This window comes from Ctenopharyngodon idella, chromosome 3 (genome assembly GCF_019924925.1).
Source record: "Ctenopharyngodon idella isolate HZGC_01 chromosome 3, HZGC01, whole genome shotgun sequence".
Lineage (NCBI taxonomy): Eukaryota > Metazoa > Chordata > Actinopteri > Cypriniformes > Xenocyprididae > Ctenopharyngodon > Ctenopharyngodon idella.
Window position 1 is genome coordinate 7927581 of NC_067222.1, and position 243793 is coordinate 8171373.

General features: G+C 38.1%; 15 protein-coding genes, 2 long non-coding RNA genes and 1 other non-coding gene across 25 annotated transcripts in view; 8 read left to right on the top strand and 10 right to left on the bottom strand.

The window, feature by feature from the left end:
• Positions 1–7934, top strand: part of LOC127509972 (interferon-induced very large GTPase 1-like) — a 12476-nt gene extending 4542 nt beyond the window's left edge. Inside the window, exon 2 of the mRNA XM_051889408.1 lies at positions 3634–7934. Coding sequence (XP_051745368.1) covers positions 3634–4671 — 1038 coding nt within the window. The 3' untranslated portion in view covers positions 4672–7934. The remainder of the gene's footprint in view (positions 1–3633) is intronic.
• The window catches only part of LOC127510036 (uncharacterized), a 109814-nt gene extending 62636 nt beyond the window's left edge, over positions 1–47178 (top strand). The window contains exon 2 of the mRNA XM_051889524.1: positions 47070–47178. The gene's annotated coding sequence lies outside the window, so the exon portion shown is untranslated. The remainder of the gene's footprint in view (positions 1–47069) is intronic.
• Positions 7882–10956, bottom strand: LOC127510094 (uncharacterized). The gene is made up of 3 exons (XR_007929478.1): positions 10761–10956; positions 10067–10166; positions 7882–8026 (listed from the first exon to the last, which is right to left on the bottom strand). It is a non-coding gene; the product is annotated as an uncharacterized LOC127510094 (long non-coding RNA).
• LOC127509986 (uncharacterized) lies at positions 15162–18913 on the bottom strand. Of its 2 annotated transcripts, XM_051889426.1 has the most exons (5): positions 18269–18913; positions 17706–17813; positions 16945–17152; positions 16158–16607; positions 15162–15598 (listed from the first exon to the last, which is right to left on the bottom strand). In XM_051889426.1, exons 1-5 carry the CDS (start codon positions 18445–18447, stop codon positions 15581–15583), a joined length of 963 nt encoding a protein of 320 aa, XP_051745386.1. In that variant the 5' UTR covers positions 18448–18913; the 3' UTR covers positions 15162–15580. The 2 variants fall into 2 exon arrangements, with proteins under 2 accessions (XP_051745386.1, XP_051745385.1); XM_051889425.1 differs by lacking the exon at positions 15162–15598 and having other exon boundaries at positions 15614–16607.
• Positions 29216–32813, bottom strand: LOC127510186 (interferon-induced very large GTPase 1-like). Its single transcript, XM_051889752.1, has one exon. It carries the CDS (start codon positions 32811–32813, stop codon positions 29628–29630), a length of 3186 nt encoding a protein of 1061 aa, XP_051745712.1. The 3' UTR covers positions 29216–29627.
• LOC127510009 (uncharacterized) lies at positions 45435–46618 on the top strand. Its single transcript, XM_051889487.1, has one exon. The coding sequence runs from the start codon at positions 45752–45754 to the stop codon at positions 46616–46618; it is 867 nt and encodes a 288-aa protein (XP_051745447.1). The 5' UTR covers positions 45435–45751.
• A 15093-nt stretch (positions 47179–62271) lies between the features above and the next one.
• On the top strand, positions 62272–87498 carry LOC127509853 (interferon-induced very large GTPase 1-like). Its single transcript, XM_051888998.1, has 2 exons — positions 62272–62310; positions 81464–87498. Exons 1-2 carry the CDS (start codon positions 62290–62292, stop codon positions 86213–86215), a joined length of 4773 nt encoding a protein of 1590 aa, XP_051744958.1. The 5' UTR covers positions 62272–62289; the 3' UTR covers positions 86216–87498.
• Positions 87499–106893: 19395 nt separating this feature from the next.
• Positions 106894–117628, top strand: tefb (TEF transcription factor, PAR bZIP family member b). Of its 3 annotated transcripts, none has more exons than XM_051889416.1 (5): positions 106908–107116; positions 109462–109594; positions 111246–111632; positions 112429–112643; positions 115136–117628. In XM_051889416.1, the coding sequence occupies exons 1-5, from the start codon at positions 107051–107053 to the stop codon at positions 115349–115351; spliced, it is 1017 nt and encodes a 338-aa protein (XP_051745376.1). In that variant the 5' UTR covers positions 106908–107050; the 3' UTR covers positions 115352–117628. The 3 variants fall into 3 exon arrangements, with proteins under 3 accessions (XP_051745378.1, XP_051745376.1, XP_051745377.1); XM_051889417.1 differs by lacking the exon at positions 106908–107116 and adding an exon at positions 108892–108910; XM_051889418.1 differs by lacking the exon at positions 109462–109594 and having other exon boundaries at positions 106894–107116.
• Positions 117629–120094: 2466 nt separating this feature from the next.
• On the bottom strand, positions 120095–125603 carry LOC127509965 (protein Tob2). The gene is made up of 2 exons (XM_051889387.1): positions 125389–125603; positions 120095–123299 (listed from the first exon to the last, which is right to left on the bottom strand). Exon 2 carries the CDS (start codon positions 122990–122992, stop codon positions 121832–121834), a length of 1161 nt encoding a protein of 386 aa, XP_051745347.1. The 5' UTR covers positions 122993–123299; positions 125389–125603; the 3' UTR covers positions 120095–121831.
• A 2053-nt stretch (positions 125604–127656) lies between these two features.
• Positions 127657–133157, top strand: polr3h (polymerase (RNA) III (DNA directed) polypeptide H). Of its 2 annotated transcripts, none has more exons than XM_051889550.1 (7): positions 127657–127836; positions 127940–128113; positions 130164–130260; positions 130339–130425; positions 131424–131487; positions 131638–131878; positions 132747–133157. In XM_051889550.1, exons 2-7 carry the CDS (start codon positions 128003–128005, stop codon positions 132795–132797), a joined length of 651 nt encoding a protein of 216 aa, XP_051745510.1. In that variant the 5' UTR covers positions 127657–127836; positions 127940–128002; the 3' UTR covers positions 132798–133157. The 2 variants fall into 2 exon arrangements, with proteins under 2 accessions (XP_051745510.1, XP_051745511.1); XM_051889551.1 differs by having other exon boundaries at positions 127661–127836; positions 127943–128113.
• A 139-nt stretch (positions 133158–133296) lies between these two features.
• On the top strand, positions 133297–142544 carry csdc2b (cold shock domain containing C2, RNA binding b). 2 transcript variants are annotated; one of them, XM_051889566.1, is made up of 4 exons: positions 133297–133491; positions 135250–135476; positions 137573–137695; positions 139166–142544. In XM_051889566.1, exons 2-4 carry the CDS (start codon positions 135298–135300, stop codon positions 139326–139328), a joined length of 465 nt encoding a protein of 154 aa, XP_051745526.1. In that variant the 5' UTR covers positions 133297–133491; positions 135250–135297; the 3' UTR covers positions 139329–142544. The 2 variants fall into 2 exon arrangements, with proteins under 2 accessions (XP_051745526.1, XP_051745525.1); XM_051889565.1 differs by having other exon boundaries at positions 133303–133491; positions 135247–135476.
• Positions 142545–142642: 98 nt separating this feature from the next.
• On the bottom strand, positions 142643–157881 carry LOC127510026 (phosphomannomutase 1). Its single transcript, XM_051889512.1, has 8 exons — positions 157552–157881; positions 155912–156029; positions 153806–153882; positions 151116–151207; positions 150937–151036; positions 150033–150108; positions 146639–146754; positions 142643–146521 (listed from the first exon to the last, which is right to left on the bottom strand). The coding sequence occupies exons 1-8, from the start codon at positions 157633–157635 to the stop codon at positions 146399–146401; spliced, it is 786 nt and encodes a 261-aa protein (XP_051745472.1). The 5' UTR covers positions 157636–157881; the 3' UTR covers positions 142643–146398.
• Positions 157882–158174: 293 nt separating this feature from the next.
• On the bottom strand, positions 158175–165725 carry LOC127509909 (golgin subfamily A member 6-like protein 22). The gene is made up of 2 exons (XM_051889262.1): positions 165030–165725; positions 158175–162815 (listed from the first exon to the last, which is right to left on the bottom strand). Exons 1-2 carry the CDS (start codon positions 165043–165045, stop codon positions 161017–161019), a joined length of 1815 nt encoding a protein of 604 aa, XP_051745222.1. The 5' UTR covers positions 165046–165725; the 3' UTR covers positions 158175–161016.
• A 12482-nt stretch (positions 165726–178207) lies between these two features.
• On the top strand, positions 178208–205634 carry gucy2ca (guanylate cyclase 2Ca). The gene is made up of 27 exons (XM_051889049.1): positions 178208–178789; positions 183506–183618; positions 183811–183878; positions 187245–187463; positions 187541–187659; positions 190106–190202; positions 190278–190392; positions 190561–190708; positions 190795–190877; positions 193545–193656; positions 193726–193807; positions 194464–194566; positions 194661–194721; positions 194810–194883; positions 196156–196260; positions 196362–196448; positions 197536–197668; positions 198373–198510; positions 199133–199221; positions 200143–200234; positions 200316–200474; positions 201946–202138; positions 202324–202498; positions 202773–202871; positions 202952–203046; positions 204641–204717; positions 205258–205634. Exons 1-27 carry the CDS (start codon positions 178594–178596, stop codon positions 205430–205432), a joined length of 3207 nt encoding a protein of 1068 aa, XP_051745009.1. The 5' UTR covers positions 178208–178593; the 3' UTR covers positions 205433–205634.
• Positions 187699–190099, bottom strand: LOC127510093 (uncharacterized). The gene is made up of 3 exons (XR_007929477.1): positions 189007–190099; positions 188135–188798; positions 187699–188074 (listed from the first exon to the last, which is right to left on the bottom strand). It is a non-coding gene; the product is annotated as an uncharacterized LOC127510093 (long non-coding RNA).
• Positions 205635–217830: 12196 nt separating the features above from the next.
• On the bottom strand, positions 217831–228524 carry plbd1a (phospholipase B domain containing 1a). 3 transcript variants are annotated; one of them, XM_051889275.1, is made up of 12 exons: positions 228462–228518; positions 228191–228287; positions 227136–227358; positions 225608–225691; positions 225392–225530; positions 223623–223763; positions 223411–223555; positions 223067–223267; positions 221157–221297; positions 220874–221059; positions 218923–219029; positions 217831–218849 (listed from the first exon to the last, which is right to left on the bottom strand). In XM_051889275.1, exons 2-12 carry the CDS (start codon positions 228249–228251, stop codon positions 218673–218675), a joined length of 1605 nt encoding a protein of 534 aa, XP_051745235.1. In that variant the 5' UTR covers positions 228252–228287; positions 228462–228518; the 3' UTR covers positions 217831–218672. The 3 variants fall into 3 exon arrangements, with proteins under 3 accessions (XP_051745235.1, XP_051745237.1, XP_051745234.1); XM_051889274.1 differs by having other exon boundaries at positions 217832–218849; positions 228191–228524; XM_051889277.1 differs by lacking the exons at positions 228191–228287; positions 228462–228518 and having other exon boundaries at positions 226999–227230.
• On the bottom strand, positions 228459–228531 carry trnar-ccu (transfer RNA arginine (anticodon CCU)). The gene has a single exon. It is a non-coding gene; the product is annotated as a tRNA-Arg (tRNA).
• Positions 228532–229456: 925 nt separating this feature from the next.
• Positions 229457–241403, bottom strand: pick1 (protein interacting with prkca 1). Its single transcript, XM_051889373.1, has 13 exons — positions 241232–241403; positions 240928–241047; positions 240544–240655; positions 239401–239529; positions 238622–238688; positions 238130–238219; positions 236276–236329; positions 236128–236190; positions 235640–235773; positions 235147–235239; positions 235011–235061; positions 230476–230620; positions 229457–230392 (listed from the first exon to the last, which is right to left on the bottom strand). Exons 2-13 carry the CDS (start codon positions 240966–240968, stop codon positions 230145–230147), a joined length of 1227 nt encoding a protein of 408 aa, XP_051745333.1. The 5' UTR covers positions 240969–241047; positions 241232–241403; the 3' UTR covers positions 229457–230144.
• Positions 241404–243793: the final 2390 nt, after the last annotated feature.

Genomic DNA, 243793 nt, shown 5'->3' on the forward strand with positions numbered 1-243793 from the left:
TTCGGAGGGTTTTCTTCGAGTGTGTCCTGTATGGCGTCAAAAGATAGCGGAATTCCTTGTATAGACACTTCTCCCTGATAAGCGTGCGCACACACACATCACCCAGAGCGAGAGCAAGAGCATGCCCATCAACGCGTTTCTGTCTCATTTAAGAAAAATAACCATTAGATTGCAACGTAAGAAAGAAATTACAGTATTTTACACCTCACAATGAATATCAATTTTATTACAGTTACTTTTCTTAAATATGACATCCTTGATGAAGTATTCAGCCTTCAAATGCGATCTCCGAAGGACGAAGCCTCCGAAATGAGACGCAGCTCCTGTCACCAAAAGAGCGTGTTTTTGGTTGTGAGGGAAAGATTACCTTTTTCAGCTTCCCAAAGAACCCAGCGTTAAGGGAACAGTGGATGAAGTTTGTTTTTCCGGGGCAGCAACAGAGTTGTGCACGTATGTTTTATTTGTTCCCGGGATTTCAGTGACGAATGCTTTGTAAACAAGTCCCAGTTCGGCGCTGGATTTGCAGATCGCGGGTGGTAATTAAAACTGCATCAGATGTCTGTGTTTTGTTGGCAATCGGTGCGCAAGTGCATAAAATGTATACAACACGAATGCATTTGTTCCCTTTGTATTTCTAATGATGTCACAGCTAGCAGACATCGCAGAAGCTGTGCGCGGTCTTTAGCTCTGCCCACAGCACTGACGGCAGATACGCCTCCAGGATCTTGGCTTTTTCCAGAAAGACTCGGTTTAGCGAGTCTATCTTTTATAAATATGACAAAACAAAAGACTTTTCGGAGATATGAAGGATGCATTGTTACTCTATATGTACTCAAGATTAACATGAGATTGGCAGAAACTGTGTGTGATACCCCCCCTTTAATACTCGTTGGTCCTGTTATATTAATATAACTCTGATTGTAATTCATATACACCTAGGATGGCTTGAGGGTGAATAAAGCTTGGGGTAATTTTCATTTTAAAGTAAACTAATCCTCTAAGATTGCTCTTGACTACTCCTAACTTTTCACAGATTTAGGAGCTAGTTTTAACACTAAAATGCATTGTCAAATATTCTTAGAGCAAAACTGTAGGAGTCTTAAATTTAGGACTGACATGCCAATTATTTTTAAGAGCTTCTCCTAAATCGGCACATTAAGAGCTACTTTTAGCTTTAAGATGTTTTGTGAAATTGCCCCAGATGTGATTAGTGAATCAGGCCACTTCATGATGATATCATCATTAAAACAGCCAACATCACCAAATATTATTCTGTCTCAACTCCCTCTCAAGCAGCAAAAGTGGTTTCTGAACACACTGTTAAAGCAGCCAGAGGAAAAACACTCTAGGGTCAAAAGCCTAACTACATGAAACACTAATCACCATAATGGTGACTTCAAACATTTGTTTCTCTTTCCGTCAGTGATTTTACTCATTAATATCAGGTGTGCTCTATTATCACTTAATAATCTCATTAACTCCAGCACTGTTTCAGTGTTATTTTAACACTCTGTAGTGTATATGAACACTGAGTGCTGTTCATGAAACACAGGGAATTTTGCTGTTAAGATCCATCCTTAAGACATTTTAAGCTAGAAAGTTAGTGATCCCTAATATTTAAAGGACAATTGAAGAATGTTGTTCAATGAATGTTTTCTGCCAAAATTAAGAGAACATTCATTAAATATTAATGACAATATGTGGTTTCATGCACTTTGTTTTGAAAGTGTTTAAGTATAACACATGCATAACCTTCACATAAATTTAAGAAAAAAGCTAGGAACAATAATTATGGGACAGGTGACTTTCCCACGTTCCAAGGATGTTCTTTTAAAACCCCACACACAATCTTATTTATTTGAAGTTAGTTTCATTCTAAATGTTTAAAGGATGTTCCAAGAATGTTGTTCTAAGATTGTTTTCTCCCAACATTATGAGGACATTTAAAAAACCTTCTTCAAACAATGTATAAATAATGTTTATGTTAACTTTTTAAGAACGTTATTAATGACCAGGTAACTTTGAACATACATTCTATTAATGTTACTAGAAGAATGTTTGTTCATAATTTGAGAGAAACTTGCCAGAATGTTCTGCAATTGTTCTGTTATCTGGGATGCTAAAAAGTGGGACTGACAGTTAACAGGTTAAAAGAGAAATCCACTAAATGCTACCAACAGTAAAATGTAAAATTCAGACTAGAGTGATATAATTTAAGAACAAAACAAAATTGGGTAACACTTTAGAATAACTCACGCCATGAAGCATTAGTTAAGCATTAGTAAATAGTTAGTTCATCATTTATAAAGCATTAATAGACATTAGTAAGCAGTTTATAAATACACCTATAAATGCTTTGTTCTTGATTTATAAGCATAATGTGTTTAATAAATGTATTTTCATACTTTATTAATGATCAATTTATAATTTCTAAATTAAGTATTACATTATTTACAAACCAGTTATTTAGGAGTTGTCAGTGGTTCATAAGATTTATAAAGTGTAAGTAAATGATTAATAAACAATTTAAATGTACATTTATGCATCTTATTATTTAGACATATAGTAATAGTTACTCAGTGTGTTAACAAATGCTTTATTAATACATATTCCTACTGTAATTCATGATTAATTCGGGTAGTTATAAAACATTTAGTAGTTGTCAGTTAACTATTTTTGTGAGCTCATCTAAAGTGAGGACTATTCATGCCTCGTAAAGCTTGTATAAAGGAGATTTAAAGGATACAGAACATAGAAATATTTATTTCAAGGAAAAAAATTAAACTTTACGATGGGTAACTTGATATAAAATTAAAAGTAAACCTCTGCAATTTCACAGAAAGTAAAAATCCCTGTACTCCTCCAGAAAACATAACTGTGTAGTAAAATGAAACTAAGCTTTTGCAATCTGATATAAAAATACATTTCTGTAAATAAATTTGCTGAATAAAATTTTACCAGTGCCAACACTAGATTACAGGAGTGCCAAAATACAACAAATAATGTTTTTATAAAACATTAATAATGTAATAAAATATTTCACAGTGTCAAAACTACCTCAGTACTAACTTTAAAATATTAGAGAACAGCAGCACAGAAGATCACTGAGCCTTTAAATCTCTTTGTAAAGCTTTATGAGGCATGAATAGTCCTCACTTTAGATAAGCTCACAACAATAGTTAACTGACAACTACTAAATGTTTTATAACTACCTGAATTAATCATGAATTACAGCAGGAATATGTATTAATAAAGCATTTATTAACACACTGAGTAATAAGATGTATAAATGTATGTTTAAATAGTTTATTAATCATTTACTTACACTTTATAAATGATCTTATGAACCACTGACAACTCCTAAATAACTGGTTTGTAAATAATGTAATACTTCATTTAGAAATTATAAATTGATCATTAATAAAGTATGAAAATACAATTATTAAACACATTATAGATATGCCTATAAATAAAGAACAAAGCATTTATAGGTGTATTTATAAACTGCTTATTAATGTCTATTAATGCTTTATAAATGATGAATTGACTGTTTACTAATGCTTAACTAATGCTTCATAGTGTTCAGTTATTATAAAGTGTTACCCAAAATTGAAATGTTTATTTTTTCAACAGGCAGAAAACAAGCACTGTGGAACATCAGAAGTCAGTACAGATCAACAACTACAACAGGAAGTGTCAACTAAAACAATGAATCTATTTCACAGACTTCATCTTGAAGGCAGACATCACAAACTGAGAGCTACAGATGTTCTTCGGGTAACATCTGCACATTCATTACAGTTCCATGACTCTTTTGCTGAAGAGGAGCTGATTCAGACGTTCATACAAAAACTACTGATGATGAACTACAGAGCAAGATACATTAAATCTAATAAGACCAATGAGGAAGGTCACACTGAACAAGGCGGTAATGATACATTTAAGCAAGAGTTGGATTGTGATGACTTTTTTTTCAATTTAAGGTCAGTGTCTAATGAAGGAACAAGTAAATCTGAGAGAATCCACCCGATGGATGTTCAGATGGCTTTGTTTCATTGTGCTGATGGTTTCCTGAAGCAGCTGATGGTGACTAAACTGTCCCAGTGTCAGTACGCTCTGCCTCTGCTTGTTCCTGATCCATTCACACGACAGATTGAGTTTCCTCTCTGGACATTCAGACAAATCAACAAGAGCTGGAAGATCAGAAACACCAACAATGAAACCATCAGTCAAACCCAGCTGATCTACAAGGCAGAAACTCCAATGGTGTTTTTCTTCAGGTTTGGCTCTGTGTCTTCATCCAAGTCTCAGCTGATAAACAGTCTGATCAATGAGAAACAACACACATTCTTCCACAGGAACTGCCCAGGCAGCAGCAGAACCAGAGTCCTGATGGATGGAATGGTGGAGATCGCCTGGTTCTGCCCCTCTGGATCATATGATGATAAATTAACTGACTGTGTTGCGTTCTGTAATCTACACGGTGATGCAGGAGACCATGAGAAACAGCTGGAGATCCTCACTGAAATGAGCTCAGTTAATGTTGTTCTTCTGCCACAACTTCTGAGGAGTGACAGGAGTGCAGCAACAATCCAAAACCTGTACAGGAACAGAAAGCCACTCATCTGCCTTTTTACCCCCCCCGATGCCTTTCTTCCCGGAGATGCATGACGAGGTGACCAGGTCTTGTCGGACGGCCTATAGAGTTCGTGCGAGACCCGGCCCCTCGTCCGCCTTGGTGGAGAGGCTAGGGGATACACGCGGATTCCCCCGGTTGAACGATCCGTTGCGATGCAGTTGTGTCCAACGGCCGCCGGCTGGCTCGGTGAGCCGCGTCTCCCATCCCGGGCCTGTAAATTCTTGTCAGGACTGACGGAGAAAGCTTACAGAGCCTGTGGACAGGCTGCCTCGGCCATGGCCCTTTTGCAAGTCTATCAAGCAAAAGCGTTAATGGAAATGCCCCAGGGAGGTCTTGACCAGCAGCTGCTTGGGGAGCTGCGTGCTGCCACGGACTAAGGTGACGGCACGTTCTGTTGGTCAAGCGATGGCCACGCTTGTGGTCCAGCAGCGCCACTTATGGCTGACCCTGGCTGATATGAGGGATACTGACAAGTATCGGTTTCTGGACTCCCCCGTATCACAGGTTGGCCTTTTCGGCGACGCGGTAGCGAGCTTCGCACAGCAGTTCTCTGCCGCCCAGAAGCAGGCTGAGGCTATCAAACATGTCCTGCACCGGCGGTCTGCTGCTGCCTCCACCCCGCCGCCGGCCGCACAGCTTCAGCCCGCTCGTCGCCGAGGGTGCCCGCCTGCGTCGTCCTCCGCCCCTGCTAAGTCGGCGAAGCAGCAGCCAACACCCGCCAAACAGCAGGGAGCCGGTCGCTGACGCAGCGCCCAGCCCACTCAGGCCAAGCCAGGTGGCAAGAGGTCGAGGAAGATGCGACCCTGAGACGGGCGACCTGGAGGGGAAGGTCTCTGCTCTTCGGGAGACGACTCCATCATCTCTCCCACCCCCAGAGGAGGGCCGGGGGGAATTTGTGTATCCGCCTGTCCCACCGCTGGCTCTCCGGAGTTCAGCGGTACCCACTTTATCACAAAAAGAGCAGTTTCCCAATCCTCTAGGTCACAAGAGGGCGCAGCTGTCAGTGTGCGAGGCCCCGCCTTGCCACTCATAGCCCCCTCTCACTTCGCCAGCAGGTCCCAGTGTGATGGTCGAGGCCGCCCCCCAGCCGTCTCCCATTCACACTGTCACCTCGCAGAGTCTGACCCCACTTCGGGACGCTATGCCGTCCGAGTCGGGTCCCAGCACTCTGCTTCGCCGCCCCACCCCCAGTGCATCTGTGGTGCCTTTGGTCCCGCTGGCTCGGTGTCTGGAAGCCTGGATCACCGAGGAGCCGAGGAGCGCGTCAAGTCAGTGTTGAACTGCCTGAGTACTCTCAAGCGCAGGACAGCGGCCCCACTGAAACTCTTTCAGAGGCTCCTGGGCCATATGGCATCCGCAGCCGCAGTCACGCCGCTCGGATTGCTTCATATGAGGCCGCTTCAACACTGGCTTTGCGGCCGGGTCCCGAGATGGGCGTGGCAGCGCGGTACGTTCCGTGTCCCCGTGACACCGGACTGCCGTCGCACCCTCACCAAGTGGTCAGACCCTTTGTTCCTGCGGGCTGGAGTTCCCCTCGAACAAGTGTCCAGGCATGCTGTGATCCACACAGATGCCTCTGCCATGGGGTGGGGGGCCACGTACAACGGGCATGCAGTGTCGGGTCTGTGGACGGGGCCTCAGCTGCAGTGGCATATCAATTGCCTCCAGTTGCTAGCAGTACGTCTTGCACTGGGCCGCTTCCAGGAGCTGTTGATAGACAAGCACGTACTGGTCCGCTCCGACAGCACTGTGGCCATTGCGTACATCAACCATCAGGGTGGTCTACGCTCCCGCCGCATGTCGCAAGTCGCCCGCCATCTCTTGTTATGGAGTCAGAAGCATCTGAGGTCGCTTCGTGCCATTCATGTCCCAGGCGTGCTCAACCGTGCAGCTGACGAGCTCTCACGGCAGCCTCCACTTCCAGGCTAATGGAGACTCCATCCCCAGGTGGTCCAGCTGATCTGGCATGCTTCGGCGAGGCACAGATAGATCTGTTCGCCTCCCCGGAGACTGCCCACTGCCAGTGGTTCTATTCCCTGACCGGCAGCACGCTCGGCACGGATGCTCTGGCACTCAGCTGGCCCCGGGGCCTACGCAAGTATGCGTTTCCCCCAGTGAGCCTTCTCGCACAGCTCCTGTGCAAAGTCAGGGAGGACAAGGAATTCCTCTGAGGAAGGACCTCCTGACTCAGAGACAGGGCACCCTCTGGCACCCGCATCCCGACCTGCGGAAACTCCATGTGTGGTCCCTGGACGGGATGCGAAGGTTCTGAGTGATCTCCCGCAAGCGGTTGCAGACACTACCACTTCTACGAGGAACTTCTATGAAGTGGAACCTGTTCGTCGAATGGTGCTCTTCTCACCGAGAGGACCCCCGATCATGTTCGGTCAGATCCGTGCTTTCCTTTCTGCAAGAGGGCCTGGAGCGAAGGCTGTCTCCCTCCACCCTCAAGGTGCATGTTGCCGCTGTCACCGCACATCACTATGCAGTTGATGGTAAATCGCTAGGGAAACATGATCTGATTGTCAGGTTCCTGAGGGGGGCAAGGAGACTGAATCCTCCCCGGCCTCCCTCTGTACCCTCTTGGGATCTGACCCTGGTTCTTACATCTCTCCGGGGTCGTCCCTTCGAGCCTTTGCAATCAGCTGAGTTAAAAGTACTGTCCCTTAAGACCGTCCTCCTGGCTGCATTGGCCTTGCTCAAGAGGGTGGAACGCGAAGCTTCAGCACCTCAGATCAGCTCTTTGTCTATTACGGAGGCCAGCAAAAGGGAAAGGCAGTCTCCAAGCAGAGGATGGCCCACTGGATAGTGGATGCCATCGCCCTGGCGTATGAATCCCAGGGCGTGCCTTGCCCGCTCAGGTTGAGAGCCCACTCCACCAGAGGAGTGGCCTCTTCCTGGGCGCTGCCGCACGCCGCCTTGCTGACAGATATCTGTAGAGCTGCGGGCTGGGCAACACCTAACACGTTCGCTAGATTCTATAGCCTTCATGTAGAACCGGTATCTTCCCGTGTACTCGCTTCCACCAGCCGGTAGACGCGAAGAGCCCGTTCTAGTGTCGGCTTGCAATGCCACTCCCGCCCCCTGGGCCGGATACGTGCATCCTTTTACTCCAGTCGAGTTCCCCGCTTGGTGAACCCTGTCGAGTTCTTCCGCCTCCCCCTTCGGCTCGGACATTGCGGAGTGTCTGATGCCAGGCCAAACCTCTGTCACTGACGCTGACATTTGGCTGGGTGCCATATGCCGTGACCCCTCCACGTGAGTGGTCCCATGTGTGTATTTGTCTACGGTCAACTCCCCATGGTGAGCCCGTGTCTTTCACTTAGCAGAGCCAGCTCTGCTGTCACCTGTCAGATAGGAGCCATCTCAGGGACTGGGGTAATGATGCTGAAAATTCAGATTTGACCACATATATTGTACATTTTACAGTATATTCACATAATAAACAGCTATTTTAAATTGTAATACTATTTCACAATATTACTGTTTTTACTGCATTTTTGATTAAATAAATCCAGCCTCTTTGAGCAGAAGAGACATATTTCAGTTGTACAATTACAATTGTAATGTTTCCAAACTTTTGATAGGTACTGTATTTTCTGCCTTATTCTGTGATCTTTTTTTTTTTTTTTTACTTTGTATAAAATCCACGAAGACTTAATGCACAAGTGTTTGTAGTACATAAACCAATCATAAAATTGTCATAAAATATAGCAAAAAAATATTAGATATTGGTTATTGTTCAGCAGTGTCTTTATATAATATATAAAGCATCAATCACATAGAAAAACATATAAATATCTATGACGAATCACACACGACGTCTTATCGGCGCCAGGAAATTACGTAAATGTATGGTTACTGCTGATTGGCCAACACCAAAGGTCCTTTCACCAATGAGAAAACATTCGGCACGCCCATTACTAAGCTGCAGCTACCCATACTAGGACCAATGCGAAGATTGATCCATATTTTCACACAGCGTTGTAAATGTTAACAGGTGGATTGATAAGAAGCTAATGTGCTTTCCAAAGATTTTTTAAATAAGGTATCTAGAAAATTACATATAAATGTATTTTAAATTAATGTGTCAAAAATTTTTACTCAGCCATTTTCTTAAAATGAATGTGGTTGAAGTGTTGTTTAATATATTTTTTTTTTCTTTTTACATATTTTAAATAAAACTTGATTTTGTCAAAACTTGTATTATTTGAACTGCTGTTGAAATCATCGTTTTTACAGTAATTTTTTGGTTTAGCACCAATCTTTGTGCAGGTGTTAAAAACGGCCTTAAAACCCTTAAAATTAATTTTTAAAACAGACTGCACATCTGATTCAAACCCGTCTCTCTCTCTCTCTCATACTGTACCAGCCCTCTCTCCTCAGTGAATTTTTTTTTTCAGTTGTTTATAAACATATGAATGACAAAAGTGTCATTACACTGTATTCAGCACAAACTAGGCTACCATAATATGTGAGCAACATGTATATACATGTTTGTATTTTTGAAGTAATAACGTTTATGCGTGGTTATTGAAAACACAAAAAAACTTAAGTCACTGAAATAAGGCCACCAAACTAATATTATATATGTGTTCACAAGACTTCTGGGTATTGGAGGTTGTAGACTAGAGTTTTTGCTTCAAAATTATGTAAAAATTATCCTGCTTACTCGTTCATATAAAACGATATATTGATTTAAATTTTGTAAGACACTTTTTGTCAAGAAACACAGTATGCGTGGAGGCGTGAATCTTCATGAATAATGCTGTGATTCACACCTGAGAAGACGAAGACCCGCATAATGACCTGCATAATGACCCTCATAATGAGCCCTTTCAGTCAGGTAGGCTATGTGAAAAAACCCTCTGTAATCATGCTGATAACAGGATTAATGTCCACTCTTGACAAAAAAACATGATTTTTGTGATCTCATGCATGCACGTATTATTGTATTATTAAATTGAAAATTTTGTATAGGCCTATGTTAAATTATAGTACCAGTCAAAAGATTGGACGCATTACTAATGTTTTTAAAAGAAGTCTCAAGTCTATAACCAAATAATGGTTTTCTATTTTAATATACTTTAAAATATAATGTATTTCTGTGATGCAAAGTGCCTGAACATTCCTACCTCTATGGCATTTCATATAGGCTACTATATTTGTTATATTATATAGCCTAAATATTAATGTGCAGTTGACATACTATACATCATTAAAAAAATCTAAGACTCAAGCTTCACATTTTGACCTCTGTTTTACTCTTAAAATCTTATATTGACCGTAATTTTTTAATATGCTTAAAAGCATGCACATTTGGAGAAATATTGATGGATTGGAGAAATATTAATGTTGTCATTAGTTATTAGATTGAATGTTTTTTATTGGATTATGCACTTGTTTTTTTTTTATAAATTGCAGTACCTGGTATTAACTCGTCCTTTCTGCAGTCATACAGCATGCCGAGCTGGAAAGGTCTCCAATAGCTGCTGTTTCAATCACATTCACTCCTACTGAATCCATACTAAAGACAAAACACAGAGCAGAAACAGATTAGTGAAGTTAGTTACTGTATGTGAACTCATGCATATTAAAACCTGTTGATATAAAAGAATAAAGTTAACTTTGCACCAAGTGTCTTCGATTTACTGTCTTGAGAAATGATGCCATTTAATCCACTGCTGACATTATTTAATAATATTCTGATATAAATATCGCTGCAGAGAGATTGGTTTGTTTTTCCCTATGTATAGAAATAAAGTAAATGATGAATGGTAATATTATAATAAACATTAATCTGAGTTTAAAAACAAAACTATAGAGTACTTCCTGATAGCTGTTATTGTGAGATCTAATGCCTTGCCATGTTTATACTACATCATCATTTTTATAATTAATATTAGTTTTGCATTTTTCATACATTCTTGGCCTCTTTACAGATTTAATCTCTGTGACTGACCTCAGGCCTGCAGACCAGAAACATTAAAATATTATTTAACATATTTAGAGAAACAAGTTCCAGTGTGAGACTGGAAGTGTGCGTGTATGGCAGCCATCCTTCATATATTTTATTGTTAGAAACTCTTTCAGTTTTTAAATGCGTAGCATGCATACTCACGTTCTCTGTTCCTCAAAGCTCTTCCTTCAAGTTATCTTATTGGTGAGGAGTTTTTTTTTTCATTAGGTTCATGTACAAAAGACATTGTTTAAATGTTTCTTTCAAATTTTGAAATTAATTTGATGACTTCCTTCTGTGCTGAGATGCGATTGTCTTTCACAAGCAGGTCAGATTCAAACTTTCACTTTCTATTCCAGTTAAGCTCCTCCCACTCAGGAGGAAACTTATGAACACACAAACAGTAACATCTTCTATAGAGGATGAGGAATGACATTACAAAATGAAAGAAGCTATGAAGTCATTCTTTTTTATTTATTTAATTAATGTGTAAAAAACTTTTCGGTTTAATTTACAGCTTTTATGAAATATTTTGGGCTTGTCAGTGCACTTTGAGTATAAAGTGTCTGTAGTTTCTAGTTCATGATGAATGTGTGTGTCTGTTGTAAAGGTGGTTCACCTACAGTGGTTCAGGCTTCAGGGTTGCCGAATGACTAAAGAAATGTTATCAGCATGATGGTGTAAAACCATCCATTTTTTGTCTATTACCTTCTACTGCTACTTATACCAATGATGGAAATAAGCGCAGTTACAATAGCAAAATATGTGGGAGAGCATTGCTTTGGTGTGACTATATTGTATTGCAATAGGTAGCACTTCAATATTAATGTTGAATCAAAATTATAGTTAACACATTTCTAATTGAAATGGTTTAATAACAGCATTTGGTTACGGTTACATTTGAAATGGTAACAAATTAGATGTACAAGATGATAAAACAGTTTGTACCTGGCATGTATGGAGAATGTTACCTGAGAGAGAGAGAGAGAGAGAGAGAGAGAGAGAGAGAGAAAGAGACTTTTGACCATTTTTTTAAGACTTTTATTACAGTAAAATTAACAAACATTAACAATTATCCACAAACAACTCGTTAACAGTTATTCACAAACTTAGTGCAAAAATAAACTCTCCGTTCAAAAATGAACACAAGGCTTCTTGTCACAGTTCCCTTGTCTCCCGGACTCCATTTCCCATGATCCTCTTGTCTCCACACCTGCACTCACTTCCCTCGTCATCTCCCCATCAGCACTCATCACCTGCACCTGGACTTCCTCTTCAGCACTCCCTATATTATGGACTCACTCCCTTCACTCCCGGTCCGTTCTTATTGTTAGCTTTCCGTGTGTTAGTGTTTCTGCTCCTACGTTCATTAAAGACCCTTACTTTGTGGATTACCGTGTATTGCCTCATCCCTGCAGCACCACACGTAACAGAAGAACGGACCTTTAACTGACTGGTAATCTACGAGTTAGAATGGGTATCTTCATTGTCCTCGTGCCCTCGCCGAGCCCACTCCAGCCTTCGCCGAACTGCCAAGGGATGCTGTCTGGTTAATAGACTTTTGGACAGAGCCAGCCGCTCCTGCCGCTGCCGCCGAGCCAGCCGCTCCTGCCGCCGCCGCCGAGCCAGCCGCTCCAGCCGCTCCAGCCGCCACCGCCGAGCCAGCCGCTCCGGCTCCTGCCGCCGCCACCGAGCCCGCTCCGGCTCCTGCCACCGCCGCTGAGCCCACCCCAACCGCCGCTGAACCCACTCCAGTAGCCCACGAGCCCTTTGAACCCCTAAGTCTCCCAAAATATTTTTCGGGGGGGGGAAGGGTATCCGTGGGTGGGAAAGATGGGGATGGGCTCGGAGACCTGCCATGGCCGACCACGGCCCCTGACCCGCCATGGCCGTCCAAGGCTCCTGACCCTCCATGGCCATCCAAGGCTCCGGACCCGCCGTGGCCATCCCTGGCTCCGGACCCGCCATGGCCTGCCAAGGCTCCTGACCCGCCATGGCCTGCCAAGGCTCCTGACCCGCCATGGCCTGCCAAGGCTCCTGACCCGCCATGGCCTGCCAGGGCTCCTGACCCTCCATGGCCTGCCAAGGCTCCTGACCCACCATGGTTCATGGATCCGCCCTGGAGACCTCCGTTCCAGTCCGCTCCTCTCCCTGCACCTGCATGAGTTCTCCAGGGCGCCCACCCCTTCTACGGCGCGAGGTCGCGCCTACCGGGAGGGGGAGGTACTGTCACAGTTCCCTTGTCTCCCGGACTCCATTTCCCATGATCCTCTTGTCTCCACACCTGCACTCACTTCCCTCGTCATCTCCCCATCAGCACTCATCACCTGCACCTGGACTTCCTCTTCAGCACTCCCTATATAATGGACTCACTCCCTTCACTCCCGGTCCGTTCTTATTGTTAGCTTTCCGCGTGTTAGTGTTGTGTTTCTGCTCCTACGTTCATTAAAGACCCTTACTTTGTGGATTACCGTGTATTGCCTCATCCCTGCAGCACCACACGTAACACTTCTCTATAACACCATATAGATTCAAAATTCATTAGATTATTATTTATCTTATAAAAAACGATTACATTACTACAATTCTGGATTTTACCACTGCTGTAAACACCCTTACCACACCACTATCATTTCTTTGTTATATCTGATTTTTTTCTACTAATGTATATATCCATTTTTGCTTGTCCCAACAAAAAAAATTGAACAACTGACATTTACCGTCATCTTTTAAAATCAAAAATGAAAATCTGTACAGAAATCACTTCATTTAAACCATCGAAAAGCTTTTTCAAAATTTCAAACAAAGGCTTTATCCTAAAACAACAAATAAAACAATGAAAAACAGTCTCTCTTTCAGAACAAAAAGAACATTCTTGACTTGAGTCAGGATTTGAAATAAAACATTGACTCCAATTTAGGGCTGCCCCCTAATAGTCGACTAACACCGTGTCCTAACCAGATGCGTCGCAACGCCGCGACATGCGATAAAAGGTATCTTTTCCATGTTAATCAGAGTTTTTGTCCTAACCAGCCGTGACGGCGACACGTGAATATTCTATTTTAGAAATGACTTCTATTTCGCCAGTTTCGTTTTTTTCCGTAAGTAGAATAGGGAAGGCATAGGACATTTAGTGTAAGCTTTCTGAAGAATACAAAAGTACGGTTTTGGCGGAACCACTTGGAAGGTGATCATTTGTTTATATAAAGCATATACATTTACTTTTTTTTTTTTTCGAAAATGACCAATCGTTAGACCCTTATTCCTCATCTGGTATTGTTTAAAGCCCTTTGAAGCGGCATTGAAACTGTAATTTTGACCTTCAACCGTTTGGAGGCCATTGAAGTCCACTATAAGGAGAAAAATCCTGGAAAGTTTTCATCAAAAACCTTAATTTCTTTTCGACTGAAGAAAGAAGAACATGGACATCTTGGATGACATGGGGGTGAGTAAATTATCAGGAAAATTTTATTTGAAAGTGGACTAATCCTTTAACGGACAGCAACATTCAGGTGGCAGTAGGTTGTAGGGCTCACAGTTTGTAAATAGTTTTTTTTAGAATATGTATATACTATTTATTATTATTATCATTGTATTTATTTATGTAAATATTGTACTATATAATATTATTTAGGCTATGTATATATTGTGTGTATTTCTCTCTCCCTCTCTATCTATATCTACACATTATTTATATGTATTCAAGTTTGTTTATTGATTCATGTGTCTTTTGTTTCTCTTGCATTCATTTATAACAATAAATTAATTTAGTTTCTCCAAATCAGCCCCTGTCATTATTTTCACAGACATGTCTTTTTATTCTGAGGTAAAATTTGAGGTAACACTTTATTTTGATAGTCCATCTGTTGACACTCTACTAGTTATCAGTACTCATATAGTAGCATGTCAACAGTGCATCAGTTGACATTCAACAACATTGTTTCAACAGACAAGTAACATACATTCAACTAACTGCCTGTAGATTATAAGGCGCATTTTAATTTCTAATCTATAGATTTTACAAAAAGTGCATGCTGACTGTCAGTATTTATTTCGCAACAGGTTGTTAACTAGTAGTCAGCTGACTTTCTGTAGATTGTGTTACCATCCTCTAAGTTGTCTACTAACTACTTAAAATCAATCTGTCAGTTGAAAGTCTACAGTCATGTCAACGTATGATCAAGAGCATATTATATCATCCTTACTTAAGGGTCTCAAGTGCATCAAATTAATAATTATTTAACCATTTCATTTTTATCAAGATCACTAGTTTATTATCTGTTGATAGTCAACTAAACATTGGTTGTGCATCTGTTGCTTGTCAACTAGTCTAAAGTTTACGTTCAGAAGATCATTAGTAGACATTCTTAACTAAGCATTTGTAGATATATTTTAGGACTATCCAATTAAAGTGAAAAACAGTTGATAACAGTTGAAAGTCTATAAGCTATCAACAGAAAACATACAGCCATCCATTAATTATATGCAAGATATTTACCGTTTAAAATGAGAAGTTAATACCAGACTATGAACTACAATAGAACCAACACTACAGACAGGATATTAGAGAAAGTTGTTTTATTAACAATATATTTATACAAACCCATTGTTCACTAGGGCATCAGATCTGAACAGTCTAATTATGTTGTATCAAACTTTACTTGAATTAACATTACATAAAACAAAAAAAAAACAACAAAATAAAATAAACATGCTGCACTGGCAGCACTACAAATAATCAAACAAGTCTCTACCATGTCATCGTAGGGGCAAAGCAACTTGAACTTTAAATTATGAAAAACAAAACGTATCTACTTACAATCTACTCAAACTTAGCTAACATCCTGTTTCCTACATTCAGTCTTTCTTTGCAGAAAAGGGGATGAGCTGTTTGTTATTTTACAATATTTTTCAGTCATCAGTGCTAGTATCAGTGCTGGAGTCCAGCATCATGGCCTGTGGCTCCTCATCTCCAGTGGCCATTATCTCCATGTTCCCATCTGTCAAATGATAAAACAAACACAAATAATGTTTAGAGCGTAACTTCACCCTCAGCTCTGCACTTTTATCCACTGCATAACTTTATAGAATGTTTATTTTTGTTAATTATTAATTATTAATGTGGTGAAGATTACATTGTGTCTAAAGAGACATTGCAGAACTACAAATAATGTGTACAAAATCTCATAGGTTTGATTTCACATACAAAAAGAAGGAGAGGCTTATCATAAGGCTATCAGATCTGAACTGTGATTATGTGTAGCAAAAATGAAATGAAAAAACAAACAAACTAACTAACATGCTGCACTGCACTGCCACCACTACAATTAATGAAAGTCTTTACTATGCAGTGTTATTGGATGAACTGTAGGGGAAAAAAAAAAAAAACTTCAATTCAAATTTATTGTCCCTAGGCCAACAACACCAAAGCAAAATAAAATAAATAATAAAAATAATAAAATAAAATAACAAAAAATATGTAAAATATGAAAATAAAAATTAATTAATTCTGCCTTTCATGATAGTAAGGGGGTCTTAAACTGATCTGTGGTTACTTACATTCCTTATGTCCTTGAGAAGTCTTCCAAGTACACCATGTTTATGTCTTCTGGCTAACCAGTAAGTCCACTCAATGAAGCAGAGCTGTTTTTTTAAGGCCTTCTCAGACCGATTCCCCCGCATACGCCAAATTTCCCTCTTATATGTCTGCCACGCTCTCTCAATGTTTTGAGTGTGTAGTCCTGTTTGAGGATCTACATAATTCTGGCTGTGGTTGACTCTCACATGCTTGTAGCCCTCCTGAGAAAGGCTGGTGTATGCTCTCCACTCATCACTCACTACAAGACTTTCTCTTTTTACATGTTTTTTGATGATTGGAACAAGGGTTTCCTTGTTTCTTTTTTTCACAAGGCGAAGAATTGGACGTCTGCTTGCAGCTTTGATTTCAAGTATACCAAAAACCCATATTCTCTTTCTCTTCCAGGTGTTACCAAAGCGTCCTCTTGCATACTACAAAAAAAAGTATGAACAGTGTTAGAAAATAATCAAAATAATCTCTTGACCATGTAAAAGTATATTACTAGTTAGGAGTAATTACATGATAATACTTTTTCCATCCAAAACTTTTTAAAATTCCATATAATACAATAAATATGCTTACGATATAAGAAAATAAGAAAAAGTAAACCAAATTTGTATTAACTGATTGACAGCTTTGGGGAAAGTGATGTCCACCCTCACTACTTATATCTATCCTAAACTATGATGCACATATTGATGTCAGCTCTTTCTGGTTCTACAATATGTAACACATTTCATCAAGTGCATTGCATTTAGATTACATTACCTTGCGTTTATGGCAGAACTTGCTCTCATCAATGTGAACTATGACATTAACTCCACCAACTTTTTGCCTCTTTTTCTTTCTGTGCTTTTCCAGGCTTTTTACACAAATTCTTCTGAGTTTCTTTGACATCATAGAAAGTGTTGCTGTGCTCTTTGCAATGCCATCTTGAAGCATGTCTACTTGCCGTAGATGTAAACCCTGTGCGAATCTACAAAGGATCAACATTAACAAAAATGATGACCATTAAATAAGAACAGTATATTTTCACATAAAGAAATCATAATAGCAAAGCATATTAATAATAAACAAAGCATAATTTGTATATTTTATTTTGGACACTAGTTTTTTGACTCTTGACATTACTGCTGAAATTCAACCATAGCTAACTAAAAAGTACAGTATAGTACAGTAACTAGAATTGATGCTCATTGCAACACGGTGCCACATCAAAGTCACCATCATAATCTTCTGTGAGAAGCCAAAATCTTTGAAAAAGAAATTGACATACTTAAAATTATGGTCAAAATATATTTATATGTTTATTATAACAAGCAAAATATCAAAACATGGTGACATATTACAGGACAGGCTTTTGCAATAGAATATGCTATGCTATTGACCACAATATATTTTTTAATCCATGCCAACATAAACTATGATAACATGTGCTGTAGTGCAATTGTGTTCTATGCACTCAAGCACTACACACATAGTGTAAAATGCAAAATATTGTACTTATGTAATAAACTTGCATTGCTTACCTATGTATGTACTTCATCCATGTGAATAGACTGCAGTGTGATTGTGAGAAGAGTGACTTTGACCTAACACTTCTTTTCAACCGTCCACATCTTTTACGTCGACACTCCCTGGGATTTTTTAAAACATGAAATTGTATGATAAACCCAGAAATGTTTTAACATGTTTTTTTCAACACACACACACACACACACACACACACATTGTTGTGAGGGGCAGCCCAGAGAGAAACTATAAGAACCGAATTACACCGAATTAAATACCACATATTTGATATACTTTAATGCAAAATAGCAATGGTAATCATAGAAAAATACCAACATAGCAATGGTTATTAGGGAAAAAATGGAAAAAAATACTTAATGTTGGGCTTCTAATTATAAACAAACACGAAATGCACAGACACTCTTATTTTGAAATATCTGTTTTTACTACTTCCAGCCGCTCCTTCAAACAATTGGATCAAAATGTATTCTTGTAATAATAAGGAGAAAATCATATCTACAAGGTTGTGTCTATTGCAAAACAAAATATGGAACCATAGTTTACAAGAATTTATTCTTACCAGATGACATAATCCTTGGTCTGGGAGGCAACCATGTTCATTTTATGCCCACAGTTCTTGCATTTAATTTTGCGTTTCAGCAAGCCAATCATTTGCAACCATTTTATCAATTTTAAACATGATTTTTTAGTTTCTCTAGCATAAACCTTTGTCAAAAGTTTTCTTTCCAGTGAATTCATAAAGCCGCCAGATCGAGCTAGTAGGCTAACTGTTTGTCAATTAAACGTCCAAGACAACCCAAAAATTAAAAACTGGCGCACTTTCATTTCATTGGCTAAATATGTTATCAGATACACCTACCACGGTTGAGTGTTGGCAGAGTTGTCACGTGATCGAGCACTTCAACAATCGGATTGGCTAAGTCGCACTCCCTGAAAATTTGGTTGTCCAGATGGTAAGAGTTAACTCCATTGAGAAACATTGTTCTTATTTCTTTTTGAAATTGGTTGTTATTACTTGCATGTAAACCAAAATCGTTATCAATTTTCTTTTCAGCATCAACATAACATGTTTGATCCAGAGCATTCAGTACACCGCCCCCCATCTGGCAATGGGAGCAGTGCGCTGGGTACCATGCATTTTACCCGGGCAAAGGCACGGAGGGGAAATACCGAGGGCGAAGTAGAAGATTCCACAAACAAAAGTGGTAAGTTGTGTTTATAAATGTTAAAGTAGTTTACATGAGGCTGATATTTAGCGTGACGCAATAATATATACAAAGTCAATTAAAAGACGCGAATGAACACAAATTCGCGCCAGACGATGCGTCACGGGAGTATGCGTCCGACAGAATTGAAAGTGATTCAACTCACTGATTAATGTATTCCTTATTTTTTCTCTAATTTGTTGGTCTAAACACGCTAGACAAAAGGTATAACGTTAGCTGTTGACTTTTGACTCTGTGCTTGAGGGTCTTCTGATGTATTACAATTTTTTCATGTCATGTTTTGCAGCTGCTAAGATGGACAGTCTCAAGCCTGTTAAACAACATATTCTCTGGAAGAAGAAGGCTGAGATGCTCCAGTCTCGGGTGGATGAGCTGGAGGAGGAAAATGGCTTACTCAAGAAGCAACTTGAAGAGAAGTCTGCACAAGAACAAGGTATGTATAAAAAATAAACACGTTTATGTGAAAATAATTAAATTTAAAACTACATGGCGCTGATTTTTGTCCATAATGTTTAATTGAAACAAAAAAGGGTTGCCTTCAATATTATAATAGTTATAGTAAAGTTCTACACAATGCAGCTTGAAAATAGAACACTACTGTATTTTTTTCTTTTTGTATATATCAAACCTAAGAGACTTTGTACACATTATTTGTAATTCTGCAATGTCTCTTTAGACACAATGTAATCTCCACCACATTAATAATCAACAATAATAAACAATCTATAATGTTATGCAGTGGGTATAAGTGCAGAGCTGAGGGTGTTTAGTGTTGGGTATCATTGAATATCAGCCAGCTACATAAAAACTGGACTCATTTAAGAGCTGTTTGTGTGCAAAATAGAGCTGCATAATTCTGGATAAATTGAGACTTTTTTTTTTTTTTTTAATGAAGGTTGTAGTTCTCTCACAATTCTAAAGAAAAATATTAGACAACTAAACAAAATCTCATGGAATTTATAAATGGAATGATTCAATGACTCACTCAAGATTTACTTGTTTTATTATTGGATGAATCAGTGTTTTTGAATGAATCTCTTGAATGAATGATTCAAAGACAAATACATTTTTAACAGCCACTTTCGCCACCTAAAAAAAATAAAATAAAAAATGTTGCACACCCAGGAATAGATGGAATTGAACTTGAATTTTACAACTACCTGATTCCTGACCTTAAGTATCCGATTCTGGAATTGGACTTGATTTTCGATTCCCAGTTCGAGGTAAGTTACGCTCTAAACATTATTTGTGTTTGTTTTATCATTTGACAGATGGGAACATGGAGATAATGGCCACTGGAGATGAGGAGCCACAGGCCATGATGCTGGACTCCAGCACTGATACTAGCACTGATTCAAGCTCTGATGACTCCAGCTCCAGCTCTACCTCTGACTCTTCGGTTGAGGAAAAGAAGAAAAAGAAGTATAAAAAGAAAAATGGCAAGAAGAGAAGTAAAAAAAGAAAGAAGGAAAACAAAAAAATGAAGAGGTCAGGCAGAAAAGGAGAGCGAGGTATGGTAGGCTCTTAAGACATGCTGTACTTATTTAGGTATTAGCCTAGGTGTTTAGGTTATCATTTGTATCTTACCTGATAGCACACGTACATGTAGACAGCAGATGCTTTCCAGATCAAGAGATCATTAACAGACATCTTACAGACTTACGTGTGCTATCTGGGTTAGTGGCTTTTTAACTGGATTTGAGGCATTGTGCACACTATCCCGCAACATCACTCTTATCATCTCTCTTTTGAATGACATGAAATAAACATGTCAAAAGCTTAACTGTTCTGTTTGTTTTTCTTGATGTTGAACATTTGTTTTCATATGTTTTGAATGAAGTAAATAAAGACAGACTGTGTATGCACTTACTTATTATGGCTGGATGAGGTGAAGCTGTAATTAATCATTAAATATAAAGAATATGCTGGCTAGTTTTTACCTCATTTTTAAACCAATAATAAGCAAATAGTCTTGCCTTAATTAGCAGACTGCCCTCACACTATAAAATACAACAGATGTTCTAAATCAAAGACACACACCTTAATCTAAGTTGTAACTTTCCTTTTGAAGAGAACATTTTTGGGAAACACTGTGGCTAACCCTGCAACTAAGACACCACACAAGACACAACATAGAACTCATTGGTGATTTATTCAAATTGTTTTCTTTTCAGTTGCCTCAATTTCAGATGTGGTGAAAAGATATCTGCGTGTCCTCAAACTTGTGCAAAAAGGCTTCAGGATGACCGCAGCCTTCAAGAAGGCTCACGTTTCAAGAAATGCTGTGAAAGACACGGCAGCGATTGCAGAGATTTACATAGCAGACAAAAGTGTCCTAGACCAGTTCAAGGGTAAATACACACTTTTGAAACTAGTCAAGTCAAGTCACCTTTATTTATATAGCGCTTTTTACAATGTAGATTGTGTCAAAGCAGCTTTACATTGATAACTGGTACATTGTTTGGCTGCACAGCAGCTCTTAAAGAATAGTGTCAATGCAGGCAGATCAAAGCACTGTTGAATATCAAATGTCAAGTCAAGTGTCCCCAACTAAGCAAGCCAGAGGCGACAGCGGCAAGGAACCCAAACTCCATCAGGTGACATCAGGTGGCAGACAAGTGGCAAATTGGTGTTAAAATGGAGAAAAAAACTTTGGGAGAAACCAGGCTTAGTCGGGGGGCCAGTTCTCCTCTTGCCAACAGTGCTTTGTTACAATTCAGGTTGCTATCATAAGTCCAATAGGATCGCAACATTAAAAGTATTTATTTCAGTTCCATCCAATTGAGGATCGAACTAGCACAACTTTGTCAAAAAAAAATAGCTGGTGAACTGGCAGAAAAGATCATTGAAATGAAAAATAACAAACAGCTCATCCCCTTTTCTGCAAAGAAAGACTGAATGTAGGAAACAGGATGTTAGCTAAGTTTGAGTAGATTGTAAGTAGATACGTTTTGTTTTTCATAATTTAAAGTTCAAGTTGCTTTGCCCCTACGATGACATGGTAGAGACTTGTTTGATTATTTGTAGTGCTGCCAGTGCAGCATATTTATTTTATTTTGTTGTTTTTTTTTTGTTTGTTTTATGTAATGTTAATTCAAGTAAAGTTTGATACAACATAATTAGACTGTTCAGATCTGATGCCCTAGTGAACAATGGGTTTGTATAAATATATTGTTAATAAAACAACTTTCTCTAATATCCTGTCTGTAGTGTTGGTTTTATTGTAGTTCATAGTCTGGTATTAACTTCTCATTTTAAACGGTAAATATCTTGCATATAATTAATGGATGGCTGTATGTTTTCTGTTGATAGCTTATAGACTTTCAACTGTTATCAACTGTTTTTCACTTTAATTGGATAGTCCTAAAATATATCTACAAATGCTTAGTTAAGAATGTCTACTAATGATCTTCTGAACGTAAACTTTAGACTAGTTGACAAGCAACAGATGCACAACCAATGTTTAGCTGACTATCAACAGATAATAAACTAGTGATCTTGATAAAAATGAAATGGTTAAATAATTATTAATTTGATGCATTTGAGACCCTTAAGTAAGGATGATATAATATGCTCTTGATCATACGTTGACATGACTGTAGACTTTCAACTGACAGATTGATTTTGAGTAGTTGGTAGACAACTTAGAGGATGGTAACACAATCTACAGAAAGTCAGCTGACTACTAGTTAACAACCTGTTGCGAAATAAATACTGACAGTCAGCATGCACTTTTTGTAAAATCTATAGATTAGAAATTAAAATGTGCCTTATAATCTACAGGCAGTTAGTTGAATGTATGTTACTTGTCTGTTGAAACAATGTTGTTGAATGTCAACTGATGCACTGTTGACATGCTACTATATGAGTACTGATAACTAGTAGAGTGTCAACAGATGGACTATCAAAATAAAGTGTTACCAAATTGGATAGCTAAATAGGGGATTATACTTTGACAAATATTTAACAAGCTGTTGACGAAAGCGTGATCTGCGAGCAGCGACCGACGCCTCCTTTGAACTGTTGATTGAATTGACATTAAAACACCGAAAGCGGTAAGCATTAAAAAAAATCATTACCGATGAAAGCGGAGTAGAGCGGGCCCTTTAAATTTTCGCGTTGTTGTGACGACGCATGACACGTGACAACATTAACATGGCGGATGTAGTACGTCCGAATTCCATTCATACTACCCATATTCATACTATATAGACCTTATGTAGCCCTGCCCCTTTTCGCTCATTGTCTTTTGACTTCCGGTTTGTATTTCCACAGCGATCTTACATATTTATGAATGAACTGCTCATTTTAAAATCTTCCCGGTCTACTGACATTTGTTAAGACATCTGCTTTAAACATTACAATGCTCATGATAACTTTCATTAACTCTACAACAAGTAAATCCACTTCACCAGCTAATTATTCTTTGACAGCGATGCCATAGAAATGTACAGAGCTACCGCAAACATTCGTGTTGCCAGATCTTGCTAGAAATATCAGCGAACAAGAATAAGCCCATAATAAACCGAAATAAATCCAAATGCTTTATGCTGAAAATAAGACCAAAATATTGCGATTCATGTCTGCTCACTTTAATAACTCAGTTCACTCTATGAGACGAGTTTAAACAACAAGCCCAAATACGCTTATAATGAGTGATCATGGCAACACAGAAAGAGCACGGTCTGTATGAAACAGGCTGTACAAGCATAAACAAAAAACGATGCCTTCATCGGCTGTGTTAGTGTGTTTAGTTAAATTGCTGAAAATAGCGACTGTTTTGTCACTGTAATTTGGTCACAATAACAGATGCCAGATCGTCACTATGGTTTCCAAGCTGTCAATCATTGCATTTTCGAGAGTGAGTCGTGTTCCGTACACACATGTAACGATAATTTAGGGGATTCACTCCCGCATTTAAATGCGGTTGTCACTCCTGAAACTTACAGTGTGTACGTTGCCATGTAGACATGTAGTAGCCTATGGCCACATACACACTGTAAGTTTCAGGAGTGACAACCGCATTTAAATGCGGGAGTGAATCTCCTAAATTATCGTTACATGTGTGTACGGAACACGACTCACTCTCGAAAATGCAATTGACAGCTTGGAAACCATAGCGACGTTCTGGCGTCTCTCATGTTTGGTATCCGTTATTGTGACCAAAGTAATATTATAGTGACAAAACACTCGTTATTTTCAGCAATTTAACTAAACACACTAACACAGTCGACGGAGGCGTCGTGTTTGGTTTATGCTTGTAGGCTATAGCCAGTTTCACACAGCGTGAGGTACTCATTCTGTGTTGCCATGGTCACTCATTATAAGCTTTTTAGGCTTGTTGTTTAAGCTCGTCTCATAAAGCAAACAGGTTTATGGAGAATGCGGTTGTCACTCCCGTATTTTAATGAACTGAGTGTGTACAGAACAAGATTAAGCACTAAAAGGTGAACTGACAACCGAATTTAGCGGCAGTGTGTACGTGGCCTATGCGATTTCGGACGCAGCCATGTATCTGCTGTGCACTTGCCAACAGAGCCCGTCCATGCTCTCTTCTGATTGGCTGTGGTTTTTGATTGATTTTATCACTTCTCATTTTCATGTCATGTCTAGTGTGGACAGTCAAATTGCTCATCGCTGTAATCTTATCACATCGCGTCTGGTTAGGACGTAACCGTTAGTCGATTAGAATAGGCTTGGTCAAGCAAGATTTTATTAGTTGGTTAGTCGCAGAAAAAGAAAAAAATTTCCACAGGAAGTGGTGAAGTCACGCAGTCCATGAGGGACAGATCATTAACAGCAGGAAATCCAAACATTCGCATATCATTCATTATTCATCGACCTCAAATATGGCTTATCCCTTGAAACATGTAAGTAGTAGCAACTTTACAAGTCTACTCGCTCTAATGTTAGCCTAGTCCTAGATAAATACGCTATTTGGTGCATATCCTAGTGTTTGTGTGGAGAGCGCACAACATGGAGACGCCAGTGCGATCACGTTTGCATTTTAAAATATTCTGTCATTTTAGTCATACAGATAAGAGTAATGCAAACTGTAAAGGGTCTACTTTTATTTTAATCAGGATGCGCTTTCAGCTGTTTTGGTCTCAGTGAATTTGAGCACAAAATGAACTGAAACTCAGTGTTTACACAAGAATGTATCTATAGAAAGCATGAAATGTCTACTTTTAAATGAACCAATTCAACTGGAAAAGCTATTCTCAGATTATGTAATCCGTATAGACCTTGTACGTATTTATGAATGATCTGCTCGTTTTAAATTCTTCCCGGTCTACTGACATTTGTTAAGACGTCTGCTTTAAACATTACATTTATTCTTTGACAGCGATGCCATATATAGAGCTACCGCAAAAACTGAAGTTCAAAGACAATATTATAAAGATGGCAGCGCGCTTGTTTCTCTAGTGCATAAGGTCTATAAAACATGCATATAGGCGAGTTCACTACTGCAGAGATGACGAGTCAGCATCGTTGTGCAGCCAAAAACACAGAAAACAAAAAAAATATTCAAATGTTTAGACAGTCGTCTTCTGTTTTTTTTTTTTTATGTCATAATCATTACTTTTGAGCGCTGATTAGGCTATGTTTTCTATACAGTATATCACAGAAGTGAGCACACCTCACATTTTTGTAAATATTTTATTATATATTTTCATGTGACAACACTGAAGAAATGACACTTTGCTACAATGTAATGTAGTGAGTGTACAGCTTGTATAACAGTGTAAATTTGCTGTCCCATCAAAATAACTCAACACACAGCCATTAATGTCTAAACCGCTGGCCACACAAGTGAGTACACCCCTAAGTGAAAATGTACAAATTGGGCCCAATTAGCCTTTTTTTCTCCCCGGTGTTATGTTAGTGTTACAAGGGGTGCTTCTCAATATCCCTCCTCGTTTCCTCACTCCTCCGTCCTCCATTCTATGACCTGGAAACCAATCAAGCTCAGCCATCTTGAAGGATATCTCAATTCTCTAACTGCACCGTGAGGAGGCGAGGAACGAGGAGGTTTCCCGAGGAGTTATGAGCAAGGATACACAGGTGAATCCTTTGCGGAAGTCTTTCTCGTAGAGAAACCTGACACACGCATAAATTCTCCTCCCCCTTCATATCTGTCACAATAATTTAAATGTATGCTTTAATGTATGCAGTTTAAATAAACTTTACATCTCACATATGTCAATGGGGCATCTTGTTTTATTAATATTTATTATATTTTTTTTAAATATCCAAACTTTAACATGTAGTGAACAGCACATTCCAGGGCCCAGTTTATGGCCGGGCCCCTCTCTGTCCGTAACAGCGGACAAAGGTTTGCTACATTTTGATTGGATCTTGGTGGACTAACACAAACAAACTGTCCAACGCCATCAGATAAAGATGTAAGGACAACATCCAGACCTCTCTTAGAGGGCAAGAAGAAGACCTCTTGTACCAAGCCTGGGAAGGACAGGACTTCTCATTGGTCCACATGCAGTTTCTGCCCTTCACCCATCTAGAGACTACTTCCTAAGGTTGGCCAGAGACTGCCATAAAAATTCCTTGGGACCTCAGCAGCAATGGGTGAAGCAAAGAGAGATCACAAAGATCCATTCAAAACTATGTTTGAAAACCTTAGAACTGATGCAAACTACACATCCATTTCATACTTATTCACAGGAATAAGTATTCTCAGTGACAGCTATTTGTAGTGCAACATCTGACACAGATTCAGCTGTTAATGTACAATTGAATGAAAGCATGACGGTTCAATCTTCTTCCATCATGTTTAGTCTCTATTTGTTTAGAATATTGCCAAAGGTATTCTGGTGGTGGTTTGGAAAGTGAGAAATGCATTGGTAAACTTTAAAGACACTGTAAAGACTTCCAACTTTGTGCTTTATGCAAATGAGTTCCACAGGGGAAAGAAGGGTGGGCCACACTATGTGTGTCCCCTCTGATGCCAGCAGCCAATCACAGCACTCGAATGGAGAAGCGCCAAACTGCAATCTCCTCCTCATCGGAAAGGGATAAAGGTACCCTTTCAACAGACATTCCTTGTTCTGAGTCTGCCCTTCAAAGGGGAAAGACATAACAGATATACCGTTCTGGGTCTCAACTCTGTAAGGAGTGAGACATTAACAGATACACCGTTCTGAGTCTGTCCTGCACGGGGATAGGCATTGACAGATACATTCTCGTTCTGAGCCTCTGGTTCGTCCAGAGAGACAACAACAGATCCCATGATCTGAGTCTACAGCTGGCGAGGCAGCAACAGAGACGACCACGTTCTGAGCCTCCAGCCTGTGAGGAAAGAGACATTAACAAACACTACGTTCAGAGTTTCCGTCCAGCGAGACAGTAACGACATCTGCAACAAGGTTAAGCTCAGGAGAGCAAACCTTCACTCCAAGGTACCTTCGTCTGCGTGTTCCAGATTGTTAAGGACCTTCTGCACCTACACCAGGGCCTCATCTGCGTGTTCCAGATTTTAGGACCCTTTGGTGCTTCCGGAGATCAGCATCCCGCAGAGCTTCGTGTTCAAGACTGTTGAAACAGATTCTGGCTCCTCTCCCCACTGCATTGTCACCCAGCACAACCAGTGGAAGACGTCACCGTCATCGGACTCAACCACATGGAACGTAAATATCACTTAACCAAACCTCTTTCCAGAGACCTTGGCATTGTTGTATATTATCAGTATATAATTTCCTAATTCCCATTAGATGTAATATAGCTGATGTTAGTTAATAACAAATAATCTTTCGTTTATTTGTTTAGTGCATAATAAGGTTCTCCACCTTATTATTTTTCAGAGAAACAGTTTATCTTTCCATAAGATAACGTAACTCTTCTATAGCCACACCAACTTAATCACTTGTATTTTATGTATCTTATGCACTTTATTCCTTTATCATTCATGGTATTCATTTAGTAGTTGTGTTAGTTATTCTTGTTTATCTTTTGTTAATAAAATTTATTTTATTACACTTGTGTCTTCCTTGTGCTGATAATACAGAAAAGGCTCTACAAGTTAGCAATCTCACCAATCTTTCAGATAAATCAGCTGACCACTTTACATTAATTCTAAATGAATGAAAGCCCCTTTTGGGAGTGTTCTCATACTGCCAAGGTAAAGACCTTGACTGGTGCCCTGAACTAGGAAAAGGGGGGAAGTGGTCATCTGATGTACTCATAACCACACCTTAAGAGACGTGTGATCCAAAAATTACAACGTCAGTGGTGACGTGAGTACCAATCCCTATTTTGCTTCGCATCCTTGGATGGGCGAAAGTAAAAATCACTACAAACAACATGTGGGTAGATCCCTCGAGAGCAGCTCATGACGCTTTGGAGTGAGGATATATAATTTCACTTGATTCAATTCCTCCGTCATCGCTTCTTTTCCTTGTGTCCTTCCCTCGCATCCTGAAGGGGTGGAGCTAAGACGCGAGGAAAGGAAGCGAGGAAAGAAAACGAGGATGCACAAATAAGAATTGAGAAGCACCCAAGGTCTCAGGTGTGAATGGGGAGCAAGTGTGTTAAATTTGGTGTTATCACTCTCACTCTCTCATACTAGTCACTGGAAGTTCAACATTGGTGGAGGGAATGCATAGAGTTTTTACCACACAAACACTAGAAGCCACAAGTTAGATGTCCACTATCACCATCAAAAGTATGCAAGTAAGTGTTTGCATTATGTTCATATAAAGTTAATTAAACAGTTGAGATCGACTACAAGACTGGACATTGGTGTGCGTAAAGCATGTGTTGCATATCCAAGCCAAATCCAAGCCAGCTATAGGAGCTGTTGAAACATTTTGAATGGGTGCACAAAACAAATTTCTCTTTGAATTACAAACCATTCAGAATGCACACGTTCGGTATGCTACACATGCACCTCATTTTGTTCTGCAACGGTCACTTTCCAGCAGAAAGACACCAGAGAATAGGTAAGCACAATCAGTCCTGACTGTATTAATTGTTTTTGCCCATGTAACATTAAATGTCACTTTAGATGTGTATTGTTTCATGTATTTTAAAGTTTTTCTGGATTAGTTTCAAACTGAAATGTGTAGAAATTAACTGAGTAAATGCTGTAAATGTATTGTTGAATGTTACTTGATGTTACTGTTTGTTTGCTCATTTAATTTGGGAACAGACAGTTTGACTGACAGATGAAGACTGAAGTCCTGCAGCACTAAAAAAATGACTAAAATCACATGTAAAATGAGTAAAAGGACAAATAGTAAGGTCTTTTTTTGTTCTTTCTTTTTATTGTGTCCTCTGTGATGTGACATTATTTGTGTAGCATGCAGTACATTGGCACTGGAGTTATTTTCATATAGATCAGACTAACAGATCTGAAACATTCGATTTTAAAAGACTTTGTTCAATTATTTACACATTTTTATCTCTCAATTTTCTTCCGACTGTCTGCACACCAGCACTGAGATTTAACAGCCCATGATTATTCACATGTTTATCATATGTCATCGACAGTCTTGTAGATATTTTTTGGTTTGTAATAAAGCATGAAACATGTACATTAATCATGTTGTTTTGAAGTTAAGATCATTTCACAGATACTCGCATGAAGAACTGAAATCTTTAATCCTCTTAGTGTATTTGAAGAAGTTCTCTTCTGACTGTGAAATGTGGAGAATCTCAGAGAATCTAAGTCTCATTTTAGAGGTATTTATTCAAACTCTCAATAGCATTCAGTTTTGAGTATTTATTCCATTCATCTGTTATCTCAACACACCCCTCAAATGTTTTATTGTATTGCTTTTCAAGATCTTTCTGGAATCTGCACACAAACCACTTCCAGTAGGGCAGTTCAGAGAGATCAGGAGTGATACTCCAGTCTGCATAAACTCCTCCTGCGCTTCTGTAATCTCTATATAACACGTTATCATCTGAGTCACTTGGATAAAAATATAGAGTGCTGCTTGTTACTGCTGATGTGCAGATATGGGTAGAGAAGATATTATTTCTGTAATATTTTTCATTTAGTCCAATATTACGGTGGAAAGGAACACTGTGATCTCCATGATGGTTTTCTATGGTGTTGGTGCAGATGGCTCCACAGAACGGACACTGAACCCAACAGCACTGACAGAAGTGATCAATCAGAAGCTCATCTGGTCTGAACTTATGGTCCAGATTTACAGGAAAAGTCTCTGTGTTGAATCTACTGCTGATGTCAGACATTATAGCAGGGAGTTCTTGTCTTATCACATCTTCTAGAAGGTTGAAATCATCAAAATCATCATGTTTCTCTCCACTGAGGTCTTTTTCAGAGAAGATCAGCACATCTGAGAGCTGCTGTGTGAAACAATTCATCCACAAACCAACAGCTCCTCTGTTCACTTGAACATGTTCAGTAGATTCATGTTCTGCTTCCATTATCTTCTGCTGCAGGAGTTCAATGTTCTTCTTCATCTTGGGTAAAACACTGACACTGAACTTATCAGTGACATACTGACTGACTTCATCTCTGATGAAACTCTTGAAGTGATCTTTGGGATTCTGAATGTAGTTCATGTATTTGTCAAAATCCTCCTCTTCTGCCAGTGTCTTCAGGATGTGTTTCTCCAGATTTGATCTGTTTCCATTCAGTGATTCACAGTTTGATCTCATTTCATCAGCCAGATCTCTGGCAGTCTTCTTGTAGACACTCTGTTCAATGGGCTCTTTAAGTTTCTGACAGACGATCTCTCCAAAAATGGCAACTGATTTTGCTCCATGACAGTATTTCTGGAAAATACTGTAGTACTCTTCTCTTTTCTTCCTAACATATATTGCTTCCTTGAACTTTCTGTGTTGGTCGGATATCATCTTGTTTGCTCTCTTACAGATGGAAAGAACCAAATCCACAAAGAATTCCTTCTTGAACACATATTTCACTCGTCCTTCCTCATGTTCTGTTACTCTCTTCTTGATGTAATCTGTGAGTTGTTGAATGTAGCTGATGTTATAGCCCATCTCTGAAATGTTAAATGACTGAATCATTCTGTCTGTCTCCTGAGCAACATCTGTGACAAATGATTTGATTTCAGCTTCACTCTCTTGAGACAGAGTTCGGAAGTATCCAAATGCTGCTTTAACGCTTATGAAAAAATTGTTTATAGCCCTTATAACCGGATGTTTTGTGGATTTTTTGAAAATAATATATTCAAAATAACTGGACACTGTGAAAATCTTGATGTACTCACTCTCCTCTTTAATGTGGTCTTCAGGGAGGATCTCTCTCACATCTCTCATTATGTCAATGTCTTTGATTGGAGGAATTTCTGTGAAGATCTTCTTCACACTCTGTTCCCAAAACAGATCAAACTCTTTATTTAGTGCTTCTTCATCATTTGCTTTGTTTTTGAGTTTTAAGACAATTTCTTTACTCTTTTCATAGAGAGTGTTTTCATGATTTGTCCTCTGAGTGTAAGTCTTTATCTTCAGTGTTTCTTCATTATTTCCTTTGTCTTTGTTTGAAAAGAGCAAAGAACTTGCCTTAAACCTCAGGTTTTCATGATCTGTCCTCTGAGCATCAGTCTTTTTCTTCAGGTCTTGCTGATGAAGACTCTCATTTAATTTCTTTTTTGTTTCTTTCACAATGTTTTCCTGAAGCTCTTTGACTTTGATTTCAAATGATGTTTTCCATTTAATCAGTGTGTCTTTATCTTTGTCTTTCTCAAAGAAATCAGACATTGACTTTTCCACTTCTTCACTTGTCTTCTTTAGTTCTGTTTGAAGATCAGTTTCCTCAATCTCATGAATTGCTTCATTTTCTAATTTGTTGTGTAGTTTGTTCTCAATTCCCATCATGGCACTACGAAGACTCCAGGACCACTTGCTGTATTTTCTCTCCAGTTTCCTGTAGGCTGAAATCTCCAGAGAATTTTGAAAACTGAAGACGAAACGTTCATTCAGTAAAGACTCCCAGAGATCTTTAATACGATCTTTCAGGTGTCTCAGCATCATTCCATCTGGTTTTGAGGCATGAAAAAAAAGAATAGTTTTCTTTAGTTCTTGAATATTCTCACAGTATGATGGGTTTGGTGGTGCCATGGGTGGGCTGCCCTCCCAGAGCTGAGCAAAATACTTCACATCATTCTCAACATCAAATTCAATGACATCACTGAAACATTCTGCATCACACACTTCATCTTTAGCAGTGAGTTTTGTTATCTTATCCAATGTCTCCTGCAGTCGTCTCCTTCCCTCCATGTTTTTCTCTCCAGCTGTGATGTCTGAAACATTCTGATGCACAAACACACATCTGGGATTCAGTCTGACCTTCTTCATTCTCTGCAAAGCCTGAACAACAATTTGAAGAATGTCCTGCATCTCAGATGGGTTTTCTCCAAAGATGTTGATCAAGGTCAGATTTGCAAGACCAACAACAAATGTGGCCAATTCATTGTCATGATGTCTTGTTGATCTTCCAGCAAGTTCAAGAGCATGAAGACCCTCAGTATCAACAACCAGAATATAGTCAGAGTTCATCTGTGTTTTCATCTCCTCTGACACTTTGACCAGCTGCATGAAAGCTCCTCTGGTGCACCTGCCAGCACTGACGGCAAACTGGAGTCCAAACATGGCATTCAGCATGGTGGATTTCCCAGAGCTCTGAAGCCCTAAAACTGACAGCACAAAGACTCTCTGGTCTCCCAGTTTCTGGATGAGTTCATCTAGAACAGCAGAGATCCAGATCACAGGAACATGAGCAGCATCTCCATCCATCAGCTCCAGTGGAAATCCAGAGATCATCATCTCTGCTGCAAGACTCGGGAGAGAAGAGAAGTCAAACTGCAGGTCTTTCTTGTTCTTCTTCACAGATGAACATGATTCATAGATCTGACCGATCTCCCTCATGATGTGCTCCAAACCAAAGGCTGCAGCTTGAAGTTCCTCAGATATTCTCTCAAGTTCTGCTTGTTTAGCTGTCATTTTGTCTAGTTCATGTTTCACTTTCAGTTTTAAAACCATTGACCATGTTTCTTCATATTTGTAATGAAGAACAGAAAAGTCAGCTGAAATATATTCATCCAGGAGGATTTTGAGCCATTTAATGAAAAACACCTTCTCATATTCAGCATCTGAGTTCACTTCCTTAATAAAGATCTTCATAAACTCACTGATGTCAGATTCATGCTGCTGTTCACGGATTTCCTTCATCTCTGTTTGTTTTCTACTGATGTCCATTTCTACTTCATCCCCTTCAGGTTGATGTAATTCTTTGTTCTTCTGACTCCACTGATGCCACAGTTTCCCCTGATGAGGCAGAACTGATTCTTTGATTTCTGTCAGATCTTTCTTCTCCAGCAAACTCATCATCTGCTGTGCTGCTTCTCTTCCTCTCATGCAGTCTTCATTGTCTTCTTCATCTACTCTGATGTCTGAGTGTTTGGACACATCTTCAAGTCTGAAAGTGGACGATGATTCTGAGAAACAATCGTTTATAGCTCTTCTGAGTTCTTCAGATACATCCGACTGATTTCTGTCTTTCAGCCCAATCCTATATTTGTTTTTCATCACAGTTACAGCAGAATTATCCTCAGTAAAAAGACAAATGAGTGGCTTTGAGTCCTTGAAGAGTTGTTGAAGTTTCATTATGTTTTTGTCATTCTTGTCCAGCCTTGGTAGAAGAACAACATTGACTGAGGACATTTCAGTGAGGATCTGCAGCTGTTTCTCATGATCTCCTGCATCACCGTGTAGATTACAGAACGCAATACAGTCAGTGAATTGATCATCATATGATCCAGAGGGGCAGAACCAGGCGATCTCCACCACTCCATCCATCAGGACTCTGGTTCTGCTGCTGCCTGAGCAGTTCCTGTGGAAGAACGTGTTGTGTTTCTCATTGATCAGACTGTTCATCAGCTGAGACTTGGATGAAGACACAGAACCAAACCTGAAGAAAAACACCATTGGAGTTTGTGCCTTGTAGATTGGATGGTTTTGACTAATGATTTCATTGTTGGGTTTTTTTATCTTCCAGCTCTTGTTGATTTGTCTAAATGTCCAGAGAGGAAACTCAATCTGTTGTGTGAATGGATCAGGAACAAGCAGAGGCAGAGCGTACTGACACTGGGACAGTTTAGTGACCATCAGCTGCTTTAGGAAACCATCAGCACAATGAAACACGGCCATCTGAATATCCATCTGGTGAATTTGTTCAGATTGACTAGTTCCTTCAGTAGACACTGGCCTTACATTGAAAAAAAAATCATGAGAATCAGCCTCTTCTCTAAATGAGTCACAGCTGCCTTGTTCATTGTAACATTCCTCAATGGTCTCTTTAGTTTTAATGTATCTTGCTCTGTAGTTTGACATCAGTAGTTTTTGTAGGAAAATCTGAATCAGCTCCTCTTCAGCAGAAGTATCTTGGGTCTGTAATGAATGTTCAGTAATCTGAAGAACATCTGTAGCTCTCAGTTTATTGTGATGTCTGCCTTCAAGATTAAGTCTGTGAAATAGATTCATTTTTTTAATAAACACTTCCTGATGTAGGTGTTGATCTGTACTGACTTCTGATGTTCCACAGTGCTTGTTTTCGGCCTGTTAGAAAAAAAAAAAAGGTTCATTTACTTTGATCATTTTGTTTTGCTCTTAAATAATATTATTCCAGTTTAGTGGAATTCTCTTAAATCTATCACACTATGATTGATGTTCTATGAGTAATATTGTCACAAGTGAGGCTCCCGCACTTCCTCCCCCGCACCACCGGAGGGAGCCTTCACCGGAATATTGATAACCTTCATTCAGACTACATTTCCCATAGGCCCTCATTCCTGGGACTGATTGCACAGACACCTGCACCACATCACACTCACACTATTTAAGCAGCACGCACACACACACACACCGCGAAGTCTTCATTTGCCCTGGTGATCATTTCTAAGCGTTTTCTGTGGATTGTTATACTGTTGCCGTTTGGACTGTTTACCTCTTGTGATTCTCTGCTGCCTGCCTTGATCCTTGCCTGCTTACTGGACTGTGTTTGTTTGCCGCCTGCCCTGATCTCTGCCTGCTTCCTGATACCGTTTGTCTGCCGCCTGCCTCGACCATTGCCTGTCCCCGTTTACGTCTCTGCCTCTGCCCTTACCTGTGTGTATACTATTCTTAATAAAAGCTGCAAATGGATCCCCATTCTGTTGACCCATCATTACAGAAGACTTCGCCAACTAGCGATCCAGCAGCTATCATGCAGCTCACCACTGAGCTATCCGCCCAGGCCAACCAGCTCGCGGTTCATCAACATCAGTTGAACCGGCTAACTTCCCTTACCGAGGAGCTGGTAAAGACTCTACAGAGCCTTCGGTTCAGGCCCCCCGAGGCCGCCGCCTCGCCGCCCGCGGCTCCCGACAACCAGGCCTTCACTCCCGCTCCTGCGGTGAACCCGCGACTCGCCTTCCCGGAGAAGTTTGATGGCAATCCAGCTAAATGTAAGGGATTTCTGCTTCAATGCTCACTCTTTGTTAACCAACAGCCTGCTCTGTATCCCACCGATTCCAGTCGGATATCCTTCGTTTGCTCGCTGCTGTCTGGTAAAGCTCTGGATTGGGCCACGGCAGTGTGGAGAGAGGACGGCTCCGTGTTTCCCACATTCTCTGCATTTCTTCGACAGTTCAAAGAGGTTTTCGAACATCCCGCGGGAGGTAAAAGCGCTGGAGATCAACTGCTGTCGCTGTGCCAGGGCAAAACCACCGCTGCTGAGTATGCTCTCACGTTCCGAACTCTAGCAGCTCAAACAAACTGGGTCGATGATACGTTGAAGTTGCTGTTTCGCAAAGGTCTGTCTCTAGAACTTCAAGCCGAACTAGCCTGCCGCGACGAGGGAAGAACGCTTAGCGAATTCATAGAACTGGCCATCCAAATTGACAACTTACTTCGCTCTCGACGGCCCACTTCCCAAACCTTAACCAACCCCACTCCAGAACCCATGCAGCTCGGCTATGCTCCGCTACACCCAGAAGAAAGAGAAAGAAGAAGACAACTCCACCTGTGTCTGTACTGCGGCCAAGCTGGTCACATCAAAATCAATTGTCCCATCCGGCCAAGTCCCTCTAACCCGAAAGCGGTGAGTCCCCTGCAATCCACCAGCTATTCAGCTAACAGTTTCAAGATACCAGTACATGTGACTGTTAACCACCAGCGCATATCCACTCAGGCGCTCATAGACTCTGGGGCGGCAGGCAATTTCATGTCAAACACTTTCATTCAGGAACACAACATCACTCTAACTGCTTGTGATTCTCAATTGACAGTGGAGGCGCTAGATGGTCGGCCCATCGGAGAGGAGAAAGTCGCCCATATCACTGCTGAAGTTGTTCTGCAAGTAGGAGTATTACATCATGAACCCATCAGATTTTACGTCATCCACTCACCCAACAACCCAGTCATCCTTGGTCTCCCGTGGCTCAGGACCCACAACCCACACATTTCCTGGAAGGAGGGACAGATTATTCAATGGGATCCATCCTGTCATGAACTTTGTTTGAAACAAGTCACCCCATTACCAGTTCAAGCTGTATCTGTCCACAAAGCTAATTCCGACGAGTCCCACATCCCCGTCGAGTATGCTGACCTGGCAATCGCTTTCAGCAAGAGCAAAGCCACAGAGTTACCCCCACATCGACCCAGTGACTGCGCCATTGACTTACTACCAGGTGCCACGCCCCCCAAGGGCAGAATATTCCCTTTATCCCAACCTGAATCTGCTGCTATGAAAAAATTCATTGAAGAGGAGCTAGCCAAAGGTTTCATTCGGCCCTCAACGTCACCAGCGGCATCAGGCTTCTTCTTTGTCAAGAAGAAGGACGGTAGTCTCAGACCCTGCATTGACTACCGCGGACTTAATGATATCACCGTCAAATTTCGTTACCCTTTGCCCTTGGTTCCAGCAGCTCTAGAGCAGTTACGGCAGGCTAAATACTTTACCAAGCTGGATCTTCGCTGTGCCTATAATCTAATACGCATCAGAGAGGGGGACGAATGGAAAACTGCCTTTTCCACCGCCACTGACCACAAGAACCTTGAATATCTCCGTTCAGCCAAACGCTTAAACCCCAGACAAGCCAGGTGGGCCATGTTCTTCACCAGATTTCAGTTCACCGTGACATATCGACCAGGCTCAAGGAACCTCAAAGCCGACGCGCTGTCCCGCCAAGTGGAGGAGGTAGAGAGAACAAAGATCGAGGAAAACATCATCCCCGACAAACTTCTGGTCGCTCCCGTACAATGGGACATCATGACAGAAATCACCGAACTCAACGCACAGACTGTACCACCCCCGGAATGCCCACCAGGTCGCACGTTTGTACCAGAAGCCCTCCGCAGCAAATTACTGTATCAAGTGCATGCTCTTCCCAGTTCTGGTCACCCGGGTATTACTGCCACACTCCAGCTGTTACAGAACCGGTTCTGGTGGGACACTATGCTAGCAGAGACCACTCAGTTCGTAAAAAACTGCACAGCCTGTCAAACCTCAAAACCATCCCGTCAGGTACCCTCCGGTTTGTTACAGCCACTGCCCATTCCTCAACGCCCCTTGCCCCACATAGCAATTGACTTCGTCACCGACCTCCCTGTGTCCCGTGGCCACACCACCATTCTTACGGTTGTGGACCGATTCTCCAAAGCCTGTCGACTTATTTCACTACCCAAACTACCATCTGCTTTTGAAACAGCAGAGACCCTCTGCAACTATGTATTCCGTTTCTACGGCCTGCCTGAGGACATTGTATCGGACAGAGGGCCACAGTTCACATCCTGGGTATGGGCAGCTTTCTTTAAACACCTGAATGTCAATGTCAGTCTCACATCAGGATACCACCCCGAATCCAATGGCCAAACAGAGCGCATGAACCAAGAGCTCACCAGATTCCTACGCACTTACTGCCAACAAAATCAAAATGACTGGAGTCGTTACCTGATGTGGGCGGAATACGCACAAAACTCTCTCCAGAAAACCGCCACCGGCGTGACTCCCTTCAAATGTGTACTTGGCTACCAGCCACCACTGTTCCCTTGGTCCGGTGAACCGACCAACCTACCATCCGTGACAGAGTGGCTGCAACGCAGTGAGGAGACCTGGGACCTCGCCCATCACCATCTGCAGCGCGCTGTGAGAAGGCAGGAGGTACAGGCCAATCGTCACCGGCGTCCCAGTCCAGAGTACACCGTGGGCCAATGGGTCTGGCTGTCCACACGAGATCTTCGCCTCCGACTTCCATGCAGAAAGCTCAGTCCCAGGTTTGTAGGGCCTTTTCAAATTATTAAACAAATTACACCCGTGTCATTCCGATTAGACCTACCCGCTAACTACCGTGTTTCTCCCACTTTCCATGTGTCGTTGCTGAAACCCTCTGGTGGTCCGAGGGGGGAGTCGGAGGGAGTCGAGGCCCGCAACCCCCCACCCATGCTGATCGAAGGCGAGGAGGCTTACCAAGTTCGAAAACTACTACTCGATTCCAGGCGCCGGGGTGGGAGACTTCAGTACCTAGTCGACTGGGAGGGGTACGGCCCGGAGGAGCGATCCTGGGTCGATGTGGATGATATCCTGGACCCCTCACTCACAGAAGAGTTTCACAGGACGCATCCGGAGAGACCGGCCCCTCAACCACGTGGTAGACCCCGGCGTCGTCCGCCTCCTCGCGTCTGGAGCCGCTCGCAGGGGGGGGGCTCTGTCACAAGTGAGGCTCCCGCACTTCCTCCCCCGCACCACCGGAGGGAGCCTTCACCGGAATATTGATAACCTTCATTCAGACTACATTTCCCATAGGCCCTCATTCCTGGGACTGATTGCACACACACCTGCACCACATCACACTCACACTATTTAAGCAGCACGCACACACACACACACCGCGAAGTCTTGATTTGCCCCGGTGATCATTTCTAAGCGTTTTCTGTGGATTGTTATACTGTTGCTGTTTGGACTGTTTACCTCTTGTGATTCTCTGCTGCCTGCCTTGATCCTTGCCTGCTTACTGGACTGTGTTTCTTTTGCCGCCTGCCCTGATCTCTGCCTGCTTCCTGATACCGTTTGTCTGCCGCCTGCCTCGACCATTGCCTGTCCCCGTTTACGTCTCTGCCTCTGCCCTTACCTGTGTGTATACTATTCTTAATAAAAGCTGCAAATGGATCCCCATTCTGTTGACCCATCATTACAAATATATTGTGGATGCTTGTGGATCGCTAGATTAATTTATGGTTATGGAGTGTCTATGTTCAACCCATTTGTGTGTTATCAGTGTCAGGGGTGAGTGATATGATCAAAATCTTATTTCACAGTATGAGTAATGAGAAACAATAGGACAAATATGTACAAAAACAAGAAATACAAATTAAGTAAAGAGTGCTTTAATTCAATTAAGATTGTTTTTTATTCATTTGATTATAAAATTGAATAATCAAATTTAAATGAAATGGCATTTGTGATGTATAGTTTTGTTTCTTGTCTTTTATTTTGTAGTTTGATTCACGTTGTTTGTTCTGTGCTTCCCTTGCTCCTCTTGTGCTGCTTTAGTCTATGTGTCATGTTCTAATTGGTTCATTGTCTTGTCACGTGGTTATGAGTTCTGGTTGTTCATTGGTTGTCTTAGTCATGTGTTTACTAAGTTCATGTATTTAAAGCCTCTTGTTTTCCATGTTACTTTGTCATTTATTGATGTTATGGTAAAGTCTGCTGTTTGGTGAGTTCATGTCAAGTCCAGGTTCATGTTGATTTCTTGTTTCAGGTTTAGTTTAAGTCAAGTCTAGTCAAGTATGTTATTTATTTTGTTTCTGTTCACATTAATGTGTAAATAAACTGCACATGGGTTCTTTAAGCTAACCTTCAGTGGACTTAAGTATTACAGAATACATAACCTGACCATGAACCCAGCAGCCTAAGATGGATCTAGCAGATCGGCTCATTAGTCCTCGTCAAGCAGGATGTTCTATTAAGAACTATGTCAAGAATTTTCTGTGTTTCTCGGATCATGCATCCTGGGACGAGACTTATTTAAAATGATGCTTTCAATATGGACAATGAATATGCTGATTAAATGCCCTCGGTTGAGCACCCCTCAACGCTATGCCAGCAAATGGACTTTTTGTTTTTAAGTAGATCAAGTTTTCTGGTGAGTGAGGCTGAGGCATACACTAAGCCTGAGCCTGCTCATGTCATGTTCGCTAAGCCAGATACTGTTCATATCATTCTTGCCAAGCCAGAATCTGTTCACGCCATGCCTGCCAAGCCAGAGTTGGTTCACACCATGCCTGCCAAGCCAGGGCCTGTTCATGTCATGTCTGCCAGGTCAGTGCCTATTCACATTATGTCTGCCCAGCCAAAGACTGTTCAAATCATGCCAGCTAAGCCAGGGCCTGTTCACGCCTTGACTCCCATGCCAAGACCTCATATCTACATCATATCTACCAAGCCTGAATCTCTTCATGTCGTTCCTGCAAAGCCTGAGTTGCTTCATTTCATGTTTACCAAGCCAGAGCCTGTTCACGTCATGCCTGTCACGGCAGGGTCTGTTTACGTCACGCCTGCCATTCCAAAGCCTCATCACGTCATGACCTCAACGCTACAGTCAAGTCATGTCAGGGCTGTTCAGCCAGTGTTTCTTCATGTTGTGGCCCCAGTACCAATGATCACCAAGCCTGAGCCTTGTATCATCATGGACACCAAGCCAGAGCCTCCTCACATCATGCCTGCTAAGCATGAGCGTGCTTATGTTATGCCTGTCAAGTCTGCCAGGTCAGTGCCTTTTCATGACGTGTTTATTAGAGGTTGTATTCAAATTAAATACTGCCAAACTGCCCATACTACTTCTAAATAGAATGTCTACTTCATAAAATGTATTAAAAAAATGGAAATTTATGGTTGAGATCATTCAAATAAATGGAGGTGCCCTTACATGGTCAGTAATGGAGCTTGGATGTCATCTAGTGAAAAAGTTTGGTACTGTTGCATCTGAATTGGTAAAATTTCAAATGCATAAATAATACTGAGATTAATATTTTTAAAATAAATATTTGTTTATTGAACATTTGAAAAAAAATCAATATCACATTTGCAATTATTTGTGAAAACAGCCCTCTTTCTTGTGATACTGCTTAATTGCTAATTATATCACATGTTCTTTTTTTTAGGAGTGCAAAACATACAACATATGGTGAACACAAAACACAAAAACAACAATAAAACAGCAATGATAGTAACAGCAATGAAAAATAAGCAGAAATGACAAACGGGTAATAGTAGAAGTATTTGAGTAGTAATAGCATGTATAAAAATAATAATAATATTTTGTGATGAAGGCAACAGTAATATCAATAATAATAATAACAGTAATAACAGTAATAATAATAAAGATAGTAATACTAAAGATGGTGATAATAATTTGTGTTGACGCAATAGTAATATCAATAATAATAATAATAATAATAATAATAACAATAGCAATACTAATACTAAAGATGGTGATGATAATATTTTGTGATGACGGCAACAGTAATATCAGTAATAATAATAACAGTAATAACAGTGATAATAATAATAATAATAATGATGATAAAATAACAATAGTAATAATAATAATATAATAATTAAATAATTAAATAATGACACATACCCAACACATACCACACCTATCCTAGCTTCTGTGTCAGTGTGCATGTTTTTGTTTGTTTGTTTGTTTGTTTGTTTTCTCATTCACAGTAATAATATTTTGTATTGACGGCAATAGTAATATGAATAATAATAATAATAACAACATTTATATCAATAATAATAATAATAACAATAGTAATGCTAAAGATGGTGATGATAATATTTTGTGATGACGGCAACAGTAATATCAATAATAATAATAACAGTAATAATAATAATAATAATAATAATAATGATGATAAAATAACAATAGTAATAATAATAATATAATAATTAAATAATTAAATAATGACACATACCCAACACATACCACACCTATCCTAGCTTCTGTGTCAGTGTGCATGTTTTTTTGTTTTTGTTTGTTTGTTTGTTTGTTTGTTTTCTCATTCACAGTACAATTACTATTTGTATATATATATATATATATATATATATATATATATGCCTAAGCTGAGGTGGTGCATTAAAAGAAGGGTGTGGTGCATTAAAATCATGTGTGGTATATGTTGGGTGTAGATTTGATTTAGTTATATTTATATATTTTAAATATATATATTACATTTTTTTAAATTATTAAAGATATTCATTAAACCGTTACCGTCCTTATACAAAGCAAAATATCATCCCATCAACATCATCCTATTACTGCTCAATGTTTCTATGATATTGATAATATATATCACATGTTCTAATATAAATGTCAAGATCTTATACAAGTACTTTTTTTTTGTAATCATGTCTTGAATTTTGTGGGCATTTTTTTTATCAATTTTGGTGACATTTTTGACACAATCACTTACTGATTTCTGACAACAGCACAACAGTAACAAAAGAAATTAAATATAATCCTGAGTCCTTTTAGTCTGAGACCAAGACAAGACAGACACCAAATGTGGCCGAGACCAAGACAAGACCAAGAAGACCTTCAAAAAATGGTCTTAAGACTGGTCTCGAGTACTATAACACTACTAACCACTATGGATTTATTTTGTTTTAAGTAAAAAAAATGTAATTATTGTCTATTGGTGGTAAGAGCATTGGTGGTGGTTTTCCTGTTTAATGGAACATTTCAGGTTCCCAATCTTGCTTATTCTCTAAACTTGGCATTGTGCATTATTTGTGTTTCTTGACTTCAAAAGTATTGGAATATAACACACAAATGGTGTGCTTGAAAAGTTACAATTATCATAATTTTCTCCTTGTTTGATGAGTAAACAAGTCATATGAAACTCTAACTCTCATTAGAAGTATTAGTTTGACTGTAAGGTTAGGGTTAGGTTTTAGGATTCAGGTTACAAAAGATGACATGTACTTGCTTATTACTTATAGTCAGTAGAAAAGTCTGTTGTGGGACCATCAAAATAAAATGTAAGCAGATATTATGCCGACAGTCTACTAATACTCTAATGAGAGTTATGTTACAAAGTTACTTCTAGTTAGTAGAATGTGTAAAGTGGACGATCGAAATAAAGTGTACCAGTTCTTTACACACACACACTTGGTGGGAACAAAGAGTTATATAAATATATATATATATATATATATATATATATATATATGTGTGTGTGTGTGTGTATGTATGTATAAACAGATAATACAACACAACACTAATATATTGTAAAGTAATGAAGTCAAACCTGAGTTTTGAAGTCCCCCATCTCTGTATCATCAATGCAGTCATGAGCTGCATCTGGAAACTTCTCTGTAAACTGTGTCTATTTATACAATGTCAAGGGGAAATTGTTTTGCATTTTTAACATCACCTGTTGTGATGGTAAGAAAGTGAAAGACTTTCACTATTATTTACTTTTGTGTGGAAGTCTTTGAGCTGATTTGAGCTGAGGTCAACATTTTGCATATATTGATTAAGTGAATGTTTCATTTCTACTGTTTCTGTCTTTATTTATTTTATTATTTTAATAATTTCCAGACTACAAATAATGATTGTTTTAATTATTGATGTGAACAGAGAGAGAGAGAGAGAGAGAGAGAGAGAAAGGATATGCAAATCTTGCAAAAATCTTGAAGGGTTTGTTTAACTGGAATGAAATGTTGATGAACTAGTATTTTTCAAAGAGTTCCTTAGAAAAGTACTTCCTTATTTGTATTACCTGTTGTAGTATCTGTTTTACCATCCCATCCAGCCAGACAGGTTCTCAAGATTGCTAAAAAATATATACTAGTAGAAACCGAGCACTGGCATTTTTATTATTATGTATTTGGTTCTTCTTTATGTAAAGCACTTTGAATTACCATTGTGTATGAAATGTGCTATACAAATAAAATTGCCTTGCCTTGCTTTGCTTTGGTGGGAACACAGGCTTAAAGGGGCTCTTGCAGAGTTTCTAATACCTTCAGCACACCCTTCAACCAGCAGAGCCTTCTAGAATTTACCTACTGCCTCACCTCTTACCCCGTCTGAGTCCACTTACTCCAATAGCTCCCAAGATCTAGAAAAGCAATAGTCTGTTTGTGAAGATGATGTGTGGGACTCATCAGAGGATTGAATTTACTTATCATAAAGTTAAAGAGTAGTGAAGATGATGATAATCCTGTCTGGTGGGTGATTTTGTGTGGACTACAGACATTTTCCAGTCCATTATTTTTGTTTTCTTTCCTTGCCTCAGTTGGATTTGGCTTGCTCACTCAGGGAAAAAGAGAAATGTACTGTGGCATGACATAAACAAGCTTTTGTTGGAACTGTTCTGCAGGGAGTTTGGGACATAGACACAACAGTATGACTTTCAATAAACCATGTGATCTGTGGAAAGTGCTATACAAAATAAATAAATAAATAAATAAATAAATAAATACTCAAATTATTGCATATGAAAAATTAATATATCGGTGGATAAATAATCTATTCGAGCCACTTGGAGCATAAGGATGGAACATAAGGATCTAGTTATTAAGTAAATTATTATCATACACAGCAGTGATACTGTCAAGCTACTGGTTTGTGTGCATAACTTCTCTTGGGATAACACATCAACAAGATGATTTAAAAATGGATTTCACTCTTTTATTGCAACATTCATTTGTGAAAAATAATGAAAGTTCAAAGCCTTTAAACAGAAACAAAAAAAAAACTTTTGTAAATAAATGCTCTTTAGATAAGTGTTACTGTAGTTCCCATTCAATCAGTCACGTTTGACATTACGCCAGACCTGTGATTCTCAACCTTTTTTTCCAGTGGGCTGCACTATGTCCAAGTTCAAGTCTTACTGGCCGTATATCATTTATATATGACATCACCAATGCAAACCAACCAGGTCCAGAAGTCATATTATGGTATCTATACAATTACAACTACATTTATTATTATTATTATTATTATTATTATTACTAATATTATTAGAGAGTAATTCTACTCACCATTAATGGGACATCTGATGTTGTCGGGAGCTGACCAATTTGGTGAAATTCGGCTCGAAAGGAGTAACAGCACAGTGAAGTTGCGACCAGGGGAGGAATGGGGCAAAAAAAAGTGACCCCGAACTTTCTGGCACAAAGCGGTGATCACACCCGGTCTGCAGCACACCTCACCATAAAACCCACCAGCTCATTATGCACAGAACATTTTTTTTACACCACTTTTTATAACATAAAAAAATAAATGCTATTTATACAGAAATATAAATGCTATTTGTTTTAATTATTATTATTGAAATGCTTATCATTAACATTATTGAATGAATGGGATACTTCTTTATATTATTATTTGTCTTTCCTGATGCAAATGGCAAATAGTAAATAATTTTGAAAAAAAATCAAATCTCTTTTCCATACAGGGAAGTTTAATATCTCTTACGTTCTCGTAACTCGATTGCTCCTCCTAACTCGATTGCTCCTGTCTGCCTCGCTGCTCAGATTGGTTTGCGTCTGTAACTCCGTATAGCTTTGTTTTGAATCTCTTACTTTTATTCATTGTTGCTTATTTTTTTATTACCTTATATGTAATATTGCCTACCACACTAATCTGACGTCGCTAGCTTGTAATATTTGAATCTAAATCGCTGTTACAACGCATTTGCATTTGCAGCGCTAGCTTGTTAACCTGCTAACAGTCGCTCGCGCGCTCCTTTTTCAACGCGTTCTTCAAACAGCTGTGGTAAGTCGGATCAGTCTACAAACACGGTGAGTCATGTCATCCTCTCCCAGCATTGCTACCTGTTCCATTTGCCACATGTTTACCATAGCTCTCTCTGTCAGCGACGAGGGATTTACATGTCATAAATGTAGGGAAATAGTCAGGCTGACAGAGAGAATCTCAGAATTAGAGACACGCATCCAAACTTTAATCGAGGATAGTAAGAATGCAAGGGCTTCAGATACTGTTTTGGATGCGACTAGCTTAGTGAACTCTGTACATTGTTCGGTTCCGGCTGTAGAGCCCGCACAGCAGGGCACTTGGGTAACGGTGAGGCGGCCTAGCCGCGGAAAACACCACTCTTCCGTTCCAATAAGAACATCAAACAGGTTCTCCCCACTCAGTGATACACCCACTGAGAATCCTGTTGAAAGTGCCCTAGTTATTGGCGATTCTATTACACGGAACGTGAAAATAGAGACACCAGCCACCATAGTCACATGTTTGCCGGGAGCCAGAGCACCTGACATCAAAGCAAATTTAAAAGTGCTGGCTAATGCTAATCGTAAATACTCTAAGATTATTATTCACGTCGGCACTAATGATGTTCGACTTCGCCAGTCGGAGATCACTAAAATTAACATTAAAGAGGTGTGTGAACTCGCAAGTACAATGTCAGGAGAAGTAATTTGCTCTGGCCCCCTTCCTGTTCGTCGGAGTGATGAGATAGTTAGCAGATTATCATCACTCAATGGCTGGCTGTCTAAGTGGTGTCCGCAAAATAATATAGGTTTCATAGATAATTGGAAAAGTTTTTGGGGCAGACCTGACCTGTTAAAAAGAGATGGTATTCATCCCTCCCGGGATGGTGCTGCTCTTCTCTCTAGTAATATGGCACATAGTCTTAGAACTGAAACATGACAAACTGGGGCCCAGGTCAGAAAGCAGACAGACTGGCTAAACCGACCGTCTGCTAGCTGCCTCACGTTACAGAAGTCAGAAAATTCAGATAACTCTCAACACATAGAAACTCTTACACCTAGATATTTTCAAATAGAGACTGTGTCTGTACCCCGAATTAGTAAAAACAAAAAACTTCCAAACCCATTTAATGGTAAAAATTTAATTGATGTTCAACAAATAAAAAATAGAGATAATAATGCTAAACAAATGATAAAACTCGGGTTGTTAAATATTAGATCCCTTTCTTCAAAATCACTTATTGTTAATGATATTATCAAAGATAATAATCTAGATGTGCTGTGTTTGACAGAAACTTGGCTAAAACCGGACGATTACATTACTTTAAATGAGTCTAGTCCTCAAGGTTATGATTATCAACACAATGCCCGTCAGAAAGGCAAAGGGGGAGGTGTTGCTGTAATCTATAGTAATATTTACAGTATTAGTCAGAAGTCTTTCAAATATAATTCCTTCGAAACTATGGTACTTTACGTAACATTATGTAAGTTGACATTTGTGCTGGCTACTGTATACAGGCCACCAGGACACAATACAGACTTTATCAAAGAATTTGCTGACTTTCTATCAGAGTTAGTACTAGCTGCAGATAAAGTCCTTGTTGTTGGTGATTTTAATATTCATGTAGATAATAAAAAAGACGCATTAGGATTGGCATTTGCAGATATTCTAAACTCTATTGGTGTTAGACAACATGTGTCAGGACCCACTCATTGTCGTAATCATACTTTAGATCTAATATTGTCACATGGAATCGATATTGATGCTGTTGAAATTCTGCAGCAGAGTGACGACATCTCAGATCATTATCTAGTCTCGTGTATACTACATTTAGTCAAGGCGGCTAAACTGCCTCCATGCCATAAATATGGTAGAACCATCACTTCTACCACTAAAGATTGCTTTATAAATAATCTTCCTGATCATTTTCATCGCCTTAGCATACCAGACAGCTTAGAAGACCTCGATGTTGCAACAGAAACTATTGCCTCTGTCTTTTCCAGCACATTAGACTCAGTTGCTCCTTTGCGTTTAAAAAAGATTAAGGAAATTAATCCAATGCCATGGTACAATGACCACACTCGGGCCCTAAAGTTAGCAGCCAGAAAAATGGAGCGCAGCTGGAAGAAATCAAAACTAGAAGTATTTCGTATTTCGTGGAGAGAGAGAATGATTGAGTACAGAAAGGCCTTAAAATCTGCTAGATCTGCCTATTTTTCTAAACTCTTAGAAGAAAATAAACACAACCCTAGGTATTTATTTGATACAGTGGCTAAATTAACAAGAAATAAAGCTTCAACTTCTGATGTTTCCAAAGAGCACAGCAGTAATGACTTTATGAACTTCTTTACTTGCAAGATTGATAATATTAGAGAAAAAATAATAACCATGCAACCGTCTACTACAGTATCGTGTCAGATTGTAGTGTCCCTGAGGAAAAATTCAATTCATTTACTGCTTTAGGAGAGGAAGAATTGTCTAAACTTGTTAAATCATCAAAATCAACAACATGTATGTTAGACCCTATACCGACTAAGCTATTGAAAGAAATGCTTCCAGAGGTCATAGACCCTCTTCTCAATATCGTCAATTCATCTTTATCATTAGGATACGTACCAAAAACTTTTAAGCTGGCTATTATTAAACCTCTTATTAAAAAAACACAACTTGATCCTAGAGAATTAGTCAATTACAGGCCGATCTCAAATCTCACTTTTCTGTCAAAAATACTAGAAAAGGCAGTATCATCACAGCTATGTTCCTTTTTAGAAAGAAATGGTATCTGTGAGGATTTCCAGTCAGGATTTAGACCGTACCATAGTACTGAGACTGCTCTCATTAGAGTTACTAATGATTTGCTCTTATCATCAGATCGTGGTTGTATCTCTCTATTAGTGTTACTGGATCTTAGTGCAGCATTTGACACTATTGATCACAATATTCTTTTAAATAGACTCGAAAATTATGTTGGCATTAGTGGAATTGCATTGTCATGGTTCAAATCATACTTATCTGACCGTTATCAGTTTGTAGTAGTAAACGAAGACATGTCATATCGATCACAAGTTCAATATGGAGTACCACAAGGCTCAGTACTAGGACCGTTACTGTTCACTCTGTACATGCTACCCTTGGGAGATATCATTAGGAAGCATGGCGTTAGTTTTCACTGTTACGCTGATGATACTCAGCTCTATATTTCTTCGCGCCCTGACGAAACTTACCAATTCACAAAATTAACGGAATGCATAGCTGATATAAAAAATTGGATGACCAGTAATTTCCTACTACTAAATTCAGAAAAAACAGAGATTCTAATTTTTGGACCAAAAACTTCTTCACGTAATAACCTATAATATTGTCTAACACTTGATGGCTGCTCTGTTAAGTCTTCGTCGTCAGTTAGGAACCTGGGTGTGCTTTTTGATACCAATCTTTCATTTGAAGGCCATGTTACTAGCATCTGTAAAACCGCATTCTTCCATCTTAAAAATATATCTAAACTACGACATATGCTCTCAATGAAAAATGCAGAACAGTTAGTTCATGCGTTCATGACCTCAAGGCTAGATTACTGTAACGCTCTACTGGGTGGTTGTTCTGCTCGCCTGATAAATAAACTACAGCTCGTACAAAATGCAGCAGCTAGAGTTCTTACTAGAACCAGGAAGTATGACCATATTAGCCCAGTTCTGTCAACACTGCATTGGCTTCCTGTTAAACATCGTATAGATTTTAAAATCTTGCTAATTACTTACAAAGCACTAAATGGTTTAGCTCCCCAGTACCTGAGCGAGCTCCTAATTCATTATAGTCCTTCACGTCTATTGCGATCTCAGAATTCAGGCCAGCTGATAATACCTAGAATATCAAAATCAACTGCAGGTGGTAGATCCTTCTCCTATTTGGCACCTAAACTCTGGAACAATCTTCCTAGCATTGTTCGGGAAGCAGACACACTCTGTCAGTTTAAATCTAGACTAAAAACGCATCTCTTTAACCTGGCATACACATAACACATTACCAATTTATATTTCCAAATCCGTTAAAGGATTATTAGGCTGCATAAATTAGGTCAGCCGGAACCGGGAACACTTCCTATAACACCTGATGTACTCGTTACATCAGAAGAAGAATGGCATCTACGCTAATATTAGTCTTTCTGTTTATCCCGAGGTTCACCGTAGTCAACCGGATCCGGGCCGTATCCAGGTGAGACCAAGGACCTGCACCTTGACACGACCACAACGCAGCCCTGAAGTATCAGCAGAGATTGAGTCAACTAGATCATCCCCTGTGAAGGCCTCATCGACACGACAGCCACGACACAGTTCCTCAACAACCGTCCATACCGGCGTGATGAATACGATCCTCAATTGGATGGAACTGAAATAAATACTTTTAATGTTGCGATCCTATTGGACTTATGATAGCAACCTGAATTGTAACAAAGCACTGTTGGCCAGAGGAGAACTGGCACCCCGACTAAGCCTGGTTTCTCCCAAGGTTTTTTTCTCCATTTTAACACCAATTTGCCACTTGTCTGCCACCTGATGTCACCTGATGGAGTTTGGGTTCCTTGCCGCTGTCGCCTCTGGCTTGCTTAGTTGGGGACACTTGACTTGACATTTGATATTCAACAATGCTTTTGATCTGCCTGCATTGACACTATTCTTTAAGAGATGCTGTGCAGCCAAACAATGTACCAGTTATCAATGTAAAGCTGCTTTGACACAATCTACATTGTAAAAAGCGCTATATAAATAAAGGTGACTTGACTTGACTTGACGTTCAATACCTACCATTAAATCAGTCCATATATAACAATGCTCTGGTATGGTCTTAGAGTGTAGTGCAGAATGTGGACTGTTTTATGGTGCCTTTCTAGTGGTTATAGTGTTTGTCCTTTCAGGAGCTTGACAACACTGTCATTTTATGGAATAGAGGTCCAATTGTGGAAAAGAGTGTAACAACTCTTATGTTTATGAAAAATACGGCATATTAGAATGATTTCTGAAGGATCACTTGACTGAAAACTGGAGTAATGATGCTGTAAATTAAGCTTTGATCACAGGAATAAATTACATTTTACAATAAATCCACATAGAAAACAGCCATTTGACTGTATCAAATAAATTCCGCCTTTCTCTTTCAAAAACATTAAAGAAATCTTATTTCAAACTTTTGATCGCCAGTCTGTAAAATAATGTATGTGAACTAATTAGAAAATTATATATTTTAGACACTTTCCTAGCACAGGACATAGGCTATTTGAATATGAAAGTTGCCAGTTTTGCCGTGTTTTGTGAAATTTTGAGAATGATATTTCGAGTTTTATGAATAATTTTCAATTGATTGTGAAATTACTGAAGAAATCCTAATAACAGATACACAAACATTCTATTACAAGTGAGGCTCCTGCACCTCCTTCCTCGCAACCACTGGAGGGAGCCATCACCTGAATATTGACTGTTTTCAATTCGGAATGCATTTCCCATAGGCCCTCATTCCTGCGACTGATTGCACGCACCTGCACCACATGACACACACACCTCATAAGCAGCTCACACACACACTCACATTGCAAAGTCTTGATTTGCCCCGGTGATCATTTCTGAGCGCCTATTGTGGACTGTTCCTCGTGTTTGATTCTCTGCTGCCTGCCCTGACCTTTGCCTGTTCCTGGACTTTGTACGTTTGCTGCCTGCCCTGATCTCTGCCTGTCTTTGGACTTTGTTTGTTTGCCGCCTGCCCTGATCTCTGCCTGTCCCTGTTACCGTCTCTGTCTCATCCTTGCCATTGTCGTGTTTGCTACTCAATAAAACTGCAAATGGATCCTCACTCTGCTGAATTGTCATTACAGAAGACTTCGCCAAGCAACGATCCAGCAGCCATTATCCATCTAGCAACGGAGTTATCTGCCCAAGCTAACCAGCTCGCAATACACCAACACCAGATCAACCGGCTGACTTCACTTACTGAGGAGCTTGTCAAGACGCTACAGAGCCTCCGTTTAACACCCACAGAGGCCGCCTCTGCTCAAGCGACCACTCCATGGGCAAATCATGCGATCACTTCCACCTCTTTGGTGAACCCGCGGCTCGCGTTCCCCGAGAAGTTTGACGGTGACCCAGCTAAGTGTAAGGGGTTTCTGCTGCAATGCTCCCTTTTCGTCAATCAACAGCCCACTTTGTATCCCATGGACTCAAGCTGAATCTCATTTGTGTGTTCACTGTTGATCGGACGAGTGTTAGATTGGGCTACCGCTGTGTGGAGAGAGGATGGCTCTACATTTTCTTCTTTCCCTCTATTTCTATAACGCTTCAGAGAAGTTTTTGAGCATCCTGCTGGAGGTAAGAGCGCGGGTGACCAATTACTCTCTCTGTGTCAGGGAAAAATCACTGCAGTAGAATATGCTTTGACTTTCCGCTCTCTCACAGCACAAACAGAGTGGATTGATGACACGTTAAAACTGCTGTTTAGAAAAGGACTGAATCTTGAACTCCAGTTTAAACTAGCTTGTCATGACGAGGGGAGAACACTCAACAAATTCATCGAGCTAACCATACAGAACGATAATCTGATTCGATCACGACGCCCCGTTCGTACACAATCCTTCCATGCACCAACCATGCCTAGTCCAGAGCCCATGCAACTCGGCTATACTCCTCTCACCCCTGAAGAAAGAGAAAGAAGATTACAATAACACCTGTGCCTATACTGTGGCCAAGCCGGTCATCTTAAAATCTCATGTCCGATCCGACCCGTCTCATCTAGCTCCAAATCGGTGAATCCCCGAGCGCCTGTAACTCATTCTGCATCCTGTATTAAAATACCTGTGAAAATGACGGTCAATGGCCAGACAGTATCCACTCATGCTCTGTTAGACTCAGGGGCAGCTGGGAATTTCATGTCCAGTACTTTCATCCAACAACATAACATCACACTAATCTCATGCAATTCTCACTTGACAGTGGAGGCGCTAGATGGTCGGCCCATAGGAGAGGGAAGAGTGGCACACATTACTGAGGAGATTTGTATGCAAGTAGGAGTACTGCATCAAGAAATTATCCAATTCTATGTCATCCATCAATCCAGTCATTCTCGGCTTACTGTGGCTACGAAGGCACAACCCGCACATTTCCTGGAAGGAAGGTCAAATTGTTCAGTGGGATACATCTTGTCATGAACAATGCCTGAGTCAAGTTACCCTGTCTCTGTACAGTCCATCTCTGTCAAAGAAATGACTCCGGCATACCTGTTGAATACGTGGACCTGGCGGTGGCCTTCAGCAAAAGCAAAGCATCAGAATTACCTCCTCATCGTTCCAGTGACTGTTCCATCGACTTATTACCCGGTACCACTCCTCCCAAAGGTCAAATTTTCCCTCTATCTCAGCCCGAATCCGCTGCCATGAAGAAATACATTAAGGAAGAACTCGCCAAAGGCTTCATCAGACCTTCCACATCACCTGCAGCATCCGGGTTCTTCTTTGTGAAGAAAAAAGATGGCAGCCTCAGACCCTGCATTGACTATCGTGGTCTCAACAACATAACCATCAAGTTTCGATACCCCTTGCCATTGGTACCCGCAGCCCTCGAACAACTTGGACAGGCCAAGTATTTCACCAAACTGGATCTTCTCTGTGCTTAAAACTTGATTCGCATCAGAGAGGGTGATGAATGGAAAACTGCATTCTCCACGTCCACCGGCCACTATGAGACCATAGTTATGCCGTTCGGATTGGCAAACAGTCCCTCCGTATTCCAGTCGTTTGTCAACGATGTGTTCCGTGACATGCTCAATCAATGGGTCATTATATATATCGACAACATTCTATTATACTCAAACACCCTCGACGAACACATTCAGCACGTGAAATCCGTCCTTCAGCATCTGATCAAGCACCAATTCGACGCAAAAGCTGAGAAATGTGAGTTCCATCAAACATCCACGTCATTCTTAGGATATATCATCAGCCATGAGGGAGTAACTATGGATGAGGGCAAAGTACAGGCAGTCTTGGAATGGCCCCAGCCACACACATTAAAGAAGCTACAGCGTTTCTTAGGGTTCGCCAACTTCTATAGGCGGTTCATCAGAAACTTTAGTGGAATCGCCGCTCCCTTACTGGCATGACCAAACTCATATCCTCTCGCCTCATCTGGTTACCCGATGCTCTGCAGGCATTTCAGAATCTCAAGGCTCGATTTACATCTGCTCCAATTCTCCACCATCCAGACCCAGGTCTCCAGTTCATCATGGAGGTTGACGCTTCAAGCACAGGCATCGGGGCTGTACTTTCACAATGTCACAGGACCCCTGGCAAAATGTTTCCTTGTGCCTTCTACTCACGAAAGTTGTCGTCTGCCAAACGAAACTACAATGTGGGCAATCGTGAACTGCTTGCCATGAAGGCTGCGCTAGAAGAATGGCGCCACTGGCTAGAGGGAGCTCAACATCCGTTTACAATCCTTACCGACCACAAAAATCTGGAATACTTACGTTCATCCAAGCGATTGAATCCCAGACAGGCAAGATGGGCTATGTTCTTCACCAGATTCCAGTTCACAGTCACGTATCGACCTGGATCCAAGAACACCAAGGCTGACGCTCTGTCCGAACAAACTGAGGAAAGTAATGTGTCAGAGTCTGAGGAAAATATCATTCCTGAAAAACTGCTCGTTGCTCCCGTACAATGGGATATCATGACTGAGATCACGCAGATCAATGCTCAGAACCCTCCACCTCCTGAATGTCCCCATAATCACACTTTCTTCCCTGATCCTCTGTGCAACAAGCTCCTACATCAAGGTCACGCAGTTCCCAGCTCCGGGCACCCAGGTATCACAGCAACTCTACACCTTCTTAAGAACCAATTCCGGTGGTCCACAATGTCTGCAGACACCATACAATTTGTCAATAACTGTACAGTATGCAATACCTCCAAACCATCATGACAGTTACCTGCTGGTCTTCTTCAACCACTACCCATTCCTCAACGCCCCTGATCCCATATCGCAATCGATTTCATCACAGATCTCCCTGAGTCTCATGGCAACACCATAATCCTCACAGTCACTGATCGTTTCTCCAAGTCCTGTCGACTCATCCCACTTTCCAAACTTCCCACGGCCTTTGAGACAGCTGAAGCACTGTGCAACTACGTCTTTCACTTCTACGGCCTGCTCGAAGACATCGTCTCTGATCAAGGTCCACAATTTACTTCAAGGGTATGGACAGCTTTCTTTAAACATCTCAACATAAACGTCAGTCTCACATCCGGTTACCATCCAGAATCCAACTGCCAAACAGAATACATGAATCAAGAACTCACACGTTTCCTGAGAGCTTACTGTCAACAGAATCAGTCTGACTGGAGCAAATACTTAATGTGGGCCGAGTATGCACAGAATTCGCTTCAGAAACCTGCCACAGGCCTAACTCCATTCAAATATGTACTGGGCTATCAACCTCCCCTATTTCCATGGTCGGGCGAGCCTTCCATCCTTCCTTCAGTCACTGAATGGCTACAGCGCAGCAAGGACACTTGGAACAACGCACATTCCCACTTGCAACACACTGTAAGGAGACAGGAACAACAAGCCAATTGCCATCGACGTCCCAGTCCTGAATACACCGTGGGTCAGTGGGTTTGGCTATCTACAAGGGGCCTTCACCTCAGACTCCCATGCAGAAAACTCAGTCCCAGGTATGTAGGGCCTTTCAAAATTATAAAACAAATCACACCAGTCTCATTTCAGCTAGACTTGCCTTCTAATTATCGTGTCTCTCCAACTTTTCATGTTTCACTCCTGAAACCCTCTGGTGATCCGAGAGGAAAGTCGTTTCCCATAGGCCCTCATTCCTGCGACTGATTGCACGCACCTGCACCACATGACACACACCCACCTCATAAGCAGCTCACACACACACTCATGTTGTGAAGTCTTGATTTGCCCCGGTGATCATTTCTGAGAATTTATTGTGGATTGTTATACCTGTGTTTGACTGGACTGTTCTTCGTGTTTAATTCTCTGTTGCCTGCCCTGACCTTTGCCTGTTCCTGGACTTTGTACATTTGCTGCCTGCCCTGATCTCTGCCTGTCTTTGGACTTTGTTTGTTTGCCACCTGCCCTGTCCCTGTTACCATCTCTGCCTCGTCCTTGCCATTGTCGTGTTTGCTACTCAATAAAACTGCAAATGGATCCTCACTCTGCCCTTACTGGCATGACCAAACTCATATCCTCTCGCCTCATCTGGTCACCCGATGCTCTGCAGGCATTTCAGAATCTCAAGGCTCGATTTACATCTGCTCCAATTCTCCACCATCCAGACCCAGGTCTCCAGTTCATCGTGGAGGTTGACGCTTCAAGCACAGGCACCTGACACCAGTCTCATTTCGGCTAGACTTGCCTTCTAATTATCGTGTCTCTCCCACTTTTCATGTTTCGCTCCTGAAACCTTCTGGTGGTCCGAGAGGAGAGTCGTTTCCCATAGGCCCTCATTCCTGGGACTGATTGCACGTACCTGCACCACATGACACACACACCTCATAAGCAGCTCACACACACACTCACGTTGTGAAGTCGTGAAGTCTTGAAGTCCTGCCCTGATCTCTGCCTGTCCCTGTTACCATCTCTGCCTCGTCCTTGCCATTGTCGTGTTTGCTACTCAATAAAACTGCAAATGGATCCTCACTCTGCTGAATCGTCATTACACATTCACTCTTATCTGACATTCTGAAAACTATAGGCTATGTTAATGTTTCTTTGTGCATTGTTTGAAAAACGTAAATGGCATTAAAATATGAAAAATCCAAAAGGGTCAGAAGTCCATCCCTGAAAATAAATGTCCATAGTTTAAGTTTTTTTTTTTTTTTTTTTTTTTTTTTTTAAACATTAGGCAAATATTACTGTATACAGAGATGGGCACAAATACATCAAATTATTTAGTTACAAATTACAAATACTTACTCATCAAATGTATTTAATAAAATACAAAATACTGCTGTAAAAAATGTATTCAATTAAAATACAACGCACAGATCGAATATACTTATGGTTACATTAATTTAAGTCACGACCGACTGTGTTTTCACCTGCAATTAATCAATGTTATTTTTTTTATTACTTGACCTACTCATCTGCAGATTATCTGCAGCGCCCACAGATATAACTGCGATCTGCACATCACTAGACAGCGCACGTCGTGCTTTAGTCAATTCACAAGTTCTAGCCATTTGGGTTAATTTTCTGTCCTATAAAGACATACAGTGAATAATATCTGATAGTATATTTTACTTGATACTTTACCTTAAAGCAGTTTGACTGAGCACAAAAGCAGATCATTACCTTCTTCTGACCTTCTTCTGACCTACCCTAGTGCAGTGCAGCACCGGAAAGTAATGTGATTGGCTGTCATGATGGTCACGTCAGCACCAAGCTTCAGACAGGGCCTCCATCAAGCGTTGACTCCAACTCCCAGTGTAAATGCACCATTACAGTTCCTCCTGAACCAAAACAATGAGCTTATGCTGCACACATGCCATAACTACCATAATTAAGAGATGGAAACCCGTCATGTTATATTAGGAGCTATCCATGACTCGAATAATGGATCTGCAGCAGTTAGGTGGTACAGGTCCGGTCAGAGCTCTTTAAGTTGTTTATGTTCATTATTATTGTAATGTTATGTGCTTTGCGACAAGGTTATTTAACGCTGTCTTTGATAAAACTTTTGCTCCCTGCTGTGTGCATTCATGCTCTGAAGGGAGGGTGGGATCTTATGCTTTCAAAGCTAGCTTGCTATTGCTAGCCTCTCCGAAAATGACCTACCCTACCTTTGAAAGTTATTGTATGCAAGAATAAAATAACATATTTGAATGTATTTTTGGTATTTTAAATACAAGATCACAAAGATGAAAGATCCGCACACGAGAATACAGTCAAAAAAGCTCCAAAATGTATTATCCAGAGGCCATAAAAAAGTGCAAAAGTGCAAAAAGTGCAAGTGCAAAGTGCAAAACGTTTTCGGGATCAACCCTTCATCAGTGCCATGATTCCAAGCATACACCTGTATCCATTTAATAAGCTTATTACCGTAATCATTATAGAAGACAGGACCTCCAATATTCACACCATAAAGGTAAAAACAGAAACTGTAATAGTATTGTTTTTGGACTGTGATCTGGCGCTACGCTTTTCTGTCTTTTATGGTATTTTAAACACAAAATACTTTCTCTCAAATTACATTTGATTTTTTTCTTTGTTAAGGAAAATACAAATTACAAAATACTCAAAAGTAATTAAATACATCTTTAAATACATTTAATTAAAACACTGCCCATCTCTGACTGTATATTGTCTCGTCATGTTCAGCTGCTTATCTTATCTCAGCTTGCATTCTTCAAGCAGTTTCTGTGGACAGTAAATCCTTTAATTGGATATCTAAAATATTTTGACATTGACAAGCGCTGTTAGACAGACTGAGCCAGGGGCAGACTGGCCATCGGGAGTACCGGGAGTTTTCCCGGTGGGCTGCTGGACAATGTGGGCCAGCCCGTTGCAACGTAAATATATATGAATAATGAATTATAGTAAATTTAAGTAGTCTACAGGCCTATCCTTCTGTCAGCCCAGACAAATTGTTTTAGTTGATTTTATTTTTTAAGGCTGTAGCTGGAAGTCAGTTGTAGTTCTTATGTTTCTGTTCTTGTTGTTTCTTTTTCCTCCAGTGAATCTGCTTGTTAACAGCAGGTGTCCATCACTAATGCTCAACAATCACTTAATTATCTAATTAAGTTTAACACTGCTTCAGTGTTACTTTTAATACTCTTGAGTGTTGACTCATTCAAACCCTGTTTTTTTTTTCAGGGCAAGCAGCAGCAAATTCTCTGGAAAATGGCAGGTATGTGACATTCACTTGAGTCTACAGTTGAACAGGAACTGTTCTCAAGAAGATCTCAGCAGAGGATATTTAAACTCCATTAACTCCAAAAACAACATTTTTCTTATTATTCTTATTCTTATTGAGAATTAACAAAAGTTTAGATCTAAATCAAAGATGATCAGGTGATGTTGGTTATTTATTGATGGTGACACTATTCATCATAATGTGGTCTCACTGTTTTCATAGCATGGTGAGTGCTTGACTGCTATTTACATGGGTATTACTGTTGTGAATAGTTGTATACTGATGCATCGGATGTGCTGCTAACTGCTGTACACATCAGCACAACTATCATTCATAGCTTCATCAATGTCCGGCTGTGCCGCTGCCTAATTGAGGTATTCTGTCCTTGTTGTGCTACAATAAAAGTGCCGGTGTGGCTGCTGCTTTCAAAAAAGAGAGTGTAGTGCTGATTTCACTACTCACCTATTTGCGTGTACAAGAATCCTTCCAGGTTACTTACTTTTGTGGGGATGTATTTGAGCTGATTTGAGCTAAAGGTCATCTTTTTTTTTCTTTTTTTTTTTTTGCATGTACTAAAGATGTGAAAGTTTCATTTCTGCTATTTAATTATAAATAGAGAGGAGATGTAAATCTTCAAAAGTGTAACTGGAATGAAATGTTGAGGAACTTGTATTGCCAAACTGTTCTTTAGAAAATTATTTCCTTATTCGTGTTTAAAGGGGTTTTCCCTTACCATCCACTTAGACAGGTTCTCAGAATTGCTTAAAATATATACTGCTAGAAACCCAGCTAACTTTTTTTTTGTTGTTCTAAGAATGTTTTACAAACATTCTATTTTATTTATGGGAATGTGAAAACGTAGCATCTGATGAGGATCAAGATCTTTAAACCAACTTTGAATTCAAAAGGCTTTTAGCCTCTTGAACTTCTCATGTAAATCTCACGTCAGGCTCCGGCCTGGCCGACGTTTATTGCCCCACTGTCATTAGTGTTACCTCATAGAAGCTAAACAGAAGACCTTTTCAGGAACTTCAAAGGTGCTCCTAGATTGACCTCCTGTTGGGCACATAGACCATGTGGCCACCACAGACGACCCAATGCACACACACCCATACAAACATAGAAGGACTCTCTGCATTGAACTCATAAGTTATATTCCAGAATGTATATGACTATGCCAAAATGTAGCCCCTTTGTATCCGGTGTGTAAGCAGGTATCCATATTATATAAACTTAGCTACGACTGTAGTTGTGTTAGTTTTACTCTAAATGTTTATATTCAAGTGGGAAAAATGTATCTCGGTTTTAATGTCTTCCACACATGTGCTTCTTGGATTCAAAATGTTCCTCTCCAACTATCTGAACCATCTATATATGTTATGTTACTATTTTTAGAGTCTTTTGGAAGAAAACGTACTCGGATCTGACATGTAATAAACTATGCAAATTAGGTAATAAAACGAGAAAAAGAAAACTTTTCCCACCTCAAAATCCACACTGGCCATTGGCCTGTTCATCGAAGGAGGCGTTTTGGCTTGTTTATCCTTAAAGAATTAGTCCACTTTTTAAATAAAAATTTTCTGATAATTTACTCACCCCATGTCATCCAAGATGTCCATGTTCTTCTTTCTTCAGTCAAAAAGAAATTAAGATTTCCAGGATTTTTCTCCTTATAGTGGACTTAAACTGGCCTCAAACGGTTGAAGGTCAAATTACAGTTTCAGTGCAGCTTCAAAGGGCTTTAAATGATACCAGACGAGGAATAAGGGTCTTATCTAGCGAAACAATCAGCCATTTTCTTAAAAAAATTAAAAAATGATATATGTAACCATAGACGCTCATCTTGAACTAGCTCTCTTCTTCTTCTCTATTAGAATTACGGCAGTGTAGATGCTGCTAAGTGTATTACTGCCCTCCACAGGTCAAAGTTTGAACTAATTTGTCATGTACAATATACTAGTGCTAGTGCTAATATAACAATTTGTTCAAACCATCATGCACTCCTCTCCTCTTTGAGACAACCATCTTCGGCAACACCTAATTTCAAGTTACCTCAGTTCAAACTTCCTGCAGAGACATGGAAGAAGCCAATGAACTTCAGCCACGGACGCACTGAATCTTCACACGTATCTATCTGAAACTCAGCACTCAAACTCATGCAAGTACCGCTATCCATCTTAGATGTGTTAACTTTACACGACCTAATAAGGTGATACTGATTCTTTGCTGGCTTTCAAGGAACTGGTTGTAAGTTTTGCCATTCTTTTTGTTTTCTCTCTTTTCCTGTCTTTTCTTTCGTTTCTGTATATATGTATTCTTTGTTTATATTTAGCCGTATGAGTTTGTAAAATACACACTGATGTCTATAGAAGCGACCATAACAATCCTTTCCATAATAATTAGACAACACATTTTATACATATTAGATTCACATTGTGTAAGTAATTTAAAGTTTACTCTATTCTTCTCACAGTTCACCGGCTCACTTACTTTCATGTATTTCAAAAGAAGTAGATGAATTCACATGTTGTAAATCCAACAGATCCGATTCTCTGTACTGCGGAGCAAACTAACATGACAGCGCCCATCACACATATGGCTCAACTAACACGATTGTTATAAAGGTGTTTAAAAAGCAAAATATTGCAGATATTTGACAATCGGAATATCAGATATTTTAAACTACAGTTAACAAATTTGTGAATATTTTGAATAAAAAAGGAAAAAAATGCAATAAAAGCAGATCATCAGTCATACAGCGCTATTGTGGCTGCGGTGTGTCAATGACGCATCACCATGGAAACAATAAAGTGATGCGTTCTAAATAACGGTCGCCTTGAAAAACTCACACTGGGTGCTCAGCCAGAATATTTCAAACTTATGTGTGAAAGGGTTAACAGCAGGTGTTTATCAGTAATGCTTAATTATGACTCAGATAATCATTTAATTATCTGATTAAATTTCAGGCTGTAGATTGGACCCATTTAGACATTGAATAGTGTTCCTTTAACACTGAGGATTTTGTTGTGTATCACATTGCTGCAATGTTGTCCACAGGATTTATTAGTAACTTTTTTGATATTTTTTTTTTTTTTTTTTTTTAATGAAAATAAAGTTGAAAGAATGTTTCAGAAACATCATACTAACCTTTAAAAAAGCTGTTCCACAAACATTAACCAGAATTGAATGTTTGAAAACATTCTTAGAACAAATAGCTGGGTTTCTACCAGTATATATTTTCAGCAATCTTGAGTCCTGTCTAACTGGATGGGAAGAAAAGAAAATACCATTAAACACGTAAATACTTTTCTAAAGAACTGCATGACAATACTGGTTCCTTAACATTTCATTCAAGTTAAACAAACTTCAAGGTTTACATATCTTCTCTATCAGTCTATGCATATCAATAAACAAAACAATCATTAAATGTAGTCTGTGAATTATTAAAATAGTACAAAAAGACAGAAATAGCAGAAATGAAACATTCAAAACTTTAGTACATGCACAAAGGTTGACCCCAGCTCAAATCAGTTCAAAGACACAAAAGCAAATAACACTGAAACTGTTTCACTTTCTTACTGCCACAACAGGTGATGTTAAGAATGCAAAACAATTTCCTCTTGACATTGTATAAATAGACACAGTTTACAGAGAAGTTTCCAGATGCAGCTCATGACTGCATTGATGATACAGAGATGGGGGACTTCAAAACTCAGGTTTGACTTCATTACGTTACAACTGTATATATTAGCTGAACTATATAACTCTATTATTACTTTATATATATATATATATATATATATATATATATATATATATATATATATATATATATGTGTGTGTGTGTGGGTGTGGGTGAGTATGTGAAAAGAAATGGTAACACTTTATTTCGATTGTCCACTTTACACATTCTACTAAATAGAAGTAACTTTGTAACATAACTCTCATTAGAGTATTAGTAGACTGTTGGCATAATATCTGCTTATATTTTATTTTGATGGTCCTACAACAGACATTCTACTGAGTATAAGTAATAAGCAAGTACATGTCATCTTTTGTATATATGACAGACCATTAGTGATGACACTTGCAGTCTGCTGAAGGAAAGCAGAAGATTAAAGAAAAAAAAGATTGAAGCAGACTTACAGCCATACAAATAAAATATATCATTAGATGTCACTAATTAAAACTTGTAAATTCCTTGAATATGATTGAGTTTGAGTGTTGCTGTTGTTTTATTAAACATTTCATAAAGGTCACCATTATGGTGATTAGTGTTCATGTGGTTGGTACTTGGGGCTTAATTTTTATTAAATTATGATGATGATTATTATTATTATTTATTATTATTATTATTATTTTGCCTGTGCAGCAGTGTTTTACTCAATTCAATAAATAACTCCAAAGGTAGAAAGGTAGTCCAAAGGTTGTCCAAAGGTAGAAAAGATGAAGCTGGATGCAGAACTAGTAATTAATTCAGGATAAGGCTTAGTAACTCAGGAAAAGTTATCAGGGACGAAGCATGGGAAAGAGAGAGAGAGAGAGAAAGAGAAAAGGGAGGGAGGGAGCACAAACATTGGGCTGAGACAAATACTTTTCAAGCACTTCACGCAGCATGGGAAAGAGAGGGAGGGAGGGAGGGAGGGAGGGAGGGAGGGAGCACAAATGACGGGCTCAGACAAATACTTTTCAAGCACTTCACGCTCGGAATAAAAGCGCAGACAAGGAATATAATCTCCCGCGAGGAGGGGTCACACCTGGGTGAAGGTTGATGCTACAATTGTAGGGCTGATGGGGAGGGAGAGAAGTGGCCTGTGAATGACTGAACACAGCCTGCAGATCATGGTACTCCTCGGGTACATTAGACAGATCAATAGAAACCTCCTGAAAAACAGGAACAGATGAGACAGCAGGAACAGCAGACACTAGACGTTTGACACAACACAGTAAACTCCAAGATAGAATTGTCCCCTCTGCCCAATTAATCTGACAGTTTTCAGATTAAAAGAGACAACCACTAAATGCTATTAAATGAAAGAAGTTTACAGCAAAATCCTAAATTAACAATGGTGTTTATCTGCATCCACACTCAAGAGTGTTAAAGTAATACTGAAGAAGCGTTAAAGTTTTTTGTGAACAATTGTTTTTATTGAATAATCATTTAAACAAAAAGGATACAACATATCAGAATGCAGCGCCTCACCCCCACCTCCACTCACTCACCCACCCACCAGGTAGACTTATACTGTCCTGAGAAATTACAAGACATTGCAGTGACAAAAGTATAGATTGAAGTACCTAATGAAGAATTAAAATTAATAATAATAATCAAATTAATATAAATAAATAAATAAATAAATAAATTAAACATGCATATAAAATACAGAAATAATTTTACATCAAAAAGAAGAAAGAAAGGATTTAACAACATCAAAAGTAGCACTCCAAGTCTTTAAAGTCTTTGACTTTGCTCCATGAATGCGAGCTGTTAACAGCTCCAAAGAAATAATATCCAGCAAAGTTAAGGCCCACACATGCCTGCTCATCGTATGTGGAGGAATCCAACGACTGACTAACATTTTCTTAGCCACAGTGAAAGCAGCTAAAAGTAAGTTTCTCTGTTGCAAAGACAATGGCAATTCTGAGAAGTTACTTAGGAAGAAAAGTTCTGGAGTCAAAACCATATCTTTATCTAACAGGAATGATATGTCATTAGCAAGCTGAGACCAGAAAGAAACAAGTGCGAAACATTCCCAGAAAAAATGCAATTATGTACCTAGTGCTCTCTGTGGACACAAATTACAGTTCGGAGAAGGTGACAGATGCATATGGAAACTTTTTAAAGGAGACAGATAGAGTCTATGCAGTAGTTTCCAATGGATCATCTGATGATTTGGGTTTTTTGAGGATAATGTGATTGATTCCCAAATTTGATCAGTAAATAAAGTTTGTATGTCACTACTGATATCCTTAGACCAGACAGTTGTTATGGAAAGTGGCTTTTATGAATTTTTGATAAGAAAAGAGTAAATAGCTGAGGCAGAAATAACAGAATTATCAGTTGGAAGAATCACCTTTCGCAAAGGATGTACAGGCAATTGTGCATCCCAGGGAACTCCATATGCCCGAAGCGCAGACCTAATGTGAAGATACATGAAAAAGGAAGTTCCTAAGAACCTTAATATCTTGAAATGATTTCAGGCCCTTGTCATCATAAATGTCACCCAAGCAATTTACATTACATTTAACCCATTGTGGACAATGAAATTGAATCTTTCCTGATAAAAAATTATTATTATGGAACAAAGGTGAGTGACGATGCCAAATCAAATTTGGTTCTAACTTTCTGGTCACCTTTCTCCAAGTAGAAAGAAAATGTGTTAGGATGGGGCCAAAACGAAGTTTACATTGTCTAACTGAGACACCAGCAAAAACCAAATGCTTTATATTGTGAGGAGAGGCAACTTCCTGTTTCATGGCGAAACATCAAAATTTGTCAGGCCGCCAGGGACACGCCCTTTTACGAAAACTCAAGATCTTCGCAATTTAGCGTCGCACAAGCCTTATGATTATACAAACCAAATTTGAAGATGATCAGATTAAAACTGTAGGAGGAGTTCGTTAAAGTACGAGGCCTGAAAATGGCACAAAAATCGCACAGGAAATTCAAAATAGTTGACTTCCTGTTGCGTTTAGGACTTGGCTCCAAAGAGTCTTTTTTGTAGGTAATGGGACGGTACATGTGCGTACCGAATTTCGTACATGTACGTCGAACGTAGCCCGAGGCGCACACCGTTGAAGTTTTATAGGTGGCGCTATCGAGCCATTTTGCCCCACCCATTTCATTTTCGAACATGTTTAGGCCCTCAAAAATGCAATAATGTTTGGAAAAGAATAATAATAATAATAATTAAAGCTGCAAGCAGCGATGAAAGGGCCCTCGCACCCGGGTTCACCGCCACCTGTTGGCCTCAGGAAAACAGTGAACAGTGGGCGACATGTATGTAAGCGAGTAAATACAGGAGAATTATGGCAAAGTCATTTCAAAGTGCCAGACTTCCTGCTGCCAACAGGTGCCGCTTTAAGCGTAACTGAATATTGCCATGTTGATGTCTCCAGGCCAGAACTATTATCGAACGTGAAGTTTGGAGCAGATCGGACATTGTATGCCTGAGTTACAACAACTTCCTGTTTCGTGGCGTTAATCGCAAACATTAGCACTTAGCCAAGTGTTGCATGTTTTAACGTGTTTCTAGTATGTTTGCTACTTAGTGGCATATCGAAATGTGTTTCAGGGAGTGAATTACAGTTTAAAGCATGCCATTTCCTGTTGCCAGCAGGTGGCGCTATGACTAACTGAATATTGGCAAATAGATGTCTTTAGGCCAGGACTCTTATCACACATGTGAAGTTTGGGGCTGATCAGACACTGTATGCTTGAGTTACAACAACTTCCTGTTTCATGACGATAATAGCATGCTTTAGCAGTCAGCTAGGTGTTGCTAGCATGATTTAGAATGTTTCTAGCATGTTTAGTACTCAATTGCATATTTTAATATGTTGTTAGTAGTGCATCAAATTGTTAAAAAGGACACTTCCTGTTGCCAGTAGGTGGCACTATTACTATAACTGAATATCGTCATGTAGCTGTGTTCAGGGCAGGACTCTTATCAAACGTGTGAATTTTGGAGTAGATTGGACATTGCATGCCTGAGTTACAGCAACTTCCTCTTTCACTGTATTAATAGCATGCTTTACCACTTAGCTAAGTGTTTTGCTAACATTTTTCTAGCATGTTGCTAGCCTGTTTAGAACTTGCTGGCACATTTTAATATGCTGTCAGGAGTCCATAACAGTGTAAAACATGTCACTTCCTGTTGCCAGCAGGTGGCGCTATGACTATAACTGAATATGGGCATGGACATGTGTTCAGGACAGGACTTTTATCAAGTGTGCGAAGTTTGGGGCAGATCGGACATTGTGTGCCTTAGTTACAGCAACTTCCTGTTTCATGGTGAAACATCAAATTTTGACAGGCCGCCAGGGACATGGCCTTTTACGAAAAGTCAAGATCTTTGCAATTTAACGTCACAAAGGCCTTTAGATTAGACTGACCAAATATGATGTTGATCTGATTAAAGCTCTAGGAGGAGTTCGTTAAAGTACAACGTGTGAAAATGGCAAAAACTGCACAAATTTTGCAGAGAAAATTCTAAATATCTGACTTCCTGTTGGTTTTCAGATTTCATACTGGGAGACTTTTTTGTAGGTATTGGGATGTTACATGTGTGTACCGAATTTCATACCTGTACGTGAAACGTAGCGCGAGGGGCACTCCGTTGAAATTTTGTAGGTGGAGCTATCGAGCCATTTTGCCACGCCTAATTCTGAGATCCATAACAGACGTAAATTTTCACCACTTCTGATGCGTGTGCAAAGTTTCATGAGTTTTCGAGCATGTTTAGGCCCTCAAAAAAGCGATTCATTTGGGAGAAGAAGAAGAAGAAGAATAAATATAGCTGCAAGCAGCGATGGCGGGCCCAAGCCCGGTGTCACCGCCACCCCGGTGGCTTCACGGCAACTGTGCACGGCGGGCAATAGGCATTTAAAACGGGTAAACATAAAAGGACTATTTCGAATTTATTTGAATACACCACATTTACTGCAGCAGTTGGTGCCCATATGATCACACACACACACACACACACACACAAACACACACACACACACAGAGAGAGAGAGAGAGAGAGAGAGAGAGTGAGACTGAGGGGGGAGGGGGGTAGGACAGAGAGAAAGTGTGAAAAATTCACATTCAAACCAAAATATCTGACTTCCTGTTTGTCGGAGCTAATGACTTCAAATTAGAAAGTTGTCCAGCTTAATGAGAACAATATGTGTACCGAGTTTGGTGACTGTAGGTAAAAATAACCTACAGTCACCAAAAGGTGGCGCTACTGAGCCCCTCCACCACGCTCATTTCTAAGGCTTTGTCCATGTCTACTGGTCGACAATGTTGATGTGTGTTGAGTTTCATGCAATTTGAAGCATGTTAAGAGCCTCAAAAACACTAAAGAATATTTTTAAAGTTTGACATGTTGCCATGGCAACAATATTTAAGATATCACAAGTACATTCACAGGTCTACATCTGCCATGTTTTGACATTATTGTGATGAAGTTTGAAGCAAATTGGGTAAAAAAAAGAGGGTGATCTCAAAGCATTTTGAAAGTGACACACTTCCTGCTGCCAGTTGGTGGCACTATAACTTTGACTCACAATAGTCACATCCATGTGATTGGACTCCTACAATAAACACACAGCTGAAGTTTCATAAAAATCAATCAATGTATGCAAGTTATAAACAAGTTATAACACACTTCCTTTTTCCCTTTTCACGCCATAAATTAGTTGCCTCGCCACAGCCAAACTGTGCGAGATATCAAAAATCCGCTGGCAATTTTACATCACCAATGTCTTGACTTCATGCTGACCGAGTTTGGTGGTGATCGGATTAATTGCCTAGGAGGAGTATATCAAATTCCGGAGCATGCGTTTTTCAAACAACCAGTAATAGTCGACTTCCTGTTGGGGTGGCGTATAACTTAGAGCACAAAAGTTGTTAGCCCCGATGAAGTCTATATGTGTACCGAGATTCATTCTAATATATGCAAGGGTGTTTGATATATGGACCAAGTTTTCGGACTTCATTCAAGGGGGCGCTGTCGAGCCCCCCTGCCACGCCTGGGTACCAGCCTCTGCGGCGTCCTAATGGCCGCAGATTTTCAATGTGTGTGCCAATTTTCAAAAGTTTTTGAGCATGTTAAGGCCCCCAAAAAGCCCCGGATGACGAAAAAAAAAAAAAAAAATAATAATAATAATAATAATCCTTAGAAAAACAATAGGGCCCTGCACCTTAGTGGCTTGGGCCCTAATAAACGGAACAATTCCAATAGGGTCCTCACACCATCGGTGCTCAGGCCCTAAATATAGCTGCAAGCAGCAATTACGGGGCCAAGCACAAAAACTGCACAATAAGCCAGCCAACATGGCTGTGAGCATCAGACCAACTGCAACAGTGAGCAATTAAAGACCTATTAAGATCATTTTAGGCAAAGTTTGGTGTCAATATTTCAAAGCATTGCAGAGATACAGACTCAACAGTGATTTTGGCATTATGCCTCTAATTCGTTGCTGCAGTATAGGAAAAAGGTTATGTCTATCAACATAAAATCCATAAGTTTTTGCCGGCATGGTCTGAAGATGATACGATTCAATTTTGGTGAAAATTGGACCAATGGTCTAGGAGGAGTTTAAAAAAGCGTGATTTTAAAGAAAATCAAAGTAGTGGAGACTTAGTTATGCTGACTATGGCAAAATTGGCATCAATGTTCTCAGCATGACCCACGGAATCTAATAAGACCAGTCTCATTACAATAGGCCACATTTATATAAATCTATTAGCATTTTTTAAATATTTCGTTATAAAATTTGACCACAAGGAGGCGCTGTCTCAAAACCTATTGTGTACCTTCAGAGCATGATGCCGATGCCACATCCTGAGTTTCATAATGGTACATCAATGCATTCGTATAATATAACATTTTTTATCATAATACTGTATTGTAGTTCATGTAAATTTCATGTTTTGTTCAATTATAGCGCCACCAAGAGGCACAATCCCACCAATTTTTTTATGTGTCCTCATGGTGACCCCATACATGTGTGTATCAAATTTGGTGCAAATATTTCATTTCATTTTGGAGTTATAGACATTTACATGTAAGAGATCATAAAAAATGACCCATGGACGACTTTGTTTTGATTTTTTTCTTTTTCCTATCAAAATTTTGAAATTTGGGTGAAAACATTTAGTTAACCAGCTTAGGTTCCGTGTTTCCTACGCTGGTTTCGTCTCGCTTGGACTAACGGTTTCAAAGATATTCGCAATCATTTTTAAGCGCTAAATCACCACGCCGCACAAACCGTAAGTCAAAACCTAGCATGTTTGGTACCGTTGGACCCAGCAAGGATTCAGGAGTCTAAGGATGTGACTGCCGTGAAAATAAGCCAACCAGATCAAAAGTTATAAGCATATGAAAAAAAAATTCTCCACTAGGTGGCGCTGGTCCAAAACTTCTCCAACTCCTTCAGGGCATTGTGCTGATGACCCATACTGAGTTTCGTAACGATACGCTAATGCGTTCATAAAATACAGCATTTTAGCACAAAATTTAAAATGGCCGATATGGCAAAATTGGATATCATTCGACTCGGCATGATGCCCCGAATCCAACAAGACCAAATTTATGATTTTTGGACAAACCCATCAGAATTTATAAGCAAAAAAATCCATTTTTCATATCTCCGGACCAGTAGGTGGCGCTGCGCCGAAACGATGCATGATGCCTCAGGTCATGCTTGTGATGACATGTACCAAGTTTGGTCTGAATACGATAAAGCATTGCAGAGATACAGCATTATGTCTATTTTCGCAAGCGCTACGTAAAATTTGTTCACGTGTTTTTCGAAAACGGTTTGAGAAATCATCTTGAATTCCATAACTTTTTGTCGGCATGATCTGAAGATGATCTGGTTCGATTTTCGTGAAAATCGGAGTAACGGCCTAGGAGGAGTTCAAAAAAGTAAGTTTTTCAGAAAATTCAAAATGGCAGAAAAATTTTCATGACGGAAATGACGTCATAGGGTGCAGTCGATTCGTCTTGACCCAAAGAATCAGAGAAAAAAAATTTTGTTTCTAACCCTTACGGTTCAAAAGTTATTAACATAAACATGAGTGTAACTTTGGACAGCTGGTGGCGCTAGAGGGATTGAGTTAGAGACTCCAAATTCGCTATGGAAACAGTTCAGACTGTTCTCTAACTGTGTGCCAAATTTCATAACTTTCCCTCAAGTGGTTATATGGGCTGCCATAGACTCAAGAGCGGAAGAAGAAGAAGATGAAGAAGAAGAAGAAAAAAAAAAAAAGAACGCCAACAGATACAATAGGTGCCTACGCACCTTCGGTGCTTGGCCCCTAATAATAATAAACAGAGGAAATCCAATAGGGTCCTCGCACTTTGGTGCTCGGGCCCTAATAATAACAAATGGAGGAAATCCAATAGGGTCCTCGCACTTTGGTGCTCGGGCCCTAATAATAACAAATGGAGGAAATCCAATAGGGTTATCACACTTTGGTGCTCAGGCCCTAATAAACAGAGGAAATCCAATAGGGTCCTCGCACTTTGGTGCTCGGGCCCGAATTACTGAATTGAGTTTTTTTCAATATCCAGCAGGTGGGGGTAAAGGAATCATTGAGGGAAAAAAAGGAAGGATGTTCATTTTAACAACAGATATTCTTGCATGGAAAGAAGTAGGAAGTTGCGACCAATTTGCAAGATCTGAGGTGACTCTGTTCAAGCTGTTATTTACATTTTTTGAAACAATATCCTTTAAAGAAGGATAGATATCTAACCCTAAATAGTTGAATGAATTCACCACTGGAAGAGAAATTGAGAGGAAGAAGATATGACTTTGTCCAATTAATTTTATACACAGACAGATTATAAAACTGATTAAATAAATTTAAAATGTGGGGGACTGATTAAACTGGATTGTAAAAAAAAAAAAACCCTGACGAGTGCCTCTTCCAATCGGAAAAGATTGTGAACATACCTGGCCAGTAAGAATAGAAGCCGAGGGATTAGCATACAAGATTTTAATCATATTTATAAAATTAGAACTAAAACCTACATGCTCTAGGACTGCCCACAGATAGTTCCACTCCAAATGGTCGAATGCTTTCATTGCATCTAAAGAGAGTATTGCCGAGGGAGATGTCAATTGTTTTCCCTTTTTCCCTTTTCTCATACCTCTAACCATTGATTCTAATTCAACAAGTGATAAAGGTCTATCTAAAAACTCAGTGCCTGATTCAGACAGATGTGGAAGATTAAGAGCAGTTAAGAAGGAAGTATAAGAGGTAGATTCGCATTTAGAATTGGAACTGTATAGAAGGAGCGAAAAGTGTCGGTTATACACTTCTGGTCAGTCAGAACCTCACTGGCTTGAGATTTCACTGCTGTAACATTCGCAAATTTCTCGCTATTATGTAGCCTTAAAGCCAATAAATGGCTAGGTCTGCTACCATGAAAAGAATAGTTTTGTCTGGATCTTTTCTACAAGGAATTCAGCTCTGTATCTATATAATAAATTAAGTTCTTTCCTAACAGTTTTAATTTTAGCTGCAATACTATCAGAAAATGTCTGTTCAAGTGACCGATGTTTGGATTCCACATCAAAGAATTTCTTATGATGAACTTTCTGGCAGAAAGAAGCATATGTTCCTTATAAATCCCTTTGTCGCCTCCCATAGTGTTCTCTGCCGGTTATTATTAGCCTATTATTAGCTTTAATCTTACTATGGTACGCATTATGTTCTAACCATAAAATATTTTTTTTTTTAAATACGTTTTTATTACATGAAATAGCTTCAATTATGCAAATCAAAAAAGATTTTTATCATGTAAACCAAAAATAATTAGATACCTATCATTCCTATCCCTTTCATCCCCCATCAACCAGTGTGTGTTTCCCCTTTCTGGTCACCTTGCAGTCTATAGGAATGTTTCAGTTCCCTGAGAACTGTCTCAAGTTCATCTTTTTAGCAATCCCGTTGCTGTATTAGAGCTTGGACTTTAGCTTAGGTGGTTTGCAGGTGGCCTTCACAGGCTCTAGTCCTGGCATCCCTTTCTTTCAGTTCAGTCCTTGCTCTCCCAAGGAGAGCTTCAGCATGTTGGAGTTTTTCACTTAGTTCCTCTCTGACATCCTTCTCCAATTGCTCTCTGTGTGCTGCATCTACACAGAGGTCTGTCAAGGCATCTTGGAGTCTTTTCACTTCCTCCTGTAGCTCTGGGTCCTTCTCATCCATTGTTCCACGCTGATCTTGGGCCTCCAGGTTCAGCTGGTCTAGGCAACTTTGAGCATGTGCCTGGTTCCTCCGAGCCTCCTCAGCCTGGAGGTTTATCGCTGCTGCTTCTTGTTCCAGCTGGATGACGCTCTTCTCACTTAGCTGTGCCTGGAAGATGAGGTTCTGAGCTAGTGCGCCGATGATCTTGGCCAGCTCTTTGTTGTTGTAGCTCTTGGTCGGATCATGGATCATCCATCAGCCTGTTCATGTCATCGTCCAGCTGTTCCTGGCTCAGATGCTGTAGGTCACTGGCGGCTTTAGGCAGGAGGGCATCAGTCATGGCAGTCAGCCAGGCCTCTAGGTGGTCCCAGTGGTTGGCAGAGTTGGATGATCTGGGCATACCGGTGGCAAGAGAAAAACAACGCAAGAAGGCCAATGCAGAGTCTGTGCAGAGTTAACGATCTATGCTAGCGTATATTTATGTACGCTGTGTGCAGTTTGGCTAACTGGTGCAGACAGTTAGTGTAGTGTAGGCCAGACACCTATTATCTCAGCTGTGAATGTCAAGGTGTGGCTAATCTGTGTGGGGGTGCACCGGAATAGTAATAATCTAAACAAAGATTGTTGACAGGGTGGTCGCCTGTTGGGTCGCCTAATGATTTTCGGCTACTTGGGTCGTCAATCTATTATTCAGCATTCCATGACGTTTCTCATAGGCTCGTTCTTTACATGAAATGGAAACAAACAAAACAGAGTAAAGCAAAAAAAATAAAAATAAATAAATAAATAAACAAAACCAACAAATCAACAGAAAGGGATAGGGGAGGAAAAGGGTCTAAGCTTACCAAGGCTAGGGGTTAGGAAAGGGTCATAACGCCTAGGGAGATGGTATGGCTAGGAGAGGGAAACACTTAAAAGACCAGGGAATGTCTAATCCTCTTTGGGCTTAGAATAAGTGAGGGGGCCTGGGTCTAATTCAATAGGCCAGGTGGTGAATGCAGGTCACTCAGGTGAGACCCAGTGGTGAGGTCAACCGTTCACCACCCAAGCACTAGGAGGAGTGCTACCTATAAATAAAACACAAATGGCTGAACAAAAGGGAACTTAACTTAAATTTACATTTAAACTTTGTTTAAACTGAATTTAAATAAGTGTATAAAGAAAGAGAGGAAAAGGCCTGAATAATGTCAAGATAATGAGTAAGCAGAGGGAAATAATGATAAAAATAAACAAAATAAAATAACCAAAGAAGACATTAAAATCCAGCTTGCCCAGCTGTTCCTGTTTAGTTCCCTCATTTACTCCTGTGTATATATTCTCCCTGTTGAGTTCAGTTCCTTCCGTTATTGTTTGTGTTTGTAGCACACTGTTGCGCTTCTGTCTGCTTGTTGGATTAAACCCTATTTATATTTGTGAATCTGCATTCATCTGCATTCTTCCCGTGACAGAATAACCGACCTCTCAAAACGAGAATAGCATAGACTCACCTGTATCGCGGCTTCTCCTTCTCCCTGAAAGCAGGCCGTAGATGGGATATCTGGCCTGGATGCTCCAGGATGGCAGCCTCTCCCTCACAGCCAGCGAGCCCGAGGCGCCTGTCGAGGTCGTTCCAGAGCCTGAGCCGGAGAACATCAAAGCCCCGGAGTTGACGCAAGCGGGTCAGTCCACCGCAGAGCCAGGAGCAGACCTGGACCTGATAGACCTGTGGTCCACGGATCCTTTTCCTACCCAAGTCCCCACCCTCACATCATCCTCTTCTTCGCCGGTCCTGTCCGGAAATCTTCAACCCGTATCCCTGCCTGTTGTCCTTGTCCCGTCTCCATCGCTGGTCACGACCAGCCCCCTGGATCCGTCGGTACCACCGGGGTTGTGTAGCTCCTCAGCTCTGCCACCGCTGTTCACTCTGTGCGGCTCATCCTCCACGCCTCGGGCTTCCCTACCACCAGCTTGGCTAGAGGCAGAGTCCCCGGCTGCACCTTGGGCCTCCAGGCCCACACCTCCACCTCAACCTGTCAGCCCGTCACCATCACCTCGACCCACCACTCCTTCACCTCCACGGTCCGTCTGCCCAGAAGCTCTGCTGGGATCGCTCAACACTCCAGGTCATCCTTCGGCGCCAAGCTACAGCCACGGACTTCCGGGATTCGGGCTGCACCCTCACCCTGCACCCCTTTGGCATCAATGGAATCCTCCCTTCCTCTGACCTCCCTGTTGGCCTCCCTCACCACATCGACACTCCGGTCATCTGTTTCCACGTCATCACCTCAGTCCCGTGAGTCAGCGGCTCAGCTCTCGTCTTCCAGGTCTGCAATGTCGCCACGGTCCATTAACAACTCTGTTCCGCCGGTTCCTCCACCACTCACCATGGTTCCACCGCCGTCGATCAGCTCCCGGTTACCGCCCAACGCATCAGTCAAGGCTCCACCCTGGATCCTCCCTCCTTCAGCGCCACCATGGTGCCTGTGGTCAGCGTCTCCAGGGTTCAGTCCGTCTCCAGCTCCACGCCCTTCACCAAAGCCTCCGCCCTCTTTTCTTGTGAAATTTTTTCAACACAGAGACAATAAGCGTGGATATAATGGTTTAATAAATGAAACTTTGTTAGGCTACACACACAACTAAACAAAGATTATATACAGAATAATGAAAGGGATAAAAAGGTAAAGAAAGAGAGACAGAAGAGAATGGCAACAGTTAACCACAACAGTTAACCACAACCTGCAAGAAACATCAAAGAATCCTTTATACCTTTAATGCATTCTTGCCGTTCATTTACGTGTTTAGTCTATAGGTTTGCGTGTTTGAGTGTTTATATGCTTAGAAGCTTGGTCTTTTTTAAAAAGTGGTATTTGCCAAATTACTTTACTGGTCCGCATAATAGGCTACAGAAAAATTAGTTGTGTCCGTGGATCTATGCGAACTGGAATAATTTTGATAACGTTTTATCTATACAAATAGGGAAAGGAAAGGGAAGGAGGCCTTTGCAGGGGATAGTTTAGTTGAAACGTCAGGGCTGCGTTATCATCATGTCTAGATGCAGGTCCTTCATCTCATCTGGATACAGCCTGGATCTGGAAGGTTGTGGCAAACTTCGGGATAAACAGACTAATATTAGCGTAGACGCCATTCTTCTTATGATGTAGCGAGTACATCAGGTGTTATGGGAAGTGTTCCTGGTTCCGGCTGACCTAATCTATGCAGCCAAACAATTTACATGATTTGAATTATAGAAGTAGATAATGGTTTATGTGTATGTAAGTTTAAACAGATGCGTTTTTAGTCTAGACATAAACTGACAGAATTTAGCCACTGTATCAAATAAATACCTAGGGTTGTGTTTGTTTTCTTCTAAGAGATTTGAAAAATAAGTAGATCTAGCATTTTTTAAGGCTTTTCTGTACTCAATCATTCTCTCTCTCCACGAAACGCAAAAAACTTGGTTTGTTTTCTTCCAGCTGCTTTATTTTTCTGGCAGCTCTCTTAAGAACCCGAGTGTTCTCATTGTACCACGGCATTGGATTAGTTTCCTTAATCTTCTTTAAGCACAGAGGAGCAACTGAGTCTAATGTGCTGGAAAAGACAGAGTCAATAGTTTCTGTTGCAACATCGAAGTCTTCTAAGCTGTCTGGTATGCTAAGGTGATGAAACTGATCAGGAAGATTATTTACAAAGAGATCTTTAGTGGTAGAAGTGATGGTTCTACCATATTTATGGCTGGGTGGCGGTTTTGCAGTCTTGGCTAAATGCAGTATACACAAGACTAAATAATGATCTGAGATGTCATCGCTCTGCTGCAGAATTGCAACGGCATCAATATCGATTCCATGTGACAATATTAGATCTAAAGTATGATTACGACAATGAGTGGGTCCTGACACATGTTGTCTAACTCCAATTGAGTTCATAATGTCTGTAAATGCCAATCCCAATGCGTCTTTATCATTATCTACATGGATATTAAAATCACCAACAACAAGGACTTTATCCGCAGCCAGTAACTCAGATAGAAAATCATCAAATTCTTTGATAAAGTCTGTATGGTGTCCTGGTGGCCTGTATACAGTAGCCAGCACAAATGTCAACTTACATAACGTTACATAAAGCACCATCACTTTGAAGGAATTGAATTTGAAAGGCTTTTGAGTAATACTGAAGATATTACTATAAATTACACCAACGAGGTGTTGGTGTAATTTATAGTAATATCTTCAGTATTACTCAAAAGCCTTTCAAATACAATTCCTTTGCCTTTCTGATGAGGATTGTATCGATAATCGTAACCTTAAGGGCTAGTCTCCTTTAAAGTAATGTAATCGTCTGGTTTTATACAGTTTTCTGTCAAACACAGCAAATCTAAATTACTGTCTGTGATAGTATCATTTATAATAAGTGCTTTTGAAGAAAAGGATCTAATACTCAGCAACCCAAGCTTTATTATTTGTTCATCAGTATTATCTCTGTTTTTTTATTTGTTGAACATCAATTAAATATTTACCCTTATATGGGTTTGGAAGTTTTTTGTATTTACTAATTTGGAGTACAGACACAGTCTCTATGTGATAATATCTAGGTGAAAGAGTTTCTATGTGTTGAGAATTATCTCACTTCTGTGACGAGACGGCTAGCAGACGGTCAGTTTAGCAAGTCTGTCTGCTTCTTGACCTGGGCCGTAGTTTGTCATCTTTCCGCTCTAAGACTATGTGCCATATTGCTAGAGAGAAGAGCAGCACCATCCCAGGAGGGATGAATACCATCTCTTTTCAACAGGTCAGGTCTGCCCCAAAAACTTTTCCAATTGTCTCTGAACCCTATATTATTCTGCAGACACCACTTAGACAGCCAGCCATTGAGTGATGATAATCTGCTAACTATCTCATCACTCCGAGGAACAGGAAGGGGACCAGAGCAATTTTTTTTTCTAACATCGTACTTGCGATTTCACAAACCACTTTAATGTTAATTTTAGCAATCTCCAACTGGCAAAGTCAAACATCATTAGTGCCGACGTGAATAATAATATTAGAGTATTTATGAATAGAATTAACCAGCACTTTTAAATTTGCTTTGATGTCAGGTGCTCTGGCTCCCATCAAACATGTGACTATGGTGGCTGGTGTCTCTTTTTTCATGTTCCGTGTAATGGAATCGGCAATAATTTGGGCACTTTCAACTGGATTTTCAGTAGGTGCATCACTGAGTGGGGACAACGTGTTTAATGTTCTAATCGGAATGGAAGAGTGTTTTCCACAGCTAGGCCGCCTCACAGTGACCCAATTGCCCTGCTGTGCGGGCTCTACAGCCGGAACCCAACAATGTAAAGAGTTCACTAAGCTAGTCGCATCCATAACAGTATCTAAAGCCCTTGCATTCTTACTATCCTCAATTAAAGTTTGGATGTGTGAATCTAATTCTGAGATTCTCTCTGTCAGAATGACTATCTCCCTGCATTTATCATATGTGTAAATCTCACCGCTAACACGGAGAGAGCTATACTATGCATGTGACAGGCAGTGCAAGTAACAACAAAAGGAGAGGATGACATGACTCACTGTGTTTGTAAAGTGATCCAACTTACCACAGTTGTTTGATGCACACAAGTCATAGAAAAAGGAGCGTGTGAGAGAAAAGGACGGTTCATCGCCCGGATGGCAATCTAACAAGCTAGCAAGATGCTAACGTGCTGTGATAGCGATTTGGATTAAAAGATTAAACGCTAGCGAGGTCAGATTAATGTGATAGGCAATATCAGATCAGGTGATGATAAAATAGACAAGTAATTATAATAAATAGATTCAAAACAAAGCTCTACGGAGCTACAGACACAAACTATTCAGCAGCGAGGCAGAGAGGAGCAGACTGGTGCAATTTATCAGGAGTCTTTGTCACCCTATTTGCATGTTTAAGTTGGTCTGGAGAATTTATGCAGTTTTACACAAAAGCATGGTAAGAATATTCGTTAACACTTTAGAATAATGGTCCGTCATTAATAAGTATCTATGCAGGAAGTAATGCAGAACAAATGAGTAGTACTACATTAACCCTTCAGCTACTTCTATTAACTAATATGGAAACAAGCTTAACTAATCAGTAAGTAATATCGAATTAAAGGTGCAGATTGTGTCAAAGCAGCTTTACAGTGATAACTGGTATATAATTTTGGCTGCACAGCAGCTCTTAAAAAATGGTGTCAGTATCCATCTTAAGTAAGTTCAGTATTGATTCATTCTGATGTAAGAAACAATAGTTATTAATTTAGTTAATTTATCTATATCAGCACTGGAGTGAACAGTGATGTCATCATCCAGCTCAGTTCAGTTCGCATACAATGGTGTCACTTCAGGCAGATCAAAACACTGTTGAATATCAAATGTCAAGTGTCCCCAACTAAGCAAGCCAAAGGCGACAGCGGCAAGGAACCCAAACTCCAACAGGTGACATCAGGTGGCAAACAGGTGTCAAAATGTTGAAAAAAAAACTTGGGAGAAACCAGGCTTGGGAGAAACTTAGTTGAGGGTCCAGCTCTCCTCTGGCCAACAGTGAACAGTGCTTTATTATGATTCAGGCAGCTATCATAAATCCGATGGGATCACAACATTCAAAAAATTAATTCCAGTTCCATCCAGTTGAGGACCGTATTCATCATGCCGGTATGGACAGTTTGTTGAGGAACTGTGCCACTGGCTGTCGTGTCGATGAGGCCTTCACAGTGGATGATCTAGTTGACTCAATCTCTGCTGATACTTCAGGGCTGCGTTGTGGTCGTGTCAATTCGCAGGTCCTCGATCTCACCTGGATACGGCCCGGATCCGGCTGACTACAGTAAACCTTGGGATAAACAGAGAGACTAATATTAGCGTAGATGCCATTCTTCATCTGAAGTAACGAGTACATCTAGTGTTATAGGAAGTGTTCCCAATTCCGGCTGACCTAATTTATGCAGCCTAACAATCCTTTAACGGATTTGAAAGTATTAATTAATAATGTGTTATGTGTATGCCAGGTTAAAGAGATGTGTTTTTAGTCTAGATTTAAACTGACAGAGTGTGTCTGCTTCCCGAACAATGCTAGGAAGATTGTTCCAGAGTTTAGGTGCCAAATAGGAGAAGGATCTACCTCCTGCAGCTGATTTTGATATTCTAGGTATTATCAACTGGCCTGAATTCTGAGATCACAATAGAAGTGAAGGACTATAATGCATTAAGAGCTCACTCAGGTACTGGTACTACTGGTACTCAGGTACTACTCAGGTAAACACAGCTCGTTCTGTCTTAAGCATTTAAATGGACAGGACAAACTGCATTACTTATTATATTTCAAAAGAGATCTGTGCGTGAATGCAACTTATTAGATCTCCCACTGTCTATGATGTCATAATAACAATCAAACAAAAGTAAACATGAAAAGGAAAATGCTCAGATAATCTTAAATTCTGAAAGCACTCTTTGTTTATTGCTTGTAATATGTTTCGTAGCTCCTCTTTATTATTTGATACTTGCTTGTATGTTTTTAAGTTATATTAGTTTAAAATTCTAAACATAGACCTACAATTGTTTTAATTGTTTTTAAATTTGTAATTATTTTAAAAAGTAGGCCTACTTACAATTACTTGTGTAAAGATATGTAAATGTTTGGATTTTAAGGTTAAGTCAGTAAACTAATTAATTTATTAAAAAAAAAAAAAAAGTAGTTCAAGAATAGTTTTGGAATCGGATTGTGACCCCCAGAATCGGAATCGGATTGAATCCTGAGGTGACTGAAGATTCCCACCCCTAATAATTATATATATATATATATATATATATATATATATATATATACACATAATATATATATTATATATATCTTCTTTGGTTGTCCATCAAAATCCGATAACGTTTAGATCTTTGATGGCTAAACAGTCATATACATGATGGTGGTGGTAGTGGGGGCAGCCATTGCTGTATTTCTCCTGGCTCGCTTCTGCTGTCTTCTGGTTGTCCTTTCCATCTCTAGTGTATGAGCTCCATCTTTACACAGCTGTCGTCAGATGGTACTGTCAGCAGCAACATCCTCGAAGTCCTTGGGTCTAATCACTTCCTCAAGGCGTTCTTCATCTGATCCTTATATCGCTTCTTCAGCCCCCCAGCTGAGCGCTGACCATAATGTAGCTGGCAATATAGCACTCTACGGGGCAGCCGACATAGGGGCATCCTTATCACATGCCCCAACCACTGCAGCTAGCGCTGGGTGATCATGGCCTCAATACTTCTGCATTTGGTCTTTCATTGTGAGGTACGCGATTACGCTAAGTAATTCCCAGGATGCGCTGAGGGCAGCTTATGTGAAAGTGCTCTAAGGATTTGATGTGATGGCTGTAGGTTACCCAAACTTCACAGCTATAAAGGAGGGTGGTGACACAGACAGCTTGATATATGGTGACCTTTGTGAAGTGATGAAGGTTTTTGTTGTAAAAGACCTCTGCACTGAAGTCTCCCAAAAGCAGCTGATGCCTGTTTAAAGGGCACCCAAAAATGAAAATTCTGTAATTTATTACTTACCCTCATGCCATTCCACACTCGTAAGACCATCGTTAATCTTCGGAACACAAATTAAGATATTTTAGTTGAAATCCGATGACTCAGTAAGGCCTGCATAGGGAGCAATGACATTTCCTCGTGGTTTAATATTAATATTATAAAGCGACAAGAATATTTTTAGTGCACCAAAAAAATCAAAATAACGACTTATATAGTGATGGCCGATTTCAAAACACTGCTTCAGGAAGCATCAGAGCATAATGAATCAGCACATTGAATCATGATTCGGATCGCTTGTCAAACCGCCAAACTTCTGAAATCTTTTGGCGCTCCGAACAGCTGATTCGACACGCTGATTCATAATGCTCCGATGTATTTTGATATTATTTTTAAATTGATTAAAACCAAAGTAAATGATCAAATTAAATTAATTGTTTATTTCTTCAACAGGCAGAAACCAAGCCCTGTAGAACATCGGAAGTCAGTAGGGATCAAGACCTTCTACAGGAAGTGTTTAATAAAAAAAGGAATCTATTTCACAGACTTCATCTTGAACACCATCACAACACCATAAGAGCTGCAGATGTTCATCAATTAAGATCTGCACATTTATTACAGTCCCGTGAGTTTTGTGCTGAAGTGGAGCTGATTCAGACTTTCATACAAAAACTACTGATGATGGATTACAGAGCAAGATACATTAAAACTAATGAGACCAATAAAGGTCACAATGAACAAGGCAGCTGTGGCTCATTAACACCAGAGGCTTGGTCTGAATTTTTTTTCAGTTCAGGGTCAGGGTCTAAAACATGTCAGTTGGAGCGAATCCACCCGATGGATGTTCATATGGCTGTGTTTTATTGTGCTGATGGTTTTCTGAAGCAGCTGATGGTCACTAAACTGTCCCAGTGTCAGTACGCTCTGCCTCTGCTTGTTCCTGATCCATTCACACAACAGATTGAGTTTCCTCTCTGGACATTCAGACAAATCAACAAGAGCTGGAAGATGAAAAACACCAACAATGAGTTCATCAGTCAAACCCAGCCGATCTACAAGGCACAAACTCCAATGGTGTTTTTCTTCAGGTTTGGCTCTGTGTCTTCATCCAAGTCTCAGCTGATGAACAGTCTGATCAATGAGAAACACAACATGTTCTTCCACAGGAACTGCCCAGGCAGCAGCAGAACCAGAGTCCTGATGGATGGAGTGGTGGAGATCGCCTGGTTCTGCCCCTCTGGGAAAAACACGGATACATTCACTGACTGTGTTGCGTTCTGTAATCTACACGGTGATGCAGGAGACCATGAGAAACAGCTGCAGATCCTTACTGAAATGGCTTCAGTCAATGTTGTTCTTCTGCCACATCTTCAGAGAAATGACAAAAACATGACAAATCTTCAACAACCCTTCAAGGACTCAAAACCACTCATTTGTCTTTTTACTGAGGACGATTTTGCTGTGAAAAAATATAAGATAAATAATAAAAAATATGGGATTGGGCTAAAAGACAGAAATCAGTCAGATGTATCTGAAGAACTCAGAAGAGCTATAAGTGATTGTCTATCAGAATCATCTTCCACTTTCAGACTTGAAGATTTGTCTAAACTCTCAGACATCAGAGTAGATGAGGAAGATGATGATGACTGCAGGAGAGGAAGAGAAGCAGCACAGCAGATGATGAGTTTACTGGAGAAGAAAGATCTGACAGAAATCAAAGAATCAGTTCTGCCTCATCAGGGGAAACTGTGGCATCAGTGGAGTCAGAAGAACAAAGAACTACATCGACCTCAAGGAGATGAGACAGAAATGGACATCAGTAGAAAACAAACAGAAATGAATAAAACCCGTGAACAGCAGCATGAATCTGACATCAGTGACTTTATGAAGAGCTTTATCAAAGAAATGAACTCAGCTGCAGTAAACAAGATGTTTTTCATTAAATGGCTCAGAATCCTCCTGGATGAATATATTTCAGATGACCTTTCTGATCTTCATCATAAATATGCCGAAAAGTGGTCAAAGGTCTTAAAATTGAAAAAGAATCATGATAAATCTGAACATCTCAAAGCTGAACAAGCAGAACTTGAGAGAATATCTGAGGAACTTCAAGCTGCAACCTTTGGTTTGGAGCACATCATGAGGGAGATCGGTCAGATCTATGAATCATGTTCATCAGTGAAGAAGAACAAAAAAGACCTGCAGTTTGACTTCTCTTCTCTCCCGAGTCTTGCAGCAGAGATGATGATCTCTGGATTTCCACTGGAGCTGATGGATGGAGATGCTGCTCATGTTCCTGTGATCTGGATCTCTGCTGTTCTAGATGAACTCATCCAGAAACTGGGAGACCAGAGAGTCTTTGTGCTGTCAGTTTTAGGGATTCAGAGCTCTGGGAAATCCACCATGCTGAATGCCATGTTTGGACTCCAGTTTGCCATCAGTGCTGGCAGGTGCACCAGAGGAGCTTTCATGCAGCTGGTCAAAGTGTCAAATGAGATAAAAACACAGGTGAACTTTGACTATATTCTGGTTGTTGATACTGAGGGTCTTCGTGCTCTAGAATTGGCTGGAGAATCAACAAGAGATCATGACAATGAATTGGCTACATTTGTTGTTGGTCTTGCAAATCTGACATTGATCAACATCTTTGGAGAAAACCCATCTGAGATGCAGGACATTCTTCAGATTGTTGTTCAGGCCTTCCTGAGGATGAAGAAGGTCAGACTGAATCCCAGCTGTGTGTTTGTGCACCAGAACGTCTCAGACATCACGGCTGCAGAGAAAACCATGGAGGGAAGGAGACGACTGCAGGAGACACTGGATAAGATGACAAAACTAGCTGCTGAAGAGGAGGACTGTAAAGCAGAATGTTTCAGTGACGTCATAAGATTTGATGTTCAGAATGATGTGAAGTATTTTGCTCAGCTCTGGGAGGGCAACCCACCGATGGCACCACCAAACCCAAACTACTGTGAGAATATTCAAGAACTAAAGGAAACTATTATGTCTCATGCCTCAAAATTACATGGAATAATGCTGATAGACTTTAAAGAACATATTAAAGATCTTTGGGAGGCATTATTGAATGAAAGATTTGTCTTCAGCTTCAGAAATTCATTGGAGATTTCAGCTTACAGGAAACTGGAGACTGAATACAGCAAGTGGTCCTGGAGTCTTCACAGTGCTATGATGGAAATAGAGAACACACTACACAACAAAATAGAAAATGAAGCAATTCATGAGGTTGAGGAAACTGATCTTCAAAGTGAACTGAAGAAGACAAGTGAAGAAGTGGAAAGATCAATATCAGAATTCTTTGTCAAAGACAAAAATAAAGATATACTGATTCAGTGGAAAACATCATTTGAAATCAAAATCAAAGAGGTTCAGGAAAAAATTGTAAAAGAAACAAAAATGAAATTAAATGGGATTCTTCAGCAGCAAAAACAGAAGAAAAGCATTGATGCTCTGAGGACAAATCATGAAAACACTCTATATGAAAATAGCAAAGAAATTACCTTAAAACTCAAAGACAAAGGAAATGATGAAGAAATACTGAATAAAGGGTTTGATCTGTTTTGGGAACAGAGTGTGAAGAAGATCATCACAGAAACTCCTGCCATTAAAGATATTGACATAATGAGAGATGTGCAAGAGATCCTCAGTGATGTCTATGAGGGGCGCTTCTCTGTGGATCACATTAAAGAGGAGAGTAAGTACATCAATATTTTCACTGTGTGGAATTATTCTGAGTATGTTATTTTAAAGAGTGCTTACAGAACAGTTAAAGAAACATTTGGACATATTCAAACTGAAGCTCAAATAAGATCATTAGTCACAGATGTTGCTCTGCAGACAGACAAAATGATTCAGTCATTTAACATTTCAACAATGGGCTACAACAAAAGCTACATTCAACTACTTACAGATTACATCAAGAGAAGAGTAACAGAACATGAGGAACAATCAGAGAAATATAAGTTCAAAGATGAATTCTTAATGGATTTGGTTTATTCCATCTGTATGAGAGCAAACAAGATAATCACTGAACAACACAGACTTTTCAGAGATGCCAATGATCCTGTAATATATGTTGAGAAGAAGAAAGAAGAATACTATAGTGTTGTCCAGAAACATTGTAATGGAGCAACATCAGCTGCAATTTTTGGTGAGATCATCTGTCAGAAATTGAAAGAGCCCATTGAGCAGAGTGTCTACAAGAAGACTGCCAGAGATCTGACATATGAAATTATGAAAAAATGTGAATCACTGAATGGAAACAGATCAAATCTAGAGAAACATATCCTGAAGACACTGGCAAAAGAGGAAGATTTTGTCAAATACATGGATTATATCAATTATCCCAGTCATCACTTCAAGAGTTTCATCAGAGATGAAGTCAGTCGGTACATCACTGATAAGTTCAGTGTCAGTGTTTTACCCAAGATGAAGAAGAACATTGAACTCCTGCAGCAGAAGATCATGAAAGCAGCACATGAATCTACTGAACATGTTCAAGTGAACAGAGGAGATGTTGGTTTGTGGTTGAGGAGTTTCACACAGCAGCTCTCAGATGTGCTGATCTTCTCTGAAAAAGACCTCAGTGGAGTGAAACATGATGATGTTGATGATTTCAACCTCCTAGAAGATGTGATAAGAAAAGAACTCCCTACAATAATTTATGAAATCAGCAGTAGATTCAACACTGAGACATTTCCAGTAAAGTTGGACTGTAGGTTCAGACCAGATCATCTATTGATTGATCACTTCTGTCAGTGCTGTTGGGTTCAGTGTCCATTCTGTGGAGCCACCTGCACTTACACCACAAAAAATCATTATGGAGAGCACAGTGCTCCTTTCCATCGTAGTATTGGTCTGAATGGAATATATTACAATAATACATCTAACTTGTCTACTCATATCTGCACATCAGCAGTAGCAAACAGCACTCTATATTTTCATCCCAATGATTCAGATGATAAAGTCCTTTGGAAAGATTACAGAGGAGCAGGAGGAGTTTATGCAGACTGGAGCATCACTCCTGATCTCTCTGATCTGCCCTACTGGAAGTGGTTTGTTTGCAGATTCCAGAAAGATCTGGAAAAACACCACAATAAAACATTTGAGGGAGAGGGGGAGATTCCAGAAGAATGGAGAAAATACTCAAAACAGGAAGTTATTGAGAGTTTGGATAAATACCTGTAATTGAACAAGTAAATTAAGTTCCTTTTGGTTTTCGACTCACAGAACGCTGTGAAATGATTATCTGTACGTTTCTTCAGTGAGTCTGAATTATAAACCTCAGTTCACAGAATACATCAGAGATGAGTTAAAGTCTGTTAAAAGTATGGTAGAGGTAAAGTGATTATCTGAAAAACTCGAAGTAATGCGCATACGTCCATCTCGCGATTGTACAGTCTTCTTCTACTTGCGGCATTTTTCATTCGTTAAAGTCCACTTTCTAACAAAAATTTCCTGATAATTTACTCAACCCCATGTCATCCAAGAGGTCCGTGTCCTTATAGTGGACTTCAATTGGCCCCAAACGGTTGAAGGTCAAAATTACAGTTTCAGTGCAGCTTCAAGGGGCTTTATCTAGCGAAATTCTTCAGTCGTATTATCCAAAAATGTCCCTATTCAACTTACGGAACGAACGCGGTGCCAGTTCTGCTTTTTTCCATAAGTTTAATAGGGAAGGTGTAGGACATTCAGCGTAAGCTTTTTGAAGAACACGGGATCGTGGTCTGGTGGAAGCAATTGTGATGCGATCATTTGTGTCTATATAAAGCATATACATTTTCAGTTTTTTAAGAAAATGAACGATGGTTTCTCTAGATAAAACCCTTATTCCTCGCCTGGAATCGCTTAAAGCCCTTTGAAGCTGCACTGAAACTGTAATTTTGACCTTCAACTGTTTGTGGCCAATTGAAGTCCACTATAAGGAGAAAAATCCTGGAATGTTTTCATCAAAAACCTTAATTTCCTTTCGATTGAAGAAAAAAAAACATGGACATCTTGGATGACATGGGGGTGAGTAAATTATCAGGAAATTTGTATCAGAAAGTGGACTAATCCTTTAATGTCTGGCGATCTTGCTGTTTTTTGTTTTTGTTTTTGTTTTGTTTTTTGTTTGTTTTTTGTTTTTTAAATAATATATTTTGGGCTAAAGGTGTGTTGTGTCTTTAGTTTCAGTAAAATATTACAAAAACTAATATGTTGACATTTTTATTTTAGATAGTTTTGGAGTGATTTAATTTTTTTTACTAATTACTTAAGTTTAAAGTTACTTTTAAACTAAAATATCTCAAATATGATACCCAATAGTAAGTTCTATCCAGTAAACTCCTCCAAATGTGTATCTTTGTGTCTACCCATCTAACTTTCTATGGGGTTTAAATGAGTGTAAATTTTAGACCTGCATGTATACATGTCTTTGTGATTATGTACAAGACAGAAACAAAAATAAACAATACATTCATGTATATTTATTTACATCTGTTTGTGTTCATGTAAAAGTAATGTAATTATTTTGAATAATTTTTCAATAAATTCAATCATTTTCAGAAACAAACATTATGGAGGTTAAACATTTTTACACTGACACACAAGTTATTTTTGAGTATGCGAGCTTACCTGAGGGGCGTACCATGAAGCCGTTTTAGCTGGCTAGCCAAATAAGTTTATGAGGTTAGTTTGTGCCAACCCTGTGTATTAGGCATTAATAAAGTGTCTCAGCTTTAACCAGTGTCCATCGCCACAGTAAATTGCACTCCACGGCTAACCAGCTCCAGAGTCCAGAGCAGGTTATAGAAAGGAGCAGGTTAAGAAATATCAAACCGAAATTGGACCAATCATCTGTAAGCATTAAGTGATTAAGTCTGATGCAATAAAACCACACCCCCAATTTCTCTTGCTATATAAATCATATTTCCTATGAAAAAGATATAATTTTGGCACTTTTATGTCAGAGGCGGTTTTATTATGTGCACAATTTTATTATGAATTAGGCCTATGTTATGCGCACACTTCGAACGTGAGCGCGAAATCTGTGGGAATGAGTAGAATGCGCAATCCAGTGCAGAAATTCAGACTCGGTCACACCAACACTACTGAATGAGATGACTGAATGAAAGGAGGCAGGTGCATGTCAACTCGCTGTTGTAGAGGAGAGCAAGAATGCACAGCTGGTTTCGGTGTATCGATACTGCAGAAAGGAGTATTAGTATCGTTTCATATATTTCAGTATTGATACATATCGAAATATCGATATCCTGAACACTCTGATTAGCAAACTATTAGAAAAGATAGAAAAGTACAACACTGAAGCAGTGCTGCAGTTAATGAGATAATTAAGTAATGATTAATGTTGAAGTTTTGTTGAAAGGTTCTTTGAACGTCACCATTATCGTGATTATGTTTGCATTCATTGAGCTCTTGAATTTTTATTTTTTAATTTTCTGGCTGTTGTAATATTATTTTTATTAAAAAAATAAATAAAATTGCAAAGAAAACTGAGACAAAAAGTGATCACTTGATTTTGGCCAGTTATTGATGGTAATATATTCATTATGAAGTGGCCTGATTCACTGATCTCATCTAAAGTCTAATAACTGAGATTAGGGCTGATGTGTCAATAATACATATAATCTTTGCCTCACTAATCCTGAGAAACGACAGCATGAGATCCAACAGTGTTGTGAAAATCAAATATGCTGAAGAATTTTAAGTGAACTGAAAGTCATAAATTCTGTTGCTCTGTTGCTCCTTCAGTCTCCTTCTGTAACATACAAATATTTTTATTCAAACACTATTGCAATAGTTGAAAGAAGTTAATTAGCAGAAATCAATACCCAAATAAAGCAAACACTGATGGCAATAATGGTGACTTCAAAACTACATGTTTTTCAATAAAACATCTAAACCTAGGTTCTGAGGACAGTAGTGCTGCACATTTTTAATCATATCGCAATCGCTATGTCAGCCTGGGGCATGTTTCCCAAAAGCATTGTTAGCCTTGCAGGTTCTGTCTTTACTAACATAGTTCAACGATTTGGTGTTTCTCGAAACGTTGGTCAAAAACGTATATTTACACACAAACTGACCAGCAACTGCAACATTCAGACATCATCTTTATTTTTGTAGCTCAACTGCCACAGAATGGAACACACAGCATTGTGGTATACCAAAGGCAGTGAAGGATACATCTATGCTGCCTTCAAAAATCGATCAGATGAAGGTATTTCAGGAGAGAGAAAGTGAAGCTAACATTTGATTCAGACGTGCCTTGATGCCTTCCTACCCTGGAATGCGTCCTCTCAAGGCAGAACTAAGCTTTCAGATGCAGCCATTGTTGTTATGTTTATGCTCCTCTCTTCCTTTCTTTCTGTTCTTGTAGTTGCTCTTTGTGTTTCTGCTTGTTAACAGCAGGTGTTCATCACTCCAAAAAACTCCAAAAGGCATATACTCCAAAAGTGTGATGAAACTGCACTACCCTATTAAAGGGATAGTTCACCCAAAAATCAATATTTGAAACGATCGGTTTGTGCAAGAAACTAAACAGTATTTATATCATTTTTTACCTCTAAAACACCAACTGCCCTCCACATCCAGTTAGTGAGGTCTGAACACGCTCTGACAACGGAAGTGATCTCTCGCACTCATTGAAGCAAAGCGAAGAATGCAGTTTTACAGATGCTAGAAACATGGCCTTGAAAGATGAAAGATTGGTATCAAAGAGCACACCCAGGTTCCTAACTGACGAAGAAGACTTACCAGAGCAGCCATCAAGTGTTAGACAGTATTCTAGGTTATTACGTGAAGAAGTTTTTGGTCCAAAAATTAGAATCTCTGTTTTTTCTGAATTTAGTAGTAATAAATTACTGGTCATCCAATTTTTTATATCAACTATGCATTCCGTTAATTTTGTGAATTGGTAAGTTTCGTCAGGGCGCGAAGAAATATAGAGCTGAGTATCATCAGCGTAACAGTGAAAACTAACGCCATGCTTCCTAATGATATCTCCCAAGGGTAGCATGTACAGAGTGAAAAGCAATGGTCCTAGTACTGAACCTTGTGGTACTCCATATTGAACTTGTGATTGATATGACATTTCTTCGTTTACTACTACAAACTGATAACAGTCAGTTAAAGGATTAGTCCACTTTTAAATGAACTTTTCCTGATAATTTACTCACCCCCATGTCATCCAAGATGTTCATGTCTTTCTTTCATCAGTCGAAAAGAAATTAAGGTTTTTGATGAAAACATTCCAGGATTATTCTCCTTATAGTGGACTTCAATGGCCTCCAAACGGTTGAAGGTCAAAATTACAGTTTCAGTGCAGCTTCAAAGGGCTTTAAACGATACCAGACGAGCGGCAGTTTCGTTTTTTTTCCGTAAATTGAATAGGGAAGGCATAGGACATACAGCGTAAGCGTTTTGAAGAATGCGGAAACCGAAAGTACGTTCAAGGCGATATTTTGTGTTTATAAAGCATAAACAGTTGTATTTTTTTCGAAAATGACCGATCGTTTCGCTAGATAAGACCCTTATTCCTCGTCTGGTATCGTTTGAAGCTGCAATGAAACTGTAATTTTGACCTTCAACCGTTTGGAGGCCATTGAAGTCTACTATAAGGAGAATAATCCTGGAATGTTTTCATCAAAAACCTTAATTTCTTTTCGACTGACGAAAGAAAAACATGAACATCTTGGATGACATGGGGGTGAGTAAATTATCAGGAAAAGTTTTTTTAAAAGTGGACTTATCCTTTAAGTATGATCTGAACAATACCAATGCAATTACACTAATGCCATCATAGTTTGAGTCTATTCAAAAGAATGTTGTGGTCGATAGTGTCAAAAGCAGCACTGAGATCTAGTAACACAAATAGAGAGATACAACCACGATCTGATGATAAGAGCAAATCATTAGTAACTCTAATAAGAGCAGTCTCAGTACTACGGTACTGTCTAAATCCTGTCTGGAAAGCCTCACGGATACCATTTCTTTCTAAAAAGGAACATAGTTGTGATGATACTGCCTTTTCTAGTATTTTTGACAGAAACGGGAGATTTGAGATCGGCCTGTAATTGACTAATTCTCTATGATCAAGTTGTGATCAATAATCACAACTTGATCATTAATAAGAGGTTTATTAATAGCCAGCTTAAACGTTTTTGGTACGTATCCTAGTGATAAAGATGAATTAACGATATTAAGAAGAGGATCTATGACCTCTGGAAGCATCTCTTTCAATAGCTTTGTCGCTATAGGGTGTAACATACATGTTGTTGATTTTGATGATTTAATAATTTAGAGAATTCTTCCTCTCCTATAGCAACAAATTAATGGAATTTTTCCTCAGGGACAATGCACAGACGCGATACTGTAGTAGTGGTTCATGGTTCATGGTTATAATTTTCTCTCTAATATTGTCAATCTTGCAAGTAAAGAAGTTCATAAAGTCATTACTGCTGTGCTCTTTGGAAACATCAGAAGTTGAAGCTTTATTTCTTGTTAATTTAGCCACTGTATCAAATAAATACCCAGGGTTGTGTTTGTTTTCTTCTGAGATTGGAAAAATAAGTAGATCTAGCATTTTTTAAGGCTTTTCTGTACTCAATCATTCTCTCTCCACGAAATGCGAAAAACTTCTAGTTTTGTTTTCTTCCAGCTGCGCTCCATTTTTTGGCAGCTCTCTTAAGAGCCCGAGTGTGCTCGTTGTACCACGGCATTTGATTAGTTTCCTTAATCTTCTTTAAGCGCAGAAGAGCAACTACGTCTAATGTGCTGGAAAAGACAGAGTCAATAGTTTCTTTTGCAACATCGAGGTCTTCCAAGCTGTCTGGTATGCTAAGGCGATGAAACTGATCAGGAAGGTTATTTACAAAGCAATCTTCAGTGGTAGAAGTGATGGTTCTACCACATTTGTGGCAGGGAGGCAGTTTAGCAGCCTTGGCTAAATGTAGGCCCAGCTCAATCAACCCTGATTTAAGACACTGTCAACTAATTAGCATAGTTATTTAATTCAGTTTTTTTCAGTATCTTTTCAGTATATATTTTAGTTATATTTCATTTTATTTTAGATTTAGTGTTTTGTAGGTGCTAAAGTTAATTGTTTAAATTAAGGTTAACAAAATTTTAGGAGGAATATGTTCTTTTAATCCAAGCAATCATTGCCAGAATTAGCTTATACTGTATAGGCCACTGCTTTCCTCAGTCCTATGACAGTTTTCTACACCAATGCCTTCTTCTTAGCTGGTTACCATTAAACTCAAGGAAGTCCCTTTGTACTTCGGGCTTGGCTCAGGTCAAGTCTTGAGCTCGAGTCACAATCACAGACAGCAAGCCAAATATGTTTAGTTACCCTCTCTTCCATTCAAAGATTATGTGAATGTAAAATTTAAGATGATTTAAATATGTTTAACACTAGACCACCCTTTAATACAGTTATCACTATGTAGTGGTAATAAAGGCGGGATGTGAAGGTTTTTAAACTTATGAATATACGATATACTGTGTATCTTTTCAAAAAATTAATATGTTGTCATTTTTATTTTAGATAGTTTTGGAGTGATTTAAATGTACTTTAGTTTGAAGTTACTTTCTAAAATATACTTAAAACTTAAAGACAAATATGATACCCAATAGTACTTTCAGTTCAATAAAATTAAAATGTGTTTCTTTGTGTCTGCCCATCTATGGGGTTTAAATGAGTGCAAATTTTAGATTTGTATGTATGCATATGCTTGTGACTATATACAAGACAGAAACAAAAATAAACAATGTATTTGTGTCTATTTATTTACCTCTGTGTGTGTGTTCATGTAAAAGTAATAGAATTATTTTGAATTATTTTTCACACTTATCAGAAACACAGACATTATAGAGGTTAAACACCTAATTATTTTTGAGTGTGTAAGCCTACCTCTAAGCCTATATCATGAAGCCAATTTAGGTGGCTAGCCAGATAAGTTTATGAGGTTAGTTTGTGCCAACCCTGTGTTTTAGGCATCAATAAAGTGGCTCAGCTTTAACCAGTGTTCATCGTCACTGTTGCGCTCCATGGCTAACCAGCTCCAGAGCAAACCGAAATTGGACAAATCAGCTGTGAGAATTAAGTGACCATTGTCTGATGCAGTAAAACAACTCCCCCCAGTTTACTTTACTCCAAATGAAAGGTCATTTCACAGGAATAGAATTTTAAAGACCATATCACCTGGCTTTTATCAATGATTATTTATTATAATTTTTTTAATATGATTTACACATTATTTATATAATTATGGCCATAATACACTACACATGAACACTTATAATTTAACAACTAATATTATTTCATTTAGTTTAAATGAATATAAATACAGCTAATGCTTTAGATTACAGCCCACAACTTACAACATAAGTAAACTGAATTTACAGTGTACCTTTGCCGTAAATTCTACTGTCCTGCAGTGTTCAGCTCAAATCTCAACACACCTGCCAGTCATTTTCAAGTAATCCTGAACACCCTATTAGAAAAGATAGAAAACTACAACACTGAAGCAGTGCTGTAGTTAATGAGATAATTAAGTAATGATTAATGTTAAAGCTGGGGTGCCCAACCCTGTTCCTAGAGATCTACCATCCTGCAGAGTTCAGGTCCAGCCCTGCTCAACACACCTGTCGGTAATTATCAAGTGCTCCTGGAGATCTTAATTAACTGATTGAGGTGTGTTTTATCAGCGTTGGAGCTGAACTTTGCAGGTAGGTAGATCTCCAGGAACAGGGTTAGGCACCCCTGTGTTTAAGTTTTGTTGGACGTCACCATTATCATGATTATGTTTGCTTTAGTTGAGCTCTTGAATTTTTATTTTTAATTTTTCTGGCTGTTGTAACAATGTGTTTATAAATGTGTTTATATTTGCTTTGGCAAGGAAAGCCAAGATAAAATGTGATCAGTTGATGTTGGACAGTTATTGACGGTAATATAATCATCATGAAGTGGCCTGATTAAAGACCCCCTGTGGTGAAAATCAAGTTTTTAATGTTGTTTATATGTCTATGTGGTGTTTTTAATATGCTTTAAGACAAACCATGTGAAAATTCATAAGTCAGCACCATTGCTGAGTATTTTGTTTGAAGCTGCAGTAAACCAAAAACCCGCGGTTTGAAATCGTGGGTGTTTGTGACATCACAGACTACCTTGTAACCAATCACAACAACGTGCTGGCAGGCTTTAGCATATCATTAACTATGACTGCTCTGAAGCAGGAAAGTCTCGAGAGAAGCTAGGTTATCCCGGTAAATTTTCTGTTGATATTAAAAATTGTGTAGATTTATCAATATAGCGAGTCTATTACGATGTAATGATGAACTATATGCCTTTCTCCACTGATGTTCTGAGTTGTTCAAAGCGTTTGTAAGGATACCGACTGTTAGAAGGCAGCTGTCTGACTCACGCACGGGAACATGGTTTGTGTAACATAAGCAACACATTATTAGCTGTTTGATAACGTAGTCCAGCAAAAGGCTATCTATATTAATTCATATTAATTAATGACAGAACCGTCGCAAGGGCTGTGCCAAGTGTGCGAGCGCATAGCGGCTCGCGCCAAAGTAAAGTGACAGCTGACTTGAAGTAAAGCCAATAAAGTTCATGTTTTTGTCCTTTGAAATACTTTAATACTATAAAACATAGCTAAAACAATATCGCTCTGAGCGTGTGCGTGAGCGTGATTCATGTGCATATGTCAGTCAGTGTGGAATCGCACGTCAAGTTTTGGCCGCCTCTGGAATGGATCAAACCATAGATATTAGCCTACCTGATAACTTCAAGTAAATACGCTGGGAATCCGTGCTCATTCAAGGATGTGCATTTATTTCATGTAGCCACAACACAAACAACAATTTGCCTCGTCGTCACTACAGCAAAAGTAGACTCTCCGAGCTGGTGTGAGTGAGTGGAGGGGCGGCTAATTTGCATATTCATTGATCCGTGTATATTAAATGAGGCAAGGTTGTAGAGTTACATTCAAGCTATTTTAAGGCAAGAAGATTTTTTTTTCAATTGAATTTTTTTTTAAATATGTCATTTTGGTGATCAAAGATGAGTTTTAAGGGATAAAATAATTGACTGCAGGGGGACTTTAAATGATCTCATCCAAAGTCTAATAACTGAGATTAGGATTGTTGTGTCATATCATCACTTTTGCATCACTAATACTGTGAAGATCCAACAGTGTTATGAAAGTCAAATATGCTAAAAAAATTTTAAGTGAACAAAGTCATAACTTCTGTTTATCCTTCAATTTCCTTCTGTAAAAACATACAAGTGTTTTAATTCAAACACTATTGCAATTGAAAGAAGTTATTTAAAAGAAGTCAAGGACTAAAATCTGTTTGCCCATTTTTTTTAAGCCGCTAATGAAAAGATGACCAGTCAGTCTCAGTTTAGGTGGTGGCATGTGTGGTGCATATGGTCATGTCATGTAACTTTCCGGTGTGCCACGTGAAGACCAGGTGAAGCAGACCGACACTGAACTGGTGGCCAGAAAAAAATGCTACCTCTGTTATATGGCAATATTTTTGGCTTTAAGATAACCGACACTGACTTCAAAAATCAATCAGATGAAGGTCTTTCAGGAGACAGGAAGTGAAGCTAACACTGGACTTGGATATGCCTTGATGCCTTACTACCTTGGAATGCATCCTTCCAAGGCAGAACTAAGCTTACAGATGCAGCCATTGTTGTTTATGCTCATCTCTTCCTTTCTTTCTGTTCTTGTAGATGCTCTTTGTGATTCTGCTTGTTAACAGCAGGTGTTCATCACAAATGCTCAATTATCACTTGACTTGGTAATTTAACACTGGGGATTTTGTTGTGTGGTTCAGGCAGGCATGTACTTGCCATCGGGAGCACAGGGACTTTCCTAGTGGGCTGGTCGAGTAATGTACAGAGGGAGACACACCCCTCCCACTTATTAGGGGATTATTATTAGGGGCTGTTTTTTTATTGGAGCAAATTTGATCTCCAGATCAAAAGAGACAGAGACAATGCAGATTTGTTTCTCTGAGTGACCTAACTTAACAGAAAAACCAACAAAGACTGTTCTACAACTAAAACTGCATCACATTGCTCCAAACAATTTGAAATGGACTTATCAAACATATTTTAACTGCATAAATTTTATATCATGTCTACACGTGCTACATGTGACCAGTTATGTTTTAGAACACCCACAACTCATGTAACTGTATAACTATTGAATGGTTGAATGAAAGTATTTTGTGTTGGATATGTTTTTAATTCTCTTCCTCTCCTCTAAATCATGGCTTGAATAAAATCTGTGTAAAATGTATAATATGCCATTTAATAGAAATTATGTCTAAAACGGTACTCTTTGCCAAAGCCGGCAATTCCAGAGACCTGAGGTAACACTTATGTATGATTGGGGCGGAGAAAAGCCACCTTTTGAAACAGGACAATATCTGATTGGCTCTCAGAGGTGGGACAAACACCTAAGTTTAAATAGTCATATCACAAGACAAAGAACTAGTGAGCAAAGTAAGCAGTGACCAGAGTAAGCAGAACAAAGAGTAACCATGGCGTAACAAGAAGAAGAAACAAAGACAAGACCAAGCTGACAAAGGACAGACTTCATTCAAGCCATCCAACTTTCACTCACTTTTCTTTTCTTTTACTTAATTTTCTTTTCCGTTGAGAGTCTCGTGTTCTAAGTTTTGCCGCAAAGTTCAACCAACGACTTTTGCCGCTTCAACTTTAACAAAAAGTTAAACAAAGAGACTTCCTTTCATTTTGCCAGCAAGCTCAAACGTGACTGTTTTTTACCTAACACAATCCGGTCCTGAAAGAACCTGCAACAAATCATCGACTCGGAAAAACCCTTCTCTCCAAACTAAGGACGCCAATGAGGAGTATCCCATTTAAAGTCGACTCGACAAGCAAGTAGCTCCAGATTCTAAAACTGAACTGGTGCATTTAAATTAATGATTCATGGTGCGTTTAGGTCAGGTCTTTTGAAGTGCATATTTTGCTATAAATGCTCATCATATCACTCTCTCTTAAAGGGTCATGAAACCCCCCTGTTTTACCCTGGTCGTTTACACCTCAAAGCTCAAAAAACTCTGTTAAAATGGGCGTGTAAAGCTCTGGAAAAGTGGGAGTGTAGAGGGGGGGGAAGAGGGGAGAGAACAACCAATGAAGCACAGACATACAACACACTCATTACACAGAATAATGAATATTAATTAGATTATGACAACAAACTCCCAAGCACAAGGGAGAAATGTGAAAGAATATTTAATAGGGCTAATAATAGGCTACTTTGATTACGCTTACGAGCACTGCAGTTTCAAAATCAGTCTTTTGTCTATTAGAATAATCATGTCGTCGCGTTCAGATAGGCTACACCACTGTATCAGTGTCCAGTTTGCACATATAATTCATTTGAAGAAGACTTGATGAAATATGTGTGCATACACCGTGCTGGTTCAAGTTTGGTGCAGGAGAATGTGTGAAATATGTCTATAAAAACTTTAAACACGGATACTTTATTCTGTATGAGCTATGAGCCACGTGGCTAGTGTTGCTAAGCTCCGCGCTGAAACCGATCATATGCGCGCTCCGCGTGTATATCATAACAATTGTATTTTTCATGTGTTCGTATTCAAGCTCCAGTTCTGAATGCATCGTGGGCAAAAAACAAAACAACACTCATGTGCTGCTGTGCTGAGGGAAACATTCATACGGCTCGCGTGTTTGAGCGCAGAAGTGAATGAGCAGCACTTTTTTGACATTTGAATTCTCTGTAATGCTATCTCATGCGAACAGATTTTCCATTTGTGCTGGTAGATTACAGCAAAATAATCCACATGCACCCAAACTTCTGCTCTGGTCGCGTCGCAGGAAAACACATTTTTGTGTTGTAGCACTGAGGAAACGAACACCAACGATATGTCTCTGAATGACAAGAGACAGAGGCAAGAGAAGTGATACTTCCTCATGCATAATACCGCAATTATAACCTTATGCATACTACAGCGCAGTGATTGGATTGAATGAGCTTTTCATCATGAATAAATGTAGAAACTGTTGACGTCAGCATGTTCGACCAGCCCATACTTGGAGCCAACCAGCACTCCGGATCTTGCCAGTAGTACACGATGACGTCAGATTTTGTGACGTTGCTCCGACTTTGCTTTTCAAACCGGAAGATAGAAATCGCTCTGAAAAATGCAAAAATAACTCATTTTAATTTTTAAATAAAATTAATGAGTACCTTTAGTGTTTTCAATGATGTGTAGCCTATACATATCTGTTCACAGTTAAAAAAATGTGTTCTGGGGTTTCATGACCCTTTAAAACTCTTTCTTTCTCATTTCCTTTCTTTCTGCAACATGTATGAATGTGTGTGTGTGTGTGTTTGTTTGTGTTAGATTAGTTTGTGTTAGAATAAATAAAGTCTCCTGTAGATTTTAAAAGAAAGTGTCTTGTATTATGTGCTTGAAAATTTAATGTCTTAAACTATTGATCTTGTTACTGAGCTATTAATTAGTGTTTTCACAATAGTGGATATTCATATCCGTAACAAGAGCTTATTACGATCCGAGCAGATGAACGCTGGACGATTCAGTTGCTCGGTCGTAAACTAAATGACTCTTTATAATTCCCTATAAATTAATTATTTCCTTTGAGCTAATTTTGGTCCTTTCCTTACACAGTCAAGCCGCTTTTTCAATTCAAATTTGACACAATTATTAGAATCCATATACCCATGGTAGGGATGGCTCGATACCACAATTTTGGCTTTGGTACGGTACCACAATCTAATACCAAAATAACAATAATAAATCGATACCATACAGGTTCTGAATTTTGGCACAGGTACTGCATTTATAAAGCATGAAGTTACCACAAATTAATCAACACAGATGATCAAATCAGTAATTTTAAAAATGTGTGAAAGGTTTCTCCCCTCTCTCAAATCATCTCTCAAAATGAGCAAATAGCTTCTGGCCTCAAAAGACATCGCGCATGCACTATATAAGCGAGCTGCAATACAACACTCTTCGGACCACCTGATGGAAATCACTTGCCCACATCATTTTAAACCTTGCCAATTTGAACATCCAAGCGATTTTATGTCATTCGGTAGTACTTGGAAGCTCTTTGAGATACGTTTTTGTAAGACTTGATTTTCCTGCTAAGACAAAAACTGAGAACAAGCACCCTGCAATAAAGCAATAAAACTCATCTGGAGAGAAGATCTCAAAGAAATAGCATAGCAGAATCGCATCTGGTTTGGATAAACAGCCAGAGGAATACCAGGTGAACACTTTCATGTATGTGGCGGGAGATGATGCCGAAGATATTTTGTATGTGTTATCATTGACTGATGCCCAGAAGAAGTCATATGCTGCTGTTACGGAGGCTTTTAATAAGCAGTGCATTAGCAAAAATAATTCAAAAATGATTCAACAAGCGGAATCAAGAGCTGGGAGAGAAAGTTGAGTCTTTTATTACAGCGGTTCATTCACTCGCTAAGCAATGAGATTTCGGCGCTCTAAAAGAGGATCTGATAAGAGACCGTATCGTGGTCGGCATACGCGATGCCAAACTGTCAGAAAGCTTGCAGTTGGACGCTAGAGAAAGCAATAACGAGAGTGAAACAAAGCACAGCAGTGAAAAAACAGCTGCTGTCCCATTTGCTCTATCCTCTTCATGACGTGTGCCCCTGCCAATGAGAGATAAAGTGCAAGTAGAGTTAAAACGCATGGAGGATATGGGAGTGATTTCTAAAGTGATACAGCCCACTTCATAGTGTGCGGGCATAGTGGTGGTGCCCAAGGCACAAGGAAAGATATGCATTCAACCGTCTACCATTTGGGATCTCGTCGAGAAGTGCGTGTTTGCAACAGACAACATGATGCTTCTGGGGCACCGTATTGGGGCAGATGGTGTTGCACCAGATCCAGATAAAGTCAGAGCGATCTTGGAGATGCCTGAACCAACCAGGGTGGAAGGAGTGAGGAGAGGGATGGGGATGGCTAATTATCTGGGTAAGTTTTTACCCCACCCTGCGTCCTACACCCGCCCACTCAAATAACTGCTCTGTGAGAAAAATAAATGGTGCCTGGGACCACAAAAAGAGGCTTTTCAAAAATTAAAATCAGACCTGAGTTCACAGCGTGTGTTGGCATCATACTCCCCAAAAGCTGAGACATTTCTGCTGATGCCTCTTCCTTTGGTTTGGGGGGCGTACTGAATCAAAAGCAGATAGATGGAACATGGAAACCAGTGGTGTTCATCTTCAGCCTGTCTGAGACACAAAATCATTATGCTCAGATCGAAAAGGAGGCCTTAGCAGCGACGTGGGCGTTTGAACGGCTGTCATCTTACCTCCTGGGCCTGAAGTTTAGACTGGAGACGGATCACAAACCACTGCTCTCGCTGCTAAGCACCAAAGCACTAGAGGAACTCCCTCCACGAATTCTGCGGTTCCGTCTGAGACTGATGAAGTTCACGTTTGACATAGTGCATGTGCCTGGTAAGCAAATGATAACCGCAGACACATTATCAAGAGCTCCTGTGAAACACACATTTACAGAGGAGGAGAAGGAATATGAGAGAGATGTTAAGGTGTTTGTGGATTCTGTAATTCAAGCCCTTCCAGCTACAGAAAAAAGGCTGAATACAATAATCAAAAACCAGAAGGCTGATCCCATCTGCGCTAAACTGCTAAAATAGCTGTACACTTTTTAAGAACTTTGCCAGCGAATACGGGTTCACACACATTACCAGCAGCCCAGGACATCCGCAAGCAAACGGGGAGGCAGAGTACACAGTGGCTACAGTGAAAGGACTCTGGAAAGGGGGTGGTGAGAAAACTAAAGCTTTGCTGACATATCGGTCTACCCCTCTGGAGAATGGTTACTCTCCAGCACAACTCTTAATGGGCAGACAACTGCGTTTCACCATACCACAGCTTCCTACCTTTCTAACTCCTTGTTGGCCGAACATTAAGAGATTCAGGGAAACAGACAAGTGGACAAAAGACAGACAGCAACGCAGGTACAACATGCGTTACAAGACACGTCCCGACGTTTTCCGACAGAAAAGTTGTTCACTGTTTGTTCTTGAGAAACTGTTCAGATTTGTGACTTGTAATTCAATGTAAGTTTGAAGGTTCTGCAAAGATGTATCCAACATGTTACATTTATTACGATCCGTCTAGGTTAAAATCGCAATAAATAAAGAAAAGAAAGAAAAATGCCTCCCCCGCCCAGTTGTCAGACCAAAGAAAAATAAATAAATAAATAAATAAATCAAACCACTGGATTCAGGGTTCAAGAAAACAATTAACGTTTTATTAAGATGAAAAAAAGTAAGTAAATAACATTTGAGAATTTCCAGGATAACATAAACCAGTGGGTGCGTAAACTTCAGGAAGACCCAAGGCCCAAAATAACAAACAAAACGGGTAATAAACAAAAAATATCCAAAATAACTTCCCTCAAAATATCAAAAACAAAATACAACAAATTACCCTTACTACACTAACAAAAACAGAGCGAACTTAATTTCAAAAGAAAAGGGCAGGTCAACCCTACCGAGCACCATCACTGTAAAGAAAAGAAAATATATAAGAGTCGAAAAATAATGCACAATGTGTAATGGGGGTCTGGCGGCTGGAGAGGAGACAGGAGAAGTGCGACCGGCCCGAAGTCGCACAGCTCAACTGCAGGAAGCGGAAGAGATGCTTTTAAACCCTCATTCAATCGTCCTAACCCAATCCCGGCAGAGAGAGGTGGAGCCATCCCGCAACCGATTACGTGATATCCTGCTTAACACCAGCAAAGCAAAAGAACACACAGATAGAAATAACAATAACAGGAAACAAACAAAATAAACCAAATAAACGCAATATACAGAATTACACAATTCCGTAACACATTAGAGAAAGTGCCCTTACTTAAAAGGGGGAGGTGTCCTGTAACGGGAACTTTCAGTATGGTACTGTTGTAGTAAATATGTATATAAATATATATATTTATTTAAACATGCATATATTTCTTAAATTTATACATGTGTGTGTATTTATATATACATAATTATTATACACAGAACACATATATTACGTAAACACAGACTTTTATTTTGCAAACGATTAATCGCGATTAATTGTTGCACATCCCTAACACACACACACACACACAAACCCTCCTTCCTTTCCCCCTGACTCAAGTCACTGAAAGTTCTCCAGGGAGGCATATTCTATGTATAACGTAAATTGTGTATCTATTGTTTTTTCTTTCATGTTTGGTATCATTTTAAATGTCTCAGTGCGATTGGTAAAATGGTCTCAATTTCACAGCAGTCACTGGTATTAGGAAGAAGATTGAAAACTAAGGAGAATTCTGTCCTTCTTTTGGGCGGTGTCTCTTCAAGATATCTGATAACCCACTCCTCTCCACCCAAAACAGGTGTTGGTGTAGTAAATATTTACAATCCTTTTGTTCTGGTCTGGGTATTTAAGGTAAAGTGCAAAGCAGTCATGTGGGATCTTCTGTAGCCAGAAACCCCCATGCAGAGATGGGTGAATGTCTGAAAACACTCACACATCGCTGTGTGTATATGCATTTCTTTGGGTAATTGATGTTATGCATTTATTATTTCTGAATTGGCTTCTAATTGTCCAACTATGTAATTGGCATGATACATTTTTATTTGACAAATAAAATGTTATATTTGATTTACTCTGGATTCTTCTGAAATCATTATGACCAGTAGATTTTTGGAGTCCATATTTTCGCAAATCTGCGTCAGGATAGATTCAAACTAAAGGCCCATGAAAGGAGCATGTGAGCACATCATGGGACTTTTTGATTTTGTCTATCACTGACTTAACAAGTTGCAGTATCGTGACTAAGAAAACTGTGTTTTTGTATGAACGAGCATGTGGCAGTTCGACTCAAATGCTTTAGTAAACTCTGCACCCTCTGACTAAGAATCAGAAACTGGCAAATTTATGTTGTGAGATCCGCGCAAACCCGGGGCGTGTGACTCTAAGCGATATGGGTCAGTAATGAACGAATAAAGTAATGTAATTGGAAGTATGGGATACCCAGAATAATCAAATATCTAAATTAATACATATCCAATGATTAATTTCTAATTGGAAACACACGCTAAGACTAATAATCATTTGAAATTGGAGTCAGATTAAACAAGTGAAATTAAGTGAACTTCACAGGGGTGCTAAAAAGACAGACACGCAATAACCTTCGCCCAGACCGTCGGATTCCGTTTTTGGGCCGACATTTTCTTTGCGACCAACGTCTGTATAGAGCTTGTGCATTCCAAATTGAGTTGTTTTACCTTAAATGGTCAAATACACACAAAATTATGTCAAAATGTCCATAGTGAGTATTAACATAAACACAGTCGGTTATGTCTTACGTGAATTTTAATAGTGTAATAGTGTGCGTCATCGCATCATGTGTATAATGGTGCATTCAAGTCATGTCGGAAAGATTGTATTTACGAGCTGAACGCACATGAACGCCACCACAATGTCGTAAATACGACTGGGGAGTTCGGGATTTTGTTTAAGCCCCGATCTGAACGAGTTGGGGGCGTGTCAGTAAGAAACATGGCGAAATACCACAATACTTAGGTATTTAGCAGTGACATTGTCAGGCTTTTCTATTTACAACAAAGCAAGCTGATTCCCAGCAAAAAAATGCCATTGCATCATAATATAAAAATGTAATATGTAATGATAAAGTTTACAATGGCTTCATAAATTAATTAAAAACATAAAAAAGCAACATACAACCAATACACATTCTTTGCTCTACATTTTCTAGAAGTAGAAGTGTTGTTATTTTGTGTAATTAATTTAGTGAAGGCACACCGCCATCATACTCCGACGAAAAAGTGACTTGAACGCACCGTCGTAAACACGACTTCCCACCTCGTAAATACGAACTTCCCAGGAGGACTTGAACGCACCAAATCGGATCTGTGAAGCTTAAATAGCTGCCTGTCACTAAATAACGTTTGTAACTTTAATCTTAAGGATTTACCTGTTTAATGTATTAACAGTGACTATCCAGTGTTCTTTTACATTTGATTACTTTATTAAATTTAAGTACATGAATACTACTGTTAGACCTACCTAAACTGAAGAACAAATATTATAAGATATAATCGTATTTGGTTCAAATGCACGCTGTAGCTTTCGAGTTATCTAAACAATATGATCATATGTACATGCGTTGATCAGTGTTAAAAGAAAATAAATGTCTAAATTAGATCGTTTGAATGACACACTGCCCTGTCGATCTCTGTCACTGGCCCATCCTGAGTTGTGCAAGACATTAAGATGCTTGGCAATGTTTGATGGTGCTTCATCAGTTTTATAAGCAAAGTAGTTTCACATCTATCGCTCTCATTATTAATTAGTTTTGGGCGTGTTGAGTGAGATTCAACTGCTTTATCCATTTTGTTCCTCTATGTTGTCATGTTTGCCGGTTTCGTGTCAGTTTGGGTAGCACACTGCCACCTAGCAGTGAACTTCGGAACAGCAGCATATACCGAAATGAGCAAATTCATGATATTGTACCATTTAAAATAACATATCAGTATTTTCCCAGTACCTGTTTACCGCACACCCCTAACCCATGGCAACGAGGAGCCTTGTTTTACCTCTTACATTAGGAGTTAACTTTTTTGTTAAAGGGATAGTTCACCCAAAAATGAAGATTTTCATCATTTACTCACCTTCATCTCATTCCAAACCTGTATGACTGACTTTCTTCTGTGGAACAGAAAAGAAGATAATTTTGAGAAATGTTAAAATACAAACATTACATTCTAAACATAAAAAAACAACAACTGATTCCTTACTATTTTAAAGCAGAAATTCAAACAACTAAATTAAAAATGATAATAAACAAAAACAAAAGCACAACATGTTGCACAAAAACCTGTACGAGGTATGAAGAACACATACATTCACTTGTCTTAACCATAGATGGGCAACGCACCTTCACACTCTTCCATTGCAGAAAAGTGAAGCCGCCAATGTCCCAATATGGCGCTGACATCTTGCGCTAATTAGGAACCGAGTCTGCGCAGTAGTGAACAGGGAACCCGAGTCTGTGCAGTAGAGCGAAGTGGAGCCGCGGTATCAAGGTCCCGCCCACACTCCCGCAGAGTCAATCGCAAGCACAAAATTACTGTAGAACAACCCCTTATGTTGGTGTTAAATAAACAGTTATGGAAAAATGTAGAAATTAAAGTTATAGCGCCAATCTCCTCCCAAAGATCCCGAAAAAAAGTCTGTTGGCGCCTGAGAGAAGCTGTCAATCTCAGCTGTCAATCATGACACCACACTCCCTTTCTATAGCATCACATAACTAACTAGGTCATAAACCCCGCCCTCTCTATGTAATCTAATGGGACGTAGGACAAACTAAACAATTAAATTACACTTTAAATAATAAACATTGAATTATACTAATCAGTAATCATATTCGTTGTCGATTATTTTCATTATTGATAACAATTGATTTTATCGATTAATCGTTGCAGCACAAATTCTAAATGCTTACATTTGTAGTAAGAGAACATAAACTGCACACTTCACGTCAGCATACTTCTACAAAGTTTTCAGTCACATGGCGTGGAGACCTGGAGGGCAAAACACCCACAGAACTGCAGCACAGGCCTGTTAATCTGTTTCAAGCCATTAATATATCACCTCTCAAAAGAAGAAAAACAAAAATATCTGTTTTGCCCTCCAGATTGGCGTTCCTACAAATGTGTGACTTCACAGTAAAATTATGAATAGTTCTTTCTTTATTGCTTTCTATATATTTTCTTTATTTATTGCCAACAGGAAAGCTTGAGGACATTTTCAAAACCGGTTTCTGTCTGTCTTGTTTGACAACAGCGGGTAAAAATTTTAAGTTAGTTTCTAATGCATATTGTGAATAAATGACAGAAAACAGCAGCTATCCATAAAAATATTTAACAAGAAAATAGATGTAGATGGAGTAAAATCATTCTTAACTAGTAATTACTTTCCATTAAACCTAAAAACAGCATGAAAAGTCCAATTAAGTATCATAAACACAAACCTTTATATTTTTTTGTATGGGACAAATTTATCTAAAGCCCACATTAAATCTCCAGTATCCTCTACATGTTTTAAATCTAAGTAAACAACAATTTTCTAAAAGTGTGTTTTGGTTTTAAGTTGTAAATGACAGAGTCGTTTCTCATGTAAATCTACACTGGCCTCTGGCGGTGAGAATGTAGAACTGCAGCTCCAGATTTTACAGTAGTAGTATTTTATTAACACCTGTGAAGTTTATGTGGGTCATATAACTATACTACATAGCATTGAAACATAGAAATATTGAACATATATTTTAATGACATCTTTAACTTTTTGAATACTACATTATTCTGACCATGTTTCAGCATTTTTGTAAAAGAGAAAAAGAAAGCACAAGTTTCACATTGTTCACAAAATCTACTTTGTTGGCTGTTAATTGACTTACCAACATAAATTAAGTATATAATATTTGCTTATATGTATTTCTTCACTAACCTAACATTTCACCCACGTGATTGATGTAAATCTGAAATCTTGACGAATGTTATCTGACCGTTACTGTCAATAAACTATTATAACATCAATACTCGTGTTATTGTCATAACATTTAAAAGTCACTGATATAATTTGTAAAATTGTGTAGCTTCTAAACATATCTCATTAACTGTTGCAAACTTGCACTGCACATGGACACATCACAAAATGGACAATTTTTGTTGAGCCAATTACATTTACATCACATGGCTGATTTGCATATGCATGAGGGGCGTGGCCTGACGCAGTAAGGTCTTACGTTTGTTTTTACAAATGCGACACAAACTTTGCTGTTACCAGCTGAGGGTCTTCTTTCTTGTCTGACTTTACTCAGCGCTGGACTTCAACATGTCTAACATGAGTGATTTTACACCGAATGAAATCCAACAAGTTTTCAAAACTTACCTGGAAAATCCCCTCTTGTCCATCTATAATGACAGTGGTAAGAGTTCACTTATTTTCCGATAGTAAATGTATGCATTTTGTACTTTTCACCTCTTGTATATGGTGCAATATGTTTTGTTGAATCTTGACTGTAGTGTGAGTGTCGTGCAAGCAGAAATATAAAGAGATCAATTGTTTTTAAAGTTTGATTTGATCAGATTCTAATCAATGTTTTATTAATGACGCATTTAAAGTCATTGTTTTGCGTACTTTTTGATGTTGTACTTCAATTTGATTTTGTATTAAATATTCTGTGTTTTAATAACAGTGGTTACAGATGATGCTTATGTAGTTACAGTATTTTATGAAAATGCCAGCAGATAAAACAGTCGTAAAGCAGGAATGAACAGGTTGTGATGGAGTTTGAACTGCTCAATGCAGAGTAAAAAGCCAACATTAGTTTATATAATTATTTATATATCGTAATTTATGCATAATCTAATTTCATATTTAAGCCTGTTTGCCTGAAACAAAAAAAAGTTGAGAAGTACCAGAATCCCTTGCTAGGGTAAAATTAAAATACTTCTCCGATTACAGATTCAAATAAATGTGAAAGTCATTGAAAATCTATCTAAAAATAGTTTGTGCAGCAAAAGAAATGGATTTAAAAAGCTGCTGTATCATGAGAATAAAGATGTCAAGGTGAACTAACACCTGTAAACTGATCATGGATTAGTGTTTATTGTCTCCAGAAGTTTCTCCAGTAACCTGCAAATAATTATTCAATCCTCTGTATGGGAACAAGAAGCTGCATTCCTCCAAAATTGTAGATTTGTAAAATGTCAGACAAAATATTTGAGTAAAAATGCGACTGACCTTTAAATATTGAATAAAGTATAAGTGGCCTTATCAGTCCTCTGTAATTTACACATTAAGTAAAATCCTATCACATTCATGTCAGTGGAAACTAGTTGATTTAGCTGTAAGATTATTTGAATCAAAGACATTTGATGTTGTCTCTGAAATAATCCTTCATTTGATGGGCTGATCTCTGCAGAATGTTTGATAATAACTATGTCATTAATGCATGAATCTGACATTCATTGTGTTTGATGCGAAAGCTTGTGTTATTTCTAATCAGTCCTTACACATTCTCTCATTTCAGCGTGGTTCAAGAACAAAATGTTCCCTTCTAGTTACACACAGGGTTAGAAGGGAACATTTTGTTCTTGAACCACGCTTTCATCCATATGCTATTCTCTGCATAGTTAGATTCCAATATAATGTTGTTTAAACTCTCAGTATATCATTTTAGCTCATGTTAATACTGTAAGTTGTATCAAATAGAGTCCCTGTTACTAGCATGAAGCTAAAAACACTGAGGTGACCTTACCAACCAAAACACTACTTTTTGTAAGGGTGTAATGATTAGTTCACTCAAAAATTGAAAATTGACAGGGTATATTCTTCCAAAAACCACTTTTTGCCCTCAACAAAACAGGAGTTAAGAGTTTAGAAAGATGTTTGATTTTTGGGTGAACTATCCCTTTAAATATCCTGCTAGACTATGCAGGCTAAAGTTGATGTGTGGAATGTAACCGCCTGTTTTCCCCCCATTCAGTCTTTGTTATCTGAAGCATCTGGTTCATAGGGAACAGCCCTGAAAGCAAATGCGACGGTAAACACCTTTGTAGTGATTATAAGTACACGCGATGTCTTGCCAAGCAAAGGCGCGCTCCTGATCAGCTGTACTCCGCACGTGCAAAAGCTCCGCCCACCCAGTGTGTGCGCGTGCTGGTAGCACGTGTTGGAGGCACGTCAACGCTATGGATGGAAAAATACAACTGCATGAGTACATAGACAGTTTTCTTAATGAAGATGTTTTAAATTACCAAGAAGTTAACTCTAAAGGCGCATGGGTGTATAATGGTTACCGTTAACTTATGAAAATATAAGCAAGTAGTTTAATATAATTTGCCTTTTTGATGCATGCCGTTGAGTCATGATGATGTTGAGTCTATTTCGCCTGTTTCCCGTGTTCAGGGTCATTATAAGGACAATCTTCGTTTGTTTTCGGAACAAAGAGGCTCGTTCGCCTCGTTTCGCTCATTGTAGTGGTGCGGATTAACAGCTGACCAATCAGAGGAGCGTGGATCCGCCCCGCGCCCTTTAAGAACTACAGTTCTACACGTCCTGTCTGTTTAAATATTCATTTTTCCGTTGGCCAGACAACCAATCAGCGCTTCGAGCGGGGCGTTCCTCATGAAAATGTGATTGCTTTGCCCAGTACGCTGGAGTGGATCGCTACGGTGTTGTTTTGGCTGTGTTTTCTCAAACAGGAACAGGAGGTTTAACGGATATAAGCGACATTGCCGAAGTTTCATACATTTGTATATTTTCCAGGGTAATATTGAACTAATCATGCCCGGACAGGCGTCGGTAACTGTGGCCATCGGTCCTCAGAAATCATCCGCTTTTGTTTTAAAGAAGATCATGAATATTCCGCCTCCAAACATACTGGCGGATCAAGACGACGGTAAGAACCATGAACATGCCAATATGTAAATCAGACAGATCGTTGTGTTCATTGTGTGTGTTTGTAGTCGTGCACTTGGCTTCACCTCCACAGCTGCCGCGTTCATTGGTTCCTCAAAAGAACAGAAAGTTCCCTCATAAAAAAGTGCTGGGTTATTGACGTATCAGATGAAAATACCGCGGTATTTAATATAATATTGTCATATTCATGTTTTTACTTGATCGATTGCTTAAAATATCATGGTACATGTCCATGAAACCCTATTTTTACATCCTTTTAGATGACTTCCAATTGAATAAACCCTGCATGTCCAAGAACCGTGGTATTACCATGGTACTTTTTGTTAGTGTTAAGACATTGAGAATGGCTGACGTGCTAAAACCATGAAAAAGCAACGTATTATTATTATCATGTTCCACAGTATTACCATAATGGTACCATGGTAATACTGTGGTTATTTGGGCATGTTCTGTGTGATAGTACCATAGTATTTTTTTAAGAATCTTAATGTACCATCAAAACACCAGTGTATATGAATTTTGGCACAATTACTGTACATTTATATAAAGTTACCACGGTGTTATCATCTGATACCATCTAAGTAACATGATGTTGTACCATCAGTGTTCCCACAGTCATAGAAAACCTGGAAATTAAATGGTCAAAAGATGTAGGAACAATGTACCATGGTAGTGTATGATTGTCAGATTCATCAATCATGTTCAAAGAATATACATAAAAAGTGTCTGCTAAATGAATTAATGAACAAAGAAATGAAAAAAGGCACAGTGTTTTATCTGCTCCCGTAAAACTTTAATACATTGCAATGTTTTGACCAAACAAGGTCATTTTTAAATGTAGATATAAACCATTATTACTAAAAACTACTTTAATGTTAGTGTTTTCTAATTTGCTGTGATGTCAAAGTCACTCAGGATCTGTGGATTTGTCACTTAAATTCACGTATGCTAACGTCAAAGAGTGTTTTAGTTAACATAATGTCATTCTTGTAGTTTTACCACAGTAAAGACTGATCTGCCCTATATAGACGTTATTAATAATAATATTCTAATCATCTCGCATGATAATAACCCGCATCAGGTCACCTGTTGCATGTGAATATGTCAAACTCATGACTCCAATCTCATTTTAGTTTCTAAAATCCTTTCTGACTAGCAACTAACAGCTAGTTACTGATAACAAACACTAATCTGTGCCATGTGATGCACAATTAAAGTTTTTAACAACAGTTATACTGCAGAAAATGAAAATTAAGTTTGATGTCTAAAGGCTGAATTTTACAAAACCTGTCAGGAACATGTGCGGCTCAAATTTCACTGCGATAAAAGGGAAATTAAGAAAACTATATTTAATTTTGGACCATCAAGTTTGTGTCAGCATTTTCAATAAAGTATTGTTTTATTTCTTGGCGTTTTACATTCTTTAATTTGTTCAGCTTTTATGTGTAGTTTTACTTCCAGAAACCATTTTAGAATTTTTAATCATATGTCAACATGTCGTTTAATTTCGTATTTTTCTGTTTTATTTTATTTAATGGTAGAAAATGTACAGTGTTAGCTCACAGAAGCTGGCGTTGCAATTTTTTACTACTTCTTTGATACTTGACTAACCTGTAGTTCCTCTCTCACAGATATCGAGAAGGAGAAACAGGGTTCAACTGGCGATGGGACATCCGGCGGCAGCGGTGCTTCGGAGGGGGTCTCCGCCTCTCTCACGCCCACCATTTGGAACAAGACCATCCCGTACGACGGTGAGACCTTCCACCTGGAGTACATGGACCTGGACGAGTTCCTGTTGGAGAACGGGATTCCCGTCACGCTGGAGGAGGAGCTGAGCAAGGGTCTGGTGGCAGAGCGCCGAGGCGGAGATACGCAGGATTCCTCTGTGACCTCGGACGAGCCAGCAGCCGTCCCACAGATGCCCGAGGAGGAGCAGACGGAGGGCGACGAGAACGAGGAGGATTCGCTCTCTGTGAGTGATGCAGCGGAACAGGAAGTGAGCGATGAGACGACAGCAGGTGAGGCGACAAACAAAAGGATGTTTCATTGTTTTTGTACAAGGTAAATGCTTCTGATTGCACAATTATATATATCATATATGCCTCTTAAACAGCTTCAGTTACATCCATTCTTTAATGTAGCTACTTTTATTGGTATCTTAAATTGCAGTTAAAGGGTTAGTTCACACAAACATGAAAATTATCCCATGATTTACTCGCCCTCAAGCCATCCTAGGTGTATATGACTATCTTCTTTTAGACAAACACAATCAGAGATATGTTAAAAAATATCCTGGCTCTTCCAGGCTTTATAATGGTAGTGAACGGGGGGCGAGATTTTAAAGCCCATTAACATTTTTTTTTGTTGTTACTGTGATCTAAGATGTCGGTCATAGCTCTTGTCTCTAGGGTTGACAAAAGTACAGACTTCGGTACCAAGTCAGTACTGAAATTGTACAAATGTGACGATACCAGCATTTCACCCTAGCATTTTGAGCGCCCCCGAGCGGATTCTCAAACACCTCTGACTGGCCATTGTTTTCACAAGCTCAACAGATATGCCTGCTTTCAAATGCTCCTGTGTGTATCCGTGTAAGCGCTTGGTGAAGACAATCAAAGATGTCAATTTACATCATGTTTTTGAAGCGTTGATCATTGTACCCAATCACAGACATATCTGTTGAACGCATGAACACAGTGGCCAATCAGAGGTGTTTACAATTCCGCTCAAATGCTACGAACATGATGATTGTATGCTGTCGCTAACAGTTTTCTCTGGTGATGTTTAATTTGACACTCTGTTTTCATCTGCCAGACTCCAAACCCGACCGTGTGACGCCCACCCCGATCGACCCGGAGGAGATCGAGGTGAACATCGCGTTCCAGCCGGACCCGACGGATCTGGTCCTGTCCAGCATTCCCGGAGGAGAGCTCTTCAATCCACGGAAACATCGCTTCTCCGAGGATGAGCTCAAACCACAGCCCATGATCAAGAAAGCCAAGAAAGTGTATGTTCCCGAAGAGGCGAAGGTGAGGCTGAAAACTGAAATTCAATCATTTAGAATGCGCTCTTCAAAAACAGAAAGATGACGGCAAACGCTGGACACGTTTGAACACCCAGTCCTAACATCCAGGAAAAATATTTTAATTATAATGATTACAAATCTGATTTTTACAAGTTAACATGCTAACTGTTTTTCTTCACTGCTGTAATCATAATATGAATGCAAAATTCATTATTCTCTGTTCACTGATTGATTTGTCGTCTTAAAGTCAACGTGAATTACTCTTTACAATCCATTTCACTTCTGTTTTCTGACATTTCCAGGTAAAACTGAACATAAAATGTAGGGCTGGACTTGATTTATATCCGCCATGAATTGACTGGATCAAGTAAAGTGGCTGTTTGATACCAATGTGGAGCCAGAGCTAATCAACATATTCCCAATAAGACCATGAACTAGGAAATTACTGAGACTAAATTTTATTATGTTGACATTATTTATTGAACACAATAATGAGCTACTTTTTTCATGTCTAAAAAAGCAAGATACAGAATAGTCAGGTTCTGGAAGTGAAAATCATGTCTGTTTCTTCATAGGTGGATTGACTTTTATCTCGTAAGCCTGTACAGACGGACATACTGTGAGCTCTGAGGTTGTTTATCAGTGAAGTCTACTTCTGTTTAATCCATCATCACTTTATTCCTTTTAATAATCTTATTAAAATCTTGTTTAATCCCCTCTCAGGTGCCCCTTTATTAAAATGCTCTTTGTCAAGGCTATTTGTATTATTATTTGCTATTTTGTTCACCTGCATTAATGACAAACTCAAAATAAACAGGTTGCTGAACACGACACGTAACCAAGTTATCTTTAGAAAGAGGTAAATAAGATCAAACATAAAAACAAAGTATAAATTATATATATATATAATTAGGTGAAGAACTACACTATTCATGATCCTGCATAGAAATATCTGTTCTTTTATATTTGTATCAGTGTCATTTTAGAATGATTAATTCTAGTTTTTATCCATATTTTCAAAGAACAAAAGACAAAGAGAAAATTATTCACTGCTCTTGACTGAATCGATAACTATAAAGATAACGATAAAGATATAGTTCTAAGAATCTTTCTAAATATAAAAGAATAGCACTGTCCACTACAGCGATAACGATATAGAGAAATTATATCGTTGGGATCACTTTCAGAACGATTTTTTCCCCCCCAGTTGTTGAACGATAAAACATTGACAGCCAATCAGAATCCATTGTAATTTAAGGGCTCGGACATTTAAAATGTCAGATGACACCGCGGAGATCATTATGCCAGGCTAGCAAACTGTGTAAAATAAAATTACCTCAGGTATCCAGCGCTAGTTTCGACAACATAGTCGTTTGAAGTCCTTGAAGTTTTAGTGAAAAAGACCAGGCGCTGTTTTTATTCCACTACATTGACTTCGTCAGCTAAATTCACTGTTAGATTAGATCGATTCACTCGAAACATAGCATGCTGAGGACATCTGCTGGTTAAAGCGTGTAAATGCAACAAGAACAGCAAAACACAGGTTCAATGACGTGTTACAGTTTGAAACAGCAGCGCGCGCGTTTAGAATAAACAGACCGTTATTATTCGTTAGAGCAAATATAGTTATCCTTCTTGGTGTGAACCAGTGAACGGGCCTTTAAACTATATTCAATTTATAATTTATGCAGTGATCTCTACTTTTATATTTGTACCAATAGTTTCATTAATATAATCTTTTAGTTTTTTTTATTAATATTTTAATGTTTTCTTTTTATTTTTATATTGTCCACTGTCATTTTAATTTTAGTAAATTTGTTGTTTTTGTCTTTAAAAAAAAGTCTATATTCATTTTTAGATATTTTAGTACTTTAAGTTAGACAAACTTTAAAAAAAATATATATATATATATATATATATAATATATATTAGTTCTGTTTAATATTTTAGTTTGTAAACGATTATCTATTTTAATAACTCTAAAAGAGAATTACATAAATTGCATTGTTTCTATACTCACAGTAAACAACTTGAAAATAATAGTTTTATGTTCTTTGATAATTTAATTGTTACATAATTTACAATATTTAAGGGGATTGAAGTTCTTTTTCTCCACACCGTTAAGTTCACAGCATTCATCTTTTTGACCGATTTTCAAATACCTTTTTTGCTTAAAATCAGACTTTGTAATGTTGTGATTTACATTGTAGCTGCTTAATTTGGTTCATGGATTGTAACAAAGACTAAAAACCTTTAGGAAAAATTAAATACTTCAGGAAGCAGCTGAAAAAGTTGGCGGACACACTGTATATCGGACTGTACTGCACATTGAAAATGTATTTGGCTGATGCGTTCTCAAAATACATGAGATAAGACTATGAAAAGAATCATTTACAGCATGTTTTTGGTAACGCTTTTTTTTTTTTTGATTAAGTATATGTAGTGACAATCTTTTATCCGCTTCGGTAACAAGATGTTCACGTTTATTCTTCACAGGATGATAAATACTGGTCACGGAGGAAGAAGAACAATGTGGCGGCGAAGCGCTCGCGGGACGCCCGGCGCCTGAAGGAGAACCAGATCGCCGTCCGCGCCTCCTTCCTGGAGCGGGAGAACGCCGCGCTGCGACAGGAAGTGGCCGAGCTGCGGAAAGACTGCGGCCGCTGCAAGAAGATCATGTCGCTGTACGAGGCCAAATACGGCGCGCTGTGAGGGACACACTTCACCCCGGACACACATCAGTCTCCCTTATAACTCACACCGTTACTCAGCTGGGCCGTGTGGGAGGTGGACGAGAGCGACGCGAGCAATAGTGTTTTTAAAAAGATCTAAAAGTGAAAGGGCACAATATAAAATACCACAGCATGACCTTTGACCCCTCATACCTCATTCTGCCCCTCTCCACCACCCCCAATGTGGCCCAAGCAGTGAGTTTAGAGCTTATTCAGTGTGAAGAAGAGATGAAGACAGCAACGTGAGCTGAACGAAGAAGTCGGAAAACGTTTCCACACATCAAAACTTGGCGGAAAACGAGAGTCAGAGCGTTTGGTCACCGTAACTGTGATCTTACGGCTCTTTTCGGCTAGTTTTTAGCGTGTTTCCTCCCATTGTTTACACTCAACACATTATTTATGTTTGTGTACAGGAGGTTTGTCGCAGAAAACAAGCGCATGACACACAATATGACGCAATTGTTTTCTTTACTCTATAAAAACGAGTGCAGATTATGTCAGATGACGCAAAGAGACGGAAGTCTGTAAATACGCTTTTGTCTGTCCGCTACACGTTTCTCCAAGTGTCGTCGTTCTTCCAGACTGATCTCACCATGTAAAAGTGACATTTTTAACCACATCTTTCCGAGCGCGTCGTTCAAACGCGTCTTCGCAGCAAGCGATACGGGCGATTGTTTGAGGATTTTAACTGTGAGCAACTAATCGACTGGATCTGTTTTGTTTTCAGGGTTTAATCCAGGGCAATAATACGCAATTCATCTTTACCTCAGATTAGATATTTCTATCTAGTGGAAGTTTATTTTTTTTAACTTCAAATGTTGGTGTTATGTTTGTTTGCTATATAGTCAGGCAGCTCAGCGTCAGTCATAAAACACAAGCAGAATGAATTTCTGTGCAAAAAGTTTTTTTGTTTTTTATTCTAATTAATAATGCATTTATTCATTATTTAATGCATTGATAATAGTAATAATGATGCAGTTTTAGATCAATTCTTGCATTTGTAAAATCATTGTGGCATAAATGTGACAGCATTTTTTTGACATGTAAACCGTGAGTCGATGAAATTAGTCTCACTAGTTTTTTGCTGGTTTTTCAAAGGGACGTTTCTAAAAATGACAAAAAGTCATAATGTGCTTCCAGTGTTGTATGGATTTTGATAGATTATTAGTTATGTACATGGTTTGTTTTCAGTGCTCATAAACATCATGAACACCACAAAGTGTGCTTACAACCTTTTTTTTTTTTTGAAGAAGAAGCTATGAAAACATTTTAATTTTCATATATATATATATATATATATATATATACTCTGTCAGGATTGTGTTTCTGTAAAACGGGTTACAAGCACTTACAGGCAAAAATTTTGTATATTAATGAGACGTTAGTGCATGCTGATGTCATAGTGACGCTGTGGAGTAGGCATATCTTTATCTTCCATACATACAGACTTTCAACGGCAGCAACACAAACAAACGTTTTGTGGCCCAAACTTAACTTCCGGTAGACTTCCACAAAGAATCAATAACATCAGAGTCCCTCGAGAGTAGATTATTTCTGATAACAAGCAAAATAAATAACAAGTACATTACATTAGCTAGCAAGTTAAAACTATGCCTAACCAGTATTATTTTGGGTTACCAATAAAAGAAAAGAACAGTTACTTGGCCAAAATTTAAATGCGACAAAGTTACTACCAGACCCGTTCAACAAACACAGACCGGAAGTTAACTTCGAGCCAGACGCGTAACCGTGGCAACGCGTGTGAGTCCGTTGAAACCATCTATATATAGAGAGAGCGAGAGAGTAACATATTTTGGTATTTTCTGTTGTGTTTTTAATTAGTATAGCGTGCTGCTCTTTTCAATCCAGTTTCATTTCATTCTACAAACCAAACAATACACAAAACTTTCTCCTGTCTGTCACTGTGTTTATATGTAATGTACGAGAATTAAGTTTGTTTGTTTGTTTGTATGTATGTTTGTTTTCTAGGCCGATTTTGTGATTTAAACTGATTGTCACGTTGGCCTTTAGTTTAAATCTGTTACATAAACTCCAGAAGTGGAGTTTTGTGTCGGACTCGATAAAGCTTCAAATGTAGCAAACTCGTTTTGGTCTGTAATAAAACCATTTAACTTACATTTTTAAAAAAAAATATGTAACTGTTTTTATTTAAACAGTGATGTGTTGTTTTTATAAAAAGACAATTTACTCTCGTTATGACTGTATCATGCATATTAATAAAGGAAGATATAAATGATTTGACCTTGTTGAGGTCATGATGAATCTGCGCTGCGATTGGCTGTTGCAGGTGGCATCACGTGAGCGAGACATCTGCAGTGGAGGCGACGGCTCTCGCTGCAACGATGATGACCTTACGCGAGCATCTGTGGAGAAATATATACATACAGCGCGATTTTAGGTTCCACTGCGTTGCCTTTTCATTATTATTCAATGTAAACGCACTAGACGGGCACGTTTAACGGTTGCGCTAGCGTCGTTTGCAGCGTCTCGCGCATGACGCGGCGTTCTAATAACGCGGAGCTCAAGTTAAAAGATGTTTTTTTTTTTTTTTTTTTTCGTTTCATTGACCCGCGTTTCTGTTTTTAACCGCAAAAGCGCGTTCTGTGTGAACCGGCCCTACTTCTATAATACACATGCTTTTGTTTGTATTTGATTTGGACGTCTGTCCTCTGGGAGTTGTGCGTGTGTGTTTTCCTCCTCCATTGCGTCGGATTCATTTATTCTCAGTGTGATGTTATGTAACAATAGAACACTCGAGCGTCGTTACATAACATCTGCTTCAGAGACACAATCTGAATGTAGAATTAACATCTCATATTCTGCGCTGTTTTATGACTAATCAAACGCAAGTGAATGAGTTTCTTTGCACTGATGATCAGATTTCACATCAGGTTGGATTAGTTCTTGTGCTGCTGAGAGACACTAAACATTACAGTATGATTGGTAATTGGTAACATCATGTAATGAAACACCTGCACTCCTCATACACGTTTTGTTTTTTTATCAACACAAAATCTCATAAAATACACTATCTTCCAGAGAAGATAGGCTGCTAAACAACAACAGGTGGAAGCGTCAGTGTGGGGTCACATTAAGAGCTTTATATGAAGAGAAAGAAAACAACATAAACAACATTTTCAATTTGCTTTAAACAATCAGATCCCTTTGGGGGCATTAAAGGGATATGGTGATGGAAAAAAATTGAGACGAGAGAAAAATTATATATTTTAATGCTTTTGCATTCCCCCCAAGAAACTGCATTCACTCGCAGTGTTTTTGAGTTGAGGGTGCATGCAAAGTTTTATGGGGGAATGCAAAACATTTGCAAGAGGCGAGAGAACACAAACATTAAAATTCATTTTTCCTCTCATCTCATTTGTCCCGTCACCATGTCCCTTTAGAGCTTCCGTAGCTACCCTCATGTGAAAAACAAAAAACAAATATACATGCAATAAGGTATGCAATTGTTAGAAACTACTTTGGACTCATTAATTTCTGATGATTGTGTTTATTTTGATTGCGGGATTATTTTATGGTGCCAAAATCTCTCGTTTTTACTTTACTGAAAGGCTTAGGTAGCCTAATGTCTACTTCTAATTTATTACTTTAACAGTTAAACTAATTGAAAATAGCCTACATAGACAAATTTATGTTACAAATGTATTTTTGACCAAATTTAAAGTTTTTGAACCACACAAACTGACTGTTTGATCCAGATTAAAACCAAAATCACACACACAAACTTCCTGTAGACGTGTTGGTCAGACACTACAAGGAAAACATTAAGACAGATTTAAACAGCCATGAAAAAAAAAAATGTGCAAGTGGAGATTATATTTAAACTTGCTTGCTGTTTCCAATAGAAGTTAATAAAAAAAAAAAAATCCAATGCGTTTAGAATGCTATTGGGAAAACGACATTGCAATGACCCGATGCAAACAGTTCTTTGTCTTGATTGGCTGTGGTTGGGGTTCAGAGGTCATGGCACTGAGCTTGATCATCAATGCAGGTGTTCATACAGCTGGTCTAATACTGCGTGAGAACAAAACCAAGGTTATCATAACATGCAATGTTTTCATTTGGCACTTATAGTGTCGAAAAACAATGACCTGCTGAGATAAGACAGTTCAGTTGGATATTCATCAGAAAACTAGTCAAAAATTAAGCTTGTCCAGTCCGATCTTATGGTTTCATAAACTCTTTCAATATGAATCAATACTCTTTCCTCTTTTCAATTCAAATTAAATAAAAAAAACAAAAAACCAAAAAACAAAAAAAAAAAACCCAGAGCTGGAGTTGTTTTATAAACCTGAAAGACTTATTGATATTTTTGGGAACTGTGTTCAGTTTTGTTTTATATTACATTGTGATGCTATCAGAAAATTCTTAAATTGCATATTGGTGAGCAATCCTAATAAATTAGTATAGACATTGACAATTAGTCCATTTTTGTATTTTTGTACATTTAAGGGGTCAAAAATATTGATAATGCAAGATAAACCTACACTGACCAAAAGAGAAATCACTAACTGAATGTTTTGGGTTTGAAAGTTTGGGATGTCATGCTTTGGAATAATCAATATACTTCATGAAATTAAAACATTAAGAAAAACCCTACAAGAGCTTCCTCCAATAAACAGGAGAAACAACAAACGCAAAACTACCCGTCTTGGATCGAATGACAGATACAATAAACATTCAGCACTTTGTTAAACATTTTATTAGTCATTTCATCTTGCATATATTTATATTTATATAGTTATTTCTGTAAAAATAACTTCAGCACGTAAGAAACTAAACAAAAGATCTCAAACATAAGAAATATATACATATTCATGTCATCATCGTATATATCTCTTAATTTGCTTTATAAATGCCATAGAGAACTCTTTTGAAAAAACACAAAAAAATATAGAAAAATTGTAAATAAATTACAAACAAATGTAAAAATACACCCAGTCATAGCATTTATAGAGAAATCTAAACCCCACCCACCCCAAATGAAATCAATGGAACGATTGAAATATTTGAAGCTGACGTTCACATTTCAATGTCGGGGAGGGATGTCACAAGAGGGTCAGGACGTACATACAGTCTCACCCAAACCCCTCCATTTTTTAATACAATCTTTAAACTACATTACCAAGCTATAGTTCACACATAATTGGCATTAAAGGGCAAGTAAAGGACCTTTAGCATCTAGCATATAGAGTTCATCATGAGGCATTACGGGAGTTTCCAAAGGCCCGATGCGTAAAGTGCAACGCGCCAGGATGGGATGGAACGCTGAGGGGGAAGTGATGTCATAAAAGGAAGCCGTCATAAGGCTCCTACCTTCAAGAAGATTCTAGAACACCAGCCTCCATCCTAGCACAATAAAACGGTTAACAAAACACAGCCACTGCAGTCAGAATATATGAGGTAACATTCAGAGTCCTAGAGCGGAGAAAACAAAGTGCAATTTTCACGGTATTATCTCTTCTGAACCACGATTTATGACTTCTGGAACACATAAGAATAACAGTGCGTTAAATTCAACATGCTGGAAAGCTAATCTGAGGATCTCTGCACCAATGACCTTTTATCTCGTGCCCCATCCCTTCAAAGACATACAGCAGTTTATCAAAACCTCCTCTGCTCCTAAACCGTTACCTTCACGCACTTCTGACCGAGAACCAAGAGCGAAACCAATCAGACCTGCACAACAACCCTCCAAATCATTCTGCCTGTTCTTCTGTGTCTGAACTTACGAGATCTTCGAGAATGTGCATCATTCCTCAATCTGACTCTTGACGGCACTAGAAAAGGGTTCAAACACTGGCTGGTTTCATCAGGATTTGGCTTGATGCGTTCAAACTGAAAAGGAGAATCCTAAAGTTGAGCCAACATACAGAATGTGCTAGTCATGTGCTCAAGACGCACATCAGTTCAGAGAACATGTCATAAAATTACCATAAATCCTCAATTATGACCACTGAGGTGCGACCAAACATGGCCGTTATCTCCAGAGAGTCTTATTTCTGAACATAAACACCATCCCAAATATCCCTTTTTAGCATCTAGAATCTTTCATAAGAATATTAGCTTTTTTCCCCAGAATCAATTTTAAAAAGTAACATTAATCACAGCAGAAATCATCAGATTATGTAGACAAACATTTGGGACACCATAATCAAGTGACTTATTACTGAAAAACAACAAATGCAAAAACACCTGTGCAACAGGAGGATGGTTACTCCAACTAATAATAAAACATCATGAAACAAGAAACAAATGGATGGTAAAGTAACAATCACAAGTAATACTCAATTAGTAGTCATAATACTCTTGATTTGTCATGGTGGTAGTAACAATTCATGAAGGAGAAAACAAAAAAAAAAAAAACAAAGGAAAGTCAAGGAAAGTCTTTCAGCATTGGGATCTCTTCAGCTCTGAGACTTTAGTTGGCCAACACCACGGGTTGAAAGGCCTGGCCAGAGTACTGCAGGTTGTATCCAAGTCCTTCCACAAATGGAGGTTTATCCATGAAGGAAATGCCACTGTTGCCCCCAATGATTCCCACAGCCTGACCTGGCGGGGGGCTGGAGAATGGATCGAAGGAAGCATGTGGGTGCGGAGCCTGGAACGGGGTCACTGGCGCAACTTCTGCATCGAAGTAGACCGGCCTCTGGGAAACAGGAAACACAAACTCTTTGGCATTAGGAGACAGTTGGCTTGGGATGGGTCCAGCCAGAGAGTGCATGGAGAGGGAAAGGGGTTTGTGCTTGACCAGCCCTGGTGGGGAGATGGTGTTGGGCGAGTGGGTGATCATCCTCTGCTGGGGAGCCACGTTGACACCAGAACCGGAGGAAACTCCAGGGTTCCCACACTTCTTCATCTTTGTGGAGCCAAATTTGGTGGCGGCGAAGCTGGCTGTGGTGAAGGTGATTGGCTGAGGTGTGGGCCGGGAGCTGGGCGGAGGGTAAATGAGGCTGGCGCTTGGCGGCGACGGGGTGGAGGTGTTGGAGGAATGAGTGCTGGGGTTGGTGGGAGTGCTGGGAGCGGCATAACTGAACAGCCCTGGGCAAGATGAGGTAGAAAGTGGGGTCGGCGAACTGGAGAGCGATGGTAGCATGACCGGCGACACCTGGCCACCGATGGGAACAAACACCTGAGCTTCTGGGTTAAAGCCCAGATTCTTGACTTCCTCAAACTCCATGTCTCCTTTGAGCATGATGTCGGACCTCTCAGCGTCGCCACCTAAACTTGCTGGATTCTCCATGTAGAGGACTTTCACTGCACCCTTTTCCCCAATCTGGTAGGACACTTCGTAAGGGTCAATCCAAATGCTGAGCTCAGGGGGAACATTGGCTCGGACCTCCTCTGTGTCCAGACCACTTCTCCTGGCTGCCAGCTCCACCACGGGGTCCCTGGGAGCCCCCAGATGGAGGCAGCGGAAGGCTGAACCACGTAAAGGAGCCTCGGGGTACCAGTGACCTTCGAAACGGGACACCAGGATACGCTCCAACTCCTCGCCAAACAGATCAGCCCTGCGGCGCGGGAGCTTGTTGTACAAATACGACACGATAAAGTTCAACGCAACCTTCACCTCCAGATGCATGATGAATTTGACTATTTCTTGGAAGTTCTTTTGGTGATACAGGGACCTACGGCAGTCTTATCATCTCTTGCAAATATTAGGGTGAAAGTCTTTAGTCTTAGCCTTAAATGTCAATTTAAAAGCAAGGGCCTCTGATTTAGGATCGTTGCTCAGAAATTGCTTAAAAGTGATTGTCAGAGACCATTTGATTTTTTTTTTTTTTAAAATCTTCACCCTGAAGTTCCTCTGAACAGACCAGTTGCCAGAATCAGTGCTGACGTACAAAGACTGGACAGCCACTCTCCAATATCCAGTTTCTTCAAAGCCTCTGGAAAGAGGAAAGACAAAGATAGAGCAGTTAAAGAATTGTAAATACACAATTCATTGACTGTCAGTGTGCAATGTGTGTTTGTTTCAGCAGATGCTGAGGCCAAGGTACCAATCCATGATTATCTTCATGAAATCCCTCATCTGTCCCATTGGCTAAAGCACTTAGGATTACATGTGCTAAGAGAGGAAAATTTCAACACCAAATGCACTCGGCCCACTCACACTAGCTCAAGTGTAGCTTTAATTCCCTTTTAACCATAAAAGGAAATTTAAAGTGCCAATAGTAAAAAAGAACAAGACACTTCTGAGCATGCCAGGGTTTACGCTCTTCAGAAAGTAACTAACCAAACATTTATAGCTTATAGTTTACCTGCACATGAAACTGAGATGGGAGAAAGCATTTTTTTTTTTTTAAATGAGACCTTTAAAAAAAGCAATCATTCATCTAATGATGTAACATGCACTTTCTGTAATAGACTATATTATGATTAACTAAAGATCAAATTTTCCACTTCAAGACTTAAATCTAAGGGGAATCCTTAGAAAGTGCCGTTAAAATGGTGCTGTTGAAGGCACGTTTAAAAAACTACACCTCCCGGCATGCACCACGCAATAGCGTTTGACATCATCACCACGCGTGTAAATGTTGATGTGACGCCTCCGCATTTTCAAAACACTGATAAGCTCCGTTAAATCCCTTACATTAAACGCGCTGCGATCGTTATATTTATAAAGAAGTCGAATCCGCGATGAATTTCAACACATGTGAGGACAGTCACTGCCGGTAAATGTAACGAAACGCATAGGATTATTCATAAAAGAGACGCGTATGCGCGCTCATACAGAGACAGATCAATAAATCATAAATAGCCTACAATTATTCCCATTTCTTCGCATACAGCCATTAACAAATTTAAAACGCGTTTTAGACCTATGGACAAAGAGGAAAAAAAACTGATTTGACAATTTACATGTGCAATTATCTTATTCACAGCCTAATAATACCAATTGTAACGTTTACAAATAAAATATCTTGGCTCGATATTCTTTGCGGTCATTTAATTAATGTGTTGATATTAATAATTGTATGATAAACTAAACGAGTCACGTATCGGTTTTAAAAACCCATATCATGCATTCAATGTCACTCAATGTCAAAGTTTTGATCAAATGCCATAACTGCATAGGCTTCTGAGAGAAAAGATGTTTCCATAAGACTGGTTGATTGTTTACATTCCCCAAAGCGCCATGAGATACAAAACACATCCAGCAGATTCACATTATCAACCTAAACTACAATCACATCAGCACACAAAAAGTCTCATTAATCTCTTGACTTTAACTTCTATTGTTATTGTTATTTGTACTCTAGGAAACACACGACGGGATTCAAACACTGAACTACACATTCAAACACAATGATGATAGTGTTACATAAAAGAAACATGACTAAAGCAGCACACACTGTTCTGATGGGATGCTCGCTGTGTGTGTGTGTTGGGGGTTCCCTTGAAGAGTGTTTTCCAACACATGCAACATGAAAACTGAATTATCTAACTCTAAGAGAAACCTAATTCACATCTGCAAATCCTGGGAATTACGATTCACGTGAATTGGGAAAACAGTGCAACAAAAACTATTACAGAACAACATGTTCCCTGAAGTTAGTTAGTTACTTCTGACAGTCAGACATGAAATGAGCTTATAAATGTACAGCAGATCTGTTACACACTCACAGCAGATAGCTAAATAATCAGCTTTTGCAAACCTTTGGCCTGTTTTAGTCCTCTCAGCACACCATTAAAGCCAAGGACATCTGTGCAAACACACATTCATCTTGAATTAAATGCCAACACAATAGAGTTGCACGCAAATGCCTCAAATTAGGCCTATCAATTAGTAGGCTATTTCATTATTGTACCTTTAGATTTGTTTCCTCTCAACAGTCTAAAATGGACGTCAACTCATCAGTCATTCAAAAGAAAAACAAAGATTAGCTATGAATGTTAGCTATGAACACGAAGTCAAGCACAAACACATTCTGCTGTTATTCTTGATAATTTAAATATTATAAATCAAGTACTTACTGATTCAAAGCTTGTGTTTCTATCCTGCGTTTATGATTTCCATTGATTACATAATTATCAACAACTATGCGCTGAAGAAATCCTTCACAGAGAACCGCTGCGTTATGTTGCGTTTGACTGAAACGCACTTTTATTGTGATTTTATTTAATTTTATGTTTATTCATGGCGTGACGTCTCCCCTCTCCCGCACGCGCCAGTGGAAACTTCACTGTTTGACAACCTCGTGCATTTATATCGCAGCGCACGCGCGCGCTCCGCCCTCCGCTGTGGCGTGTTTTCAGCTGGAACTACTTTCTGATTAGATCTGCGCGCAGTAATAATATTATTATCCTGCAACATGTAACTATAACTTTTAATGACAATATTTCAGGACACTATGAATCTGACTCTACTAAAGTATTATGCTTTGTTATAATTATCTACTTATATCCACAAGTTCACCAACATCAAACCTATTTTTCTTGTATTTTTAAAAGATTTATTTTAAAACCATTTAATCTTCAGCAAATAAGAAAGCAAAAAGAGCGTTTGTAATGCGTTTTATTTGTATACTCTAGCCTAACTGATGTATAAATTAATTTCTTACCCTCGTGTTCTTTTGTTGTTGTTATCTTTCTTATTGTTCTTTTCCTGTCGTCAGCAAATTATTAACTTTTTTCTTTGCATTCTTTTAACATTGCTTTTATTGCTGTTACATTTTGTGTAGTAGTGTGTGCACAATAATTCAACCCACCCGGATGGATAAGTGGTCATAATTTTTATAAAATTCTCTAAAGTCATGAAACTTTAAAAAACACGTTTAAACAATTCATAATTTTGTCGATTTAACACTTTAGTTTGTCTCAGAGATATTCCTGTTTCATGGCTATTTCCCTTAGTCTCTAATTAATTTGGCGAAATAATGTTTCCATATGTGAGGCTGTGCTGCGGAAGGCTAAAAATAAAAGATGTCATAGCAACAATGTAGGTATTGGCTGGGAAGCGCGAGGCGCGGCTGTCCATTGGTCGAGAGCAGCGTCCACTCATTAGGGGGCGTGTTGACGTTTGCGTCAGCGTGTACAACGTGCATGATGGGAATTGGAGTTTCCAAAGTACAAAACAAAGCAATAAGGCTACATGTTATTGCAAAGTCATTACATAAATTTTAAAAAGGTCAAAAACTCACACATAATTAAGGGCTTAAGTAAACTATCTTGTCTTGTTTGTTCACTAGCTACATACTCCGACTCTCGATGTCTCATAATACAGACAGTTTGAAGAATTATTTTGGTCAAAATGTTAACATGCTTACCAAAATATAGTATTTGTTGTAAAACTGACACTTTAATTGCTGGTGCTCCACTGAACCAAGCGTCTAAACATTTACACCGTCTCTGATATATTTCTGACAGAATAAACTGATAATAAACATGTTTTGCACCTCTACTGATGCAAAATATACTACATTGTTGATGAATCGTGGGCCTTTTAGAACAAACACTGAACAGAATGTTTCAGAAAGAGCTGCTGCACAAACACTGGTATGATCATTTAAAAAGTCTGCAGATGTCTGCTGCAGATTCATAAAAGTGAAAATCAGATAGCCTATGTAAACATAAGAATTAGCCAAAAGGACATTTAAAGGGATAGTTCACCCAAAAATGAAAATTCTGGCATCATTTACTCACCCTCAAATTGTTCTAAACCTGTATAAATTTCTTTGTTCTGCTGAACACAAAAGAAGATATTTTGAAAAATGTCACCGGTAACAAAACGACTTCCATAGTATTTTTGGGGTCCATCAACTTTTAGGTTACAGATATTCTTCAAAATATGCGTTCAGGTTTGGAACAACTTGAGGGCGTGTAGGATAAATGATGACAGAATTTTCATTTGTGGGCGAACGATCCCTTAAAATCAGTCACAATGTTGCAACTAGGATGGAAATCTCTGAAAAAAAAAAAAAAAAATATATATATATATATATATATATATATATATATATATAGCCTATATATGTTTTTTTAACTCACTTGACAGATGTTTATGACACATGATTTTAATATCTGACAAATGTTAAAGAAAAAATTACTACCATTAAAACAAAAAACTGACAAAGTTAAAATAAAATTCTGAAATGAACTAGCGTATTGTTTTCTTAAGTATTACAGCAGTCTTAAAGGCAATTTAAAGAAGTCCTTTAAAGAATTCAAATTGCCTATGCATCAACATATTTTTTGAAAATAAAAAGTTTTGTTTTTTTCTTCACAGAATGTGGTCACGTGACATCAGTGCCGTAAAGCGTCAGCCGCTGTCGTGATTCAGCACATGTGTAGCTGTTGTCATGCTGTGCGCTCAAATCATGAGTGTTTATACATTATTTAATGGTGTAAATGTGTAAACCGGAGCAGCTGGATAACATCTGTCTGCACACGCTCGGGCTGCCGAATCTTCAGGAGGACTGAGAGGTAAACTGACAGAAAAAGTACAGCAGAATATCACATGCAGAGAGTGACAGGTTCATAAACTAATAGATGTTTATGTGTCACTCACACTGCTGTTTGGGTCCAGCAGCTCCTCGCGGGTCGTTCAGTCCGTGTTCAGAGTTCGGTTCGGGTCTGGTTGGTGTCGAGGATGTTCGTGCTGGTGGAGATGGTGGACACGGTCCGGATTCCTCCGTGGAGTTTCCACCGGCAGCTGAACGACGCGATCGCCGAAGAGCTCAACAAGAAACTCGCCAACAAGGTGAAGTCATCAGACATGTTTGTCTGTCATTATTGGTACTTTCTTAAAAACAAATGCTTCATGAATATTTAGTACTGGGTAGTATCTGATTAACATAATCAGATTCCCAAAAATCATACTTGTAATTAGATAATATTGTTTTAAAATATTCTTAATCAAAATACAGATATTATTACTTAATTTTCACAAAGTGGCAGTAAATAATTCATTGATTCTCACTGATTCTTCTTTTAAATGGTCCTTTCTAAAGCTGTCTATTGCTTATTTATGTTCAGAAAGTCTTCCAATTTTGTGGAATTACACAAGTCGGAGGCCACACAGCAACTAATAAAATATTTCATAATTTTGTGTTTATTTAGATTGTTTTAAAATTAAAAAAATTTTTATGGTTTAATTATTACCTTTTCATCAACATATGATGAAACCAGGAATGTAATGTTTTCAAAATAATTTTATTTCTTTGTATATTTATATCAATATAGCACAAAATGATAAATGAAACAAAAAGTAGTCGGATTATATTATCTAAAATGTGTAGTGTGTGTAAATATATATCAAAGTTCAAAGCTTTAAAAACACTATAAACACATGTATATGTTTATAGTGTTTTTAATCACATTTGTGTAATTTATAAGAGTGCTGAAAGCTTTAATTTTCAGTAATTTCTCTATTTTAGGTTGTCACTGATCCAGACTTTTCCTCAATAGTAAATTTGTAAAGAGAAATAAATAAATAAACAGGGAAACTTCTGCTTTGCACTTACAATTTTAAATAATGTGGTATCATTATCATCAAATTACCAATTAAATAACAAGACAGTACGTAAAATAAACAACATACAACTACAATAAGAAGAAAACTAGACAGATTAATTTGTGTTGAATCTCATTTTTTATAATAGAATTGTCCCCATACTGCAGACATGCCAAGCTTTTTAAAGCTTAAGATTAACAGTACTTGAAGTATTTTAGAATTATAATTCAATATTTTTTTTTATTTTTATAAATTTACTGCTAGATAACTTGTTGTTTTGGCAAGTGCAAAACTTGCCCAGTGTCATTATGAACAATATGAAAATGCCCTTGATCAGATCTTTATGTCGTAAATGTTTTCTCACTCAGTATTGTTTTTATTAATTTTTATATGAACAACAATAAAAAAGCCAGACGACACATCAAATGACATAAGTACAGCAAAAATATGCCAAAATTATTCAGTTCCACCACCATGTAAATAGACCTATAGACCCTTGGAAAATGTATTAAAGGAGTTAAAAACTCCTGTATTAAAGGAGTTAAAAACTCCTGTATTAAAGGAGTTGAAAACCAAGTTTTTAATGTTGTTCATATGAGTATTTTCTCTTTAAAACTGCAGTAAACCAAAGACAGCCTCAAACCTGCGGTTTGAAATCGCTGGTGTTTCTGACGTCACAAACTACCTTGTAACCAATCAAGTCAACGTGCCGGCGGGATTTAGCATATCATTAACTGACCGTGCAGGAGTCTGTTAGAAGGCAGCTGTCTGACTCGTGAATATGAACATGGTTTGTGTAACATTATCAACACATTATTAGCTGTTTGACAACATAGTCAAGCAAAAGACTAATCATATTAATTACAGTCATGTGTTCGATGTTGTAAAAAGCGATACCATTGTGCAGCGTTTACCTCAGTAAGTTAACCGAGTCGATCTCGTCTGAGCTTGTGCGAGTGAGTGGAGGCGGGGCTAATTATCATATTCATAGATCCTTGTATATTAAATGAGGCAAGGGTGTGGAGTTACATTCAAGCTATTTTAAGGCATTAAGAATTTTTTTTCACAAGTAAAAAACGTTTAAATATGTAATTTTGGTGATTAAAGATGATTTTTTTAAAGGAAAATTATTGACTACAGGGGGACTTTAAAGATATAAATAAATATTTTACCATTAAACATAGTTGTTAATAATTTTCCTGCGCTCAGGGGAATCACAATCATTATTAAATACATCGACCTCTTATATAAACATCCAGTTTTCCATGAACCCGTCTAACTCCTCATGTGTCTGCAGGTGGTGTATAACGTGGGTTTGTGCATCTGTCTGTATGACATCACTAAACTGGAGGATTCCTACATCTTTCCTGGAGATGGAGCGTCTCATACTAAAGGTACAAGAGTCACTGTTACTCACTGCGTTCAGACAGACGAGCAAAACCTCTCATCCTCTCTCTCTCTCTCTTCTGCAGTTCATTTTCGATATGTGGTTTTCCACCCGTTCCTGGATGCCATTCTGGTGGGAAAGATCAAAGGCTGTAGTGCAGAGGGCGTTCACGGTGAGAGAGGCCACACAAAACACCCATGATGCTTTGCTCTCGTGCTGTTCTTCAGTGGCAAGGGTTATTATACTTAACTAAAACCATTAAAAAATGAAATAAAATATTTTTAAAAATTCTCTGTTTCATTTAGTTTAACATGATATACTAAAATAAACAAAAATATGTAAATACATTTTTTTTTAATAAAAATATTTTAAAAAAGCAAAACTAAAAAAAAAGACAAAACCTTTAACTACAACTAAAATTTTTGAAAAATTTAAAAATTAAAACTAATTTAAAATAAATTAAAATATATATATATATAAAAAACTTTTTTTTATTTCAGCAACTTGATCTACTAAAATAACTAAAAATAAAAATATTTAAATACATTTTTTAAATAAAAATATTTTTAAAAAAGTAAAAACTACTAAAATTGAAAAAAATTACTAAACTTTTAACTAAAACTAAAATTTGTTGAAAATATAAAAATGAAAACTAATTTAAAATTAAATGAATTAAAATAAAATAAATGAAAAGTAATTTAAAATAAAATAAATTAAAATAAACTAATTTCTCAGTTTCATGTAGTCTAACTTGATATACTAAAATAACTAAAAATATAACTATTTAAATACGTTTTTTTAAATAAAAATATTTTTAAAAAGCAAAAAAATAATAAAATTGAAAAAAAATTACTAAACCTTTAACTAAAACTAAAATTTACAGAAAACATAAAAATGAAAACTAATTTAAAACAAAATAAAATAAAAACTAATTTAAAATGCTAAAAAGCTAAAATAACAATGAGCACATTTACATGCACATCATTCATATTCATAGTCAAGCAAGCCTTTATTCCAATAGTTTTGAAGCTTTAGAACTTTGTTGACGGAATAATCGCTTAATTGGAATTTAGAACCTAATTTGAAATGGAAAATTCCAAAATCATTGGAAAATGATTATATGGCCATTATGAGGTAATAATAATCAGTTTATGTGTGTCGATTCCACAGTGAGCCTCGGATTCTTTGATGACATCATAATCCCACCAGAGTCTCTACAGCAACCAGCTAAATTGTATCCTGAATTATCACTTCTAAACTTCATTTAATATTTTAGTATATATTATATACATTTAACCTTATTTAATTTTATATAGCAATATTAATATAAATAGCAAATTACCTGAAATTAGTTGCCCATTATGTTCCTTCACGGTTGCCGTAGCGATGAGGCAGAGCAGGTGTGGGTGTGGGAGTATGAAACGGACGAGGGCACTCATGACCTCTACATGGACCAGGGCGAGGAGATCCGCTTCCGGGTCGTGGACGAGGTCTTCATCGACACGTCGCCCACCGGTCCCAGCACAGAGAAAGAAGCCCCGAGTGCAGCCGGCACAACCAGCACAGCGCCACCTGCAGGCTCGGAGGATGCTGCACCGCAGAAAGAAGCTCCATACACACTCATAGTAAGATTATTATAAATAAAATCTAGTTAGAATGAATTTTAAAACTTTTCCATCCACCATTTTTCTTTGGAAGGCAGGGTTCTCTCAAAGTTATGAACAAACGTTCTTCCATTATTATTAATAGAACGTTTGTTCAAAGTTATCTGGTCTTTAATAATGTTATCAAAAATGTTAGCACAAAAACGCTACTCATGGAGTGTTATTCTGAAACATTTTAGTTGGATGTTCATCTAACGTTTTTAAATGTTACTTGTTTCAGAATGTTCTGAGAACATTCCAAAGTAACATTGTTTGAAAAATGATGAAATTGAACATTCCGTGAATGTTTTCTCTAATTTTCACATAACAAAGAGTAACATTTTGAATGTTCTGAGAACACTCGGAAATAATGTTTTCGTAACTTAATAGGAACGTTAGCAAAACAAGTTGCTCATAATAGACCCTTTTCGCATTTTCTCAGAAGCGGAAGTTGTCATAGTTGGGTAAACTTTTATAGCGGTGAATGAGAGACTTCATTAAATATATTTTTTGTGTTTCCATTTGCACACATAACAAAAGAAAAACTCCACAATAGTGTTTTCATAACTTTCAAAAAAAAAGAAAAAAGTAGAGAGCGATTGATAACGGCAGTCAGGCGCTGTACCTATTAGAAACACCCTCACAGCAGCGTTAACTATTTTTTAAAAATTTTTTGTCATTTCATGCAACGGTAATATAATACTAAGTATAGTGTTATAAATGTACATTTAAAAAAAAAAAAAATGAAAATATAAAAAACGTTGCAGGATTTACGATACTGATGACCGTTAAAACACGTCATCACAGTCTGTGAAAAGGGACCCTTAACGTCTCCTCTTTTCTTTCGCAGGGATCCGTTAGTGAACCAGGTCTGGGTCTTTTGTCCTGGTGGAACAATTAACGGTCTCTTCTTTGATATAAACTGAATCATCAGCCGCAGCTTTTCACAAGACTCATTTAACTACTCCTTCATGATGAACTGAAGCTCTGTGGGCCAATCAGTGAGCAGATGGTGCTGGCCAATAGGAGACACTTAATAAAGAGTCATTTGTAATGATTTAAAATAAAATATTGCGTTGTAATCCTACTGTTGTTTGGAGAATTGCGATATTTTGAGTCAGAGTTTACTTTATATATAAATATAGATGAAGTTTTACAAGAAACAATGTTTTGTTTTGTTTTGTTTTTTGACTCTGAATGGAAGGTTGTTGTTGTTTTTTTTACTACATTAAAATAAAATAAATAAATATTTGGAAAATTGTACAGACTAAAGTATTGGGTATTTATTTAGTATTGTTTTTATTCATCAAGACTGTATCATTCATGTATTGTCAGCTGGCTTCTGTTTACATAATCTCTCGTGACATTATAGTCGGTTCGCTGATGGGAGTGACTCATTTTACCGTGTTCAGCGCGTCATCGGCGGGATTCGGTGATGCAACATCAGTAAACGCGTCGGTTTTCCCGGTAAAAGCGTGTGAACGGGGATCTCCTCCATCACACGAGCTCCTCACTGCGGATTCGCGCGCTCTCTTTCACTTCATCTTATATAACGGCGGTCGACAGGACGGGACAGAAGCATCTGAACTCCAGCTGTAAGTTTCTGCATTAATTCTAGCGCGTTTCTTTCTTTATTTTACCTGTATTTGATCCTGTAGTGTGTGTGCTAGAAATAACTCTACACATCTAAAAACAAATAAAAAGATTAAAGTTAGTGCTTGTATACATTTCCCATCCCATCTTGTCTCCTACGTTTTGTTCAGAACACCGGCCGTGCTTTAAAACTTAGCGCGCTCCCTACCTAGACAGCAGTATTTTCTCAAAATAATCACACATATAACGCCCTCAAAATGCTGTCTAGTAAGTCAGCCGACGAGGTTTCGAGGCACAATCCCTGCCCTCCATCAAGAACATTCTGGAATCGGGTGGCGCTGACTTGAACGAAACCTGGAAAATTAATAACATAATTTAAACGTTCCTTAACGTGAATGTGTCGTTTCTGTTCTGGTCATTTTTCCGCGGAATTTTGGTCAGAATTCCATCGCGTCATATTCTTTTTTTAAGTGATGTCATTGCGAATTTGGTCCAGTTTTAGCCAAAAACAGGACCGTGATTGTGGATCTTATGTAGTGTAGTCTACTAGGATGTTTCTTGCGCTGTCACTGTATGAGGAATTTAATAGTACGTGATGACGCTAAAGTCGCGTGTTGCATAATAACAGTAGAACCAGCAGCTCTGACGTCACGAGGCCAGATTTCGCGTCACTGCGCGCGAACCATACAGAAACCAAGAAATCATAAATAATGTGAAAACTGATGTACAGTTTCTGATCTCAGTGTGCTTTCCTATAATAATATGTATCTACTACTGCATACTTATTAACCTCAATTTGTGTGCATATGACCTATTTTATGCCGTATAAATAGTGTGTTCACACAGAAATTTCCAATAATAAGAAGTGCACTTCAAATACCCGGATGACTCTTATTTAACCGGAAAAAATATCGGATGACAAGCTGTCTAAATGTCATACACTAGACAATGTAGTAGAACATAGTGCACAGTTTAAGTGCATAGTGTATAGTATGTAATTTAGGACACAACTACTGTATGCTTACTATTATGTTAGTCGTCTACTTATTATTCAATCATAAACTTTTCAAACAGTAGATAGCACTACATTGTTGCATGACCTCATTATATTGCATGTTTAATTCAGTAATCCATCTCAGAAAAAAATATTTATGTTGCGTTTTTGATCCAATTTTATAAAAACTGCAATTATGTAATCAAAATAGACATGTTAAATATAATGTATGATTTTCATTTTTTTTTTTTTTTTTACGCTGGAAATATAAGGTCAAATCAAGCGCATTGCATTGTGGGATACATTATCTAACACTGCACACAATACACATGTAGGCTACTGCAGATATAGTATGGTTTTATGCTATTGTGAACACAGCCTTTTAATGTAGAAGTGATAAATATACACGAGTGATGTGCTGATCTCGGAATGGTTCCTTGTGTTCTTTAAGGCCTCTTTGAACACAATGCAGGGTTTTGTGTGCGAGGAGCTGGGCACGCACCCCTCGTGCCCCGGGCACAAACTGTCTTGCATGTAAACTCAAACACACACACACACACATAGAGCCTTTGTGCAGGACAGAGTAAATGTCAGTGCAAAAGCTGTGTTACTGCACGTCGCTACTCGCAGAAAAATCTGCCACTGCAAATAAAACACAGAGCAAAGTACGCACACAGAGCATTTGTCAATAAATACACTGTTTAACATGTGCGTCACTGGGAAAAGCAGCAGTGGATGTGTGAGTTTAGTGTTTCTCCCACAGCAGGTCGTCTTCTGCAAGCATCTGGAGTACAGAGAGCACACAGACTTGATCATGGCAGAACCGGAGCTGTCGTCCCCCGCGGACCCATCCCTGCGGTCTCCACGCTCAGCGCCACTGTCGCTGTCCTTCCCGTTCCTGCGCGAGGGCAGCCGCGTCTGGGAGAGAGCCGCGCTGCAGCCCGGGGAGTTACCGAGCCCTCTGCCCACCAAACGCACCCGCACGTACTCCGCGTAAGTCAAACACAAACGAGTCACGACCTGAACCCTACGCCTGTTTACATGCTGGACAAACATTGAGCTCGATTAAGGCTGATTTAAACTTCTGCGTCAAGTGTACATAGCTACGGCGTAGGCTGTGTTTTGCACGCGTAGCCTACGGCGTAGCGTGACGTGCACCTCATGAAACATGTAACAACGCGTCAAGGCTTTTGCCTTGATACTCAACATGACCGTGGACACTGCCTACTAGCGGTCTGCATGCATGTCGACGCAGAAGTATAAATAAAAACAGACGCATAGCCTACGCCGCAGAGGCTCCGGCGTAGGTCCGACGCAAATCAGCCTTAACTTGTCAATTCTACACGGACCGCAAGCGCTGTGATTGGTCTGCTAGAACCCTCTCCCTCAGGTTCACACAGAACATGTTTTTTTCCAGATTTTTTACAACCAAATTTTTGGTCGCACATGCGCATTTAAATTTTTTGCAGTAATTAGTTTATCCACAAGGTGGCAACCATGCCTTGGGGGCGTCAATTCACAAGGTAGTCAAAGAAAAACTGCATAAACAGAACAGACCGGAACACATGCAAGCTACAGCGACAATGGAGGCCTACATAGACGAGAGATTGTGGTTAGAAAGTACCCTCATTTGTACAACTCTAGCATGAAAGAATACAAAGATGTTTACATGGGTTGTAACTTGTAGAGGTATTGGAATTTGTCGCAATGCGCATGCGTCAAACGCTTGTGTACTTGTACAAGTTAAGTATACTTTGCAAGGCTGTGCGTTTGACTGCGTGCTAGCGTACATGTAAAAAAAATAAAGACTTTAAGACCTGGGTATACCTCATTTTCCACATTCCGCTCGGTCTCACGAACAGTCTTGTCCACACAGCTTTCAAAGTGAACTCAACTGCCGATGGACGAGTTCAACACATGCACAGTGCAATTGCTTTTCTATACTCTACCAGACGTCAGAGGGCAGCACTGAGTCATGCCATTTACAGGACATTTGCTCGGAAGGATAGAAAAAGAAAAGCAGTGGATTCACCATTGCGTGCAAAGTTTAGAACAAGAACCAAAAAAGATGGAGAAGGCTATGCTGCTTTATTCACTGTTCTTGGAACAGAGTGTTGTTTTGTATCGCTCTTTCCGCACTTTCGTATTGCCACCTAGTGGTCTCTTCTGTCTCAACATTCACCTTGCGCATTCGCTGTTGTATGCGTACCGTCTGCGCGGACACAGAAAAGCCCCGGTTATACTTCATTTTCTGCGTTCCACTCCGTCTCATTCACAGTTGAGTGCACGAGCCTTTCAAAGTATAACAATTACCATGAGCACTATGTAGTGGACTTTTGTTTTCAAGTGCTCAAATCACTCCCACATGCGCCATTGTACGTCCACCGTCTGCGTGGACACAAAAATTGGGCTGTGCGCGGAGTAGCAATTTGGTGGAAAATCCACCAAATTGCTACTCAAAACTAGCCCAATTGCGTTTAGGAGGGGTCCCCTGGTAAAAATCGCATTCCGGGGGGTAAAATCTACTTTTTGGCAGGGTTCCCCCCTGGTAAAATTTGCATTCCAGGGGCTAAATATCATGTTATTTGGGGTTGCTTTAACAATGGAAAAGCAGCACAGTGAAATGCAAAAACATGTTCTGTGCGAATGGACACTTGAATTCAAAATATACATCAGTAAGTTTGTTCCATGCATAGGGATCGAACCCATTACCTTGGTGTTGCAAGTGCCACGCCCTCCAGTTTTTTTTTTTTTCATTTGTGGAAATGGCCTTTCATAGTATTCGGAAAAAAGTGGAACTCAAGGAAAAACTTAAAGAGGTCATATTATGCTCGTTTACAAGTTCATGTTTACATGATTTAATGTAAACAACAACGACCAAAAAAAAAAAAAATGATTTTTTTTCTAAACTTTACATTGTTGCAGCACCTGTTTTTACCATCTGTCTGAACGCTCTGTTTTAGTTTCGGTTTCTTTAATCATAAGAATGATGATGGTACGAATTCATATGAATTTGCCACCGATTCGACAAAACGTAAAATAGCGATGAATTGCCATGAGATTGTTTTGTCGTATCTGTGTGTCCGCAGGACTGTGCGCGCTAACGCGGGTCCTGTCTTTAAAGGCGTGTGTAAAAACTTCTCACGCTCGCAGGGTCACGGCTACATCAGACCGGCTCACGGCGGAGAGGACATCTTCGTTCACATCTCAGAGTGAGTCCGAGTTCACATGTACCTGCTCAGAATGATGCTGTGATCTTCTGAATCAGGTCCACAACACACCTCAAAATCAAGAGTGAAAATACAAGAAATCAGCTTGTATTTTACATGCAGAAAAAACAAATAATAATTATAAAACAATTAATAATAATACTTTTTTAAAATGTAAAATAATAACAACAAAAACAACAATATTAATTTTAAAATTATAATAATATTAGTAATAATTATATTAAGAATTATATAAATATAATATATAATAATAAAACAACAATACAAGAAATATTAAATATATTTTAAACAAATATAAAACAATTATATTAAATTATAAATATTATTTTTATAAAGTATAAATGTAAAGTATACTAAATATGCCTTATATTAATATAAAGTATATTAAAAATATCAACAATAGTAATTATTATAATAATTTATGAAGTGTAACAGTAACAATAACTAATAATTTTTAAATATAATAATAGTAATAAATTATATAAAGATTATATAATATAAAATAATTATATTTAGTAAATAATATTATTATAAAGTGTAATAATATTAATAATTTTATAAAATGTAACAGCAACCGTAACAATAAATTTAATATAATAATTTTATAAAGAATAATATTAAAAATAATAATTAAAAAATATAATATTAGTGAAAAATAATTGTATTAATAATTATATAAAAAACACCAATAAAATAATAATTTTAAAAATATAACTAAATTATATTCTTCTTATTATAAAATAAAATAATAATAATAAAATTATAAAATTAAATAAAAAAAATAAAATTATAATATAAAGTAATTATATTAAGTATATTATATTATTATAAGTGTAATAATGACAATAATTTTATAAAATATACTAATAACAATAATTTTATAAAGTATAACAACTACAGTAACAATAATTTTAAAATATAATAATTTTATAAAGAATAATATTATTAATAATCATTTTAAAATAGTATAATAATAATAATATTAATAATTTTATAAAATACAACAATAATATAAAGCATAATAATAATTGTATTATAAAATACAATAATAATAACAATAATACTTTTTGACAAAAATTTTATTGACTGTGATTTTAGAAAATAGATCTTTAAAATAATGTGAGCAATTCCTGTTTTTTTTTTTTTTTAAGTTATACAATAGCAAAAAAAAAAAAAAAAAAAAAATGCTTATGGTTTTTGTTAAATCTGTTGTAAAATCAGAAAACTTCATATGCCATTATATTTTTAATAAAAATATAACATTTATCAAGAAAAAAAAGTATGTTTCTACATAAAATCTGAAATGTATGTATCACTTAGAGGTAAATGTCATGTTTGTTTGCTGAAATCTGCAAGAATCACTGTAAAACGCTGTCAGACGCAGTAGCTTTAAACCGTCTGTTTTCGTGCTGGTGTGTGTCCGTGTGAGTCACTCATGCGTCTCTCTCACAGTATTGAAGGAGAGTACGTTCCTATGGAGGGGGACGAGGTCACGTACAAGGTCTGTCCCATCCCGCCCAAGAACGTGAAAGTCCAGGCCGTGGAGGTGCTCATCACGCACCTGAAGCCAGGAACCAAACACGAGACTTGGTCGGGCCAGATCATCAGCTCCTAGGACCCGCCCGCAAGAGAGGATTGTTGTGAGAGCAAAGCATCATGGGAGCAAGGCTGTTGAAAGTTGAAGGGTGCAGAGAATGTAACATGAGTTCAGCCGTCTAAAGTAGACGGGCTGCGTTATGAGAAACGCTTAGAAACAGACTCTATATGTAAGTGCACAAATACACAAACTCAATTTCATACGTTTCTGTTGCATTGTTGACGCTCACAGTGCCAATTTACAGTGCTGTTTGAACAGATTCAGGTTTGTTGCCAATGCTTTAGTGTGTTTGTGTACTTGCATAAAGTTTGTTTCTGGTTAAACGAGTTACATGTAGTTGGAGACAGAGAGAGATTGTGAAATGATGGTTGAACATCCTCAAATTGAACTGTGAACGAATCGAACGCATCGATCCAGAGGCACACGTGCTACACTTGTGGCTGGTTTTGGCTCTTATATTTATTTTTGTTTATTTATGCAGTAATTTGTGATAATTCTGTATTAAATTGATGGTAATAGGGCGAAGCTCACAAAACCTTCATCGTCATATTCACCTCAAAATCAAAAGGTTCAGAAATTATGATCTGCATAAAATTGTTTTCAGGACAATTAAACACATTTACCCCCGAATTCTTATTACTGGAATGCAGAAAAACATATATTCTATTTAATCTGTAAAGTATTTAGGGGCCAATCACCGAAGGTGTACCTATTGTAACTCCTCCTAGGCCATTGCTCCGATTTTCACGAACATTTAACCAGATCATCTTCAGGCCATGCCGATAAAAAGTAATGGACATTTAGTCAAACCGTTTTCGAAAAACGTGCACTTGCGAAAATAGACATAAGGCTGTATCTCCTCAACACTTTATGGTATTCAGACCAAACTTGGTCCATGTCATCACAAGCATGACCTGAGTTTACATGCTGCATTTCGGCGCAGTGCCACCTACTGGTCCGGAGATATGAAAAATGGCTGTTTTTGCTTACAACTTCTGAACAGTTTGTCCAAAAAGTGGTCTCGTTAGATTCAGGACATCATGCCGAGTCAAATTATATCCAGTTTTGCCATATTGGCCATTTTGAATTTTGTGCTAAAATGCTGTATTTTATGAACGCATTAGCGTATCATTACGAAACTCGGTATTGGTCATCAGCACGATACCCTGGATGAGCCTGAGAAGTTTCAAGCCAGAGCCCCCTAGTGTTAAATCAAATATTCAAATGCTTATAACTTTGGGTGTGGTTGACTTATTTTCATGGGACTCCTGAATCCTTGTCTAGTCCAATGAAACTAAACATGCTAGGTTTCACATCATGGTTTGTGCAACGTGGTGATTTAGCATTAAAACAACTTTCGCCAATATCTTTGAAACCGTTAGTTTGATCGAGACGAAACCACCATAGGAAATTCAGAAACATAGGTTTTTGGCTAAACAGTAATGGCCAAATGTCAAAATATTGATAGTAAGTGGCAACAAAACGCAAACAAAGTCGGCAGTTGGTCTTTTTTTTATTTTTTTATTTTTTTATGTTCTCATAGATATAAATGTATATAACTCCAAAACAGAATTAGATATTTTCACCAAATTTGACACACACATGTATGGGCTCACTTTGAGGACACATAATAAAAGTGGTGTGATTGTGCCTCTTGGTGGCACTATAATTGATCAAAACACGAAATTGCCATTAACTACAATACAGTATTATGATATAAAATGCTATATTTTATGAATGCATTGGTGTACCATTACTAAACTCAGTATGTGCCATCAGCACCATCCTCTGAAGGTACTCAAAAGGTTTTGAGACAGCACCACCTTGTGGTCAAATGATATAATGAAATTTTTTAAAAATGCTGATAGCTGTTGATTAATTTAACCTATTGTAATCATGACACTTAATAGATTCCTTGGGTCATGCCGAGAACATAGATACCAATGTTGCCATAGTTGGCCAAGCTTGCTGTCCACCATTTTGATTTTCTTTAAAAACCTAGACCGTTAGTCCGATTTTCACCAAATTTGAGTCAGATCACCTTTCAGATAATGCCGGCAAAAAGTTATGGATTTCTTGTCAATAGACAAAACTGTTTTCTTATAGCGCAGCAACAAATTTGAGGCATGATGCAAAAACGACTCTTGAAGCTGTATCTCTGCAATGCTTTGACATGTTGACACCAAACTTTGCATGTTTCATTGTCACCTCACTCTGACCACACCACATCAGTCTGGTCACAGCGCCATCCAATTGGTTGACTGTGATAAACCTTTCAATCATATTTCTAATGACTGTATTTATGATTTTCAGCCAATTTGCCTAAAATCAACTTAAAATGTTGTTACTTTCCTGTTATTGCAGCTAGTCTGATGCTCCCAGCCATGTTGGCATGGCTTATTGTGCTGTTTTTGGCCCCGTAATTGCTGCTTACAGCTATGTTTAAACATTGCAATTGTACTTTTGTTGTACTGACTTTATGGATTTTAATGCATTTTACTGATTTTAATTTAAAATCATTGTTTTACAGTAATAATGAGAATTATCACTGATGTTTTACTTACAGTAGTGAGAATTTAGGGGGGCAAATGTTTCTTTCTCATTAAAGTCGCAATGCAAAAATCGTAATGGTCCTAAAACTAACCTTAATCTTCATTATGCAAAATATTTTCATTTGATTTCAGAGTGAAATACGAGTCGGACATGATCTTGACAGGTTTGGAGCGCTTCGTCCATTAAGCTCTGTTATATATGCTGGAACTGAAGCATCATGGACTAATATTGCACTTGAAACTTGAAACCCCAAATATAAATATACTGCCAAACTGACTTCATCTCCCAGAATTCTCGGGAGTCTTTCAGGGTAAAACAAGCAGCATTTTGTAGACAAGCTGAAGAATAACAGTCGGCTAGCAAAACAGTTTAAAAAAACTTTCACAGCAAAGATCTTGTGTTATTTTTGCTATATGTATGTGACAATGTTTGTGATGAGGTAATGACAGTGATGCACTGTTGCGGTAAATGTTTGGTCACATGATCTGTTGCATGTTCTTGAGTTTGTCTTGTGATTTGATCGTCAGATTTCTATAAGCTTCTAGACCCTCGGTTGGGTTTTAACTGTTGTTTGTTTTTTTAAATGTTTTTATTTTCAGCACTTTTTAGAGCTCAGATCACTGTGGTCGACGTCATTTCTTTGTGAACTTTGACAGACTAATAAAATTAATTTATGATTCACACATTTGTATCTTACTGCAAAGCAAAGGATGTTATTAATCATACAAAAAATATTGCACATATACAAATAATACACATGCTGCATTCATAAACAAAGATCAGAAAAAAATGTGTATTTATAATAAACAGACATGTTGATGATTTATCACAAGGCATATTAGTATTATTAGCAATCACATGGATTTTTCACACAGACTGAATCATGAAAATCACATTTTTCGTTTTTCCTTTAATCAGGAGTGTTAAAACATCCTTTCTACTAAAGTGTAACCAAAAACAATTAACTGATAAAGATCCTCAATAAATGAGTTTGTGTAATAGATTAAGTTTGCTTGCTGGAATTGAGGTCACATGATTTCTTGATCAAAATTCAGACCTTTCCAGCAAAACAAACTCGAGATGAAACTAAAGGAGCGGACAAGCCACTCCAGCACCCTTTACAACATCAGTATCATTTTAGCAAATGAATCAGTTAAAATTAAAGTGCATTCATGCCATCAGATATGAAACACAAATACATTAACATTCATATTTCCTTGAGATCAAACAGACAACATATAATGGATTAAAATCTAAAAAATTAGAAACACATGATCCAGAGATGTCTGGATCAAGAAACTTAATAAATGCCCTGGATATCTCTATCGATCGGCATCATGTTTTCAGAGATCAACAGGAGTGTTTCAGTGATTACGTGGATTCTCTCTGGAATGATTAACACGTGAATATCACATCTGAACAGATTCTTAAGGTGCGGTCACATGAACGAAATTTCGCAAGCTAAAAAGTTCCATTGTCTTTTGTCAATAGTGTATCAATAAAAGTCATTTTCAAATCAAGCAGCATTCTGTTGGTCAATAGAGTGCATTAGTGCCCGCCCACTTTTTCAGCGGCATTGGTTCCTTTTTTTTTTTTTTTCCATTCATAGGGATTTAAAAAAAAAGTCTTCATTAAAGTGTTTTAGGCCATGAACCAAGCCAACCAGCTACAAGGTGAATCAACATTACAAACCTTGATTTGAAGCAAAAAAAGTATTTGAAAATCGGACAAACAGACTGGGCTTAAAGGCTTTAAAGAGGGAAAGAACTACAATCCCATGAAGCATTAAGAACAGCATAATCAAATTAAAAACGATGGAGAAATATAAAACTATGCTTTTGTTTTATAAATGTTGATTCTATACACATTTTGAGAGTGAAGGGAGACTGACTTGATTATGTCATTCACAGTGCTTCATGGGATTGGGTGGGGCTAAAAAGATCTTTTGGCGTGTTTCGACTCTCAGATTGGTGGAACTGGTGTACAGCATCGTGGGTAATGTAGTTTTCACCACAAATTCGACTGTTAAACACTATTATTTTAAAACTATGTTGAAATATTGCGGGCTGATGGCATAAGCAGAAGCAAATACTATCAATTAACAATCGTAGCTCACAGTAAGACTGTCTTTAAAGGTTTATAAGTTATCATTAAAATAAAATTCCCTATGGAGAAAATGAACAGAGTTTTTACTTCTATAACCCAACTGTTACACTCTATTTGCATTACCAAAAGAAAAGAAAAACTCTAAAGCAAAACTCCCAATCACAATAACTGGATTTTGACAACAAAACTTGATCACTATAAATCAACTCACCGTTTTTTCATTATCAGTGTGTCAATCTCATGTTTCTTCACTATACAAACATGAATCTTTGTCTCTGTCATTCATAAATATGTTGGATGTTGTATCTCAAGAGTCCAGTCCGAGATCACAGGGGGAATAATCGAAATGCATTCAATCACAAACACTCGGACACACCGATAAACTCAGGTGTGACCGCAAATAAGATCACGAGACCATCACAAAACTTGAGATTAACATGGAACAGACAGAATTTATCACTCGTTTCGTTACGAATACAGCGGTCACGTTCACACTGAAATTACTTGAAGTCATTCATAAATGTTTGATTGACATTACACAAGAGGTCCGTCATTTACAGCAGTGCCAACCGAATGAACTCCTGAATAACTCACGCTGTCACAGCACCATCTAAAACATTATCTGACACAGAACCGAGCTGAAACACTTAACGGGTTTGGGACACGAGTACGACGGTCCAAAGTCATACACCACAGAAACCGATGTGTGTGTCTTCAAGGCCGTAAACACCTTTGTCATCTGATTAATAATCAGATATTACCAAAATTGTCTTTTCATTTTTTACATTATTGGTGCTGCTCTGCTTAAGTTCCTTAAACATCGCTTTGTTTGTCGTTAGGATGACGAAGTTTTAAAAGTTTAAATTTCGGTCTGTCGGTCAACACGCTCGTCAATGTTTGAGATGGCCAATCAAATCAGGAGGCGGGGTTTACTATTTTCACGAGCCGGAATTCAAACGCGATGCTTCAGTTTTAACGGTTGAAGAATGTGATCACATTTCGAGGTAAGATAAACATTTATGTAACAACTGTTGTATGACAGAAATGTTAAATGATCGACAGTAATATTCAGGGGAACAAACTACTCAACGACTTCTACTACTACTTTTTGTCAAATTTTGGGGTTTGAAATAAAAATATATCATTCTCAAAAAAACGGTTGAAGAAACAAATTTCATTCAGAGATTGCTAGTAAATTTCACAAATAATTACAAAGAAAAGGCAAGTATTGCATAGAATTAAACATGACATTTTGAAGTAGAAAGTATTTTCTTGTAAAACAGTCCAATAATCTTATTTACAACTTCGAAAAATATTTTTTTTTCCCCGTGTTTATATTATTCTTGTACTGCTTAATTGTTAATGTGATGAGACAAGAAAGAGTAGTTTTGAAGATGTTAGGAGTAAAAGTGTGCATTAAAAAAAAAATGAAAGAAATAAATGCATTACTTCACAATAAATTGTAAATACAACTAGACAAAAAAAAAGTTTGTCAAGACAAACTTTGAAGTTGGCTTGACAAAGCCTGACCAGAAAGTTTTAAAGCTTAAAGTTGGATGGTTTTGAAGGCAATATACAGTCTATCAGAAGATAGATAGATAGATAGATAGATGATAGATGAACATTCCGTCAATGTAAGTCTATGGGATTTTTCCTAGTTTTAATTGTCATTCTTAGGAAAACCTTAAGTATGATCAGTTAGAAAAGATATAGCGCACTAAGTCAGAACAGTCTGAAGGTCTAGTCTGAGATGGTGGTTGTAGAGTTAAAACTCTAGGAGGAGTTAGAGTCAGAAATTTTAGTCTCAGAAGAATAATAATATCTATAAGTTTAAGTAGCATTTCGGTAAGTTGGCTTTCTCAAGCTAACTTAATAACCCTTTTACTCTATTAGCTTCAATCCATTTAAATAGAAAGGACTATTACGTGACGGAGAAAGTTAAAAACAGAAAAAAACGTGTGCCTCTACCGAAGAAGGTTTATTAATACTGATCGCTAATTGGTTAAAAACAGGTTTTCCAGAGGTTAAACTCTTGCCGTCCGTGTGGTTTACAGCTGTGAGATGTTGCATGTCAATCATCATAATTTCTGGAGTGACTCCTACGTTCTGTCCATCATCCAGAGGATTCACTGTATTTTAGTGCATCTGTCACTCCGGAAACTTTGCAGTGTGAACGCGGCCACCGTAAAACACTTTTAATTATGAAAAGTTGGGAATCTTTAGACTTAAAGTTAATGTTTGAACATTACAAAACTATAAACACGCACTGAGAAGGGTCCATCAGTGATATTTACATTCAGTCCCTTTAGTCTGATGGCCAGCAGTGGTTTGGTTTTGTCTGAATCTGACGGCCTGCAGTGCCCACAGTGACCAGCAGAGGGCGCAGGAGAGCCGCACTCAGGCAGTCTGGTGTACGTGTGCGGCTGCCGTCACGCCTCATTTGGTGGAGCGCTGAAGAACATCTCTCTGCAGAGCCGCACCGTGTCTTCAGGAGAGCAGACGGTGAAGCCGATGGTACGAGGGTCCTCGAAGATCTCGTAGTCGTTTCCTCCCTGATCAGAAAACAAATTTTAAAAAATAAATGAAAGCAGTACAGATACACAGTCATTCACTTACGTGCAATGTTCCCTCTTTTTTTTTTCTTGTTAAGCAAAACCTTGCTTACGTACCAATGAGGTTTCATTGCCGAAAAAGTAGATGGCGTCCAATCCTTCTTGCTCCAGGACGTCCAGACAGAGGCGTTTGTCCCAGCCCTCCGGGAACACGTCAAAACTGATCAAACCCCCTTAAAACAGGCAGACAGAGAAACACCTAAAACACCTGAGATAATCCACATGAGCACTTACTCCTGACTGAGATCACACAATTAAGGGGAATTTCAGAATAATTTAACACTGATGTAACCTTTGACCATCAGAAGTTTTAGGATGCCAGAAGCTAAAAATTTGGAGTTGTTAAAGGTGTAGTGAAAGATTTCAGCCTTTTACAAATGTCTTACTAAATTAGACGCCCTCATCCCATCAATCATACCAAACCCCGCCCCTCCTAACACATGCCAGCAAACCTGAACGTGTAAATGAATGACAGCTATTGAGTGCTTTTAATTGGCTAAATAAATTCAGACCTCTTCTTTGATTTAGTTTTATTGTTTATAAAATATGAACCCTCTATAGCCTGACATATGAAAAAAATCATCTCTCATTAGCAGTCGCTCCAGCGGCCTCGTTTCTGCTCTCACAGCACTCGCCCTGCTCTGCTTCATACTACAGTAACGTTAATAATCTCATCCATGAACATGATTTCTGCCCGAGTCCCGTCCTTGTGAAGACAACACATCCCATGATTCCGCGAAATCGAGGCGTCATCAAGCTAAGCCTTTGTTTTGAATAAGCGACCTCTAGTGGTGAAAATGTACATAGTGTGCCTTTAAATGGAAGTATCATATTTGATGCATCAGTCTTTTATCGTATAGTGAGAATATGGTGGGGAAAACACATCAGTTTTATTCAGCAGGCCAAACTGAGCCAAAAATATGCAGTTTGGTGAAGATACTGATATTTATATAGCAAAAAATAAGAAGTAATTTTTTTGCTAAATTTATCAGGGAGCTGTGCAGTTATTGAAGTTATTTAACCGTGTAAAGCCTGACATGAAAATCTGTTTTTAAAAATTGATCAGTTTATTGAACCTTTAGACAAAATCTAAATAATAATAATAATAATAAATAAATAGATTATTGAGGATCATATTAATTAATACATCAGGCTTTTATTGCTCATATAGTCTGATATAGTGAGAAAATGGTGGAAAAAAACAACTTAATTTTATTCAGAGGCCCAAACTGAGCAAAAATACAGAGTTTTGTGAGATTCTGATGTTAATATGGACAAAAAGTAAGCTTGTAATGTAAATCAATGAGATCTTTTTAACAGTATAACAGACTACTGACATAAAAGGCATATAAATATCATATCTGTCAATAATATGTATTAAAGGGTTAGTTCACCCAAAAATGAAAATTCTGTCATTTATTACTCGCGCTCGTGCCGTTCCAGACCCGTAAGACCTTTGTTAATCTTCGGAACGCAAATTGAGATATTTTTGTTTAAATCCGATGGCTCCGTGAGGCCTCCATAGCCAGCAATGACATTTCCTCTCTCAAGATCCATAAAGGTACTAAAACATATTTAAATCAGTTCATGTGAGTACAGTGGTTCAATATTAATATTATAAAGCGATGAGAATATTTTTGGTGCGCCAAAAAAAACAAAATAATGACTTATTTAGTGATGGCCGATTTCAAAACACTGCTTCAGGAAGATTCGGAGCATAATGAATCAGCGTGTCGAATCTGCTGTTCGGAGCGCCAAAGTCACGTGATTTCAGCAGTTTGGCGGTTTGACATGCGATCCGAATCATGATTCGACACGCTGATTCATTACGCTCCGAATCTTCCTGAAGCAGTGTTTTGAAATCGGCCATCACTAAATAAGTCGTTATTTTGTTTTTTTTTGGCGCACCAAAAATATTCTCATCGCTTTATAATATTAATATTGAACCACTGTACTCACATGAACTGATTTAAATATGTTTTTAGTACCTTTATGGATCTTGAGAGAGGAAATGTCATTGCTCCCTATGTAGGCCTCACTGAGCCATCGGATTTAAACAAAAATATCTCAATTTGTGTTCCGAAGATCAACGAGAGTCTTACGGGTGTAAAACGGCACGAGGGTGAGTAATTAATGACAGAATTTTCATTTTTGGGTGAACTAACCCTTTAATAAGACGATATTTAAATGCTTAGTTTTATGATCAAAGCTCTGTAGTTTTACAAACATTTTGATGCAATGAAATACCATGATGATTGAGAGATGAACAAATAAACCTTCCTCAAAAGCCTGATGATCATGTTTGAGACTCATGACTTTTCTAATAAATGATGTATGGATAATAATCAAGTAAACTGAAGTTGCTTCAGTCCAGTAAGTGCTCATCTTGAAATATTACTAACAATATCAAAGCTATTCTTGTGTTTATATAAATCAGTGCAGATTTCACAGCAGAAAGACACACAAACCACGAGCTGAAGGTGGACGTTTGTACAATTATACTTAAATGTCTTTACTTGCTAAAAATAGTCTAAACAATCAGACGACAGAAGCATGAAGTAGTGCAACAGGTTTTTAAGCCAAGGTGTGATCATGTTGATTATTTATTTTAGAGGCTTTAGAAAAAAGCAAATCAAATATAACACAGCAGGCTTTATAGGTTAATCTGTCACAGACGCACACATTTTATGTCTGTTCCTCCAAAAAAAACCCCTCTTCCAGCTCCTTTAAAGCCGCAGTGACGCACTCAGCAGTGAAATTGCATCTTGTTACAGCGAGTTTAAAGAGTTTAAGAGCCCTGAGGCTCATTCTCACAGTAATGACCCATGTGTGTGTGTGTGTTTCTTTTCAGAGACGTGAACTGCGTGACTGTTTGTTCACCAAGTGATTGAGAAACTATTGAGGACAGAAATCAGCTGTTAAAAATTAATTATCTTCACACACACACACACACACATTAGTGTCCCGTCACTGGACTGCAGCAACATTCCACCACTGACTGAACAGTTGCTAGAGCAACAGCCAATCAGAGGGGATGATCACCTCACACCCCCTGGCCCCTCCCCTTCCCCCTCAGACTGTCTGTCAAAAAGAAACTGAAAAAACAAAGCCACTGTGTGCGAAACTGAGCTGAACTTGAGAGGCAAAACCACTGAAGACTGACTCCAGACGTCAAAGCTAGTGCGTGTCCGTGTGTGTGTGTGTGTGTGTGTGTGTGTGTGTATGTACGCGACAAACGCAAACAGGTTGTTGAGTAAACGCTCATTCTCTCTCATGGTTCACTGGTCTGTAAACACACACGAGTGCATCCGTTAGCGCTCGCTTATCACCTTTAACATAGATATCGTGCGAGAGTGTGTTTTATCTCCTGTGCAGGTAAAAACAGCGCTGCTTCAGCACGGATCATTTGTTTTGGATCATCAGAAAGCTGGTGATGTCATTTCCTGCTCACCTCTGGTAAACCGCAGGCCTTTTCCTGCAAACTCCTGCTGCAGAGCCGCCACAAACTTCTCTCGTATCTTTTCTCTCTGCGAAACAGAAGAGTTTGGGTTGTTTTAATACAGTCAAAGAGCTTTTAGGTCTATTGACAACAGGAATAAACAAATGCCTTTATTTGAACCTATTCACTTTTTTATTCATTATTTAGGACATTTCCCCCCTTCATTCACTGGAGAAAAACACTTCACAATAAGGTCTTATTTATTAATGTGTGTTAATGCATAAATTAACAAACTAACAATGAATTATATATATATATATATATATATATATTATTTGCAGCATTTGTTAACCATTGTTAATGTTAGTTAATACAAATGTTCATGTCAGTTCCACCGCAAATTGATGCGTACGGTTGTCTACTTATTATAGTTAATGAAGTTTTAAATATGTATATTTTCCTTACAAAAACACATCGCTTTGTTTCAGAAGGCCCTAGAGCCGTACGGATTATTTTTATGATGGATGGATGCACTTTTTTGAGCTTCAAAATCCCACCCCCCCATTCACTGCCATTATAAAGCTTGAAAGAGCCAGGATATTTTTAAATATATCTCCGATTGTGGCCGTCTGAAAGAAGATAGTCATATACACCTAGGATGGCTTGAGGGTGAGTAAATCATCGGATAATTTTCATTTTTGGGTGGACTATCCTTTTAAGTCAAGTAACTGCAGTCACTATTCCAGGTTTACTCTCTGTTCCTGTATTAGACCATTCATTGGCAAATTGTTTTACTTTCTGTTTTGTCGCTCTTTATATGAACAAACCGTTTGGTGATTTAAAAAATAAAAGGTAAGGGTCTGGTGTGAACAGATCAACAACTTTTGGCAAATTCTAGAGAATTAACTGAGAATACCTTGTCGATTTCAGAGAACTCGATTCGCTCTTCTAGCGTGCAGCTGCGTCCGATGGGAGAGATGTTGATCATGCCATTACGAAACTCAATGAACGTCCCTCTGAGAGAGAGAGATTTGGTTTACTGTGCTGTAATGACATTACATATCATCATCTCTGGAGTGTGTGTTTGTTTGTTACCGTTTCTTGGGCAGTTTGAGGAGCCCCATATAGCTGAGACAGAAGTTGATGAGGTCCTGCAGTAACTCCTCGCCCAGTTGATTCTGAATGGCCTGAGAAACAGAGACTGAACTTAAAAGAAGAATTTAAGGCTTTTAAGTTCTAAAAAGAATTAATGTACCAAAAAGATTCCAATGTAACAATCCAGAGGTTGAAAAGTCAAATATAGTCAAATAGTTAGACTTTAACAATCCTCGTCTTAAAGGAACACTCCACTTTTTTTGAAAATAAGCTCATTTTTCAACTCCCCTAGAGTTAAACAGTTGGGTTTTACTGTTTTCGAATCCATTCAGCCGATCTCCGGGTCTGGCGGTACCACTTTTAGCATAGCTTAGCATAGTTCATTGAATCTGATTAGACCGTTAGCATCTCGCTCAAAAATGACCAAAAAGTTTCGATATTTTTCCTATTTAAAACTTGACTCTCCTGTAGTTACATCGTGTACTAAGACCGACGGAAAATGAAAAGTTGCGATTTTCTAGGCCGATATGGTTAGGAACTATACTCTCATTTCGGCGTGATAATCAAGGAACTTTGCTGCCGTACCATGGGTGCAGCAGGCGCAATGATATTACGCAACGTCTCTCACAAATGTCTCCATGGTTGCAAGGCACACTCCCTGTGCAAGCAGGGGGTCATAGGCGCTGCGTAATATCATTGCGCCTGCTGCACGACAGCAAAGTTCCTTGATTATTACGCCGGAATGAGAGTATAGTTCCTAGCCATATTGGCCTAGAAAATCACAACTTTTCATTTTCCGTCAGTCTTAGTACACAATGTAACTACAGAAGAGTCAAGTTTTAAATAGGAAAAATATCGAAACTCTTTGGTCATTTTTGAGCGAGATGCTAACGGTCTAATCAGATTCAATGAACTATGCTAAGCTATGCTAAAAGTGGTACCGCCAGACCCGGAGATCGGCTGAATGGATTCGAAAACGGTAAAACTCAACTGTTTAACTCTAGGGGAGTTGGAAAATGAGCCTATTTTCAAAAAAAGTGGAGTGTTCCTTTAAGCTGGCATCAAAGAACTAGTGGCGACAAAAGCAGACTGTGTTGTCACCTCTCATTGGCTGCCCTCGGCCAAAAAGCTGTGCTTGAACACATCAAAAGGACTAAAGGTGACTGTCAACTAGCACAAGTGACCAAAAAAAAAAAAACCCCAGACGACGTCCAACTAGAGCCAACAGTGCAGAACACACCGAAAAAACTAAGCCGACCAATGGTCAAAAACGGTCCGACATTGGCTGACATCTGACCGTCGGCTTGGTGTGTCCTGGGCATTACTTAAAATCTTCTACTTCTGCGGTGTTTAACAGCGGTAAGAATATAGACCAGTATGGAAAATATATAGTCTATAGTGTCTTTACACTGCAAAATCTGAACTGACATTTATATATACCATGAAATGATGCATAAACACACGTTTTTTTTTTAATGCAGCACAGTTTATTTGGCTCAAAAGTTGATTATTGACTCTCTTGCACAGCTGACAAAAAACAAGTTGAGCGCTGATTGACAACAACATAATTTATGATAGTTTTGATGCAATATCATTTGCATGCATTCACCATTCAGAACATCCTTAAAGGGAAAGTTAACCCAAAAATGAAAATTACCCCATGATTTACTCACCCTCAAGCCATCCTAGGTGTATATGACTATCTTCTTTCAGACGAACACAATCAGAGATATATTTAAAAATATCCTTGCTCTTCCAAGCTTTATACTGGCAGTGAATGGGGGATGAGATTTTGAAAAAAAAAAAAAAATGCGTCCATCATAAATATAATCCATACAGCTCCAGTTGGTTAATAAAGGCCTTCTGAAGCAAAGCAATGGGTTTTTGTGAGAAAAATATCCATATTTAAAACTTTATTAACTATAATAACTAGCTTCCGGATCACCGTACACATACGGTGCAAGTCAACTTGCGCCAAATGAGTAACCCGTGACGCAATGTATGATGCAGGATGTAGGAGTATTGCAAGCTTAGACGCTTCTCACGGTTTAAAAAAAAAAAATAGTGCTGGGCAACAAACTCAAGCTTCTCCGACATTTCTCTTTAAAATTTCATGTTTTAGACTTATTTGTGACCGGTTTTTTGTTTTGCTCTATCCTCTGCGCTTCCGCATTCGTCATGCGTCGGGTCAGAGGTTACTCTTCGGCCACAAATCAATGCGTACGGTCATCTGCCGGAAGCTAGTTATCGTAGTTAATAAAGTTTTAAATACGGATATTTTTTTTACAAAAACCCATCGCTTCGCTTCAGAAGGCCTTTATTAACCCCCTGGAGCCATATGGATTATTTTTATGATGGATGGATGCATTTTTTTTTTGGTCTTCAAAATCTCACCCCCCATTCACTACCATTATAAAGCTTGGAAGAGCCAGAATATTTTTAAATATATCTCCGATTGTGTTCATCTGAATGAATATAGTTATAAACACCTAGGATGGCTTGAGGGTGAGTAATTCATGGGATAATTTTCATTTTTGGGTGAACTATTCCTTTAACTGGACAGTGTGAAGCTGCTTCTGTTTTTCCATCAACATTTAAGACCTCCATGAATGACATGCAAGACCTTCTATGGTATTTAAAACATCTCATTTAAGACATTTTTAATATTTTAAGGATCTGCAGACACACACCTGTTTGGAGATGAGTTTGCCATCTTTGTATTGCACTGTTCCATTTTCGGCGAAGACGTAATCAAACTTGTGAATGACTGCAGCGAGAATGAGCAAAACAACAGAATGAGACGCAATAAAAGCACTCTGATTCAACACATCTTATCATCATCCTGATGACCTTTACCTGTATTACACAACACGCACACATATCGACATAAACAAAAAGCTTGTTTCCCTTAACAGTGATTTAGTGCTCATTCAGATTCATTCAAGAGCACACAGTCCTGTTTAATCATAAACTAAATGACTTTATGCTTCATGCCAACATCACATCTGTCAGTGTCATATTAACTCACATATCTGATCCAGATTCTGCTCTAGATTGTGTGTGAATGTTAATGGATTCGGTTCAGAAGTGTGTTGACCTCAGTGTTGTAATTCAATCAAAATCTCACTGATCTCAGTGTTAATCTAATCAGACCTGCACAATTATATAATGCCACTTCACGACAATGATCAAACACTGGAGACGACGTTAGAAACTGATCTAGACAAACAATTATCTCTAGAAAACTTAGAAAGTCAAGCCTGAAACGAACACCCACAGGTGAGAGAAAATCACTAATGAAATATCTTTAATATCTCAACTTTGTCTTCTAGACTGCAATGAAATTATTATTTACATTTTACATATATGCATTGGGCGGATGCTTATATCCATAGCGAATTACTTTGCATTTAAAGCATATGTTTGAATAGTTCATGCATTCCCTGGGAATCGAACCCATGACCTTGGCATTACCAGTGCCATACTCTACTGTTTGTGCTACAGAAATTAAATGGAGAGCAAATGCTTCTTAGATGTTTCTCCTGAGAAATAGACCCCAGTGTCTCCTGTAAAGTTTCGGAAGAAATCTCAACGATGTCTCAAACTGTGCTCAGAAGTGTGCAATCAAAAGTCAGAGATCTCAATATGGAATCAAATTAAAGGATTAGATCACTTCTGAATTAAAATCTCCTGATAATTTACTCACCCCCATGTCATCCAAGATGGTTATGTTCCTTAGTTGAAAAGAAATTAAGGTTTTTGAGGAAAACATTACAGGATTTTCTCCATATAGTGGACTTCACTGGGGTTCAACGGGTTGAAGGTCCAAATGTCAATTTCAGTACAGCTTCAAAGGGCTCTACACAATCCCAGCCGAGGAATAAGGGTCTTATCTAGCGACACGATCAGTCATTTTCTAAAAATGTAAAAATGTATATACTTTTTAACCACAAATGCTTGACTTGCACTAGCTTTGCGATGTGACACACATTACGTAATCGTGTTGGAAAGGTCAGCTGTGACGTAGACGGAAGTACCGATCCAGAGTCTACAAAGCAAGACTAAACCAAATGCCCTTTATATTAAAAAAAGGTAAAATGTTGGACGATTTTGAAATTGGAGGAGAAAATGAGATGGAGTTTTTGCCCTACCGCGGTACTTCCGCCTACGTCACGCGTGACCTTTCCAACATGATTACGTAATGCGTGGCACATCGCAGAGCTAGTGCAAGACGAGCATTTGTTTTTAAAAAGTATATAATTTTCTTTTTTTTTTTTTTACAAAAAAAAAAGCGTAGTCCTCGTCTGGGATTGGGTAGAGTCCTTTGAAGCTGCACTGAAACTGCAATTTGGACCTTCAACCCGTTGAACCCCAGTGAAGTCCACTATATGGAGAAAAATCCTGGAATGTTTTCATCATAAACCATAATTTCATTTCGACTGAAGAAAGAAACACATGAAGATCTTGGATGACATGGGGTTGAGTAAATTATCAGGAAATTTTAATTCTGAAGTGAACTAATCCTTTAATTTCATCAATTGGGTAAACTTGTACGGGTGAATATCAACAACTAAACATCTCAAAATCCAAGCTGTTCCAGACTGAAGGAATTATGGGATATCAGCTGTTGTGTTTATGTATGTTGACTCAGTGATCCAGTCAAACCAGTTCCTCTGCATTCTTCAGCTGATGCAATATCCAAAACCCATTAAACATGTGAGGACAATGATCCTAAAGACTCGAGACTGTTTACAGTCTGATCATAATGAAATGTATCATAAATAACATTCTCTAACCTTCATCTCCATCTCCGAGCTGTTCTGCAATTTTGGAATAATCCGAACCCCCCACCACGCCAATCTTCACCTTCTGTTTCAAGGCCTGGAAAAATTCGTCCAGCTCGGGGTCAATCTTCTGCAGACACACACACAGTATTACATCAGGTTTCTGTTGTGACATGTGGCCTGGGTGCCCTGAGTCCATTAAAGAGTTTCATCCAGCTGTTCAACAGGTTTCAAAATATTTGCCTCTCAAGACAAATAGCCTCAATACATTGAGAGGAGCACCATTAGTCTCGTGAAACATAATGTCTGCAGCAGCTCTGTATGTTATACTTGATGTTTTTAGCAGACATCTAAAGTGCACGTTAGTCACGTTAATGGCAGTGAGTTGGTTATTGCAATTCACTCAGTACTGTTCTTTAGGGTTGCGTAACGGAACGAGATCTGTGTTCTTCTGTCAGCGCTGCAGAGTGCAGACTACAATCACAATACATTCAGATGTTGTAATAATCTGTGATTAATAACAGCGTGCACTAGGAGGAGTGAATATTAATAGACGTTTTGATAAACGTGTAAGGAAAAGCTGGAATGAAAGTAAGGAATGAGCTGAAGAGTATCGTGAAGGTGTAGCAGTTCATCAGCGAAGCTTTCTCACGCTAACCTGACAGGCTCGTTCACAACAATAACGAAATGATAAATTACCAGCGTCCACGCCAACGGACAATTCTATGTATTCTAATCGCGCGCGCGGCAATTTACGTTCTGTGGACTTAATTCCAGCGCGCGCTTTTTAATGTAAAAAAAGGTAGGATCCTAAAGTAGGATTTAGACTGACTGTCAATATTTTAAATAGTTCTTCAAATGATTCCAACGACAAAGTTCCTCGGCGTTTCCGCTATTCGCTTAGCGTTAAATTTTAAAAAACTTTATAGTTATCGTTATCGGTCTTAGTGTGAACGTGCATTAAACGTTACACATTATCATTTTATGTGTGATAGTCTAATAATGTAAGCTCTATTTTGTAAGTTTTATTTTTCATTATAACGTTAATATACGTTCCAGGAATTGCTTTCTGTGTAACCGAAGAGGACAGGACATCTGATGACACTGATACCGTACTAAATTCATCTCAATGAGATAAACACTACATGAGGAGAACGGCATGTTAAGCGACTGATTTCACTATGGACTTCTTATGCAACGGAACGAACCGACGGTACACAACGTTCCTTTAACAAACTGTCCCAGAAACACAAAATGTGTACCTTACTTTAGTATATGGTATTCTGATGAATGTTTACAAACCAATTACGTTCTAAGAATAATATTTTGTAGATATTTTAACCATTCCCAACGTTGCACCACTGTTAGCTGATGTATACGTGCAGAACGAGTGTACCATACTATACAAACACACATAAACACACTCATTCACCATAACATACACACACGCGCACACTCACGAGACAAGCTTCACCTACACACAGATCCGTGCTGGAAATAGAAACATTATGTTACATAACTGAAATTCTTACTCTCATTAGAGCGGAGAAGACGCATCTTTTATAACAATTTAATTGTCCTGTATGACGCTTAATGATATCTCGCAACTATCACGTGGATAAAAAAAAGAGTATCCTAATATAAACACATACCTCTCTAGGTGGTGTCAGCGTTCCGTCCACATCAAACAAGCACAAAACCTTTCGACCTCCGGCTACACGAGACTTTATATCCATTTCTTCTTGTCCAGCAATTGAAGTAGATATTTAAAAAATAATAATAACAATAAAAGAAAAAAAAAAGACAATTAAATATATAGGCTACAGATAAGACTCTAAATAACTCAAGATGAGTTAATGCATAAGAATATAACGAGACACAGTCTCTCTTCTTTCTTGAAACCGAAAGATAAAGAAGTCAATACTGACGAGTATCATTTACTTTGATTAAAGTATATACTGCAGGCTACATGATCACTGCTGAGTGTGAATGAATCCGCACATGTGGTTCCTTCTGCAGCACTAGCCGCCCTGGGGAGGGGGTCCGCCTCAGCCAATCAAACGCGCGGAATCTGGTCACATGCGTGAAGGGGGCGTTACCGCGAGTAAATGGAACTCGGATGCGTCACGTAACAAGCAGAAGCGCGTCAAACAGTCAAACCCGGAGACAGTTCGACCTTTCACCTAGTACTTCATATCACACAGTTACACCTGATCATAACAACAACAACAGCAGTTGCAGAAAATCAAGAAAATAAATAATATAAAACATAAAATCGTATTCAATTAATTTACTCTTAAAACGTAAACTATAATGAGAGAATGGTAATGAAAAGCATTAAACCCGTGCATTACAAATGACATTGACATATAAAATACATTGCTGGCCTATGTTAGAAGTGCAAAAGAACAAATGAATTACAGGAGAAGATGTTAAGTTTCTCCTCTAGGGGGCAGAGTGAAACTGTCAACGTGCACTAAAATACAGAAGATAAACTTCAAAAAATGAGGAATATATGCCAGCAAAAGCAAATCATCATAAAGGACATATGAGAAGTGATGCAATGCAGTAACAATCCTACAATAATATGATGAAAGTCACTGAGTGAAACCACCAGATCTCTGGCTGCTGTGGGTGAATGTGAAATGTGAGGCGTTTTCTGCTGTCAGTGTTACAGCGCCATCTGGTGACAGACACACGGTCTTGATCCTCAAATACTGACAGAAAGCGCTCTAATTCATTCTTTATGACTTAGAAGAATATTTTGAATATAAATTTCCATGTGTTCCTGATTTCTCGGGCAAAATTCTGAACGAATATGAAAAGGAAAGATTAAATGGATAACATCAAATAGAACAGTGCTTAAAGTGTTAGTGTGTGTGTTTGATTAAGGAGACAAAGAAAACATGCAGTGTTGGGGAGGCTCCAGGAATGTGGTTGGGAACCCCAGTCCTAGATGACCAATTCTAGCTTTGCTGTTGTCTGATAGGCTACATGACAATAATCTGTACAATATTGTAATCTGAGCACAGTGTTACATATCGTCAGCTAACGTGTATTTAAGCTAACACTGGCTTTTCCATGACTGTCTCTGTATTATGCAATGGACGAAAATTCATATAATCATTAGGCTATAGAAAGAGTCAGTATGTTTTATAAACTTGACCTTAAAAAGACTGCTATTCTGGAAATTCTGTATAATATAAAACATAATGTTAACTTTAGAAGAAAATATATAATCTTAGAGCCATTTAATATATTTAATATACAAATATATAATCATCTAGTCATTTTTATTAAAGAAAGAAAGACTTTACATGTGAACTGCAAATCCTTGTTGATTTCAGATGTTTTCTGAAAGCACTCTGCAGACTGTTAACAACAATGTCAAGTATTTGAATGTTGAGCAGCAACCAATCAGCTGTGCTATGTAGATAACGTAGTGATTATTAATTATTGGATGATTTGGATGTCACCACTCTCACCTGTGGACAATTATCCCCTTTATTTATACTATTCTCCATTTTGTGAAACTTTACCTTGACAAAGGCTAGCCGAAACGTTGGTAAATAAAAAGCCTATGCTTAAGTGAGTGTTCAGTCGTTCTCCTTCAATAATATTTTTTTCCCCCAACTTGCACCTCTACAGGTGTGCATTCGCTTAGCCTCACTATCTTTTTTTTTTTCCAGGTTTTATAGCATTGTTTAATGGACAAAAAAACTGATGTGTCAACCTCCTTCTGAAATTTACCTATCAGTTGTACACAATAGCACATGTATACATGAACAAATTTCAATGTTGAACAAACACCTTGACCCCAACCCACCCACCATGCAGCTCCCCAAATGAGCAGCAAAAAAACATCCCACATGTAACTAACCTTCAACGTTCCCAAACGCATTGGACTTCTTCTAAACGCTCGACATACAAAATATTCTTTAACACACAATTGTTTTTTATCTTGTTGAAAAGAGTTTCATAAGACAATCTAGTCTTTAACCAGTAGGTGTCCCCAATGTCGAGGTAAGAAAAATTCGCCTCCGATGGTGACTTAAAAGAAAGTCTAGTGTTGTCATAAGCGAACCGTAAATCTGCCGGATGGTGGGTGCCGTAGGAAATCCCAGCCTGCTTAAGCTTAAGTTTCACTGAGTTAAAGGCAGCTCTTCTACGGCTCAGTTCGGCACTCATATCTGGGAAAATATGGACACGTGCGCCGCGAAATGTAAGCTCACCTCGTTTCCTGGAGGCTTGGAGAATTTTGGCCTTATCAGAGAAGTAGTGCAGACGAACGATCATTGCTCTGGGCCTGTTGCCGGGACGAGGCTTTGGAGCGAGGGCATGATGAGCGCGATCTAACACCACTGATTGAAGATCAGGCAGATCTTCACCTGGCACCTCTGAGAAGAAGCCAGACATCAAGTCAGTAGGCCGGCCATTCTCCACATCTTCATGTATGCCAATGATCCGCAGGTTTTGGCGACGACTCCTATTCTCGAGGTCTTGTTGTTGCTCTTGCAACTTCAGTATTTGATCTTTCAACGTTGAGACTGTGGTTACCATTACTTCTAGCGAGTCGTGATGGGAATTGAGGGTTGTTTCCATATTCTCCATAGTATCAGACATAATGGTTTGCTTATTCTGAATGGAATGGATTTGCCCCGTTATTTCCAGTTGTTGAGCATCCATTTTGGTTTTGACCTCCGATCAAAAGTTTTCAACAATAAATCCAATCTCTGAGCGGAAGCTCGCCATCTCTGTTTTGATGGTGTCCGACATCTGACTGAGAGAGGATGTTAGTTCAGTTTTAACCAGCTGAAGAAGTGTATTGTCTTCAAAGATAGCTCCACGTGGTTGCTGGCAGCGGCCACCATGCTAGCTTGCTTTAGGTTGGGACTGTCGAGCCGTGTCTGTCTTGTCATCAATTTTTTCATGTTTTTGCTTGTCATTTTACAATAGATCGGTTAATAGAGATCCAGGGTATTATTACGGACAAAGTTGTCCCTTTTCAAAGTATACTTGATCGTATTTTAGTGTAAATAAAATGAAATTATGTGAGAGCACAAACGAAACACGACTACCTCCTCATCTTGCCACCGGAAGTCCCTAGCCTCAGTATCTTACAGTAAAACACATTTATCCTCATACTTCTTCTTCAGCTTATCAATCTCTCTTTGGTGTTTTTCTTCCATGTCTTTAATTTTTTCATTCAGATTTTTGTCTTTTTCCTTTGAGAGTTCACTCAGTAAGCTGTACTCTTTTTGATTCTCAAGGCACTCTTTTTCATGCTTTAACTTCAGGTCTTGCATCTCCATATCATGCTGTAACATGAGAGCATGAAAGTCTTTCCTATATTTCTCTCTGAATTCATTGAATTCTTCTGCTTGTTTTCTTGCCTCATCTTCATACTTTCTCTTCATTTCTTTTAATTTCTGTTCATACTCTTCCTCCATCTCTTTTCGTTCTTTCTCCTCCTGTTCTCGTCTGGCTTTATCTTCTCTCTTTCTCTTCTCCTCCTCCTCTTTACGATCTCGTTCAAATGCCTCTTCAAGCTTTTTCAGTTTCTCTCTCTCCTCTTCCCTTCTCTTCTCCTCCTCTCTCACTCGTTTCTCCCACTCCTCCTTCCATGTTGTTTCCCATTTTTCTTTTTGTTTTCTCATCTCTAGTTTACTGTACTCATACTCTCTCTCTATTTTCTCTCTTTCTTCATGTTCCTTCTTGATCCTATCATTTTCTTTTTCTTCTCTTTTTCTTTTTTCCTGTTCAAATTCTTCTATCATTTTCTTTTCTTTCAGCTCCCATTCACTCCTCTCCTCTTTAAGTTTTTTCTGGTATTTCTCCTCATGTTCTCTCTTCAGTCTCTTTTTGTGAAGTTCCTCCATTTCTCTCCTCTCTTTCTCATACTTCTCTCTATATTCCTGGTCTCTCTTTTGTTGCTCATTCTCTAATTTTATCCGTTTTGCTTCTATTTCTTGCCGTTCCCTTTCCCATTGCTTCTGTTTCCTCTCCTCTTTGATTCTTCTTTGCTCTTCAGCTTTTTGTCTTTCTTTCTTCTCATTCTCTTCTTGTTCATCTCTTCTCTTAAGTTCATTTTGCAAGAACTCTTCCTTGAGTCGTAGTTCTTCCTCTTTTATCTTCCTCTCTCTCTCCATTAGTTCTCTCTGTTTGTCCATTTTCCTCTCTATTTCAGCAATCTCCTGCATGTACTTTTCATGCAAACATTCTCTCTCTCTCTCCATTTCTTTCTCTTTTTCTTTCAATATTCTTTCTGTTTCCTGTTTTATGGCAGCTTCAGCTTCTTTGAACATCTCATTGGTGTAACATCCTCCTCCATTCTTTTCAACCATTCTGTTGATTTTTTCCAGCAAGTCACTGACTTGTTGAGAATCACCTTGATTTGTGTTGTCAATCACATGACATCTTCCTCCACAATCTCGGATTAACATCTTCATATCTGAATCAGCATCTTCCAGGTAACTCTCAAATGTCTGAGATTTTAACATATCACCATGTGTGAATATTATTATGCTGAACATCCCAGCATTTTTTCCAAAGGTTTCCTTGATTATATTTAGAGTTTTTGTTTCTTCCTCTGTGAATCTTCCGATTCCAATCACCAGCAGGAACACATGAGGTCCTGGAGAGAGGAGACCGATGCACTTCAGAATCTCTTCCTTCACTACATCATTTGGGACATGTTTGTCAAACAGGCCTGGAGTATCAACAACAGCTACTGGAGTTCCATTAACAAACCCCTCTTCCTTCTGACACGAGGATGTCACTGATTTCATACTGCAACAGGATTTAAAGACTTCTTTGTTGAGAATAGTGTTCCCAGTAGCACTTTTCCCACTTCCAGTTTTCCCAACAAGTACAATCCTTACACAGTTTGCTCTTGTTATCTGACTCTCATTTTCAGCTGAGGAACAGAGAGGAAGAAAAATATTATTATTGTAGTCAGAAATTTACAGTGAAATGAATGCATGCTGGGTCATTTTCTTACAAATTATCGTTAATCAACAGCAAAATGATGCTGACATCACAGTAAATCCCTGCTCTTGTTTTACTGTGAATTCACATGATAAACCTGTCTTTAACTATGCCACTGTAAGAAATTATATTGTTTAGTACTGTAATGTCTTGAAGTCACCATTATGGTGATTAGTGTTCCATATGCTTACGATCTTGGACCTTGTATGTTCATATTCAAATTTCTGATCTAGCCAAGTCAGAAAGTGTGACAAATGAAAACATTTGTTAAAATGATAACAAGCTAGAATTTAAATAAGTTAATTGGCTGATTTTAAGTAAGTCAAACTATAATATTATTAGCATTATTTCTGCATAAAGATTTACCAATATCTTATTTCAAATTCACAATTGTTTGTAGATTGATATTTCACAATAGTGAAGCAGCTGCTGAGATTTAACTTTAAAAGGTGTGACATCATCTTGCATCACCTAATGATGCACAGACATCAATACTCGACATACAAAACACAACAATGGTATCAAATAATACAAATATTAAAAAGATAAACTCTGAAGATTACAAAATAAACCAACAACACAGTTATAGTTAATTCATCATTTATAAAGCATTAATAGACATTAATAAGCAGTTTATAAATAAGCCTATAAATGCTTTGTTCTTTATTTATAAGCATATATAATGTGTTTAATAATTGTATTTTCATACTTTATTAATGATCAATTTATAATTTCTAAATTAAGTATTACATTATTTACAAATCAGTTATTTAGGAGTTGTCAGTGGTTCATAAGATCATTTATAAAGTGTAAGTAAATGATTAATAAACTATTTAAATGCACATTTATACATCTTATTATTTAGACATTTAGTAATAATTACTCAGTGTGTTAATGCTGTGTCGCGTTTCATATGACAGATGTTGTGTTTGTTTCCTTTTTCTGTTTAAAAGATAAATTTAAATCTCTTTTGTAAAAGCTTTACGAGGCACAGTCCTCACTTTAGATGAGCTCACAAAAATAGTTAACTGACAACTACTAAATGTTTTACTGTTTAACTACCTTAATTATGAATTACAGTAGGAATATGTGTTAATAAAGCATTTATTAACACACTGAGTAACTATTACTATATGTCTAAATAATAAGATGTATAAATGTACGTTTAAATATCTTATTAATCATTTATTTACTCTTTCTAAATGATCTTATGAACAAATGACAACTCCTAATGTAACAGGTTGAAAGTGTACTGTTAAATACTTAATAATAATAATAATAATAATAATATTAGAATTCACACAAAATTATTCATTTTCATATACCTGATATAGATGAGTGTTTTCCCCTTTAATTGTGGTCATGTCATCATGAGCCAACGTAATTTCCTGTTCTGTCCCCTCCTCTTCCCTTTGCTTTTGGAAATGCTTGGAAGAGGTGAGTTGTAATCTGACTCCTGATAATCTTAATTAATCTTTATTTTAATTAATGCTTTTATGTCTTTATTTTCACTCTAATTCATGTAATGTTTTTTTTTTACCTATCTTTGGTTATGCTATGCTTTAGCTATGGTTATTTTTGTCATTTCACCCTTTTTTGAGTTATATATTTGTGTACATATGTTTTATAGAGCACGATAAGGGCCATTAACTCATAGAGGCTGTTTATTTGTTTTTTATATCAGGTATGTTTTCTGTTACATTGTTTTCTTGTTTATTGTGATTTATTTCCCTTTGCTTTTGGAAATGTTTGGGAGAGAGCATAAGTGTATGTGTTTATTTGTTTTATAAATCAGGCCTATTGGAGGAATAAAGATCAGCGAAATTGCAGCTTGCTGTCCAGTTTTTCTTAACACAACGCAGAGAAAACAGACCAGTTACACTAAATAACTGGTTTGTAAGTAATGTAAAACTCAAAATCAAAGTTCAAAATCAAAAAGCCAAAAATCTCAAAATTGAAAAACAGCATTTTAGCCTGTAGCCTACTGTATGTTTCGCCTTAAAGCAACAACTGCACGTACAGACATCTGAAAAACCTTACAGCACCATGAAACAACATGATGTGATAAGTGAGTATTGATGGTAAGCTAAATAGACAATATTGTTTAGATATTTACATATTAAGGTACTAGGATTTGTCTTACCTGTTTGTTTGATCATTTTTAACTCTGTTTTCTTCCTCCATTTCCTTAATTCTGCCCTCCAGTTGAATCATCTTCTCCATCTGTGCTTCCTGATATGTAGCAGATAAGTAGCTAGTATTCTTCCTAGTAATCATATTGAGCAGTTCTGAGAGCTGCTCTCTGTCAAGTCTTTGCTCACTACTAAGTGTGTAGTATTTGTTCCCACATTTCTGAACAATTTGTTGAATATCTCTGTTTCCATGTATGAAATCAATGATGACTTTGTCCGTCCTGTTACCCTGCCATATGAACAAGATCATTAGATGATCCCAGAACTTTCCATCTGCCACTGAGTACATTGATTTCTCCTTTATCATCATCACTGAGAGGACTGATAGGAAGGACCAGAAGAAATGTGTTTATGTTAAATGAACATAGAGACAGAGCACAGTATGCCTCACGCAGCACATCCTTCTGAGAGAGAGACGTATTATATAGCTCCGGCATTTCAACCAGGGTGATCTGATATGCAGATGAAGGTGTGTAGCATACACTTTCTCTCTTCACGCATTCATGGATGGCTTCAGATTTAAACACCCCTGGCAGTATTGTATTTGCTGTAAAAGTCTTGTCAGCGCTGCTCCTTCCAAACATCACCAGATTGAGATTTTGAAAGAATTCGATTTGCACTGAAACAAACAAGTAAATCTTCTGTTACTATAGTTTAAAAACATTAAACATTTCTTTCCTACTTCTTGCAACATGAAAAATATTTTGTTTCAAAGGTCATCAGTGTTCACTTAAAGTATATGAAACAACAGCACCATTATATTTCAGATTGGGGTGTTTGATTGATGATCAGATTGCTTATTGTGTTGACTGTAAAAAATAAAAAAATCCACAGAATTTACGTTACAAAACTGGCAGCTGTGGTTGACAGAACTTTACTGTAAAAAACAAAACAAAAAAACAAATAAATATATATATGATACCATATGATAGCAACATTTTAGGTAAAACAAAGTTCATTAAATCAGGTATTTCATTAACTGATATAATGTTAATATTCCAACCTACAGAAGTACTTATATCTGTTTTGTACCTTTGTAATACACTGACAACCACCAATAACACAGTTCATATAACAAAACAATAACAAAGCTCATGACAAGCAACATTTTTACAGCCTGTAACTGTTAAAATCACGATAGTTCCCTTTCGAAAGGGAACTCGCTCTGCGTTTGCTTTACGCTATGGGGAACGTCCATGTGACTCCGTGTCTGAAAGCCAAATATCAACAAACTCCAATCCTATTGGCTGGCGACAGCCCATGACGTAATGGGGCACGACCCCGGAAGTATATAAGGCGCGCCTGGAGAAACAGTCAGTATCTTTTTGTCTTTCAGGACTGTCGTGTCGTAGCCACTGTTAATTCAGCAAACGGTAAGAAGCAACATCTTAGCACTATGTTTGAGAATGTGTGAAAGAAAAAACGTTTTAGGAAGTGTGCTGAACTGTGTCCGAGGTTTCTGACACCCGAGGACACACACAACCTTTGCATTTTTTGTCTGGGCGAAGAGCACGCGCGGACAGTACTGACTGCGTTAACTGTGAGCGTCTCCCTATGAAGACGCTCCGTTCCTGTCTGGCCCTCTTCTTGAGGGGAGAGGCGCCTGTGCCTGGTGGTTCCGGCCCCGCTCGTGTTGAGGCAGAGCGGCGGCTGAGATCACAGGGCTCGCAGGTGGAGCTCGCCGCGGAGTTTGAGAGGGGTGTAAACCTTTCTCAGCCTCCAGCGGCGGCTGACTGAGGACGCGCTCCTGGATAACGATGATGTTTCGTCTTTAACATCGTCAGATCCAGGAGCCAGTGCTCTTCTGGCTGCTAGCCCTAGAGAGCAGGAAATGGCGGTGGAGGAAGAAGCGGGTGAGCCCGCGGCTCCCTCCAGGCCTCCCTGCCCAGCATATGCAGAGTTACTGGAGGTTATGGACCACGCCTCGGGCAGGCTGCAGCTGCCTTGGGGGCGCGTGAGGAAAGAAGCCACACGTGGAAGGCTCGACGAGCGATTCCTTTCCAGCCATAACCCCGTAACTCCGGTGAGCCTTCCATTCCTTCCCGATCTTCACGTTGAGTTCAAGAGGGCATGGAAGCACCCGTACTCGGCCAGAATTCATCCACATCAGCGGGGAAATTTCGCTGATGTGGAGGGATTGGGCCAGCATGGGTTTGTGGCGAAGTCACCTATTGACGAGACGTTCGCGAACTATCTCGTCATGGGCAGTGCACCGTCACTAAAAGCTCCGGTCCTGCCATCTAAACCGTTGAAAACGACATCACGTTTAAACGGCAGAGCATATGCTGCAGCAGGTCAGGCTGGTGCAGCCCTGCACACGATGGCTGTGTTGCAGGCCTATCAGGCTGATCTGCTCAAAGATCTGGATCAGGGGCAGGGTTTGTCCCCTGAAGCGTTAGAAGAGCTGCGCCGCACCACGGATCTCGCTCTACAGGGCCACCAAGCAGACGGCGTCATCAATTGGGAGATCGATGGTGGCACTGGTGGCCACGGAGCGACATCTGTGGTTGAACCTGGCGGACATTGGGGAGAAAGAGAAAAGCTTTCTCCTCGATGGCCCGGTTTCGCCCTCTGAGTTTTTCTGTACCTCCGTTGAGACAGCGTTTAAGACCTGCATACCGCTTCGATCCGGTCCTGGGCCCAGACAACCGGGAGGCCCTGGTCCTTCTCGAGCTGAGGCTCAGAGGCAGGACCAGAGAGCTAGCGTCGCCGCTCGAGTGCCTCCTCCCCCGCGGAGCAAGTCACAAAACCGGCGCGATAATAGAAGGAAGAAGCTGGATTTGAGACAGGTGATCGAGCACAGGTGCCAGCAGCGCTTGTTTATTATTGTGGGCCACTTGTTTATTATTCAAGTTTGAGTTGACGATGCTAGTTTTTTAGCCTCCGTCCTCTAGGGCTCAGCACAGATTTTTCTATCTGTTAATGAGAAAAATTATCCTAACTTAGAAAGGCATGTATTTCAAAGCATTGTTTTGCTTTAAAGTTTTAAAGACCGTTGCCCTACATTCATGTATGTGAGCTTACTTACTGTTGCCACAGGTTAGCACCTGTTCTCATGATAGTAGGTCTGTAAGCGGCCTCTATTTAAGAGCATGGTGACTGTCATTTCCCCATTTAGGGTTTATTGTGTGTCACTGAGTGCATCACCTGTTGGATTGCATACTCAGGGGAGTATAAGAACCGCTTTTCAGTCTGGTTTCTATTAAGCCCCCTTTTTTAGTGATCTGACAACAGTTATATTGCATATAACTTTGAAGTTGTGGGCTCTGGTCTTTACTAGCCTCCTTCTGGTTTAAGCAGCTTATGCTTCTAAGCGCTGTTGTTAAGCATCATGTGTTTGCTCACATAATGTTACACTGCCACAGGTATGTGCTCGTGTCTGTCTGAGGTAGTAGGCCTTTCTTGGCCTTCCCTAGACCATGTTGGCATTTGGTTCCCTGTAGTCACTTTTGTAGGGTACATTGCCTGTTGGAATGTGTAGACTATAGCTCAGGTTGTAGTTAGCTTCTCACAACTATGGTGGCTTAGAGCTGGTCCCCTTTGAGCCTCCTTTTTAGAGGACATGTTGGCATAATGCTTGTGTAAAACCATTGCTGCCATGAACCATGCACCACCTCTTGGAGTAGGCCTTAACCAGGCCTCTCGTGGAGTATGGTGGCATAATATGCATTTAATGTGCATGGCCTGACGGTTGGTATGGTTATGGTCGCCACTGGCCAGGGCTCCAGGTGATGATTTAACCTCCTATGGTGTGGTTAGTCATCCTTGCTGGTGCCTTAAACACTGCCACGAGCTGATGCCACGTGTCTGCTGAGGTCTGCTCTCCAGGATGTTTGTCTCTACGTGGCCACTAGAAACTGACAACGTATGTGTAAGGTATTAGGCACTCTGGGCCACCTTTTTGTTCCTCCTCTAGTGACTAGCTGGGGCTCCTTTCGGTCCCCTGGCCACATTCCCTTTAATGGACCACTTTTCCTTGGAAAATTCAGTCCCAGAAGGCTTGAGCGGCCTTGGCAGATTCTCTACGGGGAGCCTCTTTGAGGTTCAGCTCGGGCTGTTTGGCCGTAGGGAATGCTGTCACTGACAGCCTTGTGCGACCCAAGGGCGAATTGCTTCTGGCTTTCCTTTGGAGCCATTTCTATGTTTCTCAGCCATTTCCTGGCACGCACTCCCCTCAAGCATGGCGGCGTGGGTATATCATTCTCCATAGCGTAAAGCAAACGCAGAGCGAGTTCCCTTTTGAAAGGGAACGTCTCAGGTTACGTATGTAACCATAGTTCCCTGAGAAACAGGGAACGAGACTCTGCGTTTCCTTGCCATGCTTCGGGCTGCCTGCTGGACAGTCCCTCAAGACATTAAGATACTGACTGTTTCTCCAGGCGTGCCTTATATACTTCCGGGGTCACGCCCCATTACGCCATGGGCTGTCACCGGCCAACAGAATTGGAGTTTGTTGATATTTGGTTTTCAGACAAGGAGTCACATGGACGTTCCGCATAGCGTAAAGCAAACGCAGAGTCTCGTTCCCTGTTTCTCAGGAAACTATGGTTACATACGTAACCTGAGACGTTTTTTACAGTGTTGTTTTATTGTTTACTGAGCTTACTTTGGATTTTTTTTACAAATTGCTGGATTTGTAGCACAAACTTCTCTAGCACTAAAGTTTGTCATTTAATATTAATCTAAATTAAACACTTTTCATCTTATGTATTAACTGAATAAATCCTGTGTAACAGAAAGACAAAACAATTGTTCGATTGTTGTTGGATATTGTGTTGAGATTCAAGGATTGGTTGCATGACAATGATTACTTACTGTCTGCATCTGTTGTGCTCTGATGCGATGAGGGTTTCATAAATGAAAACCATTTTTGTGTGGTCTTAGGTCCTGGAGGAGAAAATACAGTTCGAAATCATGAATTTCAGCTTTGTTTATATTGCCTTTATTTGTATAATTAACATGAAGCTTTACGTAATACCTTGCCATAACACATATTTAAGGATTTAACTCTTATTTAAAGAACTTAACTGACCTTTTCCTCTTTGTTCTGCTGTTTCCATCTTTTTAGTCTCATAATGTGACTGTTAAAATGATATTGATGGCATATCTGGTAGTGACTTGTAAGTTTCCAGGGTGAGATGCTTTCCCTTTTCCACTGTATCCAAGGTCTTGATTTTCTGAAATAACTCGACCATAGAATTCCTGCCTTTGTTTTTTAATTCGTAGTACATCCATCCTTCTCTGTTTAAGCTCGGAATAGCTTCATTCTCCTTAGTACTGCTGCATTTCATCTGGCTCATCAACAAAACTATGGTATGTTTTATGGTATCTTCTGACAAGTTATTCATAAACTCCAACATATATCTGTTTTTCTCAGTGAGATCTGGATGCTGAATCAGCAGAAGCACATGTGGACCTGGAGCAGACATTTCCTCACAACATTTCAGTGCCTGAGAAATTTAGGCTTCAGGAACCTGTCTGTCAAAGAGATTTGGTGTGATGACCACAGATATGCGTTGAGTCTCAAAGCATCCTCTGGCTCTCTCAGGACACTGCTGAAGCCATGGAGGAATTTCACTTTCATCAAATGCTGTTCTTTCCAAGAGTAAATTTCCAAATGAGCTTTTTTCTTCCCAGTTCTCTCCCAATAACCAAATTATTAGTTCAGACACTAGAATCAAAGATTTCAAGTGTAGCATTAGTTCTGGCAGATTATGTCAGTCAAGCTTCATCCATGCCTATCATTGCATCCCCTATATATATATATATAAGATGAATTCAGTATTATTCATCTGCTTCATTGCATTGATCAGGAGGTAATTCCCCTCCTTCATCGTCCTTCATGGACCCCTAATGGTCCTTGATATAATGCCAGGGAGTCCTTATAAAATTTCTGAATATGAATATTTGTATATTTTGACATTTGACAGTTCCCATAAAAGAAGATGATAATATATGTATAATATAACTGACAATATCACTGAATATTGGACAAGTCAACTACATAACGGTAAATTATACTTGATTGCATTTGGTCGTCACAAAGACATTAATGATACCAATGAGACAACATTATTCTGGGGTCCTTGAGGACGGTTCTAAATATGACGGGCGTCCATTACTCAAAAAAGGCTGAGATTCACTGGGTTATTGTTACAATACAGAAGGGTCGGAGACAAAGGATCACAGGTAATGGGTGTTTATTGAACAACCAGCAGAGACAACAGGAATGCAGGTGAATGGTGACTAGTAGATTAGTGATACTGTCCTTTGTGTTGCAGTGATGGTGATCTTGGATAGCTGACAAATGGCTGGCGTAGCAGAGCAGAGAAGACACTGGATAACTCACACGAAGATAGGGAGACACAGAAGGAGACTTGGAACACACTGGAGAAAGGTTAGTAGTATACAGGAGTCCTTGAGGTAAGCATAAAGCTAAGTCTTGATGCGAACAAGACCGGACAGTGACTGAGTGTGTGAGTGTCTTTTAACTGGTGACTGATTGGGTGCTGATTGAGTGCAGGTGCGTGTGATCAGTACTCTGGTAAGGGAGTGCGCTGTGATTGGGTGATGTTGGAGCCTGGCGTGTCTGTGACAGTTATAGCTGCGCTCCCTGATTTTATCCATGCTGGGCTGCATGAATGAGCAGACGGCAGAGTGTTCTTGCCCAGAACATAACCATCCAAACTGTATCCTAATTATCAATGTGGCTGTGACAGAAGTATTGCAATTTTAATATCAGTACACCGCATTCCAAATTATTATGCAAGTGACATATCAGTAAGATTTCAGTACAATAAACTTTCAGATTTTAGTTTTTCTAAGAAAATGTTTATTTATCCATGTCTTTTTAGATAACTGGTATCAATCTCAGACAAAATAATTTGCCAGGTCTTTGGAAACCCTACTTAGAGGTTGTTCCACATTATTAAGCAAGTCACAGTTCTCATGCAATATGGGGAGGAAGAAAGATCTTTCTGAAGATGAAAAGCAAGATTTGTGATTTGTCATGACAGAGTGTTAAAACAACAGACATAATGGTAAGAAGGTTTTATAAGAAGGTATTATATGGACTTTGTCTTTGCACTTACTGTTTAGAGGTTCAATCTGTCTCTTTGTCTTGGTCCTCTCTCCTTCTTGTCCGATATAGCTGTTGATTAATCACAAGATGAGTTTCAAAAACTGTTTTCACTGGTGCTGAAAAAATATCAACCTTTTGAACCTTCCCTGACATTCCAGCTTAAGTTTGAAGGGAGTAAAGCCTCTAAAGACACAATTTTGCCAAAGAAGACCTTTTTACTTTAAATATCTAAATTCATTTAAAAGCAGTGTCACCATATCATGACGCTGAACACAGAGAATTTGAATGACTGTAATGTGATGAGTCGAGTGCGGATATCTAAAAATCAGAGAAAATCGTGTACAGGTGGGCGGATGACAATTTTTTAAAGCGGTTTCGGGTGACGTTTGAGCTGATCCGCGCATCACTAGCGTGTACATAAACTTAATTTCATTATTTTATATGACAAAATTAATGAATGGCTTTGACTGACATAATATTTAAGTTTATCTTTTATGTTTTTAAATGAGATTTGATAAATAAAAAAAAAAAAAGATTTTACACTGCCATAGTCATGTTATAATGTGCCTCGCTGTATAACATTTGTATTGTTATATAACAAATTGTAATGTTGACATGCATTCTCTGTAAAGCTGCTTTGAAATAATATGTATCGTGAAAAGCGCTATACAAAATAAATGTGAATTATAACATTTAATTTTCTTTCTAATGGTTAAATAACAAAAAATGCATACATGGGATCCAACCACATAGCCTACACTACGTGCAAAACAACAACAACAACAGAAAACCTTGTGCCAAGCTCTCCCCCAATGGAAGCACAATGCAAAGGAAGTGGTAGCCTATAAGGCCGACCGTTTTCATGTAGTTTGGAATACCAAATTTACACCTTTTACTATCCATGTTATTATTATTATTATTATTATTATTATTATTTATATTTTTTATGCCATGTCAGCATCAAGGCTATTTACATGGCAAACACAGGACACTTCACACAAGAGACATAATAAGTAGGAACTTCGTCTATCAATAAAAAAAAAAAAAAAACCATGTGTAAGTCTTGAGTTAACCTTTCTACATGTAACAGATATGCAATAAAGTTACAATGAAGTAAAAAATGTTTTAAAAGCTTTTACACCACTGCCTACGTGCTTATTTAATCATGTTGGATCATACTCACGATATTGAGCCGCCATTTTAAAGTTCCAGGCTCGCAAACAAAAGTTAAAGCGTTTGTTGTTCTCCTCACACAATTTTTTTAAAGGTAAAGCAGGGGAGTTTCATATGTGCATACTTTCTGCAGTGTTTAATATAATGCCATAGAAAACTATTTAGATTATAACGTTCTGGTGTTGTATTTCTTTTGATGCCACCGTCTAAATAATGGTATGAAACTCTCACTGAATGAAACCACCAGATCTCGGGCTGTTGTGGGTGTCTGAGGCGTTTTCTGCTGTCAGTGTTACAGCGCCATCTGGTGACGGACGGACGATCTTGTTACTCAGATCAACAATCACTGACTGACAGAAACGCGAGCGCTCATTGATTTAACTCCATCTTCTGTCTTAAGAATATTTTGATGAACTAACTCCCATTATAAATTAACTAGGCCTGTCTAATATTTTTTTCTTTGGATCTTAAATTTAATAATAATAATAAAATATCTATCTATCTATCTATCTATCTTATATATATATATATATATATATATATATATATATATATATACAGTGGGTACGGAAAGTGTTCAGACCCCCTTAAATTTTTCACTCTTTGTTATATTGCAGCCATTTGCTAAAATCATTTAAGTTCATTTTTTTTCCTCATTAATGTACACACAGCACCCCATATTGACAGAAAAACACAGAATTGTTGACATTTTTGCAGACTTATTAAAAAAGAAAAACTGAAATATCACATGGTCCTAAGTATTCAGACCCTTTGCTCAGTATTTAGTAGAAGCACCCTTTTGATCTAATACAGCCATGAGTCTTTTTGGGAAAGATGCAACAAGTTTTTCACACCTGGATTTGGGGATCCTCTGCCATTCCTCCTTGCAGATCCTCTCCAGTTCTGTCAGGTTGGATGGTAAACGTTGGTGGACAGCCATTTTTAGGTCTCTCCAGAGATGCTCAATTGGGTTTAAGTCAGGGCTCTGGCTGGGCCATTCAAGAACAGTCACGGAGTTGTTGTGAAGCCACTCCTTCGTTATTTTAGCTGTGTGCTTAGGGTCATTGTCTTGTTGGAAGGTAAACCTTCGGCCCAGTCTGAGGTCCTGAGCACTCTGGAGAAGGTTTTCGTCCAGGATATCCCTGTACTTGGCCGCATTCATCTTTCCCTCGATTGCAACCAGTCGTCCTGTCCCTGCAGCTGAAAAACACCCCCACAGCATGATGCTGCCACCACCATGCTTCACTGTTGGGACTGTATTGGACAGGTGATGAGCAGTGCCTGGTTTTCTCCACACATACCGCTTAGAATTAAGGCCAAAAAGTTCTATCTTGGTCTCATCAGACCAGAGAATCTTATTTCTCACCATCTTGGAGTCCTTCAGGTGTTTTTTCATGTGTCTTGCACTGAGGAGAGGCTTCCGTCGGGCCACTCTGCCATAAAGCCCCGACTGGTGGAGGGCTGCAGTGATGGTTGACTTTCTACAACTTTCTCCCATCTCCCGACTGCATCTCTGGAGCTCAGCCACAGTGATCTTTGGGTTCTTCTTTACCTCTCTCACCAAGGATCTTCTCCCCCGATAGCTCAGTTTGGCCAGACGGCCAGCTCTAGGAAGGGTTCTGGTCGTCCCAAACGTCTTCCATTTAAGGATTATGGAGGCCACTGTGCTCTTAGGAACCTTAAGTGCAGCAGAAATTTTTTTGTAACCTTGGCCAGATCTGTGCCTTGCCACAGTTCTGTCTCTGAGCTCTTCAGGCAGTTCCTTTGACCTCATGATTCTCATTTGCTCTGACATGCACTGTGAGCTGTAAGGTCTTATATAGACAGGTGTGTGGCTTTCCTAATCAAGTCCAATCAGTATAATCAAACACAGCTGGACTCAAATGAAGGTGTAGAACCATCTCAAGGATGATCAGAAGAAATGGACAGCACCTGAGTTAAATATATGAGTGTCACAGCAAAGGGTCTGAATACTTAGGACCATGTGATATTTCAGTTTTTCTTTTTTAATAAATATATATCTATTTAAATATATATATATATATATATATATAAAGGGCTGATTCAACATCAACACCTAAAGGAACAATCATTCTCTGTGCGTGAACATGAATCAGTTCCTGGAGCTGATAGTTACTGGAAACGACTAATGGCCGTCAGGCTCGACTAAACCTCATCACACTGTTAATATGAGGCTGGATGTGTGTGTGTGATCACCGTTAGACAAACTCAGAAGAGGAAGAGAAGTTTAACGTGAGTCCTTCTGACTTTAAACAGGAACTCAGCTCTGAAACGCTGCCAGGTTACTTCTGTATCTGACTGAACATCTTTATGATTGTGTGTGAAAACAAACAGGCTATGGATTCCAGCTGAGCGCACTTGTTTAGGTGTCTTCAGCTGATGAATTTAGGCCAGTCAACGTCCAGAAATTATTCTACAGACTAGAGTCTTTTACTTTGGTAAATCCTGATTTAGCAGTTTTCTGATTTACATCCAGAATTGATGTGTTTTCAATCTGTTTTTCCTTGGCATACTGAAGTTACCCAGCTAACAAAAAATGTGCTAAGAAAGTTGACACTCTGAACCTCAGAATGTTTAAAAAAATCTTGGTTATGCTAACATTAAACATTTAGAGAACACTGTAAACCCCAACACTCAAAATAATTATTTAGTTTGAGTAGGACAAACTTTAATTAAACATTAGTTCAGTCAAATCAACGTTTATATTTAGCACTTTCTCCTTCAAGTTCACAGAACTGATATATTTTAAGTAAACTGAACTGTTTCATTGTTTTGAGTTTTATTAACTTATTTCTTTTAAGTTAGACAAACTTAAGTTTAACTAAAACTGGACTGGGATTTCTATTTCCCAGCATGCTTTGCCCATGACACACGAAAGGGAGAGTAAATGCTAAAATTAAGTGTTATATAATGTTTTTTTTTTTTTTTTTGTGCAAGATTATTGTTAAGTGGGAGATTTAGTAGTGATTAATGTTTTGTTATGGTAATTTAGAAGAGTTTCTGTTAATGTGGATTTTTGGAGAGTTACTATTATGGTGACAAGTGGTGTATGCGGCTTGAGAGCAAGTATGTTAAATGCTTTATATTGCTGCACTCATTTGACAAGTGCTATATCATGCTATTGGCTGTTTTTCAATATGCGTTCTTCAGCGATCTTGCGTCCTTGTGTTCTTGCTCTACGTCATCATCAACCGTCAAAGTTCAGTTCCAATACTCAAGAACGCAAGAACAGAGGACGCATGAAAGTACCCAGATGTGTTCTTGATATCAAGGATGCATCGCATGCAAACTTGAGAGAATCAAACCGTTAAAAATCCCAGAAGACGCTGTGGGCGGTCGACGTACGGAAGCCTGCAAGCTTTAAAGTTCTCGTTTTCACTTATGAGCTTGTGAAAGTAAACCGTTTGTTTTGCTTAATTTTAATAAAGTGATAACCTGAAGAAAGCCTGCAGTATTTTTATTGGAATATAAATATAGTCTTAACATTGACAAAGCATGTAACACAAAGGCTATTCATTTTCATAAATACACGCGGTAAAATAAAAAGTTATAAAATTATATGAAAACAATGTCTATAATAATATGAAGAGATCTTTTAATAGGTTATCACATTTGTTTGTGATGTTATGTTGTATTTATTGTGCATTAGACACTTATAATATGCTGAGACGGTCAGTTGAGCAACAAGATCGCAGCACATCTCAATTCTCACAAGGATGCGTTCTGTGTCCTCGCGTCCTTCCGAGTTCGTTCTTTCAAGGTCGCCTGGCAAGACCGGACTCCACGAGAATGTAAGTCCATTCTCTGCGTTCTTGGAATTGAGAAACAGCCATTGTTAACATGTTAGCAAGTTAACATTTTCTGAATTAGCTTGTTATAGCTAGCTATGTTTACACTAATTAAAATGCTCACATTTAGGTTACATGATAATTTTAAATTAACAGTTTGAATTAGTGTACTCAAATATTTCAAGTTAAGAACAATTAAAATATATGAGTACAAAATAAAAATATGCCAGTTCAGCTTACTTAAACTTTGAATTTCTTAACTTAAAAAATTTGAGTTTTGCCAACTTGTTTGGGTTTACAGTGAAGGTTTTATCTTTTTATATGATTTTGCAAGTATTATGGAAACGTTAATTTTGAATGTTATCTGAAGCATCTGAATAAAAGTAGTAACATTTAAAAACGTTAGATTAATATCATCAGCAGGGGTTAAAGTGGAAAATTTTGCACGAGACGAAAACTACCTGCTAAATAATAAAATAATTAGTTTTAACAATTTTCTTTTAATCAGCAGTCAGGTTTGAAGCTGTTTAGTGGTAATTCTTTAGTTAGGGGAACTTTTCTGTCCTCTTGTTTGGAATTAACAAATAATCAAATTTCACATAATCAAACTTGAAAATCATTTAGTTTCTAGTTTTAAAGAATTGTCATTAGAATCACACACAGCATTATAAATGCACTTAAAAGCTGATCAAGACCATCATAAAGTCTTTATTTCACTTGTAATCAGTGTCTTACAGATGAAAAGCAGTTCGCAAAATATTCTGTTGAAATATCTCCATCTAACTGAACTTAAGAGGTTTTCCAAAACTTAACTTGATCTGGGATCGGATTTCTCATGGGCATCACACCCAAATCTTTAAACCGTCTGTAAACACTTGTTCCTGATTCTGAAAAGAAATTTTTTTATGAGCAGATTTACAGGCCGCAATCTGTCAGCTTTTATAACACACAATCTATCTGCCACACATTCAGTTGCATGCTTTACAGCCCCGAAGGACCTTTGGCCCCTACAAAGGTCCCCAAGAACATTTATGAACCGCTCAGATATTCTAGCACATGGATTTAACTCAAAGTAGGCAGTAGCTGATGGACCTATTAGAAGTTAAATGATATGGTCAGTAGATGTCGTCTCTGATCAAACACAAAGCAGAAACTAGAGCATTGAAGGTTTTTTCCTCAGATCAGGTTGATGCTGGTTGTTCATTAACGTGCAGAGACACACCTGAGCGCGCATTTCCCCTTCTGGTTCCTGTAAAAACACAAATGCAGAAAAATCTCGCTGCAGTCGGTGTAGAATGTCTTTTCAGAGACATCATGTGATCTGTGTGCATGTGGCCGATGTGGTTGTTGATCGGACATCTCTGATGGAATTAATCAGGAGTTATGGGCTTCAGGAATGACTGTGGCATTAAACTGAGCGGCGTCTGTTGAAGGACACTCACTGTGGACGGGATGTTGGGTTTGTTCTGGTTCTGGTTCGGCTCTGTGCTCTGTGTCTCTGGTTTCAACGTGTTGAGCTGCAGAAACTCCTCCGTCACGCTAAACGTGGTTCTACTGGAAGATGAAGATTCGCCCTGGAGCCTGAAGTTTGTGGAGGACGTGGTGAAAATGGCTGTCGAAGTGGAGAATAAAAAAAACCAGGATGCAGGTGAGGCAGCTGTATATCCTGAAAATCAAAAATAAAGTACAAGTGGGACGATTGGGACTTCAGGTTAGTAAGAGAAACTAGCAGAAGAAAACATTTATTGCAAAAGACCATTGATATATGAGGTCTAAAAAATAGTCATGTTATTCAGTAGCCCGGGTTTGGGCTGTTGTAGGCTGTTGATCAAATTTACTAAGTTGAAGCAATACAGGTTAAAGTAAACTGTTTAAGTAAAACAAACTGATACAATAGTAAACATCATGTATCTGTTCTGTATAATGATCTAAAACATGCTTTACCTATTGAAATATATACTTAAACCTTACATTTTACTCTAAATGACAATACTTTTAAACTAAATGATCGAATTTGGACAAGATCAGCCTTGATATGACCTTGATATGACCAACTTCATGAAACTGATGCTGATGATTAAAATGCTAGTATTTGTTCATTTCTTTTGTCCACTTTCAACCACTTCTGATTTCTTTGAGGGGAGGGTCTATGGGCGGGTAAATGTATGGGCTTTTACAGATCTTTCGATCTAATGGACAAAATAAGTTTGCGCAATTTACATATGAACACAACTGGAGATGATGGAAAAACATACAGAGAGCAGCAGCTTTCGTTTCCGCACTGATAAGCCTCAAGACCAGCCTAACGCTGAGAGTGTGTGTTAGAAATCAGGGAATGGTGAGAGAACATTGTGCTTGGTACATTTTTCGTCTTCAAACCAAACTGACAAAGTTTAAATCCCGTCTGGCTAGAGCGCTTCCCATAATGTTTACACGTTAGGTCAGTAGGTCAGAGTTTTTGGGGCTGTTCGAACACATTTGACCACATGAGCGTTTACACTATGAAAGCAATCCGGATCCGAATGCATTTTCGACTACCTCTGGAAGTAGTCGAATGTGGACAAGCTCAAAACGTTTTACACTCCGTTTACACCTGTATTTAAAGTCATCAACTTGTGATCTGATTGACTAAAACGCATCTTAATACCAGGTGTAAACAGGGCTTAAAGGGTTAGTTCACCCAAAAATGAAAATTCTGTCATTAATTATCCACCCTCATGTCGTTCCACACCCGTAAGACCTTCGTTCATCTTGAGAACACAAATGAAGATGTTTTTGATAAAATCCGATGGTTTAGTGAGCCCTCCATTGCCAGCAAGATAATTAACATTTTCAATGCCCAGAAAGTTACTAAAGACGTATTTAACCCTTTCACACGTAAGTTTAAAATATTCTGGCTGAGCATGTGTTTTTCAAGGTGACCATTATTTAGAACTCATCACTTTATTGTTTCCATGGTGATTGCTTGTCACGTAACACACTGCAGAGCTGTTTGACTGATGGTCTGCTTTTATTACATTTTTCCTTTTTTATTCAAAATATTCACAAATTTGTTAACTATAGCATGAAATATATTCCGATTGTCAAATACGTGCAAGTGGATGTGTTTTGCTGTTTAAACACCCTTATAACGATCGCGGTAGTTGAGCCATATGCGCGATGGGTGCCGCCATGTTGTTTGCGCCGCACAGAGAATCGGATCTGTTGGATTTACAAAACGTGAATTCATCCACTTCTCCCGAAATACATGAAAGTAAGTGAGTCGGTGAACTGGGGAAGAATAGAGTAATCCTTAAAGTTACTTACACAATGTGTATCTGACATGAATAAAACGTTTCATCTAATTGTATGGAAAGGATTGTTATTTCCGCTTCTATAGACATCAGTGTGTATTTTACAAACTCTAAATGTATTGTTTTGCTAGTACTCATGTGTATTTAAATGTCTGAAACCTAAAATAAACATTACTGTATGTGTTTGAAAACACTGCATACTTGTGATATGAAAAGCGCTAAGCGCGTCTGGCTCTGGCTTGGCGCCAGCCAAAGCAAGCACATTTGAATTTGGCAGTTGATCACGTGATGCGCTGAACGTTCTAATCACACCGGTGTGATCGTACGTGTCAAAGGGTTAAAACAGTTCATGTGACTACAGTGGTTCAACTTTAATGTTATGAAGCGACGAGAATACTTTTTGTGCACCAAAAAAACAAAATAGCGACTTTATTTAACAATATCTAGTGATGGGTGATTTCAAAACACTACTTCATGAAGCTTCGAAGCTTTATGAATCTTTTGTTTCGAATCAGTGGTTCGGAGTGCGTATCAAACTGCCAAAGTCACACCCCCCAGTGGTGAACCATTGAAATTTTGAAACACTTATGATGTAACGAAGCCTCGTTTACTGAAATCACGTGACTTTGGTAGTTTTAAGACTAACTTGACTGTTTCCTAACCTACACTCTTAAAAATTGAGGTTCCAAAATGGGGGTTTTTGCAGGGGGTTTTGGCAACCCAGCTCTGGGTCAAAACTGGACAAACCCAGTGTTGGGTTGTTTTTACCAGGCTGGCTAGGTTAAATATTTGCCCCAACATACTTAAACTCAACTACTGATTACAAATTACTATATTGCTGGCTTAAAATTAACTCAAAACACACTGAAAATTAAAATCACACACAGAATTACTTGAGTAACAACACAGGCAACTGTAATAATTAAAAGCTGAACATACCCAGGAAGGCACAAAAATATAAGCAAGATAAAACGTGTACATGTGTATGTGAGTGGGAAAAGTGCAAAAAAAAAAAAATTATAACTCAGTAATACAGCTTATGCAGTTAAACGAAATTGCTTCTTAAAAGTTTTTTAGTTACTTTTACATTTAATAATTTACGTTAGAAACAAATATTTGGGCATTTTTTTTTTTTTCTCACACCAACGAACAGCACTAAAAGTTGTCGCTGCAGCCAGTTTTCAAAGTTCTCTCTCCGCTCCGCTTCGCTTAGTTTTACTTTATTTTGCACATATTCCTGTCGTAAGCGCAGCGGTGTGTTGCCGAAATCTGAGCCGGTGATGGGCCGTTGTTCGGCGTGAGAGCTGCGAACCTCATACAGCTGCTCCGCGTTTCTCATAAACGAAAGATGTCGTGGCAGGCTCCTTATAACCTGCACATAAACAAACAGTTCTGAGAACATATTTACCGAGGTAAAGCGCCAACTCGGCGGTATTGAGATCTGCTCTCTCCTAACGAGGATGCAAAAAGCCCGCGCTAAACCAACAGCTGGGTTGCTGTAGTAATGGTTGTTGTGCTGGAGGGCAGGTGGGCAGGGTTATATTATTTACACTGTCAGTGATGCTGCGTTCCAGGCAGGTTTTTGAGCCCATAAGTCACGACTTAAAACAACGACTCACGACTTTGTAGCGTTCCAGGCAAGTCATACCAAACTGCCTGAGCGCAAGGAATTGTGGTAGCCAGATGTAAACAAACCAGCATGGTGGACCGTACGGGGTATATATGCTCATTTACAATCATTTCTATGGCCAAAGGTGCTTACTCCTTGCTTATTTGAGGGAAACGGAGGAGGAAAAATGGCGCATAAGGCAAGAGAAGCTGTTATACATTTTATTTTACATTATTTGTATATTTGGAAGTGTATTTGGTATTAATTTATTCTTGTCAAGTGAAGTCACCTTTATTTATATAGTGCTTTTTACAATGCAGATTGTGTCAAAGCAGCTTTACAGTGATAACTGGTGAATAATTTTGTCCAGCTTAAGTAAATTCAGTACTGATTCATTCGGTTGTAAAAATCAATAATTAGTTCATTTATCTATATACAATGGTGTCAATGCAGGCAGATCAAAAACATTGTTGAATATCAAGTGTCCCCAACTAAGCAAGCCAAAGGCGACAGTGGCAAGGAACCCAAACTCCATCAGGTGACATCAGACGACAAAACAGTGATAAGAATGGAGAAAAAAAACCTTGGGAGAAATCAGGCTCAGTCGGGGGGCCAGTTCTCTTCTGGCAAACAGCGAACAGTGCATGATTATGATTTAATGCACTCAATGGACTGAAAACTAGCTGTAGTATAGCTGCTGATAATGCATAACATTTGCGGATAAATAACGTTGGAGCAATACCTTATTTTAATAAACGATTTGGCCACTCTCCAACGTTATATTGTCCTAAAGTCTATTTCTCACCGTGTACCACTTGCATAAACAACGCATCCGCGGGGCTGCCATTGTTGTGACGTCAGAGCGTGGAACTGGAAGTACATCGATGTAGTACGAGTTCACGGGTGGGAAGTCACGGGTTTGACTGCCGTTCCAGTACACTTTCACAGGTGGAAGGTTGGAAAAACACAGGTTACGGGTTGCCTGGAATGCGGCATGAGATTGACCAGCCTCTAACCCAGTGACTGAGTTATACAAAAACTATTTAACAATGGAAAAAACAACCCAACAAAATGACCCAACAGTCTGAACCCAGCGTTTTCTAGAGTGCATAAAAGAAGTATTTAGGTTTTCCAAAACAACCTTTTAGTTAACAGTTCTTAAAAGAAAAAAATTTTCTTAGTGTAAAGAACATTTTAATAATATTTTTTCACTTTGAAGAACCTTTTGTGCATTGGAAAATTTTAATGGATGTTAAAGGTTTTTCATTGAACTACCAATGCCAATAAAAAACCTTTATTTTTAAGAGTGCACTAGTTAAGTGCCCAATAAAGAAATACAATCTATTTAAAGTCCATGCTAATAGAGGCATGAAGTCAGAATGAGAAGAAAACCACCAGAAGAGATTGAGCTTATGTTGTATAAAGTTAATGATTCAAACACGGTGGTTTGTTGTTCTTGTAGGCCTAGACTTCCAGATCAAGGCGCATTTCAGTGGGTTCAACACGACGCATTACCGGCGCAGGGGTTGCGGCAGCAGTACGTGCGAGGCTGTGGAGATCCTCAAATCACTGCATGTGAGTTCTGCTTCACTGACATCAGCTCAAAGGACGTTTAAAGGACGTTCAGGTTTATTAAAACTGTCTGTCCTCAGGCACTCTGGTTATGGCACTTCATTATGGTGAAGATTTAAACCAGTGTGGATGAAACCCTGCAGCGCTGATTAACGGTTAAATGTAATGCTGTTTTCCGTTTGTTTTGTCCATTAGAACAAGAGTGAACTCGGATGTGTGATGTTGGGCCCGTCCTGCACATACGCGACGTTTCAACTGGTGGAGTAAGTTAAACTGAAACAATCAAAGCCTATTGGATTTATCAATAGGCTGATTTTAAACTGTTATCCCAAGTATTACATAAAGTGGGGGCAGTCATGGCCTAATGGTTAGAGAGTCAGACTGGTAACCTGAAGGTTGCGGGTTTGAGTCTCAATACCAGCAGGAAATGACTGAGGTGCCCTTGAGCAAGGCAACTAACCCCCAATCGCTCCCCTGGCGCCACAGCAAAATGGCTGCCCACTGCACCGGGTGTGTGTGTGTTCACTACTCACTACTCCTAATGTGTGTGCATTAACTTGAATGGGTTAAATGCAGAGTATAGGTTCACCGTCACTTTCACTTTCAGAATGTGATTATAGTCTTGCAAAAGTAGTAGACTACCAGTATATTTTCATTATTAAAGCCGTTAGAAATATAACCATAAAGTTTTAATAGGTTAATCATTAACTCTACACTCTACAAAATGCTGGGTTATAAACAACCCAAGTTGGGTTGAAAATGGACAAACCCAGCTATTGGGTTGTTTTATCCCAGCGTTTGGGTTAAATGCTTGCCCAACGTGCTGGGCAGTTGGTGTGTTCACACCAGACGCGAATGAAGTGTTAAGCGCTTGTGATTTACATGTTAAGAGTGAGTGCCGAATGAGGCGGCGCGAATTGAGAGTTTCGGGCGTTTGACGCGTGAATCGCGTGAATCACGCAAGTTGAAAAATCTGAACTTTGGCAAATATTCGCGCCGTGTTAACCAATCAGGAGCTTGCTCTAGTAGTGATGTGATTATGACGTAGCGAGCGGAGGCAGAAATCCGAAACAACAATGGAGGACAAAATCATCGTCGCTGTATGCGGATTCCCGGAGCTGTACGATACTCTTCGTACTTTTATAGAAACAGGAATAAAAAGGATTTTGCTTGGAAGAAAGTGAGTGAGGAGGTCGGAAAATCTGGTAAGTTGTAAAAAATGCTCTTTACTTAATTTGAGCTATATATGTATACATATTGAGACTATAAGCTAGCTAAAGCCGGCAAATTGAGCTTATTCGCCGTATTTTACAACTACTTTCCCGTTGATGTGTTTATTCAGAGGAAGTGTGCAGAAGCGAGACTGGAGCCACCTGGTAGAAGCCCCTCTCATGACACGAATTTGCATCTGTTGTGAAGCAAATTTCACGCGCGAATGAAGCAAGTAAACTCAAAATGTTCAAGCGTCCAACTATGCGCGAATAGCGCGATTTATTCACGCAAGTCTCATCTGGTGTGAACGCCTCTGACTTCTTTATTGTCATTGTAATGGGCCGTTCACACCAGACGTGGCTTGTGCGAATAAATCGCGCTATTCGCTTCTGCCAGGCGGCTCCAGTCTCGTTTCTGCACACTTCCTCTGAATAAACACATCAACTCGTCAGCGGGAAAGTAGTTGTAAAATAGGGCGAATAAGCTCAGTTTGCCGGCTTTAGCTAGCTTGTAGTCTCAATATGTATATATATATATATATATAGCTCAAATTGAGTAAGGAACGTTTTTTTACAACTTACCAGACTCTCCGACCTCCTCACTCACTTTCTTCCAAGCAAGATCCTTTTTATTCCTGTTTCTATAAAAGTACGAAGATGTATTGTACAGCGAAGATGATTTTGTCCTCCGTTGTTGTTTCATATTTCTGCCTCCTCTCGCTACGTCGTAATCACATCACTACTAGAGCAAGCTCCTGATTGGTTAACGTGGCGCGAATATTCGCCAAAGAACGGCCGAAACGCTCAATTCGCGACGCCTTATTTGCACGAATTGTGCCGCAGGATGTCTATCGCGTCTTTGCATTGACTTAACATGTAAATCACTCGCGCTTAACGCTTCATTCGCGTCTGGTGTGAACGCACCATAACAGAGTCACAACAATATTCTCTGTGACACAATCCAGTTTGTAGCATATAAAAACAACATTTTTTGACAAACATTAAAAGAACAACAAATTTCAATGAACCCAACTATTGTTTAAAAATGACTATATGGCTGGATTAAAATGAACACATACTAATGCTGGGTTAAAAACAACCCAAGTTGAAAATGGAAAAACCCAGCAATTGGGTTGTTATAATAATACTACTAATAATAATCATAATATTAACTTAATGATGTTTTAACCCAGCGGTTGTTTTATTTAACTTAACCATTCTTTAAAAATTACTGTATTACTTGCTTAAAATGAACCCAAAGTATGTTGGAAATAAACATTTATTAATAAGTTTAATGAATAATAATTAAACAATAAACATTAATTAAATTGCTTATTAATAAATGTCCACCTTTTGATTATTATTGTTGCCTCTTGTAATTATGTGTCTGATTTTTAATTTCCAACCTATTTTGGGTTCATTTTAAGCCAGACATATAGTAATTTTTAAACAATAGTTGGGTTAAATAAAACTGCCCAGCAGGTTGGTCAAACATTTAACCCAACCTCTGGGTTTGGCCATTTTCAACCCAGCATTTTTTTAGAGTGTAATTACCAGAGGCAATTTAATAAATGTTTATTGTTGAATTATTATTCATTAAACTTATTAATAGATGTTCATTTATTAGTTGAGTTAAATAAAACTACCCAGCAGGTTGTGCAAACATTTAACCCAAACGCTAGGTTAAAACAACCCATTCCCTGGGTTTGTCCATTTTCAACCAAGCATTTTTTGGAGTGTAAGAGAATAGCGAGTCCACACCACCCCAGTGATGAAGACACAGAGGCACGACATCGATGGAATCACTTTCAGAGCAATTTTGTTTAGCTGATGAACGATTAAAATGCTCCCATGCTTTAATGTCGGATGGATTTTGAATAAACAGAATGCTATTATGTCCATTAGTGAAGACGCTAAAATAGTTATCGTTATAGATGTTGTTCTTGGTGTGAACGTGCCTTAGCTCAAAACCACTAAATTTTTTAAAGTACATTTGGCAATCATGCAGGCATAATCATTTGTTTGTTTTATTTATTTATAGAGCACAATTAAAACAACTCAAAGTTGACCATTGTGCTGTACAATAGTAACTAGTAAAAGGGAGACCAACAGCACAGAAGGAAAAGGAGTAATAAATAAATAAGCAAATAAAACAAACATCATAGCCAAGGAACAAGACCCACTTTGTTTACTCAATGTGTTGAGCCAAAGGCTAACTCTAATAAATACAATTTCAGATTTCTTTTAAAAGAAAAATTTAAATGGACAACAGAATACATTCAGTTTAGCTATTTTAACTAACAAATATTTTAATTTCAATAACGACAAAATATATGTAGAATTGCATTTTTGTTCTTTATAGCTAATTCTGTTAAGTCATTGCACCAAATTTCAATGACCCATCTGTCTGTCTGTCAGTCAGGAGGTCGGTCTGACGCTGACTATCCCCATCATCTCAGCTGGGAGTTTCGGTCTTTCCTGCGACTACAAGGAGAAACTGACCCGGCTGCTTCCTCCGGCACGCAAAATCTCAGAATTCTTTGTCCACTTCTGGCACAAGTATTTCAAAAACGTGAAACCGCAGTGGAAAACAGCGTATATCTATAAAAAACTCAACAACACAGAGGAATGCTTCTGGTATGCTCAATAACATACATAAATGACAACACGACACAACAGACACACTCTGAGATGTCCGTCTGTTCGTCCGTCAGGTACATTAATGCTCTGGAGGCTCCATCCGCTCTCTTCGCCTCCAACATATCCAGAGAGATGCTGAGGAACCAAGGGGATCTGAAGAAAGCACTGGAAAATAAGGACCGACACAGCAACAGTGAGTAAACATCACATGACCTATCTATCTATCTATCTATCTATCTATCTATCTATCTATCTATCTATCTATCTATCTGTCTGTCTGTCTGTCTGTCTGTCATCTATCTACTTACCCATCTACCTATCCATCTATCTACTTACCCATCTATCTACCTACCCATCTACCTACTTACCCATCTACCTACCCATCTATCTACCTACCCATCTACCTACTTACCCATCTACCTACCCATCTATCTACCTACCCATCTACCTACTTACCCATCTACCTACCCATCTATCTACCTACCCATCTACCTACTTACCCATCTACCTACCCATCTATCTACCTACCCATCTATCTATCTACCTACCTATACATCTGCTTACCTACCCATCTTTCTACCTACCCATCTATCTACATACCCATCTACCTACTTACCCATCTACCTATCCATCTATCTACCTATTCATCTATCTACCTACCCATCTACCTACTTACCCATCTACCTATCCATCTATCTACCTATTCATCTATCTACCTACCCATCTACCTACTTACCCATCTACCTATCCATCTATCTACTTACCCATCTATCTACCTACCCATCTATCTACCTACCCATCTACCTACTTACCCATCTATCTACCTACCCATCTACCTACTTACCCATCTACCTATCCATCTATCTACCTATTCATCTATCTACCTACCCATCTACCTACTTACCCATCTACCTATCCATCTATCTACTTACCCATCTATCTACCTACCCATCTACCTACTTACCCATCTACCTACCCATCTATCTACCTACCCATCTACCTACTTACCCATCTACCTACCCATCTATCTACCTACCCATCTATCTATCTACCTACCTATACATCTGCTTACCTACCCATCTTTCTACCTACCCATCTATCTACATACCCATCTACCTACTTACCCATCTACCTATCCATCTATCTACCTATTCATCTATCTACCTACCCATCTACCTACTTACCCATCTACCTATCCATCTATCTACTTACCCATCTATCTACCTACCCATCTATCTACCTACCCATCTACCTACTTACCCATCTATCTACCTACCCATCTACCTACTTACCCATCTACCTATCCATCTATCTACCTATTCATCTATCTACCTACCCATCTACCTACTAACCCATCTACCTATCCATCTATCTACTTACCCATCTATCTACCTACCCATCTACCTACCCATCGATCTACCTACCCATCTACCTACTTACCCATCTACCTATCCATCTATCTACTTACCCATCTATCTACCTACCCATCTACCTATCCATCTATCTACCTACCCATCTACCTACTTACCCATCTATCTACCTACCCATCTACCTACTTACCCATCTACCTATCCATCTATCTACTTACCCATCTATCTACCTACCCATCTACCTACCCATCTATCTACCTACCCATCTATCTACCTACCCATCTACCTACTTACCCATCTACCTATCCATCTATCTACTTACCCATCTATCTACCTACCCATCTACCTATCCATCTATCTACCTACCCATCTACCTACTTACCCATCTATCTACCTACCCATCTACCTATCCATCTATCTACCTACCCATCTACCTACTTACCCATCTATCTACCTACCCATCTACCTACTTACCCATCTACCTATCCATCTATCTACTTACCCACCTATCTACCTACCCATCTACCTACTTACCCATCTATCTACCTACCCATCTACCTACTTACCCATCTACCTACCCATCTATCTACCTACCCATCTATCTATCTACCTACTTACCGGTATGTTCCTTGGTATTGAAGTCACGGTTCGGTATGGGTTCGATACAGCAGAGGGGAGAAAACCGAACATAAAATTGCTTTTTTTTTTCTTTTTTCTTTTTTATTAAACTGTGGTTTATTGAACAAATTGTGCCTTTCTCTTTATATAAATTAAATCATAATTAGCATTTTTTATGGATAAAAAAATCTATCTCAGCTAATGCTGTAAACTATATAGGGAGCCCTTTCTTGCACATTACTATAATATTAATAAGATTACAATTAACAAAAGAGCCCAAACTATTAAATTCAGTTGCTATTTATTTGAGGATATAATTATCAACACTCAAATAATACAAAAAAAACATAACAAAAAAAAAAAAAAACGTGAATTGCATATAAGGTAGGTTTTGCATTAACTTCTAAATCTAATTATAAAATTATTTTTCAATTATTTTTGTATTTTGCCCCCATCTGGACTGGAGAGTGGATAGCCTCTGACTGACTGTATTTGTCGTCTGACTGTATGAACCGAATCGTGATGGTTCGGGATGAATATATGTACCACTACACCCCTACTATCCATCCATCCATCCATATATTTATAAACATTTATTTTTTCTCTGTTGTCATAGCAGTAAACTCTTTGCATCCATGTTTTGATTCACAGTTTTTGTCCTGTGTGGGACTCCAGATGACGTTCTCTCCGCTAAGAACAACATCAACATTCCTTCAAATGTGGTCTTCGTCCTGATCGACCTGTACAAGTAAGTCTGTGATTCCCATAATCCCGTCTCAGATAACATGACTGTCGCTCGCGCTGACTGTGATGTGTCTTTCAGTGAGGGTTATCATACCAACGAGTCCAGCTTCGAACACATGAGAAACGTGCTGGTGGTCACCATGCACAGCTTCAGGAGCTACTCCAACCACTCGGTCTGGAAGTCCAACGCAACGGTAGAGCGCCATCTTCACACTTCTCTCAGTCCGTCTTTCTCTCACTCGTTTTCTTTGCGTTGAGGTTCATGTTAAAGTGTCATTTGATGTAGTTCTTTATATGCTTCAAGCTTCTTTTTTTTAAATAAATGACGGACCAGCAAACCTCAGTTTCCTCCCATCCTGTAGGCGCTAAATGATTATGTGGTGGGTTATCATGATGCCGTGGTTCTCTTTGGCAAAATGATGAGAGACAATCTGCTGGCGATGAAGAACCAGCCGTTCGACGAGAGCAGCGGCATCATTGAGCATCTCTTCAGGAACACGACGTTCGAAGGTAAGAGCTGAAAAAACAACACCACACTGGATCAGCACTCATTGTTTTGAAAGTTAATATGATAGATATGATGTGTGTGTGTTCAGGTGTGGGTGGACACTATCAATTAGACGCCAGCGGAGACAGAGATCTCGATCTGTCTGTGGTTTACACATCCAGCTCAATCAAAGTGAGTCAGTGTGTTCTTCTTCTTCTGGAGTCATGAAGATTGAACAATTTGACTTGCTCACTCATAATAACACTCAAAAGACACTCATTTGTTACCCTGGACCACAAAACCAGTCATAAGTCGCACGGGTATATTTGTAGCAATAGCCAACAATACACTGAATGAGTCAAAATTAACGATTTTACTTTTATGCCATAAAACATTAGGATATTAAGTAAAGATAAAGATATCTTTAATATTAATTAAAGATAATTTGTAAATTTCCTACCGTAAATATATCAAATTTATTTTTGTGAGTGTATATGCATTAGGGCTGGGTAAGAAATATCGATTTCTTGATTTTAATCGATTCTCAATTTTACGAACCGATATCGATTCTTAAATCCCAAGAATCGATTAGTCTAGTCTGTTTTCAGTTGATGAATGAATAGAACATTGTAGCGCTCTTCCCATCTAATAAATGGCAATAAGCTTTGTGCTTAGTTACTTTTGATATGAAACAAAGTCTCAGATTTCAAATTCTGTCCATTTTATTACGAAATTCCAAAAAATAACCGTTTTGGCGCTGTTTGATGTGGCGTGACAGATCGCTGTAGCCTCAGATCAAGAGAGGCGGCAATGCGAAGCAGCGCATGAACTGATCATCTCCTCCGCTTTAATACCAGTTATAGCGCGAAATAAACATGAATGAATACTCAAAGGTATGTTCAAAGATACAGTACAACTTACCGAAATCAGCATCCTGTCTCATGGAATAACTCAATCAGTGATTCAAACGCGAAAGACGTCAATAAAACAGCTTACGCAATGTCACCTAACGTCACATTTACCTCAGAAACCATATTCAGTGACCATAACTCGTTAGTCAGCTATAAAACTGAACTCTAGAGATGAGCATTTTGCTAAATATGCACCATATTACACATTCGTTATAATTTATAATGTTTTTTAATATTTAATGCATGTTTGAATAAATCCGTCAAGTTTTTATAACAGCCACCATGTAAATAATGTATTTCAAAAAACGAATTGGAGTAGAAATATAATTACATAATTGTAAAGTTAGTATTTTAACTTTATTATTATAAAAACTTCATTAACTTCCACTAATTTAAGTGTTTGTATACAAATCAGTTAATTTTAACCTTCAATATTCATGTAGCTAGAACTGTTCCCATGTATTGTTTACAGCATTAGTTGAGAGATTTTTTTTTTTTTTTGAGAAAATTTTATCGATTCGAATTTAATCAAAATCGAATCGAATTGCAAGCTTGTGAATCGAAATCAAATCGAATTTTTAAATTTGTGTCAATACCCAGCCCTAATATGCATTGCTAAGGACTTCATTTTGACAACTTTAAAGATGATTTTCTCAATATTTAGATTTTTTCGCACCCTCAGATTCCAGATTTTCAAATAGTTGTATCTCGACCAAATAGTATAAATCTCAATTTCTAAAAATTGACCCTTATGACTGGTTTTGTGGTCCAGGAACCACATTCTGGCGTAAATATGAAGAAATGGCCTCCGAGTGAATGTGAGCGATTCTTTTGCGTGAATATATTCAAAAGACTCGAGTCACTAAGGATGAATCAAAGCACTACCTCTTATTTTTCGTATCATTACATTCATAACAAACAAAAGATGCTAATTTGAGTCGCGACATACTGGCATAAATATGAAATATGAAGAAATGGCGACCTCTTATTGATTCTTATAAGTTATTTGATCATTTAGAGACACTTTTAAGTGTTTTTTCCTCATTTTCCTTATTTGTAAGTCATTTTGAATAAAAGCATCTGCTAAATCAGGGGTTTTCAAACTGGAGTCCGGTTTAGGAAAAACAGTGTAAAAATGTGAAAATAAATAAATAATAAGATTACTAAATAAATAAATAAATAGATTAAAAAGTTGATTAAAATAAATAAATAATACTTCTAACAGTAATAATACAAGTAACGTTTTCCAAATAATATTTTACACATATTTTTAATATTAATTTTTCAAATGTAAATCAGATGGGTAGTGTCTTTAGGCATAAAAATATGTAGCTGCTTTTTAATTTTACTTTCGCATGAGGATGATCATATTTGTGGGTCTGTGGAAAAGCTTAGAGAAAAAAAACAGTGTAAAAATAAATAAATAATAAAGAAATAAAACATAACTAACTAAATAAATAAATAAAATGGGTTAAAATAAATAAAGAAAAGGTTGATTAATCTAATCTAACAGTGCAGTGAACAGTGAAAACACAGAAATTTCGACCTCCTGTGAGATGATTATTAACCCTCTAGTATTGATAGATTTAGGAGTAGGTGTAGGGGAGGGGTTAGGATTAGACAATCAGGTAGCGACTTCAACAAGGGGGGTAATAATTTCGTAGGGGGTCGAAATTCGTCACAACACCGAAAAATTCCGTCATTGGCGGGGAAAGAGTTAAATATCCTGTTTCACATTACGTCAGATTGCAGAAGTAAAATGGGTTTGACTATCATTGTTCACCTCTTTCTTTTTAGCTTTGAAAAGGGCTTGCTTTCTCTCTCATTTATTAAATTTAAAATGTAATTTGTCAAATAAAATTATATATACAATTGTATATATAACTGTACATATACAATTATATATACAAAGTTAATGAAAAGCTAATTCAATTCTTGTGTTTGTCAGTATAAGACTCTGTTCGTCTACAGCACGTCTCTGAACGAAACACGGCTGAATCACACGGATCCTGACCTGTTTTGGGACAGATCACAGCTGCCCGGCGACAGACCCGATCACGGTAACCGGCTTGCATTCGCTTATAAAGCGTCATGTGACAGATGACATCACGCTAACGTGTGTTTCTCAGGTATAGAGACTCAGCACATCATCATGATCGTCCTCGGGCTCAGTGTGGTGATGGCCACAGCCGTCGCTTTCATCTTGTACAGGTACAACCACACATAAAGTCAAAGTTTATTTACTGTATATAGCACCATTTAAACAGCAGCAGCTGACCAATGTGCTTTACGTAAAAACACAACATAAATACAAGAAAGGAGAGATTAAATAAACAAACGGGCCACATTTCACCCCAAAATCAATGTGACATCTGAGCTTTTAGTTCACATTTATTGCGACTTTTTATCTCACATTTCTGACTTTTTTTATTATTTAAAGAAAAAAAAAACAACTACTAAAAACATTTTTATATTTAATTTGTTGACCTGTATGTGTTACAATCATGAACATGTATAATATATATGTGTGTGTGATATACATGATTATATATAAAAAATATAAACCACAAATATATAAAAATGAAGAAAAAAAATACAGAATCATAATTTTTTATCACATTACAGAAATAAAATATATTTATATTATTGTATTATTATTATGAAAATAATGTAGAAAATGCAAAGAATCTTAATGGTCATAAAAACAGGCTTCGTTTAGATGATACAAAATATAATTTCTTTTCTTTTTCTTTTGATTTTGGGGTGAAATCATTTCAGTCATTTCCGGCTGTATCTCTCAGGTTGAGGACGGATGTGAGTTTTGAGTCATTTAGTGGGTTCAGACATGCATGTGTTTGTGTTTTCAGGCAGAACAGGCGAGTGCGTTTCGATCAGAAGAAATGGTCTCACATCACCCCATCGCTCATCACACCGCTGGATGACAAAGAGAGAAACCACTTCAGTCTGAGAGTAAAACCGTCCTTCTGTCCATCTTTCTGTCGTTACGTGTGCAGATGATCTGTGTTCCTCTCAGTGTGACGCTGTCTGTGTGTGTGTGTCGTAGATCGATGAGGATAAGAAGGGAGACAACAGCGTCCAGATACACAAGGGCCGATACGACAAGAAGTTCTGTGTGTCCCGTCACACGTGTGTGTGTGTGTGTGTGTGTGTTTGTATTGTGTGTATAATGAATGTTTACATCTGTGTTTCTGCAGCCCGTCATTCTGAAGGAGCTGAGAAACACCGACGGAAACTTCTCTGAGGAGCAACGAATCGAGCTCAACTCTGTAAAAACCTGTCCAACACGTCACCCTTAAATCAGAAGAAAAAAATGAATTATGTTTTTGTTTTAAGCGGATTAATATAATAAAAAAACTCTATTTTTATCAGAACAGGGTACAAAAATGTAAAAATTCAATTGGAATATAAAATTGAAAGAATTTTAAAAAGACAAAAGAAAAAAATAATAATTTATAATACCATTATAAATGTATAATTAATCATATATATATATATATATATATATATATAAAATGATTTTAGCTTTTATGTTTTTTATATATTTTTTGTATTATTTTCATAATTAATCACACTTTACACCAAATTTTCAGTACTGCAATGGAAAATTATGTATTATTTATAAAAGTATTCAGCATGATATAAATTGTTTGCAGTGATTTCAATTAATGCTGATTTAAATAAAAAAATATATTATTGTGTTACAGTAACAAGAATCTAATTAGAATTACAGACCAAAAAATAATCTGGAATAATCATAATCATAATTATTATATTATAATATAAATATAAAGTGCTAAAAATAGGCTTCATTTTCTTTGTATATATTATTATTATTATATATTACATTATATATATAATATCATAAAAATGTACAAATAAAATTATTTCAAACTAATTAATAAAGTTTTTTCTGTTAATATTTTGAATTAGATTTTTTTAAATATTTTCTGTTCTAGTTTTAGTAATTTTTGTAAAATATATGTATTATAATAAAAATATAAAGTGCTAAAAATAGGCTTCATTTTCTTTGTATATATTATTATTATATATTATATTATATATATATTTTTATTTAAAAAAAAAAAATATATATATATATATATATAACAATATATAACTATATATATATATATATATATATATATATATAAATCATAAAAATGTACAAATAAAATTACTTCAAACTAAATAAAGCCATATTTTTGTTAATATTTTGAATTAGATTTTATTTTAATATTTTCTGTTCTAGTTTTAGTAACTTTTGTAAAATTAAGTAATATTGGGTTTTTGTCATTTTTATTAGTTTATATATATATATATATATATACATACATACATACATACATACATATATGATTATATAAAGGCTATATTATGGCCACAGTAATATATATTTTCTTATTTTTTCTTTCTCTTTGAAGGTGAAGTGTGTCATGAACAAGTTTCTTTGAGATTGACCTGATTATTGTGTTGTTTTCTGAAGACTATAACTAATCTCTCTCTCTCTCTCTCTCTTTCTCTCTCTCTCTGACGGCCAGTTGTTGCGTATCGATTACTATAACCTGACCAAGTTCTACGGGACGGTGAAGTTCGAGTGTGGCGTGTTCGGGGTGTTTGAGTTCTGCGAGAGAGGATCGCTGCGGGTAAAACCGTCTGTTCGTTCACACTCGTAAATCACAGGACAAACAATCCCTTCATCATCATCATTGTCACATGACCCTTGTGTGTCTGTTTTTTCCACCAGTCTGTGCTGAATGATAAGATCTCATATCCCGACGAGAGTTTTATGGATCTGGAGTTCAAGATCTCCGTCATGTACGACATCGCAAAGGTGTGTGTGTGTTTCATCATGTACACAGTAGACGCTGCTTTTTACTGCTCCGTCTATAAAAATGTACTTGTTCACCGTTAATGGTTTTATGATGGATCACAGATGGAAACATAAACCTCCTCACGTCATGAATGACTTCTGCTGTAAACACAAGCTGCTCACCTGTGGGGTCAAACCATAGAAAGGTCCATTTAAAGGTCACGCATGTCGTTTCTGTTTCCAGACATACCAAATCATTTTATATATCTCTATATATAACTATATATTAGGATTATTATCATTACATTTCTCTGCAAGCATGTGAAAAAACTAGCCGCTCAGATTTTGCTCCCCTTGTGACATAGGAAAGGGATCTTATTATAATATTACCGCCACTTAATCTGCACATTTCCACCCACGGCGCCGCCATTTTGTTTTTGCAAGCGACAACGGTGTACCAGTTTTAAGGCCATGGCAGAAGTTCGAGAAAAGCATGCTAACTGTTTTGTCGTTTGCTGCACAGACGAGCACAGAACACTATTTAGTTAGCTTGGATAGCCTGCAAGTTGACCCTGGCAAGCTTGATTGCTAAAAAAGTAGCGTTAATGTCCAAGCGATATTTTGGAAAATAATATTAGACCATTTGATAGCAATCATAAACGTTAGCTTGGTGTGTATGGCTCTGTTTGGCAAACAGGTATGCTATGTATAGTGGGCGTCCATACGGAAAGATTAGCATGACGGCACATGCTAGTCGATGAGTTGAATCAACTCCACAGCAACTACATAAATTTATCCACTAACCATTCAGAAATGTACAGATGCATTCTAAAAGTTGTAACTTCTTCCTGAGTCTCTCCATCAGTGTCCGACTCCGGTTTGAACACTGTAAGGCTGAACACCAACTGACAATTGTCATTTTGGCTGCGTGAGATTCTCCAGCTTTGTTGTTGAGCAGTTTAAGGAATCAGTAGTTTCAATTTTCAGAAATATAATAATGATTATAGGACACACATGGGCTTCCGTATGTTTGGAAGCAGTTGTTATTTTTGTGCTTCTGTTTTGACCTTTGCCCTCTGCTGACTTCATCACGTGACTGTGTCATCAGGGCATGTCGTACCTGCACTCGAGTAACGTTGGCGTTCACGGCCGGCTGAAATCCACCAACTGCGTGGTGGACAATCGCATGGTGGTAAAGATCACCGACTTCGGCTGCAACACCATCCTCACGCCCGGGAAAGGTCAGCGAGATCACTTCCTGTTTTTCTACAGAAATAATACAAATGCATTTATAATATGTCTCATATTATAATATTACTAACACTCACATTAAAGAGGACCCATTATCTTTAGTGTGTAATGTTGCTGTTTGAGCATGAAAAAGCTCTGTAAAGTTCCAGTTATTCTCTATATCAGTGTCACTGTTTCGGAACTCCCTGAAACGCCTCCATTGTAGTCTTGAGTTTTCTTCTGTCACAATATTCCTCATTTAAATAATTCATACGCAGAATAAAGGGGCGGGGCCTGGTTGAGTTAGTTAGTAGTGTGTTGAAACTGGCGGTTATGGTAAGGGGCGGGGCATTTCCCAAACACGCTTGAAGCACTTGACCAATCACAACACACTGCTCCAGCTGACCAATCAGAGCACAATGTGCTTTTCAGAAGGAGGGGCTTCATAGAGACAGGAACTAAACAGAGTGTTACTGACAGACTGGGAAGAGAGGAGCTGCAACAATGGAGAATATGAGGAAAATAATGAACATGCAAGCATGAAACCCTGTTCTAGTAGAGCCCAGAAACAACATCAAGACTTTGAGAAAGGGCATAATAGGTCATCTTTAACATAAAGCTGCTGTTCAGAAAGTTTGTGGAGTGTCAGTTTAACATTCAGTCTCTTTAAGTCATTGAAAACATGTCAAGAAAATAAAGTCTTTCTCTGTGTCAGACCTGTGGACGGCACCGGAGCACATGCGTGTTCAGGGAATTTCTCAGAAGGGAGACGTCTACAGTTTTGCAATCATCTCGCAAGAGATCATCCTCAGGAAGAGCCCGTTTCACACCAGCTGCTGCTCCGACACGGCAGGTACAAAGAGAGATCAGAGATATTTAGATTATCTTATACATGTGGATGCTAAATAGTATGCATTTAGCAGATGCTACAATAAAATTATATATAATAAATTATATATAATTTTACTGTGTGAGTTTGTAGGATGTGGGTTGATGAAAAGCTAATAATTAAATCATAAAAAAATTAAAGTAAAATAAGTAAAAATTAAAATAAATAAATCATTTTAAAATAAAACAATTAGGGATGCACAATATATCAGCCACCATGTTGGTATCGGCTGATATATGTTCATTTTTAATATTATCATTATCGGCCAGATACAAAAATTTGGGTTACATATAGGCTACATAAAATTATAATGAAAACATTATAATAATTAAGACATGGCTTTTAATGGTAAAACTCTTCAAAAAAAATATTTTTGAAGAAAAATTTTATCGGTTATCTGCTTTTAGATATAAAGAATTATCGGTTATTGGTATCGGCCAAAATTTTCATATCGGTGCATCCCTAAAAACAATCAAAATAAAACACATTTAAAAGACATTTTATTTGTTTGCCTGCGTGCCACATTCACATGTTCTATAAAATTCTATTTCTCACTCATTCTTGCATACGTGCTGTTCTCTTCTAGAGAAAATCTATCGCGTTCAGTATCCACGGGGCCCAAACGTCTTCCGACCGGATCTGAGTTTTGAGTCTGTTGGAGAAACTGAAGCAGAGGTACCTTTACTAAAGACTGTACAGTATATACTACAAAAAAGGGTTCACTTGTGTTACTAAGAATGGGAGAAACTGAAACACCCAAACATTGCAGCTCTAGCAAGGAAAGCCCTGCCTTCTAAATAAAAGAGCCAATCGTGTCACTGCGGCTGCTGTTTGAAGCACCGGTTACCATGGCAACAGTTATTTTTTGTTCTTCGCTTAGGAGAAGTTTGAAATACTGGAGCAGTGATATACTGTTAGCGAACATCCCGACACTGAGAGCGACGTTTAGATGAATATGTAATAACAAAAAATGGCGAGAAAACAGCAGTTAAGAAAGCTTCTGATCATTGCGAAGTGGATATGTTTGCACCAGCTCTGCAATTCAGCGCTTTATACTATAGATTGCTTTAAAACAGCAGCTTTACAGTATGAAACATGAAAAACAGTGTCAGTGTCTAGAATTACAACTTCATTTTGTACTGTAAAGTGGTTCTTCAGTGTGTTCATGTTTTCATTTACGGACATCTGACCTTGACGGACTGAACAGAAGAAATGAACCAGAGAAGATTTGCATCTCAAAGAAGGTGGAGCCTCCGAGCCACACCCACCTAGTACATCATTGCCACAGGCCAATGGTAGTTCGAAGGTGTTTACCAGCCGTAGTAAACTTTTCCGGAACTCCTCAAACAAGCAGCAAAAGAACTTTGTTTTAGCCTGATTTTGTTTAAAATGACATCACACAAGTACATTCTTCGACTTTACTTGAAGTATATCATGGCCTGTATCATTGGCTGGACAAACCTAAAATAAACGTTTGTGCGTAAGAAACAACATTTATGAAATAGTTCATGTCAGATTTTATTGCTGATTTGAAATGTCACTGAAATGTGAAATATACACTTATGTAAATGTAAAAAACAACATTTATATTTGTAGCTGTTCGTGCTGATCAAGAGCTGCTGGGAGGAGGATCCAGAGAAGCGTCCCGACTTTAAGCGGATTGAGGGCGCTCTGGGGAAGATCTTCAGGTGCGTGAGTGATGTCGGCCGGACGCTTGCGTTTCACAGAGTTGTGAGCAAATACTGACGTGCTGCTGTGTGTTTCCGCAGTAACTTTCATAACCAGGCCAACGCCAGCTACATGGACAACCTGATCCGCCGGCTGCAGATGTACTCCAGGAACCTGGAGCACCTGGTGGAGGAGAGAACGGCTCTGTACAAGGCTGAGAGAGACCGAGCTGATCAGCTCAACTTCATGCTGCTGCCGGGGTCAGACACACATGCACTTCATGTACAGCTAACTTCCACTTAGAACACCCTAGCAACTGCTTAGCAACACCCTTGCAACCACTCAGAAGATCTTATCAACTGTCTAGCAACATATTAGCACTCATCCCGGGTATTCTAGCAACTGCCTAGCAATCACAAAGCAATGCCCTAGCAACTGCATAGTGATGCCATAGAAATTGACTAGCAATCACGTAGTGATGCCCTAGCAACTGCCTAGCAACACCCCAGCAACCACCCAAGACACACTAGCAACTGTCTAGCAACAAAATAGCACTGTCTTAACAACTGTCCAGCAACCTCATAGCGATGTTGTAGAAACTGCCTAGCAGCCACATTTAAATGCCCTAGCAACTGCCTAGCAACCACATAGCAATGCCCTAGCAACTTTCTAGCGAACTTATAGTGATGCCCTAGTAACTGCCTAGCAACACACCAGCAACGACCCTGAATACCGTAGCAACTGCCAAGCAACCACATAGCAATGCCTTAGCAACTGCCTAGCAACACCCTTGCAACCACCCAGACATTCCTAGTAAATGCCTATCAACATATTAGCAATCGTCCAGGATTTTCTAGCAACTGCCTTGCTGTCACAAAGCAATGCCCTAGCAACTGCATAACGATGCCATAGAAATTGACTTGCAATCACATAGCGATGCCCTAGCAACTGCCTAACAACACCCTTGCAACCACCCAGATGATCCTAGCAACTGCCTAGCAACATATTACCAATCGTCCAGAATATTCTAGCAACTGCCTTGCAATCACATAGTGATGCCCTAGCAACACCCCAGCAACCACCCAAGACACACTAGCAACTGTCTAGCAACAAAATAGCATTGTCTTAACAACTGTCCAGCAGCCTCATAGCGATGTTGTTGAAACTGCCTAGCAGCCACATTGAAATGCCCTAGCAACTGCCTAGCAACCACATAGAAATGCCCTAGCAACTGCCTAGCAACCACATAGCAATGCCCTAGCAACTTCCTAGTGAACTCATAGCAATGCCTTAGTAACTGCCTAGCAACACTCCAGCAACCACCCTGAATACCATTCTTTCCTTCTTCCTCCCAAACAACCACATAGCAATGCCTTAGCAACTAACTAGCAACACCCTTGCAACCACCCAGATGTTCCTAGTAACTACCTATCAACATATTAACAATTGTCCAGGATATTCTAGCAACTGCCTTGCAGTCACAAAGCAATGCCCTAGCAACTGAGTAACGATGCCATAGAAATTGACTCGCAATGACATAGCGATGCCCTAGCAACTGCCTAGCAACCACATATCAATGCCCTAGCAACTGCCTAGCAACCATATAGCAACTGCTGGGCGTCAATCAGGTGTTCCTATGCGAGCAGCAGAAGTGACCCTGATTTGACACGATAAACCATCTCAAACCCGAGTGATTGTGTTCTGAGCGTCAGATGTGTGTTTCTCACACAGGCCGGTGGTGCGCTCTCTGAAGGAGACGGGTCGTGTGGAGCCGGAGCTGTACGACGAGGTCACCATCTACTTCAGCGATATCGTGTGCTTCACGACCCTCTGCCATCACAGCACGCCCATGGAGGTGGTGGACATGCTGAACGACATCTACAAGAACTTCGACAGCATCCTCGACCACCACGACGTCTACAAGGTGCACTAATACACAACATGTGTGAAGATGCTCAGAGAGAACATCTAGCAGTCAGCCATTTAAATATTCACTTTTAATATTGATTTTTTAAATTGTTTAATTCAATCGTTTTTAAATAACTGTTTTAATATAAAAAATGAAAGGCAGAATGTGATTAAATAGCCAGAACTTGCTGTCGTGTTCAGGTGGAGACCATTGGTGACGCGTACATGGTGGCGTCCGGTCTGCCGAAACGCAACGGGAACAGACACGCGGTGGACATTTGTCTTATGGCTCTGGACATCCTCGAGTTCATGGGGACGTTCCAGCTGAGACACCTGCCGGGAATCCCACTGTGGATCCGTATTGGGATCCATTCAGGTACAGAAACACAGGAAGAATCAAGCTGAGATGATGTTATAGTGGAAACTTACTAGAAATCATTCCTGCAACATCTTGTGGCAGCGCCATCTACTGGTCAACATGCATAAACTAGCCAAAAATCATTCAAATATCAAGTTCTATCCATTTGGATGAGCTCAGCCAAGCATCTTTCTGATATTTTGAACCAATTTGCTAAACAGACACAAGATTGTAATGTGCGGATGGTGTAATAACTTACTGACCCTTACTAGTCATGTGTGTGTACGTGTAGGTCCATGTGCGGCAGGTGTGGTGGGTAATAAGATGCCGCGTTACTGTCTGTTTGGGGATACGGTCAACACAGCGTCACGGATGGAGTCTACAGGCCTGCGTAAGACACAAACACACACATTCACATACACACATATACAAAAACACACTCTTCAGTGAAGCAGCTGATCTGTTTTCCAGCTCTGAAGATTCACGTGAGCGAGTCGACCATCCATATCCTGCAGCGAACCGACTGTCAGTTTGAGTGCGAGCGCCGAGGAGAAACGTACCTGAAGGTGAGAGGAGAGATGCCAGCCAATCACAGACGTACTTATTTAGTTTCTATCCAATCACAGGCTCTTACTTCAGCTTCCCTCCAATCACAGGCTCTTATTTCAGCTTCCCTCCAATCACAGGCACTTATTTTAGCTTCCAACCAATAGCAGGCTCTTATTTCAGCTTCCCTCCAATCTCAGGCTCTTATTTCAGCTTTCGACCAATTGCAGGCTCATATTTTAGCTTCCAACCAATCGCAGGCTCTTATTTTAGCTTCCAACCAATCACAGACTCATATTTCAGCTTTTGTCCAATCTCAGGCTCTTATTTCAGCTTTCATCCAATCACAGACTCCTATTTCAGCTTCTGTCCAATAGCAGGCTCTTATTTCAGCTTCCCTCCAATCTCAGGCTCTTATTTCAGCTTTAGACCAATTGAAAGGTTCATATTTCAGTGTCCGTCCAATCTCAGGCACATATTTCTACTTCCGTCCAATCACAGACTCTTATTTCAGCTTCCGACCAATCGCAGGCTCATATTTCAGCTTCCGACCAATCGCAGGCTCATATTTCAGTGTCCATTCAATTGCAAGCTCTTATTTTAGCTTCCAACCAATCACAGGCACATATTTCTACTTCTGTCCAGTCGCAGACTCTTATTTCAGCTTCCGACCAATCGCAGGCTCTTATTTTATCTTCCAACCAATCGCAGGCTCATATTTCAGCTTCCGTCCAATCGCAGGCTCTTATTTCAGCTTCCGTCCAATCGCAGTCTCATATTTCAGCTTCCAACCAATTGCAGACTCATATTTCAGCTTCTGTCCAATAGCAGGCTCTTATTTCAGCTTCCGACCAATCTCAGGCTCTTATTTCAGCTTCCGACCAATCTCAGGCTCTTATTTCAGCTTCCAACCAATCGCAGGCTCTTATTTCCGCTTCTCTCCGATCTCAGGCTCTTATTTTAGCTTCCAACCAATCGCAGGCTCTTATTTAATCTTCCAACCAATCAAAGGCTCATATTTCAGCTTCTGACCAATCAAAGGCTCATATTTCAATGTCCGTCCAATTGCAGGCTCTTATTTTAGCTTCCAACCAATCACAGGCACATATTTCTACTTCCGTCCAATCGCAGACTCTTATTTCAGCTTCCGACCAATCGCAGGCTCATATTTCAGCTTCCGTCCAATCGCAGGCTCTTATTTTATCTTCCAACCAATCGCAGGCTCATATTTCAGCTTTCAACCAATCACAGGCTCTTATTTCAGCTTCCGTCCAATCGCAGGCTCTTATTTCAGCTTCCATCCAATTGCAGACTCATATTTCAGCTTCCGACCAATCGCAGACTCATATTTCAGCTTCCGTCCAATTGCAGGCTCTTATTTCAGTGTTCATCCAATCGCAGGCTCATATTTCAGTGTCCATCCAATTGCAGGCTCAGATTTCAGCTTTCAACCAGTCGCAGGCTCTTATTTCAGCTTCCAGCCAATCACAGGCTGTTATTTCAGCTTCCAGCCAATCGCAGGCTCTTATTTGAGCCTCTTCAGCCAATCACAGTCTGTTGAAGAAGAGTTCACAGTAACAGAAGAGACTCACAACGTGTGTGTTTGTGTTTCAGGGTAAAGGGAAGGAGATGACTTACTGGTTGACTGGAGTCACCGGGCAGAAATACAACCTGCCGACACCACCAACAGCGTAAGACTATTAACACTTATATCCTGTAATCATAAAATACTCCCAGAATACACCAGTAAAACATATGCACATGCTGAATTTATTATCAGAACGACATATGGCCACAATTCGAAACAACTTCAATTGTGAGTGTGATGTTGCTTTTATACAACAAGCCAGTAAACAAGACGTCGAGTTACTTACATTTCACTACTGAGTCATCAACCAATCAGATTCCAGGACTGAACTGCTGACCCCCAAATATTTTGATCCCCTTGCAAGGAACCCCTTTAATAAATGTAAAGTACTAAATAATTGTCTTTTGTAGTTAAACAATGTATATATACACTCTACTTATGTTATTGTCATGTTAGATGTATAAACCTAAAGAAAAACATTCAATTCAGATTTATTTTCAAAGTGCCTTGCACAAAATATATTGTAGTGTTCAAAAAGACTGCATTAAAAACATTTAATGTTAACTTTAATGTTCTTTTGAAACCCCCTGCTGTTTACAATCACACACATTGAATCTTTCCGTGTGCATCTTTTGATCCCCAGAGAGAATTTCCAGCGTCTGCAGCAGGATCTGGCCGAGAGGATAGTCTCCACGCTGAACACACGCGGGAACGAGCGGCGGAAAACTCTCTCCACGCGGCAGAGGCGAACACAGAGACACAGCAGCGACGGGCAGCCCGAATACCTGCACCTGACCGACCCTGCAACATACCTGTAGAAAACACACACACACACACACACACACACACACATACCTGCATGTATTTAACTATATGAAGTGTTGCTCATTGTGTTTCAGTGTTCCTATTTGATCATTTATTCAGTAATTTAATCATTCTGAAACGGTTGATTCCAAAATGAATGATGTATGTAATGTACAATATGATTTCATAACAACTGTTTCTGACTCATAAAGACAACAGGAGAACCAACTGTATTTTATTTAGATAGTTTATTGCTTAACTTGCTTATTAATAAAAGAACAGAGGTGGGAAAAAAAAAAATCATACGTCTGTTTTTATGCATTTATACACTTTTAACCAAAGCAACTTACAACACAGGAGCATAAGCGATTAGTCACAGAGCCAAATAAATGTTTATGAACAAATATGACTCTCATTGGTGTGCTGGAAATCTCCCAAAATATACACAAAAGACAATATTCATCTTTTTAAAAAAACGTGATGATGAATCTGTTTCCGTGTGAAGTTCTCTGAAGCCTGACAAGATCTTACAGCTGCACACATGAGCTGAAATCCACAAGACTCCACTTCTGATTTCATGTGGTCTGCAGTTTGATGTGAATATGAATATGAACTGGATTCATATCAAGAGCTCAACTGGTATGATTTTCACATTATTCAGCATCAGAATTAGCTCTGCTGTTACTCATCAGACTTCAACAGGTTGTCCGGTTTTGGCGGTGACGAGGGCAGAGTCTCCTAATTCTGTCGCTGGAAGTGGCAGCCCGTGCTCTGCCCGCCCATTACACAGGCTCCGCCCACAGGATGCCACACTGATTGGCACTTCCTGTGTCTGGCCGTTGACATGTAGCCAGGGCGAGAGAGCTTCCTCTTCCTGTTCTATGGTTGTCGGGGTGTGAGGTGTAGAGTTCTTTTCACCTGCGGGACATATAAATAACACTAGTGAGTTAGTTAAAATAAACAGATTTCTACTATAGCCACTAATGCTAACTAGATTTTCTCCAAGAAAAATCCTCACTGTTAAAATACTAGTGTGTTGTGGGTGGGGTGTCGCTATGTGATTTTTGGTGTGTTTTTATGCAGTTCTGAAGTGTTCCGACTGGTTTTTGGTGTACTGTCATGCAGTTCTAAAGTGTTCCATGTGTTTTTTGGTGTGTTGTCATGCTGTTCTAAAGTGTTCTGAGTGTTTTTGGTGTGTTGTCATGCTGTTTGAAAGTGTTCCAAGTGGGTTTTGGTGCGGTGTTATACAGTTTTAAAGTGTTCCAAGTGTTTTTGGTGTGTTACACAGTTCTAAATTGTGTGTTTTTTGGTGTATTGTCATGCAGTTCTAAAGTGTTCCAAGTGGGTTTTGGTGCGGTGTTATACAGTTTTGAAGTGTTCCAAGTGTTTTTGGTGTGTTGTCATGAAAGTGTTTCAAGTGTTTTTGGTGTGTTACACAGTTCTAAATTGTGTGTTTTTTGGTGTATTGTCATGCTGTTCTAAAGTGTTCTGGGTGTTTTTTGGTGTATTGTCATGCAATTCTAAAGTGTTCTGAGTGTTTTTGTGTGTTGTCATGCTGTTCTAAAGTGTTCCAAGTGGGTTTTGGTGCGGTGTTATACAGTTCTAAAGTGTTCCAAGTGGGTTTTGGTGCGGTGTTATACAGTTCTAAAGTGTTCCAAGTGGGTTTGGTGTGTTGTTATACAGTGCTAAAGTGTTCCAAGTGGATTTTGGTGTGTTGTTATACAGTGCTAAAGTGTTCTAAGTGTTTTTGGTGTGTTGTCATGAAAGTGTTTCAAGTGTTTATTTGGTGTGTTACACAGTTCTAAATTGTGTGTTTTTTGGTGTATTGTCATGCAATTCTAAAGTGTTCAGAGTGTTTTTGGTGTGTTGTCATGCAGTTCTAAAGTGTTCAGAGTGTTTTTGGTGTGTTATCATGCTGTTTGAAAGTGTCCCAAGTGGGTTTTGGTGCGGTGTTATTCAGTTCAAAAGCGTTCCAAGTGGGATTTGATGTGTTGTTATACAGTGCTAACGTGTTCCAAGTGGGTTTTGGTGCGGTGTTATACAGTTCTAAAGTGTTCAGAGTGTTTTTGGTGTGTTGTCATGCATTTCTAAAGTGTTCCAGGTTTTTTTTTTTTTTTTTTTTTTGGTGTGTTATACAGTTCTAAAGTGTTCCAAGTGTTTTTGGGGGGTTTTTTTTTGGTGTGTTATACAGTTCTAAAGTGTTCCAAGTGTTTTTGGGGTTTTTTTTTTTGGTGTGTAATACAGTTCTAAAGTGTTCCAAGTGGGTTTTGGTGTGTTGTTATACAGTGCTAAAGTGTTCCAAGTGGATTTTGGTGTGTTGTTATACAGTGCTAAAGTGTTCTAAGTGTTTTTGGTGTGTTGTCATGAAAGTGTTTCAAGTGTTTATTTGGTGTGTTACACAGTTCTAAATTGTGTGTTTTTTGGTGTATTGTCATGCAATTCTAAAGTGTTCAGAGTGTTTTTGGTGTGTTGTCATGCATTTCTAAAGTGTTCCAGGTTTTTTTTTTTTTTTTTTTTTTGGTGTGTTATACAGTTCTAAAGTGTTCCAAGTGTTTTTGGGTTTTTTTTTTTTTGGTGTGTTATACAGTTCTAAAGTGTTCCAAGTGTTTTTTTTTTTTTTTTTTTTTTTGGTGTGTAATACAGTTCTAAAGTGTTTCAAGTGTTTTTTTGGTGTGGTGCTACGCAATTGATAAGGTGTTCTAGTGTTACTTAGCGGTTTCACTATCAGCACCATTAATAGCGATGGGTGTAAACAGTACTAAAAAGTTGTTAGGTGTCATCTTTAGGTGTTATTTCTCAGTGGGATAAAGGTTTGCATAACACTCAGAGAGGTTCTGTGTCACAGGGTAAAAACTGTTGAGCTCTTATGAATCACACTGCCATTATGATTCAGAAAACACGTCAGATTTCACACCTGATGTCAGTATGACTGATCTCGCAGCACACTGACATCTATAAGGGCTCGTTTAAAAAGCGAGAAGCAGGGCAGAGGAATGGAAAAAACTGTCAAAATGTCTGTCAAGTGCATAGAAAAACAATGGAAAAGCAGTGCTATGCATTGTGTGAACGGTCTAAAAATGTGCTTATCGTGAGCAAGACGAGCGTGTTGAAACGTGTTTCGTGTGAACGCAGAAACCTACAGCAAAAGCATCAGTTTACGGTCGTACAGTTGGCCTTGACGTGATGGAGTGACATAATGAAGAAAACAACTGATCTGACAGGAACTACAACTGATGAGAGGTCAGAGGAAAGTCAATTATACAGTTGTGAGTCACAAATATTTGCCCACAGCATGACACCACTGAATCATCACAATCAGGCGGTAAACAGCGAACTTACTGACCTCTTCCTCAAGTCTGAAAGTGCTGGGGTTAAATTTAGCCCTCAGGAGTGTTGTTGGGTTCTTCCGCTGGTATAAGAGCTGCGTTCTGCGTTCTGTGTCCTGAAGTAACGGATGCATGCGCGTGTGTGGAATTGAGACGTGAGACATGGGACAGTCCCTGAAGACCCCTCGCCACCCTCCTGACCCCATGAGAGGAACAGAAACTCACTAAAGTGTGTGTGTGAGGTTTCATTGGGTAGAAACTCCTTTACTGAACCTCTTGGGCCGTTCACACAGAACGCGTTTTTGCATTCCACGTGCTGCTTTTCCATTGTTTTTCTACACAAGACAAACGTTTTTGAGCGTTGCACTCACATCTCACATCTCACACAAGCACCACGGTTTTATAATGCCGTGTCAAAGGAATGGAAAAAAAAAACCCTGCAAGGTCTAGAAATGCTGTTTTTTAAAAGCTGAACTTCTTTTAACTTGAGCGCCACATTTTTAGAGGGCCTTGTCAATGATTAAAGATGTTCATCTAGTGTGTGTTTACAAAAACAACAACAACAAAAAAAGTATTTCAGTGGAATGGAAAAACGCGTTCTGTGTGAACAGCCCCTGAGTATTGATCAGGTCCGGTCCGTGACTGGGGCGGCATTTTCTTGAAGTTTGGTTAGACTTGATTCAATTCATGATTCATAAGTATTTGATTGAATTCAAAAGCAATTTTTGCAAATTCAGAATGATTCACTTAGAATCGTAGTTCAATTGCATTAGATTTGAATAAAATACATTTATAGGATGTTTTATTACTTTCCATTACTTTCTTTATTTCACCAAAAGTCATTTGAAAAGGCAACATCAAATATATATACAGTTGAGGTCATAAGTTCACCCTTTGTTAATAATTGTAAAAACAAATAAGAGGGATCATAGAAAATACCATTTTGTTGTTATTTAGTACTGCTATTTTTAAATAAAATGAGCTCAGATATGTTCAGCTCTAAAACATTTTATCAGCATATTGCACTCTTTGTTGTTTTAAAAATAGCCTTTATGTTTACGAGGTCATAAGTTCACCCCTGCAGAATCTGCAAAATGTTAATAATTTAGAAAAGAAAAGGGATCACAAAATGCATATTTTACATAACGGATGTATGGAAGCTCGTTTCCGCCACTAAATTAAAAAAAAATTGCGTCTTTTTATCTCACAATTCTGACTTTTTTCTCATAATTGTGAGATATAGTCAGAATTGTGAATTATAAAGCCAGAATTGTGTTATAAAGTCATAATTGTGAGTTATAAAGTCATAATTGTGAGTTATAAAGTCAGAATTGTGAGATATAAAGTCAGGATTTTGATATAAAGTCAGAATTGCAAGATATAAAGTCAGGATTTTGATATAAAGTCAGAATTGCGTGATATAAAGTCAGAATTGCGAGATATAAAGTCAGAATTGCGTGATATAAAGTCAGAATTGTGAGATATAAAGTCAGAATTGCGTGATATAAAGTCAGAATTGCGAGATATAAAGTCAGAATTGCGTGATATAAAGTCAGAATTGTGAGATATAAAGTCAGAATTGCGTGATATAAAGTCAGAATTGCGTGATATAAAGTCAGAATTGTGAGATATAAAGTCAGAATTGCGAGATATAAAGTCAGGATTTTGATATAAAGTCAGAATTGCAAGATATAAAGTCAGGATTTTGATATAAAGTCAGAATTGCGTGATATAAAGTCAGAATTGCGAGATATAAAGTCAGAATTGTGAGATATAAAGTTAGAATTGTGTGATATAAAGTCAGAATTGTGAGATATAAAGTCAGAATTGCGTGATATAAAGTCAGAATTGTGTGATATAAAGTCAGAATTGTGTGATATAAAGTCAGAATTGCGTGATATAAAGTCAGAATTGTGAGATATAAAGTCAGAATTGCGTGATATAAAGTCAGAATTGCGAGATATAAAGTCAGAATTGCGTGATATAAAGTCAGAATTGTGAGATATAAAGTCAGAATTGTGTGATATAAAGTCAGAATTGCGTGATGTAAAGTCAGAATTGCATGATATAAAGTCAGAATTGCGTGATATAAAGTCAGAATTGCGTGATATAAAGTCAGAATTGCGTGATATAAAGTCAGAATTGTGAGATATAAAGTCAGAATTGTGAGATATAAAGTCAGAATTGCGTGATATAAAGTTAGAATTGTGAGTTATAAAGTCAGAATTGCGAGTTATAAAGTCAGAATTGCGTGATATAAAGTCAGAATTGCGTGATATAAAGTCAGAATTGCGTGATATAAAGTCAGAATTGTGAGATATAAAGTCAGAATTGCATGATATAAAGTCAGAATCGTGAGATATAAAGTCAGAATTGCGTGATATAAAGTCAGAATTGCGTGATATAAAGTCAGAATTGTGTGATATAAAGTCAGAATTGCGTGATATAAAGTCAGAATTGTGTGATATAAAGTCAGAATTGTGAGATATAAAGTCAGAATTGCGTGATATAAAGTTAGAATTGTGAGTTATAAAGTCAGAATTGCGAGATATAAAGTCAGAATTGCATGATATAAAGTCATAATTGCGAGATATAAAGTCATAATTGCGAGATATAAAGTCAGAATTGCGAGATATAAAGTCAGAATTGCATGATATAAAGTCATAATTGCGAGATATAAAGTCATAATTGCGAGATATAAAGTCAGAATTGCGAGATATAAAGTCAGAATTGTGTCAAAGTCAATTCTGACTTTTTTTTCTCAGAATTGTTTATATCACACAATTCTGACTTTAGGGCCCAGTTTCACAGACAAGGCTTAGCTTAAGCCAAGATTAGGCCTTAGTTCAATTAGGATATTTAAGTATCTTTTATAAATGTACATTTGAAAAAAAAAAACATTACTGGTGTGCATCTTGAGACAAAACAATGGCAGTGACATATTTTAAGACATATCAATACAAGTTACTTTCAGTTTAAACAGCTCAAACATCCATTTTAGTCTAGGACTAGCATAAGCCTTGTCTGTGAATCCGGGGGTATATCTCGCAATTATGACTTTATATCATGCAATTCTGAGAAAAAAGTCAGAATTGTGAAATAAAAAGTATTTACCTTTTTTATTTTTCATTTCATGGCGGAAACAAGCTTCCATACACATGTAGACCATAAGACTCAAGTGTATGTAAAATTTTGAACTGGGACTTTTGTGTGTGTTAATAACTAAATTTTCACAAAAGTCCCAGTTCAAAAGTTTACATACACTTGATTCTTAATACTGTGTGTCGTTACCTGAATGATCAAAAGCTTCGTAAGCATCAACGAATGTTTGTTATAGTTGTATGAGTACGAGTCCCTGATCTCAATATCATACAGTCAGTGTTGGAAAGGATTTTTCTGAAGAACAGTGGGCAGTTTAACCATCACAAATCATACAAACAGTCGACGATCATCCAGGTAACACAGTATTAAGAATCAAGGGTATTTAAACTTTTGAACTGGTTCATATGTGATCAATTCAGCTTTTGTTTTGTCTATATGTAAACATGTATCTAAAATAGCTTTTTAAAAAATACATGAAATTGTTCTTTTTTAAAAAATAAAAATATGCGTAATGCGCAAGCTCTTTGAAGTCGGATGGATTCTAATTCGGCTGTCAGTGTTTTTGTCGTTCATCAGCTGCAAAAACAGTGATTCATAGTGAAAGTAAGTTATTACTCTTGTCCCTGGTGTGACAGGACTTTAGTTTTGTGCTGTAATGATCTTACCTGTGTTCTGTGAGGTCCTGCTGTGACGTTTGTAGATGATGAACCAGAGCAGCAGCACCAGAACCGACTCGCTCGCGACCAGCCCGACACAGATCCACAGGCTGGGGCTGATGGCGGACCAGGACTCGTCCGGACCCGGACCTCTGGTGCTCAACACGGGCTTCAGCTCCGGTGGAGGATCCGCTACAGAAACAAAATCATCTGTATTCTCAACATCCACGGGCACTGAAGAATAATCTCGCACTTATATAGCAGATTTACCCACCTGACGGCATCAATCCCAGGGATTCGAGGGGGATGCAGCGTCTGGTCAGAGAATCCCACCAATAACCAGAATCACATGGTGTCTTCTCCATCACTGCTGATAAACTGATGAGAACAGAGACGGAGAGATCATGAGAGCTGAGAGCAGCACAGGGGCGTTTCACTTCTTCATTTGCAACGTTGGAGAGAATGAATCACTGATCGTGTCTCTAGAGAGAAACAGACCAGCAGAAGAGAAAGACGGAGAGAAACGAGAGGAAACCGAACTTTATTTTTAACCACATGTTGTTATCTGCAGTTCTTCATAACATACACCAAATCTTTTATATAAACAGTGGCTTCAAAGAGTGTCTGTTCACTTTTAAATGTCTGAATGTGATTCAGATAAAGTGTCTGTATTTGCAGGATGCTCAAAATGACTGTAGGAGATCAAAAAGTCATAATTATGAGATAAAAAAAAGTCAAAATTATGATATAAAATGACAATTATGGAATAGTAAAAATATGAGAGAAAAGTCGAAATTGACCAAATGTCTTATGACATAAAAAATTGAGATTGTGAGAAAAGGGCGAAATTATGATGAAAAAAAGTTGAAATGATGAGATAAAAAGTCAAAATGGATGAAATGTCAATTATGAAACAAGTCAAAATTATGACGTCAAAATTGACATAAAATGACAGTTATGAAATAGTCAAAATATGAGAGAAAAGTCGAAATTGACAAAATGTTTTAATTATGATATAAAAAGTTGAGATTATGCGAAAAGGGCCGAAATTATGATGGAAAAAGTTGAAAATATGAGATAAAAAAAAAAAGTCAAAATGGACAAAATGTCAATTATGTAATAAGTCAAAATTATAACTAGTCAAAATTTACATAAAAGGCAGTTATGAAATGTCAAAATATGAAAGAAAAGTAGAAATTGATAAAAATGTCTTGATTATGACAAAAAGTTGAGATTATGAGAAAAGGGCAAAATTATGATGGAAAGTTTAAATTATGAGATAAAAGGTCAAAATGGACAAAATGTCAATTATGAAAGTCAAAATATGAGAAAGTCAAAATGTCAATTATGAGAAGGTCAAAATTATGATGTCAAAATTGACATAAAATGACAATTCTCAAAGTCAAAATATGAGAGAGAAGTATAGAAATTGACAAAATGTCTAAAGTTATAAAAAGTTGAGATTGTGAGAAAAGGGCGAAATTATGATGGAAAAAGTTGAAATTATGAGATAAAAAGTCAAAATGGATGAGATGTCAATTATGAGAAGGTCAAAATTGTGACAAGTCAAAATTGACATAAAATGACAGTTATGAAATAGTCAAAATATGAGAGAAAAGTAGAAATTAACAAAATGTCTTAAGTATGATATAAAAAGTTGAGATTATGAGAAAAGGGCAAAATTATGGAAAAAGTTGAAATTCTGAGATAAAAAAGTCAAAATAGATGAAATGTCAATTATGAAACAATGACAATCAAAATATGAGAGAAGAGTTGAAATTGACAAAATACCTTAATTATTATATAAAAAGAGAAAGTCAAAATGGACAAAATGTTAATTATGAAATGTCAAAATTGATGGAAGTCAAAATATGAGAGAAAAGTATAGAAATTGACAAAATGTCTTAATTATGACAAAAAGTTGAGATTATGCGAAAAGGGCGAAATTATGATGGAAAAGTTGAAAATATGAGATAAAGTCAAAATGGACGAAATGTCAATTATGAAACAAGTCAAAACTGACATAAAATGACAATTATGAAATGAGAAAAAGAAAAAGGTCAAAATTATTACGTCAAAACTGACAAAATGACAATGGACGTCAAAATATGACAGAAAAGTAGAAATCGACAAAATGTCTTATGATATAAAAAGTTGAAATAATGAGCTAATGTCAATTATGAACAAATCAAAATGATGACATATCAAATACAATACTCTATTATATTAATAATCTTTAAAACTACATCTGTTGTTTTAGCATTTAACAAACCCAACAACCGTCTGTCTGTTTTGATTGTACATTTCGTTTGTGCATCTTTCTTTGCTATAAATGATACTTGATGTAATATTTTGTATCTCATATAATAACATTCGTAAGACCTTTAAAGAATGTAAATACTGTTAGTGTTCACTACTGTGTGGTCTAGGGGTTAATAGTTATAATATGAAGATACCAATGCTCTTGTGTGTGTAAAACTGAACCACTTAACCTTTAAAGCACAAATGAACATCATAGTCTGACTTATGTTTTCGGTTTCCTCACCACAAAAGCACACGTTCTTTCCTTTTGCCAATAAATGTTAAATTACCAAAACTGAAAATCTGTGAATCATGAAAATGAAACTGCTTTGAACTGGCAATTCTACTTCTAATTTCTTGCTACTCTTGCTATCTGTCATATGTGTCAGTCTCAGATATGTTCACCGCCTCAGGTCTCTGTGTTCTTCAGGACATCTTCAGGTGAACCTGCTCAAACACAGTGTGTAGAAACATCTCAAAAGATCTGGATGCCTGTTCTTCTTAACTCATATTGAATGTGTGTCTTTGGTCATCTCAGCAGGGTTGAAGATGTGATTACTGACCTGTAGTGAAGCTGCAGGAGCAGATGAACTCGTCTCCATCACGGCTGAGAACAATGATGAGTATCGTTTCAGTTCAGTCCAGAGAGAGACAGAGCAGAACAAGAGAAATCAAGTGAATGGAAACAGAGAGAGAAAGAGGAAACAATGACAACAGATGGATTTGATCTAATACACTAGAGGTGTAAAAGGTGCTATATAGCACTAAAAGTGGTTCTTGGCTCGTAATCATAGGGGAACCACTTTTGGTGCTATGTAGCACCATATTTTTAAAGGTGCTCTACAGCACCTTTGTCAAATGGTGCTATGTAGAACCCATAAGAGGTGCCATATCGCATTTTATTTCTTCAACAAAAATGGTGCTAAACAGCACCAACAGTGGTTCTTTGGCTCATAAAGAACCTTTAAAGGGGCTTAACAGGTTCTCTGTACAGCAGTGGTGCTATATAGCACCTTAACCACCCCAAAGAACCACTGAAGAACCAAGATTTGGTGATATACAGCACTTAAAGTGGTTCCCCTATGATTACGAGCCAAAGAACCACTTTTAGTACTATATAGCACCATTTTGTGTGTACAGTGGTTCTCAACAGACTTAAATTGATTAGAAACAAGACATCAAATAAGCTAAAACCAATATAAAACCTAATTTAATTAAATATATGATTTAAATCATTCTCTCAAGAATGATCATTTTTATTTCAGAACCAGGATTCACAAGGTCTTTGGAAATTTAAACCTAGAAAAGTCATGGAAATAAATACAATTTTTTTTTTTTTAAAAATCAAGGAAATTAAGAAAATCTTAAAAAAAAAAAATCATGGAAATAAAATCTTTTAAAAGTCTTGTAAATAATAATAATAATAATAAATATGTATTTTTTAAATTTTTTAAATTATTAAAATCTTTTAAAAGTCTTGGAAATAAAATATTTTTAAAAAGAAATCAAAGAAATTAATAAAATATTTTAAATATATTAAGGAAATGAATACAATCTTTTAAGTCTTGGGGAAAAAATATTTATATGCATATAATATATATATATATATATATATATATATATATATATATATATTTTTTTTTTTTTTAAATGAAGGAAATTAATAAAATCTTTTTTTAAAACAAAGAAATTAATTATTTAAAAAAACAACAAAATCAATAAAACCTTTAAGAAGTCATGAAAATTTCTACAAATAATATAATTTTTTTTCCTAGTCAAAAAAAAAAAATAGTCAAGCTCTAAATTTTAAGCTCTATATTTTAATGGGTAGAACTGGTATTTATAAAAATAGTTTTATTAAAAAATAGTTTTAAAAAACATTAATCATGAATGACTAGAAAAGTCAATAGTCATAGGAGTGTGAGTTATTATTAGTCTGTGTAAACAAAATGTTTGTAAAATAAGCAGCTTCTATTACAGCAGAAGTACCAGAAATATCTTCCTTCAGCCTTCAAATATTATATTGGACAGTCAAAAACGTGGAGAATTACTGTAATAATAAAACAGAAATGACCCAAACACGTGTCTTCTCCTTCACTCTCGTGTTGAGGTGGGAATGTGTTTATGCGTCAGTATTGACAATCTACCAAACCTTCATTGCTCTTTCAGTGGTTTGTTGGTTTCAAACCCCTTGATGAATCAGACCGATCAAAAGCTTCAGTCGAACACCAGAGCAGAATAACCGATGGAATAAGTGAAACCGTATCCAACAAAAACACTCAACACTGAGAAATGAGGCTTGTGTTCATTCATTCATTGATTGGTGGAATCAAAGAGAAAATCACAGGCAGCACAGATCAGAGTACAAACATATATGAGGAGATGTGATTGTGACAGCGATGCTCAAAGACATTCACACTCCAATACTAAAAAAGGCACTTTAGACTCGCGTTCCCTGAGAGAAAACATCTGTGAATGTAAGAAACGTCTCACCGACGGACGCGTCAACAAGACGCTCGAATCGTTCAGAAATGTTGTTTTTTTGCTCATGTTGTTCATTAGGACGATCTCTGACAGACTTTCGAAACAAACCTGTTGTGGACATGGAAACCCATTTCTGACACATAAAAAAAAAAAAACAATCATGCTTTGGTAAATCATAATTATGATATAAAATGTCAAAATTATGACATACTAAATCATATTTATGACAAAAAGTTGAAATTGACATACTAAGTCATTTATTACAAAATTTGACATACTAAATCATATTTATGACATAAAAAAAGTCAAAATTATGACATTCAACTTTTAAATAAGACTTTAAGACTTAAATAAGACATTGTCATAATTTTGACTTTTCACCTTATAAATATGAATTGTGTCTCAGAAGTCATATTTATAAGATGAAAAGTCAAAATTATGACAAATCATATTTATGACAAAAAAGTTGAAATTCACATATTATTTATGACAAAATGTCAAAAAGTATGACAGACATGTCAAAATTCACAAAAAAAAAAAAGTCAAAATTATGACGTCATTTATAAGATGAAAAGCCAAAATTATTACATACTAAGTCATATTTAGGACAAAAAGTTGAAATTCACACAATTTTGACATTTTATGTCATAAATGTTATGACAGACATGTCAAAATTGACAAAAAAAAAAAAAAAAGGGAAAATGATGAAAAGTCAAAATTATGAAATAAAATGTCAGAATTTGACATACTAAGTCATATTTATGACAAAAAGTTGAAATTCACATATTTATGACAAAAAGGTCTAAATTATGACGTAAGTCATTTATTACACAAGTCAAAATTATGCCATACCAAGTCATTGTTGACTTACAAGCTCAATAATCTGGCTTAATTATGACTTAGTTTGTCTTAATTTAGATGTTTAATGTCATAATATTTAGTATGCCAAAATTTTGACTTAAATCAAAATTATGACAGTCATGACTGACAATTCATAATCTTTCTAATTTCTATTTTTCCATTTCATAAAAAGTCATATTTATGTCTCATTTATCTCATAATGATGACTTTTTGTCATAATGTCAACTTTTCATCTCATAAATATGTCATAATTTTGACCTTTTTTGTGATTCACCAAAGCATGAAATGGGCTTCTACAGTAATAAACACACAGTGTGCACTAAAGCATTACGATTAACCTTCCTCAATCTTTCAATCAAAGGAGACGGAATCAGTCCTGGACTGATTGTCAAATGGCAGCTGTAGAGTTCAGAGTTCAAAATAAATGCTAATTCGACAGATTGAAGGGCTCAGATTCGTGTTAGCGACAGGCATCGAATAGAGAATCGGTTCAAAAGCAGGCCAGATGTGAAATCCCACGATCCTCAGGGTTGGAAGAGTTGCGGCTGCATGCTGACGAAGCTGAAGTTGTAGCTGAGAGGAAGACCCTGATGTGCCGTGCTGTTGAACGCCTCCCAGGAGAAGACGGGAAGCCCTCCTTCTGTGGTCGGGCCGTTCACCGCTTCCGCCACGAACCCCTGAGCCATGCGGAGATCCGTCACCTGACCGGACAAAACCAGAGAGTTAGGGGCAGAGAACTCAACCTGATTGGCTAATGGGAGTCGGTCAGCTGACCTTAGTGTCGTAACATCCTCCAGGACTGGCGTGACGCTCCTGCAGGTCGTTACGACAGCAGATGGAATTACACGGGTTGCCCTGCGAGTATGGGTCGTTCTTATAATCTGAGGAAAAATCGACATCCAATAATGATTGACAGGAGCAGACGGTGATTGACAAGAGACTGGGCTCAATAAACAAACAGGTGCCTCATTATAATACATATTTATGATACCGAGACAGCTTTGGTTAAAGTCACCAATGATTTGTTGATGGCTTCAGACTCTAGTGCAACATCCATTCTCATCCTTCTCGATCGAAGAGCTGCTTTTGCTACTGTTGATCACGATCTATCACTCACATGTCTTGAAAGAGTGTTTGGTGTGTCGCGGATAGTTTTGAAGTGGTTTAGATCCTATTTCATAGGTCTGAGATTAGCTCTGTTTTCACTGGTGTTCCTCAGGGCTCAGTCTTGGGACCTTTACTTTTTAACATTTATCTGTCACTGCTTGACCATCTTGAGATCACTCTGCCTCCATTATCACTTGTATGTTGACGATATGCAGATTTATATATGTTCAAAACCTGATGAGTGCCCTGACGCTGCTTTTCTTTCCAACTGTATTATTGAGATAAAACACGGAGTAATAATGTCCTGTATCTGAACAGTGGTAAAACTGAAGTTATGCTCATTGGTTCCCATCTTCAAATTTCTAAAGCTCATTAAACAAACAGGTCTCTCATTATTTTATATTATAATGACTTTTACTTTGATATTTAAAAGCTAAATAAGTAAAGCATACTAGCACATATATTATATATTATTTTATACATTTCATTTTAATATTTAAGTATCACTTAGTGATGCACAGATTTTCTTTTGCTGAAATCAAAATTAAACTTTTTAGCCGAAAACCAAAACCAAAAATAAAGTGTGGGTAATTAAATTTGGGTAAAGCTGATTTTTAATTTAGGATCCCATGAAATCAGTTTTATTTTTTCCCCAAATTCTGTGTTGTCCATTTTATTTTATGCTGGATTCTGTTACGTGATGATACAAATATATCTTCAAAAACCGTGTTTATTAAAATTAATTAATAAAACTAAATAAAAATAAAATAAAAATGTAATCAAATGAAAATAACAAAATTTACAACAAAAGTTTAAAACAAATTGCTGTACTGAATAAAATTAAAACATGGGTGGAAAAATATCTTAGTATTATTATTTTTATTAAATTATATCATGCAACTGATAAATCAATTGGATTGTTTAATAAATGTTATTATTATTTGTATTATTATTATCAGTGTTGGGGAAAGGTACTTTTAAAAGTAATGCATTACAATATTGAGTTAATCCCTAAAACAAAAGTTACTTTTTATGTAAAGTAATGTGTTGCTTATTTAAAAAAGTAACAGATATTTTGTTATAAATTTAAAAGTAATGCGTTACTTTACTAGTTACTTGAAAAAAGTAATCTGATTACGTAACTTGAGTTACTTGTAATGCGTTACCCCAACACTGATTAGCATTATTACTTCGAGAAGCACATTCTGCTGTACATTAGTAATAAATTTCAGTCATAATTTCTTCATGTTAAACCAGACTTGTATTTTGGCGGGTTGTGGTGAAGACCTTTGAGTTTCTGTGTGTATATGACAATAGTTTTTCTCAAATGAAATAGTGAAATGCTGGTGAAGAGCAGCTCTGCAGATGAAGTTCATGCATTATCGGAGAAGCACTAATTGAATGTCACTTTTTAGGTCAATAGTCTTGGTCATCCAAAACTATTTCGGTCAAATCCAAAAATTTATTGTATTATCTGTTTTTCCAGGTGAATATTGTTGGTTTTTGAAATTTCAGTGCATCGCTATCTTATATTATGCACTATATATACACCATAAATCAACAGAAAAGCCAAAATGGTAGTGTTGTGACTAGTGCTGTCTAACTGAGAGATGGTTACCGTTGTATCTCATGATGTGTTTGAGGGTCGTCAGGTCGCTCACTGAAGACTGATCACGGCGGAAGATCTTGGCGCGAGGGCAAAGGTCATAGGAGAATTCTTCGCCGTACTCCTTCCACATCTGCTCGTATCCGCTCAGGTCGTAGATCTTACGGTGGAACGGCACGTTGTAGGACGGCCAGTAACCTGCAGGACGCACAGATTTAGTACAACATGTTCGGGTTGATTTTACCCCAAAATCAAAACAAAAAAGAAATGAAAATGAAGTCTGTGTCAGTCTGACCTCTGCGCAGTGTCTGCGTCTGGTCTGAATACTCCACCAGTCCCGGGATCTGCTCGACCACAGTCAGCGCCCCGTCATCCAGACTGCTGCCCAGATGCACTTTACTCGCGTCCACAACCATGTACTGATTATTATACGTCCCTGATGGAGAGATTCGGCACAGGATCAGAGCGCTGATTCACACCAGTATGACAGAGCAAACTGAGTAAAGACTCACACTAGAGCTGCACGATTCTGGATAAAACGAGAATCACGATTTTTTGGGTTCAAATAGAGATCACGATTTTCCCACGATTCTGAATATACAACCAAACAAAATAACATGTAATTTACTAGAGGTTCTGATAAAATATAAATTGCTGACTCTAATTGCTGGAAAATGTTTGAATGAATTATTTAAAAATGGTTTTGAATGAATTCAATGACTCAATACTTGTTTCATTACTGGATGAATCAGTGTTTTTGAACAAAACTTTTGAATTAACGATTCAATGACAAATTAATTTTTTTAACAGTCACTTCTCGCCACCTGGTGGAATAAGATGTAACTGATACAACCGTTATTTGACGTGCCAAGTTCATTTCAAAAGGTAGTTTGTTGTATTTTGATCGCTACCGTAGACACCAGTGTTTAAATACTAACTTAAAACTTATACCTCGGTACTTCTGTGATTATTTGAATATTTGTAACACAGAAATAACTAATGTGTGGTTCAAAACGGCTCTCTCTGGCTCTGGCAGCACGAACACAGATTTGAATGTTCCGGTATGATTTTGTCAAAGGTTTAAAAGACGCGGGAGAATCGTTGTCATTAATAAAGTAAGATCGCGTGGGCGCTTGAATCGAGATCGCGATCTTTTTACGATTAATAGTGCAGCTCTAACTCACACAAACACTAACAAAAGCCGAAAACGAGCTGTCAAGTAAATAAAACATGACACTTGGGTTAAAGTGTTAAATAGTAAGAATGATAATCTGACCATCATGTGTATAAGTAACAATTGAAATAAGCAAAAAATTAAAAGTCTATTGTCATACAAAATAAATAAAATAAACATAAATTATATTTAGTTATTTTAGTATATATATATATATATATATATATTATACACACACACACACACACACACACACACACACACACACACACACATATACACACACACATATACACACACACACACACACACACAGCCTACAATAAAATAAATAAAATTAAATATACAAATATTTTCAATAAATACATACATTTTTATAGTTTTTATAGTATTTTTCATAAACTATTATAGAATTTTAATATTATAACATATTATATGCTTTATTTTTCAATCATAAATTATGTACTACTCCATAAATCAATATTATATATATATATATATATATATATATTATATATGAAAATTAAATATAGAAATCATTTTAAATAAATACATAAATTAGTTGTTTATTTTTCATGAACTATATAATAATTTTACCATTATGATATTTAATAATATTATTTTACTTTTCAGTCTTAAAGGGATAGTTCACGCAAAAATGATTTACTCACCCTTAAGTTGTTCCAAATCTGTATAAATGTATTTGTTCTGTTGAACACAAAGGAAGATATTTTGCAACCAGTTTGTAACCAGGCCACTTTGGGGCACCATTGACTTCCATAGTAGGAAAAAAAATAAAAAAAAAATACTATGGGTGTCAATGGTGCCCCAGAACTGTTCAGTTTCCCACATACTTCAAAATATCTTCCTTTGTGTTCAGCAGAAGAAAGAAATGTATACAGGTTTGGAACAAGCAGAGGGTGAGTAAATGATGACAGAATTTTCATTTTTGGGTGAACTATCGCTTTAAATGATGTACTACTCCATAAACCAAAGAAATTATTTATATGATGACTGTTGCAGTTTCTGACCAGAGTTGTATCTAGAGAAGGTTTGTGCCCACTGCTCTCCGGTCTGTGCCAGCACGTGTGCCAGTCGAACCCTCTGCCAGGAGAAGAGACTTGCAGCAGTGATGTAGGAGTACAGCGAGGTGTTGAAGACGTTATTAGTGGTCTGTGTCATCATCAAACCGCTGCCCAGCAGATAGAAATCATCCAGAGACACCAGGAACCCTGAACACAGTCACAGACACCAGCCGCTTTCACAAACACCAACATACTACAGACGACACACTATACTGCCTACTACTTTATAAAATGACATTATAAATAACAAACGAATCAATAAATGAATGAACCAATGAACCAATCAATACCAGGGTAGCTGCTGAAGGACAGTTTTCCGGTGGCCGTGTGCGGTTCGCTCAGCTTGAAGTCCCAGTGTTTGTAGATGCGCATGGTGGCGGCGTACGTGTACCAGCTGGAGTGAGCGAACAACAGGTTCTCATAGCCGGGCAACATCTGAAACACATGGCAGATGTGAGAAACCATCACATCAGCTGACTTTTATGATCATCACTGATGTTACCTTTATGAGCGCAGAGCAGTGGCCCATCGGAGGAGCTTTATACAGACTCATGCGGGACGCCCCGCCGGGCACCAGCGCCGGGATCAGATCCAGCAGATCACCGACCGCATTCAGGAACTGAATGGCAAACTGGGACAGAGGCTACAGAGAGAGAAACAAGTAAATGTCTCATTAGAGAGAACAAGCAAAACGTGCTTCAGCATTAAAAAAAAAAAATAATAATAATAATAATTTACTTTTTAAAAGTTTAAGTCATTTAAGTAACAGAAAAAATACAGGAAATAGAGCTTTAATAAAACAAAAATAAAAACTCTTTAGACATTTAAGCCATTTTTAAAGTAAGAAATAATGGACAAATGCTTAAGTCATTTTTAAGTAAATAGAGCTTTTAAAAAAAAAAAATTTTTTATTTTAAATATATATATATATATATATATTTTCTTTCAACCTTTAGATGTTTCAGTCATTTTTAAATAATATATTAAAAAAAATACAGGAAATAGAGCTTTAATAATAAAAAAAATCTTTTTAAATGATTGTAATTTTTAAGCAAGTAATAAAATATACAGGAAATAGAGCTTTAAAAAAAAACTAGATGTTTCAGTCATTTTTAAATAATATAAAAAGAATACAGGAAATAGACCTTTAATAATATTTTTTTTTTAAATGATTGTCATTTTAAGCAAGTAATAAAATATACAGGAAATAGAGCTTTAATAAAACAAAAAGAGAAACTTTTTAGATGTTTACAAGACAGGAAAATACAGGAAATAAAGCTTTAAAAGAAACCAAAAATAAAACTTTTTAAGTGTTTGTGTCATTTTTGAGTAAGAAATAGGGAAAAAAAAAAAAAATACAGGAAATAAAGCAATAAAATAAATAAAACATGATGAAAAAAAAAAAAAAAAAAAAAACTTTTTTCAGATGTTTAAGTCATTTTTTAAAGTAAGAAACAGGACAAATACAGGAAATAGACCTTTAATAAAAACAAACAAACAAAAAACTTCAGATGTTTAAGTCAATTTTAAGTAATAGAAAAAAAATACAGAAAATAGACCTTTAATATTTTTTTTTTTTTAGATGTTCAGATCATTTTTAAAGTAATAAACAGGACAGAGCTTTTAAAAAAAAAAAAAAAAAAAAAAAAATGCATGTTTGAGCTGTTTTAACTGTAAGCATCTTGTACTGACAGATCTTAAAATACACCAATAATGTTTTTTTTTTTTTTCTAGTGAAAGTTTATAAAAGCTACTTAATTGCGCTAATTGAACTAAGGCCTAATCCTGGCTTAGGCTAAGCCCTGTCTGTGAAACCGGGCCTTTATGTTTAAGTCATTTTTAAATAATAGAAAATACAGGAAATAGACCTTTAATTAAAAAAAAAAAACCTTTAGATGTTTAAGTCATTTTATGTAAGTAATAATAAAAACAAAAACAAAAAAAACCCCACAGGAAATAGACCTTTAATTAAAAAAAAAAAAAACACACTTTAGATGTTTAAGTCATTTTTATGTAATAGAAAAAAATACAGGAAATAGACCTTTAATAAAAAAATATTTTTAGATGTTTACGTAATTTTCTAAAGTAAGACAGGAAAAATACAGGAAATAAAGCTTTAAAAAACAAAAATAAAACTTTAGATGTTCAAGTAATTTTTTTTAAGTAAGAAGAAGGAAAAATACAGATAATAGAGCTTTAATTAAACAAAAATAAAAACTCCTAATCTTCCTAGTTCGGTATGAGAAGATCAGCTGATCTTCCTCCTCTCACCTGCTTCCCCTGTTGTTTGGCCCAGTCGGTCACACCTGCCTGCAGCCCGTCCAGCTGTGCCAGAATCAGACCGGTGTGAATCCACAGAGGATCAGTGGTGTTACGCTTCACCTGACTCCGAGACCACTCATCCTGCTTACTACAAACAGACAGAATCAACACGAACTGTAGGGAGCGAACACAGCAGAGAAACACACGGGGAAGAGCATCACTCACGCCATGAAGCGCTTCACAGCCACCAGCGTTTTGGGATTCTGGATCAGCTGCGGGTACATGTTGGTGTAATGATCGAAAATCTGCCTAAAACACACAAAACACAACCGTCATTATTAATAATCGCACTTTTTTACTCATATCAAAAGTACTACATTTTAGCTAAAATAAACTGACAGCCCAAATCATACCTTAAAAAATCAATATTCATATATTCAAATAATATTCTGATATACCGTGAAAACAGTCTTGTTGAGAACAGTGTCATTTTAATATGATTTATACACTATATTATTCTATATTATAACTATAATAACTATTTTTATATTCTCATTTTAGTTTAATTTTTAGTAAATTTGCTGTGTGCTGTCATTTTTTATTTTTTTTAATAGTTTTATTAATTTTAGTTATGTTTTTGTCATATTTATTTATTTATTTATTATTATTTTTTTATTTATTTATTTTTACATATTAGTATTTAGGTTTAATTTTTTTTTTTTTTTTTTTCAGTTTTAGTTCTGTATTAGTTTTTATATTTATATTTTATTTTATTTTAATTTACAAAAGTATTTAGGTAATAGCTTTTTTAGTTAATGATAACCCTGGTCGAGGAACCTGTTAATGAATGACAGATCAGCGCAGACTAAAATATTAACCTGAGCTCAATCATTAATATTCATTTCACAAGCAAACAAGTTTGCCAGTTTACATATAAAGTCATATATTTATATTGACTTAATGTTATTGTAGCAGAAACAGTCTGTTTAAAAGCAAGAGTTTAGAGAGAGAGAGAGAGAGAGAGAGAGGGAGAGGGAGAGGGGAAAATAATCATGAAAAAGGAGTATATGACACTTCGTTCAGACGAACACAATCGGAGTTATATTAAATAATATTCTGTCTCTCCAAGCTTTATAATGGTAGTGAATGGGGGTTGAGATTTTGAAGCCCAAAAAAATGCATCTATCCATCATAAAAATAATCCATACGACTCCAGGGGGTTAATAAAGGCCTTTTGAAGAGAAGCAATGGGTTTTTGTAAGAAAAATATCCATATTTAAAACTTTATTAAATATAATAAGTAGCTTCCGACAGACGCATGGATTACTTTTATGATGGATGGATGCAATTTTTTGGACTTCGAAATCTCGCCCCCTATTCACTACCATTATAAAGCTTGGAAGAACCAGGATATTTTTAAATATAACTCCGATTGTGTTTGTCTGAAAAAAGATAGTCATATAAAGTGTGAGGGTGAGTAAATCATGGGACAGTTAATTTTTTGGGTGAACTATCCCTTTAAGGTAGGGGTGGAGAACGTTGATCCTGGAGGGCCATCATCCTGCAGAGTTTAGCTCCAACCCTGAAAAAAAAACAAAAAAAAAAAAAACACTCACCTGCCTGTAACTTTAGTAATCCTGAAGACTTGATTAGCTTCAGGTGTGTTTAATTAGGGTTGGAGCTAAACTGTGCAGGACAACGGCCCTCCAGGATCAACGTTCCCCACCCCTGCTTTAAGGCTTCAGACACGTACGGTGCGGTGAGGAAACCCTCCATATATCCAGCAATGAACATGGTGACGTCGTCCGTCTCTGCCGTGTGTCCATATCCGGCGCGGATCTCCAGCACACCCCATCCCGTGGACGACAGTGTGTCATTATAGTAGCCATAAGCGTCACCCTGCGGGTCCAGAACACCTTGCTTCAGCACAACGGCCTTATGGGTCGAATCCCAGTACGCCGTGGCCTTCAGCAGCTCTGGATCAAACACACACAAACATAACGTTAGTATGATGTATAAAGGAAAACAAAGCAACAAAATAAGGTTCTGATTCTTCATGAATCACAGTCACGTGGGCGTCTGCTACTTCCTTAAAAATACTTTATGCCGTTTTTAACCATAAGAGGAACTTTACTTGAGGATATGAGATCAGAAATTAATACTCCTCAACATCTACTCTTTGCAGAAACCCTATAAACTGAGAATATAAATCTATATTCAATGATTGAATATAAAATAATAAAACACTCAAAACAGATTCAAGTTTTTTTTTTCCCCCCACAGAAAAACATTGTTATAAATTCAAGAGATGGGTAACACATTTATTGTTAAACCTAGGTTTTAAAATACTTCTTTAAATAAATAAAAAAATAACACTTTAAACAAACCTTCTTACTACAATGACATGTTTACAAACTCTTTTATTGCTTCAATGCATAATTTATTATTTTATGCATTGCCATCCTATCATCACTATCTTTCTGGGGGGGAAATGATATTATATTTCAGTATAACAGTACAATCTCATTGTTAAGCAACTATAAAGTAACTGGAGTCACATCTCAGATTTCAGATTGAGTTTTACAGGATCATGTGCTTCATAATCATTATAATAGACAAACCTGCAGCGTCAGGCAATTCCTCTTTAACTCACTTAAAACACACTCGACTTGAACTCTAATTAGCGAAACAAAAGCACGGCGTGTTTACAGTGATTTACGTTTGAACATATGGTCATACAAATATAAAAACACACTGTATGAAACACGAGCTTTATGAAAGTCAAGGTTAAATAAGTAAGATACTTACTGTCGCTTCTTGCTGTTGCTGCAAAACAAGCGAGAATTAAAACACAAATGTTGTTTGTCATGTTTGTGTCGATGGTCAGTCAGTCGAAGCACAGAAACTGAAAATAAAGTGGGAAATCCGTCAGTGCAAAGTCTCCTTATGACAAAACAACATGAATAAATCTGAACGCGATCCTCAGACGAGATAATCCGAAAGTGCGTTTATAAGACACACACTGAACGACACAATGAACGCTGACAGACGCCGAAAATAAATGAAAAACTATCTTCACCCCAGATGGGACTCGAACCCACAATCCCTGGCTTAGGAGGCCAGTGCCTTATCCATTAGGCCACTGGGGCACATGATACCGACGGGGCGGTGGAGACCCTTATAAGGGCGTCCAATGGGAACTCAGTGAGGGGACACGTAATCACTGCAGGCGTTTAACGCGGAAGTGAAGGAGTCGCCTATTAAAATTGTCGGGAATTAGTTAAGTTTAACTGTTCAGAAACGCATTCTTTAGCCGTTGTGATAAATTACGCGTTATTAACTAACTATGTTAGTTTAATAAATTGAAGATAAACGGGTTGAATTAACTTTTTGAAACGTTAAGGCGCTATTAACCATCTAAAATGTCTGTAAACAGCACTGGTGACCAATTTACATCACTAATTTAAGCCTTAAAACTAATTTACCTTAAGAAAGAAAGAAAAACAGTTGAGGCCTTGGAATTAATCTGGTTTAAAGTATCTAAACGATGTTCTTATTGGCAGGACTAAATTAGTTTTACTTGCCTTTCTTTTAATACCTCAACGCTTAAAACTACATGAACATAAATTTAAAACTCAAAAACACGATAATCAAAAGCATTAATAGACGAGTTCTCACATGATTCATGAATTTTTACATTACCAATAATGTAAATGGGTTAAAAATTCATTAAACAATAATTGTGATCTAAGAGAATGTAACTGAAATGTTGAATCTATATTTTGTTAGCGGTTTTTTACATGGTTATCCTCCTCAACTATATCCTGATCAACTGTATCAGTGATTCACAGTGAAAAATAATAAACTGCACGTTTGTCTGGCTAATTTGTTTACAGTTTTACTAAAGTTCTGCTTAAAAACTGATATTTTTATTACATTTGAATTGTAAAACCTTTGATTCGGACAATTAAAACAGGTTTAGTCCAGTTAAAATGCCAGCCGTCGGTTTTGAGCTTCTGCCATCACACAAACGTGAATCATTCAGAGGAAAGGAGATGGAAAGCACCACACATATTCCTGAAACTGAGACGTTTAATAAGAAAAAGCCCATAAAACAAGTCTGATTTATATTTTTACTCACACAAAACAGGTTTCACAATCATCTTTCTTCATCAAACTTGTTTAAATAATTGTTTTTCTTACCTTAAAGACATTTGAATCGTTCTAGGATGTACATAAACCACAGTTACACAATTGAATTAAATTAAATAACCCCAAACAAAGACCAACAAAACAGTGTTTTTTTTAATGCTATAAGACATTCATCCAGTGTTTCAGAGGCAACAAAAGTAAATAGAAACTCACACAAGTTGTGCAAAAACTCATTTGAATATTTAACTTCAGGTCCCATTCATTTGAAATGTTTTAAACAAAAGAGTGCAAAGAAAACAAAAAATGTTTGTTTAAAAGTTTAAATTCCATCACCTTAGTAACTAAACATAACATTTTACTGAAATGTAACATGGCAACCAGGCGCTTCAGTGATTCCGTTTCTGTCTGATCAGTGTAGTTTTATCATAATAGAAATGTATCATATATAAATATGTAATATATAATCTAATGATTTAATTCATATTATTTATAAATCATCTTTCATTGAACACACAATATCTCATCTGTAGTTTCTTTCTGCCGCAGTGAGATCATTCACTTTCCCTTCATTGATTCCTTTATTAATTCACTCATTCATTCACTCACTCACTCACTCATCATCGATGAGTTTCTCGGCTCCGTTCTCAGTCTGCGGAGCGTCTTCGTCTCCTGCTCTGCTCGTCTCCTCCTCCTCCTCGTCCTCATAGGAGAGACTCTGTCCGCCGTAGTTGATGGTGGTTCGGGACAGATCCACCTCGATGGGGAACACGTCGGCGTCTTTCAGCACGGCGTAGCAGTCGTCGTAATAGCGCGACATGCCCGAGACGAAGCGCTGCAGCTGGAACACGATGTCCTGAACTGAAGGGGGAACGTAAAGGGTTAAAGCAGAGTAAAAAAGATCATGCGCTGTATTCTGATGCGTCTCTATCTGCTCAACACACCGTGTTTCTGGTCCAGGAGTTCGATTTTCTCCAAAACGTCCTTGCGCATCTTAGCGAATCGTGCACGAGCTTCCTGACGACAGCGCAGGATCAAACGGTACTCGTAGTTACCGGTGCTGACGCGGTACAACGGGTCACCCAATGCCTGAAACACAAAAAACACAGAGTTAAATATAGCTGCAAGCAGCCATTAAGGGGCCAAGCACAAAGAAGGCACAATAAGTCATGCCTGGCTGGGAGCATCACACTGACTGCAACAGTGAGCAATTAAAAGGCATATTAAGATGATTTTAGGCAAAATAACTGAAAAATCATAAACACAGTCATTAGTAAAGATTTAATGGTTTATCACTTTCGACCAATAGGTGGCGCTGTGACCAAATTAATGTGGTGTTGGCAGAGTGAGGTGACAATGACACTTGCAAAGTTTGGTGTCAATATGCCATCATTCCTCAAATTTGTTGCTGTGATAAGTGAAAACGATTTTGTCTATCGACACGAAATCCATAACTTTGTCAGCACAGTCCGAAGATAATACGATTCAATTTTGGTGAAAATCGGACAGACGGTCTAGGAGGAGTTCGAAAAAGTAGGTTTTGAAAGAAAATCAAAATGGTGGACAGGAAATTTGGCCAAATAAGGCAAAATTTGTATCTATGTTCTTGGCATGACCCAAGGAATCTATGAAGACCAGTGTTTCATTACAATAGGCTAATTTAATCAAAAGTTAAGGTGGCGCTGCCCCGAAACTTTGAGTTTCATAATGATATGCTAATGCATTCGTAAAATATATCATTTTATGACAAAATTAAAAATGGCCAATATGGGAAATTTGGATCAATTCGGCATGACTCCCTGAATTGAACGAGACCACATGTTTAATTTTTGGACAAACCGGTCAGAAGTCATAAGCAATAATAGCCATTTTTCCTATCTCCGGACCAGTAGGTGGAGCTGCTTGAAACGCAGCATGTTACCTCAGGTCATGCTTGTGGTGACAGACCAAGTTTTGTCTGAATACGATAAAAGCGTTGAGATACAGCCTTACATCAATTTTTACAAGTACTACGTAAAATTCCTTCGTGCGTTTTTTGAAAATGATGATCCGGTTCAAATTTCGTGAAAATCGGAGCAACGGCCTAGGAGGAGTTCAAAAAAGCATTTTTTTTTAGAAAATTCAAAATGGCAGAAGAATTTTGTTTCTAGCCCTTAAAGGATTAGTTCACTTTCATATAAAATTTTCCTGATAATTTACTCACCCCCATGTCACCCAAGATGTTCATGTCTTTCTTTCTTCAGTTGAAAAGAAATGAAGGTTTTTGATGAAAACATTCCAGGATTATTGTCCTTATAGTGGACTTCAATGGCCTCCAAACGGTTGAAGGTCAAAATTACAGTTTCAGTGCAGCTTTAAAGGGCTTTAAATGATACCAGATGAGGAATAAGGGTGTTATCTAGCGAAACTATTTGTCATTTTTGAAAAAAAAAAAAAAAAAAGTAAATGTATATGCTTTATATAAACAAATGATCGCCTTCCAAGTGCTTCCGCCAAAACCGTACTTTCGTATTCTTCAAAAAGCTTACGCTGTATGTATATAAACTACAATGTACACTGCCTTAGTTGGACTTGAGGACTGCAGCTACCGACAGCATGTGTTCTCAATAAAGAATCTGCTGAAGATACATCCAAGTCTCCTGGTCTTCGCTTCTGAGATTTCCAACAGTTTTGGTGCCGTGACCCGGATAGAGCTTCTCACCTGACTTCGCTCCAGACTGAATTTTTCATTAATTCAGACTCACCACGATCTGGTGAGTGTCATTCTATCCAAAGAACCGCTACAGACCAGTACATGTGGTTATCCTCTGCGCTGCCAGAGAAGTGTTAACAAACAGCTGCAGGGTTTTGTTAACAGGTTAGTCATCCTCTACTTAGTTAGAGAAGATTCATCCTCTGTTCAACCAGGGAAGGTTAACAACATTTACAGTGTGTTAACAGTAGTTTATCCCCTGTTTTGCCAGGGAAGTGGTTATCCTCTACATTGCTAGAGATGGTTTATCCTCTGTAAAGTTAGGGCAGATTTATCCTCTGCTTTACCAGGGAAGGTGATTTATCCTCTGTGTAATCAGGGAAGGTTGTTTATCCTCTGTTTAATCAGGGAAGGTGATGTGTTAACAGAATATAGTGATCCTCTATTTTGCTACAGAAGAAAGTTCATCCTCTGTTAAGTCAGGGAAGGTTACAATTGTTACAACTCTTACAGTGTGTTAGCAAGTTGATTCTACTCTGTTTGCCAGGGAAGGCTGAATACATTACGATGTGTATAAACTAGGTTATCCTCTGCTCTGTCAGGGAAGTGTTGAATGAGTACTGTTGTGCCAGAAAGACATTACAAAATGTTGAGAAAGAACGCTGGACTAATTCCAACAACTGAGAAAGGTGGACTAGCTACCCCTTTATTGACAGATAGTGAGTTTAAATCATTGTTAGGAGAGCACATGGACTCAATAGTGACTGAGTCAGTCAGGTTGGATTTGACAAAGAAATTTGGGATTCATCCAGAAGAAGTTTGGTCCATTGAAGAATGCAAAAAAGTACCTGGTACTTGTATTCGGAAGAAAAATATGAAGGGCATTATCTGCTGCCACAGAGAATTTACTCTATCCATTGCACAAGAACAAATCCAACGTATTGCTAAGTTGGAAGTGCAGAACAAACAGTTGCACACTCGAGTGTCTTGCCTCACTCGGAAGTTGGGCCGTAACAAAGCATCAACCAAAAGTGACTCAAAAGACCAACAGTCAGATGAAAGTTATCTTGACTTACAGTCTTTATGTAGAATAGAGAACAATATCAATATTGGATTGATGGATAAAGATGTAAATGCAGTTGAAGTGTGTGGAGCGAGACAAAAGGCTCAGAGTAGGGTAAAAGGGGTTGATGTTGTTCCATCTGCAACCGCCATAGTGCAGTTATAAGCAGTCAGTAAAGCTCTAGGTCCTGAAGACATAGAAAGACTTGCTAAGAGTTTGCCATCAGTGCAGAGAAATTTTTCTGAGTTTAGGAGAGAGTTGTCCAGAAAAATGAAGCTCTATGATATGTCCCTACCTTAAGTCACCCAGCTAATGTCACAAATCCTGAAAGAGTCAGAGTTCAGTGATTTTGAAAGTGCTGTAAATAATTCTGAGTTTCAGCATTCCAGCAAAGGTGAATTGAGAGAAGGAGTTCTGAGAGTGTTACAGAACCTTGTTGGACCTTAGGTGGACTGGTCAAAGATCACTAGTTGTGTACAGAAGAGGGATGAAACTGTAAGTGAGTACACTGAAAGATTTTGTCAGTCGGCTGCAGCATACAGTGGAATAGCAGACACTCCAGAGAAGGTGTTAGAGGATAATGGACCACTGGTCCGCATGTGGTTTGATGGGCTTTTATCAGAATACAGAAATGCATTGCCTTTCTTAGACCTCACATGGTCCAATGAAACCCTGCAAAACAACTTGGATAGGTTAGCTACTTGGGAAGGAGACTCCAAGGCAAGATTAAAGATTGCAGCAGCATCCTTTAAGGTCAACACAGAGAATCAACAGAAATGTAAATGTCCTAAGAGAGAGGGCAGTTGTCATTACTGTGGTAAACCTGGACATTGGATGAAAGAGTGTAGGAAAAACAAAAAGACATTAAGAGAAATGAACAGGTTTACTCAGCTCCTACTCAGTCTACTTGCTACATTGAAACTGCCCCTCCCCTCTTCTCCAAACACTTGGAGCAATAGCTTGCTGACATGCTAACCATTTGGGCTGTGAGTGCTTAATTTCCCCACTAATTTACAAGAAAGCTGAAAGACTCATTCTGAACAAAAGAAAGTTGACTGTCACTTCCACCATTTGGGGAACACTGGTTAGGTACACTCACAGCCTTAAATGTTATGCTACAGCACACTCCATTCAACCGTTTGGTGTCCATTGAAGTCCATTATAAGGAGAATAATCCTGGAATGTTTTCATCAAAAACCTTAATTTCTTTTCGACTGAAGAAAGAAAGACATGAACATCTTGGATGACATGGGGGTGAGTAAATTATCAGGAAAATTTTATATGAAAGTGAACTAATCCTGACACCTATAGACCAGTAAGGTGGGGATAAACTACTGAGAGAGGGGGAAACCTATGAGGAAGTCTTCACCACAGGGTTGGCCCCCGAGGCCCATTTATTGAATAGTTATGCTGATTGGATATAGGACTTGTGACACTCTAGAGTCTGGGGCGGGTTCCTATACCTGGATACTTCATTTGCACGCTTTGTTTAAGGTCGTCAGCCAGGTGCTTTGTCTCTTTTTCTAAGCACTTCCCCCTAAAATGTATATAAACTACAATGTACACTGCCTTAGTTGGACTTGATGACTGCAGCTACCGACAGCACGTGTTCTCAATAAAGAATCTGCTGAAGATACATCCAAGTCTCCTGGTCTTCGCTTCTGAGATTTCCAACAAGAGTTTTGTTTATACAAAGAGTAAATGAATGAAGTGAGTGAACTTACGATACAGCTGTACTCTTCATCATCCATCTCCTTCACCTTCAGACAGTATGACTGAATAAACACAAACACACATCAATAATCAATTAAATAAATCACCATAAACACTCCAAATGAATCTTCTCAAATGGTTTCATACCAAATACTCAAACTTGACGTCCAGGTACTTGCGGATGGTGAGTTTGGTGTCTGGAATCGCTTTGTGGAGATACGTGTTCAGATCATGCAGCATCTGACAGACAGACAGCATTATTAAAGGTGTTACTATTAATAATATTTATCAGTAAACACTTCACTATAAGGTCTCACCCTTGTTACTGTTAACATTAGTTAATGCAATTGAACTAACAATGGACAATATATTTCTTACAACAATCTTTGTTAATGTTAGTTGATAAAAATACAGTTCATTGTTTGTTCACACTGCATTAACTAATGTTAACACTTAAAAATGTGTTAGTAAATGTTGAAATTAACATTAAGATTAATAAACGCTATTGCTCATTAACTAATGTATTTTTTTGTTGTTATACACCATATGTTTTATGTATGTTACAGTTACTCTACATTCATCTATATTTTAGTCAGTATCTCTGTAAGAATAATAAATCATGTCAGATCTGATCTCTTACAGGTTTGATGGTCTTCAGCAGCTGAATGCCGAACTTCTCCATGTTTCGATGAGCTTCAGCAAACTTGACGAAGGCTTCGCTGGCGGCGGCCTGCGGCTCACGGACGCCGATGACAGAAAACACGTCGCCAAACGCTGAGAGAGAAAACCAAACATTATAATCACACATCAAATGAATATAGAGGATGATGGAGATGGTGGAGTGTTTTGTTGGTCATATTTGGTTATTAATACCAGACAACTTAATGTTACGGGTGAGTTGTGTAACTATAGTCCCTCTTTTGAATATCTGACCACAAACTGGATGCATTATCAGTCTTTCTTGTCTATAAAATGAACGTTCTGCAGGAGAAAGTGAGAAAGACTTTGATAATGTCACTAAAGTCACTTAAAACACACATTATGATTGAAACTAGTCTCTCTTGTCACTGTAATCTGTGGTCAGTGTGAACGGCCCTTTACTGTGTGTGTGAGTTTGTGATATCTGACCTCTGTGAGTCTGAGAGAGCTCATAGAAAGCTCTCAGGAGTCTCTTCGTGTGCTCCATCAGTCCTAAACACACACAAACACTCAGGTTATTTCCCTGTGAAACTCTCTCAGTCATTGGTTTAATGCAGCATCAGTGTGAATGAATGACCTTTATAAAGTTCAGCTGTTTTCTCCAGCTCCTCCAGCCTCTTCACCAGACCATCTGAAACACACAAACACAGATTTCACAGATCATATCCACACATGAACCTGTCAATACTCTCAGTGATGGAGCTCCCAAACAAAGGATGCAAGAAATCTCTAAGTACTGTAATGTGAAATAACGATACAAGTCATTTGTTGTACTATGATTTGTGTAGAAAAATATATTGTATTGCAATGATGAGAATCACAAATGGGTATTAAATAAAAACTCAAGAGCAAAAATCTGAGTGCATTACAGTACTGGAAATCATTTAACCCCTAAATTAAGGAGAATTTGGGGGTTTAAATTTGTTTGTCATAGAAATACCATCACAGTCCAAAATCTTAATTTTCTGAAAAACAAGATTCATTTTATAAATAAAAATCTTTCATGACCTGCACATTTAATCTGAACTAAAAAAATGACAGTTATTATTAAAGAGGCCACAATATGCCCTTTTACAGTCTTGATGTTGTTTTTGGGCTCTACTAGAACAGGTTTTTATGCTTGAATGTGCATTATTTTCCTCATATTCTCCATTGTTGCAGCTCCTCTCTTCCCAGTCTGTCAGTAAATGCTCCGTTTAGTTCCTGTCTCTATGAAGCTCCTTCTTCTGAAAAGCACAATGTGCTCTGATTGGTCAGCTGGAGCAGTGTGTTGTGATTTGCCAAGCACTTCAAGTGTGTTTGGGAAATGCCCCGCCCCTTACCATAACTGCCAGTTTCAACACTACTAACTAACTCAACCAGGCCCTGTCCCTTTATTTTGCTCAGGTAAAAGCCCTACAATTCTACTTTTATTTATTTATTTTATTTTTTTTGTCCAGAAAGCTTATATCATTTTATTTTGATAAAAATTTTTCCTTTTTTTAAATGCATTTTTGGAGATTTTTTTTGTAATTTTTCCTTTAAATTACTAGATTTTTATCAATAAATAATAAATAATTATATATTAATAACACATTCCGTCAACTTAAATTCACCATTTCTAACTCTGTTGATTCAGCTGAAAATATCTTACATTGGGTGTTTCAGCTGACCTCTTGTGGAAAAAAACAATAATACAACATGATATTTCATGACTCTCACCACTAGATGGCCTTATAGCTCTATATGGAGCAAATGAATGGTTCTTATAGGTCCTAAAGACAGTTTTATTAAGTTATTTCTTCAGTTATGCATTCAGGTATCTATTTAGACATTATAAAATCATTTGTTGGTAAATTTTAGCTTTTTAAGTTGTAATTTTAAAGGTTTTTCTATATATACTGAAGTGTCAGATATTGTAATAATTCAAGTTAGTGAGGTGGACAGCAGGAAATGTGTTCAAATCTAACCACTTCATATCTGTTTGTGGTCTGCATTGTGACTGATTTTTATGTAAAAAAAAAAAAAAAAAACATTCCACACATTCCACTCATTCCTATGCGGGTCAAATTGACCTACGAGGGACTCTTTTGTTACTATTTTTATTACAACCACATAAACTCCTCAAATTCAGTCAATTCGTGTGTGTATATTATAAGTTCAAGTGCGAATAAAGTCCTGAAGTCTTGGACCACTCAATTAAAAAAAAATAATAATTTCAGGACAAAATGACCTGAGAGATGGATGAGGATTAAATATCAGAGTATCTCTGACGTTTGATGCTCCTAAATCAACCCTTAAAGCTCATTTTCATACTGTGGCTTTTGAGTCTAATGCAGGAGGGGAAGTAGATAAAGTAAATTTTGATTTACTAGTTGTGTATAAAATATGCTGTATAAAGAAATAAGACACTGAGACAGACAGACAGAGAGAGAGAGACAGGCGGTCTGACCGTTGCACAGAATGGCTCTGCTGAGACCCAGAGCGTCTGCGGTTCCTGAACTCATGTTCTCCACCAGACGATGCTTCACCTTCTTCAGCACTGAAACACACACACACACACACACATATTACTGTCAAAATACACACACAAAGATCTTCACCACAAACCGACAGAATAAACTCTTGCTTTAACTTGAAGAAACTATGATAAATATTACTATTTATAATAAATAAATATCTAAAAATAAATCTCTGTTGACAACAAAAATCAAAATGAAAGGTTCAGGTGCAAAGGAATTGATTTGATTACATTTCAAAATTGTTAAGGTTTTATGAATTTTATTTGATATATTAACGTGCAATCTAGAAAAATATAAATGGAACACAAAGAATTTTGGGAAAAAATAAAAGGGATTTCTTAGGCTCTAAGAGAGAAACAAACACGTTTCTGCCTCCATTCAAACACAACGAATATTTACTGTTGTAAGTAAACAGTTTTTACCAATATCCAGAGATTTGCCCTGCTTCGGATCGGCCTGTAGTTTATTGTACTGGATCACGACTTCACCCTGCAGATCACAAACACATTCATCAAGACTAATAAACCCATCCTTCACAAAACATCATGTGATTTACTGATAAAGACTATTGCAGGCGTGTAGCAGCAGTTTTCATTTGATGATATATGGGTCAATGTTATGTCAATCTATGGATAATAATACTTGTGGTTCTTGTAATGTTCTGCAGTTTAATTTCATGTCATATGACATAATTTCCATGAATAAACATGATTCATATGAAGAATCCACTATTTAACACTGTAAAACATGAAAGATTTTCACACTGTTTCTATCAAATGAGAGTATAAATTCACTTAGTTAGCATGCAATTTCTGCAAAAACTGCAAACAAATGAACTGTAAATCTAACACTTAACAATAGTGTTTAAAAAAACAATACCTTCACTTTGGAAATGACATGTTTCAGGTTATTTGAACTGTATTACAACAAAACTGGAAAAAAAAACCCCAGAATGACTGATTAATTCAAGTTTCAAATCATCAAACGAGCAGTTTTGCTTGAGTGATGTTAAAGGAATGAGGATATCTCATCTGATTGATGGTTTATATTGTCTCCAAAAATGTAGACGACATTATCGTCCAGCTCTAAACGGCTCAATATGACTTTGAAACATAAGATATTATAAGCATTAACATTATGAATCTCCATAAAGCTACTTTAAAACAACGTGTACTCTGGATAGACACGTTTATAAACGCACCTGCACTGTCTGGATCATCTTGGCCACCTCCACTTTAGTCTTTCCTTTCACCGGTTTTCCGTTCACTCCAGTGATCTCGTCTCCTGCGGCCAGAGTCCCGTCCAGAGCGGCCGGAGTGTTATCAAACACCTGAACACACAACCATGATTTCTGTCATCTCAAATAAGACATCATAACTCATGAATCACACCTGCAAATTCATAAAAAGGCAAAAGGAGTGTGGACATCCTCTGCAGATATAGCTTTTCAGTGATTTTAACATATAAATGAAGTAAAAAATATAGATTTCTCGATTCTCATTTTGAAGAAATGATTTAATCCCAAAAATTGATCTTTTAGTCAGTGCTGTTTTCAGTTGATGCATGAACAAAACTTCACTAAACATTATTTGTACCACCTGCCATCCAATAATGACAATAAACTTTGTGCTTTGATACTTTTGATCAGAAACTAAGGCTCAGCTTTCAAATCCTGTCAGCTGCATCACATGTAATCGCTCAGTCAGTGTTTCAAAAGAGGAAAGGTGTCAATAAAACAGCTTGAGAACAATTTGTCACACTTTTAGCTTAGAAAAGCCATTCAGTGACCATAAACTCAATAGTTCAGAAGAAAAAATAACTAGAGAGAGCAGCATTTTGATAAATATATGCACTATATTACATACTCATTATATTTTTACTTGTTCTTCATGTACATTTGAATAAATCCATTATAAAAAGCCAACGTTTAAATGTTTTTATTTTATTATTATTATAAGTTATTATAACTTTATTATTATAAAAACAACCTTATGTGCAATTTAAAAGTTTGTATAATTAATTATTTTTTAACCTTTAATATTATAGTAATGTACCGACTGACAGGTTCCCTGTTTTCCTTGAGAAAAATTGACGTGAACTGTACCTGATATATACCCAAATGAATCGATATCAAATTTAAATTGAGCTTGTGAATTGAATCATGAAATTTGTGTCAATACCCAGCCCTAAAATGAAGCTTTCTGTTGCACTTTGACAAGAAAACAGAGGACATTATTTAGATGTGGCCCTCGTGCATTTGACGAAATATTCAAAGCGTCAGCAAAAACATACATATACATAACATTCCCATAGTCAGAGGAGGACGTGAGAGTAAAAGTGTGACCTGTACGATGTAGAGACACGGGCAGAACTGAGCTCCGCCCCCAATACTGATCCCAATCAGGTTCTGTGAGTCTTTCTTCAGAGTCACTGTTCCAGGAACTGTAGGAATCCCTCTGGACACAGACACAACATCACACACGTGTTAAATAGTCTTCATTTTATACACCAGATCTGCTGATTTATCTTTTTGTCGAATGCTCTACTTGAAGAGTGCTTGCTCTCCTTTCTTTCAATTGCAATTTCATACTTGACAACATGCAATGCAATAAGTGTGACTTGCATTAATATCTCCATTTCCTCCCCATTGTAGAAACACCACAGGATGTGACATCATGTAGACAAATAAATATTGATGTGCTATATGTTAATTATCAATATTACTCACAGTTTGTCCTCCTCCAGCTCATAGTCCATGTCTGTGAACATTATCAGCTCTGATCGTTTGTGCTCAATGTGGATCTGATGATCAAACTCTTTTCAATCATTCAGAAGCTGAACTCTCCAACTGAAATACAACAGTATTAATAAAACTCACATTTTAAATCATCTGTACTAACATCCCAACCTGAGACATGCTCTTTTTTTTTAAAGATGCATAATATTATTGTTGTTGTTAGTATTATTGCCGTTGTTATTATGAGTTGGCGACAGGTGTTAACGCAAATAAATAATTCGGGTGTCTCTCTTACCGCTCCGTCGATGAATAGTTGAAGCACAAAGATGTTATTAGCAATTGAAAATATTGAAACAATGTTTCAGTGTTATTTTATGAAGGTAATTGGATAAACATTGAGCTTTTTTCATCTGAACACCAGTCTGCAGGATGTTTTCTTCTTCTGCTGGTGTTTAATGGTGGCTGGAAAACCAACATAAAAGCGCATTTCCGCCTCCTACTGGACTGGAGTGTGAAGAGAAAAAAAAAAAACTAATTTCAAATTTTATGGAGAGAATATATATATATATATATATATATATATATAATTTCTCTTATATAGGCCTAACAGTTTTGAAGTATAGCAGTGTCTGGATCTTATTTATATATTATATTTTATATATTTAACAATTATTTGAGATACAATGACTGACATAAAACTATAAAATAATTTATTTAAAAAGCGCAAATTGTGATTGGTTGCGATCCTCTTATTTACATATGAGATGCGTCACAACTAACGGTCAGAGTCTCAGAGTCTCAGCCGGTTACTAGATTGAGCAGGTAATTTTCAGACATCTAAATTTTATAAACAAAACTCATTGCAAGTACTCCATAAAATCACAAATCAGTCATCATAATGTTACTGAACACTCAGGCCCACCAGAGTCGGCTGTCGTTGGTCGGCCGTCGCCGAAGAGCAAGCAGCGATCAGCAGGGAGACGCGATCGTTCACGAGCATATAGTTAACGAGTGACGGGTTTTTAGCGCGAAAATGTTTAGCTGTATATCTATGACAAAGTGTCAGAAATATAAGTTGTATCTACAGTAAAGAGTGGAAGAGTGACTCTTAAAACGTGGATTACACCTGTGGTGGGACTCGATCTCTTTATAAATATAACCCTGAGAGAACAGTTGAACGACTGAATTGAAATCAAATAAGGTACTGTCCTTCGTCTTGTGCACTCTGACATATTTGTCATTTGCTAATTTTCTTTTACTGTATTTGCCGTGTTTCGATCCGTTTTCCTGTTGTATTGTTCTCCTGGCAGGAGAATTGATTCATTTTTATAATTTTATTTTGTTATCATTATTTAGTTTTAAGGAGGTAAATGGTACATACACCTTGTCATGACAATAGAATTATATCACATTCTTTTCATAGTGAATGATTTGGGCAGGTTTTTGAGAGCTTTTGGGCTGGAAATCGTCGTTGACCAATTCTGGCAACACTTCAGCCGTTTAAATTTAAACAAGAATGGAAATCTACTGCAGAGTACAGAGGATCCATTATCCGTGAGTAACTAATTTAAATGTCTAGTCACGCAAAGCCACAATATAACATTATTAAATGTAGTGCTTAGTACTCACGTGATCTTTGGGTCACTTAAGGTTGTGGTTATGAGCACATTAGATGACCACTTCCCCCCACCCCACCCCCTCTTAGTTTGTGACACCAATCAAGGGCTGCATCCAAAATCGCATACTTCCCTACTATATATTAGGGAAAAAAACAGTATGTGACAAATGAGGTATATCCAAATTCACACAGTACTCATAAAAGAGTAGACAAAAAGTACCCAGATGACCTAGTTACTACTTCTAGCGAGATCCTGAAGTGTGCATACGATGGACACTTTACTATCCCATGAGGCCACAGTAGAGCATTTGTGAATGGTAGTGAAGTGACGCAACTGACGCTGGTAGGTCAACATGGCAAATGTAGTACGTCCGGATTACATTCATATGACACACACTCATACTATATAGAGCGTACTTTTAAGTAATTACTTATTCAAACTAAATACCTACTCGAGAGTATGCGATTTCAGACGCAGCCAAGGTCTTTTACCTTGGCAGTATGAGAACACTCCCAACAGGGGGGTGTTCAATCATTTAGAGTTAAAGTAAAGTGGAGGGAGTTGGTCAGCTGATTTATTTAAAAGATTGGTGAGATCATTAACTTGTAGAGCCTCTTCTATATTATCAGCACAAGGAAGACACAAGTGTAATAAAATACATTTTATTAACAAAAGATAAACATGAATAACTAACACTACTACTAAATTAATACCATGAATAATAAAGGAATAAAGCTCATAAGACGCATAAAAGAACAAAAACAAATTAAGTTGGATGTGGCTATGGAAGAGTTACATTATCTTGTGGAAAGATAAACTGTTGTTTCTCTGAAACTAATAAGGTGAAGAACCTTATTATGCATCAGACAAATAAATGAGATTATTTGTTATTAACCATCATCAGCTATATTATCTCTAATATAAATTAGAAAATCATATACTGATAATATACAACAATGCCAGGGTGTTTTTACACTTGAGTCCTCTTTAAAAGAACCGAACTCACACTGCTTTAAGTGGACGAAGAGATGAACCAAGTGAAAAAGGACACAGTTCTCTTTACTTTTAGACTGTCCCTGTCCCTGAAAGAGGACTCCGATCTTTTTTCGGTCCACTTAAGTAGGAATGTGGTCTCAGACCTCTTTGTGTTCATATTGTTGCTTTTTGGATCTAGTCCAGTTCAGTGTTTGATGGCTGACCCTATGGCCTTCAAAGTTTGATCCCATTCATTGCATGTG

What these genes read in the sequence shown, in the direction of transcription:
- LOC127510009 (XM_051889487.1), top strand. Translation starts at nt 45,752, where the DNA reads ATGTCATCCTCTCCCAGCATTGCTACCTGTTCCATTTGCCACATGTTT.
- csdc2b (XM_051889566.1), top strand. Translation starts at nt 135,298, where the DNA reads ATGGCAGAACCGGAGCTGTCGTCCCCCGCGGACCCATCCCTGCGGTCT. An exon ending in CGCACCCGCACGTACTCCGC is followed by an intron (nt 135,477 to 137,572) that starts GTAAGTCAAACA and finishes GTGTGTCCGCAG; the next exon opens with GACTGTGCGCGCTAACGCGG. An exon ending in ATCTTCGTTCACATCTCAGA is followed by an intron (nt 137,696 to 139,165) that starts GTGAGTCCGAGT and finishes TCTCTCTCACAG; the next exon opens with TATTGAAGGAGAGTACGTTC.
- plbd1a (XM_051889275.1), bottom strand. Translation starts at nt 228,251, where the DNA reads ATGACAAACAACATTTGTGTTTTAATTCTCGCTTGTTTTGCAGCAACA. An exon ending in GAGGGTTTCCTCACCGCACC is followed by an intron (nt 225,692 to 227,135) that starts GTACGTGTCTGA and finishes TGTGTGTTTTAG; the next exon opens with GCAGATTTTCGATCATTACA. An exon ending in GAGGATGTTACGACACTAAG is followed by an intron (nt 218,850 to 218,922) that starts GTCAGCTGACCG and finishes TTGTCCGGTCAG; the next exon opens with GTGACGGATCTCCGCATGGC.
- LOC127509965 (XM_051889387.1), bottom strand. Translation starts at nt 122,992, where the DNA reads ATGCATCTGGAGGTGAAGGTTGCGTTGAACTTTATCGTGTCGTATTTG.
- gucy2ca (XM_051889049.1), top strand. Translation starts at nt 178,594, where the DNA reads ATGTTGGGTTTGTTCTGGTTCTGGTTCGGCTCTGTGCTCTGTGTCTCT. An exon ending in CTGCTGCTCCGACACGGCAG is followed by an intron (nt 198,511 to 199,132) that starts GTACAAAGAGAG and finishes GTTCTCTTCTAG; the next exon opens with AGAAAATCTATCGCGTTCAG. An exon ending in TTGGAGAAACTGAAGCAGAG is followed by an intron (nt 199,222 to 200,142) that starts GTACCTTTACTA and finishes TTATATTTGTAG; the next exon opens with CTGTTCGTGCTGATCAAGAG.
- LOC127510026 (XM_051889512.1), bottom strand. Translation starts at nt 157,635, where the DNA reads ATGGATATAAAGTCTCGTGTAGCCGGAGGTCGAAAGGTTTTGTGCTTG. An exon ending in GCAAACTCATCTCCAAACAG is followed by an intron (nt 151,208 to 153,805) that starts GTGTGTGTCTGC and finishes TCTGTTTCTCAG; the next exon opens with GCCATTCAGAATCAACTGGG. An exon ending in AGGCCTGCGGTTTACCAGAG is followed by an intron (nt 146,755 to 150,032) that starts GTGAGCAGGAAA and finishes GCCTGTTTTAAG; the next exon opens with GGGGTTTGATCAGTTTTGAC.
- pick1 (XM_051889373.1), bottom strand. Translation starts at nt 240,968, where the DNA reads ATGTTCACAGACATGGACTATGAGCTGGAGGAGGACAAACT. An exon ending in CGTGTCTCTACATCGTACAG is followed by an intron (nt 239,530 to 240,543) that starts GTCACACTTTTA and finishes TTGTGTGTTCAG; the next exon opens with GTGTTTGATAACACTCCGGC. An exon ending in ACGTCAAGTTTGAGTATTTG is followed by an intron (nt 235,062 to 235,146) that starts GTATGAAACCAT and finishes GTGTTTATTCAG; the next exon opens with TCATACTGTCTGAAGGTGAA.
- LOC127509986 (XM_051889425.1), bottom strand. Translation starts at nt 18,447, where the DNA reads ATGAATTCACTGGAAAGAAAACTTTTGACAAAGGTTTATGCTAGAGAA. An exon ending in TGGATGAAGTACATACATAG is followed by an intron (nt 17,153 to 17,705) that starts GTAAGCAATGCA and finishes GATCCTTTGTAG; the next exon opens with ATTCGCACAGGGTTTACATC. An exon ending in AGTTCTGCCATAAACGCAAG is followed by an intron (nt 16,608 to 16,944) that starts GTAATGTAATCT and finishes TTTTTTTTGTAG; the next exon opens with TATGCAAGAGGACGCTTTGG.
- LOC127509853 (XM_051888998.1), top strand. Translation starts at nt 62,290, where the DNA reads ATGGGGGACTTCAAAACTCAG. An exon ending in TGGGGGACTTCAAAACTCAG is followed by an intron (nt 62,311 to 81,463) that starts GTTTGACTTCAT and finishes TTTCTTCAACAG; the next exon opens with GCAGAAACCAAGCCCTGTAG.
- LOC127510186 (XM_051889752.1), bottom strand. Translation starts at nt 32,813, where the DNA reads ATGAGGGAGATCGGTCAGATCTATGAATCATGTTCATCTGTGAAGAAG.
- polr3h (XM_051889550.1), top strand. Translation starts at nt 128,003, where the DNA reads ATGTTCGTGCTGGTGGAGATGGTGGACACGGTCCGGATTCCTCCGTGG. An exon ending in ACAAGAAACTCGCCAACAAG is followed by an intron (nt 128,114 to 130,163) that starts GTGAAGTCATCA and finishes ATGTGTCTGCAG; the next exon opens with GTGGTGTATAACGTGGGTTT. An exon ending in AAGCTCCATACACACTCATA is followed by an intron (nt 131,879 to 132,746) that starts GTAAGATTATTA and finishes TTTCTTTCGCAG; the next exon opens with GGATCCGTTAGTGAACCAGG.
- tefb (XM_051889416.1), top strand. Translation starts at nt 107,051, where the DNA reads ATGAAATCCAACAAGTTTTCAAAACTTACCTGGAAAATCCCCTCTTGT. An exon ending in GAGCGATGAGACGACAGCAG is followed by an intron (nt 111,633 to 112,428) that starts GTGAGGCGACAA and finishes TTCATCTGCCAG; the next exon opens with ACTCCAAACCCGACCGTGTG. An exon ending in ATGTTCCCGAAGAGGCGAAG is followed by an intron (nt 112,644 to 115,135) that starts GTGAGGCTGAAA and finishes TATTCTTCACAG; the next exon opens with GATGATAAATACTGGTCACG.